This window comes from Bos mutus, chromosome 10 (genome assembly GCF_027580195.1).
Source record: "Bos mutus isolate GX-2022 chromosome 10, NWIPB_WYAK_1.1, whole genome shotgun sequence".
In the NCBI taxonomy this organism is placed as follows: Eukaryota; Metazoa; Chordata; class Mammalia; order Artiodactyla; family Bovidae; genus Bos; species Bos mutus.
This window is the reverse complement of record NC_091626.1, coordinates 40,809,774-41,074,555: the sequence shown is the minus strand read 5'-3', so window position 1 is coordinate 41,074,555 and position 264,782 is coordinate 40,809,774. Positions and strand designations below refer to the sequence as shown.

General features: G+C 40.6%; 3 protein-coding genes and 2 non-coding genes across 9 annotated transcripts; 3 read left to right on the top strand and 2 right to left on the bottom strand.

Annotated features, from left to right (window-relative positions):
• The first annotated feature begins 73,647 nt into the window (after positions 1–73,647).
• On the top strand, positions 73,648–154,904 carry FBXO34 (F-box protein 34). 5 transcript variants are annotated; one of them, XM_070377792.1, is made up of 4 exons: positions 73,665–73,805; positions 120,597–120,681; positions 127,463–127,567; positions 152,602–154,904. In XM_070377792.1, exon 4 carries the CDS (start codon positions 152,612–152,614, stop codon positions 154,751–154,753), a length of 2,142 nt encoding a protein of 713 aa, XP_070233893.1. In that variant the 5' UTR covers positions 73,665–73,805; positions 120,597–120,681; positions 127,463–127,567; positions 152,602–152,611; the 3' UTR covers positions 154,754–154,904. The 5 variants fall into 5 exon arrangements, with proteins under 5 accessions (XP_070233891.1, XP_070233893.1, XP_070233892.1 ...); XM_070377791.1 differs by lacking the exon at positions 127,463–127,567; XM_070377793.1 differs by lacking the exon at positions 120,597–120,681 and having other exon boundaries at positions 73,699–73,805.
• Positions 154,905–162,831: 7,927 nt separating this feature from the next.
• On the bottom strand, positions 162,832–199,776 carry ATG14 (autophagy related 14). Its single transcript, XM_005905044.3, has 10 exons — positions 199,535–199,776; positions 187,624–187,686; positions 186,247–186,289; positions 183,944–184,025; positions 178,702–178,939; positions 175,691–175,920; positions 174,104–174,221; positions 172,568–172,658; positions 172,398–172,483; positions 162,832–165,432 (listed from the first exon to the last, which is right to left on the bottom strand). Exons 1-10 carry the CDS (start codon positions 199,753–199,755, stop codon positions 165,126–165,128), a joined length of 1,479 nt encoding a protein of 492 aa, XP_005905106.1. The 5' UTR covers positions 199,756–199,776; the 3' UTR covers positions 162,832–165,125.
• A 1,911-nt stretch (positions 199,777–201,687) lies between these two features.
• TBPL2 (TATA-box binding protein like 2) lies at positions 201,688–228,324 on the bottom strand. Its single transcript, XM_005905055.3, has 7 exons — positions 228,277–228,324; positions 224,892–225,349; positions 223,950–224,037; positions 222,117–222,208; positions 219,806–219,973; positions 213,094–213,188; positions 201,688–201,764 (listed from the first exon to the last, which is right to left on the bottom strand). Exons 1-7 carry the CDS (start codon positions 228,322–228,324, stop codon positions 201,688–201,690), a joined length of 1,026 nt encoding a protein of 341 aa, XP_005905117.3.
• On the top strand, positions 213,862–213,934 carry TRNAE-UUC (transfer RNA glutamic acid (anticodon UUC)). The gene has a single exon. It is a non-coding gene; the product is annotated as a tRNA-Glu (tRNA).
• Positions 226,685–226,766, top strand: TRNAS-GCU (transfer RNA serine (anticodon GCU)). The gene has a single exon. It is a non-coding gene; the product is annotated as a tRNA-Ser (tRNA).
• Positions 228,325–264,782: the final 36,458 nt, after the last annotated feature.

The following is a 264,782-nucleotide window of genomic DNA, read 5'->3' as shown; positions in this document are numbered from 1 at the left end:
GAGCATTTCTTTACTAGCGTGTGAGATGAGTGCAATTGTGCGGTAGTTTGAGCATTCTTTGGCATTGCCTTTCTTTGGGATTGGAATGAAAACTGACCTTTTCCAGTCCTGTGGCCACTGCTGAGTTTTCCAAATTTGCTGGCATATTGAGGGCAGCACTTTCACAGTATCATCTTTCAGGATTTGGAATAGCTCAACTGGAATACCATCACCTCCACTAGCTTTGTTCGTAGTGATGCTTTCTAAGGCCCACTTAACTTCACATTCCCGGATGTCCGGCTCTAGGTCAGTGATCACACCATCGTGATTATCTGGGTCGTGAAGATCTTTTTTGTACAGTTCTTCTGTGTATTCTTGCCATTTCTTCTTAATATCTTCTGCTTCTGTTAGGTCCATACCATTTCTGTCCTTTATCGAGCCCATCTCTGCATGAAATATTCCTTTGGTATCTCTGATTTTCTTGAAGAGATCCCTAGTCTTTCCCATTCTGTTGTTTTCCTCTATTTCTTTGCATTGATCACTGAAGAAGGCTTTCTTATCTCTTCTTGCTGTTCTTTGGAACTCTGCATTCAGATGTGTATATCTTCCCTTTTTCCCTTTGCTTTTCGCTTCTCTTCTTTTCACAGCTATTTGTAAGGCCTCCCCAGACAGCCATTTTGCTTTTTTGCATTTCTTTTCCATGGGGATGGTCTTGATCCCTGTGTCCTGTACAATGTCACGAACCTCATTCCATAGTTCATCAGGCACTCTATCTATCAGATCTAGGCCCTTAAATCTATTTCTCACTTCCACTGTATAATCATAAGGGATTTGATTTAGGTCATATCTGAATGGTCTAGTGGTTTTCCCTACTTTCTTCAAATCACTTCATGGCAAATAGATGGGGAAACTGTGGAAACAGTGACAGATTTTATTTTGGGGGGCTCCAAAATCACTGCAGATGGTGACTAAAGCCATGAAATTAAAAGATGCTTGCTCCTTGGAAGAAAAGATATGACCAACCTAGACAGCATATTCAAAAGCAGAGACATTACTTTGCCAACAAAGGTCCATCTAGTCAAAGCTATTGTTTTTCCAGTAGTCATGTATGGATGAGAAAGTTGGACTCTAAAGAAAGCTGAGCACCGAAGAATTGATGCTTTTGAACTGTGGTGTCAGAGAAGACTTGAGAGTCCCTTAGACTGCAAGGAGATCCAACCAGGCCATCCTAAAGGAAATCAGCCCTGAATATCCATTGGAAGGACTGATGCTGAAGCTGAAGCTCCAATACTTTGGCCACCTGATGCGAAGAGCTGACTCATTAGAAAAGACCCTGATGCTGGGAAAGAGTAAAGGCGGGAAGAGAAGGGGACGACAGAGGATGAGGTGGTTGGATGGCATCACCAACGTAATGGACATAAATTTGAGTAAACTCCAGGAGTTGGTGATGGATGGGGAGGCCCGGAGTGCAGCAGTCAGTGGGGTCACAAAGAGTCGGACACGACTGAGTGACTGAACTAAACTGAAGTGTTCCATTGAATAATTTGCCATCCATTCTCCTGTTGATGGATATTTGGATTGTTCCAGTTTTCAGCTATTATGAATAAAGTGGCTGTAAACAATCTTGTACAAGTCTTTTTGTGGGCATGCTTTATTTATCTTAGAGAAATATAAACGTGGAATTTTAAAAAATACTGAGTTATAATTAACATAGTTTCAAGTGTACAGCATAGTGACTCAATATTTTATACATTATGGAATGATCACTACAATAAATCCAGCTACCATCAATCACCATACAACATTGTTATTATTTACTATAGTCTGTGATGTTTGTTTTATAGTTGAAAATTTGTACCTCTTAATCCCTTTCACCAATGTGGTCCATTCCCCCCACTCCCTCTCCTAACAACCAACAGTTTGTTCTCTGTATTTATGAGTCTGTTTCTGTTTCGTTTATTCACTTGTTTTGTTTTTTTAGATTACACATATAAATGAAATTGTATGTTATTTGTTTTTCTGTCTGATTAATTTAACTTGGCATATTGTCCATCCATGTTGCCACAAATGGCAAGATTTCATTCCTTTTTAATGGTTGAGTAATATTCCATTGTACATATGTATACCACACCTTACTATACCCACTCAACCGTCAATGGACATTTAGGTTGCTTCCATATCTTGGCTATTATAAATTAGCTACATATTGCAGTGGACATAGTGGTAGGGCTTCCCTGGTGGCTCAGTGGTGAAGTATCCACCCGCCAAGCAGGAGATACGAGTTCCGTCCCTGGGTCAGGAAGATCCCTGGAGAAGGAAATGGCAACCCGCTCCAGTATTCTTGCCTGGAAAAATCCCATGGAAAGAGGAGCCTGACAGACTACAGTCCATGGGATTGCAAGGAGTCAGACATGATTTAGTGACTAACAACAGCAAACATAGGCATACCTGTCATTTCAAATTATGTTTTCATTTTCTTCAAATGAATACCCAGAAGTGAAATTGTGAGATCATATGGTAGTCTATTTTTAGTTTTTTGAGGAAACTCGGTACAGTTTTCCATAGTGACTGCAATAATTTACATTTCAACTAACGATGCAAAAGGGGTCCCTATTCTCTACATACTTGCCAACACTTGTTATTTCTTATACTTTTGATAATAGCCATTCCAACAGGTGTAAGGAAGTAGTTCTCTGTGGTTTTGATTTGTATGTCCCAGATGATGGGGGTGCTAAACACCTTTTCATGTGCCTATTGGTCATCTGTATGTCTTCTTTGGGAAAATATCTATTCATATCTTCTTGTTTAATCAGGTTATTTGTTTTTTTGATGTTGAGTTGTGATTCCTTTATATATTTTGGCTATCAATCCCATTTTGGTTTATCTTTTGCAAGTATCTTCTCCCATTCATTAGGTTGCCATTTTGTTTTGTTGGTTTCTTTCACTCTGCAGATTTTTAGTTTGATGAGGTCCCCTTTATTTATTTTTGTTTTTATTACCTTGCCTGAGAAGACATATTCAAAAAACATTGCTAAGAAGAAAGTCAAAAAGGTTACTATCTGTGTTTTCTTCTAGGAGTTTTGTGGTTTCAGGTTTTACATTGAAATCTTTAATCCATTCTGAGTTTATTTATTTATTTCTATGTTTTGGCCACACCGTGTGGCATGTGGAATCTTAGCTCCCTGACCAGGAATAGAACCTGTACCCCCTGGGTTGGAAGCACAGAATCTTAACCACTGTACCACCAGGTGAGTCCCATTCTGAGTTTATTTTCTTATATGGTGTAAGAAAGTGGCCCAATTGCATTTTTTTGCAAGAGGTTGTCCACTTTTCCCAACACTGTTTATTGAGACTATCATTTCCCCATTATTGTTCTACACTCCCCATTCTTGCCTCCCTTATAAATTAACTGGCCATATAAACATGGATTTGTTTCTGGGCTCTCTATTCTGTTCCATTGATCTATGTATCTATTTTTGTGCTAGTACCATACTATTTTGATTACTGTAACTTTGTCGTATAATTTCAGGTTTAGGAATGTGATGCCTCCAGCTTTATTTTTCTTTTTTAAGTTTGCTTTGACTACCTTTTAATTATGAATAAAGTTTCTATAAACAGTCTTGTACAAGTCTGTCTGTGAATATGTTTTATTTCTCTTGGGGAAATATAGATGTGCTGTTTCTGGGTCATTCTGGGTATGCTTAACTTTATAAAAAATTGCCAAGCAGTCTTCAAAAGTGGTTGTAATCCACTCCTGCTCCCAATCCCTCCCAGCATCAGAGTCTTTTCCAGTGAGTCAACTCTTCGCATGAGGTAGCCAAAGTACTGGAGTTTCAGCTTTAGCATCAGTCCTTCCAATGAACACCCAGGACTGATCTCCTTTAGAATGGACTGGTTGGATCTCCTTGCAGTCCAAGGGACTCTCAAGAGTCTTCTCCAACACCACAGTTCAAAAGCATCAATTCTTGGGCACTCACCTTTCTTTACAGTCGAACTCTCACATCCATACATGACCACTGGAAAAACCATAGCCTTGACTAGACAGACCTTTTTTGGCAAAGTAATGTATCTGCTTTTGAATATGTTGTCTAGGCTGGTCATAGCTTTCCTTCCAAGGAGTTAGCGTCTTTTAATTTCATGGCTGCAGTCACCATCTGTAGTGATTTTGGAGCCCAGAAAAATAAAGTCTGACACTGTTTCCACTGTTTCCCCATCTATTTCCCATGAAGTGATGGGACCGGATGCCATGATCTTTGTTTTCTGAATGTTGAGCTTTAAGCCGACTTTTTCACTCTCCACTTTCACTTTCATCAAGATGCTTTTGAGTTCCTCTTCACTTTCTGCCATAAGGGTGGTGTCATCTGCATATCTGAGGTGATTGATATTTCTCCCGGCAATCTTGATTCCAGTTTGTGCTTCTTCCAGCCCAGTGTTTCTCATGATGTACTCTGCATAGAAGTTAAATAAGCAGGGTGACAATATAGAGCCTTGACGTACTCCTTTTCCTATTTGGAACCAGTCTGTTGTTCCATGTCCAGTTCTAACTGTTGCTTCCTGACCTGCATACAAATTTCTCAAGAGGCAGGTCAAGTGGTCTGGTATTCCCATATCTTTCAGAATTTTCCACAGTTTATTGTGATCCACACAGTCAAAGGCTTTGGCATACTCAATAAAGCAGAAATAGTTGTTTTTCTGGAACTCTCTTGCTTTTTCCATGATCCAGCAGATGTTGGCAATTTGATCTCTGGTTCCTCTGTACCATTTTACACTCTCACTAATGATGTTTAAGAGCTCCCATTGTTCCACATGCTTGCCAACATTTTGAATTATCGCTTTTTAATTTTAACCCTTCTAGTGGGTATAAAATGGTATCTCATTCTCATTTTGTAGTTCCCCAATAACTAATGATGATGAGCATTTTTTCATGTGCTTATTGAGTACTTTTGTATCTTGTTTTTTGAAATTCCTATTCAAGTCTTTTGCCTATGTTTTTGAAATTGAGGAATATCTTTTAAAATTTAATTGTCTTTTTAGTATTCAATTATAGAAGTTTTATCTATTCTGAGTCCAAGTCTTTTTTCAGATATATGTATTTTAAATAATTTCCCCTTTTTTTTAAAAGGTTAACCTTTTAAAATAACAAACCTTTAATTTTAGAATAGCTTTATATTAACAGAAAAATTACAAAGATAGTAAGATGAGTTCTCATATGCCCCATATCCATTTCTCCCTATTATACTAGTATGATATATTTGTTACAATTAATGAAATGATACTGATATATTATTATTAACTAAAGTCTGTTAACTAAAGTCCATATTTTATTCAGATATCCTTAGTTTTTATCCACTGGTCTTTTTCTGTTCCAAGATACCATATTACATTTGGTCATCACGTTGCATTAGACTTCTTAGACTATAATAGCTTCTCACACTTTTCCTTATTTTTGGTAACCTTGACAATCTTGAGGAGTACTGGTCAGATATTTTGTAGAATGACCCTTAATAGGAATTTGTCTGATGTTTTTCCTATACTTAGACTGGGATTATGGCTTTGGGAAAAGTACCATAGAGGTGAAGTACCTTTCACATCATATCACAGCGAGTATATAGTATCTACATGACTTATTACTGTTAATGTTAACCTTGATTATTTGGTTGAGGTAGTGCTTGTCAGATTTCTCCAATGTAAAATTACTCTCTTTCCCCCTTTCCATACTATACTCCTTGGAAGGAAGTATGAACAGACCACACTTAAGGACTGGGAAGTTATGCTTCTTGAGTACAAACTATGAACATAAATTGTTTGAAACTGTTCTACATTGGAAATTTGTCTCTTCTCTCCGATTATTTGTTTAGGCAATCATTTACCTTAGAGCTTGTGGTCATTTATTTTATGCTTTGGGTTATATACTTTATTTTGTTGCTCACATTGTTATAATTTCAGCCATTGGTAGCCTTTTCAGTTTGGTCCTCCATCACTTGGAACATGTCCCCATCGTTGAGGGTTTTTGTCTGTTGTTTGTCTGTTTTTGTTTGTTTTAGTATTACTTTACTTTCTGACTCCAGAAGATGCCCTGTGCACGTGTACTCAGTCACTCAGTCATGTCTGACTCTGTGCAACTCTTGTGGACGGTAGCTCATCAGGCTCCTCTGTCCATGGGATTTTCCAGGCAAAAATACTAGAGTGGGTTGCTATTTCCTTCTCCAGGGGATGTTCCCGACCCAGGGATTGAACCTGTATCTCTTGCATTGGCAGGTGGATTCTTTACCACTGAGCCAACTGGGAAGCCCATAAGATGCTCCACGTTCATCTTATATATTCCTTGCCCACTGCTGGAATCAACCATTTCTCTAAGGAACACTGTTTCCTCTGACTGGAGCATTGTACTAGAAACCAAGATCTGGGCAGTAGGTATACTCTTTGCTACTAGGGAGTTTCTCAGGTGATAGAATGAAGGAATATACCTGTCTAGACTAACATATGTATATATGTATCTGTAAGTATTTCTACATGTAAACATCTGTATATATTAAGCTAATCATGAGTTCATGCTGATGTCTCCAACTCTAATCCATCACCACATGGATCATTCTAGCCTCCTCCCCTTGCTTATCTGTAATCTCCCACCCTTACAGTAGGAAACCTGGCTCTATTGGTTGCCTTTGCATTTTCTTAGTGTCATTGGTGAGTAGAGGGTTTAAATTTTATGAAGTACTAATTTATAAATTTTTTCTTATATCTTTAATGCTTTGTTTCCTCTCTGAGAACTGTTTGCCTAACACAAGGTCATAAAGTTTTATCCTATGTTTTCTTCTCAAAACTTGATAGTTTTAGCTCTGATGCTTAGATCTGTGATTCATCTTGAACTAATTTGTGTGTGGTATCTCCAATCTTTTCTAACTTTTTAAATACATTGTCCAATATCACATATAAATAAAATTCGTATGTATGGCTGTTTGTGGAAAAGATCCCCCTGCAAAAGCCTTGGGTCATATTTCGGAGTTTAAAACTAAAACATTTTAGTACATTATGACATATAAAGCAAAACACTGCCGCCGCCACCACCACATATACTATGTCATGCAAAAACTAACCAGTAGAAAGCTGGTACATTGTTAAGAATGGAGAAGATCATGGTGGACTAATAAAAGATTCTGTTCACCAAGCTAGAGCAGCATTGAGACACGCATAAAAAAAGCAAAAGTGTTAGTCACTCAGTCTTGTCCAACTCTTTGTGACCCCATGGACTGTAGCCTCTGTCCATGAGATTCTCCAGGCAAGAATACTGGAGTGGGTCGCCATTGCTTTCTCTAGGGGAGCTTCCTGACCCAGGGGTTGAACTCAGGTCTCCTGCATTGGAGGCAGATTCTTTACTGTCTAAAATCAACCAAGTTAAAACTTAATTCTTTTTAAAAATTAAAATAGATAAAACTCTAGCAAAACTAATTCAAAAAGAAAAATATTATCATGAATGAGGATACACATTATCTATTACTGTGTAACAAATTGTCCTTAAATATGTAGCATACAATGACAACCATATTACTTGTTCTTGATCCCATGGATCAGGAATTCCAGCAGATATTCATGGGAAAGTTCATCTTTGCTTCATGTCTGTGGTTACAGCTGGGATGGCTTGGTTAGGTGCTGGCAAGGATGGATAGAGTCTCTCTTTTCATTCTCTCATCTTGCTTTCCTAATAGAGCAAGAGGCTTCAAGATGGTCTTGCCCACCTGTGTGGGGGTCTTGTTGCTGACCATTAGCTGGAGCCACTCTTTCTACATGGTTATTCTCTTATTCTCCAGCACATTCTTCATTTGGTCTCTTTCTCCAGCAGACAATTTTGGACTTCTGTACATGGCAGCTGAATTCCTTCTCAGCAAATGTAGAAGACCTCTTAAGATCTAGGTTTTGAAGTCCAAGAATGCCACTTCTACCTTATTCTACTGGTCAAAGCAAAGTCACAAGGCCAGCCCAGATTCAAGGAGGTTCAATCTTATGGGAAGGGTAGAAAAGTCATGTTCAAAGGAGAGTGGACACAGGGAGGAACAATTCATTGGAAGCCAGTTTTAACATTCTCCAGAAAAGCATAATTACAGATAAAGTTCTAAGAAGACAAGAAGAGAATACCATTAAGACCAATATGCCAATTTTGAGAACTTAGATTAATGAATATATTCAATAGAAAGCTTAAATATTCCTGTAACCAATTAAAGAAGTGAAAACTGTGGTTACATATGTTCCCATAAAGAAAACAGTAGGCCCAAATGGTTTTACAGATAAGCTCCATCTAACAGATTCTTCCTCCAACTCAGTTTATGGTAAATTCAATAAAAGAAAGAAAGCTTGCATAAAAAAATGCCATTTTCCTTACTAAAAATAAAATAAAAACCCTACAATTTTCCCACTGTAAGTGATAGCAGTAACTAAATTTCTCTGAAATATACCAACTTTTTAGGATCTTTAGCCCACATGGTCAGTCCATTGATTACTTGTAACTGAAACAAGTCTGGTTTATGTTCAAACAGGACTTTATTTTAAATGCCAGGGTATTATGAAGGAAAATGCCTGTCATACTGTATTTCTTAAAACATTTTCTGTTGCATAGAAACAAGGGTAGCAGAGAGTTCATAGTCTCCAGTGGTCTGAAGAAGCAGCCCAAAGTGGTCCATTTCATTCTAAAATTGTCAAACTTTCATATTTTTCCTTAAAAAATCATCTTGATGCATTTCCCCCCTAAATTGTGAAGTCTATATCGAATTTATTTAGTGTTTTATCCTCAAAATTCTTCAGCAAAGATAGATGCTCCAGGAGGAAGCCCCATAATTTTCTTGTGATTAGGTGTTTTCTAGTGTGCAAAGCACAGGAGGTAATCTGATTTGCTGCAGACATGGCAAACATTTGCAGCAGACCCAAGGGAATCCAGAAATAAAGGGATCTTGCGTAATTTTTCCATCTTTGCCTTCTTGTCTCCCTTTGTATTGGGGACATATCATTTAAGCCCGCCACCCAGCATGGCTGCTCCTACAGTTCTAGACAAGACTTGAGTACTTTTCTAGAGAACTCCTGCACAGTTCTAGTTTCCTGGTAAAAGAGCCATTTCTTCCTGGGGTATGTGAGATGATTCATTCAGAGAAGGCAATCTAAATGGAGATGTGGCTTTACTCTTTCAACATCAACAGGATAATCATATTTTCAGACAACATAACAATCTCAGTACTTAAGAAAAATGTACATATGTAGTCAGGGGAGAGGGGTTCAGGTGTGTAATACCATCTCATTTCATTACAGTAAAATGGAAAATTCCTGGCCAAGAGTTAAAGCTGGATTTCAGTCTTAAACCATACCCGGATTCCATGCCTTCACTGCCAAGGGCCTGGGTTCAATCCCTGGTTGGGGAACTAAGATTTCCACACGCAATGGGTCATGGCCAAAAAAAAAGCATAGGACAATGATTCCAAATCTTAGACATGTTCATGTTTATTTTGGGGAAATGGTGGCTAAAAACATTAGTCCTCCCACATGCAAACCACAGGAATGATATCTATCTACATACATACTTGCCAGACTTGTGTTAAGGATGAAATGAAAATAATACATGTGAAAATGTTCCAAAAATTCCAAAGTCTGTATACATAAAACCTGATGTTATTGTTAAAGTATTTTTAATCGGGAAAAAGAAGGAAATGATGTTTACAAGTAGCAGTCAATTTATGCTATTTTTTGAAAATTACTTATTAGGCTCTTCTGATAGAGGCCTTTGGAAATATAAGTTTCCTAACAGTTAGGAATTAGCCAAGGCAGCAAGTTCTTTTAGCTGAGATTTTTGCCATCAGAAGGACACGTTCTTCCCAGTTTCAGAAACATTTTTAAGTAAGTACAAGTCTGCAAAATTCTTGTCCTTTCTATAAACTTAAACTTTGCAACACTTATGATACATTCAACGTAAAATAATGTTGACCTAAATTCAGAATGGTATCTTAGTGCTGAAAATTAATCAATAAGCAGTTATTGTAATTGTAGAAACCCTAAAATAAAAAACTGTCAAGAGGTTGTGGAAAAGAGTCACAGTGCCACTTAAAAATATATCAAAATTCTATTAGTATGTATTCTAGGGTAAATGAATATGCATAGAAGAAGGAATGCTGTAAATAAATTGGTAGTTTTCTATGTGGCAGGGAAATTAGGCCAAGATCATATTTAAAACAATGAATTCAGGTATGTGCATGGAGAATTATTTTTAACTGGTGACACTGTAAATTAATATAATTTGGGGGAAAAGCATTTTGGCAGTATGTACCAAGAGCCGCAAAATCTTCAGAGCCTTTTTGACCCTAAAATGCCACATCTGATGGTTTACCACAAAATCATGCCTAAATACATTCACCAGTTCCCTGAAAATGAAAAACCGGAAGCTATTTAAATGTCAACAATAGAGGAATGTGGTAGTTAAGAGTCTAATCTACGTGACGGTTATTATGCAATCACTAAAAAACATAACTGTGAAAGCCAAACAACCACATAGAAAAATTTAGAGGGTAATTCCCTGGTGGTCCAATGGTTAAGACTTTGTGCTTTCACTGCCAAGGGCTTGGGTTCAATCCTTGGTTGGGGAACTAAGATCCCACACACAGTGGGGCATGGCCAGGAAAAAAAAAGCATAGGACAATGATTGCAAATCTTAGACATGTTCAATAATTATTTGGAGACTTAGGGATTATAAGATCTCAATATGTTTATATATTTTGAAAAGTGGGGCATTGACTTTTCTATTCCAATTTCATATACCAGTTTTTAGTATACTTGCAGATGATAAAGCGTTGAGGGACAGTGGGATAGAACCCACAATTAACCAAATTGTAGCATTAATTTGTATTTATTCACTTACCTATTTTTTAAATTAGTTATAGAACCTAACTTAGATAACTAGTTATCTAATATTTAATTCTTTCTGCGGAGTTTGATTCCACATTCATCGAGCCCTTAGTACTATTTAAGCATAACAACAACTAGATGAATAAGATACAGTTCTTGTCTTCAATAGTTTCTTTAATGGTGAATTTAAGCCCTCTTTCAAATGGTAAATTTGTAAATGAATATCTTGTATTAAACCCAGAGAAGCTCTGTGACCCCATAGAGTTTTAATTAACTTTTTAATCTAAACAATCACTTAATCAGCTAACCAGCAACTGCTTATTGAATGCCTTCTATTAATGACTAAACTAAAATTACTGAAATTTTAATGAACACTACTAACCTCTGAATGTTGTGCTATTTTCAGTTTTTTAAATGATATTGTTTTGTTTTGTTTTTTTTACTTTTAAATGAGTACAGTCTCAGTTGGATACTGATGAATTGTGCCCTCCATAAGAACCTCCATTCTTCTAAGAAGAGGATTCTGCTTCTATCTGGAGCAATAACCTTATCAATGAGGCTTTAAAAAATACTCACATAAGGAAAAAAACTGAATGAAATGGGAAAGTACCATCAAAGTAATATGTTTTAAAAGAAAGCAGAATACAAGTTATAACATTGTTTTAATCCAGTTTTGGAAAGTACAAATATTTATATCTAATTATAATAATTGCTAATAGTTAATACAATCTTGCTTCCCTGTAGCTCAGCTGGTAACAAATCCACCCACAATGCAGGAATCCCCTGTTTGATTCCTGGGTTGGGAGGATCTGCTGGAGAAGGGATCGGCCACCCACTCCAGTATTCTTGGGCTTCCCTGGTGGCTCTGGTAAAGAATCCACCTGCAAGCGGGAACACTGGGTTCGATCCCTGGGTTGGGAATATCCCTTGGAGAAGGGAACAGTTATCCACTCCAATATTCTGGTCTGGAGAATTCCATGGACTATATGGTCCACTCACAAAGAGTCAGACACGCCTGGGTAACTTTCACTTTCTTTCTTTTGTGCCAGACACTGTCCTGAAAGCAGTTTACCCATTTAATCCTCACAAGAATGTAATAAAGTGGTTAAGGTTAGGAAACTGAGATACAGAGAGTAAGTACTTTGCCTTCAGTAACCTCCTCCAGATCACACATAGAAAGTAAACAAAAAACATTTGAAGGAAATATAAAAATTTTACTAATTCTTAGGTCTAGAGAATAGATCATTTTCATTTTCTTCTTTGGTTATGTATTTTCCTATTTTTTTTTTTGCAATGAACCTAAATTGTTTTGTAATCATAAGTGTTTAAAATAAGATCTTCAAGTTTTAGAATCCATGAAATTGCTCAAAATATAGTAAGCGGAGTGCTAAAAGTGAATATATTTCAATGAGCATGCAAAAAGCATTAGCATTGACTATTTGATGACATTTTCTCATAGCTTGAATGGGGAAATGAATTTACTTAGGAAGTGCATAGACAAAATCAGAATGTTCCTTTCAGTGAGTGTAAAAAAACCTTAGGATTACAGTTGGACCCTATTTCATGCATATACTCTCCCATGGGAATATATGCTATTTAAATTTTTCACAAAACTTCTCCAGAATGAAGAATGTGTACATATTAATCCAATTCTGATCTAAAGAAAGAACACTGCAGAATCAGCAGGACTGCTATATGGTAGCTGGTTTTTTAAGTCCCCACTATAAAGAACCACTACTGGCCCATATCTAAAGGAATAGCACTTCTTTGTGTGTTTTATTTTTAATTGGAGGATAACTGCTTTACAATATCATGTTAGTTTCTGCCATACATCAACGTGAATCAGTCATATGCATACATATGTCCCCCCCTCTTGAACTTCCCTCCCACCTCCAACCCCTCTAGGTTGTCACAGAGCACTGGGTTTGAGCTCCCAGCATCATACAGCAAATTCCCATTGGCTATTGTGTTTTATGTATGGTAAGGTATATGGTTTGGAGAAGGAAAATGGCAACCCACTCCAGTATTCTTGCCTAGAGAATCCCGTGGACAGAGGTGCCTGGTGGGCTGCTGTCCATCGGGTTGCACAGAGTCGGATACGACTATGACTTAGCATGCATGCATGCATGCATTGGAGAAGGAAATGGCAACCCACTCCAGTATTCTTGCCTGGAGAATCCCAGGGACAGAGGAGCCTGGTGGGCTGCTGTCTATGGGGTTGCACAGAGTCGGACATGACTGAAGTGACTTAACAGCAGCAGCATTAGCAAGGTATATGTTTCCGTGCTACTCTCTCAATTCATCCCACCCTCTCCGTCCCCCACTGTGCCCTGTGTCTGTTCTCTATGTCTGTGTCTCCACTGGGGATACTACTTCTTAATGCCTTGACTATTTGGCTATAGATTTGAATCCACATCTCCCTGACTTCAGTGTTTATGCTCTTTCTGGAATACCAGGCTGCCTCTCAAAATACCATACCATACAGTTTCTCTTTGGCTTCTTTTTTTTAAAAAATATTTAGTTTTATTTATTTATTTGGCTGAACTGGGTCTTAGGGTTTCCCTGGTGGCTCAGTGGTAAAGAATCTGCCTGAAATGCAGAGCCCCAAGAGAGTAAGCTTGATCCCTGGGTCGAGAAAATCCCCTGGAGGAGGGCATGGCAACCCACTCCAGTATTCTTGCCTGGAGAATCCCATGGACAGAGGAGCCTGGCAGGCTACAGTCCATAGGGTCAAAAAGAGTCAGACATGACTTAATGACTAAACAACAACAAAATTTCAATGAAAATCTAAAATCAAAATAGAGATCTGCTATACTGGATTTGAAGCCTTGGTATAAAAACAGAAAGTAAGGTGTCTAACATTTTTTTATATTGATTCTGTGTTGAAATAATATTTTAGATAAATTGTGGATCCATTGAGTTAAAATACATTACTAAACTTAATTTCACCTGTTTCTTTTTATTTATTTTATTTATTTATTTTCTTTCAAGAAAGAGCTTTATTGCTTCCAGGATGGCTGCTTCAGCCTGGGGGAGGTCCTTGAGCCTCACTTTCTTGTGGTCCAGGCTAAAGGCAGAAACCAAGGACCTGGCAGTCTCATTGCTAAAACAAGAACAGCTGCCAAGTTGGTCACTCCACGCCTGGGGCACAGTCCTAGGGGTCAGCTGCAGAGGGGAAGTGGTGGGGGGGATTCCCATCAGGCTGGTCCAGGCCTCTGTTCTCCAGCTCCGAAGTTTTTTCCGCTTAAGCCCAGGTGCATCTTGTTGGCTTAAAGGCTGACTCCAGGGCTTCCCTATGGAACACCTGGGGGCTGCTGAATAGGAGAATCCCATCTGCTCCTCAAGAAAGGCCAAAAAGTGCCACAAGCTGGAGGAGGCTGGCCTGAGATCCTGCCCATCTCCCCATAGCCCCGAAGCAGGACACTGGCTAGTCCTGGCACTCCCACTCTACAGGCAGCCCACTGGTACCATTGCCTGAGGGGCCTTTTAGTGGGTCTCTTTCTGCAGGGCCAGTGGACCAAACTTGAGACTCCGGCCTTACTGAAAAATATTTAAAGTATCCCTTCCCTGCCCCCATGGACAGAGGAGCCTGACAGGCTACAGTCCATAGGGTTGCAAAAGTCTGACAAGACTATGCTCCTGAGCACGAGCCAGACCCTCCCCCCATCTGAAATTCGCAAAATAATAATACTCTGAATGCTGGAGAAATGATTCTGGCAGCAGCCATGCTGTCTAATGGCCACCTCCTGCATGCTAGGCCCTCTGGGCACGGCCCATGGCTTCATGGCCCTCTGGCTTCAAGGCCCCAGGCTGAGAGTAAGGCCAACTGCTGGTCTGCTGGTCTGTGAGCAGGCACAGCTCTGCTTGTCCCACCAAGGCCTTGCCACTCACCAGTTTCTTTTCAATGTGGCTATTAGAAATATTTAAATGGTGGATGTGGCTCATATCACATTTCTATTGGAAAATGCTGTCATAGTTTCTGAGAAACTTCTCCATTTTAAATATCAAGGAGAATGGAATGTCTCACTCCTGTGAGTTACTTCAATACAGGGAAGCAACCTCAATTTCCAACCCAGAGCTTCAGAAAAGAGGTTTGTAACTGGCAGTTTCCAAAGAAACAGGTGATCAGACTAGAATATTCCTAACAGAACTTTGAAAAATGTGTTCAGCTGGAGGCCAAGGCCATGTAAACAGCGTTTCTCCCCAGGCGATACAGCTCCTTTCCTTTGGAATGATCAACTGCTTTTTTACCAGCATCGAAAACATAGACCACTTTTAATTATAATACTGAAAAATAAAATGCAAGACACGTTGCTATCAAAAATAAGTAGGAACGACAAAATTGGCATTCAGTTCAGTTCAGTTGCTCAGTTTTGCGACCCCATGAATCGCAGCATGCCAGGCCTCCCTGTCCATCACCAACTCCTGGAGTTCACTGAGACTCACGTCCATCGAGTCAGTGATGCCACCCAGCCATCTCATCCTCTGTTGTCCCCTTCTCCTCCTACCCCCAATCCCTCCCAGCATCAGAGTCTTTTCCAATGAGTCAACTCTTCGCATGAGGTGGTCAAAGTACTGGAGTTTCAGCTTTAGCATCATTCCTTCCAAAGAAATCCCAGGGCTGATCTCCTTTAGAATGGACTGGTTGGATCTCCTTGCAGTCCAAGGGACTCTCAAGAGTCTTCTCCAACACCACAGTTCAAAAGCATCAATTCCTCGGGGCTCAGCTTTCTTCACAGTCCAACTCTCACATCCATACATGACCACTGGACAAACCCTTGGTTGCAACTATAAACCGGCAAAGTCTTTCTGGAAAACAAGCATAAGAGATGTTTCCCAATCAGTCTTACTTGCTTAAGTGTGGGTACTATGCTGTTGTGTGTGACTCTTTGCAGCCCGATGGACTGGGACCTGGCAGGTTCCTCTGCCCATGGAATTTTCCAAGCAAGAATATTGGAGTGGGATGCCATTTCCTACTCCAGGGGATCTTCCCAAACCAGGGATCCAACTCACATCTCTTGTATCTCCTGCATTGGCAGGTAGATTCTTTACCACTGGCACCACCTGGGTAGCCTGTAAGGGTGGGTAACATTTCACTTTATTCTTTACACTGTAAGCCATTGCTTTGGATCAGTGTTTTCCGCCAGATGCCATTTTGAAATTAAAAAAAAAAAAACCCATTCAAACTTTTCTTATTCTAGTTATTGCTGTTTTTTTTCCCCACAATCATTAAAATTTATTGATAATTCTTTACTCAGAAACTGTCTGAGAAAATATAACAGAAATGCACTTAATAGGTTGATTGAAAATTTTATCTGTAGATGCTTTATATAAACTGACAAATATTTCATTTTTATGGTGCTGTGAACTCATAAAATATGATTAAAAACACTTTTAAAATAAGCTCTGTAGAATTTAAGCACACATCTCCAAAATCATATCTGAAAATATGTAAATACAGAACTGACAGATTGCAAAGATTTCAAATTTCATTGACAAAGTCTGAAAGGAAATGCAAAATTGTGTGCACTTTTCTTGTATTTTAATTTCTAACTAGTGTTATAATAATAGCTTTTGTACAATAAATAATAGCTTTAAAATCCATGCAAATAGCTGAATCTATGTCCCTGAGGATCTGATTAAATGTTCAATTTTTTAGTTATTTAAAATAACACATCTTTCTTAAAAAGAAAATGGTTTAATTAATTGCTGCATAACTTATTATGTTTTATACATTACAAATCATTCTATTCTTATTAGCTATTTAAGCTATTTTGTTTCCTGTTATAAATAATCCTTTAAAATTAGCACCTTTTAAAATGTCAATTTTTGGTCAAATTTTTTCATATCACAAAATTGTTTCTTTATTTCCTAGTTTTTATAATGCTAGAGGAGAGTGGTATAATTTTTTTAAAAGCCATTTTTTTAAAACTGAAAGAAGTAAAAATACCTGTCAAATAGTGCAAAATATATACATTTACCCCACCCCCACCCCACCTGTCACTCCCATCACTGCTATCTCCATCTACATGTGACCCTTTCAGTGTATTCAAATTCCTGATCACTTCTTAGGAGAGCATCTCAGATAGGGCATTACTGAGTAATAAAGGATCAAATAACATAGAAATGATAGGAACAGTGATAATATCACATGTTGAATCTTAAAAAATCAAACTAGTGAATATGGCAAAAAAGAAGCAGACTCGAGATACTGCTCTGTTAAAACTAGTGGTTACCTTTGTGGGGAAAGGGGAAACATAAGAGTCGGGGTGTGCAAGATACAAACTATTGGGTGTAAGATAGATTCAAGCATAGAGCATGGGGAGTGTAGCCAGTATTTTGTAATAACTGTAAATGGAAAGTAATCCTTAAAATTGTCTAAAATTATTTTTAATTTTTAAAGAAATTCAAGAAACAGTAAAGGAAACAATTGGTGGCAAAACAGAAAATTCAAATACTACACATATACAATATATATTCATATATTTATATACATACATAATAAATAGTTGCACAAAAGGAAACAAATGAAATAGGGTGGTTGTTGTTTAGTCACTAAGTTGTGTCCTACTCTTTTGTGACCCCATGGACTATAGCCCACCAGACTCCTCTGTCCATGGAATTTTCCAGACAAGAATACTGGAATGGGTTGCCATTTCCTTCTCCAGGGGATCTGCCTGACCCAGGGATCGAACTCAAGACTCCTGCTTGGCAGGCAGATGCTTTACCACTGAGCCACCAGGGAAGCCCTGCAATGGGGAAACGCTTGCAATTAATATGTCAGATGAAAGTTTAGTATCTAAGAGAACTGATAATACATTCTTTGGACAGTAGCATTCAGTAGATAAGAAAGAATTTTATAAAGAAGAAAAATGAGAGCTAGACATGAAGGAATTTGCCCTGTTCCTGAAGGAATTTGCCCTGTGACATCTATGCTGACTCTATGTGCTTAACAACTATTGTATCTTATACTTTCTTTTATTCAGGAATTATGTGTATTTGTTATATGAAGTTTAGATTTCGTGACTAAATATATCATGTGATTTATATTGATAGAGAATATATATACGAACTGTGATTTAACAGAGTGCTGGAAAATATTCTCTAAAATCGTTTTACTGGATCAAAGGATGTAATCATTTTTGTGACTTTGATCACGTAAATGAATGATTTGAATGGTTTCCTCCGTTGAAAGACTGCATGCTCCTTCACATTGCTCTGTTAATAGTAACTCTTGTTATTTTGTGTTAGTGTTCCCTCTAATTGTTTTCCAAGTGTTTCTTTTGGGGTAAATTATTTGTTCATCTGTATAAGGCTAAGATTTATTTCTCAGTGTGGCTATTTTGGCCTGTGTTCATGATATGGGAAGGAATTTAATAGTAAATTTTTAGAGTAAAGTCCTAGTACCCAAGGTATATTTTAGTGTGTGAGTTCTTTATTAAATTTATCTCATAAATATTAGTCAGGTGGTATGTTTAACATAGTCTTATTTATTTATTGTTAGTGAATCTAATTTTTTAGAAAAGAATTACATTACATAAAATTAAAATTTAAAAGTTAAAATGAAAATAAAGAAGTCTCCTTCCTCTTCCCGGCTATCACTTCTCCTCAGCCCCTAATTTGACTTTCAGAAATCACCTCTGTTAACAGTTTCTGCTTCATATTTCTTCAAATTTTACAGAATCTATTGATATTCTACTATGTAAGGTTAAGAATTTATCATGATCTAGCTACTTTTTCATCTCTGGATTTTATTGCTTATTTTTTATATTTTTATTTTCCAGTGGCTGCCTTATTTACTTTAAATCACATATTTAAATATTTAGGTCTTGATTTACCAAATTTAGTATGGCTTGGGTACCCGAAATGAAAAATGAGACTAATACCCTTGTTTCTACCTTTATCTACCTCTTAGTTTTTCTTAGTTGTATTCATATGTGTCTGAATAATTCTATTTTCCCTTTCCCATTTCTCCATTCAAACAAGTAACAGGCTCTGAATTTTATCACTTCAGGGGAGGTATAAGACAGGGAGAGAAGCAGAATTAGCCTGTAAAATTTGTCCTGGCTTTTGTTAATTCCACAGGCTTACGCTCACTGAAGAGCTTAGGATTTGAGGCAGGCAGCATGTTGACCTGGAAAAGCGGGAGATGGGAGAGGCTTCTCCCCCTCCAAGAGGGTTGGGTGGTGGTGATAAGCTGTATGAGACTCAAACCTGTTCCATGGTGGAGTGTTGAGGAGCAGGCAAGGCTCAGACGAGGTAGCAGTGTCAGGTATCTGGGGAAGGGAGGACCCTAGCACAGGATCCCAACCTCCGCCAAGAATCCCATGCCACACATGGGACCTCAAAGGAGCAGAGACCAGCTGCATAGGAAACAATCACTTACTGAGGCTCTCAATCACCTGGACGTACAGATGACTAATGACTGGAAGGTCCCCCTTCTCTCTGCTGCTTTGGTAGCTGTGTGCTTTGATGGGACCCAGGAGGTCAGAGAAACCCTAAGAATGTCTGTGTTTACCTTTCCCATCAATCAGAGCTTATGGGGGAGGTGGGAAGAGAAAGGGAGTATTTTCAAGAGGTAACAAAAAGTGTAGACAATAAAGTGATATTTCATACATACTTGAATGTGTTGCCTGAGATTTATCCCCTGCCACATAATTTTTAAATTGTCATGATTTATGACATGTATTTGTACCACTGTAATATAATCATTAACTCTTCTGTACTTTGGGCATTGTTTAATACCCCAAAGTAAAAACTAATAGATAGCACAAATGCTGATGAGCATTATTCATAGTGAACCAAATATTGGGCTTGGGCTGATTTAGAAATAAACTGAGTCTTGTGACATTAAAAGTGTGCTGCTTAAATCTTTGCTTAATTTTTTCTGTTTCTGCTTAGTTGCCACCATGTTGTACAGCCTGATCCCTTGGATTTCTATTTTTGTGCTGAAGCGCTTCTTCAAGTAATTTTTTTTCATGTATAGAATGTGAATGGTAAATTTTGAATTCCCAGATATATTTATTTTGTCCTCATGCTTATTTAATAAAGTTAAACTTAATAAAATCTTCCCTTAGATCTTGGAAGGCATTATTTACATTTTGTCCAGCCAGAGAGTAAGAGAAGTGAATTAGATCCTCTATTTCTTGTGTGTTTTTATTTCTCCTTGTATCATCTATGATTTTTGCTTTATGAATATTGATACTATGATCTTTGGTGCATAGATTTTATATCTCCATTGTAAATTTCCCCTTTGATACAGTAAAGTATCTTGTTTAATGCTTTTTTGGCCCAAATTCTGAAGTTACTACAAATCCGACTTTGACTTTTCTCTGAGGTCCCAAAAATCTCACTAGAAAGCATCCTTCATGAATTGCCCTGAAGGTTGCTTCACAAACAGCTCCTCTTAGAATTCGCTGCTGCTGAGCCTCTTAGAAAGAACCTGGCTTGCTTTTGGTGTCCTAAGATACAATTAATTCCCTTTTGATTTCTTTCACAAAATTCAATACCATTTGCTTTCTATTTTCCAGGTAGTCCTCAAATTTTCTGGTACACTGATGATCCTCTAATCGTTTTTTACTGATACAGTTTTGTGTTTTAAAAAAGTATCTGTCATGGAAAAAAAAATCTGTCTTGAGGTTCCCATGGCAGGTGGATGGGTATGGGGTTAATCATGTGTCACAGTCTACACCTTGACCTGGAATCTTTCCTAGAGATTCTTAATAACCACCACATTTATAAGAATAAAACATTGTTCACTGTCTATCCACTTTCCTCTTCCCTTCTTTATTCTCCAACATGCATTACATATGTACACGAAATCATTTATCGTCTGTATACTTTTCCTTAGTATTCATTAAAATTCTCATTGTTTGAATTCTTTTATTACCCCACAAATGTAAACTATTAGAAAATGTGAAATAGTGGAAAGAGCTATTTTAATGAGGTATCACTAGTGAGTTTTCAAAAATTTCAGCATGCATTTTAAGACATGTTGCTGTTATATAGCCATTATAGAATGCATAATTCCAAGGGGAATTATAGAATCTATAGTCAGAATATAGTATAGTAATTTTAAAAAGTGAATAAGTTCAAAGGTTTGAGTAAATTACTTGTATATAATTTTATTCTTATACTTTCTGTACATTACCAGTTCTAAGGAACTTTACAACTAGCAGCTGATAGCATTTGCAATAAGTCATTTTTTATTTATAGGCCAAATACACAAGGGCTTCCCAGGTGGCGCAGTGGTAAAGAATCTGCCTGCCAATGCAGAAGACATGGGTTTGATCCCTGGGTCAGGGAGATCCCCTGGAGTAGGAAATGGCAACCCACTCCAGTATTCTTACCTGGAAAACTCAATGGACAGTAGAGCCTGGCAAGCTTACAGACCATGGGGTCACAAAGAGTCGGACACAAATACACAAGCAGAAAGTTATATATTCAATTTAATTATAAATATGTGTGATGTCATTATCTACCTCATCTTAAATCCTCGTTTTGCAAGATAAATTCTTTTTCTTATTTAATAGGAGCATTAGTTCACCTTCTTTGTTAGCTGCATCAGAATCTGTATTATCATTTTTCATTTTGGAAACTAGTAGTTGGGAGTCCTTCTTCAAAGGATCAGTTGCAGTACAGCAGACTTACCATGTGGTGGCACCCCAAAGCCCAGAAATCAGCATCACACAGACATATCAGGCCTGTATCTAAAAATTTAGGCAGACAACTATCTTGTATGTAGCAACAAGAAACAGCTGTGAAACAGTCATATTAAAAGATGTTAAAAATGTTCTGTAGCTTTATCAGAATTGTGGTTACACAGGTATATACATATGTAAAAATTCATCAAGCTATATATCTAAGATTTGTGCATTTTTACTATATGTATACTATACCCCGGAGAAGGCAATGGCACCCCACTCCAGTACTCCTGCCTGGAAAATCCCATGGATGGAGGAGCCTGGAAGGCTGCAGTCCATGGGGTCGCTGAGGGTCGGACACAACTGAGCGACTTCACTTTCACTTTTCACTTTCATGCATTGGAGAAGGAAATGGCAACCCACTCCAGTGTTCTTGCCTGAAGAATCGCAGGGACGGGGGAGCCTGGTGGGCTGCCATCTATGGGGTCACACAGAGTCGGACATGACTGAAGCGACTTAGCAGTAATAGCAGTATACTATACCCTGGACTTCCTAGGTGGCACTAGTGATAAAGATCCTGCCTGCCAATGCAAGAGATGTTAGAAACCCGGGTTCCGTCCCTGGGTTGAGAAGATACCCTGGAGGAGGGCATGGCAACCCACTTTAGTATTATTGCCTGGAGAATCCCATAGACAGAGGAGCCTGGCAGGCTACAGTCCATAGGGTTGCAAAGAGTTGGACATGACTGAAGCAATTTAGCTTGCATGAATACTACACCTTGATAAAAAGTTTTAAGTGATAATAAATGAAACACATTTTATATAAACCTTCTTAAAGTTTTCCCTATTACTGAACACAACAACTCATTGGAGAAGACTCTGATGCTGGGAGGGATTGGGGGCAAGAGGAGAAGGGGACGACAGAGGATGACATGGTTGGATGGCATCACTGACTCGATGGACGTGAGTCTCAGTGAACTCCAGGAGTTGGTAATGGACAGGGAGGCTTGGCGTGCTGCGATTCATGGGGTCGCAAAGAGTCGGACATGACTGAGCGACTGATCTGATCTAAACACAACAACAAAAAATTTCAGAGGAAATGGTATGTAATAACAATTTCCCTAAACAGTATGAAACTAATAATAGTTATATTTTAATTTATTGCAATAAATTTAAAACATTATGAAACTTAGAACATTCAGTTAAGTTCCGTTCAGTCGCTCAGTCTTGTCCAACTCTTTGCGACCCCATGAACCGCAGCACGCCAGGCCTCCCTGTCCATCACCAACTCCCGGAGCCTACCCAAACTCATGTCCATTGAGTCGGTGATGCCATCTAACTCATCCTCTGTCAGCCCCTTCTCCTCAGGCCTTCAATCTTTCCCAGCATCAGGGTCTTTTCAAATGAGTCAGCTCTTTGCATCAGGTGGCCAAAGTATTGGAATTTCGGCTTCAACATCAGACCTTCCAATAAACACCCAGGACTAATCTAATTTAGGATGGACTGGTTGGATCTCCTTGCAGTCCAAGGGACTCTCAAGAGTCTTCTCCAACACCACAGTTCAAAAGCATCAATTCTTCGGCGCTCAGCTTTCTTTATAGTCCAACTCTCACATCCATACATGACCACTGGAAAAACCATAGCCTTGACTAGACAGACCTTTGTTGGGAAAGTAATGTATCTGCTTTTTAATATGCTGTCTAGGTTGGTCATAACTTTCCTTCCAAGGAGTGTCTTTTAATTTCATGGCTGCAGTCACCATCTGCAGTGATTTTGGAGCCCCCCAAAATAAAGCCTACCACTGTTTCCACAGTTTCCCCATCTATTTGCCATGAAGTAATGGGACCAGATGCCATGATCTTTGTTTTCTGAATGTTGAGCTTTAAGCCAACTTTTTCACTCTCCTCTTTCACTTTCATCAAGAGGCTCGTTAGTTCTTCACTTTCTGCCATAGGGTGGTGTCATCTGCATATCTGAGGTTGTTGATATTTCTCCCCGCAATCTTGATTCCAGCTTGTGCTTCTTCCAGCCCAGTGTTTCTCATGATGTACTCTGCATATAAGTTAAATAAGCAGGGTGACAATATACACCTGATGTACTCCTTTTCCTATTTGGAACCAGTCTGTTGTTCCATGTCCAGTTCTAACTGTTGCTTCTTGACCTGCATATAGGTTTCTCAAGAGGCAGGTGAGGTGGTCTGGTATTCCCATCTCTTTCAGAATTTTCCACAGTTTATTGTGATCCACACAGTCAAAGGCTTTGGCATAGTCAATAAAGCAGAAATAGATGTTTTTCTGGAACTCTCTTGTTTTTTCCATGATCCAGCAGATGTTGGCAATTTGATCTCTGGTTCCTCTGCCTTTTCTAAAATCAGCTGAACATCTGGAAGTTCATGGTTCATGTACTGTTGAAGCCTGGCTTGGAGACTTTTGAGCATTACTTTACTAGCGTGTGAGATGAGTGCAATTGTGCAGTAGTTTGAGCATTCTTTGGTAATGCCTTTCTTTGGGATTGGAATGAAAACTGGCCTTTTCCAGTCTTCTGGCCACTGCTGAGTTTTCCAAATTTGTTGGCATATTGAGGCCAGCACTTTCACAGCATCATCTTATAGGATTTGAAATAGCTCAACTGGAATTCCATCACCTCCACTAGCTTTGTTTGTAGTGATGCTTCCCAAGGCCCACTTGACTTTGCATCCCAGGATGTCTGGCTCTAGGTGAGTGATCATACCATCGTGATTAACTGGGTCATGAAGCTCTTTTTTGTACAGTTCTTCTGTGTATTCTTGCCACCTCTTCTTAATATCTTCTGCTTCTGTCAGGTCCATACCATTTCTGTTCTTTATTGAGCCCATCTTTGCATTAAAAACTGTCAGTTGTGTTTAAAACTGGATCATCCACAGCCTAACAATACAGTGGATGGATAAATCATGGATATACTCAAATATTGGAACATTATTCAGAAAGGCGAGTTAGGGAAGCACAGCTAAATGCATCAACATGGATAACTCACAACACAAAGTTAGGTGAACCAAACAAGTCACAAAGATCACTTAATATATAAACTTTTATATAAAGTTCAAAAATAGTCAAAATAAGCTATATTGTTTATGTATACATAAGTAGCTACATTGTTTATGTATACATAAGTATGCATGAATACTTACACATGCATAAGTAGGTAAACCTAAAGAAGTACCAGCATGATTATAAAATTCAGCATAGTGGTTACTCCTTGAGGGGTAAGAGGAGGATGCCATCTGCAGAGAACAACACAGACAGCTTCAAAGGTCTTGGCATCATTCTGCTCTATTTCTTCACCTGGGTGGAGGTTCCACGGAGGTTTGCTTTACATTTTCTCTTAAAGTGTAAAAGAGGCAGATATAAAGTAAAAATCCCCAAACCAGGTATTTTATAGTTCAGAAAGCTCAGGGGTTTATCCTCTGGCAAACTGAAAGTATTCACAAACACGTGACATTACATGTAGGGTTGGCAGATTTAACAAATAAAAATAAAAAACTATAGCAAATAGCTATAGGGAAGCTGGCTGGTGGCTCAGTGGTAAAGAAGCTACCTGCTGATGCAGAAATGCAGGAGACACAGGTTCAATCCCTGGGTCAGGAAGATCCCCTGGAGGAGGAAATGGCAACCCACTCCAGTATTCTTGCCTGGAGAATCCCACGGACAGAGGAGCCTGGTGGGCTACAGTCCATGGGGTCGCAAAGAGTTGGACACAGCTGAGTGACTGAGCATGCAGTATTATACATAGTAAATAACAATCCAGAAGCTCAAGGTGGATTTCTAGCTGTTGTTTAATTGCTAAGTGGTGTCTGACTCTTTTGTGACCCAATGGCCTGTACCCTACCATGCTCCTCTGTCCATGGGACTTCCCAGGCAAGAATACTGGAGTGGGTTGCCATTTTCATCTCCAGGCATCAGACCCTCATCCCCTGCATTGGCAGGCAGATTCTTTACCGCTGAGCCACCTGGGAAGCCCTGAATTTCTAGTAAACATTGACTAATTTTTTAGGATCAGTATATCCCCATGTTGGAGAAGGAAATGGCAACCCACTCCAGTGTTCTTGCCTGGAGAATCCCAGGGATGGGGGAGCCTGGTGGGCTGCTGTCTATGGGGTTGCTCAGAGTCGGACACGACTGAAGCGACTTAGCAGCAGCAGCATATCCCCATGTAATATTTGATCCCATGCAGTATTTGAAACACACTCATGTTTAAAGGCAGAAAGCAATGGCAACCCACTGTAGTACTCTTGCCTGGAAAATCCCGTGGACGGAGGAGCCTGGTAGGTTGCAGTCCATGGGGTCGCGAAGTCAGACACGACTGAGTGACTTCATTTTCACTTTCATGCATTGGAGAAGGAAATGGCAACCCACTCCAGTGTTCTTGCCTGGAGAATCCCAGGGACGGGGAAGCCTGGTGGGCTGCCATCTATCGGGTCGCACAGAGTCAGACACAACTGAAGTGACTTAGCAGCAGCAGCAGCATGTTTAAAAATAATTCATTGTTTATCTGAAATTCACATATTATTGAGCATCCTATACTTAATCTGGCAACACTAATTATGTGGTGGCAACACTAATTACATGGCAAGTTACACAGGCAGAAGCAGTTCTCAGTGGCTCACTGAGTGTACCCAGAGGAGGATCAAAGAAAAGGAAAGAGGAGGAAACAAAGTCTTAAAATAAATTAGCCTGATTCTAAACCCCTATGTGGAAAACAGAGTGATTCATTTGCTGAGTTTAACCATTATTGCAACAGTTCGGAAATAATGAAATGATTGAATGATTTCTACCAAAGAAAAGCAATACCAGCAGCTATTTAAAAGAGCCATCAGTATTTCTGCTAAAACTTGCATATCTCTCACTGCATCATCATCTCTTCTGATGATTTTGGTTAAAGATATCATGGAAGATAACCTCGTTGATGCTCATTCTGTGCCTAAAGTTTTTCTAATTCATAGACTATGACTAGTAAGAGTGTGAAATTGCAAGGGAAGTTGTTTTGTTTTTATTCTACAAATATTCTCTGACAGCTCATCATGTGCCAGGAACTCATCTGAGACCCAAAGGACAGGATAATGAATGGCACAGAAAGTGTCTTCCTGCAAAGCTCAGAGTCTAGGCCCTAAAGGACTGTAAGCTGATGATAGATAGACAGACAGACGGATGGATAGATAGATAATTATGTGCACTAGGGAAAACATTATCTAGCAATAGTAGATAATCTGCTGTTTTCTGGCCAGCATTCCTCTTTCTTTTGGGAAATCACCAAACCCAATTCCATGTATTTGAATTGACCCCAAGCCCATGACCACATGTTTTCAAATTGTAGTGCTGGAGAAGACTCTTAAGAGTCCCTTGGACTGCAAGATCAAACCAGTCAATCCTAAAAGAAATCACCCTTGAATTGGCAGGACTGATACTGAAGCTGAAGCTCCAATACTTTGGTCACCTGATGCAAGGAGCCAACTCATTGGAGAAGACCCTGACACTGAGAAAGATTGTGGGCAGGAGAAATAGGGCACGATAGAAGAAGAGACGGTTAGATAGCATCACTGACTGAATTCTGGGAGACAGTGGAGGACAGAAGAGCTTGGCGTGCTGCAGTCCAGGGGGTTGCAAAGAGTTAGACATGACTTAGTGACTAAAAAACAACAACCATGACCACAATTGATGATGACTGATTCAAGGATGGGAAAATAATCTAATCAGAACGAATGGATCCCTAAAAGACATTAGTTGAGGTTTCTCAGAAAACTAAGATCATGGCATTCGGTCCCATCACTTCATGGCAAATAGATGGGGAAATAGTGGAAACAGTGGCTGACTTTATTTTTTGGGGCTCCAAAATCACTGCAGATGATGACTACAGCCATGAAATTGAAAGACGCTTACTCCTTGGAAGGAAAGTTATGACCAACCTAGATAGCATATTCAAAAGTAGAGACATTATTTTGTCAACAAAGGTCCGTCTAGTCAAGGCTATGGTTTTTCCAGTGGTCATGTATGGATGTGAGAGTTGGACTGTGAAGAAAGCTGAGCACCGAAGAATTAATACTTTTGAACTGTGGTGTTGGAGAAAACTCTTGAGAGTCCCTTGGACTGCAAGGAGATCCAACCAGTCCATTCTAAAGGAGATCAGTCCTGGATGTTTACTGGAAGGTCTGATGTTGAAGCTGAAACTCCAATACTTTGGCCACCTCATGCGAAGAGTTGACTCATTGGAAAAGACTCTGATGCTGGGAGGGATTGGGGGCAGGAGGAGAAGGGGACGACAGAGGATGAGATGGCTGGGTGGCATCACTGACTCCATGGATATGGGTTTGGGTAGACTCTGGGAGTTGGTGATGGACAGGGAGGCCTGGCGTGCTGCGGTTCATGGGGTTGAAAAGAGCTAGACACAACTGAGCGACTGAACTGAACTGAGAGGCTTCCGGGAAAAGTGAAGCATTCCCTTTTGCCTTTGGTCCCCTCCACTATGTTGCTGGTTTGAGAGAAGCCGTCCGGACCATCAAGAGTATCAGGTATACGCCGCCAGATGGCATCAATTACACATCCAAAAGATGAAGTCAACTCCCAGAAAATCATCCTAGTGATACTGGAGCCGTGATTCAAAATGAACTGAAACTCCTCACAGACATTTTAGTTAAATTGAGCCAGTATATTTCTTTCTTTTTTCTTTTTCTGCCTCTCCATGCAGCTGTGGGATCTTTGTTTCCTGAGTAGGAATAGAACCCAGGCCCATAGCATTGAAACCTTGAGGCTTAAGCACAAGACCACCGGGAATTCCCTCAATTCATTCATTTTTAAGGACAATTTGAGTTTTGGTTTTCTATCATTTGCAGCCATAGAGTCCTAACTGATACAATAAAAGTCTAAGAGGAAACAAAAGATTTCTCTCCTATTCCCCAACCTCATTTTATCCCCTGAAGATAATCACTGTTACATTTCTTTCAGACATTTGTTTACTTTTCATGTAAATAGGATTGTGTTCCACCATTTGCTTGTTTTAATCTTATGTTGTATTGGGGATATCTTCATTTGTTGATGCAGAATAACCTATAAATATATAATCATCAATTTAATGTCTTCCACTGATAGAAATTAATTTTTCCTCAATTTTTGCTTTGATAAATAATACCTTTATACTTATGTCTTTGTGCATTTATGCAACTATAAAAAATTCTAGAAATGGAAATCTTCTTTCAAAGGGAATGTACATTACAAAATTTGCCCTCCAGTATGATTACACTGATTCATAGTCTTCTCAAAAACAGAGTTTCTACTTACCATTGCTAACACTGTGTTTTGTGAAACTGCAGGAAATTTACCAAGATGACAATGAAAATCAGAATTGTTTTCTTGATATACATTTATTTAATACATGTATAACACATACAACACACATGGAGAGACCTACATATACTTAGGCTGTTTTATAAATTCACCATTTTCCTATAAATTTCCCATTCATGTCTTTGGCCAGTTTTTCTCTTGGGTCATGTGTCTTCCTCATTGGTTTGTCAACTAGACCCTTTTCTCACACATGGTTTGAATATATTTTTCCAAGTTTATTTGTCCTTCAGCATTCCTTCCTTCCTTTCTTTTTCTTTCTTCATTCTTAAGTATAACATTTCAAACATATAGAAAACATGAGAGAATTATATAATGAGCACTTATATGCTCACCATTGAGCTTTAAAATATTATCATTCTGCAGTTTTGCTTCACTTTTAAAAACAAAAAGAATAAAATGTCACAGATACATCAAAGCTTCTTTTTATATTCTCACTGATCCTGTAACTCTCCACCCCTCCCCAGAGGTAATTGTCAGCTTGAAGGTGATGTGCACGTATTTTTGAAGACCCTTTATATACTTGAAAACCGTCTCTTGTGCACCAAAATTTTAAATATTTTCCTATGTCATTTAAATAAAAAAGGGCGGGGGGAAGGACAGCAATAACAAACTGTCAACAGTTGTTCTTAAGTTAGTCACATCAGGGATCTGCAGTATATTTTCTAAGATTAATTTCACAGTATTGCAACAGCAGGGCTTGCAAAGGGCTTCCCAGGTGGCTCGGTGGTAAAGAATCTGCCTGCCAATGCAGGAGACAAGGGTTCGATCCCTGGATCAGGAAGATCCCCTGGAGGAGGAAATGGCAACCCACTTCAGTTTTCTTGCCTGGAGAAGTCGTTGGACAGAGGAGCCTTGTGGACTACAGGCCATGGGGTCACAAAGAGTCGGACATGACTGAGTGACTAAGCAGCATGCAAGACTTGCAAAGTTCCCATGAGAAACCTTTTACAAATATGCCAGGCTTCTGGTTAATGTTGCTGATAAAGAACAGCAAAGAATCTACCCATCAAACTTGCCTCAAATGAGGTTATGATTGCATATATTTATATAATTCTATTATTTATTTTAACCTCATGAGAGGTCACTTTTCAAATGGCCATTGTACTCTTCTTGACCACTTTGAAGCATATGTTAATTGGGGTCAAAGCCTACTATATAAATGGTAATGGTTATGGAGGCTGGGGTGTTTAGACTCACTCGGATATATGAAAAGAAGGCATTTCATAAATAGAGTAATGAAACCAATGTATTCATGTCTGAACATTTTTGCAGAAAGAATTAAAAGACAGTTTTAAAAAAACCTGAATAATCTCTAGTCTTTTGAAAATATTCTGAAACTTCTATCTAATTGCTTATTTTTAAAACAACCTGTGGGGAGTTCCCTGGTGGTCCAGGGGTTGGATGCTGCACTTTCACTGCCAGGACCAGTTTTGATTCCTGGTCTGGAAAATATGATCCCACAAGCACAGGCAAAAATAAACATATAAATAAGCCCAAATTATGCTTATCATAAACAAGGGAGACACCTGTTATTTTGACAAGCATCTTAAACATCATACTTCTATACTTTTATTTTTTCACAGATCTCTTTTAAATATATATATATAATTTTATGAAATGGTGAAAAGTTCATATAAATTGCACATACTGTGCATATCCTTCTGCAGCTCATTGTGGTTTTCAGGATGACTTCAAAATTTGTCCGTGTTGATACGTGTATTAATAGATTGAGTTGATTCATTTTACCTATTCAATAGTATTATATTTGTGAGTTTTATTTTCTATCTTAAAATTAATAAACATTTAGATTCTTTTTTCTTCTAGTAAAAACAGTGCTGGATTGAATATATCTTCTTGTGCACATGTCTGGGAATTTCTCTAGTTCATCCGACTCCAAGTGAAACTGCTGCTTTGACTTCCACACCCCTGCAGAACTAGATACTGTCAAACTCTTCTTCCAAATGGTTGTATCATACAACTTCTATTTTCCCTGGCAGTAAATGAAGGTTCCTATTTACCCATATCCTTTCTGTCTCTGGTATTTTTATTTGGAGTTGTATAATTTTAATAGAAGTATATTTTATCAAGCTACTGTCTTACAGCTGTCTTATAGCTTACTGACTTATAGCTTCTGTGTCTATGTATGAGTTGTCATGTTTAGAGGGTAGTTTTTGTCTTCTGGGCTTCCCTGGTGGCTTAAATGGTAAAGAATTCGCCTGCAATGCAGGACACCTGAGTTTGATCCCTGGGTCAGGAAGAACCCCTGGAGAAGGGAATGGGTAGGCTTTCTTTTTCAAATTAATTTATTTTTGGAGAAGGGAATGGGTAGGCTTTCTTTTTCAAATTAATTTATTTTTAATTGAAGGATAATTGCTTTACAATATTGTGTTGTTTTCCGCCATACATCAACATGAATCAGGCATAGGCATACATATGTCCTCTCCCTCTTGAACGTCCCTCGCACTTCCCACCACATCCCACCCCATCCCACCCCATTCTACTGGTCTAGGGTGTCACAGAGCACCTGATTTGAACTCCTTGCTTTATATAGCAAATTCACATTGGCTGTCTGTTTTACACATGGTAATACATATGTTTAAATGCTACTCTGTCTGTGCGTCTCACCCTCTCCTTCCCTCACTGTGTCCGCAAGTCTGTTCTCTATGTCTGCATCTCCTTCGCTGCCCTGCAAATAGATTTATCCATACCATCTTTCTAGATTCCATAAATATGTGTTAATGTACGATATTTTTCTCTTACTGACTTACTTCACTCCATATAATAGGCTCTAGGTTCATGCATCTCATTAGAATTGATTCAAATGCATTCCTTTTATGGTGAGTAATATTCCATTGTATACATGTACCACAGCTTCTTTTTCTATTCATCTGTCGATGGCCATCTAGGTTGCTTCCATGTCCTAGCTATTGTAAATAGTGCTGCAGTGAGCTTTGGGATACATGTGTCTTTTTAAATTGTGGTTTCCTCTGGGTATATGCCCAGTAATGGGATTATTGGGTCATTTGGTAGTTTTGTTTCTAGTTTTTTAGGGAATCTCCACACTGTTCTCCATAGTGGCTGTAGCAATTCACATCCCCACCAACAGTGCAAGAGGGTTCCCTTCTCTCCACACCCTCTCCAGAATGTATTATTTCCAGATTTTTTGATGATGGCCATTCTGTGAGTGTGAGTTGATACTTCATTGTAGGTTTGGTTTGCATTGCTCTAATAATGAGCAATGTTGAGCATCTTTTCATATGCTCATTAGCCATCTGTATGTCTTCTTTGGAGAAATATCTACTTAGTTCTTCTGCCCATTTTTTGATTAGGTTGTTCTTTTTTCTGGTATTGAGCTGTATGAGCTGTTGAGTATTTTGGAGATTAATCCTTGCCAGTTGTTTCACTTGCTATTATTTTTTCCCATTCTAAGGGTTGCTTCTTCACCTTGTTTATAGTTTCCTTTTCTGTCCAAAAGCTTTTAAGTTTAATTAGGTCCCATTTGTTTATTTTTGTTCTTATTTCCATTACTCTAGGAGGTGGGTCATAGAGGATCTTGCTGTGATTTATGTCAAGGAATGTACTGCCTATGTCTTTCTCTAAGAGCTTTATAGTTTCTGGCCTAACATTTAAGTCTTTAATATATTTTGGGTTTAATTTTGTGTATGATGTTAGGTAGTATTCTAGTTTCATTCTTTTAGATGTAGCTGTTCAGCTTTCCCAGCAACACTTATTGAAGAGGCAGACTTTTGTCTATGATATATTCTTGCCTTCTTTGTCAAAGATAAGATGCTCATAGGTGCATGGGTTTATCTCTGAGCTTTCTATCTTGTTCCATTGGTCTATACTTCTGTTTTTGTGCCAGTACCATATGTCTTCTGGCTTTTTGTGGGTTTTTTAGTCATGTTTAGTTTTTGTAGCTATTGCAGCTAACTTTCAAATATACTTTCGCTGTTTTTCATTTTGTTTTATATGATGAAATTAAAAAAGAATAGCGCTAATGGTCCAGAAATTTGGTAACCCTGCATCATGATTCTTTCCAGACTGTACAATTCCTTGCCTGACAAATATTAAGGGGCTAACAGTAAAATTAAATTAAATTCAGAGAACTGTGATTTGAAAACTCTGCTAAACATGATATATAATAACGACATTTTTCATGGAAAGGTTTTTGCTCACTGCATAGAACCGGCTTATCTAATGCAGTATTAATAACTGTACCAGGTCCATGGTGAATAGCTAATCTGTAGGGTTCCAGAACTGATGTTTCTTTCCCTTCTCTTCCTCATCTTAATTTTTTTGAGTAGTGTTCACTTTCTCTTCCTTTTCAGGTCAGTCATAATGTTTCAGGAAAGTTCTAGATGTCACAAAGTTCAGTTTAAAACTTTTTGCAGTGTAAGCTCATTCAAGGCACTAAACTTTCTTATACCATCCCAGCTAAAAATAAACTAAAACTACAAACCTGTGGGATAACCAGATGTGACATGTGCTGAGCTGTCCTGTATAAATAAGCGATAAATCACAGAGTGAACAAGGACTATATATCAGATGTAGTAAATCAGGAATGGCTTTTTGACACAAACTGATGACATTTTTACTTCTTCTGGAGTAATCAGAGGCATTTTCTTATTTTACACACTCAATCTTTTTTTGTGTGTGAAACATTGTTTCATAACAATATAAAATCTAACAACACTTTATCACATTATCACTAGGAACGGGGGACTGGGGAGGTTGCTTTCTTTCTCTATCTAAATATTCCTAAATGAAGTATTTTTGCCTCAAGATGTTCATTCCTCAAAATTATGCATGAAGTTTTCTTTGAAGACAGTCTAACTACTTTATAAAAGTTGAAGTCTTGCACAAGGAAAATCATTTTGCTTTTTACTATTTCATAGTTTTTAGGAGGTGGCAAGGTCTTTAAGCCCATCTGTCCAGACGTGGGTTTTTCGTCTTTGTTTCTTTAGTGAGAGTTGAAAGAAAACAAATTTTCACTCAGAACACATGGAAAGACATCCCTAGTTTACAAAGTCTTCCCAGACCCTTTCAGTAAGACATTCAGAATCCTATCCTTTCTACAGCAAACTGGAGGGCGCTCTTGGTTACAAGTAGTATTTGTCGTGTCCAACTTTTTGCGTCCCCATGGACTGCAGCATGTTGGTCTTCCCTGTCCTTTACTATCTCCCAGAGTTTGCTCAAACTCATGTCCATTGAGTCAGTGATGCCATCCAACCATCTTGTCCTTTGTCACCCCCTTCTCCACCCGTCCTCAATCTTTCCCAACATCAGGGTCTTTTCCAATGAGTCAGCTCTTCCCATCAGGTGGCCAAAGTATTGGAGCATCAGTCCTTGCTATGTCAGGTCCTACATCAGGACTTATGTATTATCTTTTGAATATTTAAATCTTGGAACTCACTGTTTCATAAATCTATGCTTTTCATTTCATTTTCCTTCTGTCTGATTCCTGACCTTCCGTCGACTTCAGCTCTCAGGTGAAAAGGGGAAACTCATATGTATTAATGTATTTAAGATGTATTTAATGCCTTAAATTGCTTTTACTGTCATCTTCAATGATATATATAGAAAAAATTAATAGATCCTATCTTTCACATTGGGAACTTATAAATCAATCCTGCTTGGTTGCATGCATCTCTCTGTGCTCACTAATAAACTCACAGCAGCTGATGGTTGGTATTAATCTCTTTCTAATTAGAGAAGCACATGCTCACATATCATTCTGAATGAGAGCAGTAGCATTTAATTTGTTTCTCTGATCCTGCTCACTTTATCGTCCATAAATCAATGCATGATGATTATATATCTTGTCATAGAGAGTATGGGGTGGTAGAATAACATGGGGTTTGGAGGAGTTTGCTTGGAGTTGAGTCCAGGCCTCTGATTTAGCTGTGTGACCTCAGGCAAATTGTCTGACTCTCTCTGAGCCTGAGATTCTTCATCAGTTAAACAAAGGCATTTCAGTTATTTTATAATACAGTTATGATGGTTAGATGAGATAAAACATGGGAATAACTCAAAAACCTTAAAAAATTTTTTTGATTATTGAAAATTTCAAACATATTCTAAGACTGAGAGAAGAGGTTCATACCCTGATGTACCCATCACCCTGCTTCAGTACTCAGTGATGTTCATCTATGCTCCATTCAGTGCCACCCTCTTTCCCCAATATTATAAAACAAATTCCAGATATTGTATTTCCATCCTTAAACATTTCTCTTTTTTAAAAAAGCATAACTATAAAACCATTATCATATTTTTAAATTTAACAAATATCCAGTCATTGTGCATTACCCGAATTATATCATTTTTCTACAATTATTTTGTTTGACTTAGGATCTAAATAAGGGCTACATAGCATTTGGATGGCCTGTCTTTAATCTACAATTGTTCTATTATCATTCTTTAATCTATAACTGTTCAATGTGGTAGCCCCTAGCCATATGTGACTGTTTAAATTTGAACATAAATTAATTAAAATTAAATAAAAGTAAAAATTCCATTCCTCAGTAGCAATCACCACATTTCAAGTGCCAAATAGCTATATGGATGTATGTGTGTGTGTTAGTCAGTCAAGTTTGACTCTTTGCGATCCCATGGACTGTAGCCCACCAGGCTCCTCTGTCCATGGAATTCTCCAGGCAAGGATACTGGAATAGATTGCCATTTCCTTCTCCAGGGGATCTTCCCAACCCAGGGATGGAACCAGGTCTCAGAAATTGCAGGATATTCTTTACCATCTGAGCCACCAGTGCAGATATAGAACTTCTCCATCATTGCATAAGTATTATGGGACAGAGTTGATCTATAAGTCTCTCTTTCCTCTCTGTTCTATGACTGCAAGGAGATCAAACCAGTCCATCCTAAAGGAAATCAGTCCTGAATATGCATTGGAAGGACTGATGTTGAAGCTGAAGCTCTAATACTTTGGCCACCTGATGCGAAGAACTGACTCATTAGAAAAGACCCTGATGGGGGTGAAGATTGAGGGCAGGAGGAGAAGGGGATGACAGAGGATGAGATGGTTGGATGGCATCACTGACTCAATGGATGTGAGTTTGAACAAGCTCTGGGAGATGTTGATGGACGGGGAAGCCTGGCATGCTGCAGTCCACTGGGTCACAAAGAGTCAAACATGACTGAGTGACTGAACTGAACTGAACTGAATAAAATTATTGGAAGAAAACAAATCATTAGTCTTGTAGAATTTCCTATATTCTAGATTTTTCTGATTGAATTCCCTTGGTGTCCTTTAACACAGTCCTTTGTCCTTGGTTTATAATTGGCGATTAGAGGTAGAAAGGAAAACCTGTTCCCCTGTTTTGTAAGCTCATGTACCACCATGTGACCTTAAGCACACAACCTGACCTATGTAAATGTTAGTTTCCTCATTTATAAAATGAGAATAATAACAGTACATGCATGTGTGTGTGCTGTCACTTCAGTTATGCCTGGCTCTTTGTGACCCTGTGGACTGTAGCCTGTCTGGCTCTTTGTGGACTGTAGCCTGCCAGGCTCCTTTGTCCATGGGATTCTCCAAGCAAGAATACTGAAGTGGGTTGCCATACCCTCCTCCAGGGGATCTCCCTGACCTGGGGATGGAACCTGCCACTCCTGCGTCTCCTGCATTGCAGGCAGATTCTTTCCCCACTGAGCCACCTGGGAAGCCCTATAAAGAGTATATGAGAGTATTAATAGAAAGTACTCAACCTGGTACATGGCGCACAGTATGCATTAAATATATGTTAGTTATTACTTGCAATATTATACTGATTATTAGGCAATGATTCACAAATCCCAGTCTATATGGATTGGTTGCATTGAAATCCTCTACACAGGACAAAAGTTTTCTAGAGATTCTCATTCAGTAGATTGGAACATGGTCCTCCCAAATCTGTATTTTGTAATAAGTCCTCGATGATACTGATGCAGTTATGGGTTTGGAAACTGATGACTCTATGATGTGTCAGCTTGACTACTCTGAACTATAATCTCCAGAATTTCTTTTCTAGTATGCTTCCCATTAAAGTGGATGACAGATTTCTTGCAAGTCAGAGGAGAAAAGGGAAGAAGCAGCTATTTTGCAGCATAAATACACCTTCTCCCAGTTATTCAATCAAATGTAACTTAGGTGCTATTGTGAAAAGATTTTGCAATTGTAATTAAAATCCCTAGTTAGTTGACTATAAATTAATGCAGAATGAGATTATCCTGAGTAGCCCTGACTTAATCAATTGGAATACTTTTAAAAGAGAACTTAATCCAGGCCCAGCTAGTTTCACTGGTGAATTTTATGAAACATTTAAAGAATTAATGCCAATGCTTTGCAAACACTTCTAAAATATAGAAGAGGAGGAAACACTTCCCAATTTACTCTATGAGATCAATATTACCATGTTAAAACCAAAAACATCACAAGAGAAGAAAATTAGAGAGCAATATCTCATAGGAATAGAGACATAAAAATCCCCAGCAAAATACTAGCAAACTGAATCCAGGAATATGTAAAAAGAAGTATATACCATAATCAAGAGATTTATTGTTCCAGAAATGCAAAGTTGGTTTAATACCTGAAGTGAATTAATGTAATATACTTTACCAGTAGAATAAAGGACAAAACCATATAATTATTTCACTAGATATAGAAAAAGCATTGGATAAAATCCAATGCCCCTTCATGTTAAAAGCATTCAATAGGGTGGGAGGTGGGAGAGAGGTTAAAGAGGGAGGGAACATTTGTATACCTATGGCTGGTTCATGTTGACCTATGGCAGAAACCAACACAATATTGTAAAGCAATTATCCTTCAATCAAAAACAAATAATTTTTTCTTTAAAAAGAGTAAACAAACCAGGAATAGAAAGGAACTTCCTCAACCTAGTAAAGAACATCTACAAAAAACTCTTGGGAGTCCACACCTTCTTTTGTTCTTCTATTCCAAAAATTTTACTCACACCTGATTTTGTGCAGCATCCAGGGATAATCCAATGTCTGGACCTGGGTGAGACTGTATTATAAGAGAGACTGTGAGATTCAGTTATAAGACATTTATTTACCTATGGATAGATGCCATATTATCCACCCTAGTCATTATTAATAATAAAAGTGATATTTAGACTCATCCCAGCCACTAATGCCTTGGACTCTATATTATTCCTCAATTGGCTCAGAATTAAGACAGGGAAGAGGGGGTGGTAGCCTTTGGTCATTTTAAAGACCCCAGCATGACACAGTAGAAGGGATAATTTACAGACAAGTTTTAGACATGCACAATAGTAATCCCCAAAGTAATGACTAGGATCTTAGACTGTTTTTCAGAAATTGGAAAGGATTCCAGAGATCATCTAGCAGCTAGATTCTCACCCACAGGGGTTAAGTAATGTGTACAAGACTACCCGGCCATCTAGTGACATATCACAACTAGAATTCAAAATTTTCGTCCAGCCCACTATAGTTTCCACCACACCCTGCTGCTTCCTTAGTATGCTGAGATAAAAAAATAGCACATTAGCTATTTGTTATCATCTTATCTGCTTCCCTGAAGATCAGAATTTTGTCATGAAGGAATAAATGCGCTTAAGTTAAATAACTTTCCGTTAGTAATAGGGCTTATCAGAGGTAGCACTGGAAATGAAAAATAGTACTCTAATTTTAGTTCAAGGCTGTACTCATGAGATCATTTTTTTTTTTCTGTCAAAATGCCAAACTGAAATAAATAGGAGAGTAGAACAGCATGGAAATGCAGCAACTGCAGCAGAGTCTGTGGCTGATATGTTAATTCAACTGACGATCTTTGGTTCCTTTTGTAGTATGATGTCAGCGTATGTTGTGGTACTAAAATTTCCTCCTGTAAGAATAGAAGGAAATAAGTAGAATGGGGTGTCACAGCTTAACTCCAAAGCCTGTGATCTTAATTAACTATGATATGTACTGCCTTCTCAGAGGCATAAGGTGCAATGGCAAATGTTAAGACAATAAAATTAAAGTTTAGGTGAATATCTAGAAACAGTTAATTTAAATGTTATTCATAAAAAGACTTAGCATTTGATTATGACAGAGTTCTTTAAATAATCATCTCTGTGAATTTATTGGTGGAAGCAACAGTTATGGGAAAGAAGCACACTAGATCCCTGAGATGACACCAGATCTGTTCATCAGGCCAGAATTCTTAGATTTTCTACAAAATCTACCAATAAATTTGATTTTCTACAAAATAGATCTTTAATCCTATCTGTTTGCCATGTTGAAAAATTATTCATTCTTTCATATGTAGTTTTGAGCACCTATTGAGTGTCAGGCACTGTTTTAGGCACTGGGAAAAGTTATAAATAGAACCAAGTACCTGATCTCATTGAGAACAGGGTACTATGAAGCAATAAATATAATAAAATTTTTATTTGCTGTTATTAGAGATAGGCATTAATCTATTTAATAAAGTTGCAATATTTGTGTCCTTAGAGAAGAAAAGAAAAGAAACTATGGTAAAATAAGTTTGGGAAATAATGCAACTATAGTTTCTTCTTAATGCTTCAAGTTACACACTGGTTTATTAAAACCCCTAAGACATTAGACAATAAAAGAAACCCTTTAATTCCATTTTTCCTGACTTATTTGACCATTTAAGCTTTTTTATTTGGGGAGAGGAAGGATAGCACTTATTAACCTTCTGTGAAATGTACCTTCCAAGGAAGCCAGTTTTAGAAAATACTGAACCGTAAGAGCTCTTTGTATAGTTTTTGTTTTTAAATGTATGTTCTATGATTCTTTTTTAAAAATTATAGTTTATGTACAATATTGTATTAGTTTCAGATGCAGAGCAAAATCATGCAGTTATATATATATATATATATTTCCAGATTATTTTCCATTATAGGTTATTGTAAGATGTTGAATGTAGTTCCCTGTACAGTTCAGTTCAGTCACTCAGTCGTGTCCGACTCTTTGCAACCTCATGAATTGCAGCATGCCAGGCCTCCCTGTCCATCACCAGATCCAGGAGTTCACTCAAACTCACATCCATCGAGTCAGTGATGCCATCCAGCCATCTCATCCTCTGTCGTCCCCTTCTCCTCCTGCCCCCAATCCCTCCCAGAATCAGGGTCTTTTCCAATGAGTCAACTCTTCGCATGAGGTGGCCAAAGTATTGGAGTTTCAGCTTTAGCATCATTCCTTCCAAAGAAATCCCAGGGCTGATCTCCTTCAGGATGGACTGGTTGGATCTCCTTGCAGTCCAAGGGACTCTCAAGAGTCTTCTCCAACACCACAGTTCAAAAGCATTAATTCTTCGGCGTTCAGCCTTCTTCACAGTCCAACTCTCACATCCATACATGATCACAGGAAAAACCATAGCCTTGACTAGATGGACCTTTGTTGGCAAAATAATGTCTCTGCTTTTGAATATGCTATCTAGGTTGGTCCTAACTTTCCTTCCAAGGAGTAAGCATCTTTTAATTCCATGGCTGCAATCACCATCTGCAGTGATTTTGGAACCCCCAAAAATAAAGTCTGACACTGTTTCCACTGTTTCCCCATCTATTTCCCATGAAGTGATGGGACCGGATGCCATGATCTTCGTTTTCTGAATGTTGAGCTTTAAGCCAACTTTTTCACTCTCCTCTTTCACTTTCATCAAGAGGCTTTTGAGTTCCTCTTCACTTTCTGCCATAAGGGTGTCATCTGCATATCTGAGGTTATTGATATTTCTCCCGCCAATCTTGATTCCAGCTTGTGCTTCTTCCATCCCAGTGTTTCTCATGATGTACTCTGCATAGAAGTTAAATAAGCAGGGTGACAATATACAGCCTTGATATACTTCTTTTCCTATTTGGAACCAGTCTGTTGTTCCATGTCCACTTCTAACTGTTGCTTTCTGACCTGCATATAGGTTTCTCAAGAGGCAGGTCAGGTGGTCTGGTATTCCCATCTCTTTCAGAATTTTCCACAGTTTATTGTGATCCACACAAAGGCTTTGGCATAGTCAATAAAGCAGAAATAGATGTTTTTCTGGAACTCTCTTATTTTTTCCATGATCCAGCGGATGTTGGCAATTTGATCTCTGGTTCCTCTGCCTTTTCTAAAACCAGCTTGAACATCAGGAAGTTCACGGTTCACATATTGCTGAAGCCTGGCTTGGAGACTTTTGAGCATTACTTTACTAGCGTGTGAGATGAGTGCAATTGTGCGGTAGTTTGAGCATTCTTTGGCGTTGCCTTTCTTTGGGATTGGAATGAAAACTGACCTTTTCCAGTCCTGTGGCCACTGCTGAATTTCCCAAATTTACTGGCATATTGAGGTCAGTACTTTCACAGCATCATCTTTCAGGATTTGAAATAGCTCAAGTGGAATTCCATCACCTCCACTAGCTTTGTTCGTAGTGATGCTTTCTAAGGCCACTTGACTTCACATTCCAGGATGTCTGGCTCTGGGTGAGTGATCACAGCATCGTGATTACCTGGGTCATGAAGATCTTTTTTGTACAGTTCTTGAGTATTCTTCTGTGTAGTTCCCTGTGCTATACAGTAAATCCTTGTTGCTTGTCTATTTTATGTATAGTATTAGTTTGTAAGTTTTCTGATTCTATATCAGTCTTAGTTTTATTTTATATGGTTAAGTTTTGGAAGACAAAAATGGACCTGCACTAGCTCATATGCACAGTGATAATCAATTACATGACAATGAAATCTATTGTACTTACATTTTTTCTTACCTTTTCCAGGTTGGTTCAGCTCTGTAAATCACTATAACTTTTAAAAAGTAGAGCTTAGTGACTATACGATAAACACATTGTACCCACCATCCAGGTCAAGAAATAGAACTTTTCTGGTCATCTCCTGTGCCACTTGCAATTCACAGTCCCTTCTCTTCCTCCAAAATAACCATTCTTCTGACTTTTATAGTGATCTCTTTCTTGCATTTCCAAAAAATATTTATTTATTTGGCTGTGCTGGGTCTTAGTTGCAGCACTTAGGATCTTCGAACTTCACTGGGGCATGCATGATCTTTCATTGCCCCCTGCATTGGGAGTGCGGACCACTGGACCGCCAGGGAAGTCCCTTTCTTGCATTCCTTTACACAATAGTCTAGTTTTTCTCATTTAAAAAAGAAAAAACCCCACCTTGTTATGTCTTTTTAATCTCTTTTAATCTGCGGGTTCTTCCTCTATCCTTTCTTTTCCTTAATATTTTGTCTGTTATAAACTCAGTCTGTTTGACATATAATGTATGCTCAATCACTAAGTCATGTCTGACTCTTTGTGACCCCATGGACTGTAGCCCACCAGGCTCCTCTGTCTGTGGGATTCTCCGGGCAAAAATACTGGAGCGGGTTGCCACTTCCTCCTCCAGGAGATCTTCCCAACCCAGGAACTGAACCAGCAACTCCGGTGTCTATTGCTTTGTCAGGCAAGTTCTTTACCACTAGCACCACCTGGGAAACCCCACTCAATGTTTAGATTTATTAATTTGTTGAGAGTTGCAAAAAAAAAAAAGATATATTTTTAAAATTTTTATTTATTTTTTAACTGGAATATAGTAGCTTTACAATGTTGTGTTAGTTTCTACTATATAACAAAGTGAATCAATTATAGATATATACATATCCCCTCCCTCCCCATCCCATCTGATCCCACCCCTCTAGGTCATCACAGAGCACTGGGCTGTGCTCCCTGTGCTATCTAGCAGATTATCTAAAGGCTTGTCTTTCTTTAGTGCTTGGAAATACTCTTCTATTATTTATTTCATTCCATCTATTCTTCCTCTTTTTGGAATTCCGTAAGATGAATGTTGAACTCCTTGTATTAATCCTCCATGTAATCAAAAGGATGATATTCTATTTCTACAATGTTTCTTTCATATATTACTTTAGATACATGATTGTATCATAAGATGCTTTCCTTCATCTTTTGATACTATTTGGTTATCCAATGGAATGGATTTTCCAGAAAAGGTAGGACAAATGTTTGAGTCTTCCCTTTTACTTCCCCAGTTTTGGGTACAATGAATTGATTCTCTATTATGGTTTTAAATTTTCAATGAGATTTTAAAAATAGTATAATGAACCTAAACCCATTTAAGAGATTTCAGTTTATTGCAACTCTTGCCCATTTATTTTTAAGGCCGCACAGTGTCGCACCTTAGTTCCCCACCAGGGATTCAACCCATGCCCCCTGCATTGGAAGTGTGGAGTCTTAACCACTAAACTACCAAACATTTCTCTCTCTCCTCTCTCTTTCTCTCTTTTTTTAATTTTGGCTGTGCTTCACAGTTTGTAGGATCCTAATTTCCCAGCCAGGGATCAAACCTGTGCCCCATTTAATGAAAGTACTGAGTCCTAACCACTGGATTGTCAGGGAAGTTCCCAACTCTTATCTTCTTTCCAGGGTTTCCCAGGTGGCGCTAGTGTTAAAGAACTCGCCTGCCAAAGCAACAGACACAGGAGTTGCCGGTTGGATCCCCGGGTCGGGAAGATCTCCTGGAGGAGGAAATGGCAACCCACTCCAGTATTCTTGCCTGGAGCATCCCGTAGACAGAGGAGCCTGGCAGGCTATAGTCCATAGGGTCACAAAAGTCGGAGGCGACTTAGCATGCCTCCTTTTTGAAGCTCCAATTGTCTAGTGTTGGACTGTGGAAATCTTCAAATTGGCTCCTTGAACAAGATCCTAATAGTTTTCAATAGTTTTTTTGCTGGCTAGTATGTCAAGATGTTCCATTTTCTGCCCTAGACCTCAAACCCTGGAATCAGCCTTTTTCCTATGGACTCTTAGTTTCTTGAATGGGAAATGTTTCAAGACCACAACGTAGTTGCTATTTCTAAGCCTCATTGGTAAAACATATATTACCTTACATATTTGCATTCATATTTCTATTTTAAATTCAGAACAACGTAGTTTTTGCTTGCTGCTGCTGCTGCTGCTGCTGCTAAGTCGCTTCAGTTGTGTCGGACTCTGTGCAACCCCATAGACGGTATCCCACCAGGCTCCCCCGTCCCTGGGATTCTCCAGGCAAGAACACTGGAGTAGGTTGCTATTTCCTTCTTCAAAGCGTGAAAGTGAAAAGTGAAAGTGAAGTCACTCAGTCGTGTCCGACTCTTAGCGACCCCATGAACTGAAAAACTCTTCTATATTACAACTGTGTCTTCTATCTTCCAAACAAAGAACCCTGATTCTCAAGGTAACAGGGGATGATAGAGTTAGAATATTCCATAGTTTTCATTTACTTTTTCCCACCTTGGACTGCAAGGAGATCCAACCAGTCCATCCTAAAGGAAATCAGTCCTGAATATTTATTGGAAGGACTGATGTTGAAGCTGAAACTCCAAGACTTTGGCCACCTGATGCTGAGAACTGACTCATTGGAAAAGACCCTGGTGTTGGGAAAGATTGAAGGCAGGAGGAGAAGAGGATGACAGAGGATGAGATGGTTGGATGGCATAACCAACTCAATGCACATGAGTTTGAGTAAACTCCAGGAGTTGGAGATGGACAGGGAGGCCTGGTATGCTGCAGTCCATGGTGTCACAAAGAGTTGGACATGACTGAGCAACTGAACTGAACTGACCATAATACCAACAACAGTCCCAGAATAACAATACTAGTTGTCTCAGAATACCAGTAGTAATACTGATTTTAATATTACTAATATTGTCATCAATTACTAAAAAAAAATAGAAAAGCTATTAATATCTAACCTGACAGTGGTGCTTCTTCCTGTGTTTATGTAATGTTTAAAAAATTTGACTGCTTTCTGGGATTTCCTGACCCTGTTCCCCTCAACCATTTTTATCTGGATCTTTTTACTTCATCATCATTGTCACTATCCTGATCAATTTTTATTCCAAAGCCAGAGGTTTCTCCTCAGAGCTATGTCCTGGAAGGGAGGTTTTGTTGGTCAGCACTTAGAATTCATATGGGTGAGACTGTTGCCACCCTTTCAGGTCTTACCAGGACTTCGTTGCACTCGTCTGTTATTGGAATGGATAAAACCAGTTTCAGTTGCTATTCTCAGATTTCATTTTCCAGCAAAATGCCTGTTTCTTTGGGATTGTCCAGTTCTCTGGTCCATCAAATATCTGACTGATTCCCTTTATTCTCTTGCATAGACTCTAATATTGTGGTCTTGAGTTTTAGGTGATTTGGCCCCACCTGCGTATACTTTGTATTTTGTAGGAATATCTTATTATCTTGTTTTGTTGTAAACATTATCCATGGGTTTTTAATTTTGCTTTCCAATTTCTCTGTTTATATTAGGGTTTTAAGAAGATTCAAAAACTATGCTGTTACTTCCTAGAAGCCCAATATAACTTTCCATGAACTGAAATTTAATTATTTTTATATTACACATTTTGTTTTTTCAAAATAACTACTCTAAAATCATTTCAACCTTACAGAAATTTGTTAAGACCAGAACAAAAAATTTTAGTTTGCCCTTTGCCCAGGTTCTCTAGTCAGCTGTTAATATTTTGCTGGTTTGTCTTATTCTCTTTTATCTCTTTCTCTCTCACTTATTTTGTATATATAGTAAATCCAGTAAAAATCAAGAAATTAAAACTGATACAAAACTACCATCCACTCCATGGCCTGCATTCAAAAGTAGTAATGTACCTACTGCTGCTAAGTCACTTCAGTCGTGTCCGACTCTGTGCGACCCCATGGATGGCAGCCCACCAGGCTCCTCTGTCCCTGGGATTCTCCAGGCAAGAACACTGGAGTGGGTTGCCATTTCCTTCTCCAATGCATGAAAGTGAAAAGTGAAACTGAAGTCGCTCAATCATGTCTGACTCTCAGAGACCCCATGGACTGCAGCCTACCAGGCTCCTCCATCCATGGGATTTTCCAGGCAAGAGTACTGGAGAGGGGTGCCATTGCCTTCTCCAAATGTACCTAAAGTTCCCTTCTAATCCCAGATCCCTTCTCATCCATCATCCTGTGTTGTACCCAGTTTTATATGCCTTTAGACTCCTTGGAGGATTTCCTCAGTTTTTCCATGTCTTTCATGATATCAAGTTTTTAAAAGAGAATAGGCCAGTTATTTTGTAGAACATCTCTCAGTTTGAATTTGCCTTTTACTTATTATGATTGGATTCAGATTATTCATCTTTTTGGAGAAGTACCACAGGCATGATGCTACATTCTTCTCAATGCATTATCAGGAGGCAAATGAACACATGTTAATTTGTCCCATTTCTAATAGTGTTGGCTATTATCATTCATTAAGACAATGTCTGCCAAACTTCTTCATTGTAAAATTAACATCTTGTACTTGTTAATTAATGTGTTATTAAGCAGTATTTTATGAAGAGCTACTTTGATATTATGTAAGTATCCTGGTTTTAATGGCCAATGTTGGTTCTTCCCTAAACAAGTGATTACTATAATGACTGACAAATGGTGATATTCTAATTCCATCATTCCTTCTATATTCATTATTTTGCACTATTCTACTATAAAATAAAGCTTCTATTCATTCCCATTTATTTATTTATATATGTTTATATCAGGATAGACCCAGGATTTCTATTTTATCCAATGTCATAATCTGTTGCTACCATCATTCATTTTAAGTTTAAATCATCCCAGATTTAGTAACGGGAACTCTGCAGTTTGACTCTTTTCTAATAACTCATCATCATTTTTGAGTACTTCCTTATTTTTATGTTCCACAAGATGTTCCAGGAACATATTGTACTTTGCCTGTCCTAGCCCCGAATTCAACCATTTCTTCAAGGAGTTTTGGATCAATTTAGTGGAGAAAGATATTCAGAAGCTACACTTTGGCTGCTAGAAGTGCTCATTACTTCTAGGGGATCACTTCTTCCAGGCCTAGTTTTCTTCCTTTCCACATTGAGAAGTCTAGCTCCCACTAGTTTGGTGTACTTACGTAACCATCCTGTTTGCCATCAATCTCCTGACCTAATAGCAGACTGACACATCACCCTCCATTGAGGCCACTGTGTAGTAGAAAGGAGCCTGTACCAACGGGCCAGCCCCACTGCTCTTCCCACATAAGTTGTGAATTACATTAAACAAAGCAAATGAGATACTTTTTCTCAACTCATTCCTATTCTGTATGCAAAAGAGAGAATATGTGAAACTTGGGACTCTACTTATATAATTTATTATAATTTGAAAAATTCATTTTATGGTAGAAATCAATGTCATAAATACTGTGGCTCAAATTTTCTTATCTGAAGTTTTTCATTTTGGGCTTTTTATTACATGGTGAGAATATTTGCTCAACGGCTTTCTGGGTATACATCAAACAAGCTGATAGATGAGACTTGACCAGCAGGAAAGAAATACAGTGAAAATTTTTAAAAAATTCAGTTAGTCACAAAACTCACTTCTCGAATTGAAAAACTGATCTTAAAAAAGCTAACACAGAGACTTACCCAGCAGTTCAGTGGTTAAGACTCTGCAGGGGGCATAGGTTCTATCTCTGGTCAGGGAAACTAGGATCCTGCATGCCCTGTTTCATGGCCAAAAGGAAAAAAAAAAAAAAAAAGCAAATGCAAATTTAATTCATTCAATTCATTAAATACATTTAATTAATGTATTCCTAAATATAAACAATGCTATTGTAGGCTTTGTCTAAGTAATAGTTATTGTTTGCAGACAAAAACTTTTATCTGTATGAGCATTATTTCTTCAGTTCAGTTCAGTTCAGTCTCTCAGTCATGTCCAACTCTTGGCGACCCCATGAACCATAGCACTCCAGGCCTCCCTGTCCATCACCAACTCCCAGAGTCCACCCAAACCCATGTCCATTGAGTCAGTGATGCCATCCAACCATCTCATCCTCTGTTGTCCCCTTCTCCTCCTGCCTTCAATCTTTTCCAGCATCAGGGTCTTTTCAAATGAGTCAGCTCTTAGCATCAGGTGGCCAAAGTATTGGAGTTTCAGCTTCAACATCAGTCCTTCCGATGAATATTCAGGACTGATCTCCTTTAGGATGGACTGGTTGGATCTCCTTGCAGTCCAAGGGACTCTCAAGAGTCTTCTCCAACACCACAGTTCAAAAACATCAATTCTTTGGCTCAGCTTTCTTCACAGTCCAACTCTCACATCCATACATGACCACTGGAAAAACCATAGCCTTGACTAGACGGACCCTTGTGTTACAAAGCCCTTAAAAACTATTATCTCAATCTTTTCCTAGCTCTGTAGAGTAGATGATATTATCTCCATTTTACAGATATGATCACAGGCTTTTAGAGGTTATGCAACCTATTAAGGGTTGCCCAACTATTAGGTGGTAAAATGGGATGTAAACTCCTTTTCACTATTTCATTCCTCTGACTTGGGAGGAATGACTGTTTCATCCCTCTGAACTGGGATTTTTCTCTCATCTCACTCCTGTCCTGTTTGCCAGATTACAAATAGATAACTAACTTTCCCAAGTAGTTTACTACTTAGCCTGAGATCATTGAGTCAACCCTAGCAGATCTCATTTTTTCAGAGTGGCAGAGGGTGTTTGTCCCCCACATTAATTTCCCCCTCATTCTATAGTACCAGAAAAATGGCTATCTAGAATAAAGTTCATTTCCTAGGCTAGTTGGCACATGGTAGTGGTAGTTCAGTCGCTAAGTTGTGTCTGACTCTTGCGACCCCTTGGACTGTAGCCTGACAGGCTCCTGGTCCTTGGGACAAGGCAAGAATACTGGAGTGGGTTGCCATTTTCTCCTTCAGGGGATCTTCCCCACCCACAGATGGAACCCATGTCTCCTGCACTGCAAGTAGATTCTTTACCACTGATCCACCAAGGGAGCCCAGCTGGCAGGTAGGTATAGTCATGTGATTAAGGTAGCCATGTGTGACAGCTTCTAGAAACCTTCCTTCAAATGTGCCCCTTTGCCCATTTTTGTTTGTCACTTCCTCTATGCTGCTGCCTGCGGCAGAGATCTTCCCTAGGATAATGAGGATTAAGCCTATACCCTAGGAATGTTATTAGGGTGGTGAGCTCTTTAGCTTGAGACTTCTGGGTCCCAAGGAGATTATGGAGCAGAGCTGCTGACTAAGCTTGTGGTACAAAGTTCCAGACTTTTAGCAGGGAGAGAGAGAAATTCTACCTTGTTTAAGCCAATGATACTTGCCCAATCACATACAAATTCAGTATTTATCTGTGGAATCCTAGTTGTCTTCCTAACATTCATTTAAGCCTTCTGACCTTAGGAACCTGCCCAGCAGTTGAGCAAGATTGACCACACCCCTCATATCCAGAGGGCTCATGACTGATTACCTGTCAATCTGTGTTATTTCAATGTGCAGTGGTAAGTGTGATTGGTTCAGTGATGATCACCTAAGTCAATCAATTTATGCCTTTCCCCTAGCCCCAGGCATGACACAAATACTGCGATTTTTGGGTGGTGGTGGTTTAGTTGCTAAATTGTGTCTGACTTTTGTGACCCCCTGGGCTGTAGCCTGCCAGGCTTCTCTGTCCATGGAATTTTTCAGAGGAGAATACTGTAGTGGGTTGCCATTTCCTTTTCCAGAGGATCTTCCCGATCCAAGGATGGCACCCGCATCTCCTGCATTGCAAGCCAAAGATTTTACTGCTGAGCCACCAGGAGAGAAGGATGTAATCTTAGATGTAAACACAGAAACAGGTAGATTTTGCTAAACCAGGGTGAGGATATAGCTGGCTTGTGGACTATAGAGTAAACCAAGAGAAATGAAGGAAAATGGTATTTTCCTTCAGTTTGCACCAACCTAAAGCCTGCCCAACTAGTGTCTTTTCTGGAAACTAACCAACAAGATTTCAGTTATATTAGTTAAGCTAATTTGAATTGGATTTCCTGTTATCTGCCTCCAAAGACATCTTTACTAATATACCTTCCAATGGCTTCAGGATTATATCCTATCCAATTGTGTAAATCAACACTTTCAGGGAAGTATTTTTGACTGGAAGTCCTAATTTAACAAAACTTGTTCATATTGTTGACCTTGTCGTTCTGTTTTCAAAACCTGGAAGGAAAAAAACAATCTGGAAGGATCCTTCTGCAAAGGCTGAGATGTCTGTGATACAGTTCAAATGCATCTTTTCTGGAATCATTCCTTGATTTTCTTCTTGTTGTTATTTTTGTTTTTGTGGGCTTTTGTTTGGCCACACCTTGCAGCAGGCAGGATCTTAGTTCCGACCAGGGATGGAGCCTGTGCCCCCTGCAGTGGAAGAGTGGCGTCTTAACCGCTGGAGCACCTGCGAAGGTCCATCCATGATTTTCTTACGCTATTTCATTTCTCCACCTTTTTCTCTGTCCACTTTTCATATTGTTTCTGTACTGACTCCTTTAGTTTGTTTTCTCTTCTAACTCCCTAAAGATCAGCATGTCCTACTGTTTAGCCCTGGGGCCCTGATTTAATACGAAGCCTTTCTCAGAGGTGCTGCTTACTTTTATGATTTCAAGTCATCTCTTCAGTTGTCTCTTTTTGTTTCATGCCTCCATTTCCATCTCTACTGGGAGTCACGGCGATACTTAAATGCAATGTATCTAAAACTTAATTAAATTTTCATCTAAAACTAGCTCTCTCTTAGAAGGTTTTCTGTTTTTGCCTCTGCACCATCATACTCTATCTCTCAATTCCACAATTTGTCATCTTTATGTTCTACTTTCCCTTTCCTACCTCCTGTACCCTCTGAATAGGCTTCCCTGGTAGTTCAGCGGTAAAGAATCAATCTGCAATGCAGGAGACATAATTTCGATCCCTGGGCTGGGAAGATCCCCTGGAGAAGGAAATGGCAACCAACTGCAGTGTTTTGGCCTTGGAAATCCCAAGGACAGAGGGGCTTGGTGGGCTATAGTCCATGGGATCCCAAGAGTAGGACACAACTTATTGACTAAACTACCACTACCTCATAGTCAAAGTGTAGTTTCTTCCTTTGTGATGTTTCAAGGACCACTACCTGGCACAGGCCTTTATAAGCTCACATCTGGATAACTACATTTATTTTCTAACTGGTCATCCTGTCTCTATACCTCCAATCTATTTTATATGTGACTTCTGAAATACTGTCTCTTGCTAAGAAGACTCCTTAAAGCCTTTATCCTGGCATTTGCTGCTGCTGCTAAGTCGCTTCAGTCGTGTCTGACTCTGTGTGACCCCATAGACGGCAGCCCACCAGGCTCCCCCATCCCTGGGATTCTCCAGGCAAGAACACTGGAGTGGGTTGCCATTTCCTTCTCCAATGCATGAAAGTGAAAAGTGAAAGTGAAGTCGCTCAGTCATGTCCTGGCATTTAAGGCCTCCCAAATTGGTACTTCTTTACATCAAACAACAATGTGTGGTGTACTAATTTCTTCCCAATTGCCACATTTATATCTTCTTTGCTCACATCCTTCTCCACTCTCTGAAATACCCTCTTTCTTATCAGTTGTTTAATGTTGTTTCTCCCTTAAAGGTAAGCTCAAGTTCTGCTTCCTCAAAGACATAGTTTTTAGGGTGGTAGGATAGAGGTCTCTCTCCAGTTCTTCCCTTTCTCTCCCAGAGTTAGATACATGTCAGGCTAACCTTATAGAAGACATCCAGCCCTTTAGTAAACCTTCTAGCAAGTGCAGGAAACACCTACAGGATTTTTAACCATATCCATGGATGATCTGATTATCTTATAGATACCACAACCTGAGTGCAGTCCACTAAGTTCTCTTTTTTCTTTTTCTGTCTTGAGTCTCCAGGGTTGGAAACCCCAAGGGACTTGACTAGGTCAAAAAACTGACATTTGGCACAGAAGCAATGGGTTCCTGAAGTCAGGGAAAGGGAGAATGAAAAACAAAAACTTTGTAGCTATAGGAGAGGAGGCTTCTCTGATAAGGAGGTTGGGGAGGGGAGAGGTTGAGGTCTGGGTCCCATGAAAGAATTTGGGGAGTGGAAACTGATATAAGAAAACAGAGGAGTCACTCCTGTATCTCCAGTACTTTTATTAAAGGCTATTTTGCACATTCTTTCTGTGTGAACTTGACCTGTCTCCAAACAGTAAGACTACTTGGGAACAAGTACAGTACTATCTCCTCCTTTCTAGAATATGAATATAATGTTGCAGTCAGCATGCTGGCTGGAAAGAAATGGCACGTTCAGCAGGTTTAGCCAAAGAGTTTAAGCAAGGACTATTGTCAGAGGCGTGAGCAGAGAGGGACACAACAAAATACTGGTGATGCTCCCAGGGATTAGCAACAGCTGAGAGCTGTTACCACCATAGGTCTGGAAAGGCAAGGGAAGTGAGCAGTATCACTAGAGACCCAGGGAGGGAACCATGGAGAGAGGCCACTTGGCAGTAGTTGCGGCCAGAACATAACATGACCTCTGCTAGAACCCTGCAGTGTTGTGGGCACTACGCTCCCATATCTTCTTCCCTCCCTCCCACTATCAGGAGCAGTGCTTCTCTTGGCAATTCCCAGGGGAAAGCCACAGGATAAGGGAGTACAGGGCATGAGGTCCTTGGAGGTCATCCTTCTAAGGCACAGAAAGTGGGGCAGAGAAGAGCAGATAATGAATCTCTGGTGAGAGGACCAACCCAGAGCACCTCGAACACTGGCCTTTGAAGGGCGATTGCTTTCTATTCTGAATCGTACAGCACTTACAGCTTACACCCTCAGTTCAATTTTCAACAAACATCTCCTGAGCACTTGCCATAAATAGTAGATGCTTTGGGATGAAATTAACCTGACATGGGTCCCTTAGGAGCTCAAATCTAATGGGCAACCATTGGGACACTTGGAATTTGCTCTACCTTGGGGAGGAGGGGTTCAGGAGACTGCACATTTCAGATTGCAGGAGCAGAGAGATGTGTTCAGAGATGTTTTCTCTTGGGATGTGATTATGTTGGGCTCCATTTAGAATTAGAACATTAGTTCAGATATTGTGGCAAATCAGGTAATACCACAATGGCTTCTGCAAAAATCACCTCTGATGCTGGTGGTATGGCTCTCTGTTCCCTGCTCTTCTCTCTCTCTGTTCTTGTAACCTCACTTTTCTCTGTTTGCTAACTGCTTATCTCTTTGTATGTCTTACACAGATTCCCTGAGACAGGGTTATGTTGTATCATGGTGTACCTATTAGAGTCCTATAAACCACTTCAAAGAGCAAATATTTCCCTTATGTTTAGTCTTTAGATGAACTGTTATGTCCTGAATAGCCAGGTCACATGACCCAATATGACAACTGTAATGGGCATCTGTAATTCATGGCTGCCCAAAACCTTCTGATCATTCTGTCTGCATAATCACAATTCTTCACAGTAGAAATCCTGCCTTCTCAGTGTGGAACCATTTTCCTTTCCCCGCTTTCCTCCTTGTTAGGGTGCAGACATGTGGTATAAATTCTGCTAGCCAGACTCAAAACTTTGTTTCTGAATGGAGTTCTATGTGCTAAGAGGAAGAGTTCAGGGTGTGCATTTTGCCGCTGCAGATCCTAGCAATGGTGGTTTTGGAGCTGGTGAAGGGAACTGTAGAAAAAAGAGGAGGTGGGCAACCACAGCTGCTCTTACTGTACATCCCAGTTCCAAACAGTTTCCCTGAGGATGAAGACTTTATGGAAAGAAAAGACCATCAAAACAGTTGTTGCTATCTCACAGCCAGAGGAAACTTCTTAAAATGCAAAGAGTTCTTCTGCCTCTGCTGTTGCCAAGGGAAGATGTGACTGGGCTTTTCTGCCATTCTAGGAGGAAGATGAGGAACAGTAAGAGTAGAGCCCAGTGCACGGCAGGGTCCAGTCTGCATCAGCTTATTCCCAGCTGACTCGGAGATACATTGAGTTAGTCTAGCCCAATGCACCCTCCCTCTGATGACCCCAAGGCACGTGAGCACATCTAGCCAAGGTCGGCAGCACTGCCCAGATCAGCACAGGTCAGCTCATCCCCAGGTAACCTTGAGACATATATCAAGGTCAGCTGGGGTTATCAGACCTATTCATCCCTGCCCAGTTAAAATTGGCCAGTTCCCAGCTGACCCAGAGATTCAACAAGACTGAACTACTCATTGAGCTGGACCATGCCTGTGTCCCCCAGGACTCAAGGAGTAGACTCTGCATTGAGGAGATGCTGATATGGCCCAATACTCCCGCCCCTGAGAGGAGCATCCAGCCAGCTCCCGAAAGCCCCTGAAATGCTCACTGTGAACCAGTAGCACCTGAGTGCCTTCTGTGTCGTCATTCATTTTACTACTCTGTGCAGGAATAGTTTGAAAATCATGCTGTTTTTAATCCCAGTTGGACTACACAGTTTCAAAATGTGAACACTTTGAAAACCCCTCTTGCTTCTTCCTTAGGTTTTTTTTTTTCTAAATATTTATGTATTTATTTGGCTGCATCAGGTCTTAGTTCCTACATGCAGGATCTTCGATCTTTGTTGATGAATCTTTAGTTGCGGCTGGAGAACTCTTAGTTACAGCTTGTGGGATCTAGTTCTCTGACCAGGGATCAAACCCAGGCCCCTGCACTGGGAGCACAGAATCTTAACCCCTGCATCACCAGGGAAGTCCTCCCCTAGTTTTTAAAGATAAAGTCAGTGAAGTAAGTTGAAATTCTGAAACTGCTTCAGCACTTCTTACTTTATTCAAAGGCCAGTCAGACACAAGCCAAAGAAGGGATCTGAGAATAGGGAGATTTCTGTGAGCTTTGTGGGCAGGATAAGGCCTCCAGGACCTCAGAATAAAATATTTACTTAAAAAAGGGAGAGCCATTGGCCAGTGTTTTACTGATTCTTCTTCCTCACCTCCATCAAGGTCTGTGCCTGTTTCTAATCACTAGTTTGGCTTTGGACCGAGTGATCTGGTGTGTTCTCTGCCATTTGAGTTAGCCAGCAGGGTCCTGGGAACGTGATGCTCTGTGTCACACGGGAGCCGTGTGACACTGTACCAGGTGATGGCAGCACAGGAAAGGGAATACAGACCTGGCCCAGATTATCCTGGATTTCTGTGGGAAATGATGTACTTATATCTATAGTCACAGTTTTACTTATTATATGCTACTCTACACGAGACAGAAAAAACTGGCCACTGGAGTCTGTGCCCTTCTAGAGAAAGACATCTAGTTTTTGACAAGTTTAACTTCATTCAAAAAGAATTTAGAAAAGGCTACATGCTGTATGATTCCAACCACATGACATTCTAGAAAAGGCAAAAGTACAGATACAATAAAAAGATCAGTGGTTGCCACGGGTTGTGAAGCTAAAACGGATGAATAGGTAGGAACACAGAGGAATTTTAGGTCTGTGAAACTATTCTCTATGAGACTATAATGAGGAATACCATCTGTCAAAGCCAAATGAAGAGTGAAATGTAAACTATGGACTCTCGGTGATAATAATGTGTCTGAGTAGGTTCATCAGTTGTAAAAAATGGACCACTTCTGTGGGGGATGGTGATAAAGGAGGGATATGTTGCCCATGTGTGAAAGAGAACAGGGGTATATGTGGTAACTTTCTGTACCTTCTGCTCAACATTGCTGTGAACCTACTCTAAAAAATAAAATTTATTAATTAAAAAAGTGATCTGAAATTTACAGGAAAACTAAAAGTACAGTGCAGACAACATTTTATCTTAAACCATTTGGGAGTATTGGAGTAGGAAACTCTAGTTTCTACTCCAGTACTCTTGCCTGAAAAATTCCACGGACAGAGGAGCCTGGTGGGCTACAGTCCATGGGGTTGCAAGAGTCGGACACGACTGAGTGACTTTCACTTTGGGAGTAAGTTGCTAACCTGATGCCCCATTGCCCCCAAATAGTTCAGAGGTTTGTATAGGACATTCTATTTCATAGTCACAATACAATAATCAAAATCAGGAAATTAACATTAATAATAGTAACTAATCCTGAGACCCCATTGAATTTTACCAAATGTCTCAGGAGTATCCTTTAATGCAAAATAAAGGATCCAATTTAGGGGGGGAAAAAGAATTTAGAAGCCTTGAATCAACTTTAATGGATGCCACATTTGAGGAAAAATGATCAGAAATATAAAAGCTGGAAGTCATTAATAAAGAGCTGGAAATTTTCAACACATTTTATGAGCTTAAAGAAATTGAGAAAAGGACTCAAGGAGAGAAATGTAAACCCTTAAAAGAAGTTGAGCTGGTGATTGACGTTATAAGAGAGATTCAGTTTTTAGAATATGCATCAAAACATAAAATTTAAAGCAACTTCAACCAAAACAGCCTTCAATATACACAGCAAGGGTAAGAAACAATTCCAGAAGCACTAAAAGATGCTTTGATGAGAATTTTTATTTTTAAGGAAACATAAAGCTGTACTCACATGAAAGGGAAGAATAGAAAGGAAGAATGACAGACTGATCCAACAGAAGGAAAAAAAGATGAGGAAATGCTAAAGTGCACATGGAGCAAGGCTCTGGGGAGCATGTGCTAACGATGAGCCACCAGGCTTCTGTTCTTAAAGACAACGTATGTTGTGGGCACTTGGAACTGGATATGAGAAATGCTTTAGAAAATGTTCCGCTCCTAGAAGATGAATAAAAGAGGTTTTGAAGAAATGGATTGATGTGAGTTAAATACTTATTGAAAGCTTTTTGAAGAAAAAAGAAACCAAATGTGCACAAAATTAATGAAAGAAGGTAAGTTAATTGATGCACTTAAAGATCACATTAAAAGAGGACTTCCCTGGTGTTCCAATGGTAAAGAATCCACCTGCCAATGCAGGGGACACAGGTTCAATCCCCGGTCCAGGAAGATTCCACATGCCTTAGGGCAACTAAGCCCATGTGCCACAACTACTGAAGCTCGTGCCTAGAGCCTGTGCTCCGAATCAAGAGAAACCACCGCTATGAGAAGCCCTCACATGGCAACCAGAGAATGCCCTCAGGCATCAATGAAGACCCAGCGCAGCCATAAATAAATAAATACATACATTTTTTAAAGAGCACATTAAAAGTTGGCAAATGTATAAGTGCCTTAAAGTTAGGGGGTAAAAAAGGCAGGGAAACGATGAGGCTGATGGTCTGACTGAAACTCCAAGTTCTTCCTGAGTTGCATCAAGAAAAGAAATGAATTTTCACCAAACAAGCAATTTAAAGAGAATTTACCCTTTGAAGATAAAGGAGAATCTTTCCAAAGCAGATGTGAAGATGAACCATGCATGTGAAGGGCTGAACACCTACGAAATAGAAGCCAAAGTTCTTTCAGAAAAATTCAAAAGAGCTGCTCGCTATTATCAACGCTAGTTTATTTTCCACTTAAGAAAGGCTTGTGTAATGGGTTGAGAGCTCTGCTGGCTGAGAGAAACTTTGATAATTTAAGAAGAGAAAATGCATGCTGTAAGATGTTTGGGAAAAGTTCTTTATGTTCTCAATCTTCCAAATAGGATATTTGGCAGACTCAGGTGGATCCAGGTCCTTTATGGACCAAATACCACCCTCAAGGGGTTGTTACTGAACGTAAGTTCCTGTGCCTGATGAACAGTGAAGCCAAACAGAAACATTGGAGTTGGCAGCAGAGAAATGTTTATTGCAGGGCCAGTCAAGGAAAACAAGTGGCTTGTGCTCAAAAACCCTGAACTCCTTCATGGTTTTTGAGGAATTTTTAATAGGTGAAATTTGGGGTGAGGGCTACAGGGCGTGTAGAGGGCTGCACTCTCTTCTGACTGGTTGGTGGTGAGGTAACAGGGTGGTGTTCCAGAAACCCAGCGCTCAGCCTTAAGTTACCACCCTCCTCCTGGGTGGGGGCCTTAGTTCCCCAGAAGAACTCAGATACTGCTCTGTATATTCCTGGTGGAGGAACCAGGACTCTGCCCCAAGGTTGCACTATTGTTTCCTGACTCCTCCTCCCTAGTTTCTGCGTTCCCTCCCTTTCCTGATTAGCAGTTGTTTGAATCTGCCCTTTGGAACTCAGGGAAAGTCCAGGAGGCTGAAAGAAGCCTATTTCCTACAAAAAAGAAACAAATGAGGAGAGGGAGGGGAGGGAAGTGAACACAGAAAGGATTTTTAGTTGGGAGGGTCCCACAGGGTTGTGCTTCATTTCAGGTTCAGGATGCCAGAAAAAGGATCCAACCATCAGGCCAACTTCATTCTGCAATAGATCCTCTTCCAGAAGCAACACAGAGCTTTCCCTCTTTTCCTGGTGCTCCTTATGGTGACAGATGCTTAGGATTTTTTTGGTTACCTTACCACTGAACTGGAAGACACTGACCCAGGCAGTTCCTTTCTCATCCTCTTGTCAGGAGTTAAGATGTTGCAGAGGGGACAGAATGTAATTCCTGAAAATTAGGTCCCCCTCCCTCCTCTTCCCTTGGGGCTTCCCTGGTAGCTCAGCTGGTAAAAAATCTGCCTGCACTGCAGGAGACCCTGGTTCAATTCCTGGGTCAGGAATATCACCTGGAGAAGGGATAGGCTACCCACTCCAGTATTCTAGGGCTTTCCTGGTGGCTCAGACGGGAAAGAACCTGACTGCAATGCAGGAGACCTGGGTTCAATTCCTAGGTTGGGAAGGTCCCCTGGAGGAGGGCATGGCAACCCACTCCAGTATTCTTGCCTGGAGAATTCCCATGGAGAGAGGAGCCTGGTGGGCTACAGTCCATGGGGTCGCAGAGTAGGACATGACTTGAGTGACTAAGTACACACATTCAGGTCCTTCTTCCCTTACTCTGGAAAGTAAGGATGAAGCTCCCCAGGAATCCTTCCCACCCTCCTCTGGGGAAGGTCCCGACTCAGCACATTCTTCACTGGCAACAAGAAAGGACTGCATACCAAGGCTCAGTCTCTAACTACACAGCTGGAAAACAAAGGGTATCATTTTCCAAAGTGATCCCTTGTCAATGAGTCTACTTTTGAAGATCCAAGACCACAGCAGGTAACTTTTGTTCTCTCTGCTAAACTAAATTATATTTTTTCTTTTAGTTTTATTGCTATGAAGCATTTATATCTGCTACCCTGGTGGCTCAGATGGTCTGGGTTTGGATCCCTGGCTTGGGAAGATCCCCTGGGAGAGCATGGCAAGCCACTCCAGTATTCTTGCCTGGAGAATCCCATGGACATCAGAGCCTGGCGGGCTGTGGTCCATAGGGTTGCACAGAGTCAGACACAACTGAGCGACTAAGCACACAAGTGAATATACAGTGGTTCTAATGGAAGCTTGGTAATATTATAAATTCTTAGAATAATGTTTTCCAGTGGTTTGTCGTTCTTTGTTGTTCAGTCACTCAGTCATGTCCGTCTCTTTGTGACCCCATGGACTGCAGCACTCCAGGCTTCCCTGTCCTTCACCATCTCCTGGACTTCGTTCAAATTCATGTCCATAATGTTTTACGATGATAGATTTTTAAATTGCGAATCTTAAAAATTAATTGCTTTCATTTTATAATATTTTTGGGTAGAATAATTACAATATTTTTGTTTTTGTTAATAAGTTCATTAAAATAATTTGGAAACAAGTTTTTGTCTTTAAAATAATTTTATATTTTTTTCTCTTCTTTTTTTTAGCTATGCTGGGTCTTTGAGATGTATATGGGCATCTCATTGTGACTTCTCTCATTGCAGAGCACAGGCTCTGGGTGCTTGGGCTTCAATAGTTGCTGCAAGTGGGCTCTGTAGTTATGGCTCTCGGGCACCAGAGCACAGGATCAATAGTTGTGCACAGGTTATTTGCCCCATGGCATGTGTAATCTTCTCGAACCAGGGCTCGAACCTGTGTCTCCTGCATTGGCAGGTGGATTTTTAACCATGGGACCACCAGGGAAGTCCTCTCCTGGTTTTACTATTTAACTGATTATACAATTACTGACATAGAAAATTAATAGGACTATGATTCTTAGATTTTCTAAATGTATACTAAATGAATATGCATCTGATTAGCAAATTGTTTTTATTTTATTTGATTTCTAGATAGTTCATCACAATTTTGTATTATTTAACAAAGCTTTTTTTTTGTTTGTTTGTTTTTTGGTCTCTCTTATAAAGTGGTTTTGAATTTTCTTGCATTTAGTTTCTCTGCTATAGTTGTTATATATTTGCTCAGAAAGGAGCTTGATAGGATATAATTCACAGGATAGTGTTTTTAAATGTAATTTACTTAAAAATGACTTTCACAAGTAAATGGTTTCCTTTTCTTCTATTTCTGGATGGTATAAGGACAACATTTCACTTCTCTTTAACAAGTCTTCCTTCCATAACATGAATTGTTGTAGCAGTCTCATATGAGATATGAGACTTTGGTCTCATAACCAAAGACATTTGAAACTCATAGTTTATGTCCGTATACCGAAGACTAAATTTACTCTCGTTGAGACTGTCTGAATAATTATTGCAAAAATGACCTAATTTCAAATAATTATTAATAAAGTGGAAAAAGAGAATTCTCTTTATAAGACTGATATTTTAAAATAACTTTTGGTTTAGAAAAGAGTGGAATGAGAAAAAGCTGATGAAATGGTAGATGAGTCTTGGTTTAATATGTTAGTTTGTCCTCATATTCTTTAAATTGATGAAATAAACTCTGACTTGTCTCTGTGCTATTGCTTTCTCACCCTTGACTGTAACTTCATCATCAAAAGCCCCTAAAGGTCATTGCTAGAGCTAGCACTCAGGAGCTTGTGAGGGCCAATTATGCCCATCTGTTTCTAATTCCACTTTGTCTCTCTGAAACTATGTAACCCAGTTTAGGACTTGAACCCATGGTCTTTTAACTAATATCACACACCTGGATTCAGGAATTAATTAAGCTCAAATTCTTGATATCTCATCAGAGAAAGAATTCAGTGAGAAACAAAGTGATAGGTAAACAGTGGATGTATTTAGAAACACGTTCCATAGATAGAATGTGGGCCATTTCAGGTGAGAGGCCTGGAAATGTGGCACGATTAGTTTTTATGTGTTAGGTAATTTCATAGGCTGATGAGTGGGAGGATTATTCCAACTATTTTGGGGGAAGGGGTAGAGATTTCCAGGAACTGGGCCACTGCCCACCTTTTGATCTTTGATGGTGGGCCTTGGAACTGTTATGGCACTGGTGTGTGTGTATCACTTAGCTTGCTGATGTGTTAGAATGAGCGTATACTGGGGCTCAAGGTCTAGTGGAAATCAACTTGTCCATCATCTTGGACCTATTTGGTTCTAACCAGTATTCTATATTCTACGGCTATGTCATTCTTCTAAAGGCTATGCCCTACCCACTTCCCTCCTGTTTCATTCTCACATTAGTAGCTTGAAACCTGTCAAGGTGGGAGTATTTACACCAAGAAATAGGCTCACATTGTATCAATCAGAGCTCACTGGAATAACCCTCCCCACCCCCAAGAACCAGTTTACCAGCGGATCCCTGGCACTATGGCAGCAATTCTTAACCTTACTGTGCATCAGAATCACAAACGCCGCAGCTCCCCCTCCCAGAGATTCTGATTCAGTTGGTCTGGATGGTGCCTTGGTATCCTACTCTTCAGAAACTCCCTGGGTGATTCTAATGAGTACCCAAGGTTCAAAACAACTGCCTATAAATACTTTCAACCAGCCTTTGATCTGTTTATTGTGCAAGAGACCTTTGGATGTTTCCTTAATACTTCTTTACGGAAAAATAAATCTACTTTATCAAGTTCTGAGTTCTCATCTCCTGGGACCTCTCTCTCCTGAGTCAAGTAGACGCAGTACATGAGAAGATTGTAGAATGCCTTGCACAGAGTTACTGGCTTTTCTCAGCTGGAAATTCTTCCTGAGGATGCTTGGGTGTTACTAGCTCTCCTTCCCATCAGCTCTCTAACACCAGAGTGTGGTTGCTTTATGTAGCATGTTAGTTTTGATGTAAGTCCTTGGAACTAAGTCATTTTCAGTAAACAGGACCTTTTTCTTTTTTCATAAGAATTTTAAATCTTTCAGATTTAAAGTAAAAGTCTTTAATGATGAATCAGGTTTTTTGTTGTTGTTGTTATTTAGAGCTTATTGAGGCCTCATTAGCCCTAACAATATGTTTGAAATTTATTTTGCATGAAGAATAGAGGTCAAGGGTTTGGGCACTTGGTGGGGTGACCATAGACAGTGCCTTTGCCACAGCTCCATAAAGGCTCGTAACAGAATTCTGTGGGTGTCTCCTTACTTGTGTCTCATCCCTCTGCCCTCCATGGTGTTTAGTCATTGAATGATGCTGCTTTGTCATAGGTTAGTCATATATTTGTGTGCTTTGTTTGTGTACAGTTCTGGGGGTTATGGAACCAACCAGAAAAGAAGCTGAGAGGACGATGATATAGGGATGAGAAGAGAACTTTGATACTCTGTCTCACTGTCAATTCTTTGTGTGCTTTTTTTTTCACTTAAAAATTTTTTTTAATTGCAAGATAATTGCTTTACAATGTTATGTTGGTTTCTGCCATACATCAACAAGAATCAGCTGCAGATATGCATATGTCCCCTCCCTCCTGAACCTCCCCCTACCACTGTGGGTTTTTTTTGTTTTTTGTTTTTTAAAAAAAACAGCATTACGGAGGCATTTGCTCCTAGAGTTCAAATTCCAGGTGGCTTATAAATGCCTGAGTTTTGTCATTGCCTTCTCACTGGAAAAATAGAGCAGTAATGCCAGGGTAAGTAAAGACAGAAATCTTAACTTAACTTTCTCCACTTAACAAAGAAGTATCATTTTTATACATTAAGACTTCTGCATGTTTCACAGTGTCATAAATACTTTGGTATAAAAGGAGAAAAGAAGAATGAACTGAAGCTTTTTTGCTTTCATCTCTATTACCTATGGGCAGTAAGTTAAATGGTTTTTTTCTCAAGGATATTCTATGCATCACAACCTCTTCTAAAATTGTCAAGTGAAAAGTTTCCATTTACTTGTTACATTTATGAAATACATCTAAGATGCCAAAAAAAATCTGAATAATTTTACAAATACTTCTGTAGTCACCATTTTTATTTATTTTATTTTATTGGCTGCACTGCAGGGCATGTGAGACTTTAGTTCCCCTACCAAGGATGGAACCCATGCCCCTCTCACTGGAAATGCAGAGTGTTAACCATTGGACCACCAGAGAAGTCCCTCACCATTTTGATTTTTAAAAAGATTAGCTGTGAACCCAGAGAAGGCAATGGCACCCCACTCCAGTGTTCTTGCCTGGAAAATCCCAAGAACGGAGGAGCCTCGTAGGCTGCAGTCCATGGGGTCGTTAAGAGTCAGACACGACTGAGCAACTTCACTTTCACTTTTCACTTTCATGCATTGGAGAAGGAAATAGCAACCCACTCCAGTGTTCTTGCCTGGAGAATCCCAGGGACAGGGGAGCCTGGTGGGCTGCCGTCTATGGGGTCGCACAGAGTCGAACACGACTGAAGTGACTTAGCAGCAGCAGCAGCAACAGCAGCTGTGAACCACCCATATTTGGTTCAGATATTTTTTCTTAAATGAACAGAATATTCTATTATGATTGAAGTCCTTCTTTGTGCCTCTTTTAACATTTTCTTCTCTCCTTCTCAGAAATAATTATGATTCTGAAGTTGTTTGGGGCCCTTCTCATCTATATCTTTATACTTTTATTGCAATTATAGCTGTCCACAAACAATAGTTAGCATTGTTGTGTGTTTCATTTGCATGTTTTTAACATTTGTGTAAATGGTAATATATAATGTGTATCCATTTGCAACTTGCTTTTATCACTGATATAGTCTATGGGGTCACAAACAGTCAGACATGACTGAACCAATTTCACACTTTCACTTTTTATCACTGAACCCAGTGTTTTCTGAGAATCACCACATTGATACACATAGATCTAAATGATTGAATTCTAATACTGTTTCTTATTCCATTATATGAAGATACTCCCATGTAGTAGTTATCTATCCCCTATTTGTGATCTTTTTTTTTTTTCATACCTATGAATAGGGACAAATTATATATGCATAAAAATAGTTTACTTTTTCTTAAGTATTTGAAAACAGCTTTTTTCTTCTTCGTCCTCCCATTTCTCCTCTTCCTTTTTCATTAGGTACTAGGTAGTCCTGCTCTGGTTTAAACAGTTTTGTAAGAATGGCAGGGGATAGAAGGGAAGGGAGAGCTTGACTGGAATAAGATTTAAAATTGGCAGGCTCAGTTACTGCCTAAATGAATATTAAATTTAAAACAAGAAAACACTTATCACAAACTCATTAAAATTTTTAATAATTTTATTATTTAATATGAATAAGTTAGAAGATTCAAATAATTCATCTTTGACAATACAGAATAAAGCTCAACGTTAATTTAATGCATCAGGCTCTCTGAAGGGAACATGTGAATCATTTTACCTTTGAGAAAACACTGGGGGAAAATGTGAGCCTTTTCAAAAGACAACAAGCAGCACTGATCATAAAGACAAGTTGACCACTTAGGAAAGGATCACATGACCACTTAGGAAAGGATCACATGACCACTTAGGAAAGGATCACATGACCATTGGAGAGGGTCATGCTGTTTAATTTTGGGGAGCTTCCCTGGTGGATCAGCAGTAAAAGAATAATCCTGCAATGCAGGAGACATGAGTTTGATCCCTGGGTCAGGAAGATCCCCTGGAGAAGGAAATGGCAACCCACTCCAGTATTCTTGCCTGGGAAATCCCATGGACAGAGGGGCCTGAGGGGCTCCAGTCCGTGGGGTCACAGAGTCCAACATGACTCAGCGACTAAAAACAACAAAAACAACAACAACATGCTCTTTAATTTAGTTCCATTTATGTAAAATCGACAAGTTTGGCAGTTTAAATATCATTGCATTTAATGGAAGGATATTTTTACCTCTGAATATTTATGAATATCTTGATATAGTCAATAAAATTGTTCTCTTAGCTCTTTAATTCATTCACTGATTCAACAGATCAGTTTATGTCTTTAAAGAGCTCACAGAGGAGAAGGGAAGCTCTATACATAGTAAAGCACATTGAAATGTTTTCAGTGGAGCAGCACAAGTGGAACAAAGTACCATGAGATCATAGATCGGGAGAATGACTAATGTTGTTTAGGGATTCAGGGGATGAGTCACAGGAGTCGTGATACTGCAGTAGGTGAATAACATGCTTGTATGAGCCACAGTACTTGCATCTTCTCTGGGCACCTCGATTGTAAGAGCAGTCGCAAAAAGGTAAAAATGAACACCAATTTTATTCATTTTATGCCTCTTAAAGGAAGAGTGGCTTAACCGATTATTTTGGAGCTTGAAAAACAATTTTTTTTTTCCTGTAATGTTCCAACAGGGCTTTTATCATCAGAGCACAACTTCCTCTGCAAAGCAGGAAATTAAGAATCAGATGTGCCAACGTATAGAATAACACATATGTGGAAATATATTTAGGACATTTTGGAGAAGTAGTTAATGAACTTAAGAACAAGATTCTTACCACAACTATTAAGCACACATTGGTTTATTCAGAGAGTAGAGCCCTAGAGTTTTGCCAATACTGGAAATACAAGAAAGATAATGCCTGCAGTCATGCACAAGTAGGCCCTGAGTAGCAGGAACGAAGGAAATCACTGAGAAAGAGAGAGGATTCAAACCTACACTCAATATGTAGAGACTCGCATGGTATCATGTAGGAGCTAACAGGAATTGTCTTCTCAACTAGTGGTGATTATAAAAGTCAGGTCATTAGGTAAGAAAATCAGGAAATATAGGAGCTATAGTGGGGGCAGAGGCTGGAGAAGTGCAGCAGTAGTCAGAGGAACAGATGGCAAAGCCACAGGAGCAAAGAATGGGGCCTTAAGGAGAATATTATCTGAGTGTGAGAATAGGGGCTCTGAGATAAGAAAACCAGAGTGGCTCTGAATAAAAGGGAGCAGTCAGGTGCCCCCACTCTTTCACAAGGCCATTATGCCACTCTGAAGGCACACTTTGGCTTTGTTGAGAGGAGGGGCATCTAAAGAACCCAGGGATTGAACCTGGGTCTCCTGCATTGCAGGCAAATTCTTTACCGTCTGAGCTACCAGGGTAGTTCAAAGAAAGGACAAAACAAGCTCTAATACATATATGTGTTGTTGGCCACATGTGCCTTACTGAATGGAGAAGGCAATGGCATCCCACTCCAGTACTCTTGCCTGGAAAAATCCCACAGACAGAGGAGCCTGGTAGGCTGCAGTCCATGGGGTCCCTGGGAGTCGGACACGACTGAGCGACTTCACTTTCACTTTTCACTTTCATGCATTGGAGAAGGAAATGGCAACCCACTCCAGTGTTCTTGCCTGGAGAATCCCAGGGACAGGGGAGCCTGTTGGGCTGCAGTCTATGGGGTCACACAGAGTTGGACACGACTGAAGCGACTTAGCAGCAGCAGCAGCAGCAGCAGCAGCAGCAGCCTTACTGAAGGTATATAAAACATTACACATAGCCCAGCAGTTTTAAGAAGCGGTGAGGATTGAGGTGTGAAAAAATGATGGGATTCTCTATTACAGTAACAGTAAATTCTAATACAGTAGAGGGATGGGTCCATCCCTTCTGAATGGGTGTGTTCAGGAGAAGCCAACCACCATATACTTTTCCAAGGAAAATATCTAGTTCATTAATGTAATATTAGTATATTACTCCTTGATAAAACAAATGATTTAGCAAGGAAATGCTGGTAACTGAGCTCTGTACCGGAGAAGGCAATGGCACCCCACTCCAGTACTCTTGCCTGGAAAATCCCATGAACGGAGGAGCCTCGTAGGCTGCAGTCCATGGGGTCGCTAAGAGTCAGACACGACTGAGCGACTTCACTTTCACTTTTCACTTTCATGCATTGGAGAAGGAAATGGCAACCCACTCCAGTGTTCTTGCCTGGAGAATCCCAGGGACAGGGGAGCCTGGTGGGCTGCCGTCTCTGGGGTTGCACAGTTAGACACGACTGAAGTGACTTAGCAGCAGCAGCAGCAGCAGAGCTCTGTACTTTTTGCAAAGTATCTTTGGTATTTCAAAGTAAGACTTGGCACTAAGAGCATAGTTATGCCTGGTGGAAAATGTCAGCAAATCCTAAAATTGCAGAATATGTTGGTGGCATTTTTTTTAAAGAGCTCACTTTTGAGCAAAATCAATGCCCTGGACCATTTTAGCAAGCTGATGTAACTAGGTTACCTTAGCCAGGCAGCCTTTCCTTTGCTACAGCAGGTGCCTGTGAATTTGGTGTGCTAAAGCTGAGGAAGAAGAAGGACAGGCTGGCTAGTTTTGTGCTAATGCCGCAGGCTCCCCCATAGTAAATGTCAATGATTTGAAAATATCGTTTTCTTAAAGATTTCAAAGTGTCACGAGTTCCTACTCATTTATTTAAAGAACACAAACACGCATTCACAGATTCTTTTCCCACAGGTTTTATCAACTTCTAGCATCATTAGTTTAGGATTGTTCCAGAAGCACAGCAGAACAAAATTATTTTATTTATTACACTATAGCAGCGCTTGCCCCCAAAGAAGTAGGTTAGTGTCCCCACCCCCCACCAGTTTATTTCCTATCCAACAATCTCCCATCCATGAATATAAGTGTGTGTGTGTGTGCGTGCATGCTAAGTTGCTTCAGTAATGTCTGACTCTTTGTGACACTATGGACTGTAACCCACCAGGCTCCCCTGTGCATGGAATTCTCTGGGCAAAAATACTGGAGTGGGCTGCTATGCCCTCCTCCAGGGGCTCTTCCCAACCCAGGGATCAAACCCAGGTCACTGGCATTGCAGGAGGATTCTTTACCATCTGAGCCACCAGGGAAGCTCCCATGTGTGTGTGTATGTGTGTGTGTGTATACATATGCACACACATATATGGGTGAAGGCAATGGCAACCCACCCCAGTATTCTTGCCTGGAGAATCCCAGGGACAAAGGAGCCTGGCGGACTACAGTCCACGGGGTTGCAAAGAGTTGGACATGACTGAGCGACTAACACACACACACACACACACACACACACACAACGCTAATGGTAAAGCACGTGACTGCTAGTGCAGGAGATGTAAGAGACGCGGGTTCTGTCCCTGGGTTGGGAATATCCCCTGGAGGAGGGCAGGGCAACCCACCCCAGTATTCTTGCCCGGAGAAGCCCATGGACAGAGGAGCTTGGTGGGCCATAGTCCATAGGATCGCAAAAGATTAGGACATGACTGAAGTGACAGTATGGCACAGCATACACATATATGTACTAGGATGTTTTTAGCTATTTTCAAAATTTTTAGGAAGTCCTATAATGTCTTAAATAGTAATACAATTTGTTTTATATAAAAAGAAGTCTCAAGGATTATTTTAATCAGAAGTTCAATTATGGCATCAAGGATGCAAGATACTTCCCTCTTTCTGCTTTGCCCTCCTCTCATGTTGTCTGCAGCTAACGTCGCTCATGATTCCAGGATGGCAGTTGCACTGCCAGGCACCATGCACAGGCACAGTTCTAGCAGCAGAGGACAAACTTTTTCTTCTTGTGTGTTTTTTCTCTCTTTTTCTTGTTCTTAAGTACACTTTTATTTATGAGAGTAATGCATTTCAGCAGAAAATAATGTCTTTTTACTAAAGGTAAGAAAAACCTTTTCTGGATATATCTCGGGTTTCCTAGGTGTGCCAGTGGTAAAGAACCCAACTGCCAATGCAGGAGACATAGAGGCTCGGGTTCAATTCCTGGGTTGGGAAGATCCCCTGAAGGAGGGCATGGCAACCCACTCCAGTATTCTTGCCTGGAGAATCTCATGGCCAGATGGAGCCTGGCAGGAAAAACCTTTTTCAGGTATATCTCAGTAAACTTCCCTTTGCATTTTATTAGGTAGATTTGCATCACATACCCAGGCCTCAACCAATCCCCGACAAAGAGTTTGGGACCACTCAAGTGATGACTTTGCTGCAGTGTTTCTCACCTTTGGCTTTTGGTGGGGTAATTATCCTTTTGGAGGGATAATTTCAGTGGCAGTGCTGAACTGCTGTAAGCCGCTGAGTAGCATCCCTGGCCTCTCCTGTTAGATGCCAACAGCAATTCTCTCCAAGCTGTGGCAATCAGAAGTATCTTCAGATGTTGTTGAATGTCCCCTGGGGGACAAAATCTATCCCCCCACTGACAACCACTGGCTTAGGTCAGTCATTGTTCATCCCATGGATCTGGGCCCATCTCCCCTGAAACACACAGAGAGTGCCTAAGCCCAGGATTCTGTTAGCAAGGAAATGGGAAATTGCTATTTTATAGACAGTCAATGGACAGTGACTCCTCCCTTCCTCTATCATTTTTTTTTCTTGCCATTTTTCAACAAACAGATCAGAGCCTTATCAAAAATATGAAAGATATAAGAATGAGTTACCTGGTATTACCCGATGAATGCTAGTTCCTGTCTAAATGCCAGGTGGATAGTATTAATATAAATATCCTTATGTTTATATTATTATAAGGCTAATATATTAATTATATATAATGATTAATATATTAATAATACATTATATATTATATGATATATTAATATATCTGATTAATTGGTGAATCAGAAAATTTGGTCAAAGGTAATTTGTATGGAAGCACCAAAATCATGACTGGTTGGTTGGGTTTTACAAGATGTTCCTACTTTTGGTCATTTTCTGGTACTAAGACCTTAGGTTTTGATTTTATTCAGGTTCTACTTCTACTGTACAAGACCTTTTACTCTTGTTATTTTTATTGATCATCCATTGATGATGAACTTATGCATCCTGGATTAACTTGTTTAGTGTGAGTAGGTATGAATATTTCGGAGAAGGCAATGGCACCCCACGCCAGTACTCTTGCCTGGAAAATCCCATGGATGGAGGAGCTTGGTGGGCTGCAGTCCATGGGGTCGACAGGAGTCGGACACGACTGAGCGACTTCACTTTCACTTTTCACTTTCATGCATTGGAGAAGGAAATGGCAACCCACTCCAGTGTTCTTGCCTGGAGAATCCCAGGGACAGGGCAGCCTGGTGGGCTGCCGTCTATGGGGTTGCACAGAGTCGGACACAACTGAAGTGACTTAGCAGCAGCAGCAGCAGGTATGAATATTTTAAATAATTCGACAGATATGTATTGGGTGCCCATTATTGTCAGGCATGGATTCTGTGAAGGAAAGTGACAAGGCTGAAATACTGCACAGAGAGAGAAAGCTCTGAGGAGGTAACATTTCAGCCAAGACAGGGTCAGAATGGAGAGAAATTGAGTAAAGGGAAATTGCTATGAATCTGTGTTGGTGTTGTGGAAGCTGTCATCTGAATGTTGCTGAAAGGTCAAAGGGCACTTAACAACAATGGGCTTGATTAAGGACGATACCTTGGAGGGAGGAAGACCTGAGACCTTGATTCGATTTTGCCTTGGCATTTCCCTAGAAGAGGTTGTTATCTTACTTCCCTTTTTAAGTGTGCAGGTTACCATAAAGTTAGTTGATCTAAGGGACTTTTTTTTTGAGAAGTTAAATTTATTTTCAAAATTATTTTCAAAATTTTCCCAGTGATGCTGGGAAAGATTGAAAGCAGGAGGAGAGGGGGAAGACAGAGGACAAGATGGTTGGACGGCATCATTGACTAAATGGACATGAGTTTGAGCAAGTTCCCGGAGATGGTGAAGGACAGGGAAGCCTGGCGTGCTACAGTTCATGGGGTTGCAAAGAACTGAACATGACTTAGCAGCTGAACAACAACAATAAATTATAAGATATACTCATCTTTCTTGGCAGTTTGCTGCCCTGGTCCTTCTGCTTCCCTTTAGTTGCTCTTCTGTTTATCATGAATGAGGTTCTTTCTCCTGGCTGAGTAGCCTCTGCTGTTTCCCATCACCATCACCAGGCTTCATCCGTGCATACCCTGGGCATAAGCTCAGTGCTTCACACATGCTCCAATGATTTCATTCAAGGAGAGGTTAACTGCATGCCTTAACCTGTGTAAACTTTAAATTTTGGAAAGCACTTTCATTTTTCTCACTTGTTTGAGCTTCATGGTAATACAGTGAACTAGGAAGGGAAAATCATAATCACACCTAGGAAGCTAGTTTTGCAGTAAAGAGGGGCCTAGAGACAAAGTCCAGTGATCCTGCCTTTTGGTATCCTTTGTCCTAAATGGAAGAAGTAGGTTGGGTTAAGAGTTCAGGGTTGTAGACGACTATCACAACATGTTTTTCTTTTGAGGTAGGAGTGAGCTATTGAGGAGCCGTGATAGGTTTAGTTTTTATCTGAGTGGAGAGTACAAATCCATTGAACTGGGTCTTAATGTAATGTGACGTTTGCTTGCTGGTTTGAGATGACTAAGTTCTAATCATTGATAAAATAACCAAAGTAATATATCAATGCTTTATAATATTTAGACCTTCTCTAAATACACAGACCTTCAGCTGCTGTGCCCCTGAAGTCCCTTAATCTGTTCTTCTGTCAGCACTGCTTCAATCCCACAGCCCCACTGTGTCACACTGCTACCCAAGCAGGCCAGAGAACTCCCTCCCAGGTGTGAGGCATTGCACTGGTTTTACTAGCTTTTTTCAAAGTTTATTCCCATTGTACAGATGGAGAAACAATCAAAGAACTACTTGTCTCAAGTGGTTTCACTGCCTGCTACTCTGATTGTTTTCTTAGACTAGTGCTATTCAAAGTGTGGCCCACGAGGCAGCTGTAGAGTCAGTCCATGGTAAGGGCAGAAATGAGAGGAAGAGTTTCAGAAACTTTACTAGCAATTTGACAGAGTAACTTTATGTGTGCTGAGTTTAGTAATCAAGAATTTTGGCTGTTTAAAACAACAATTTCACATTCTAGAAGTTTTAGTCAGTTATATTACATTTTACAAAATAGTTCACAATGCATTAAATATAAAAAAAATCCCTGCACGCCTGGTTCTCAATCAGACACAGTTTGAAAAACACTGCATTAGACCAGTCTTTAATCAGACTCTAACAGTGAAGATATACTGGCCACATGGAAACCAGTGTCATTTTGATATTTGTGTTTTTTGCAGTTTCAGTGTCTTTAATCCATCTGCAATTTCCAGGAACGGTACAATGAGTGATATGGTAAGAGTTCTGGGGTCCTTGCTCAGTTTGGCTCTAATAATGAGGCAGGAGATAGACAGGCCCCAGGCTGAACAGTCTCTCCCCTGAGGAGAGAAACTCCAAAACAGTAGGAACTCCATAAAAGCAGGATAATGGAGGAGGCCGGGGCCTTTCCAGATAGAAGACGAGTGCATGCTAAGTCGCTTCAGTCGTGTCCAACTCTGTGCATCCCTATGGACTGTAGCCCGCCAGGCTCCTCTGACCATGGGATTCTCCAGCAAAGAACACTGGAGTGGGTTGCCATGCGCTGCTCCAGGCGATCTTCCCAAGCCAGGGATGGAACCTGCTCTCTTTACATCACCTGCATTGGCTGGGGGGTTCTTTACCACCAGCGCCACCGGTAAGAGACCACATATTCCTCATATTCAAAGTTAAGGAAAACTCCTTGCCTATATCCATGCTCAGAAAAGGCTCCTTGGAGGTCAAAGAGAGGGGGCATCACCTCATAGTTAGTGATGTCAGCTGCCCATAAGTCTCTTGGCTAGAATTCATCATGGCTAAAAGATACACGCACACATGGGGGGACCCTGAGAAATAGCAAATACAGACTCAGAAACAGGGAACGCAAGACGATTGGTCAAAGGAAACCTGGAAGAAATGACCCATAAAAGTGACTGCAAACTACCATGAGGGCGAGACTTTTAAAAGTGCCAATACTCTTTCACCTAGAAATTCCATTTCTGGGTATTTATCTTAAAAAATTTACATTCATGAAAATGTCCTATGGTTTCCATATAATGTCATAAAGGAAATGTCTGAGAATGAAGAACTTGGTAAATTTTGTATGTTCACTTAATATAATTTTACACAGCTTCTAAAGTGTTTATGAAGCTTATGTAGAACTAGGAAAAAACAGTTATAAACGCAAAAACAAAAAAGCACTCCAAACCAACAAGGATCCAAAATTGTGTGTACACTGTGAGCACAACATTGTAAAATAAATATGCATGAGAAAATGTCTATAGGAAAATAGGCTGAATGCTGAGTGCCTGTGTCAGGGTGAAGGAGTTTTTTTCTTTTATTGTCCTCATGGTCTATGATGTGGTCAAAATTATTTTTACAGTGAATACAATTATCAGTTTAAAGGGTGAGTATAAAATAGCCTTCACTGGCACTCTCATTTGAAAGTATTAAAGTACCAAAAACCTCTTTTGTAGTCATCATTTACAATCCCTTACTCTTCTAAAGATCACATTTTGAGACTGTCAACCTCAAAGTTTATCAAATTGCTGGTAGGTATCACTGCCATTGAGGAGGGCATGACAACCCACGCCAGTATTCTTTCCTGGGACTCCCATGGATAGAGGAGCCTGGCGGGCTACAGTCCATCGGGTCCCAATAGTCAGACACGACTGAAGCGACTTAGCATGCACGCACGCATTCCTGCATTTGTATAGAAAAGAACGTTACGGACATTGCCAATCCCTTCATTTTACAAATAAGAACTCTGAAGCCCAGCTTCCCCAGGTAGTAGCAGAACCGAAATCTGAACCCAGATCTACCAGGTAACTACCAGTAATTTAACACCATTTAGCTAGTTCCACCGACATCCACCCACGAGTATTAATAGACTTGCCATTGCTGCTGACTGTTGAACCCTGGCTTACTACCATTCTGGCTAGCTTGAGGGGTTGAGTCCTTTCTCTACAGGTCGTGCTCGAGCTTTCACTCTTCACCACTTGGGGGCCCGAAGAAGCCTCACCAGGTTTTCTCCCTGTTTAAGTGCCCCCACTCTGAATCCCCAAGCGCCCGAAGTGCCGCAGAAGCCCGGCAGGGGGCGTTGTGACCCTGACTCCGCGGCCCCTCCCCTGGCCAACCGTCGATTGGGCCGGCGCGTGACGTCACGCCGTTTTAGCCAAACAAATGGGTTTCGGGGCGAGCGTTGGGCTCCGCCGCGCCGCGCTGGGCGCTCGGTCTGTCTCAGCGGTGGGGAGCGAGCCAGGCCTCCGGCCGCCACCGCTGTATAGGGGTGTGCAGCCCCTGGCCAGGCCCCGGCCGGGGCAGGAGCGCAGGTGGGTCCGGGCTGGGGTGGGGCGTGGCGCGAGAGCAGCGCGGTCGGGGTCCGGCGGCGGCCACGGTGGCCGCTCCCCGCCCCCTCCCGCCGCCCGCCTGCGCTCTTGGGGCGCCGGGCGGGTGGGGGCGGGGGTGCCGCCCGCCGGTCCGAGGCTCGGTCTGGGGCAGGGACTCGGTGGCCTGCACCTTGTCCTGGGACGGCCTCCGCCTGCACACGGGCCGGGCGCTGAGCGCCCCCGCGGGGCTCGGAGGGTCAGGCGGGCCGGCGGGCGGGAACGGGGTCCCGGGTCTGGGTTGAAGCCGAGGAGATCCGGGATAGGCCCTGAGGAGTTTCAGGATCGTCTCTCCCATCCCCGGTACTGGCGGCCGGTGAGGAAGTCGGGCCCTGGGTGGGGGTTGTTTTGCCCGGTGGCTCCCGCCAGGGCTCGGCCGCTCCGTCCTTCCCTGTCCCAACGCAGGTGAGCTGGCGCCTGTCCTTAACCTTCTTTGGGGACCGGGCAGGACGGAGGTTCGGAGGCTTCTCTGGCCTCTGGGCTGGTGCAGGTCGACTGCGGTTCCGCCCCAGTCCGCGATGAAGTCACAGTGCTATGGGTCCGCGTGTCTGTGACGTCAGGGGTTACGAGGATATGAGCTGTGATGTCACTGCAGGCCCTGGTGGGAACCCTGGCTCACAGAAGGGCCGGGAGGACCGGGACGGGGAAAGAAAGGAAGTTCAAGCTGCTGTCAACGCCTGGGGTCCAAGGGAATTTGAATCGAAAGTTGTTCGATATCAGCATTTTACAGTTTTAATGTAGTAGTTGTCAAGTTCTTTAACTTCATTTCGAACAAGCATTGTTACACAGTTCAATATAATATCCATTTGCTTTAGGAAAATCTCAATCAGGAGGATTTTTTTTTTTTTGGTGGGGGTGGATGGTGGGTGTTTGATCTAAATGCTTTTCAGAGAGCTTAACTCGTAGTTTGATGGCTTGTGATCGGAATTGCTGAAAAAGAACCAATTTGAGTGCTGATGATTTCCTTACTCTTTCTTGCTATACAATTTTGAAATAATTTATCTGCCCATTTGCTTTTTTGTTGTTAAGAGAGTGGCTTGGAAGAGAGCGGCTTTTAAGTCAACTTTTTCTTTTGTAAAAAGGAAAGGAGGAGGTCTGAATTAATCCAATATTATTGTTAAATAATAATTACCTGGGGATTTAATTTATCCCAGGTTGTTCCTAGTCATGGATAATTGAGGGTTTCCTGCGGTTATAGCTCACCAAAAAGGCTTTTTCTTGTTTTCCTACTAAGACTGGGTGTAACAGTAAAATAACATATACCAGGAACTGCTTGCCTGGACAAGTAACTAAAATTTTGTCTGTAGTGCTTGCAAATATGAAACTACAGAATTTTTAAAAATGCCTTGTTTGTGAATACCGCTTTTCTTCCGAAGCTTTCCAAAGAGATCAGGCTAGAAGAGGAGCTAGACCTGCCGTTACTAGCTTCAAGTATTGCAGCATATCAGTACTTGGACTCATCATTTCTTCCTCTCTATAAAACCATTTAAATAGAATCTAGTTTGAGAGGTAGATGGCTAAAACTTAAGCATAATTGCAATTTAGTGTCTTCAGCAGGAAACTAGGATGGGAGTCCTCAGTCCCTCCCTATTGACCTTGACTTATTAGGGGTTTTCTGTTGTTAATACTTCTTCTCTGATTTGCTCTTTAAAGGTGATTGAAAAGGTATTGCGTCTCTAGATTTTGCATCAACATGCTGGTGGAAGTTATGCTGTGTTTCTTTGTTTACTCAGAAAATGAAAGCAGAAATTTACCCTTGTTAATTACTGTTAGATTTGACTGGAAGTTTACAAAACAAGATGTTCTTGTAAATCTCATTTTAATACTCACCATACTTTGGACATTCTACAGCATTGTATGTACTATTTGAAAATTACAATATACATATTTTAAAACATTAGGAATTGTGTGGTGACAATGTTAAGGCTCTGAAGACATAATTTGGTTTTTTGGATCCTCAAGGCTGATAAGTACCAAATTAACAATGAAATTGCTAATTTGAGGGTGTTAACCAAGCTACTCTTTAAAATTAAATGATCATGACAAGATATTATGTAATGGAGTTGAAGGAGGTACAAAAAGAACACTTTAATGTATCTATTCCAATGAGCCTTTTTGGGGGAGGCTAGATGGTGCTGCTCCGTCACTTCAGTCGTGTCCGACTCTGTGCGACCCCACAGACGGCAGCCCACCAGGCTCCCCATCCCTGGGATTCTCACATGGATGCGTGTAAATTAAATGTAGTAGTGTACATCGGAAGGGGTGAAAGTCAAACTGTGTGTAAGTGGAAAGACACATAAATGATGATGATAAAATAGCTTCTCCTTGGCAGTGCATTTCCCCCACCCCCACCCATTGTGTTTAGCAGTTTAATGATTTTTTTTTTTTAATGGAAAATGAGTTGATAGGTGGTGAATAAAGGTCTTCATGTATTCTAATATGACTGAGAGACAATGAAAACTATAAAAAAAACAGCTTTGAATAGTTGTAAAACTAAACCAGCCATAACACGTAAACATTTTGACAGTTTGTTTCTACTTTGAGCAGGTTATTTTTCACCCAGGCCTTGCAGTTTTGGGACTAGGAAGCAGCTTTTACTTTTTATAAATGGAAATTTATTTGAGATCAGTATTATTTTGTTATTTTATCCAGTTGCTGTATTTAGGGGACTAAGTTAGCCAGTCATTAGTGATACAGCATCTTTCTAACAGATAAAAGCAAATATAAACAATAAAAGTACTAGAAATTCTTTAGGATATGTTTATTGGCTCAATTATTCTATTAATACATAGAATTAAAATTCTTATACACATTTTTTACTTCCTTTTCTAATAAATTTATGCTCAGCCAGTTTAATTTGTGCAATTTTGATACTCTAGTAGCCCTGAATCTTATTTTCATATTTATTGGGGAGAGAACATACTAATGGTTAGAGACATCATTTAGTGTTATCTTCCAAAATTTGCAGCTGTTTAGAACCAGACACTTGAGAGAAGCTACTATGGTAGAATGAATGCCTTCCTTGTTAGGTCATGTGTGACAAAGGCAAAATTCAGCAAGTGCATAATCTGTAGTCCTTTGGAAGCAACAATAACAAAAAAAGAGCAAATGAACTCCAAATGCATCTAGGTCATTGGGAATTGAATTCCTGTCAATTCTTACCCATGCATAATTTATCTTCCCCCCTTTAGTTCATGTTTATGGTGCTTTGAAGCTGATGAACATACTGTATTATCTGGGGAAAGCATTAATGATTTAAATGTAGGTGTTTCTTAAAGTCAGTTGAGAGTTTGTCAGCCTTTTGTTTCTAGGTCCATCTTCTAGTTTGCTTTCCACAGAAGAGGCTCCAGGTCTTCCCTTTTTAAATGTTCAGCTCTGGAAACTTAGCACAAACATTTTTCAACCCTCAACACAGTGTAGATTTAAATGTGAAACTAAGCTCTGTTTGTGTATCATGTTATTATCAAGCATGGGTTTTACTCATACAGCAGGCATTTTTGGGTACTCTCTGCCAGGTCCTCAGCCAGGGACTGTGTGACCTTTGTTTTAACATTCTGTTGGTGTGGAAGGCCATGAGTCTGAAGGGCAAGAATTGGACCAAGAGGATGAACCATTTACGTTAACGCAGATTGGTCACAGGTTTAGTCTAACTGTGAGTCAAGGAGGTATTAGAAACTCAGGTAAAAAGAATGAGAAACAGATTATTTTATCCCAAGACAGACAAAGGGGTTAGTCTCCACAGATTTGGATTGTTCTAGAATGAAGGGAGCTTAGTATGCATTTTCTTTCAGGCAACAAGTACTCAAGACCAGAACTAGCCTGTGTAGTCAGTCTAAGACTAGAGATAGAGCTAGAGAGAAGAGGAATAATCCAGATACCCTCTAGAGGAATGTATATACCTTCTTTTTCTTCTTAAGATCAGTCCTTTAATTGACTAACTTCTGAAACAATGTGAGCCTCTCACAGCTTCATTTCCACTCTGCTTTTTTCCCCCCTATCATTTTATCACGAAAATTTCAATCATAGAAAAGTTGCAAGAATTGTTTATACATTGAATACCTAAATATCGACAACTTAGATTTTGTAATTCTTATTTTGCTACATTTACTTTATCTGTCCACGCATTCTGACTTCTCTGTCAATGTGTTTTATCAACCCATCTTATGTTTTGGTTGTATTTCAGAGTAAATATACTTTACTCTTTACTTGAGCATTCCTATCATGAACTATTATTTTGTAAATAAATAGTTTAACTTGTCCCTTAGTTTGAACAAGTTCATACATCTCTTTAACCCATAACCCTGTCAAGATATAGAACATCACCATCCCTACAGAAAGTTTCTTTGTGCACCTTCCAAGTCAATTTAGTTAAAATTTTAATCTCCTGCAATCTTAACTCCACCCTTCTGAAACTACCTGTTGAAAGGGCCTATTTGTTAGCACTGAATGTGGCATTATACTGGGGGTTCAGAATATAAAGAAGAACATAGCCCCTGCTCTATTTAAGCTTATAATTTAGTTTGGATTTTAGTTTGGTGTCTGATGAATAAATGTTCCATGAATTCAGAGGAGGCAACTTCGACTACTGTGAAAGCTTTTTAGATGTGGGTCTTGGATTGGACTTTTATTTTAGGACCTAAAAAAGAGATTTTTTTTTTTTTTTAAAGAAGACTGAATAAAAGTTGTGATATTAAAAAAGAAGAAAGAAGGACTTCCTTGGTGGTCTGGTGGTTAAGAATCTGCCTACTAATGCACGGGTTCAGTTGCTGGTCCAAGAAGATTCCACGCGCGGCAACTAAGCCCCATCTCCCGAAGCCTGTGCACCTAGAACCTGTGCTCTGTAACGAGAGAAGTCACTGCAATGAGAAGCCTGCTCGCCACAACTAGGGAAAGCCCACATGCAGCAGCGAAGACCCAGGACAGCCATAAAGAAAGAAAAAGAAAAACATATGGTATAAAGGAACTGTAGCACACAAGGGGCCCAATTTTGGAGAGAGTTTGAGCATTATTTTTTTATATAGGATAATCTTTGAGAAAGGAAGCAATATGAAGAATGGATCTTAACCCAGTTTGTCATCTTTGGTATTTAGTTGAATGGAAGACATCTTCACATTTTTTGAATTCTCTCCTTTCTTGGTTCTCGTCTCTTATTTCTCCTGATTTATCAGCTTTGCTGGCAATTCTTTCTCTTCCAGATCCAAACTATCTAAACCTCTTTTTTTTAAAATTGAAGTATAGTTGCTGTACAATATTATGTAAGTTATAATGTGTACAGTTGTATGCAATAGTGTACCATATAACGATTGAATAACAGTTTTTTTGGGTGGGGGGCCATGCTGCACAATATGTGAGGTCTTAGTTCCCTGGCCAGGGAGTGAACTCGCTCCTCTTGCATTGGGAGTGTGGTGTCTTAACCACTGGACTGGGGAAGTCCTACAATTTTTAAAGGTTATACACCACTTATAGTTATTATAAAATATTGGCTATACTCGCTGTGTTATATAATATATCCTTGTAGCTTGTTTTTTACCTAATAGTTTGTACCTCATACTTCTCTACCCCTGTGTATCCTCCTCACCCTCCACAACTGTGGACCACTAGTTTGTTCTCTAGATCTGTGAGGCTGTCTAAAGCGCTGTTGTTAACTCTATATTGTGCTCCTTGTAATCTGGCCAGTAGCCTTTTAGGCTTCTCAATTATAATGCTTTCCAGGTCTGCTGCTGCTAAGTCACTTCAGTCGTGTCCAACTCTGTGCGACCCCATGGACTGCAGCCTACCAGGCTCCCCCGTCCCTGGGATTCTCCAGGCAAGAACACTGGAGTGGGGTGCCATTACCTTCTCCAATGCATGAAAGTGGAAAGTGAAAGTGAAGTCGCTCAGTTGTGTCTGACTCTTAGCAACCCCATGGACTGCAGCCTACCAGGCTCCTCCATCCATGGGATTTTCCAGGCAACAGTACTGGAGTGGGGTGCCATTGCCTTCTCCCTTCCAGGTCAAGCCTATATCTTTATCCATAAGCTGTTAACTCTTGATAGGTTTCTAACTGCTAATAGGATGAGGCTTTTTTTTTTTTAATATTTATTTGTCTGTGTTGGATCTTAGTTGTACATGCAGGGTCTTTGTTGTGGCACATGGGCTTAGTTGTTCCATGCCGTGCAGGATCTTAGTTCCCTGACGGGGACTCAGACCCATATCCCTTGCATTGCAAGGTGGATTCTTAACCACCGGAACGCCAGGGAAGTCCCAGGATGGTGCCTTTTTTTTTTTTTTTTAACATCCCTGTTTACTTTGTACTTATTTTACAAGAATCTGTAGCAAGAGCATCTGCTGTAAGTAGTTGTAGCAAATGGGATTTATTAAGAAAGAGGTAAACATTGAGTAGAGTGAGTGAACAAACTAGACTGAGTTTCTTGGAACAGACCCCACAAGGACATTATAGAACTTGCCTGAGAAGGGGCTACTGCCATTATGGGCTGTGTTGTTGAATCAGAAAGCTGATTTATACATGGCGGAAGTTTTCACTTCTTTGGGTAAAAATATCACTACATGTTACTTTTCGCTCTCTATATCTTAGGTGATCTTCTTGGCCACGCTTTGGTCTTACGTGAAACCTTTGCTTCAAGGGCATCTGAAAAATGTAGTTTTTAGCTGTCCAGCCTCTGTAAATCAGGACGTCCATGTGAGAATAGATCGAAGTGAGTATTGAATGAGTCTACATCAGGAAGCTTCCACAAGCCTCTTATCCTTATCCATCAGAGGGCAGACAGAATGAAAACCACAATCACAGAAAACTAACCAAACTGATCACATGAATCACAGCCTTGTCTAGCTCAATGAAACTATGATCCATGCCATGTAGGGCCACCCAAGACAGACAGGTCATGGAGAAATAACTCCAGAAAGAATGAAGAGACGGAGCCAAAGTGAAAACAGCGCCCAGTTGTGGATGTGACTGGTGATGGAAGTAAAGTCCAATGTTGTAAAGAACAATATTGCATAGGAAACTGGAATGTTAGGTCCGTGAATCAAGGTAAATTGGAGGTGGTCAAACAGGAGATGACAAGAGTGAACATTGACATTTTAGGAATCAGTGAACTAAAATGGACCGGAATGGGTGAATTTAATTCAGATGACCATTATATCTACTACTGTGGGCAAGAATCCCTTAGAAGAAATGAAGTAGCCCTCATAGTCAACAGAGTCCAAAATGCAGTATTTGGGTGCAAGCTCAAAAACGACAGAATGATCTCTGTTTCCAAAGCAAACCATTCAATATCATGGTAATCCAAGTGTATGTCCCAACCACTAATGCTGAAGAAGCTGAAGGTAAATGGTCTGTGATGACCTATAAGACCTTCTAGAACTAACACGAAAAAATGTCCTTTTCATCATAGGGGGCTGAAATGTAAAAGTAGGAAGTCAAGAGATACCTGGAGTAACCTAGGCAAATTTGGCCTTGGAGTACACAATGAAGCAAGGCAAAGGCTAATAGAGTTTTGCCAAGAGAATGCACTGGTCATAGCAAACACCCTCTTCCAACATCATTAGAGAAGACTCTACACATGGATATCACCAGATGGCCAACACCGAAATCAGATTGATTATATTCATTGCAGCCAATGACAAGCTCTATACAGTCAGCAAAAACAAGACCGGGAGCTGACTGTGGCTCAGATCATGAACTCCTTATTGCCAAATTCAGACTTAAATTGAAGAAAGTAGGGAAAAACCACTAGACCATTCAGGTATGACCTAAATCAAATCCCTTATGATTATACAGTGGAAGTGAGAAATAGATTTAAGGGACTAGATCTGATAGAGTGCTTGGTGAACTATGGATGGAGGTTCGTGACATTGTACAGGAGGCAGTGATCAAGACCATCCCCAAGAAAAGGAAATGCAAAAAAGCAAAATGGCTGTTGGAGGAGGCCTTACAAATAGCTGTGAAAAGAAGAGAAGCGAAAAGCAAAGGAGAAAAGGATAGATATACCTTTTTGAATGCAGAGTTCCAAAGAATAGCCTTCCTCAGCGATCAATGCAAAGAAATAGAGGAAAACAACAGAATGGGAAAGACTAGAGATCTCTTCAAGAAAATTAGAGATACCAAGGGAACATTTCATGCAAAGATGGGCTCAATAAAGGATGGAAATGGTATGGACCTAACAGAAGCAGAAGATATTAAGAAGAGGTGGCAAGAATACACTGAAGAACTGTACAAAAAAGATTATCACGACCCAGATAATCACGATGTACCAGTCTTAAATTTAAGAATTTATCCTTTTGTCTTTTTTTTTTTAATCTAGATCACTCACCTAGCGCCAGACATCCTGGAATGTGAAGTCAAATGGGCTTTAGGAAGTATCACTGTGAACAAAGCTAGTGGAGGTGATGGAATTCCAGTTGAGCTATTTCACATCCTGAAAGATGATGCTGTGAAAGTGCTGCATTGAATTTGTCAGCAAATTTGGAAAACTGAGCAGTGGCCACAGGACTGGAAAAAGTCAGTTTTCATTCCAATCCCAAAGAAAGGCAATGCCAAAGAATGCTCAGACTACCACACAATTGCATTCATCTCATATGCTAGTAAAGTAATACTCAAAATTCTCCAAGCCAGGCTTCAGCAACATGTGAACCGTGAACCTCCAGATGTTCAAGCTGGTTTTAGAAAAGGCAGAGGAACCAGAGATCAAATTGCCAACATCCACTGGATCATAAAAAAAAAAATGTATATTAAATAATTAATAACATAAAATTGCCTATCTGAAGCTCTGAAATCACTGTTGGAACTGCCATAGAAAATTGATTAGCTGGAGTTTCTGAAGATGATTTTGAGTTTGGTAAGGAAGTCTCAAAGGACACATTTGCTCTATTGTTCAGGAACCAGGAGAGACAAACTTGTTTCCTAAGTAGAGCAAGAGATTTTATTTCAAGTTCAGTTATCAGAATTATTCTCTGGAGGTTCTTGGTACTTTCTACGTACCACTTCAGCCCTTGGGGATAAGTTTCCGTGGTTCAGGCTGTCTTCTAGTTGAAGATCTGTACTATCATCACAGTAGTCCAGCTTATTTGGGATGCTATGAAGACTGTGAAAATGGATCCTGAAAATAAATGCATAGAAAGTCTATAGATTTATACTTTAGGAATCATATCTTTCATTTGACATTTTTCTTTGCCCATGTTTTATGAAACGTTCCATGGTTATCTTGATAAAATAGTTAAATATCACCATTTTTAACTTGTGGAATTTCAAGTCCTATGTATTTATTCATTTACTTAAAAAAAGGGAGCATGTTTTATATGCCAGGCATTATGTACAGTGCATTAGTTAACTTCTGTCACTTTTTCTCTCAGCACAGTTTACAGACCTATATATTCTTTGGCATGTACCAGTCTTAAATTTAAGAATTTATCCTTTTGTCTTTTTTTTTTTTAATATTTCTTTTTATTTATTTATTTGGCTGTACCAGGTCTTAGTTTCAGCATGCGGGATCTTTGATCTTCATTTCGGAATGTGGGATCTTTAGTTGCAGCATGTGAACTCTTAGCTGAGGCATGTAGGATCTAGTTCTCTGACTAGGGATCAAACTGGGGTCCCCTGCATTGGGAGCATGGAGTCTTAACCACTGGACCACCAGGGAAGTCCAATCCTTATGTCTTTTTATTGTTTATCTTAACATCTTGTGGATTTTCCCCTTTATGGCAAATATCATTAATAAAATTGATTATTAAAAGTCCAAGTAAATACTAACTTTTCTGGGAAATTCACATTTTTGTTGTATAAGTAGCAGGTTGTGTGTGCATGTGCCCTCAGTTGTGTCCGACTTTTTGCGACCCTGTGGACTGTAGCCCGCCTGGCTCCTTTGTCCGTGGAATTTTCCAGGCAAGAATACTGTAGTAGATTGCTGTTTCTTACTCCAGGGGATCTTCCTGACCCAGGGATTGAACCCACATCTCTTGCATTGGCAGGCAGATTCTTTACCCCTGAGCCACCAGGGAATCCCATTTAATAATTAGTAATTTAGTAATTTAAATAAATTACTTTTGGCTGCACTGGGTCTTCATTGCTATGTTCTGGCTTTTTCTGTGGTGAGTGGGAGCTACTCTTCCCTGTGTTTTGCAGGCTTTTCATTACGGTGGCTTCTCTTGTTGCAAAACACAGGCTCTAGGCTCTTGGGCTTCAGTAGTTAGAGCACTTGGGCTCGGTAGTTGTGGCGCACCGGCTTAGTTCCTCTTTTGCGTGGGAAATCTTCCTGAACCAGGACCAGAGATCAAACTCTTGTTTCCTGCATTGGCAAGCAGATTCTAATCCACTGCACCACCAGGAAAGTCCAGGATTTGCCCTCTTAATTAAAAAAAGTAGATTAGGGCATAAGGTTCAAGTGTGCTACTTTTTTTTTTTTCTTGGTCTTCTGTTTTTTCTTGTGTACATTTCTTAATATGTAGAAGTGTATTTCAACTAATTTTAAAATGTCCTTTAATGTAATTGGGGAAAATAATCAATAAATACATTTCTTTTGCTTCCTTTTATATATTTCTTGTGGGTCTTTTAACTTTCTAACCTTTTACTCTCCAGTTGTTAAGTGGGCTTAGATGAGTTATATAAAGTATGTTCTGAAAAAAAAATTCTGCAAAAGTAATTTTTTGTAGTGTTTGTAAAATGTGTTTTCAACTCTTATAAATACAAGCTTTTGGTTGTGACTTGAAGGAAATAAAATTCATAGTATTTTTCTTTTCAACCAAATGGTAGTATGTGCTGTACTTTCTTTCGAAGTAGTAAATCCAATAGCATAAAACCTATCTAATGCATGTTTGGAGAAGGAAATGGCAACCCACTCCAGTGTTCTTGCCTGGAGAATCCCAGGGACGGGGGTTCTGTCTATGGGGTCGCACAGAGTCGGACACGACTGAAGCGACACAGCAGCAGCAGCAAATCATGTTTTCCCATGCCACTTGATGAGGTCTTGGAGGTCAGAGACCTCTTACGTAGCTAGTGCATGGCATATTGCACCTTGTACTTGGTAGATCATGGTGTTTCTGTAATAGCAGTGGATCTTGAGAAAGTGTTAAAAAAATTATTAGACTCCCAGTAGCAATATTTTGGCCTGCTGCAGTCAGGGAGAGATTATAATATCATTGTTCTTACTTTTGAAAATTTTCACTCTTCGGGTGAAGAAACTGAAGGGGCCAATATTTGTGCTTTAAAGAATAGAGACCGAGGTACTTTTCATTGTAGGTAGTATCATCCCACTTTATCTGGAGGACAAATTTCTGTAGATCTCTGCTTTCTTTCTTTCTTCCCCTTCCTTTCCTTTCTGAAAGCAGTGAAGACCCAATAAGCTAAAATAACAGAGGAAAAAAGTATATCTTAACACTTAAAAGGTAGTCAACCTTAGGCCCTTTGCTGAGGTCTTCATAGTTTAGGATAGAAAGTGGTGCATATCGTGTTCTTTCCTGTGTCCTTAGCTAAACATTTGTTGAATGAATTTATGTATGCTTAGTTGCTCAATCGTGTCTGACCCTTTGTGACCCTTTGAACTGTAGCCCGCCAGACTTGTCTGTTCAGGGGTTTTCCTGGCAAGAATACTGAAATAGGTTGGCTTTTGGACCTCCAGGGGGTCTTCCTGACCCAGAGATCGAACCCACATCTCGTGAGTTTCCTGCGTTGCAGGCGGATTCTTTACCACTGAGTCATATATATATTTTGCTAGCATAGATGTCTTTTTTTGGAGAAGGTGATAAGAGACAACATTTTTATTTATTTGTTAGGTAATGGTGGGGCAGGCAAGTGCTTGTCTTAGCCTGTCCCATGTGCCTAGATAAATTTTCATTTCTTATTCCCTCACCTCTTTCAAATCTCTTCTTAAACAGCACCTTCTCAAGGAAGCCTACTCTGATCACTGTCTAAAATGGCAATTGCCACTCTCTTCCTGCACTTCCAAGTTCCCTTACGCTAGTCAATTTTCTCCCATAATCGTTACCTCCTTGAAACATATACTGTGAACACTACTTACTGTGATTGTTGTTTTTCTTACCACCAAAATGTAAATTCCTTGAGGGCTTTGATAATTTGTTCACTTTATTCCGAGAGCTTCATAGATGCTTATTTAACAAATGCTAGTTGAATGAATGAAGGTTGGAAAGAATGTAACATGATAAAGTTAGCTATAAAATAATTTACATTAAAATTTATATTTAAAAGTACCTCCATTGTTTAAGAAGTTTTGCTTTTGTTGACTTTTGTGTTCCATAATGATGTGTGCGTGTGTCCTCAGTTGTATCAGACTCTTTACAACCCCGTGGACTGTAGCCCGCCAGGTTCCTGTGTCTATGGAATTTTCCAGGCAAGAATACTGGAATGGGCAGCCATTTCCATCTCCAAGGGATCTTCCTGACCCAGGGATTGAACCTGCGTCTCCTGTGTTGGCAGGCAGATGCTTTAGACTAGCACCACCTGGGAAGCCCAAGGCAAACAAGCATGCGAAAATTGAAGGATTCTTCTCTTGCTGGAAAAGGGACTGAGTTTGGCTTGCTGAAATGCGTTGTCTGCTTCATGCCTGTAGCATCTTTTTGGTGAAGTTGCTTTTCATTACCTCACTGGTCGTTTAATTAACAAGAAAGAATCTCAGAGTGTGTTCCACTGTGTGCAGATGGAGCATCTCTTTCCTACTGGATGTGGCTTTCCATGAAATAAGGCATGACAATATTAATAACTATCTTCTTTCTTCCTTTTCTTCTTTCGACTTGGTCTTATGCTAAAGCTTTTATGTGTATTTAAAAAAAAAGCTTTCTAACAATTCCATGAAGAAAGTATTCCTGTCCCTTTTTGCTTGCAGAAAACTGAGTCTTAGAGGTTTAGCAACTTGCCTCAGTAGAGTGTAGGAGCTGTGTTTCAAACCCATCCAGTCTGACTGTAGAGGAACATCACTACATAGTAAGCCTTCTTAGTGAAGAGCAGCTAGATATGAAAAAGAAGTTAGTAACGCTGTAGTGAAACTGACTTCACAGAGCTCTTTTATTTGCCCCAGCTTCTCAAAAGTTAAGTAGTTTGAATGGAACAGTGTGATTGAAGCACCTGTATGTTGTTGCAGAGTCAGACTCAATGTAGCGACTAAGCAACAATTTAAAGTGCATTTTAAATGAAACCAGAGCTGGCTCCTAATCAGATCCTCTATTACTTATAGTTTAGCCCAATAACAACTTAGCTTGTCTCGGGAGCAGAATTTGTATATGCCCTTTCTTCATCGTCACTAAAAATTAGGTTCAGTGGGAGCTGTATAAGAAGTATAATTTGGTGGAGAAGTAGAGGGGTAGACAGTGAGTAGGCTTTGCTATTCTGGATTCTTAAGAAAAAAAGTTATACTAAATGGAACTAGTCATTCCCTACCAACTATACAAAATAATTCCAAATTATTTTTAATTGTTTTAATTTCAAATTTTGATTAGAAAATTCTGATTCTTTAATATGAATTACTTTTTGACCATTAATTAGCTGTTTGTCTATGTTTTTCCTTGTAAGATGACATATTTTATTCCCTTCACTATAGAAGTATTTCTTCTCATAATTTTAATTTCACTTTTAAAACACTGGTGATTTAAGGGGTAACCTAGAATCTTATTCGGAGATGGCGATGGCACCCCACTCCAGTACTCTCGCCTGGAGTCTGGTGGGCCGAAGTCCATGGGGTCGCTGAGAGTCGGACACAACTAAGCGACTTCACTTTCACTTTTCACTTTCCTGCATTGGAGAAGGAAATGGCAACCCACTCCAGTGTTCTTGCCTGGAGAATCCCAGGGATGGGGGAAGCCTGGTGGGCTGCCGTCTATGGGGTCACACAGAGTTGGACACAACTGAAGTGACTCAGCAGCAGCAGCAGCAGCAGAATCTTATTATTGCAGGAAATCATGTTTAAGGATACATTTATATGCTGAAGCCAGTAATATGCTTTCCATAGAAGTTGTAGGACACTATTGTGTACATCGCTAGTAGACTCATAAAAAAAAAATTCTCCAAAGCAAGACATGACATACTTATTTTTGGAGATACATTGAGACTGTTTTCTGGCTTGAGATGATCAGTGGTGAGAGACTTTCCCTTTTAGATTTCTAGAACTGTGAGGAGAACGTCATGCTTAATTAGTACTTTTCTTGATGCTCCCATCCAGTTTTAGTGGAATGAATACTAAAAAGAGGGTTTTCTTTTAATTAATTTTTACCGAAATATAGTTGCTTTACAGTGTTGTGTTAGTTTCTGCTGTGCAGCAAAGTGAATCAGTCGTACGTATCCATATGTCCTCTTTTTAGATTTCCTTCCCATTTAGGTGACCATGGATCACTGAGTAGAGTTCCCTGTGCTGTACAGTAGGTTCTTATTACCTGTTTTATACATACTTGTGTATATATGTCAACTCCAGTCTCCCAGTTCATCCCTTCCTCTTGAAAAGAGTTTTTTCCTGTACACTTCGTTATTCCCCCCTTTAAAGGAGCCCAGAAAGGCTGCTTGTTTGAATGCATGTTCATGGTGGGTGGAAAAAGTAATAGTTCAGAGTTTATGTTGAAAGCAGTAAAATCCCTTAGTCCTCTGCCTTCCCAATCCCCTCCCACCCCCCAGGGACTCACTTCAGTTCCTTCTTTATTTGATTCTTCTAGTGATAATCCCCATATTAATGTTCTTATACTTCCATTTCTAGATTTGTCAATTTTAAGCATTGTCTGTAGTGATAGTCAAGATTTAGCTCTCATTTACGACCTGTCCAGAATTACAAAGGATCTGAGGGTTTACTCTACTTGAAGCTAACAAATTAGCCTGTCACAGTTTCATGGATGCTGGTGGAAATACAGACTGCTATGGTTGGAGGCAGAGTCAGAGATGAAGTACAGTGTATTACTTAGAGCCTTAGCAGTAGCTAGGGCATCAGCATTCATTTGTGCCTGTATCCCGAGCTGCACTTCGCACAGGACACTGCAGAGAGGGCCAACACTTCACATAATGGATTTTGTTACTGGAGAAAACTCTGCTTTTAAGGATTTCAGATATTTTGTAATGGGCAGTAAGCACGCTTGCTCTTTGCTTCAGAGGGAGACAGTAGTATACTGAAGACAGAGCTTCTGTCTTCCAAGGTTGCTCACTGTATGAACGTCCTTGAGAATATAGTCCAAAACAAAGAGCAGACAGTGCCTTGCTTGTAAGACACAGAAAACCATGAAGGATTATTTTCCAACACCACTACCCTGTTCCCCACCTTCTTTCTGATATAATTACATATCATTATTTTTAGCTTTCTGCTCACCTTAGTAAATACTGTATATTTTTATTTTACTAACAGTAGGTGGTGTCTTTTGACTTCCTGCTTTGAAAGGAGTATTTTGGTTAGAGATCCTTATTAGTGTTAGAAAACTAGTTCAGTTAGAGCCTAAGAAAGGAAATAGAGAGTTCAGGGGGATAGAATAGGATTGGCTCCAGGTGCTTGAATATTACTTAGAAGAATTAGTCTCTCCCTATATCCCTTTGCTTTCCTCCTTTGGCTTTATTTTTGGTACCCTCCTTCGCCTCTCTCTCTCACCAGTACTGATTCTTGGCTCTGTGTTTATTTCTGAACAAGTTGCTATGGCAAGGTGGAGAGACTAGATTAGAGTAGCTGGAGCCTGGTCCCATGCCCAGATGGAGATGTATGCTCGGGGTGGGGAGAAGGTAGTTCTGCAGAGATAAAACGGATGCCATAACCTCTCCATATCAGAGTTCTCAGTTTACTTTTTTTTTTTTTTTGACGAGGGTTTTGTTAGTTTTTATAACTGACCTTAATATTTTTCATTTTCTTAAAGATAGAATGAATTTATGATATTTCCCTTTTTCATAGTTATCCATCTCTTGATGTCCTGTATCCTTCTGCTCCAGTTTTATGTAGTCCACTTTTTTGGTGTATTGTCTTGTTTTGCTGGGTTGCATACTAAGGTAAGATGTATGGGAGGTAAATTTTGAGTACTTCCTTGTCTGAAAGTGTTTTTATTTTATTCTTAAAATGGAATGTTAGTGTGGCTAAGAGTATAATTGTAGGTTGAACATAATTTTCTGTCAGCGCTTCAAAGGCATTGATTCATTCTTTGCTAGTATTCTTCATTATTGAAAAGAAGTCTTAGGCCCGTTTTATTATTATTTGTTTTTAATTGAAGTATAGTTGATTTACAGTGTTGGGTTAATTTCTGCTGTACAGCAAAGTGACTCACTTATCCTGTATGTACATTCTTTTTCATATTTGTCTCCAATGTGGTTTGAGTATAGTTCGCAGTGCATACAGTCGGGCCTTGTTGTTTGTCCATTCTATAAATAATAGTTTGCATCTGCCGATCCCAGATTCCCAGCCGGTCCCCCTCCCCTGCCCTTGGCAGCCACAAGTGTGTTCTCTGTATCTGTGAGTTGGTGTTTGTTTCATAGATAAGTTCATTTGTTTCATAGTTTAGATTCCATATATAATGATATCATATGGCATTTGTCTTTCTCTTTTAAATTTAATTTTACTTTTTTATTGGAATATAGTAGATTTACAGTGTGGTATTAGTTCAGGTGTACAGCAAAGTGACTATTTACCCATATACATATATGCATTGTTTTTCAGATTCTTCTCCTATAAAGGTTATTTTCCTATTATAGGTTATTATCCTATATAATAGGAAATATTATTATTTCCTATATAGGTTATTCTAAATATATAGAATATTTAGTAAAGTTCCCTGTCATATAGAGGGAAGTCCTTGTTGATTATCTGTCTTATATATAGTAGTGTGTATATGTTAATCCCAAGCTCCTAATTTATCTCTCTCCTAGCCTTTCCTCTTTGGTAACCCTAAGTTATTATTTTTTTATGTCTGTGAGTCTGTTCCTATTGTGTAAGTAAGTTGATTTGTATTATTTTTAGGTTCCACATATCGGTGATATTAGATGGTATTTATCTTTCTATTTCTGACTTCACTTACTATGATAATCTCAGGTCCATCCATGTTGCTGTAAATGACAGTATTTCGTTCTTTTTAGTGGCTGAGTCGTATTTCAGTGTAGGTACCGCGTCTTCTTTATCCATTCCTCTGTCAGTGGGCATTTAGGCTGTTTCAGTGTCTTGACTATTAGTGCTGCTGACATTGGGAAGTATAGTTTTGTCTGGGTATGCCCAGGAGTGGAATTGCTGGCTCATATGGCACTTCTGTTTTTAGTTTTTTTTGAGGAACCTCCATACTGTTTTTCACAGTGGCTGGACCAGTTTACATTATCACCAACAGTGTATGGGGGTTTCCTTTTCTCCACACCTTCTCCAGCATGTGACTTGTAGACTTTTTAATGATGGCCATTCTAACCCATGTGAGGTGGTGCCTCATTGTAGTTCTGATTTGCATTTCTCTAATAATTAGTTGTGATGAGCATCTGTTCATGTGCTTGTTGGCCATCTGTAAGTTTTCTTTGGAGAAATGTCTGTTTAGGTCTTCTATTTTTTTGATTGGGTTGTTTGTTTTTTTGTTATTGTTTGTATATTTTGGAAGTTAAGACTTTGTCAGTTGCATTATTTGCAGATATTTTCTCTGCAAATATGGTAGGTTGTCTTTTTGTTTTATTTATGGTTTCCTTTGCTGTACAAGTTTCACTAGGCCTCATTTGTTTATTTTTGGTTTTATTTATATTGCTGTGGGAGGCCAGTTTGATTCTTGTTCCTTTGCATATGAGCTACCTTTTCTCTGAAAGCGTTTATTGTCTTTTTTGGTCATTGTTGCCTGAAATTTTCCGAAGATTTTGATGGCGTGGGTCTTTATTCATTTGAGCACTGAGTGGGCCTTATTAATTGGAAGACTTTATAAATCTTTTAGTTAATTAAATCTTTTAGTTGTAGAACATTTATATTTCTCTGAAAATGTCCTCTCTTCAATTTTTTTTTCCTATTTTCTTTCTGTAACTTCTGTTACTTAAATGCTGACCTCCTGGACTGATGCTGGGTATCCTTTCGTTATTTCTTGTCTGTTTCCTGTTTCTGTCTACTTTCTAGGTTTTGCCTCCACAGTATAAAACCTTACACTACCTTTTAAAAATTTTGTTTTCAAGAGTCTTTTCTTGTACTTTTTTGCCTTTTCACAGCTTTCTTTCTTGATTTATGAATGCACCATCTTTCTGAGGATCTCAGAGAGCTTTTAACAAGTTCTGTTTTATGAATTGTTTATTCCTTTGTCACATTTCTTTAACTTTTTGTTTCCTTATCTCTTTCATGTTACAGATGTTTGATTCTGATTTAACCAGTCAAATGAAAGAATGAAGTGATATGAAACTGATTGGCATCTCTCTACCTAGACAGATCTGTTGACTAGTGAGCTTTGCAGTAGAGTGGACAGATAAGGGGCCTTATTAGCTTTGGTCAGTGGTGCTACTGCCTATAATGCTGCTGCTGCTGCTGCTGCTGCTAAGTCGCTTCAGTCGTGTCTGACTCTTGGACCAGACGGCAGCCCATCAGGCTCCTCTGTCCCTGGGATTCTCCAGGCAAGAACACTGGAGTGGGTTGCCATTTCCTTCTCCAGTGCCTTTAATAGCTGCTGTTAATTCTTTCCACACTATTTAAAGGATCTGCCCGGATGTTTTAGTTTTGTTATTTTCCTTTGTTTATTTTGTTTTTTAAAATGTAAAATCTCAAAGGTAACTGGAATCATGAAGAGGGTCAGTGATCTAGTGTCTGGAAATGTTCATGTAGTCATCTTTCTTGTGTTTCAGAGTGAGAAGTTTTAGGGTATGGATTCTGTAGCAGAGAGTAGCCCAGATACTGGAGCCAGACTGGATTCAAGTCTGGTTCTGCCATTTACTTAACAAGTTACTTAGCCTTTCAGTGCCCCACTTTTCTCATCTGAAAGTTTTGGACATTGATAGTCCATGGGGTCGCTGGGAGTCAGACACGACTGAGCAACTTCACTTTCACTTTTCACTTTCATGCATTGGAGAAGGAAATGGCAACCCACTCCGGTGTTCTTGCCTGGAAAATCCAGTGGACGGAGGAGCCTGGTAGGCTGCAGTTCATGGGGTGGCTGAGGGTCGGACACGACTGAGCAACTTCACTTTCACTTTTCACTTTCATGCATTGGAGAAGGAAATGGCAACCCACTCCAGTGTTCTTGCCTGGAGAATCCCAGGGACGGGGAGCATGGTGAGCTGCTGTCTATGGGGTCGCACAGAGTCAGACACGACTGAAGCGACTTAGCAGCAGCAGCAGCAGCAGCAGCACCTACCTAATACGGTTGTACTTAGAGGACTTAGTTTAAAATGGTATTAAATAGTGGCGTTTAGTAAAATATCAAAGTATTCATTTTCCTTTTCTCCCTACCCATAGTAACAATTATGTGATTTAAATATGGTGGTGATTGCCTGCAGCAGAAATTTTGGTGGAATTACGTAATTTTAGAATTTGCCCTTTAGAACCTTGAAGAACACTTGGTATCATTACTTCAAGGACTGGAATGTGTATGTGCAAATGTTTCCATAAAAGTCTTTCAAAGTTTCTCCTGTTCCCCCTAAAAAAGGATCTCACTCAAGATAACTTGATAAAAGTGGTCTTGGAGCAGAGCCAGAGAACTAGGAATGAAAGAATACCATACCATTTTCACGCCCAGAAACTCTTATGTCAGAATTGTATGTGCTCAGGGTATTAGGGAAGCTTTATGTCTATACAAAATACTCACTGACAATCCTAACTCTTGAACTTGAGAAATTTTTGAAAGTTCTTTATAAATGGATTTCTTGGGCAAAAACTGGCAGGAGGAAATAATTCTTGAAAAAAATTTTTTTTTTTTGCTTTGGCTGATGCCTCCAATATGGTGGAACACTGGGACTTTCTTTACCATACTCTGCTGTGTGTAGAATTCAGGTGAGTTGAGTGAGTAAAACCCTTGTGTAGTGGTTCTTACTCCCTCCCCCCAAATCTTGACCCTTATCTGAATTAGGGTTTTAGTTTGGATTATTTATCTTTTTTTTCCCCTTCTCTCACATAGTGGAGGAAGTTCTTAGAGTCTGTTATTTTTACTGTTGATATTATTATAATGTTGTTTACATCTTAAGATGGAAATACACACGACCATATAGTCCATGAGCCCCTATATATGTACCAGTCAGTTTTTACATTTTGCCATGCTTGTTTATTCTTGTCCTTGTCCCAACTAAAAAAAATTTTAAAGCAAATTCTAGACATACCATTTTTTAGCTGTAAATACATCAATATTTTGTCTTTTAAATAGGCAATTTCCCCATAACCACAATACCATTATATAATCTAACAAAATTAATTATTGATCTGACCCCTAGCTTCTGAGTTTTAATCTCCGTCTTCAGTTCAGTTCAGTCACTCAATCGTGTCCGACTCTTTGAGACCCCATGAATCATAGCACGCCAGGCCTCCCTGTCCATCACCAACTCCCGGAGTTCACCCAAACTCATGTGCATTGAGTTGGTGATGCCATCCAGCCATCTCATCCTATGTCGTCCCCTTCTCCTCCTGCCTCCAATCCCTCCCAGCATCACAGTCTTTCCCAGTGAGTCAACTCTTCGCATGAGGTGGCCAAAGTATTGGAATTTCGGCTTCAACATCATTCCTTCCAAAGAAATCCCAGGGCTGATCTCCTTCAGGATGGACTGGTTGGATCTCCTTGCAGTCCAAGGGACTCTCAAGAGTCTTCTCCAACACCACAGTTCAAAAGCATCAATTCTTCGGCGCTCAGCCTTCTTCACAGTCCAACTCTCACATCCATACATGACCACAGGAAAAACCACACCCTTGACTAGACGGACCTTTGTTGGCAAAGTAACGTCTCTGCTTTTGAATATGCTATCTAGGTTGGTCATAACTTTCCTTCCAAGGAGTAAGCGTCTTTCAATTTCATGGCTGCAGTCACCATCTGCAGTGATTTTGGAGCCCCAAAAAATAAAGTCTGACACTGTTTCCACTGTTTCCCCATCTATTTCCCATGAAGTGATGGGACCAGATGCCATGATCTTCGTTTTCTGAATGTTTAGCTTTAAGCCAACTTTTTCACTCTCCTCTCTCACTTTCATCAAGAGGCTTTTGAGTTCCTCTTCACTTTCTGCCATAAGGGTGGTGTCATCTGCATATCTGAGGTTATTGATATTTCTCCCGGCAATCTTGATTCCAGTTTGTGTTTCTTCCAGCCCAGCATTTCTCATGATGTACTCTGCGTATAAGTTAAATAAGCAGGGTGACAAGATACAGCCTTGACGAACTCCTTTTCCTATTTGGAACCAGTCTGTTGTTCCATGTCCAGTTCTAACTGTTGCTTCCTGACCTGCATACAGATTTCTCAAGAGGCAGGTCAGGTGGTCTGGTATTCACATCTCTTTCAGAATTTTCCACAGTTTATTGTGATCCACATAGTCAAAGGCTTTGGCATAGTCAATAAAGCAGAAATAGATGTTTTTCTGGAACTCTCTTGCTTTTTCCATGATCCAGCGGATGTTGGCAATTTGATCTCTGGTTCCTCTGCCTTTTCTAAAACCAGCTTGAACATCAGGAAGTTCACAGTTCACGTATTGCTGAAGCCTGGCTTGGAGAATTTTGAGCATTATCATCAAATTCCTTTATGTCATCTAAAACCCACATATATTCAAGTTGTATGTGGTATCATTTTTAAATGATTTGGTTTTCTTCATTTATATAAAAATATTTATATCTTGCAAATATTTGCCTTTCTAACTTGTTGTGGAAGATTTTAATCACATAAAAGTAGATGCAGTGCATGAATAAACTCCCATGTACCTGTCACAGCTTTGTATTCGTGCTCAGTCACTAAGTTGTGACTGACCCTTTGGGATCCCATGGACTGTATAGCCCACCAGGCTCCTCTCTGTCTATGGCATTTCTCAGGCAGGAATACTGGAGTGGGTTGCGATTTTCTACTCTGGGGATCTTCTTGACCCAGAGATGGAATTCGAGACTCTGTGTGTCCTGGACTGGCAGATGGATTCTTTACCACTGTGTCAAATCATGCCTGGTTTTGTTTCATTTATTACCTCTTGCTTCATCCTCCTGGATTATTTTTAAGCAAATCCCAAGTATTAATTGGAGTCCAGGGTATCTTTAAAAGATAGGGACTCAAAAAACGTATATATATATCACCCCCTTAAATTCCTTGTCCATGTTCAAAGGTTCACCTGTCTCAGATGTCATAGTTTGAATCAGTATCCATATAAAGTTCCTAATTTGCAGTTGGTTGGTAATGACCTTTAAGTCCCTTTTAATCTACTGCTCTCATTTTCTCTCTCCCTTGTGAATCTGTTTATTAAAGAAATCAGATTTTATTTTATGGCTTTTAGGGTTTCTCAGTCTGGGTTTTAATGACTGTATCCCTGTGGCTTAGCTTAATTAACATGTTCTTATGTCCTCTGTATCTCCTGTAAATTGGCGATTGACTCTGGAGGCATACTTATACGATATATAATTCATGCACAGAGTAAATGTTTTAAATGATACAAAAGGGTGTATATTGGAAGGTCAGTCATTTCTTCACACTCTACCTTTCAGTGTCTTCCCCAGAAGCAGTTATTGTGTCTAGAATGAAATGTTTTTATTAAGCTCTTGTATATCACCAGTAAACATTCTAAATATCCTAGTAATTCTGAAGATACAAAGATTACTAATTTGTACATTTTAGAATTTTATTAAAATTAAAATTTTTTATTGTAGTTGATTTACAATGTTGTATTTCTGGTATACAGCAAAGTGATTCAGTTACATATTTGTATTTCTTTTTCATATTCTTTCCATTATAGGTTATTACAAGGTATTGAATATAGTCCATTGTGTTATACAGTAGTACCTCATTGTTTCTCTCTTTTGTATATAGTGGTTTGTATCTGCAAATTCCTAACTCCTAATTTATCCATCTCGCCTCCTTTTTCTCTTTGGTAACCGTAAGTTTGTTGTCTATGTCTGAATCTGTTTCTGTTTTGTGAATAGTTCATTTGTAAATATTTTAAAGTTCACATTGAAGTGTTAGCACATGAATCTGTCTCTCTCTGTCTGACTGACTTCATCTAGTACGGTGATCTTGGCTCTATCCCTGCTGCTACAAATGGCATTATTCCATTTGTAATGGCTGAGTAGTATTCCATTTGTGATTGTGTGGGTACCACATCTTTATCCACCTATTGATGGACATTTCGGTTGCTTCCATGTCTTTGCTGTTGTATATAGTGCTGCTTTGAACATTGGGGTGTGTTTATCCTTTTGAATTATAATTTTCTCCAGAAACATGTCAAGCAGTAGGATTGGTAACTTTTTTTAAGGAACCTCCATAGTGTTCTCCATATTGGCTATACCAATTTACATTCCCACTAACAGCGTCGAAGGGTTCCCTTTTCGCCACACCCTCACCAACATTTATTGTTTGTGGACTTTTTACTGTTGGCTCTTCTGATTGATGTGAGGTGATACTCTGTTGTAGTTTTGATTTGCATTTCTCTAGTAAATAGTGATGTTGAGCATCTTTCATGTGCTTGTTGGCCATCTGGAAATCTTCTTTGGATAAATGTCTGGGTCTTCTGCCCCTTTTTTTTTAAAGCTACCTTTTTTTTTTGTTTGTTTTTTTAAAAAATGCGCTTGTTTCTGGCTGCGCTGGGTCTTTGTTACTGTGCAAAGTCTTTGTCTAGTTGCGGCAAACAGAGGCTGCTCTCTACTTGCAGCGTCTGGACTTCTCATTTTGGTGGCTTCTTTTGTTGTGGAGCTCGGGCTCTAATGTGCAAGGGCTCAGTAGTTGTGGAGCATGGGCCTGTTTGCTCCGTGGCATGTGGAATCCTCCTGGACCACGGATGGAACCCGTGTCCCCTGAATTGGCAGGTGGATTAATACCCACTGGACCACAAGGGAAGTCCTCTGTCCATATTTTGATTGTTTTTTTTTTTTTTTTTTACTGAGTTGTATGAGCTGTTTATATATTTTGGAAATTAAGCACTTTTTGGTCACATCATTTTCAGATATTTTCTTGAAATCTTTAAGTTGCCTTTTTGTTTTGTTTATGGTTTTCTTTGATGTGCAAAAGCTTGTAAGTTTTTTGTTTTTGTTTTTTTAAGGATTTTTGTGTGTGTGTGTATTTATATACTCTGGTGGCATTTGCATGCACGTTTTATTTTTTAAATACGTAGCTTTCTTCTGATCCATTTGTAACACAAATGTACTATGCATTTGTTCAGCTAAAGCAAACAACAATTAAAAATAACCTGCACTCTTTATTCCAGTCAAAAGTTTTGGTAACTTTTATTCTTTGGTTTCCTGTCACATTCCAGGCTATTTGTGAACTATCCTGTTAATTCTAAAGTTATAAGAAACTGACCGTCTTAGGTGAAAGCAGAATTTGCAGCCTTAAATGAACTTACTGACTTAACCATTTGCCCATTCCTGCACATCTTTTCAAGAAAAAGTAGATTTGCTAAACTAACATCGTTGGGCAAGGGACACAAACAAAGCATTATACTTTGAAAGATAGCGGCTGTGTTAAATCTTCATTATTCTTTTTTGAAAATACTCAAAATACAAAGTAACACCAAAGAGGAGCTTTGCTATCACTATGGAGTTGAATGTCTTATTTGTAAACTCTTTTAAGTAACGTATATAATGGGCTTCTCCTGTTAGCTTGTTTGACTATATTGGTGCAGCCCTCCCCCATTCCCCACCCCGGTTTATGGCTCATCAGTGAATTTGAACGTTTTTAAAGTTTACCTTAGAGGGTCTTATAAACAAATTTTTCTTCTGTTTGTCTTTTTGTTAGTGAAATAGTTTAAACAAATGTTGATTCTAATCAGAAACTTAAGACTTCAGAAGAGCTGAATTTAAAATGTTTATGAAGATAGCTCCATTTTCCTGGGTGCTCACAAGCATTTTTGCTAAGTACTTTACGAGCATGTGTGTAAGAGACATAGAACAGGATAATTAACAGGATTATTGTTACCATATTATTACTAGACTGATGAGTGAGTTTCTTTTTTTTTAAGCTCCTGGGAGTTCTAATACCCAGATAAGGTTGAGAACAGTTGCTCTAGGAAGAGTCACAGATTTCTGGCTTGGTCCTCTGGGTGGATAGTTGTGTTTTTTGAAGAGAGAATATAGAAAGAAAGAGGTGTAGTTTGTATTAATAAATATATGGTTGGTTGGCAGTGGGAAATAGGATCTGAAGCCCAGAAGCAAAGTCAATTCTAAAGGTGAGGTGTGGGAGAATTATTGGCAGTTAGATGGTACTTAGAGGATTAGGTGAAATTGCCCTGGGAGAGCTTGCATGAAGAGAAGACTCAGAATTCTGGGGAAATCTTGAAATGTTTTGAGTGGATGGAAAGAGAGAAACAAGATAACACGTGTTCAAAAGAAGTAACAACAGGGGAGTGAGTGATATTTCAGAAGCCAAGGGAGAAGATAGGGTCAAGTTACAGGCAACAGATTTGCCTGGCATATGGTAGGTGCTCCATACATTTTGTTTCAAGTAGAATTTAGTTTGAAGTTTTAAAGAGTCATATGTTTCCACTGGATTATTAGTTATGTTGCTGGTGACCTTGGTGAAAAATATTTAATTGGAGTAGTATATCTCCTACTTTGCTCTGGGCTCCTTTTGGTCTCCTTTTAAGTTCCTTATCTGAGAATTATCAGAGTTCTGTAGGGCTTTGCTTTGGGCAGCTGCTGCTGCTGCTAAGTCACTTCATTTGTGTCTGACTCTGTGCGACCCCATAGACGGCAGCTCACCAGGCTCCCCCGTCCCTGGGATTCTCCAGGCAAGAACACTGGAGTGGGTTGCCATTTCCTTCTCCAATGCATGAAAGTGAAAAGTGAAAGTGAAGTTGCTCAGTTGTGTCCGACCCTTAGCGACCCCATGGACTGCAGTCCCCCAGGCTCCTCCGTCCATGGGATTCTCCAGGCAAGCCTTCTCCAGTGCTTTCTCCTTAGGCATTTATAATCTGTTATTAAGTTGGTGCAAAAGTAATTTCAGTTTTCCCTTGTTGAACTTTGCCATTTGATATTGGAATACATTTTAAATAAATGTGGTTATGTCATACATATTTTAATGTACATTTCTTGCTTTATGTTTTTTGCTAATGAATTATTACTTGCTATTTATTTTACATGTATTTTAGACTATGGAAATTATGTTAGGCAAAAAGCAAATTTGAGTGGTTTCTTATTTGAGTTCAAAATGGGTCATAAAGCTGTGGAGACAGTTTGGAACATTAACAACACATTTGGCCCAGGAACTGCTAATGAATGTACAGTGCAGTGGTCATTCAAGAAGTTTTGCAAAGGAGACAAGAGCCTTAAAGATGAGGAAACCAGTGGCCAGCCATTGGAAGTTGACAGTGACCAACTGAGAGCATCATGGAAGCTGATCCACTTATAACTACACAAGAAGTTGCCCAAGAATTCAGTGTTGATCATTCTGTGGTCATTTGGCATTTGAGGCAAATTGGAAAGGTGAAAAAGTTCGAAAAGTTGGTGCCTCCTGAGCTGACTGCAAATCAAAAAAATCATCATTTTGGAGTGTTGTCTTCTCTTACTCTGCACAACATCAGTGAACCATTTCTTGACTGGATTGTGATCTGCAGCAAAAAGTGGATTTTATATTACAACCAGCAACGATCAGCTCGTGGTCATGTACCAAAAAAAAGGTCATGGTCACTGTTTGGTGGTCTGCTGTCAGTCTGATCCACTACAACTTTCTGAATCCCAGCGAAACCATTACATCTGAGAAGTATGCTCAGCAAATCAGTGAGATGCACCGAAAACTGCAGTGCCTGCAGCTGGCGTTGGTCAACAGAAAGGGCCCAGTTCTCTGTGACAATGTCTGACTGTAGGTTGCACAACCAGTGCTTCAAAAGTTGAATGGATTGGTTTACGAGGTTTTGCCTCATCTGCCATATTCACTGAACCTCCCACCAACTGACTACCACTTCTGTAAGCATCTTGACAACTTTTTGCAGGGAAAATGCTTCCACAACCAGCCGGATGCAGAAAATGCATTCCAAGAGTTCACTGAATTTCGAAGGATGGATTTTTTTTTTTTTTTTGCTATGGGAATAAACAAATATTTCTCATTGGCAAAAATGTGTTGGTTGTAATGGTTCCTATTTTGATTACTAAGGATGTGTTTGAGCCTAGTTATAATGAATTAAAATTCAGGATCTGAAACTGCTATTACTTTTGCATTAACCTAATATCATGGCTTTGAGCTCCAATGCTGTATGCCTAAACTTCCAAGTTTACCTCCTTGGTCCAGTTCTTCTGAGGACCAGGTCCACATATCCAGCTATTATTTATTTTGACTTTGATGTCTCATAGACAAAGGGACTATCATCCATGCAGATACTCATGCTAGAAACCCAAGCCTGATCTGCTTTCTTACACAAATACTAAAACATTTCTTTACCACAAGTTCTAACCACATTCCACTTACTGGTTTATACACATAAATGATATGGTGATAATATAATGAGTAAATACCTCAGTTGTGTGAAACAGATGTCTTTCAGGAAGTCTTAATTCTCAGAGCCACTAATAATCAATAAACCTGTCTTGCTGAGTGTGATTCCAGAGTTTAAAGATTAACAGTATTACAAAACATGGTCTCTAAACCCAAGTTAAATACTTCACCTAGTGCTCAACCAAAGAAACTTGTGTATAAATGTATAATGTATCTGCTTACTGTACAGGATTGAATATACAAAACTATGTTGTAATTAACTGATAGGCAATTTCCAGGAGAGGGTGGGTAGTGAAGTATTAGAGTATGGGGACTTTGGGGCCAGAATGCTTTTGTTCAAGTCATAATAGCACCACTTGCTGTGACCTTGGGCAGATTATTTTTCTTCACCATGTCTCAGTTTCCTTATCTGTAAAATGATGATAATAACTGCCCATACTTCAAAGGGTTATTAGGATTAAATATAATAATTAAGGGTTTGGGGACTTCCCTGGTGATCCAGTGGCTAAGACTCCACACTCCCAAAGCAGGGAGCTCAGGTTTGATCCTTGGTCAGAGAACTGGATCCCATGTGCTGAAACTAAAATCCAGCATCCAGGTCTTCACTAAACTCTCCTGATTCTCCATATTAGATGAAGGTTCCTTTTATATGTTTCTTAATACCCATTTTTAAAAAATAACAACTTTATTGAAACATAATTCACATACCATGCAATTACCCTAACCCTAACCCAAAACCTAACCCTAACCCTAACCCTAATAAAGTGTACAGTTCCGTGCTATTCACGGAATTGTGTGATCACAACCAAAATCAATTACAGAACACTTGATTCAAGTCATGAGAATTCTACCTGCTGTCATAAAGATACCAAAAAGAATCCCTATACTCATTAACAGTCACACACATTTCCCCCATCCCTCCAGTGACTATTAATAACAACCACTAAATCTACCTTCTGTCTTCCTAGATTTGCTTATTCTGGATATTTCATATAAATGAAACCATACTTTATGTGATCTTTGTCTGACTTCTTTCACTTAGCATAATGTTTTCAAGGTTTATCCATGTAACACATACCAGCACTTCATTCCTTTTTATGGCTGAATAGTATTTCAGCGTATGGATATACACTGTTCATCAATTGATGGACATTTAGGTTGTTTTAATTTTTGGCTATTATGAATAATGCTGTTACAAACATCCATGTACAGGTTTTGTGTAGAGTATGTTTTCATTTCTCTAGAGACCATAAGTAGGAGTGGAATTGCTGAATCATATGGCAACTCTATGTTTAGTCTTTTGAAGAATTGCCAAACTGTTCTCCATAGCTGCCACATATTTTACATTTCCAACACCAGTGTATTACAGTTCCAGCTTAGCCATATTCTTTCCAACAAGAATTGCCTCTTTTTGATTTTAATCATCCTGAGTGTGTGTGAAGTCGATCTCATTGTGGGTTTGATTTGAGTTTTTCTGGAGCTAATGGTGTTGAGCATGTTTTCATGTCTTTATTGCCATTAGTGTATCTTCTTTGGGGAATTTTCTATGAATATCCTTTCCTCTTTTTTTAGAAAAAATATTTATTTATTTATTTGGCTGCTGCTGCTGCTGCTAAGTCACTTCAGTCATGTCCGACTCTGTGCGACCCCATAGACGGCAGCCCACCAGGCTCCCCCGTCCCTGGGATTCTCCAGGCAAGAACACTGGAGTGGGTTGCCATTTCCTTCTCCAATGCATGAAAGTGAAAAGTGAAAGTGAAGTCGTTCAGTTGTATTCCGACTCTTAGTGACCCCATGGACTGCAGCCTACCAGGCTCCTCTGTCCATGGGATTTTCCAGGCAAGAGTACTAGAGTGGGGTGCCATTATTTGGCTGCACTGGGTCTTAATTGTGGCATGCAGAATCTTTAGGGGCAGTAGGTGGCATCTAGTTCTCTGACCAGGGATCAAACCTGGGTTCCCTGCATTGGAAGTGCAGTCTTAGCCACTGGAGCTCCAGGCAAGTCTCCCTTCCTTATTTTTAATTGAGCTATCTCTTTGTATTGTTTGTATTACTTCGTATTATTGAGTTACAAGAGTTCATTATATTCTATATACAAATCCTTTATCAGAAATATTAATTGCACATATTTTATCCCGTTCTGGGAGGCTGTGTTTTTCACTTTCTTGGTAGTTAAAAAAGTTTAAAATTTTGCTGGAGTCTGTCTTTTCTTCTGTTGTTTGTTGTTTGTAACTTTGGTATCATACGTAAGAAACTATTGCTTAATCCCAGGTCATGAAGATTTAAGAGTTTTATAGTTTAGCTCTTGTATGTTTGTTTTATAACTGTTTTTCTGCCTTCCCTGTTAGAATGTCAGCACCATAGGAGGGCTTAGATGATACTTATCCAATTTATTTGTTGTTTGGGCTTCATTTAAGTCTTAGAAAATACTAAGTGTTCAATAATGGTTGTTAGTTATTTTGGAAAGACTAAGGAGCTGTTATCAAAATGTATTAAAACACCTAACTTGAAATACTTTTAAAAAAAAATAGGAACTGAAACATTATATATATATTTTTTTGGTGCACCAGGAGTTGTATTTATACTTCAGAGGTTTAGGAGACCTTAAATGATTGCCTTCCTTAGTTCTCAGAAATTGTCTCTCTTTAGCTTACAAAATTGGGCAAGTTACATTTAATTTTGGACTTGGAGAGTTTTATTACTCTGGTCTCCATCAGTGATTCTAGAATAAACCAATGAGCAAGTCCCATGTTCCTAAACTTCTGGGTTTCCTTGTGGTAAACAAAATATCTCATGTCACTTTGCAGAGGTCTGACACCACCACTGGTATATGGTGAAAGACAGATAATCTCTTTACTGATTATTTCTACCAGTAAAGAGGATTTTGTGGGGCTTTACTACCATAATTTGTTATTCACTCTGTAATACTAGATGTGGAGTTAAGGTAGCATCTGAAATGAGGGCTTTGGCATATATTAAATTCAACTGCTATGATTTCCTCTCAAGATTAGTTGTGTACTTTGTCATTATAAAACTGTGTACTTAGTTAATCTTTTGAGAAGGGTGAATTGATACTTTGATAATGAGTGGTTTTACATCTTAGACTATAAAATCTGTTTTTAGGGGTTTTTTTTTGTTTTAGTGGATTGATGTTATAAAATTTTAATATGAAAAGTATCATGAACTAGTGCATTAACCTAATGTAGGTATATTGCTATACTTCGGACAGAATCCTGGAGGAATATTAGAATTAAGCTAAATCATGGAGGGAAATACCATCTCATCTAACTTTTTTTTTTGGGGGTTTAAGGCCTCAGTAATGGATGTTTGTAAAAAGCGTGTATATGTTTGCATACATTAAACAAATTTAGGATCTTATATCAGAAAATAAATCAATCTGTTACCTTTTAAGAATGCACAAGGGAAAGAATAGTATTTGAATTTATTGCTTAGTTACAATGATATGTCTGCTGGTAAAAGGATGAAATTGTTTAATATGAGTTAGTATATGTCTCAATTCTAATGAGATTGGCTCTAGGTTTATGTTTATGCTTGTGACTTTAGCTTTTACTATGATAACCTCCATTCTATCATATAAAAATTTAAAAAGACTCTCCAGAATTGAGTACTATACTTTTCATGTTGGGAATTGCCGCTGCTGCTGCTGCTAAGTCGCTTCAGTCGTGTCCGACTCTGTGCAACCCCATAGACGGCAGCCCACCAGGCTCCCCCGTTTCTGGGATTCTCCAGGCAAGAACACTGGAGTGGGTTGCCATTTCCTTCTCCAATGCATGAAAGTGAAAAGTGAAAGTGAAGTCTCTCAGTCGTGTCTGACTCTTAGCGACCCCATGGACTGCAGCCCACCAGGCTCCTCCGTCCGTGGGATTTGCCAGGCAAGAGTACTGGAGTGCCATTGCCTTCTCTTCAGATCATCTCAAATTCTTGAAACACCAACCCTGAATTTCCTTAATACTATCACTGTCGTTCTCATTCATGAAAAAAATCTTTTAAAATATTTAAGTTTGGATACTAATTGGATACAATTTTAAGTCATTTTTGAGCAGAGTGGAATCTTTCAGTGATTTCTATATAGCAGTCTCCTTTTCCTCTTCCACCACTTGATTGTATTGTAAACTTGAATAATTCTATGTTTTCATATCATCTTTCTTTGATCCAAAGCAGTCATTTAATTGCAGAGCAAAAGCACAAAACAAAATACCCCAAACTGAAGCTTCCACAGATGTTAAGGGATTAGCAGAGTTCCTATACTTCAAAGTAGTGAGGATGAGATGGGGGTTCGATTAAAATGAAATATTTATTAGTTTTCTATGTTCTGTTCAATTAGGCTGTTTTTTCTTTTGACCTTTAATAGGTTTCAAATACTGGGTCAGCCAAAAAGATCATTTGGCTTTTTCTATAAGATGTTACAGAAGAACCCAAACGAACTTATTGGCCAGCCAACCCAGTACATAAAACAGATTGAAATTTTTATTTCCTTATTTTGCTTTAAAAATAATTTATTATTTATAATAAGTAATTTAGAAAAGATTTGCAGCATTATACTTGCTTTAGGCAGTTTTTTGGAATGCCCACAGATGTGAAATGTATCTTTGTTTTGCCTTTTGCGGTACTTTGGGTAAGTGCTAAACTTTTGCATCATTCTCATCAAGTTTACCAGATAAATTTCAAAGTATGGCCTCAGTCTTAATATACCAGCAAATCTGGAAAACTCAGCAGTGCCCACAGGACTGAAAAAGGTCAGTTTTTATTCCAATCCCAAAGAAAGGTAATGCCAAAGAATGTTCAAACTACTGAACAGTTGCACTCATTTCACATGCAAGCAAGGTAATGCTCAAAATCCTTCAAGCTAAGCTTAATAGTACGTGAACTGAGAACTTCCAGATGTACCAGCTGGATTTAGGAAAGGCAGAGGAACCAGAGATCAAATTGCCAATTCTTGTTGACTCATAGAAAAAGCAAGGAAATTCCAGAAAAACATCTACTTGTGCTTCATTGACTATGCTGAAGCCTTTGTGTGGATCAACACAAACTGTGGAAAATTCTTAAAGAGATGGGAATACCAGACCACCTTATCTGTCTTACCTGTATGCAGGACAAGAAGCAACAGTTAGAACCGGACATGGAACAACTGGACCAGTCCAAGGACTAGAAAAGGAGTACGTCAAGGCTGTATATTGTCATCCTCCTTTTTTAACTTATATGCAGAGTGCATCATGTGAAATGCTGGGCTGGATGACTCACAAGCTGGAATCAAGATTGCAGGGAGAAATAGCAACAACCTCAGATACGCAGATGACACCACCCTTATGGCAGAAAGCTAAGAAGAATTAAAGAGCCTGTTGATGAAAGGCAAAGAGGAGAGTGAAAAAGTTGACTTAAAGCTCAACATTCAAAAAACAAGATCATGGCATCTGGTCCCATCACTTCATGGCAAATAAATGGGGAAACAGTGGAAAGAGTTAGAAACTTTATTTTCTTGGCCTTCAAAATCACTGCAGACGGTGACCGCAACCATGAAATTAAAAGATGCTTGCTCCTTGGAAGAAAAGCTATGACAAACCTAGACAGCGTATTAAAAAGTAGAAACATCACTTTGCTGACAAAGGTCCGTCTAGTCAAAGCTTTGGTTTTTGCAGTAGTCATGTGTGGATGTGAGAGTTGGACCAGAAAGAAGGCTGAGCACCGAAGAATTGATGCTTTTGAACTGTGGTGTTGGAGAAGACTCTTGAGAGTCCCTTGGACTGCAGGGAGATTCATCCAGTCCATCCTAAAGGAAATCAGTCCTGAATATTCATTAGAAGGACTGATGCTGAAGCTGAAGCTCCAGTACTTTGGCCACCTGATGCAAAGAGCTAACTCAACAGAAAAATCCCTGGTGCTGGGAAGGATCGAGGGCAGGAAGAGAAGGGGGCGACAGAGGATGAGATGGTTGGATTTCATCACCAATTTAATGGACATCAGTTTGAGCAAAGTCTGGGAGATAGTGAAGGACAGGGAAGGCTGGCGTGCTGCAGTCCATGGGGTCTCAAAGAATTGGACATGACTTAGTGACTCAGCAACAGCAAGCAGCCTTAATGATAAATGATTTTGCCCAAAGTCACTGTAAATAGCCTATAATTTATGTGGTCAACCTATTTTTTATTTTTATTTATTTTCTTTTTTGACCATGCAGTGTGGCATGTGGAATCTTAGTTTCCTGACCTGAACCACTGGAAGTTTCCAACATATTTTTAATTGATTTATTTTTGGCCGTGCTGGATCTTCTTTCCTGCGTGAAATTTCCTCTAGTTGCAGCGAGCGGGGCTCCTGGCTAGTTGCAGTGCATAGTCATTGAGGTGACTTCTCTTGTGGAGTACAGGCTCTAGGGCACAGGGCTTCAGTACTTGCGGTTCCTGGCCTCTAGCAGGCTCAGTAGTTGTGCTTGGGCTCAGTTGCTTTGCAGCGTGTGGGATCCTCCTCAATCAGAGGTTGAATTTGTGTCTCCAGCATTGATAGATGGACTCCCCACCACTGAGCCACCAGGGAAGCACCTCCAGCCTATTTTTTATTTTAATCATTTTTCTAGGTTTGGAGCTCTGTGTAAACCTGGTTTTCAAAATGAATATTTTAAAAAGATTTATTAAAATTTTGAATTTTATCTACCTTGGAATTTTTGGCAGAAATTTTCATAAACCGTTCCTTTTCTTAGAGCAAAATAGGGCAGTAGATACTATACCTTCTGAGAAGCTGCCCAGGAAGAGCTTAAATTCTTGTGGGGTTCTTTTAAAAACAGCATATCTGAGAAGACACTCTTCTTTCCGTTTGGTTTGAGCAATAGATTTCTGTTGTATTAGCTGTTGACCTAACGTATAAGTGCTAATTAATGCATTAAAATTATATCTAAAAACATCTTTCATAAATACGAATCTTAAATGCAAGCTATTAAATTGCTGTATAAAAGTTTTCACTGAATCAGTTTGGTAGTGAAATTTCTCCTAAGACTTGAATTTTGTCTCTCATGTTTCTGTTTTACTACTAATAGTACTATATCTGTGTATAAGGTTATGTTCATGTAATTATAGTCCTATCATTGTTTAAGCTCTTTCTTTGTTCCTTTTCTGATTTTTGCCTTGAAGCCAGTTAACAGAGCATTAACTAACGTAATTAATTTAGACTGAATTCAATTGATTAAAATATTGACATGCCACAGTGACAAATAAAGTGCATTTTAAATCTGTGTAGTCTAGTAGTAAAGAATAGTTGTTTTATCAAATAAACTTTACATTCTTGCTGAAAGGCCTGCTTAAATGTTTTCATGTATATAATGCACAGTCCTCCTCTTCCTAGTTGTTTAAGAAGCAATTCGTTTATTCTCTGAAAGTAAGCCATACAATTATGCGATTACTGAACTTCCAGAAACAATTGCTTAGGGATTTCCCTGGTGGTCCAGTGGTTAAGAACCTGCCTACCAATGTAGGGGATGAGGGTTTGGTCCCTGGTCAGGGAACCGAGTTTCCACGTGCCACGGGACAACTAAGTCCATGTGCAGAAACTTCTGAGCCTGTGTGCCACTAGAGAAGCCTGACGAAAACAACTGCTTCATGTTTTAAACTTCATTATAATTAGGAAAACAGAGCCAGGAAACCCAGTGGGAGAATAATTTGTTTCCTGAGGAATAGAGCAGTAGAATAACTGCAACAAACAAAGCATTAGGTTTTACTGTTACTTGTTGTCTTCGTTCAGTTTTCACTTTCATTGCTGCTAAGTCGCTTCAGTCGTGTCTGACTCTGTGCGACCCCATAGACGGCAGCCCACCAGGCTCCCCCGTCCCTGGGATTCTCCAGGCAAGAACACTGAAGTGCGTTTCCATTTCTTTCTCCAGTGCATGAAAGTGAAAAGTGAAAGTGAAGTCACTCAGTCGTGTCCAACTCTTAGCGACCTCATGGACTGCAGCCCACCAGGCTCTTCCGTCCATGGGATTTTCCAGGCAAGAGTACTGGAGTGGGGTGCCATTGCCTTCTCTTCACTTTCATTAAATGTTTATAAAACACCTGATTTTCTTTAGCGTTATTAGTGTCTATATTTAAAGGTTTCCACATATATATATATATGTATATAAAGTTTTTGGCTGTTCTGGGTCTTTGTTGGTACGCAGGCTTTTTCTCTAGTTGTGATGAGTGGGGCTACTCTGTAGTTGCGGTATATGGGCTGCTCAGTGCGGTGGCTTCTCTTGTTGCAGAGCACAGGCTCTGGTCACACTGGCTTCATTAGTTGGGGCAAGTGGACTCAGTAGTGCAATCCCGGGACTCTGGAGCACAGGCTCAGTAGTTGTGGTGCGTGGGCTTAGTTGCTTCACGGTATGTGGAATCTTCCCAGATCAGAGTTCAAACCCATATCTCCTGCATTGACAGGCAGAGTCTTTACCACTGAGCCACCAGGGAAACCCCTGTGCTTATATTTTAAGTTTATATCTTATACAAGGAAATAATAAGCATCTTTGTGCTTAAAAACAGGCTGTGTTTAGGTCTTAGTAAATGAAATCTTTCTTGACTAGTGCTTTTCAAATAGTAAAAATTTTTTTGTGTGTAAAGAAGGAAGGGAATTTAGCATCGGCATTAGGATCATTTTTTCCCATATCCTATTAGCTAATTCCAAGATTGTTTAATATGGTATCCACCCATTTCATTTGGCTGCAACCTTTGCTTTTATGAAAGTAAGACTGATTGTTCTGAATTGCTCTGTATATGTGCTTTGGCACAGCATGAAGGTACCCTTAATAACATTGCCATTGTCTTTAAAACAGCTTGCAGTTATGACTACAAATAAGAGGGTGTGACAGGAGGGCATGACAGATAATGATTCTTTTTTCCGTCCTTAGTTTAACAAATCTACTTTAGACTATGATCCTTTTGTGTTCCCAGGACTATCTACTGTATTTTCTGTATATTGTTCCTAGTCAACTAAAATGTCTGCATATAACTTTGACGTGTCTACAGTCGGCCACTGAATTCTTTTGTGGAGGCAGGCAGGACAGAATATGTGGGGAGAACTTGAGTAGCCTTGCCTTTATTGGCATTTTTACCCCCACTTGCATACTTAAATATGTGCTTAAATTATTTTGTGTGACTATTGTCTTCCAAATGTTAGTTTGCTTTTGTCTGGTTTAGAAGTTTGGGGATAGCGTTTAGTTTTAATTCCCTTCCTTTTTCAATGCACAGTAATACTGTCTTTAATATGTAATTAATTTTTTTTGACAAGGAGTTTCAATGGGAAAAAACTTGCTGGCTATTTGATTGGCTTTGTTTTAGATTACTGAGATGCTGTACTGAAGTAAGGATATTACTTGTACTATGCTGCTGCTGCTGCTGCTGCTAACTCGCTTCAGTCGTGTCTGACTCTGTGCGACCCCATGGATGGCCTCCTACCAGGCTCCTCTGTCTCTGAGATTCTCCAGGCAAGAACACTGGAGTGGGTTGCCATTTCCTTCTCCAATGCATGAAAGTGAAAAGTGAAAGTGGAGTCGCTCAGTCGTGTCCGACTCTTAGCGACCTCATGGACTGCAGCCCACCAGGCTCTTCCGTCCATGGGATTTTCCAGGCAAGAGTACTGGAGTGGGGTGCCATTGCCTTCTCTGTACTTGTGCTATACTTTATCCTATTTTAAATAATCTTATCAAGTAATGTGGAAGAGAAAGTGAATATCCATAATGCAGAAATCAGAAAAGTTTCCTTACTGTGTTATGAGGTTATCTTTGAATCTTATATTCTTCATGGACTGACATTTAATTATGGTAGTCTTATATGTATGGTTGTTAACATTTATTCTTACTACTAATTGAGAATTGGAGGATCAGATAAAAACAAGTATTTCACATAGAATTACAGGCACATAGCTTGTAATAGTCTTACTCCAAAGCCAGTACTTTTCGTTCTAAACATATTTTCTTCTTGAAGTGTCTTAGTTTTAGGGTCAGTTTGTCCTTTGGGCGATCCATTTGATAGCATATTTAATGTAGTAAATAAATTAGAATTTGAGGATATTTAAGGTATACTAAAGAATAAGAGATGGGAATACCAGACCACCTGACCAGCCTCTTGAGAAACCTATATGCAGGTCAGGAAGCAACAGTTAGAAGTGGACATGGAACAACAGAGTGGTTCCAGATAGGAAAAGGAGTACGTCAAGGCTGTATATTGTCACCCTGCTTATTTAACTTCTATGCAGAGTACATCATGAGAAATGCTGGGCTGGAAGAAGCACAAGATGGAATCAAGATTGCCGGGAAAAGTATCAATAACCTCAGTTAGGCAGATGATACCACCCTTACAGCAGAAAGTGAAGAGGACCTAAAAAGCCTCTTGATGAAAGTGAAAGTGGAGAGTGAAAAAGTTGGCTTAAAGCTGAACATTCAGAAAACGAAGATCATGGCATCTGGTCCCATCACTTCATGGCAAATAGATGGGGAAACAGTGGAAACAGTGTCAGACTTTATTTTTGGGGCTCCAAAATCACTGCAGATGGTGACCGCAGCCATGAAATTAAAAGACGCTTACTCCTTGGAAGGAAAGTTATGACCAACCTAGATAGCATATTCAAAAGCAGAGACATTACTTTGCCAGCAAAGGTCCGTCTAGTCAAGGCTATGGTTTTTCCAGTAGTCATGTATGGATGTGAGGAGTTGGACTGTGAAGAAGGCTGAGCGCCAAAAAATTGATGCTTTTGAACTGTGGTGTTGGAGAAGACTCTTGAGAGTCCCTACGTCCCTTGGACTGCAAGGAGATCCAACCAGTCCATCCATCCTAAAGGAGATCAGTCCTGGGTGTTCTTTGGAAGGACTGATGCTAAAGCTGAAACTCCAGTACTTTGGCCACCTCATGCGAAGAGTTGACTCATTGGAAAAGACTCATGCTGGGAGGGATTGGGGGCAGGAGGAGAAGGGGACGACAGAGGATGAGATGGCTGGATGGCATCACCGACTCGATGGCCATGAGTTTGGGTGAACTCCGGGAGTTCAGGACAGGGAGGCCTGGCGTGATTCATGGGGTTGCAAAGAGTCAGACACAACTGAGCGACTGAACTGAACTGAAGGAATAAGAATAATTTGCCTTTGATTTCTCATGGAATTAATTGATAATTAGCCTTACCCTTAAAGGTACTGCTGTAGTATTTTAACATGGATTATTAAATTTGGTTTTCACATTAAAGTTCCTCCAAAGTTGGATTATTATTTTTATTTTACAGACAATGTAACTGAGGTGCAAGTTTGAAGCAAGTTCTAAGTAGGCCTAGATGTGAGATTCAGGTTTTCAGAAGAAAACAGTGGTTTACTTTTAAATAGAACTCAGTGATTTGGAATGAATGTACTTCAGGCAATCAGTGTCATCAGTTCCTCCTTAATTCCCTTACCTTTAAAATGAAGAGGTTGAACCAAGTAATCTCTAAATACCTCTTTAAATGCTCCAGATGAGTATACTTTAAAAGCTTCAAGGGTCTGTGAGCTTGAATGAGAAAAACTGTTAGTTACTTGTTTTCACTAATCTCTGACTGAAATATACCTACAAACCACAGCAAGTTAGCAATCCCTGTGACTGTCATCAATTGACATCATATTTTTATATCATATTGTAGTTGTTATAGATACCTTGAAAATATCATTTATGTTGGTCATAATTTGGAAATTATGGTAGTTAATAGACTTGTTAGTGCTTGTTATATGTTAAAAAAAAATTTATTGAATATTATATGAATTTTAAATATTTTGATAACCATATAATAGATTTTCTCAGTATATGTATTTTTGCTTTAAAAAATATTCCAGTTTATAGTCTTAGCATACTGCCAAAGGAGTTTATACCACAAAATCGTTACATACCCCTGAGTTACATGTTCTCTGCCTTCACTGCAAAATGGCCCACGTTGATTTTGGTTTTGAAAGAGCTTTTGGACATTGCTTTTTTTAGGGGGTTGTGTATGGATGGGGGAATCATCTCTGCATTGCTCTTACACGTTTCCAGAATAATGAACTATGCTTATGTAACTTTCCACAAATACTAAGTAAGCTAGATAGAAGCAGAATGATGATGATGGAAGTAAATTCATGATCATCTCTAGTTTGTAAATCTTTTTTGGAAGAATTAGGTTTCTAAGTAGTCCTTCCATTTGAAGGATATAGGAAAAAACCTCTTACTTTAGGTTATCTGCTGTTGATTTTCCAAGCCAGGAGCACTAGCTTGCCAAGAACAGAAGTTACCCACACAACACATGTACTGCACAAAATATTTCTGAAACAGGAGATCAGTTGGAAGGCAGTATTACCTTAAAAACATAAGGGCATTTGCTGCTGAGTTTTTGTGTTGAGTGTGGGTTGTGATTTTTTTTTTTTCCCTTTTTTCTTTTGTGCTTGCTTGACTCTTAGTAATTTACATATTAATAGGTTATGAGAAAGGTAATGGTAAATTCTTCATATTAGTCAGAATTAGGATTACACAAAACTCAATAGCTTAAATGGAACACAAAGACTGCTTGAGTTCTGTCCTGTGAGGAGTCTGTTATTCCATTTGTAATACATTTATCTTTAGATTGGATAGGGTGGGATTTGCATTCCCAAAGTTACAACTAGTTTCCAGATTCTTATCAGTCAGTATTAGGAGTGACTGTTTTTAATAGTGATAATGAGGCAGCTATTCCCAGGAGGAGATTTAGTCACTGGCAGAATTGTCAGAACCCTGAAATATTTTGGGAAAACCTAGGGTGGAAAAAACAAGCTGTTTCAAAAACAAAACATGACGGAAAAAGCTGCTTTGGAGGGGAAGATTAGATGGGGATGGATAAAGGTGGCAAGAAACCAAATGAACTTTACTAAGGCTGTAAGCTACCTAGAAGCCGGAAGAGATTAGTATTATTTACCTAAAGCACTCTAGTGTGAACATGAAGTTTTGAGTGTTCTAAGATTAAGTTGGTTGACAGCCACTCATCTGAAAGTATGTTCTTTGTGTGTACTGGCAAAGTTTAATTTGACTTTGACAAAGAGATTCTTCTGGCAGCAACCTGTTTTTGTTGACAGTTTGAGAAAATTTTGGGTTTTTTTTTAATGTCAAAGACGTATTTTACTGGCTTTAGAGGTATGTGTGTGAGGAGTGTTCATAATCCTACAAATCCATGATTAGGCAAAACAGAGATGAGAAATGTAAATTAACTATGACTTCAGGTATGTCTATCCCACCTCAATTTTAAGTGCAAAAGGAATCTTTTTTGATTAGGATTTCTTCACAGCCACTTGCCTACCAATATTTTGTTGTTCAGTCGCTCAGTTATGTCCGACTCTCTGCGACCCCATGAACTACAGAATGCCAGGCTTCCCTATCCTTCACCACCTCTCGGAGCTTGCTCAAACTCATGTGCATTGAGTCGGTGATGCCAACTAATCATCTCATCCTCTGTCGTCCCCTTCTGCTAACATAACATCAGTCAGTTCAGTTCAGTTCAGTTCAGTCGCTCAGTTGTGTCCGACTCTTTGCGACCCTATGAATTGCAGCACTCCAGGCCTCCCTGTCTATCACCAACTCCTGGAGTTCACTCAGACTCATGTCCATCGAGTCAGTGATGCCATCCAGCCATCTCATCCTCTGTCGTCCCCTTCTCCTCTTGCCCCCAATCCCTCCCAGCATCAGAGTCTTTTCCAATGAGTCAACTCTTCGCATGAGGTGGCCAAAGTACTGGAGTTTCAGCTTTAGCATCAGTCCTTCCAAAGAACACCCAGGACTGATCTCCTTTAGGATGGATGGACTGGTTGGATCTCCTTGCAGTCCAAGGGACGTAGGGACTCTCAAGAGTCTTCTCCAACACCACAGTTCAAAAGCATCAATTTTTTGGCGCTCAGCCTTCTTCACAGTCCAACTCCTCACATCCATACATGACTACTGGAAAAACCATAGCCTTGACTAGATGGACCTTTGCTGGCAAAGTAATGTCTCTGCTTTTGAATATGCTATCTAGGTTGGTCATAACTTTCCTTCCAAGGAGTAAGCGTCTTTTAATTTCATGGCTGCGGTCACCATCTGCAGTGATTTTGGAGCCCAAGAAAATAAAGTCTGACACTGTTTCCACTGTTTCCCCATCTATTTGCCATGAAGTGATGGGACCAGATGCCATGATCTTCATTTTCTGAATGTTTAGCTTTAAGCCAACTTTTTCACTCTCCACTTTCACTTTCATCAAGAGGCTTTTTAGGTCCTCTTCACTTTCTGCCATAAGGGTGGTGTCATCTGCCTAACTGAGGTTATTGATATTTCTCCCGGCAATCTTGATTCCAGCTTGTGCTTCTTCCAGCCCAGCGTTTCTCATGATGTACTCTGCATAGAAGTTAAATAAGCAGGGTGACAATATACAGCCTTGACGTACTCCTTTTCCTATTTGGAACCACTCTGTTGTTCCATGTCCACTTCTAACTGTTGCTTCCTGACCTGCATATAGGTTTCTCAAGAGGCCGGTCAGGTGGTCTGGTATTCCCATCTCTTGAAGAATTTTCCAGTTTATTGTGATCCACACAAAGGCTTTGGCATAATCAATAAAGCAGAAATAGATGTTTTTTTGAACTCTCTTGCTTTTTTCATGATCCAGCAGATGTTGGCAATTTGATCTCTGGTTCCTCTGCCTTTTCTAAAACCAGCTTGAACATCAGGAAGTTCACGGTTCATGTATTGCTGAAGCCTGGCTTGGAGAATTTTGAGCATTACTTTACTAGCGTGTGAGATGAGTGCAATTGTGCAGTAGTTTGAGCATTCTTTGGCATTGCCTTTCTTTGGGATCAGAATGAAAACTGACCTTTTCCAGTCCTGTGGCCACTGCTGAGTTTTCCAAATTTGCTGACATATTGAGTGCAGCACTCATAACAAGCTCATAACATAACATAGCAAGCTGTAAAACCTTGTTTCATTTTCCTTAAATCCAGAAGTGATTCTATACCAAATCCAAACAAATCAAATCACTCTTAAAGGAATAAGTGAAAACATGTGTAGCTGCTTTGACTGGAGTATATCTGTCTACAGATTGTCTCAGTTCTCTGTGGTAAGCAGATTCCTCCTTAAATATCCTGTGCTGACCATGACTACCCTCATCTGGAGGTGCACAAGAGGATGTGACAGCATTTACTTATCTGAACTGTGTTTTGTAAACTGACTGTATAATAACTTTACTAGCTAGTTAAGGTCAACCTGACAGCCATATAAAGAAAGATTAAAAATAAATACTAAATGCTATCAGTTGTATTTAATATGTTGTGTATTATAATTTGGACTTCCCTGGTGGCTCAGACGGTAAAGTGCCTGTCTACAATGCGGGAGACCTGGGTTCTATCCCTGGGTCGGGAAGATCCCCTGGAGAAGGAAATCGCAATCCACTCCAGTACTATTGCCTGGAAAATCCCATGGACAGAGGAGCCTGGTAGGCTATAGTCCATGGGGTTACAAAGAGTTGGACACGACTGAGTGACTTCACTTTTTGTAATTTATATGTACTGAAATCTTTTAGTGTCTAGGGTAATAAAGATATGAAAAAAATTGAATTTGTTGCCCCTTAAATGCTCATTCTTGAGTTTGTTGTGTTTTTTATTTGAATTTCTTACAGGGTTAAGTTTAGTCTTTTTGTAGCGTTTTGACAGAATTGTAGGCTTGCAGAGGGAAACCCTTTGTGCGATAGGAAGTCATTTGGTATAAATTGCTGTGGTAACTCCGTGAAGGACAACTGCTACCTTTTCCTGAGTTGGGCCAGGTTGGGTATCATATGATGTAGGAATATCCCAGAATAATAATTGGAGTTGCAGATGACTTAGAATATCAGACAGTAGGAAGATGATTATTAACTTTTTATTGTATGAGTAATCAACTGTAGAAAAATGGGAAATACAACAAATGAAAGGAGAACAGCTTCTTATTGGGAAAACTTGTAATCTGAAAAAAAAGAATCATGAACTAAATCAAGCTGAACTTGGTGCTAGTTTTTCTCATGTTTTTGTTTTGTATTTTTTCTATCAGTGTGTTAAATGCATAGTTTAATGATTCAATAGCTCTATAAGACTTGTTTTGAAAAGCAGCAGTTCTCCCGCTTGATCCCCCACTTCTTCCCTAGAGGCAAACGCTTTAATTTCTTATAGCTGATTCTTACCTCTGTGTTCTTGGAGGGGAGTAAAAATTCTTTCTCCTACTGTCCTCCTGGGTTCTGTAGCTAGGATCCTGTAAATGGACTGACAAGAGACATACAAACAAAGGAAAAGCATACACATTTATTTATTGATAATATAGATTTTGTGTGATGAGTCTACATAAGGAAATGAAAACCTGAAGAAGTGGTTAGGCCTGAGCATTTTTTTTTTTTAATGTGTATATGTAGTTATTTGGAGAAGGCAATGGCACCCCACTCCAGTACTCTTGCCTGGAAAATCCCATGGACAGAGGAGCCTGGTAGGCTGCAGTCCATGGGGTCACTAAGTCAGACACGACTGAGCGACTTCCCTTTCACTTTTCACTTTCATGCATTGGAGAAGGAAATGGCAACCCACTCCAGTGTTCTTGCCTGGAGAATCCCAAGGACTGGGGTGCCTGGTGGGCTTCTGTCTATGGGGTCACTCAGAGTTGGACACGACTGAAGTGACTTAGCAGCAGTAGCAGCAACATGTAGTTATTTGTGGACTTCCCTGGTAGTTCAGACAATAAAGAACCTGCCTGCAATGCGGGAGACCCAGGTTTGAGCCCTAGGTCTGGCAGATTCCCTGGACAAGGAAATGATAACTCACTCTAGTATTCTTGTCTGGAGAATTCCATGGATATAGGAGCCTGGCGGGCTACAGTCTGTGGGGTTGCAAAGAGTAGGACTGAGCGACTCACACACACATGTATGTATGTATTTAGTTACGGCTGCACTGGGTCTCCGTTGCCGTGCATGGACTTTGTCTTGTTACAGTGAGTGGGGCTTCTCTCTAGTTGTGGTACATCGTCTTCTCATTGCAGTGGCTTCTCTTGTAAAGTCATGCGAGTTCTAGAGCGTGGGCTCAGTAGTTGTGGCCCAGGGGCCTTGTTGCCCCTTGGCATGTGGGATCTTCCCACAACAGGGATCAACCCTTGTCCCCCACATTGGCAGGTGTGTTCTTAGCCACTGGACTCCCAGGGAAATCCAGGCCTGAGCATTTTGATACTGAGTTTGAAAGAGTAGAAAGTCATGGAAGAATGTGATAGGACAAAATAATATGAGCTATGTTTAATAAATGGGAAGCTTAACAAGGCCAGTTACTTTGAATTTCTCTTTGTCTGTTCATCTTCAGAAATAAGGATCCTCCCTTCCTCCAGATATAGGGAAGGCCTTTCTCACACCAGGGTCTTAGGACCTGCTTCAGAGTCCAAAGAGGTCAGTTAGTCCTTCCTGCACCTGTCATTTCTCAAATTTCTTCAGCTTAAAATAATCACTATGCCAAGGCACTGTATTTTGGGATAGCAAGTTCTGAACCTTGTCATTCTTAATAGCATTCTTGTATTCTGATTTCTTGATTTCTCAGCTTCCGGTATTATCTTTATTTCCTATTATGGCAGATGAAGATATAGTTCTTTTTCCACATCTCCAGGTACCTTTTTTCTTTTCCCATCTTGGTATAGGTGTTCATAACTGCTTAGATCAGTGTTCAGTGTTTACACAGTTAAGAGTGAATGTGCTATTCACAGTTAAGCCATTTAACAAGCTGTGAACACTTTTACTTTTCTATACAATTTTGGTTTTCTGTGAAATTTCTGTTTTTCTTTGTTGTTGCTTACTTTTATATTAATGCCTTTTACAGTTCAGATTGCAACTTGCCCAAATTTCCTTTCAGGAAATCCCAACACTTAAGGTGTTCTATTAGCTTCTCAAATTCCTGAGTATATGGTCCCACATTGACTGGTTGCCCATTGTTTTTATGTGTACCTCTTATTTGGGTCTTCCCTTCACCAGCATCTTAGGGTTACTCTTCCTTTTTGTGTTGAGTTCTAGTTTTTTAGATCTCATATCTTCTTGTGTCTTACTTTGTCAGAACGTATTCTCCAATAGCTGCCTGAGAAAGGGAAGGTTTGATTTTTAATCAGCTTGGAGACTTTGAATGACTGAACCCATCTTACTCTGTCCTTACTTTTAATTGATAGTTTGGCTGGGTATAGAATTCTAGCTTGTAAATTTTCAAGGCATGACTTAATTGTTTTATAGTTTCCTCCAAGTTTACTGCATTGTTCTTGAAGCCGAAGTCATTAAGTTCCTAATTATTTATGTGATCAGTTCTTTTGTTTCTCAGTGTTTAAAATTGCACAATAATATACCTTAGTGTGAGTTTGGTTCCATCCATTGTGCTGAGCATTTGATGAATCCTTTCTGTCACGAAACTGTTTTGTTGATGTGTGTTAGTTGCTCAGTTGTGTCTAACTCTTTGTGACTCCCATGGACTGAAGCCTGCCAGGTGCCTCTGTCCATGAAATTCTCCAGGCAAGAATACTGGAGTGGGTTGCTATTCCCTTCTCCAGGAGATCTTCCTGACCCAGGGATTGAACCCAGGTCTCCTGCATCACAGACACATTCTTGATGACTTCTCCCTTTTTTCTTTTTATCTCCTTTTGAACTCTTATTATTCAGATATTGGACCTCCTGGACTCATGTTCCAGAATTCTTATGCTATTCTATTGAGTTTTTCATTTCAGCTCTTACAGTTTAAATTAGCAAGGAAGCATGCTTGTGATCACTTTCTGATTCTCTCTGTTGTCCTTTTTTTTTTTTTAACATACTGTTCTTGCTTCATATTTATATTATTTTGTGCTATATTTCTGAAAATATTAACGTGTCTTTCTCTCCAGAATTTTCTTTTGCCTGTATAGTCTCTGTCAGGACTAGCTACATAATTTGCAGGGCTGAGTACAGAGTGAAAATGTGGGGCCCCTTGTTTAACATTATTAAAGAATTATAAGACAGCAACAGCAGAGCATCAAACCTAATGTGGAGCTCTTCAAAGTGCAGAGTGCTGTATGACTGCCCAGGTCTCTCAGCTTTCTTTTCCTATTTCCATTTCTATTTTTTTATACTAGAATGTCTAATGCTTGGCTGTTTCCTGATATTTAAGAGTTGGATCCTAAGAAGCTGACTGGAAGCTCTGAACGTGCAAGTAGGACTTACCAATTGTGAGCTTTGAAGTAGGATGATCTGGCTGGTCAAATATAGTTTGAGAACTTGTCAATATTTTTATATTTTTCCTTGTAGACTAATCGCTGGGCAAATTCCCCAGAGACGTCTCTTCTAATCACTGCCTGGAAGTGAAGGCCTGGCTGTCAGTCTTTTGAGAAAGGTATTGACAAAGGGGTCTGGGCTTAGTGGGTAGTACTAGCACATCAGAGACAGTTGTTTTCAGGAACTTTGTGAGTGAGTTGCTACATACAACAATTATTAAAGATTGTATACAGACTTATTAAATGTTCTATTAAAATTAATAAATATAAAAGCTCACCACTCTCTGTTTATTGTATTACATTTTTAATTGTGGATGCTCTTGAGAGTATGTACATCTGTCTGTAGAGTGGGAATATCATGTTGTCACAGGCATCTCTTCTGAATTCTGCATTTAGTGACATTGGTTGCTTGAAGCAGCTATGGTAAGCAGCAAATATTACAAATAACTACCCTTGTTTCCCCCACTTCCTCTGCTCGCCAGACCCCAGCCAGTTGTTAGACGTTTGTTTATCAACACACTGGGGACTGGAATCTAGTACATATGTTAGCTTACACTGTCTTCACCTTACCTAGTGGTCTCCAGTCCATGTAAACCTCTGTTTATTTATAAACCTTCTTAGATTACCTTCAGTGTTGCATGGGTGAAGGAAAGGCATTTATCTGCCTGCCTGAGAGAGTGGAGGGGTACCTGAGAATTGCATTTCAGAAAGATTTTCTGTTAATTCTTCCCATTTATCCCCACTGAGCCTTTTGGAGGCCTATTCCTTGATGCTTACCTTAGGATTCAGTTTTCTTGGGTCTTTGGGTCCTTTACCCCTTAACCATTTATTTTCCAGCTTTCAAAAATTTGTGGCTGTAATCTTCAGTTCTCTTCATCTCTGTGGGTTTTTATTAAAATAAAAGAAAGAAAAGGAATCCCTTGGTGTTCTGGGAAGGATCAGTGAATAGCTATGTGTTTAGTCCATCATCTTTACCCAGAAGTCTGGCGTCTAATTCTTGGGGGAAAAAAAAGATTAGGTAAAAGTAGACTCAACAATTTAAGGGAGTTCTCAGTAGGCTTAGTCAGCCTCCTGATTTGCAGGTCATGCATAAATGCAGTCAGGAAAAGATTCTACTGATTCTAGAATATTTTTCATTTCCAAAAAGAAGTAACCATCTGTAAGTAGATGTTGTTAGCTTTTCATATGGATGTGTGGGACATACAGAAATACAGGGCAGTTTTAGGTCATATAGTTTGGTATTACAGAGAATTGGAACCATAGTACCTAATTGTCCTAGATTCTGTAGCCATTCCAGTTGCCCAACAAGTGGCTGGATCTGGCGACCTGGTCACCTCATCTGCTCTTGTGGCAAACGTCTATTGCTCCCTCATGCACTGAGTCTTCCAATTTTATGACTTTGTCTCCACTCCTAACTTCTGCTCAGATTCAGTGCGCCCATCTCCCCATTAGATTTGATGTGTTTGGGTGGTTAGACTCTCACTGCTGTTAATTTTACACCAGGCCGCCTCTTGGTCCACTAGCTTTCCTTTGTCTGTTTGCTGATGGTTGCCTTTTGGGTAAGGCAAGAGTTGAAAGGTGTTCGGATACCAGTGTAGCAACTAAAGTGAAAGAAACTGTTTGTAATGTCTCAGAAGGGAGTTGTGGGCCTCTCAGACACTTTCTCTTGGATTCAAGGAATGCAGCTATTTACATATATTAAAATTTTTTTTTGTGGCTCAGGGCAGTGACAGTTGTGGCTAAAAGGAACAGATATCTGACAGGATGTAAAAGGAATAAATATTTGATGCTCTGCATGTGAAATTAGATTAGATGTCTAGGCGAACCTTCTTTTTCAAAGCTGTGAAAATGGTTATAGCAATATCCAGTTGTTAAAAATTTCTGTTGAAAGGGCTCTGATAAGTGCTGCTTATTGCCCCCTTTTTCAGTCTTCAGTTTTTCCTCCTTCCCTCATCATCTTTTGTGTTTTTAACTAGAGGATTTCCCCCCTCTGTTTATGAGATAGAGGCCAATCACTTTGCATGTGCTGTGGACTGGGGTTTTTTGTTGTTGTTATTATTTGTTGTTGTTCAGGCACCAGGTCTGACTCTGTGACCCCATGAGCTGCAGCACACCAAGCTTCTGTGTCCTTCACTGTCTCCATGAATTGGTTCAGACTCATGTCCATCCAGTCAGTAATGCCATCCAACCATCTCATCCTCTGTTGTCCCCTTCTTCTCTTGGCAAAGGAGTTTTTGTGTTTTAAAATCCGTTGTAATTTCTGGTGATCTCTCTGGGAAGAAATGCTGCTCTTTCTCAGGATGGCTTGGGGATTAGGCCAGGTTTTTTCCATATGATTATATGTTCTTTACAGAGAGTCTGAGGCTACTCTGATGGTTCAGCATTAAAGACTCTGCCCATGCAGGAGACTCAGGTTGGATCCCTGGATTGGAAAGATCCCTGGGAGAAGGAAATGGCAACACAGTCCGGTATTCTTGCCTGAAAAATCCCATGGACAGAGGAGCCTGGCAGGCTACAGTCCAAAGGGTTGCAAAGAGTTGGACACAACTGAGTATGCACCACCAAGAGTCTGGAAAGAATTTTTTCTGGGGTTTGAACTTTATTTGTACTAAAAAGTCTTTCACAAGTATAACTTACATCATCTTGAGGGACTTCCCTGGTCCAGTGGGTAAGAATCCACCTTCTAATGCAGGGATGCAGGTTCAATTCCTGGTTGGGAAACTACTATTCCACATGTAGCGGAGTGACTAAGACCACGTGACGCAGTTAGAAAGCCCGAGCAGTGCAGTGAGGACCCGGCGTGGCCAAAGTGAGACAATAAATAAAATAAAGCTAGGGTAAAAACCATCTTGACTAACATATTTAAACAGGCATCTTATGTGAAAACAATAAAATGCTGTGAAATTGGAACTGCCTTGGGGTATCTAGGTCTTAACTGTCATGCTTGCCATAATCACTTCCTCAGAAACTGACGTGCATTTTGCTTGGCATTTCCCACAGCATGCATTTGAGATAGGAATTATAAAAATGGGGGACCTTGTTGGCATGGTTTGGGGAGAATTGTGGTAGCGTTATGGTACCTTTAAGAAAAGCTGATTCAGGAACTTGACTTTGTCAAGGTGATGGTGATTGCCTGCTTAACCAGCAGCCTCGGAGGAGTTTGTTTCCTCAGCCCCACATGATTAAGCAGTTAGCTCTCAGGTAGTGGTGTAACTTGGAGCTGCTGCCACACCTCTCGTGTTTTTGACATCAGATCAGATCAGATCAGTCGCTCAGTCGTGTCCGACTCTTTTCGACCCCATGAATCGCAGCATGCCAGGCCTCCCTGTCCATCACCAACTCCCGGAGTTCACTCAGACTCACATCCATCGAGTCAGTGATGCCATCCAGCCATCTCATCCTCTGTCATCCCCTTCTCCTCCTGCCCCCAATCCCTCCCAGAATCAGGGTCTTTTCCAATGAGTCAACTCTTCGCATGAGGTGACCAAAGTACTGGAGTTTCAGCTTTAGCATCATTCCTTTCAAAGAAATCCCAGGGCTGATCTCCTTCAGAATGGACTGATTGGATCTCCTTGCAGTCTAAGGGACTCTTCAAGAGTCTTCTCCAACACCACAGTTCAAAAGCATCAATTCTTCAGCGCTCAGCCTTCTTCACAGTCCAACTCTCACATCCATACATGACCACAGGAAAAACCATAGCCTTGACTAGACGGACCTTTGTTGGCAAAGTAATGTCTCTGCTTTTCAATATGCTATCTAGGTTGGTCATAACTTTTCTTCCAAGGAGTAAGTGTCTTTTAATTTCATGGCTGCAGTCACCATCTGTAGTGATTTTGGAGCCCAGAAAAATAAAGTCTGACACTGTTTCCACTGTTTCCCCATCTATTTCCCATGAAGTGGTGGGACCGGATGCCATGATCTTCGTTTTCTGAATGTTGAGCTTTAAGCCAACTTTTTCACTCTCCACTTTCACTTTCATCAAGAGGCTTTTTAGGTCCTCTTCACTTTCTGCCATAAGGGTGGTGTCATCTGCATATCTGAGGTTATTGATATTTCTCCCGGCAATCTTGATTCCAGTTTGTGTTTCTTCCAGTCCAGCGTTTCTCATGATGTACTCTGCATAGAAGTTAAATAAACAGGGTGACAATATACAGCCTTGATGAACTCCTTTTCCTATTTGGAACCAGTCTGTTGTTCCATGTCCAGTTCTAACTGTTGCTTCCTGACCTGCATACAAATTTCTCAAGAGGCAGATCAGGTGGTCTGGTATTCCCATCTCTTGAAGAATTTTCCACAGTTTATTGTGATCCACACAGTCAAAGGTTTTGACATACCCTAAGCTAAATGGTGGGACTTTTCCAATGGCTCAGCAATAAAGAAGCTGCCAGTGCAGGAGGTGCTGGTTCCATCCCTGAGTTGGGAAGATGCCCTGGAGGAGGAAAAGGCTATCCACTCCAATATTCTCACGTGAAAAATCCCGTGGACAGAAGAGCCTGGCGGGCTATAGTCCAAAGGGCCACAGAGCGACTGAGCATGCAAGATAAATGGTAGGATTGTTTGTCAGTTATCAGCAAGGGTTTTGTTTTTTTCGTGCCTCCCTTCATTCGGTGGACACTTTTTAAACATGTATTTTAAGATGAGAAAGTTTAAAACATTTTTTATGTATAGTCATGGTCTTTTGTTAAAACTGGCTTGCTGTTGCAATAGCAGATGGGTGTGATAAAATGGGAACATGTCAACTGTAAAAAGAAACCAATGCAGATTAAATCACAATTAAAAATATCTCTAATATGAGTCACTAAAATGTTTTTCCTTTGGGTTGACTCTTAATATTGTGTCCTTTTTTTTTTTAAGTCATCTTTTGACAAAACCAAGGAATGAAAAAAAAAAAAAAAAATACAGAGAAAATGACCAGGGGTGCCTTTGAAATTTCTTTATTCAAAGATTTTTAGAACATGGACTTTATCAAGTCAGAGAATCTTGAAAACAAGACAGTTACCTGTAAGAACAGGCTGATACGGGCTTTTTGCTTTTTCAAGTTGTCAAAAATGGATTATATTATCAGGAATATCTGATCCTCTTGTAATATAAGGAGTATCAGAAGAATATTATCCACAGATGCCTTTCAAATGGTGCCTTACATCCCTTATACCAGTGCCCAAAGTATAATATACCTAGCATACTTGATCTTTTGCTGAGACAACTTGCAACATTTCTAACTGGTCCCAATGCTTAGCTCAGTGCTGAGCCCCAATAGGTGTTCAGCATTTGTTGAATAGAGAAATGAATCATTACGTGTCATATTTCCAAACTGGTGCTTTTCATAGCCATTCTTTGTAAAGTTGCTCCAGGGATTTGTCAGAAAAACTAATCTAACCATGTTATATTTCCCTTTAAAAAAAAATCTTCAGTGGCCCTCATCTACTTAAAGTTTTGCCTTTCAGACTTTCCTCTAAAATTATTTTGCCATTATAAAATTAGCATTCTGTGGTCAGAAATTCAAACAACATTGAAAATAGATGTGAAAAAAATACATGTCCCTAACTCAGCTTCAAAACATCCAGTTTGCTGGGCATTATATACCTTTCTATCAATTTTGCAGACTATAGTCTTTTCATTTTTGTTTTACACCATTGTGCTAAAATATTATGCTAAAATAGTGACACTTCATCCCTCCCCCATTGGCCCGGGTGAACTATTTAATGTCATGGAAATTAACCTTTTGTATATATTGCACATAATTAACCTTTTGTGTGTATGTTCTCCCAGTCTTTTGCTTGTCTTTAACTTTATGGTGTCTTTGCCCCAAGTAGATACTTAAAATTTGTATTTAGTCAGGTATTTCAGTGTTTTGTGTTTTTTGCTTCAGTTCAGTTCAGTCGCTCAGTCATGTCCGACTCTTTGCGACCCCATGAATCACAGCACACCAGGCCTCCCTGTCCATCACCAACTCCCAGAGTTCACTCAGACTCACGTCCATTGAGTCAGTGATGCCATCCAGCCATCTCATCCTCTGTCGTCCCCTTCTCCTCCTGCCCTCAATCCCTCCCAGCATCAGAGTCTTTTCCAATGAGTCAACTCTTCGCATGAGGTGGCCAAACTACTGGAGTTTCAGCTTTAGCATCAGTCCTTCCAAAGAACACCCAGGACTGATCTCCTTTAGGATGGATGGACTGGTTGGATCTCCTTGCAGTCCAAGGGACGTAGGGACTCTCAAGAGTCTTCTCCAACACCACAGTTCAAAAGCATCAATTTTTTGGCGCTCAGCCTTCTTCACAGTCCAACTCCTCACATCCATACGTGACTACTGGAAAAACCATAGCCTTGACTAGACGGACCTTTGCTGGCAAAGTAATGTCTCTGCTTTTGAATATGCTATCTAGGTTGGTCATAACTTTCCTTCCAAGGAGTAAGCGTTTTTTAATTTCATGGCTGCAGTCACCATCTGTAGTGATTTTGGAGCCCCCAAAAATAAAGTCTGATACCGTTAAGGAGTTACTTCCCACTAAGACTTTAAAATCATTTCTCATAACTGACAGTATTAAATTTTGCAGTTTATTCAGTCTGGCACTTTTATGTTTTTATGGTGTAGTAGGCATATACGTTTTTACTCAGATATTTGGTTTTCTCAGTTTATTCAGACATTCTGCTTTTCCACTCACTGTGCGTCTAATCATTTAGATTGCTGTTTTCTTGAACTCCTTACATGTTTCTGCTCTGCTTCATACTGTTTTGGTTACTATAGTCTTAGCATAATTTTTTTTAAGAGTTTTATGTTTTTCCCACTTCAGATCTTATTCTTTTTCATCTACTTTTAAAATGTAGATAAGAATCACATACCATAAGATTCACCTTTTTAAACAAATAATTTTTATTTTGGCCTTACCATTTGGCATGCAGGATCTTAGTTCTCCAACCAGGAATGGAACCTGCACTCCCTTGAGTGGAAGCAGAGATTCTTAACCACTGGCCCACCAAGGAAGTCCCAGGCTTTTCTTTATTGTGGTGAGTGGGGAGTACTCTCTGGTTGTGGTGTGCTGGCTTCTCATTGCAGTGGCTCATCTTGTTACGGAGCACAGGCTCTGGGGTGTGTGGGCTCAGTGGCTGCGGAACACAGGCTCTGTAGTGGCTGCACGCAGGCTCAGTAGTTGCAGCTCCCAGGCTCTGGGGCACAGGCTCAACAGTTGTGGTGCACAGGCTTAGTTGGGGCTCCCCTGGTGGCTCAGATGGTAAAGAATCTGCCTGCAATGCAGGAGACCTGGGTTTGACCCCTGAATCAGGAAGATCCCTTGGAGGAGGGCATGGCAGCCCACTCTAATGTTCTTGCCTAGAGAATCCCATGGACAGAGGAACCTGGTGGGCTACAAGTTCATAGGGTCGCAAAGAGTCAAGACATGGCTGAAGCGATTTGGCATTCCCGCACACACAGGCTCTGCAGCTTGTGGGATCTTTCCAGATCAGGGGTTGAACCCGTGTCAATTATTAAATAATAATCCATTTTTTCTTTATATTATGATTTATCTGTTCATCCACTGGTGGAAATCTGGGTTGTTTTCCCCTTTGGCTATTCAAGTGTAGTGCTGCTATAAACTTGTGCACAGTATTTTTTTAAGTACCTCTTTTGGGTACATACTTAGGAGTTGGAATGCTGGGTCATGTGGTAATTCTTTTTAAAATGTTCTGTTTTTGTTTTTAATTTTGATCTTTTATATAATAAGTTTTTGTACTATTAAACCAAATAGTTTTTAATGTGATTGTTTAATTTGAAAGCACCGTAACATGTAGTGTGCAAATAATTACAGATTTTCTTTCAATGTTTCAATCTTTTTTTTTTTTGGTAATATGATGGCTGGCATCTTCATTCTTGATTCTGAGAGGGAGTATTTTTAATGTTTTGCTAGTGTGTATGCTATTTTCTGTAAATTTCTGGTAGAATCCTTTTGTTAAGATAAACTTTTACTCTATCTCTAGTTTGCTAAGAACTATTTTTTAGAATTAGGAATAGGTGCTGGAATATTATTTTCTTTTAAGAATTTATTAAGATGTGGCATCTCTCCTTTAAACTGTTAATGTTTTGGAAGATTGGGCTTGGTACTATAATACTGGTGCTTTGGTTGATTCTTGGTTACTTCAGTGGATTTTTCCTCCCATTCAGACCAGTCAGAAAACCAATCTGAGAACCTCTGTTCTGGACATTTCTATAGTGCCAAGTTCAGTGATGGTGTAGAGCTGTGCATGTTAACATACATTCTAGCATGCTGGGAAGGATTGAAGGCAGGAGGCGAAGGGGGCAACAGAGGAAAAGATGGTTGAATGGCATCATCAACTCAACAGACATGAGTTTAGGGAAGCCTGTCATGCTGCAGTCTGTGGGGTCGCAAAGAGTCGGACACTACTTAGAGACAACAACAACAGACGTTTACTTTCTTCAGTCCTCTTAGTCCCTTCATTTGTTCCTGTAAATTAAGCAATTTAAAATCTTGTTATTCAGAGTTAAGAAGCATACTCCTTTACATGTTTATAAATATACTCCATAACTGCCTCTGCTGGTCCTCCTACCTCATTCCTGATTAAAAAAAACAAAGCTACAGAATGCTTTGAATTTTCATTTGGAAATTATATCTGTTTCTAGGGCTCTCATCACCCTAGTAACAAGGAGCCAACTCCATTACTTTTCAAAAGGACCTAAAAACAATCCAAATACCTCTTCATAGGTGAGACTGCAGGCCGGCTCAAGGTGTGTCTAAACATTCTCAGCGCGCACAAAATAGAACTGAGGTAGTTTGCAAAGGAGAAGAAGTAAAATCTAAAATCTGGAGTTGAGAGGCTCCATCACTTCCAAACAAATCTTGGTGGGCTCTACTTGCTGCTTGAGGATGATCAAGTAGCTTCCTATTAATAAGGCTCATTAATATGATTACCACACTCCACCCTCTAGTCCACATTGAAGATGACTGGTGGAGAAGGTCTAGGGGACTAGAGAATCAAAGAAGGTGAAGGTTAGAAGTGATATTTACTTATTTACTTGATGCACCACATAGCATGGAGGATCTTAGTTCCTTGACTAGGGATCAGATTTGCTACCCCTTTAGTGGGAGCTGAGTCTTAACCACTCGGCCACCAGGGTTAATCACCAAAAAGTAACTTTTAGATTTGGGCCAAATTGTGTAGGTGGGGGCCACAGGTAATCTTTGGTATAAACATGTTGTGGTTAGATTTTGAAGTGCCTTGTCTTAGATCTTTCTATGGGACAATGTTGTTTGGGGCCTGTGTCTTTAGAGATTTTCCTTAACAGTTGGTTTAAAGCTAAGATCTGAGAAGAACGTTGGTGGGAAGAAAAAAAGATAGATTGTGATTTGAGATTTGTCACCTGAAACATCTACCCTGATTTTATCTAATCTTTTAGCTTATGAGTAGAATTAAAGAGCTTAGGAAAATCAAAGTATAATTGATTTTAGACTAGCCAAATCATTTTCTGTATGGATAATGATGAACCCCCTAAAAGCATAAGTTTAATTGTTATATCAGGAAAAAAGGAAAGTTTGAGATGCTTATTAGATATCCAAGCAGAGATTTCAGATAGTCAGTTTACAAATCTGAAAGGTTGGGGGCTAGCCACTTTGGGCAGTGTGTTGGTTAATTTATTAACCGTTACCCCTGGGGGTGTGGGGAGCCTAGACTGTTAGTTCCCAAACTGTTTGAGGAGCCCTGAGGCATCATAGCTAACTTGGGCAGAATATTTCAAATTTCCAGGAAAAGAGTACAGATGGTGCATCTGTTTTTTAAAAGTTTTAAAAAAGATGTTTGAGTTCTGTGCATGTGTGTGTGCCCTATGCTGCTGGCATCAACCGAGAGCAGTTTTTGTATGTGCACCTATTGTTTCTTGGAGAAGGAAATGGCAACCCACTCCAGTATTCTTGCTTAGAGAATCCTGTGGACAGAGGAGCCTGGTGGGCTGCCCGTCTATGGGGTCGCACAGAGTCGGACACGACTGAAGCGACTTACCATGCATGCATGCATTGGAGAAGGAAATGGCAACCCACTCCAGTATTCTCACCTGGAGAATCCCAGGGACAGAGGAGCCTTTAGGGCTGCTATCTATGGGGTTGCACAGAATCGGACATGACTCAAGCGACTTAGCAGCAGCAGCAGCTGTTGTTTCTTACAGAAGAAATCCTACATAAGCAAACATGAAATTTATATCTTACTCAAATCATTCCCCAGTGTATCAGTATACCACACAGCAGAACTTATTGTATTTAGAAGTTCCTGGAGAATGGGGTAGAGCATCTACCCTGAAAGACAGAAAACCACTGCCTGGAAGGCCAGGAAAGGACTGGTGGAGAATTGCACAAAATGTCTTTAAAAAGCAATTTATTTCTAAAATTCTTGCATATTTTGCATTCTTTCTCCAATTATATTATCCCATTCTTAAACCTTAAAAATGATTCAGGTTAATTCCATGGAATAATAACATTTGTGGCAAGAATGAATGGTTAAGTACACTCTTCTCTTTCAAGTGAGTATATTCTTCAACTTTGAGGTATGATGATTCAGAAAATTAGGGAGAGTTGAGAACTCTTGGATGCCATCAGACATCTTTAGAAGAACCATAATCTAGCAAATGAGCACTTAGATTTAGAACTGTGAATGGAATTAGTTGAAACTCAGAAGAGTAGGAACACCTAGTAAGTTAAAATCCATTTAGGTAATCGGGTGAAGAAAGTATGTAATAAGTGGAAGTTGATTAGGCCTTAAGGAGGAGCTTAAAAACAAAATTTTAAGCCATGTTTGTTCTGCCTTTAGGAGAATGGTGGGGGATGAGGCTGAATCTTCCTATATTGAATGAGTTCTTGGGAGGGAGAAATACTGACTGTTGCTTAATCAGCTTAAACTGAATTCTTCCTTAGATGATTCTTCTTTCTTCACTTTTTCATACATAACTCCAACCTCCTGGTTTAATACTAGAAAGGGGACAGTATAAATGGAGGACTCAGGTATTCCAGTTTCTGAAATCTTATGCCTGAATAGGGCTTCCCTGGTGGCTCAGAGGTTAAAGCGTTTGCCTGAAATGTGGGAGACCCCGGTTTGATCCCTGGGTCGGGTAGATCCCCTGGAGAAGGAAATGGCAACCCACTCCAGTATTCTTGCCTGGAGAATCCCATGGAGGAGAATCCCATGGAGGAGAATCCCATGGAGGGAGGAGCCTGATGGGTTACAGTCCACAGGGTCGCAAAGAGTTGGACACGACTGAGTGACTTCACTTTTTTTATGCCTGAATATATCATTAGTGCAAGATGCACATACCTCTCACTTCCATTGCCCTCCATATTTACCTTTATGTATCATATGTGTTTTATTCATGTCACCCACCTAGAACCCAGGTTTGATGAGAATGAGGATTTTTGTACTTGGCAAATGTTATACCTGCAACTTCTGAAAGATTTCCTGGTACATGCTCAATATATGCTCGATAATAGTGAATTATTGAAAGATCTGTTCTGTAAGATTTGAATAGAAGGAGAAATAATTACCCTTTAAAAAATGATTGTATTTCTTTTTGGCTGTGCTGGGTCTTTGTTGCTTTGCACGGGCTTTCTCTAATTGCGGCCAGCGGTGCTTCTCTTCCTTGAGGTGCATGGGCTGCTTATGGCGGTGGCTTCTTCTGGTGCAGAGCACAGGCTGTAGGGTGCTCCAGCTTCAGTCGTTTCAGCTCCTGGGCTCTAGAGCGAGGCTTTGTCGTTGTGACACATGGGCTTAGTTGCTCCTTGGCATGGGAATCTTCCCGGATCAGGGATCAGACCTGTGTCCCCTGCATTGGTAGGTGGATTCTTACCCACTGGGTTACCAGGGAAGCCCAGAAATAATTACTTGAACATTCAAATTAGAGACTGGAAATGGTTCTATACTTGTGAAATGGAAGAAAATTCACCAAAGGTGAATTTTTTAGGTTTAGGATTGGTGAAAATCCTCAAAGTTAAGGGGCCTTCTCTCTCTATGCCCGTCTAGAAAGTAGCAGTTTGAGTGCATCACCAGCGTTGCCTGTCTGGATGATAGGCCAGCCTTTTCTGTAGTTTTAATCAAATCACTGTGGTATGTACTTACAAATACATTGCAAATGTATACTTTTCCTATGCTGCTGTCATCCTCTTTTTCACTGTACAACTTCTGGTCTTGGGAGCAGTATCTTGTAAATTTGAAGAACGTATGAATACCATCCAAAGGAAGAAATTTATTGAGGCCCTTCAGTATGAGTAGAATTGAAAATTTTTTTACATTATAATGTAATTAAATATATATGAACAAAACTAGTAAACTTTGTATGCTCCTCAATTTACACAACTATCAAGAGAAAATAGGTACATGATGTATACAATACTTCAGTATTTTTTGATGTTACTTTGAATAAAGTTTGGAAGCTAAATTGACACATGCAGTACAAATGCTGACATTCAGTCTGCAGATTCTTTTGTGTTTGTCAGGTTTTAAAGATGCGGTGGTTACTCACAGTACTTTTTCTCCATTTGAACTGCTGCTGAAACCTTTGTTAACATTATTTGGCTTTCATTTTGAATTAGAGTTTCAAACATTGGAGCATATCTGTAGGTATTAAATAATTATTTTCCAAGCAAATTCAGGAACTGAAGAATATTCTATTTAATCATGCATTAGTGTTTTAATATTTTTCTCACATAAACATTCCGCTCAGTAAAAGTAAGAATTAGAGTGAATATTACCCTCCATGACGACATTCAGTGTTGTGTGCAACCCTGAATAGAGGGGTTTTTTTTTTTAAAGAGAACGAAGTGTTGACTTTTTATTTATTTATTTCCAGCTGCGCTAGGTGTTTGTTGCTGCACGCAGGCTTTCTCTAGCAGCCACTCTTGGTTGTGGTGTGAGGTCTTCTCACTGCGGTGGCTTCTCTTGCTGCAGAGCATGGGCTCTAGGTGTGTGGGCTTAGTTGCCTCTCAGTACGTGGAATCTTCCCACACCAGGAATCAAACCCGTGTCCCCTGCATTGGCAGGCCGATTCCTAAGCACTGGACCACCAGGGAAGTCCTGAATAGGCTGATGTTAAAGTGTCTACTCTCTTCCCTTGTAGCTCAGTCGGTAAAGAGTCTGCTTGCAATGCAGGAGACCCGGGTTCGATCCCTGGGTCGAGAAGATCCCCCTGGAGAAGGAAATGGCAACTCACTCTGGTTGTTGCCTAGAGAATCCCATGGACAGAGGAGCTTGGCAGGCTACAGTCCATGGGGCTGCAAGAGTTGCACACAACTTAGCGGCTAAGCCGCCACCACCAAAGTGTCTGCTTACATTTGAACCTGGTCTTAGCACTGTCACCTCTCAGGTGATGCATGTTAGCTTTTGGTTGCTCCCGGGACATTTTTAGTTCTTTGCTAATCACAGTAGAAGATGTTTTGGATACAGAGCTTTTTTAGATTGTCTTAAAACTGGGAGGGAAGTTTAATACAAGATGTTTAATACAAGATGGGACTGAGTGTCAGTTCCTGAAGTAAAACATATTGAAGAATGTTTTCAAAAAAGAGAACTTGGTGAGCCTCTTTATTTATTTAAATCTTTTATAACTTAAAATACGATGTTTTAAATTTTTAGCGTATCAGAAGATGTTGACCTTTGAAATAATGACTACATCACTACTGTGATCTTGAGCAGGTTTCAGTTTCTGGGCTTTTATCTCCTTTTTCGCACAGTGGTTGTGGGCTGTGAACTACAAAAACACAGAGGAATATGAAGTTTGTGGTGACATGAGGACCTCAAGGGGATAGGTAGGCATGCAGAGATTGGGGAGAAAGGAGCAGCTGGCACAAAGGCCCCAACCTGCAAATAAGCTGAAGAACAGAAAGAGGGCTAAGTGAGATCTTTATGAAAGTGCTTTGTAGATACAAAACATTCCTTGCAGCTCAGGTGCAGTTACATTTAGGAAAGATGTTTGTTTTCTTTTTCCAATGGACTGGTTTGTTAGCTACAGGGCCATCTTGCCTAGCGAGTAGGATCCTGCTTTGAGGATCCTGCTTTGAGGATGGAAAGCAAGAATTATACCCATGAGTCACAAATTCTAGCAGTTTGTGAATTAGGATTACTGTTATGTTATTGTACTAATAATCTTGTATATAAGATTGGGCAATAGGACAGAGGAATAAGCTTGTTAATAAAAATTTAGGGGAGAGAGTTTTGTTTGGCTTTGCTGTTTGGTATCTGTAGTTTTGCATCTATTTAACCCAGCACTGAAATCTGATCAGGTTTTCCTTTGTGGTTGCTTTGTTAATAATTGAAGTACCTCACGGTTCTGGGTGTGAATTCTGCATACTTTATATAACTAATTTAGAACCAGGGAAGTTAGGGCTTTCTATTGAAGTAATTAAATCATTATGGTGTTTTTTTAGTGTAAGTTACATATATTTCTGTGTAAGTTACGTATATAATATATATACGTAATATATATATATTATATACTTTGTGTAAGTTATGTATATAATATATATACTTATATTTTCTATATACGTTATGTGTATAATATATATACACAGAAATAACCAAAACATTATAATAGGACATAGTTTATGCTTTTATATACCTTAAAGATGGAAGTTTAAAAATTTTCTTTGTGTCCTCTTTCTAGTTTGGATGTGCAGGAGCCTGTTTATCATCAGTTTTGTTAACACTGATATTGTTTTTTTTTTTAATCTATAAGTAAACATGTCCTTAGACAGCTGTGTTTAATATCCTAAAGAATCATGTGGAGACTTCACAGTGTTTCTTACCAAAACTTAGAATCTATATATTTTAGTATTTAAAGGATGCGGCTGGGGCTTTGAAAATGAGACAGAGGTTGCCTAACTCATAGCTGAATGCCTGCATATCTAGATTGTTCTGTTCTGGAGGTTCTTAGTAACATGGAAGTTTTTATTGTAGCTAAAGTGACAGTACGTGGAAATGTGTGTGCATGGCTGGTGAGCAGGATTTTCTTTAAAAGCTGATACTGCATAGGAATGTCTTAGGTAACTAGAGCGCTGGAAAAATGCTGCTGCTCAAGCCCAAGTACTTTTTGTTTTACAGAAAACTGACCATGGGCTGGAGAGCCTCTGCGTCTCCACCTCACACACCTCCCATCTCTGAGAGAGCAGGGCACTAGATCAGGAAATGATGGGTGGAGCTGCTTAGTTGCATCAACTTCCTGGGCTGCCCAAGCATTGATTAGTCAGACACTCCTAATGTTCCAGGATCGGCTGGCTTCTTTTAAGTCCTCAGGCTTGACATTCATGCTCATGAAAACGCTTGGCATGTGCAGGGCACTTTGCTGCATGCTCTATAAGAGATACAGAAAGGAGTAAGATTATTCTTACCTTTCAGGAGCTTTACAGTGTAGTAGGGGAGATGAAGACAAGGTAGACACGGTAAGGGACCCAGGAGAGTATTCTGAGAATTCAGACAAGGCTTATGGTAACGTTGATGGGTAGGGCTGTCGCTGAGGATGAGACCTAGGCAGGGAGGGACCCAGTTCCGTTTCAGTAGTTCCTATGGTTAAAGAGTGATAAAGTGGGGAAGAAAGGTCAGATGGCTACTGTGAAGGTGAAGGCAAAGGAGGAGGAGGAACCAAAGCAGCAGCTATTTAATCATAAGCCCTGAGATTTCCCCAAAATTCTGTCCAAAATTGTTTTTGTGGATATTCTGGCACTTTTCTGGGGCAGAGAACTCAGACCTTTTCTCAGATTCTGAAAAGGATCCAGGTTCCAAGAAATTTGAGAATCAGTGTGCTGAGTTTTCAACCTTAGATGACTGAGAAGATGTTGAGGCTTTGTAGAGAAAAAGGAGATCATGTGGCACAACTTTTCTTGTGGGAGGTAAGGTGGAATTTGGGGCTTATTTCTGAGATTATGAAATAGTCCCCTGAGTGGGGAGGTTGCCTTGTCAAACTGGGTGTCCCACCTAGCAAGTTAGATGGATCCATTAATGATCTGGTACAACCCCTAAGGGCAGGTGTTTTCTTTCAAAGGAGTTCCTTAACATTATTTCCCCCTGTATTTGGAGTCCGGATTGATGAAGATGTGGGAGACGAGGATACTACTGTAGAATAATTCTGGCATTTTTCTTGGAATTCCTTTGTGTAAAGTGATCTGTACTTGACCCAATGAGGGATTTATAAAATTTCAGACAGGGATATACTCTTAAGGAGTTGATGGTATGTAGCTTTTTCTTTGGCTTTTTGTTCAGCTTGGATCTGTGTGTTCAGTTATCTTTGGGTCTTTGATTATTTCCTGGGCAAGAGAAACATTTCTATTAAAATGAACTTAAAGTGACTGTTGTCTGTGACAGTTGTAAATATACTGTACTTGTAATTAGGAACCTCTGTACAGACCATTTAGTGACTTGTAGAGAAATCATTTGATTGTTTTACTAATTGTTATATAAATATATGTGTATATACACATACATGGCCTCATATAAAATATTATGAAGCACATTTTAAAAATGACCCAGCAGGAATTCCCTGGTAGCCCAGAGGTTAGGGCTTTGTGTTTCCACTGCAGAGGGCACAGGTTTGATCCCTGGTCAGAGAACTAAGATCCTCACGTGCCACGTGGCAAAGCGCCCCCCCCAAAGAAATGACCTAGCATTTAGTATTTGTTATACTTAGTTGGTCAGCTTCCACACGGTTAGCTTCCACATTTGTGAAATGGGAATAATAAATAATAATAGTAATTTTATGTATCTCATACAATTGTCCTGAAGATGAAATTAATACATATACATACAAAATCAAACTCCATAGTTTACAGCTTAAGTATTCAGTAAATATCAATGGTTACATTATTAATAATATTAATATTTTAATATTAATAATATAATTTCCCCTTCCCCATGAGTGAATGTGGGGGGTGACTGTTGTTAGAAGAGAATTTGCAATAAGATATCTTTAAATAGCAAAATTTCACATGTATTTATTTAAATGTTTATGTTTTTCTTTGAAGTTGTGAAAGTTAAGAGCATTTTTTGCGAGGCAGATTCAGGCATTAAGCTGCACATTTAGGTTACAGAATGAGGGCCTGGAAGTCATATTCGTTTGAGAAATGAATTGCTTGGTCTTGACCACTGTTGTCTTTCAGTTCTTTTTTGACTGCCTGTGTGTTCGTCTCTCTTTTCTTATCTTTTTTGTGCCTTCTGGTTTATTTCCTGTTCAGTTTTCAGTAAAGGGCGTGAAGAACTTCTGTTGGTTGGTGCCCTGGGTCTGAACCAGGAAGGAGTACTGCATCAAACAGCCTGGGGCTTATCTGGGACGGATTTAACAATAATCCCTGCAGAGCTCCCTAACCAGGGAACCTGTGAATTCCAGTTTTCTCCCTCTAAATCAGAGGGTATGCAGTTCAACTGTGTGTGCATAATGGACATTTCTGGACTCATCCATCTATCGTTTTCAGATGCTTCCATTTATTTATTTCTCCTTTTAAAAACCAGTAATTCTGAGAATATTTAGTTAGGTAACAAATACAGAGATGGTTGGATGGCATCACCGACTCAACGGACATGAGTTTGAGTAAGCTCCGGGAGTTAGTGATGGACAGGGAAGCCTGGCGTACTGCAGTCCACGGGGTTGCAAAGAGTCAGATATGACTGAGTGACTGAACTGAACAAATACAGAAATAATAGAATGATAAACCCCACTTTGCTATTGCTCAATAGCAATAATTTCAATAATTTGTCATCTAATTGCCAATCTTGCTTGATCTGTACTCTGAACCACTTCTCCACCTTTTTTTTTTTATGTGGACCATTTTAAAAGTCTTTATTGAATTTGTTATAATATTGCTTCTGTGTTTGTGTTATTTTTTTTGGCTCCGTACCCCCTGCATTGGAAGTCAAAGTCTTAACCACCAGACCACCAGGGAATTCCTTCTCCCATGTTGTTTTGAAAACGTATCATTTAAGCTTAAAAGTTTTTAGGATGTATATCTAAGGGATGAGGACTTAAAATCACATACATACATGCACACATATATATTAACTTTTTCTGTCTCCTGTATTTCCTCTGAGACTAGTGCTAAAGAATAGAACTGAATTTTTTTAAGTGTCTTTTTTCCCCCCATCAGGAGTATGTAATGTCTGGTTGTGTTTCAGTTTCGTGATGTTAGCAGCTACTGATAATCATTGCCTAGATCCATTAATTCAGTAAAATTTGGAAAATGGTGATATCTATCATTCCTTCTGTTTATTTTGAATCAAAACCTGTCAGGAAATAAAATTTTACTTAATGCATTTAATGAATTAAATATTTTATTTTGAATTAATATTCTCTTTCTCTGACTTTGTAGTAGTGATTAAATATAGTACATGATTTGCTGTTGAGATGTTCTATATGCTGTGTAGGGTAGCTGATTACTTCAGGATGACTTCAGACCCACCTAGTTCATCAGCTTATGAAATTGTCTTAGATTGCTTACTGGTGGTTATTTCCTAGCAAGAAATAATTATTAGGGATAAATATGCCTTGTAATTAGTGTGTACTTGCCTACTTGTATATTATTAATTGCTGTTTTAAAGTCTTATTTGCTTATATAAGTCATTTCTTTTAATGAACTTATACAATTAATTCAAAAAGTCATTTCTGGGCAAAAAAATATGATTGATTAAAAATCATTTCTGGGTCAAAACTGTGTCTGCTTAGTGTAGTTAACTGTGGGATTACTTACTGAAGACCTTAGTTTCAAAATTGTGCTTTTTTTTTTTTTTTGTAAACTTGTAGAAGGGAGGCTTGGAAGGTGATCTGATATTGTTGAGTTTTGTAGTTTACAGTAAGTCCTATTTCTTAACCTGCATTTTTACATTTGAGTATTATTCACTGGGTTGTGGTGCCCACTTGATATCTTTGATGACCTTCCAGATATTCCTGTTAATATGTATTATATGAGTATTTTTGTTTGTTTATGGAAAGAATTAATTTGTTTAGAAAAACCCCATCATGTCTTTGGTATTTCATTTAAAGCAAGAAGCTGAAACTGGTGAACTGGAGAGTGATAGATCAATCTCAGGCCTAGTGGTCGGAGCAGCTCACAGAGAAGTTAATGACAGTATCTGTGGTGGGGTTAATAGGAGAGACTTTATTCAGTGAGTCTAAAAGTGACCAGATAACTAATACATTAGAGAACTAATACATTCTTACTATCTTCTTTACTCTCTTCACATCTTGTCAGGCTCAGTGCTCCTCAGGTGAGCTGAATTTGAATTCCCTTTCTAATCATAGCTGATAAGTGTAATTGAATTTATTCTTCATATATATCTGCAGTGGGGAAAAAAACCTGATTTTTTCAATAGTATTCCAGATGGATCTTTAGTAACTTAATTTTTAGGTAATGCTTTAGAAAATAATAGTATAATAAATCGTTTTAACAAATAGCAGTTTTGTTTTCTGAGACACTTGCCACACATTCTTCTTGCCGCTAGTGCCGTGTTGAATCCAGCAGGCTATGGCCAGCCAGTTGCGGTGCTTGTGCAGTAGGGACGGATGTTGATCCTCTCTCTGGTTTCCAGATTCAGGCTGTATAATGTAGAACACATCATTCAAATCCAACGAACGTTTTTTCAGTAAAATTCTAGGGCAGTAGTGGTATACCAGGTAGACAAGGGTCCCTGTCCTTGGGGGCTTACATCTTAGTGAAATTATATCCACAGAGTTCCCTAGGTCGAATTCTATATAAACTCGTCCTTTGCCCAGTTGTGTGAACAGGTCCAAAGCTGCTTTTTGAGGAAGGTCAAAGAAAGTACTTTTGCATAGAGAGTAGCCAGGTTTAAAAATTTCACAGCACAATGTTATTTTTGCTGGCTGCCTTTGGTATTTAGAAAATAATGGAGCTTCTTTCACTAAACAAGATCTGCTAGTGATTTCTGCCTATCGCTGCTGCTGCTGCTGCTGCTGCTGCTAGGTCGCTTCAGTCGTGTCCGACTCTGTGCGACCCCATAGGCGACAGCCCACCAGGCTCCCCGTCCCTGGGATTCTCCAGGCAAGAACACTGGAGTGGGTTGCCATTTCCTTCTCCAGTGCATGAAAGTGAAAAGTGAAAGGGAAGTTGCTCAGTTGTGTCTGACTCTTCGAGACCCCATGGACTGCAGCCTACCAGGCTCCTCTGCCCATGGGATTTTCCAGGCAAGAGCACTGGAGTGGGTTGCCATTGCCTTCTCCAATGCATGAAAGTGAAAAGTGAAAGTGAAGTCACTCAGTTGTGTCCGACTCTTCGCGACCCCATGGACTGCAGCCTACCAGGCTCCTCCATCCATAGGATTTTCCAGGCAAGAGTACTGGAGTTTCTTAGTTTAGATTTTCTGTAATAATATATTTTTTTCTCTTCTCCCCTCTGCCCACCTTTAGTGTTGGCTAGTAGGATTAAAAGTTACTCTGATACTGTTTGGTTGATCATTAGCTACTTCCAGGCCTTTGGAAGGTAGCTAAATGTAAACATGATTACTTTGTGTACTCAAAGAAAAGTTTTATATGAGATGTGTTATCAGATCAGATCAGTCACTCAGTTGTGTCCGACTCTTTGTGACCCCATGAATCGCAGCACACCAGGCCTCCCTGTCCATCACCAACTCCCGGAGTTCACTGAGACCCATGTCCATCGAGTCAGTGATGCCATCCAGCCATCTCATCCTCTGTCGTCCCCTTCTCCTTCTGCCCCCAATCCCTCCCAGCATCAGAGTCTTTTCCAATGAGTCAACTCTTCGCATGAGGTGGCCAGAGTACTGGAGTTTCAGCTTTAGCATCATTCCTTTTAAAGAAATCCCAGGGCTGATCTCCTTCACAGTGGATTGGTTGGATCTCCTTGCAGTCCAAGGGACTCTCAAGAGTCTTCTCCAACACCACAGTTCAAAAGCACAACTACATAAAACCCAGTATGTGATTTTTGTCGTAACATAACAATTTGGTCTCCTCAGTGCCTAACTATTGTCTTTCTGTAGTGTAGATTTCTCACATTTCCCATTGGAAAAATACTCATTTTTCACTTCAGTATTTAAACCGGCTGTGATAAGCTCCAATAACAGCCACAAAGCAACTTTCTCTGTTTTCTATTGATCATAAACTTCATTTCTTTACACGTGGTAATTCTTAAACCTTGACCACCCAGTGAAGACTGCTACTGCAGTCTTGATTCAACAAAGTATACAGGGATGTGGTAGAAGAATTACTAAACAGCTGGGCAGGACTGAGATTTAGGCGGCTTTCTTTGATAAACACTGGAGGTCAAGTCATCCCCTCCCTGCTTTCACCTCCACCCAGGATTGCTGACAAGAATCTTACATTTGTCTTCATCGATAATGGAAGCAAACTATTTTGCTTGATGCTTTAGTATTTGTTATCCTGAATTTTTACCTTTTCCCTCCTTCCTGAGGGATAAACCATTTTTAAATTTAGTGGTTTAGTATATAGAAATAGATATTTAATAAGGACCTACTATATAACACAGGAACCTCTTCTTAATACTCTGTAATGACCAATATGGAAAAAGAACCTAAAAAAGAGTAGATACATGTATATGTCTAACTGGTATACTTTGCTGTACAGTAGAACTAAAGCAACATTGTAGATCAGCTGTACTTTAATAAAATTAAAAATAAAATTTAGTTGTTTATAACAGTGTTATCGGGCCAACTTGTGCCCAGTGGGCTGTTAGGTTGCTTGGCTCAAGATTGAGGCTCAGGATGGAGTGGTATGAGTACACTGGCAGACAGGCACAGTGTGGGTGCTGCATTTACACTTGAGAATTAGTTGCTGTTCTGATTTATTTTCCTATGAAATGTTATTTGGCAACTAATGGGTTTTTAAACTGTGTTCATGACTGGCCTTAGACTCTCTAACATGTATTCCCTAAAGAAGATGACATCCTTATGTCCAAGTTACATTTTAATCAAAATAGGACACATGTTAAAGTTCTGATTATTTCTTTGAATATACTGCATATGCAAATGATGTAAAAAATTGCTATTGCCTTAAAAATATAAATTCACATAAAATATGTATGGAAGAATGATTGATTTCAAAGTTTTAAAAAAGCACTAGCACATTCAAAGAAGTAACAATTTTCTATGTAAAAAAATAGAAGTCTTCCTTTGTTTTCTGTAAGAAATATTGGAATTAGGAAAAATAAGTATAATATTAAAAGACAGTAAAAGATTTTTCCATTAAATTATACACTAGTAACCATCCAGTCCTTCCAAGAGAAGTTCAAAGTTCCCATGAAATGACTCTAGACAGTATTACTTTTAAAAAAAAGGAGTGAACACCCTCCTGAAAAAAAGCCAGTCCCAAATATTTTGGAGCTCAGTTTGAGAAATATGGTCTTTTCTGTGTTAGAGTTTGTTCTGTTTTGTTGTTAAAATACACTGAGAGTTGAATGCATTCAGTCAATGCTTAGAGGTTAGTGGGAGTCTTTTTATGTCTCTGCCTGTATTCACACCCTCCTGATCTTGGCATTTTTTTCTGCTTTAATAGCCATAGAAGCAGTTCTTCATACTTGTAGGTTAGTGTGGCTTCTTATCACACATCTGCTTAAATCATCACAGTTCTGAGTAGAAGTTTTATGTGGCACTTAAGAAAAACTGATCCCAATTTGAAAGATAGAAGCTTTTTGAATAGATGCTGTCAGATTATTTAATTTTGTGTCATAATTGAACCTAGGATTTTAATTTTTAATTTTTGTAGCAAAAAAATATATAGATCCAAGAGACTTATCTAATTCTGATCTTAATTCTACTACTATCTACCTGTGGGCTTCAAAAGCCATTTTAGTACTTTGCTGAAGCAGCTGTTCCTTTCTGTAATGGTTCAGTGAAGAAGGCCATCATAATAAGATGTTCTCTGGAAGCATTTACATTTTTAAAGAACAGTGATTTATTTACTGTCTACTTTTTTTCATCCTCTAAAGGAAAACATACTTTTTTATTTCTCTAGTCTTTTGTAAATAAAGAGTAGCTCCTATTATACTGATAAATGACTCCTCTTTGGAATTAGCATTCCTGAAACTTTAATAAAGTAGAAAGAAACAGGAAACACCTTATCTTCCAACCAGATTAGGTAGGCAAGGCCAAAGTTAGAAAACAGGCCTTTGATGTCAGGCTTCCTTTTAGCACTAAGCCTCTTAGCACTAAGAGAAATCTCGTTCTTTTCCTCACTCTACTCCAGTATTGCCATTTGATTTCCTCAGTGATCAAGTTCGTTTCTCTGTAGACAAGTTAGTGTGATTCTTTAGACTCTAACATTTGTCTAGGCATTCCTCCCCCCGCCCCCCTCCAAGCAAAGTTAAATTCTCTTCCATGGCTTCATTTTCAGATTGTACAGTATGTTTGGGTTAGAGTTTTTTCCAGCTTTTTTGAGCTGAAATCAGAAATTGAATTGATAAAGAATACTGGAATTACTTGAAAGAAAGATTTTGGCCTTTACTGGAGGAGGAAAGTTGTTCAAGTTTTAATTGATTCATTGTTATATCTCACTTTATTCCTGGAAAGGACTTAAGGTAACAGTTGTGTACAAAGATCATTTATAGCCAGACTTCATGAGAGAGTTGCAAACATTCACTTTCACCTGCCATTCACTCCATGAATTTCTGACTCTCTTCTGTTCATCTGCTGCAGTTCCTCACAGCAGAGCACCTGGGGATCTCCATCACTAACTGGACTCATTTTTTTTTTTTTTCTGCTGCACAGCGTGGCTTGTTGGATCTTAGTTCCCTGACCATGGATTGAACCCCAGACCCCAGAAGTGAAAACACAGAGTCCTAGCCATTGGACAGCCAGGGAAGTCCCCTGGAAAAAATTCTTTATATGGCCTTGGGTAAAGTGTGTGATTGCTCTTTACTTTTATGTGCATCTTTTCTGATTATAATAGTAAGATATGCAGTATATACTCGTGAAAATTCTGGAAAAAGACATCATAATCTCTGTCCAGAAAACTTTATCCTCGTTGAATTTCTATTGCAACTGTCTTGTTCCTTTCCTCTTTGTCCTGGCCAGACTTGGATGCGGCATTTCTTAAAACTGAACTTACCTTTTCCCCTGCTCCATACTAACAGCTCACCTGCTGTTGTTGCCGTCTCACTAAAAGGTGCCACTCTTTATCAGGTTGCTGTAGCCATGAGGAGCCATCCTTGACTCCCTCCCTCAACCTCCATTTATAATCAGTCGCTACATAAAATCGTGCCTGTTTTTTGTTTCTAATCCATTTACTTCTGTCTCTTAGCTGGGATGCTGATTATTTCTTACCTGCCTCAGTTTCCCAAAAAGCATCATCTAACTTTTGAACTCCTAGGACTTTTATCTTCCTTCATGGCTTTTCTGGCCCGTTTTCTGTGCCCTTGAGACTAAACTTGGTGCTGGTGGTCCCTCTCCTCCTTTCACACACTCCTTCCTTCTCTGTCCTCTCCCTCCACCTTCTTCCCTCATGGACTCTCACAGCACCTGTACTGTCCCTTTTAACACATATCACACTGTATATTGTAATTGCCTATTTGATTTTACTGTCTCCTTAAACCCGGGTTCGCTCCCTGGGTTAGGAAGATCCCCTGGAGAAGGAAATGGCAACCCACTCCAGTATTCTTGCCTGGAGAATCCCATGGGCAGAGGAGCCTGGCAGGCCCCAGTCCATGGGGTTGCAAGAGCTGGACATGACTTAGTGACTAAACCAACCAAGGGCAGTAACTGTGTCTTACTCATAATTGCACCACTAAAGTCCAGCCCAGAGTGTTTATTAGTAAATTTTTGATGATAAATGGATAGAAAGAAATGGGTGGCAGTTAGTATGAAAAAAGTTTGAAGCTGTTTCCTTAGTTTTATGGCTCTGCCTAACTTAAAATTTGTATCTTAGGTGATAATTTTGGCTTTAATCTACCTGGTCCTGTGTTAATGGTCTGTGAACAAGCTTCCAAAGTTTGAATTATGAAAGGGCAAGGCAGGAGTGGGCTCCATGACCTTGCCTCTCATTGATGCAAGGGGTTAGGCTTTGTAGAGAGAAAATATGGCAGCTAAAACTAGGCAGTTGTGTAAGGGACGAACAAGAAGAGGAAGCCGTTTTTAGTGACTTGGTGATTGGATGGGAGGAGGAATCAAAGTGATTTCAACTTTTCTGGTGTGGTTGACTAGGTACTTGGTGCTGTCATTAGGTAGTCATTTGATTTTTGAGATTCTTTTTGACATCCAGGTGAGTATGTCTGTTAGGCATGTCACAGCATATGAAGCTTGGGAGAGCATACCACTGGAGCGTGATGAGCCTGTGGTCATTAAAACTGTGAGGTCACTTAAATATATAGCTTAAGAGTAATAATGATCTAGGGAAAGAACTCTGAGGAATACATCAGTGTTTAAAGACTGGAGAAGAAAAGCAGGGAGCTGGAAGAGCAGTGCCAAGAAACTGAGGAGTTGGAGTTAGACAGAAATTTGGCAATAAAATGGCTATTGACTTGTGTGTGTGTGTTTTAAAGAGAATAAAAAGTAAGAAGATGGGTCTGTCCTGAAGAGTAGATGCTTCAGTATAGACTGAATGGTGTTGGGCAGTTCCACCTCACGCCTGTCAGTAGCCTAGCGCCCCCAGCCCAAACCAGAACCCCACTGACACTCTTAGATCTAACACATGACTGACCTTTAAATTCTCTTTCAAATTAAATCTAAGGTTAAAAACAGATTCTTGGCCCAGTCCCAGAAATTCTGATTCAACAGGCACAGAGATCTTAATTTTTTTCAAGGACATTTCTGAGCATCTAACACTCCTGTGTGGGTAGGTGCTACAACCCACATTTTACTTAATTGCAAGGAATCAGGAGTTTATTGTGGTGAACTTTTAAAATACAGTTGTGTGAAGGGATTGGCAACCATGGAGATCTGACTGGAGCTTTCTGCAGCGCCTGTCTGTATTTAAGAGCCTGAGACGGGGTGGGGGTGGGCAAAGTGCGGCTGTCTGATGTAATCTCTCAGAGATGTAAAATTTTTATTTTACGGATTTTTGCAGTAGATGCCCTTATCATCCTCATGCTTCAAAACTGATTTCAACCCAACCTCTCAATTTTTGCAAGTTTCTCTGAGTCTTGCCAGCATTTTACTGTCTCAGGGCCTTCAGGCCCAGCAAAGGAAGGGCAAGCGGTTAATACCTCAGCCATCCTTCAACCAGTGGAGGACTTCAGCCTGTGCCTAAAGGTTCTGCTTCCTTTGCGGTCCCACAGAATCACCATTTACTCTCCAGCAGTCACCCTGGTTGCATCAAATGACCTTACTGGCTTTTTTCCTTCACTGTTGGACCTTTCGTCACTCCTGTTCGGTGGGATCATCTACTTTAATCCTACTAAAACCTTGTCTATTAGTAATGTGTTAGTTGAGCTGACTTTGCAGGTTAGTGTACACAAACAAAAGCCTTCTATAATCACATTAGTTTCTTCCAAATGTCGCTGTCTATCAATAATAGCACCTAAAATACTGTGTGGGGGAGGAAGGCGAAGAGAACACAGCGTGCAGTGCAGAACGGCACACACATTGCGGAAGTTTAAATTTATTCACAGGCATTCTGTAATAAGATCATTATGTGCGAACTAATTGGATTTTTCAACACCTCAATTTCTTACATTTTACATGGAAGGTATTGAAGAGAGATGAAAAACCAGAAAATTGTTGACACAGAGGGCACTAGGAATATGAGAGAGGCCTCTTACATTCATTTATTTTACTAATATATATATCTTCTTCTTGAGGAATACTGGGTAACTCCTTGTAAAACTGACTTATAGAATATAATGATTCTGTATTCTATAAAATATACAGCTGTTAAAACGCTTCAGTGCACACAAGGAGGGGATCTCAACAGATGTAGGCTGTAATTGCCAAAGATCAGAAACAAATAAGTCTGATCTGTTTCAGTTCAGTTCAGTCGCTCAGTCCTGTCCGACTCTTTGCGACCCCATGAATTGCAGCACGCCAGGCCTCCCTGTCCATCACCAACTCCTGGAGTTCACTCAGACTCACGTCCATCGAGTCAGTGATGCCATCCAGCCATCTCATCCTCTGTCATCCCCTTCTCCTCCTGCCCCCAATCCCTCCCAGCATCAGAGTCTTTTCCAATGAGTCAACTCTTCGCGTGAGGTGGCCAAAGTACTGGAGTTTCAGCTTTAGCATCATTCCTTCCAAAGAAATCCCAGGGCTGATCTCCTTCAGAATGGACTGGTTGGATCTCCTTGCAGCCCAAGGGACTCTCAAGAGTCTTCTCCAACACCACAGTTCAAAGGCATCAGTTCTTCGGCGCTCAGCCTTCTTCACAGTCCAACTCTCACATCCATACATGACCACAGGAAAAACCATAGCCTTGACTAGATGGACCTTTGTTGGCAAAGTAATGTCTCTGCTTTTGAATATGCTGTCTAGGTTGGTCATAACTTTCCTTCCAAGGAGTAAGCGTCTTTTAATTTCATGGCTGCAGTCACCATCTGCAGTGATTTTGGAGCCCAAAAAAATAAAGTCTGACACTGTTTCCACTGTTTCCCCATCTGTTTCCCATGAAGTGATGGGACCAGATGCCATGATCTTCGTTTTCTGAATGTTGAGCTTTAAGGCAACTTTTTCACTCTCCACTTTCACGTTCATCAAGAGGCTTTTGAGTTCCTCTTCACTTTCTGCCATAAGGGTGGTGTCATCTGCATATCTGAGGTTATTGATATTTCTCCCGGCAATCTTGATTCCAGCTTGTGTTTCTTCCAGTCCAGCGTTTCTCATGATGTACTCTGCATAGAAGTTAAATAAACAGGGTGACAATATACAGCCTTGACGTACTCCTTTTCCTATTTGGAACCAGTCTGTTGTTCTATGTCCAGTTCTAACTTTTGCTTCCTGACCTGCAAACAGATTTCTCAAGAGGCAGGTCAGGTGGTCTGGTATTCCCATCTCTTTCAGAATTTTCCAGTTTATTGTGATCCTCACACTCAAAGGCTTTGGCATAGTCAATAAAGCAGAAATAGATGTTTTTCTGGAACTCTCTTGCTTTTTCCATGATCCAGCGGATGTTGGCAATTTGATCTCTGGTTCCTCTGCCTTTTCTAAAACCAGCTTGAACATCAGGAAGTTCAGTGATCACACCATCGTGATTATCTGGGTCGTGAAGATCTTTTTTGTACAGTTCTTGTGTGTATTCTTGCCACCTCTTCTTAACATCTTCTGCTTCTGTTAGGTCCATACCATTTCTGTCCTTTATCGAGCCCATCTTTGCATGAGATGTTCCCTTGGTATCTCGAATTTTCTTGAAGAGATCTTTAGTGTTTCCCATTCTGTTGTTTTCCTCTATTTCTTTGCATTGATCGCTGAGGAAGGCTTTCTTATCTCTTCTTGCTGTTCTTTGGAACTCTGCATTCAGATGCGTATATCTTTCCTTTTCTCTTGTAAGGCCTCCCCAGACAGCCATTTTGCTTTTTTGCATTTCTTTTCCGTGGGGATGGTCTTGATCCCTGTGTCCTGTACAATGTCACGAACCTCATTCCATAGTTCATCAGGCACTCTATCTATCAGATCTAGGCCCTTAAATCTATTTCTCACTTCCACTGTATAATCATAAGGTATTTGATTTAGGTCATACCTGAATGGTCTAGTGGTTTTCCCTACTTTCTTCAATTTAAGTCTGAATTTGGCAATAAGGAGTTCATGATCTGAGCCACAATCAACTCCTGGTCTTGTTTTTGTTGACTGTATAGAGCTTCTCCATCTTTGGCTGTAAAGAATATAATCAGTCTGATTTTGGTGTTGACCATCTGATGATGTCCATGTATAGAGTCTTCTCTTGTGTTGTTGGAAGAGGGTGTTTGCTATGACCAGTGCATTTTCTTGGCAAGACTCTATTAGTCTTTGCCCTGCTTCATTCTGTATTCCAAGGCCAAATTTGCCTGTTACTCCAGGTGTTTCTTGACTTCCTACTTTTGCATTCCAGTTCCCTATAATGAAAAGGACTCTTTTTTGGGTGTTAGTTCTAAAAGGTCTTGTAGGTCTTCATAGAACCGTTCACCTTCAGTTTCTTCAGCGTTACTGGTTGAGGCATAGACTTGGATTACTGTGATATTGAATGGTTTGCCTTGGAAATGAACAAAGATCATTCTGTCGTTTTTGAGATTGCATCCAAGTACTGCATTTTGGACTCTTTTGTTGACCATGATGGCTACTCCATTTCTTCTGAGGGATTCCTGCCCGCAGTAGTAGATATAATGGTCATCTGAGTTAAATTCACCCATTCCAGTCCATTTCAGTTTGCTGATTCCTAGAATGTCGACATTCACTCTTGCCATCTCCTGTTTGACCACTTCCAATTTGCCTTGATTCATGGACCTGACATTCCAGGTTCCTATGCAATATTGCTCTTTACAGCATTGGACCTTGCTTCTATCACCAGTCACATCCACAGTTGGATATTGTTTTTGCTTTGGCTCCATCCCTTCATTCTTTCTGGAGTTATTTCTCCACTGATCTGCAGTAGCATATTGGGCACCTACTGACCTGGGGAGTTTCTCTTTCAGTATCCTATCATTTTGCCTTTTCATACTGTTCATGGGGTTCTCAAGGCAAGAATACTGAAGTGGTTTGCCATTCCCTTCTCCAGTGGACCACATTCTGTAAGACCTCTCCACCATGACCCACCCGTCTTGGGTGGCCCCACAGGCATGGCTTAGTTTCATTGAGTTAGACAAGGCTGTGGTCCTAGTGTGATTAGATTGACCAGTTTTCTGTGAGTATGGTTTCATTGTGTTTGCCCTCTGATGCCCTCTTGCAACACCTACCATCTTACTTGGGTTTCTCTTACCTTGGGCGTGGGGTATCTCTTCACAGCTGTTTCAGCAAAGCGCAGCCGTTGCTCCTTACCTTGGACGAGGGGTATCTCCTCACCACCGTCCTTCCTGACCTTCAATGTGGGATAGCTCCTCTAGGCCCTCCTGCGCCCGCGCAGCCACGGCTCCTTGGATGTGGGGTTGGTCCTCCCGCAGCTGCCCCTGGTCTCTGGCGTGGGGTTGCTCCTCCCAGCCGCCGCCCCTGGCCTCGGGTTTTGGGTAGCTCCTCCTGGCTGCCGCCCCTGACCTTGGACTTGGGTAGCTCCTCTTGGCCGCTGCCCCTGACCTCGGACACGGGGTAGCTCCTCCCGGCCGCCGCCCCTGACCTCGGACTTGGGTAGCGCCTCTCGGCCATTCCTGCGCCGTCGCAGCCTGGCACTCTCGGCCGCTACCCCTGACCTCGGACGTGGGGCAGCTTCTCTCGGCCGTGCTCTGTTTCAGGGGTATCTTTACTTTGTGTGCCTTAAACGTAAGGTTTCTCTTTACTTAGCTGGAAGATATTCATATCCATATTTCTTCTTTTAGCTGAGACTGGACTCTAGGAATTAAATTTGAAATGAAAGGTAAATCTGTTCTGGATAATCACTTTGATTCTTGATGGATAAAACTGCTATCTGAAAGCAATCACTTTGAAGGCTGCCACAGTGCAGGCCTGGGTAACTGTTACGGAGTGAATGAGAAAGGGATGTGCCCGACTGCCCCATGTGTGTGTCTTAGACTGTATCCTGAGGAACAAGAGTGGGTTGAGAGCCTGCATGCTTAGACCCGTGAAAGCCCTTGCCTCACTCCCACCAATCTGTGACTGTGGGTGTTCATTTTGGGCTATAGGTCTATTTTGTGGGAGACCAGGCATCCCAACAAGACTTGTTTTTCTCAATCCAAGGTGTTCTGTGTAGCAGTGGGATATCTTGACATACAAACTAACAAAAATCATTAAATAATCTAGTATCCCAGTTCAGCTCAGTCATGTCCAACTCTTTGCGACCCCATGGACTGCAGCACACCAGGCTTTCCTGTCCATCACCAACTCCTGGAGCTTACTCAAACGCATGTCCATTGAGTTGGTGATGCCATCCAACCATCTCATCCTCTGTAGTCCCTTTGTCCTCCCACCTTCAACCTTTCCCAGCATCAGGGTCTTTTCAAATGAGTCAGTTCTTTGCATCAGGTGGCCAAAGTATTGGAGTTTCAGCTTCACCATCAGTCCTTCCAATGAATATTCAGGACTGATTTCCTTTAGGATGGAGTGGTTGGATCTCCTTGCAGTTGAAGGGACTCTCAAGAGTCTTCTCCAACACCACAGTTCAAAAGCATCAATTCTTCAGCACTCAGCTTTCTTTAGAGTCCAATTCTCACATCCATACGTGACTACTGGAGAAATCATAGCTTTGACTTGACTAGTATCCCAATCCCTCAGTTAACATTTCAACTCAGACCTGGAAAGGAAGTGACTTAACCCAAGGTAAAATCACCCTGTCTAGCTAATTAGTGATATGACAAGGACTAGAACATGTACCTCTGAATGTAATTATCTTTGTAATTTATAAAATGGTTCCCATCTCCACCCCTGCTCAGGGAACGAAACAGGAACTTTTTTCCTGAATCAGTGAATTAATGAAGATTGTGGACTTTGTATTTTATCTGCAGAAAATCTGACAGTTAAGAGGTTATACAGATAGATTGTTAGTTATAGATGTCTAAAATATTCAACAGTAAGAATAGCTTAGAAAGCAATATAACAATTCTAATAGACTGTTTTGCAATCAATAAAATGCTAGTTATGGTGACTTAGAAAAGCATTAATATACCAGGGATTGTGGATGGGCTTCTTTTATCCTATTGTTTCTTCTATACTGTGTCTTATACTTAAGTGTCTTTAGTAAGTTCAAATTTCTTTACATTTAAAGTACTAATTTTATGTATAGAATTAAATAATGCCGGTCTGAAATTCCTTTAGTCACTCAGTCTGAAATTTATTTTCCAGCATGTAAACCATGGAAAGTAGTTGTTTTTGCTTTTGTTATTCTTGATTTGTATATGAAAAACTAGTGGAAATGAGAATTGGTAGAGATTTAGTGAACTGAAAGATAATGTTTCTTTTACTTGCTAGAACCATGTGAGTATAAGTTTTTTTAAAAAAAGCTTTTCTAAAAATAAAATCAGACTGTTAATCAAATGTGTATTTCCTTCTTGTAGAACCTCTGTTATGCACCTTAAGCCATACTGGAAACTCCAGAAGAAAGGGCAACCTCTGGAAATCGGCACGGGAACTCTGAGAACTCCTATGAGCCACCAACAGGCTATCAGTGATGAAGAATGCAAAGCTAGGTGTATGAAATCAAGTGTCTTTCCTTCAGCCTCTCTTGGTAAAGCATCATCTCGAAAGCCTTTTGGAATCCTTTCTCCAAATGTTCTGTGCAGTATGAGTGGGAAGAGTCCTGAAGAGAGCAGCTTGAATGTTAAAACCAAGAAGAATGCCCCATCTGCAACAATCCACCAGGGTGAAGAAGGGGAAGGGCCGCTCGATATCTGGGCTGTTGTGAAACCGGGAAATACCAAGGAAAAGATAGCATTCTTTGCAGCCCACCAGTGCAGTAACAGAATAGGATCTATGAAAATAAAAAGCTCCTGGGATATTGATGGGAGAGCTACTAAAAGAAGGAAAAAATCAGGGGATCTTAAAAAAGCCAAGATACAGTTAGAAAGGATGAAGGAGGTCAACAGCAGATGCTACCAGCCTGAGCCTTTTGCATGTGGCATCGAGCACTGTTCTGTGCATTACGTGAGTGACGGCGGGGACGGCGTGTATGCCGGGAGGCCTCTATCGGTCATACAGATGGTGGCCTTCCTTGAGCAAAGAGCCAGCGCTCTGCTAGCCAGTTGTGCAAAAACCTGCACTAACTCACCTGCTGTGGTGCGGTTTTCCGGGCAATCCAGAGGTGCACCCCCAAACCCCGAGCCTTTGTCCGCCCCAGGAGCATGTGAAGAACCTGCAGAAAGGAGAAATCCTGAGGTTGGTGAAACACAGAGCGAGCCTGTCCGTGTCCTCGACATGGTAGCCAGGCTGGAGTCCGAGTGCCTGAAGCGGCAGAGCCAGCGGGAGCCCGGGAGCCTCTCGAGGAATAACAGCTTTCGCCGCAATGTGGGCCGCGTGCTGCTTGTGAATGGCACCCAGGCTGAGGAAAGCAAAGCAGACAAAGGCGCCTTGGAGGTTCCTGACACTCAGGTGAAAACTGTGGGGTCTGTATCTGTGGGCTGCAGCCCCTTAAGAGCTGACCGTTGTTCTCCTCAGGGAGACCAGGCCTGGGACGGCGCGCCTCGAGGCTGCCCCTCGGTGCCAGCAGGCATGAGTTTGCACACAGACAGTGCAGAGTTCGAGCCAGATCAGCAGACTGCCATGAAAAGCAGCAACAGGCACGATGTGGAAATGACAGAGGAACTTGTTGGGCCACCTCTTCCTCCTCTCACCTGTGCCCAAGCCATTGAACTGCCCACAGATGCTGTTGATGGCATTAGTGAAGAGCTTGTGCCGCTTGCTAACCGAAATCCCGATCAGCGCAAAAGAGAATCTCTGTGCATTAGTATCACTGTGTCCAAGGTAGAGAGAGACCAGTCTTCCAGTTCGGAGTCCTGTGAAGACCCACTTCCAGGGATGTTGTTTTTTTTACCATCTGGTCAGCACTCGTCAGGCCACTCCCAGTCAGATGAAAGCACAACAGAAGAGTCTTCCGAGGCCAGTCAGCTTGAAGAGGCTGCTGAAGGTGACAGTGCACCTGAGGAAAAAAGCGTCTCGGTTGATTCGTTTGTCCCACTGGCCTCTCCTGTGGAAAGTACATTACCAATGCTTGAGGCATCCAGCTGGAAGAAGCAGGTGTCACATGACTTTCTGGAGACCAGGTTTAAAATCCAACAGCTTTTAGAGCCTCAGCAGTATATGGCTTTTCTGCCCCACCACATCATGGTGAAAATCTTCAGGTTACTTCCTACTAAGAGTTTAGTGGCTCTTAAATGTACCTGCTGCTATTTCAAGTTTATCATTGAATATTACAATATCAGGCCAGCAGATTCTCGCTGGGTTCGGGATCCACGCTACAGAGAGGATCCGTGCAAGCAGTGCAAGAAAAAATATGTGAAAGGGGATGTGTCCCTGTGCCGGTGGCACCCCAAGCCCTACTGCCAGGCGCTGCCCTACGGGCCGGGGTACTGGATGTGCTGCCACCGGTCCCAGAAGGGCTTCCCTGGCTGTAAGCTGGGGCTCCATGACAATCACTGGGTCCCTGCTTGCCATAGCTTTAATCGGGCAATCCATAAGAAAGCAAAAGGGACTGAAACTGAAGAGGAGTATTAAAATGTATGTGCGAGGCAGCAGACCGATTTCAAAAACTGCAAACCACCACCTAGATACACCGTTTCAGTGAGTGTTGCCTCTCAGAGTCATCACTCCAGGAGAATCTCTGCTACTCTGTCAGGACCGCCATTGCTCAGGCATCTTAAATCTCTGAATTTATGATCCATGTAAGAAAACTGGTCTCATCATTTTATAGTGGTGCCTCACGTTTGATTCAGGGTTGTATCCCACGGTTTGATTCACCTGGCTGTGAATAACTATGCCTGTTTTCCCAAATCAAATCCTTGAGGACGAAGACTTGCCACCATCAAAAGAATGTTCAGCAGAGTTCATCACAGACTATGCAGGCAGTCCCCAAAAAGGGGTTCCGAGAATGTTTGGAGCACTGGCCCCGTATTTGAAATAAGTGAATAGTGTCCTATGAAAAGAATAGCAGTACTCTTGGATGAAAAGTATGCTTACAAAGGAGAAGTCAGGCACCTTACTTAGACCTTGTATGCTTGATCTGTGAGGTTGATGTTGTGATTGGAGGTGGATTTCATGCCCTGTGGCGTTTACAGTGTATATAACGGTTGTGTTTTCCTAGGGCTATGAAAGTGCACATTAAACCCGAGCGCCTTTACTTTAGATGAGTGCTTTTGGCCCCTCTGTAAATAACAACATTAAAATCCAGTTGTAAATAGTGGATGCAGACTGAACATAATCACCACAATGCAGCTAGGATAGTGTTGCAGCTACAATCGTGTGGGTTGGTTTTTTTTTTTTTTTGGGCTGGGGGGGGTCTCATCTCAAATTTGTACATCCTGTATAAAATATGAATGTTTCCCAAATAAACTATGAATGTTTTCTGTATAATATATGAATGTTTCTGAGAAGAAACTCTAAATAGTTAAGAGGTTAACCTGTTGAAAGGATACCAAATAATGGTTTAACTGGACAACCTTAAAAATTAGCATAGAGAACAATCTTTTGTTATATTTTAGTGATTCACCAAGAATGAGAGAATATTATATAGTCAGATTATAACATTTTTGTCTATTCTCTTTCTGTCTGGTTACAAATTTTTTTTAACTTCAATAAAAACATGCATCTTAAGTGGAACCTGAGTTTTGCAGATTTGTTTTCTTTTTTGAGGTAATATTAGAGATATTGTAAACTCAGTCCCGAGACTTTTTTTTAAACAGTTGTTGGGAGGGGGAGAGAGAATTCTCTTCTACCACTGGAAAGAGGCCTTCACTTAACAGTATGGGCTGACATTTTTACAAACCTTTAACACTTCTTTGCATTCGTCTGCCCAGGACTGTCTATTTCCTATTGGATGAGGCATTCTTATCTATGCATGGTGAGTTAATTGTTTAGAAGTCAGTGAGGATATATTCAGACCTGTGTTCATGTAATGCTTGGTGGGGCTGGAAAGTATCTGGCCCCAGAAAGCTTCTGTGGAGGACCCGCAAGCTAGGTTGGCTTGAATTGAGTAGTCACCAACAAAGCCTTGCAGCTGCATCAGCTCCTGGCTGTCAGGAAGCACTGGTGAGCGTTCCGGGGGCAGGGCTGATGGCAGTGATGAATGAAGACTGCGCTGGTCCCACAGGAGAAGGATGTGAAGGTGGAGTAAAGCTTTGGCCAGGACTGCCAAGCAGAGGGGGGCAAGGCTGGAGTCGAGGAAGCCAGGTTCACCTGTGGTGGAGGTGGTGTGGCCACAGAGCGGCTTTCTGCCCTTACCCTTGGGCAGTAGCTGCACCTCCCTGAAAAGGGGAAACTAAAACTAGGAAGTCTCTGGACCCTGAGCAAGCAGGCATGTTGTGATACCTCCGACACGCTCGGCTGGAGCCCTTCTGTGACAGGACCGACGAGGCCGTGGAGGCGGACTTCCCCCTCAGGGTGGTGGTGTCCTTCCTGTGACACCCGGGCCGACGTAAGGGCGAGTGCTTTCCACCCCCAGGGCTGAAGTTCCAGTACTTGTCCTCCCTGTGGTGTGCTCTGAAGCGGCCATCTCAGTGTACCATCCCGATGTGATAGGTTTGTTTTACTCCTGATTCAGGAGTAAAGCAGATGTGCTCTCGCAGGACTTCATACAGTTTGGTGTGCGGAAAGGGCTTAGTGTGTGTCAGCTTTCACTGTTACTGGCGCTGGTTCTGCATGTGCCCAGGGTGCTTCTCCCAGGTCAGTCATCCTGGATCTCGTTTTCATGTGGGATACAAAGCTGTGAGTGTGAGGGCCTGGAGTGACAAAGAGCAGCAGAAGAAGGCCCAACCCCATCTTGGCATGCAATTCTTCAGGTCCTCAGAAATCATTGATGACCCTTTTTGAACCCGATGCAAGACCCAGTTCCCAGGGTTGTCTATGTGAATGATAAGAGAACTTTGGCAGGTGGCGTCAGAGGGCGCCTCCTCCCTGGTCTTCGCTTCTGGACAAGTGTAGCTTTTCCCCTTAGGAGAGATGCTGTGCTTCAGAGCCCCCTAGTGCCAAGCTGGGGAAACCGGTTCACTTCTCACTTCTCCAGCACTGCAGTGCTCCCTGCCTGACTGTAGAATCTTAGACTCATAAGAAAGGAAATAATGTGGGCATGAGGACCCTAGGCTCACCCCAACTGCGCTCCCGTGGGGACCCAAATGAAGAAAACTTACCCCTTCAGCTTTTGCTCAGAGGGAGGGCCTGAAATACTTGGCCTAGCAGCTCTCTCCCACCCATCACTTCACCATTTGAGAGAAAATCCAGAAAGCAAAGGGCAAGATGGCCAAGGTTAAACATTTTTTTCAGGCCTTGTCAAGGTGACTCTGGCATTAATATGGCCACGTAGAAGGCTCATTCACAGCTGAGCACGTCCCCTGCCCTAGCACTGACAACTCTGTGCAGCACCAGGGGGCATCTCTTTGGCAGCCCCACCCTGTCCTGCCCAGCTGGTTCGCCTGGTAGTACCTCTCTACTGCCTCTTCTGTGTCTGGACCTTGCTCTGCAACTCCACTCGGGGCTCGTGGAGGGCAGGTTGGCCGTGCCCTCCCTCAAGGCCTCACACCCAGTACACACAAATGTCATAAAAATGTTTATACCTCTTTAGTCATCATGTTGATGTAAGGGGTGCTGGCCAGCTCTGACTGTGCTCTACTGTAACTCCTAGTATGAGAAACATCAAGAGGGATGAAGGGACCTGGGAGGACCTTTTCCTTTGGCCACAGCTGGTCCCAGGGGACTTTCTTGGTGAGGGTCACTTCTGTAGCAGCCCTTGCAGTCTTGCTGGGTGACTGTCAGCTGTGTTTGGCATGATCTGGGCTTTGTCATGTTTTCCCTGGCAGCAAGTTCCTTTGGGCTTCCCGACTGCAGAAGGCTGTGAGTTGAGAGTTAAGCTTGATCTCGGAGTTCCCCTTCCTGGACTCTCTCCAACCACCCTTCTAACTCGGACTTGTCAGGGCCTCCCTGCTAACCTTTATGAACTGGCCTCAATTTTTTTATTATGTGGGTCTTCCTGGGCATTTTTCTTTTTTCCTACTGCTTTAATAGTCTCTATTCCTTCTTTACTCAGCAGACTGGCTATTCTTCCTCTCCTACCTCCCACAGCCTACCTCAAAATGACTGAAGCCTGTCTGTGCCAAAATCCTGCTGTACCATAGACTGCACCAGTAGCCAGAGCTGGTGTTACTGAGCCCTTACTGTCAGGTACCATGTTGTGTTTACATAAAGGCATTCTCTGCCATGTACAGCAACTGGCACTCAGGGAATCTGATAGTTTCTATCCCAGGTGTTGCTCTGGGTTCAGACAAGCTAGTGCTGCAATCTCCGTGACTGGCAAAAGGACCTTCACGGGAAACGTGCAGTCCCTTCTATGACATGCACCAAAGTGTGTGGCCATAGTTGGTGTCTGCGTAACCTCATGGGAAGAGCAAACATCACTGTGGTTATGAACCCTTGGGGGACTTCCGGTGTATATACCTCTAACTGGTTTAAGCAAAACCCAGTTAGGCAGTAACACCTATTCTAGGTGGTTTGCTTGACCTGGTATTATTCAGTATCTCAGATGGTAAAGAATCTGCCTGCAATGTAGGAGACCTGGGTTTGATCCCTGGGGTGAGAAGATCCCCTGGAGAAAGGAATGGCAACCCACTCCAGTCTTGCCTGGAGAATTCCATGGTCAGAAAAGCCCGGCAGGCTGTAGTCCCTGGGGTCACAAAAAGTCGCACACGACTGAGTGACTGACACATACATACATAATTTTAAAGGAGCAGAGCCACTAAAATTGGCAGTTGGGAAGGGAGTGGGAGCAGAGAGATGCCATCTTCTCTGCTGCAACCACCCTGGTTGAGACATGGCGCTCCTCTGACTGAGGTGCAAAGTGAAACCTTACCCTCTCAAAGGCCCCTCATCTCTTCACTTAGTAGAGAACAGACCTCAGAACAAACTAGTTTTGGGACCCGTTGTCTCAAATTCTTTTTGGATTAAGATTCTTTGGAAGCTATAAAAGTTTAAAATTAGAAACCTCTACTTAAATGTTTTGCTTTTCTTTTTGGAATGACAAAACCCAGCAGGGATTAGGTTCAGAAGTCAGCATTTACGGAGAAAATGGCATACAGCTGAAATGAAGTCCTGCACGTCCATCTCCCACCAGTAGAGGAGGATACGTACCAGGCACAGTGGTGGGAAACGTGCAAGTCCTCTAAGAGGGCTTGTGCTTGCTGAGTGATGAGCAGATCACGTCCCCTAATTAACTTGGGCAGAATCACTTGTGCTATTTTAATTATTTCCCTCCTTTACATCCACCTTCCCTACCACCCCCATCAGAGAATAAAACTGCTTTACTAACTGGTATTTTTAGATGTCTGTTAAGTAGCATGAAGAGGTTGATAGAAGATTCAAAACCAGCTTCAAAATTGATTATTTGCCAATCAGTAAAATGCAGAGCAAAGCTGTATCTCTTAGTGCCCTATCCATTAGGAGGGGAAACGGCCCATCTGTAACTGCATACTTGCAGCCCAATGGGAAGGCAGGGATGGACAGGACCCTTCTGGGACAGAGCCACTGATGACCTCTGCTCTTCCTCACCAAGCCTCCTGTATGAGTAGCCAGGCACGGTTCTGCTGCAGGGTGTGGGGCCTGCCACGAACAATTCTTCCACCCCAGCCTGAACTGATTCTTCTAAGCAGAGACAGTGCTCTGGCTGCCCTGGCATCTAAGCTGGGACCTCTCACACCATCTTTTCCCAGGTCAGTAGTCGCTCTTCAGGCTTCCAATGTGTGCTCTGCTGAGGCTCTTTATTGCATACCTTCTCAACAGGACTGTGGACACACCCCAGAAAAGAGTGAATTCAAGGAGGGTTTAAGTGTAAATAAAGGGGTAAGCCCTCCCCAGTTTTTGTGGCCCAGGGTGAGAATATAAATGAACCCTCCTACAGCCTCCCACCCACCGCTGTTTAATATTTTTCATGCTAATTAGATGAAATAGTATTTGGGGGTATCCTGAATTAAGCTGTATTATACATTTTACCTATGTCTTCTTACCTTTTTAATGAGACTACCAGAAAATTTAGAATCACATATGTGGGCTACAATAAATATTACACTGGACAGCACTGCTATAGGTGAGTGCTTCTAAAAGATTAATGCACATATGTTTTGGGCATTAAAGGTCTTGGTCAAGAGCTTTCCAGGCCTCAGCAGACTTTTTCTCCAAGGCCATCAATGCAGCAGAACTTCCAACGTAAGCCAGTACCGGTATCCCTAAGCCAGAAAATAGGTGCACCATTAGGGTGCGAGTCCAGGGTGCTAGGCATGGTCCTTCCTACTCTGACGGCAACTATTATTGAATACATTACCGATGCAGAAGATACGCCGTTTCTATCATTATTAATCATCCTTTGGTTGGGAGATGTTTCTCTCCCATCTACTACCTTCCAAACCACTTGCCCCTCTGTTATTAAAATCAAGAGCCATCTACTATGCTCTACATGTCTTCCTGATAATGTTTTAAATTTAGGGAAATAAGTTGCTGGGTAGGGCAGGAGAGCCCCTTCCTCAAAATCTAGGTGTCTCCTGAAGTCATAAAGTAAATGCTAAAAAGCCATGCCCCAGGGGGCAGATGGTGAACAAGCTGATATGGACCTGGAGGTATTAATGTGCCCTCACAACTGAGCGGCTTCCACTCTACTGACTCCCACCCACTTTTCAGCTTACCTAGTGCTGTGAGATCGGAGAAGGCGATGGCACCCCACTCCAGTGCTCTTGCCTGGAGAACCCCAGGGGCGGGGGAGCCTGGTGGGCTGCCGTCTATGGGGTCGCACAGAGTCGGACACGACTGAAGTGACTTAGCAGCAGCAGCGGTGCTGTCAGATACCTCCTGCCTATTTCTCACTTTTTAAAGGGACCACTTGAATTCTCCATCAGGTTTTCTCCCCACAAGACTATTACCTCATTCCTTCCTGTAAAAACACAATAAAAAAGTCACTGACGCAGCTTTTGCTGTTTTACCATCCCTTTTCTTCTAGAAAAGATGGTCCCACTGGTCCTTTTTGGTTAAAAAAAAAAAACTTCATCTTTGGAACTAAGCAGATGGTGAACCCTTTTTCTGGGGTACTTTCTCACCAGATCCTTGGAACGGGGTGCTACTGGTGGCCTTCTCTTGAGTATTTCATAGCTGGGGTTCAGATAACTTGCCCAAAAGTTGGTTTCAAATTTCCTAGTGCATGCTGTTGAAGCAATTTTCAAATGACCTCCCAACCACTAAGGACAAATTTATCCTTAGTTCTTTCTATCTGCTTCTACCCAATTCCTGCATCATTCATGATCTGAGGACTGGGAATCTGTGTGTACCCATTAGATGGGAGCATGTTTTTAACTGTTATCCGGGGAGGTGGAAGGACTGACATGGAAGCACATGCCCTATTCAGGACTCCTTCCATTTCCCTGCCTGTTCTGCTGCTGCTGGCTGGCCTCTTCCTGCAGGTAAAAAAAAGTAGGATGCCCACGGCAACATGCCTCAGCATTTGTCTGAGCTGCTCTTGCTGTTTCCATCATCACTCTCGGTATCCCCATCCACCTTGCACATGGCCCCTCTCCACAGTAATCTAACCCGAAAGGCACAGATTACCCACCTGGGAGAGACTACATAGTTTCTAAAGCAGAAGAAAACACAGAGGGGAAGGAGTCTTCTGTTCTCACTGCTTGACAGATTGCCTCTAACATCACCTTTCTGTTGTTCTGAAGAAATCTTTGGCAGATTCCATATGGGCAACCCAGAGGCCCCATCCTTCCCTCCCTCCCTCCCTCCTTAAAGGGCTGTTGCAAGACACCAAAAGTCACTGTTGGTGATCCGCATCAAATGATAGCTACCCAAACAAATCACTGACTCAATGAATGTGAGTCTGAGTGAACTCCGGGAGTTGGTGATGGACAGGGAGGCCTGGCGTGCTGCGATTCATGGGGTCGCAAAGACTTGGACACGACTGAGCGACTGAACTGAACTGACCCAAACAAAAATGCATCTTCAGAGCAAGTATGCAACCAATTTTCAAGATGGGCCATTACTGTAATACCAATAATACTTTTTCAAAAAGTATTAACAGGCATTTTTCATCACATGGCAAAAAATTCTTAAAAAAAAAAAAAAATCCTAGTTTGTATAAAATACTCCAGAGTTAGATCTCATTTTTGCTACCCTCAATTTATTATCAGTAGAAATGAGTAATCAGAGCTTGAAGAAGACATACATATTTGCAAAGTACTGTTAAAAGATTTATTGCAATAATACAACAAAAGTTTAGAAAACATTTATTTGTATGACTCAAACTGGTTTGGAAGTCGCAGAGCAGTGGGGAATCCCTGCAATGTGACGCCTTGAGGAGATTCTTTTAACAGCATGCCACCAGACGTTCTTCCCCATATTATCAATGCACGACTCCTTACATGAATTCTGTCCACTTCCCGATGTTGACATTGTTCCCCCCCGAACTTACAGATGTGCAAAACTTTTCTTCGTTACACCCCATTCCAAAAACAGTCTTTAACAGACCATTTAAAGCAGCCTATGTGGTGCCTGTGAGTTTTTCTAGTATTACCTTGTTTCAACAAATCATTTTACTATGGAAAACATGACCAGGTTCTATGGCTTTTTTTTATTTGGGAAAAAAAAAAAATACCAGCTTCAATTCTTTAAAAAGCTGTTTACATATGGTTCTGGCACCTCCATGAGAGATTTTAATGAGCAGCAAAGAGAGTAGAAAAAACAAACAGTGGTTGAAATGTATATTTAAGAATATTTACAGGGTGGATCCAGTGCAAAATAATGAAAACCAAAATATCTCAGCAGTGTTAAGTCAGTATGTTGGTGTTCAAAACCATTAAAGGTTTGATCATTTAACCCTAAGTAAAGTGCCTCTATTTGATATTAACAACAACAAAACATACCCTATCAATCCCTACATTTCCCATATCCATGTAAGCTTTGTTGAATTACTCTAGTTTGTGATATCTTCTTCGTAAGATTACTTGAGAAGAACCGTGACTGCTGTGCATTTTTTCAGCTAAAGTTGTTTTCTACCCCCAAGCCCCAAATCCCAGTGTTCCAAGACTAAGCTCTTTGAGGGTTTGAATGCCTAAACAACTCTCATCTCGTGGGATTTTAAGTTCATTTGGTATTTGTTCAAGTCTACCACAGCCACCCTCTATGAACTACTCCACAGACATGGATGGGGCGATGCAACCCAGCAATCATGAAGGCCAGTACTTAAAACCCGTACTGGCTGTAATAAGAACCCACAAGGGGAAAAGCCTGTTTCCTCCCTCAGTGGAAAATTCATAAAGTCAGGGAACTCAGAATTCCTGGGTAGGAATAAACATTCTTCTCTGCAATTCTACCCCAAACTCTACCAAACACTAAGTATACCAAATAGCAAGAGCTATATATAGCACCTCAGATTTGGAGGCAAAGTGTCAACTGTAACAATTACAACGAGAAAAGAAGCTAGGGCGGGACAAACCTCCAAGTGATTTATGAGGTACTATCATGCCAGTCACACTAACAAGATATGGTGATAATGCCTGCTAGGAATTTTTCATAGGATTTCATTTGTAGTTGTTACATAGGATTTTTCTTTGTAGTTATTAAAAATAAAAAACTACTTACATATTTGTACATAATGCCTCTCCACGGTTTTCTTATGAGATTGTCACTAAGAGAAGGACAAGACACATTAGCTGAAAATGATCTCTTGGTGAGAGAAAATTCTTTCCTTCAGAGCTTTCCCAGGATAGAGAAGAGCAGTATTAGCTATAATGATGTGCTCTGCATTTCAGAGCAAAGGTAGTGTCCTTAGAGCAACAAAGACCTAGGAAACAAAAGAGCAGGGTGGTTTTCCCTGGAGAAACCTGCTACTTACTGAAGCCCTTAGAAAGAAACTAGACAGCAGAAGAACGGCCCGAGGCCACGCCAGTGGCTTTTAACCTGTGTCCAGGCAGGGATTTGGCTTCCATAAGGGAACACCCTTAATGACTGACTTTTTACCCACAGAAAATAGTTCAATTTCAAAATGCACACGGAGTGGGTGGTAGGAATTCAGTCTAGGTAAGAATGAACTTAATTTCCCTCAAAACACAAGAAAACAGTTCTTAAATCTCTATGACAGTATTGCAGCCAGCATCTCTTCTCTTCGTGGATATGGGTCCTAAAGAAAAAAAGACCTTGGTTTCTTTGGCGTGTGGGGAGAAAGAAAACAGGAATGTCCGACGGGCCACAGTGGAGCAGCGCGAGCGAATCGTTTTTCAACTACCTCTCTCCTCCAAAAACAAAAACAAGACTAAAAACCCACCCTTTTAAAACGAAACAAACAGCCTTGACCTAAAAACCAAACGCGACCAAATTATAAAGAAACCACGTGTTTCAAATTGCCTGCCTATTCTCTGCACAAAAAAACTACTGTCATAAAACCGAACTCATATTAAACAGTTTTCATCTTTCAAGTCCTCATCATGAAGAATCACTTCCTTGTGATTCAGTCTCCGAAACAAAGTGTTCAGCAACAGTCTTAGCATCACGAGGGACCAACGCGCCAGCCGTGTCTGAGGGGTCCGCGGCCTGTCCCAGAGGGCGCTCCCTGCGCTTCTGCCTCCACAGAACTCACCAAACGGGGCCTTCCTCCACCAGCACTGGTCTGGGAGAAGGACCTGTGACCCCTCTGTTCTGTTAATTATCATAAGCATGTCGGTCACCACTGCCCAGTTGACCAAGAGAAATGCTAGACTCCCTGCTTTAAAAAAAAAAAAAACAACAAACCCCAACAGCTTAACCTCTTTTTGTTCCAGGCACTATCTTAGCTAAACACGTAACGTTTACTGGAGAGTGGAAGAAGCGCTTTCTCCAGGCTGTAGTGGCACCTCTTGGTCACTGCCTGTTAACGGTGTCCAGTGTAAGCTTTAAACCAGGAGGTGACTGAGGCTGCAGCTGACGAGATCATCCCACCAGCACTGCTGCTCGCGATGGGCGGGGACGCCTGGCTGCTCTGGCTCTGGGAGACTTCCACCGGCTGGGAAGGGATGTCACAGAACCGGGGACTTGGCAGGTTCTCCCAGTCCGTGCCCAGGTCAGTTTCCTCGTCACTTACGTGCTCATCTCCACTCTCATCTGATTCTCCAGCAACTCCGGGATCCACAAATTCCATGGACTCCTCCAGGTCAGCTCGCACTTCAAAGGGTCCTGATCTGTGGGCAGACAATGAGACAAGCGCCACTCTCGAGACAGAAGGCCTAATGGGACATGGGGGACCAGAGCCATTGCTGCACATTCTGCTGGCCTAGAATTGAGTGTTTCTTTACCTAAATAAGGGGCTTCCCAGGTGGCTCAGCGGTAAGGACTGTGCCTGCAGACTTGGGTTCAATCCCTGGATCAGGAAGATCCCCTGGAGTAGGAAATGGCAACCCACTCCAGTATTCTTGCTTGGAGAATTCCATGGACAGAGAAGTCTGGCAGGCTACAGTCCACGGCAGTCGCAAAGAGTTGGACATGACTGAGCACGCATCCAGTTACCTAAATAACGACGGCCATCCAAGTAGTGAATAAAACCACCACATGACACCTTCCCTCAACTCGACCTACTTGTGCAGACCCTGAATGGAAAAAGCCCATCCACTGAGACAAGGCGTGCATGTCCAACGTGTGAGTTCCTGTTTCAAACAACTGCTGTATCTACGCGTTCCAGTGAGAGAATTCTAACAGTCAGCTGAGGTATACGCTGGTGGGTTAGTGGAACAACAGAACTGTACAGGTGTTCTCTGCCTTATGTAAGCCCCCAGTTACTAAACTCCCAACACTCACAGGGGCTAAATGATAGAGCTGTACGCATGTTAACAACACTTCCTTGGATTTATGTCAACAGCAAGCTCTTGCACACATTTTAAGATATCATTACATAATTTTCTAGCGATACATTTATAGCGCTGAACGAGATATAACTCTTCAGAATATATTCATCTGGAATAGTGTGTATTTCTGTACTATATTTCAAGAGAAAGCTATTTTTATTTCCCAAAGGTCCCCAATGACATCATCACCTCCAAATCAGGCCTCATCACCTGTGATGGCTCCTCAGCACCACTGTGGAACCCGTGTCAACAGGCTCCACACAGTCCCTGCCCCTTCTCCTTGGCCTCTTCCCAGCTGCCTCAGGGGAGCTGGGCTGCATTTCCTTCAGGTGGGCAGTCACCCTGCCCACTGCCCTTCTGGGGGAGTTCCCTGCAGCCACGTACAGGATGGGACCAGTCATGCCAGCAGCCCTTTTCTGTCCCCTGTGGTCCCCAAGATAAGGATCAAGGCCTTGTTCACTGAGGAATTTCATTGATGGCGATTTAGGGGAAAATGACAGACAGACATTAGCAAAAGTAATGGAGACATGAGAAAAAAGAATTGTAGAGCCCGTCATTTTACTTTATGGTCCAAAATTCTTTGCGCCCTTCTGAATGCTAAAAGCCTAGCACTAGCCTCAGCGCACCTCATCAGACCTGGACCTTCTGACTCACTTTCTTCAGGGTCAGGCAATTTTCATTCTTTCAAGACAACCATGGTTCCCGGCTAGAACACAGCAACAGTAATAGCTAACGTTTCTGTTCAGGTCTGGGGGCTTTACAAGTATTAATTAAATTGGAAGAGGCACTGCAAGGCTCCCCTTCGGTCTGCGGTGAGCAATTTACTTTTGAAAGAGCCACTCAGACCAGGGGCTCCCAAGTTGACCAGGCCTCCATCCCCAGAAGCCCTCACTGTACAAGAGGTAAAGGGAAGAAGAACGGGGGAATGTCTCTCCCCAGCAGTCTTTCAACCTCCTAACCACTGCACCAGCCTCTTAACTCTCAGGATCTCTTTTCTGGTTCCTGAAAAGGTTCTTCTTACAGTCCAGTCTTGCCCCCCTTCTTTCTTTCTTTTCTTGGACACGTCTACCCCAAAGATGTTTTTTCAGATTCTTCTCCTCCCGGCTCCACTCACAAATACCCTCCACACTGCCAGAGCTCTCTGACTGAGGGCTGCTAAACTCTCACACTCATCTTCTCTGATGTCTGAGCCCACCAGTCTCAAAATACAAGCCAGCAGGAACTCTCCCCCTCCTCCCTCATTCTCCTGCCTGCTATAACCAAATAAGACCCCCTTTCCACCCTCACTGCCCCCCCCCCAGCTCTGGTCCTCTCTACACCCCACCCCACTTCCTGGTCAGGGTCCCATCTCCGCTCAACCTCCCTTCACCCACCTCACTTACTGAGAACCACTAGCCCCGCTCCTCTCCTCATGGCAGCTGCCCACCAAGAACACAATTTAAGTGCCTCTGCCACTAAGAGGGACATAGCCTTAGTCCCTGTTTTCCTGAACACAAAAGTCTTGGATTCTGTTCTGTCCAGGGCCCTCAGCATCTACTGCCAGGTTTCATCTCCCAGCGCCCCCCAGGACCCCTCACAGACCCTGGCCAGTTCTCCACAGCAGTCGCTTCCTCCCAGCCAGCCCAAGAGGCACAACCTGTTTTCTATTCCTTTCTGATGCTGCCAGATCTACTCTTGGGGTCCTTCTTGGCATGAGACTGCCATCATCCACGGGCCTTCTCTTTAAGGGTTTTCCCACGGAAACAGGCAGGAGCGATGCAAGGTGGGGAAAATGACACTTCCTCCAGGCAGAGCTCCCTGCTGGACGCCACCTGGACTCCAGTTTTCTGCTCAGAATTGCACAGAGCAGAGTCCAGCTGGCCTGAAGAAGGTGCCGAATTAAGTACTTCTAATGAAAAATAAGCCAGTAAGATGATTCCCAAAGTGACAAGTCAGAACAATTTTAGTTCCGACAAGTAACCTACATCTCTAAGAACCTGTAAGAGCAGACGACATTTCTCCACTCAACTGCTCTCCCACCACTTCCAGCTGAGAGATGATCTGCCCAGCACACCCCAAGCCACACACACACCAACACAGAATTAACTAGCAGAATTAAGTCTTTTCACTTAATGTCTTTGGGAATAAAGATTATAAAATCATTCCTTTAATTTTCAGTTTAGCTGAATAACTGACATCCTTTTACTTAAGACTCTGAAGTTAAGAGTACTCATTTTTTATGATGCTGTAGGGAGTTAACTCTTTATAGATTAAGAAAACAATCTTTTAGCTTTTAGGAAGCCATCTTTTTTGGGTTTTAGGAAGTCTCTTTTGCAAAATATTTCAAAATTATTACCTGATAAAATATACAACCTCAAGAGTGAACTCTAAAGTAAGCTATAAACTTTGGATAAAAATGATGTGTTAAATATGGTACAGGCTGGATCAGATAGGAAAAAAACACAACAACAGATAACAAAATCCAGGGGGAAATTCTGATGAGGATAACTGCATGGTCTCAAAATGTCTCCTAAATGTCTGCTTATTAGTTCCAAGGAAGGAAAAATACGGGAAGTGTACAGAGGAGAAGCTGGAGAGCATCTTGACTAGGTGATCAAATTAACATCACCAGTGAGGGACAGATGGCCACAGTGGGCCTTGGATGTGACAGCCAGCAGAGATTCACCTAGAAGGCATTCCAGCTTGCAATGTACACCTGATCCATGTTTCAAGGAAACAGCAAACTCAGAATAAAAGCTCTATTTAAAAACAAACAAATGGTAATGTCATGAAAAACAAAGTAGACTGTGGTAACTGTTCCAGATTTAAAGGGTAAAGAGATAACAGCAACTGAACAAAACATCCAACTCAAGACTCAGGGGCGGTGCTTTCAAGGACATTATCTAGTCCAGACAAAACGTGCATCTGGGCACTAGAGTACTGTATCAATTAGATTTGTTGATATTGATAACTCTACTGTGGTTAAAAGCAAGAAAATGGCCCTATTTTAAAGAAATACATATTGAAGTACTTAAGGGGTAACAGCCATGATGCATGTAACTTATCCTCATAGAGTTCAGGGAAAAAAAGTTTTTGTGTATGTATGTATTTATGAAGATAAGAGACACAGAGAAACGGCACAGATGATAAAGCAAACATGGTAAAATACAAACAAAGGTGAATCTGGGTAAAGGGCCTAAGTACTTTTGTCCTATTTTTATTTTATTGCTATTTTTTTGTAAATTTATTTCAAAGTTGTTTATTTTGGGCTCAGGATGGGATCCTCAGTTCAGCGAGTCAACAACCTCTCTAAAGCCTTAATTCCAACCGCGGCAGGTGGGAAGGAGGCCCTGACTCGTGAAGCTTACTTCCCGCCCTCTGGCTCACAGACGCGCATGTGTACTCTTGGCAGACCGAGCCCTCAAGACGGAGGGCAGCCCAAAGAAAACGTCATACCCACCAAGGACATCTGCCCTAAAAGAAAGGTGTTCGTTTTCCAGCAACACTGGGTATCATCAAGCCTTTCCATTTTTGCCACACTTGTGACTGAAAACTACTGACAGAAAGCTATTTAGAATAGTAATTCTTTACTCTTGATTGAGGTGGAAGATTTTTTCATTTGAGTATTACTTGCACTTCTGTGTAAAATTCCCACCTAAATCCGTTGTCTGTTTTTCCTCTAGGTCTGTCTGTCTTTTACTGATTTGAAAGATTTCTTTAGTCTAGATTTTAATCTGCTGCCTATTATAAAGGTTACAAAACACACCTGTTGCTTGTCTTTTCACTTTGTTTATGGTGTCTTTTACCAGAGACATTTAGTTTTGACACAGTAAAATGTGTACTCCTTTCCTTTATGGTTTTTGGGTCTTGTGGGTTGCTTAGGAATTCCCTCCCCACACTGTCTTTCCTCCTAGTTCCTTTATAGGTTGTTTTGTTTTTTAAAATAAAGTAATAAGGTCTTCTATATCATCTGGAATTTATTTTTACATATGGAATGCAGTATGATTCCAACTTTTCCCCCACAGAAATACCCACCTGGCCCACCACCATTGAGCTGCTATTGTTATCTGATTCAACATGCCACCCTATCATCTATGATGTTCCTACACACTCACACACACACACACACACACGCGCGCGCGCGCCTGTTTCTGGACTCTCTGTTCTCTTCCTCTAACTGCTCCACCTATCTGCATGCTGAGAGCAGGGAATAAAGGTTTTAATTACCTTCATACTATGTTTTAAAGGAGCCAAGCCCATCCCTTGTTCTTTTTTCAAAATTTCTTTTCAGATTGAGCTTCTAGCTGAGCTTTGGAAATCAACAAGTTACATGAAATATCTGTTGAAATTTCCAATCAGGTTTCCTTTGGGGCAGAAATGGCATTCTTACCATACTGAGCCTTCCCACCCTAGAAAATGCTAAGGGCCTTCACAGCCTCGGGCTTACTTTCATTCAGTCCAATACCTCATACAGTGCCTGGCAGACATTCGGGAAATATATGTTGAATCATTTTTTAAGTTTCATATTTTCTTTATATAGGTTTCCAAGTATTTGGTAAGGATTATTCTTAGATAATTTATATTTGTTGTTGCCACAACAGAAAGGACCTTTTATCCATTACACCTTCTGATTAGTTGCTGTTGGCATATAAGAAAGCAATTGCTCTTTGTACGGTGAACTTGTATCTAGCCACCGCTGAACAATGAATTCCAACAGTTTCTTAGTTCTCCTGGATAACCAGTTTGATAATCATACTATCTACATTGTCACCTTCTTCCCAATATAAACACATCTTCTTTGTAAAAATGTTTTGCCTTGGCCAGGCCTCCAGAGCAGTAACACAGCAGTGATAGTAGGCATTCTTGGCCTTTTCTGACTATAAAGGGAAGACTCTATTAAATATTTACCAAAGTAACATGTCAGTAAGTATACTAGTTTTTGATGTAGTAAATATCCTTTATTAATAACCTATTTTAAAATTTTTAATAGTTTTCCTTTAATTATTAATGAGAACTGAATTTTATTCATTGCCTTTTTCTCACCTATCACGTCAGTCTTACACAGGTCAAGCAGTGGCCCATTGTCCATATATGTTGGCTCAATAAATATCAGCTGTTATTATCGAAGCTAAGTTCCTCATGTGGAATCCTTTACAAACGATGTACAGAGAAGACAGCAGCGAACTCACAAAAATAGGCATCAACCACTAAAAACGGGATGGCTACCTTAACAGGTTCCTGTGGCCTGTGAACTAATGCATGGGATTTGGGGTGAGGCAAATGACTTCCCTATAAAATGACGTAGAATTCTAGGTGTAGGTGCAGTTCTCTGGAGAGATTTCACAGCTTTCTCCAGAAGGCTCTATGTCCCAGAAAAGTTAAGCACTGTTTTAGGTGGGGGGAGAGTTGAGAAGACACACAAGACAAGGCTAAGAGCAGATGACCAAGATTTGGCTCGCTGCAGTTGGAGGGAGCCAGGCACCCTGGTCAGTGGAGGGGTCTCCCCTAGAGCCGTGGTTCCAGTATCGAAGAAAATGAATTATGGGGGAGGGAGTCCCAAAGAACTTTCCCACCTTTTATTTTCTTTTGCTCTCTTTCAAAAATTCAAATACATTAACCAAGTCATATCTGCAGAAATATACAGACCAACTCCTCAGAGCAAGGGAAAAAGATAAGCACCCAGAGAATGGGTGCATGGATGGTCCCAAAGATAAGTCTCATCTATCTTGTGCTTCTGTGGGCTTAGAGACTAGAAATATCCCACAGACCAGTCCTGATTGGTCATTTTGGTGAACTTACTCCTCTTTTTAGGATAGTGGGGTTTCAAACTAGTTCATTTCATAAACTTTCTAATACCCTTTATCTCCAGCAAATGGCAGCCAGATGGACTCATCGACAAAAAGGAAACAGGGAAGGATTATCATGATGGGAAAGAATGAACAGGCACAACAGAAAATGCGTAAGAATCGGGGGAGACACGAGGCCGAGCTAAGGAAGAAACAGATGCGGATTCAAAGAATCAGCCTCTGGTCTTCAGAGACAGAACAAGAAGTCCCCACTCCAGGAACACATGGCTTCTATTCTGCTGTAGGTGTTAAAAATGGTTGCCATTTATTTCCTCTAAGAAAAGATTATGTAAGGACCACAAGGGATCAAACCCGACTAACCCTTGTTTCCTTCTGTACAGGACTGTGTTATCTTTGTCCCATCTACAGAGTTTGGGGCTAGGGATCAGGCCCCTGCACCCTGCTCACAGGTATAGCAACTCTACTTACAAGTCATCACAGTAACACCACTTAGAGAAAAGCAACAAACACCCTTCTTACCTGCCTAAGTGTTCAGAGTTCGGACTGACCAGGTACATTAGATTCCTGAGTGTATGCAGTGGCTGTAATTGATCTAAATTTACATGCTAGAAAAAGCGGAAAAAAAAAAAGATTAATATTTTCAATCATGTAACAAATTAAAATTGAGCTCACAGCGTATTTTTCCATACCTGGGAAAAGCACAGGTAAAGAATATTTGCATTCAGTTTCTTCACTGCTCGAGTAAATTTCTGTCTGCTGAGGTTTTCTCCACAAAATTCACTGCAAAACAAATGGACAATCTGTAAAGTCGTGATTCCTGAAGAAATTCTGTTAAAATGTTCATTTTAAAGAGTATGCTTTACACTACAGTTAGCACAAGACACACCCCAAGTCCTTTGCCTCATAATAAACTGCACTTATCAGAAACTTTCTAGGAATGAGCTGCTGCTCTCCCAGAGAGCAACTTCACTGCATCCAGAAATTACACATGCATGTACCCTGTGACCAAGCAGCCCCTACTTCTGAAAACTTGCTCTGCACAAGTATCTGCACACTAATGAAACAACGAATGGACAGGATTATTCTCTGAGGTATGAGCAGGGGAGACAGCGGATTGGTAAGATTTTGGCACATTTGTACAAAGGAAAACTTTGCAACTATCCACATCAGGCGGAGTGACTGCTAAAGCCAACAGTGGCTCTACAAGGTCCCCATGGGATCCGCAGACTTGGGTCCCCACTGCCTCATTCTCTCACTCTCCCCAGGCTCTGCACCTGCCCTTCTCGCCCTTCTTGCCCAGGGATTCCCATGGCCTGCTCCCAGCCTCCTCCAGGCTCCCACAGGATCCATACCCACCCTCTTGGATGTGGTAAATAAACCCTTCCTTGCCCCACGTTCTGCTCTTTCGCCTGCTCTAATGTTCTCCCCAACCCTCATGACCAACTGACATGACATTCATTTACTACGTGTCTCCCTGTTCAAATTAAGTACCGAATGGGCAGAGATTATATTCTCATCACCAGTGTACCCCTGCAGTGCCTGGAACAGTGCCGAGCACACAGCAGGTGCTCAAAAAAATCTTCATAAATAAAAACAAATTTAAAAAGCAAGGCGTAAACACCTTAGTTTAGCACAATACCTTTTGTGTTTAAAGGGAGGTGGTGGTGGTGGTGGTGGTAATAACATACATTAACATTTACTTGAAATGCAAGGATAACTGCTGGGAGGTAGGAAGATCTTAGTAGGAACTGGGTGGACTATAAGCCTTTACAATTAAATAAAAAAGTGTTACAATTTACTCAGTTCTTACACAGAAGCATGTCCTCTGCATATCCTGGTCTTCCCTTAAATTACCTTTTCCTATGAGAGAATTCTGTGGTCTTTTCAAACATGTCACGTGCAATTTTAAGATAATGACACAAATTTGCACGTTGGGCTTATCAAGTATTTCATGGTCAGATCTTTTCTCTCAAGAAAATCCTTCGATTCTTTTTTTTCCTTTCCTGGCCATACATGAGGCATGTGGGATCTGATCAGGGATCTAACCCATGCCCCCTGCAGTGGAAGTGCAGAATCTTAACCACTGGACCACCTGGAAAGTCCCAATAATGCTTAAATTCTTGTCCTTCCCAAACTCCCCTCCCATTATTTAATTAGAATAAAGAATACAACAGGAACATGAGAGAGCCATGATAAAGATGACATCACTGCTTTCAGTTACTTGCCTGTTGCACAGCTTTTTGGGAAGATTTATGTCGAGTATATGAGACAAAATGTTGACCAGCTGAGTCGCGTAGCACAATGCAGCGCTGATCGTGTAAGCAGGGTTATTATGCTCCATGTCTAAAAAGTAGATAAACAACAGCCATTCACAAAAAACTTCAATTTCAACAAAAACATTAAAGAACCTAGATTTCTGGGATGTGTGGTTTTATCAATACATTACTGGCAGCTAAGCTTTACTCTTTACTAATAAAAAGTCCATGGCCAGATATTAATACTTCATTATTTATAATTTTTGATGAGTGGAATATAACTTAAGCAAATGGGTCTAACCAGACCCAGCATAAATGAAATTGAAATCTGAACTGCTTGGATAACACATTATTTATGCAATTAATGACCAACTTAAAAGTCACCTCCTCAGAGAAGCCTCCCCTGACTACCCTACAGAGAAATAGTTCCTTCCTCTGTAGCCCCACCCCATGAAGTCGCTGGTTCTGCTTACAGCCCACACTCAGTTGTAATGCCTTTGACCATTAGTTGCTTCCTTTCCTCTCCACAGAGAGGTAAAGGGCTGGTCAGGGATCTAACCCATGCCTTGGTGACATCGCCTTGTATCACCAGCAGCGTGCATAACAGAAAGCACTCATTAAATACTGGCTGGATAACTAAATGCATCATCTTTCTCCACCAAAGAGAAGCTACTGGCATTTTAAAGGGTTTTTCTACTGGGGTATTTCAATCTCCACTTAGGACTGGTAAAAAAAAAAAAAGTTATTTACAAAGTTAGAAGCTATAAAAATGGGACCCAACAGGCTAAATACACTTCTTTCAATAGTGAGATCTTTTTATATAAGTTACTACTACTACTACTACTAAGTCACTTCAGTTGTGTCCGACTCTGTGTGACCCCATAGACAGCAGTTCACCAGGCTCCCCCGTCCCTGGGATTCTCCAGGCAAGAACACTGGAGTGGGTTGCCATTTCCTTCTCCAATGCATGAAAGCGAAGTCGCTCAGTCGTGTCCAACCCTTAGCAACCCCATGGACTGCAGCCTACCAGGCTCCTCCACCCATGGATTTTCCAGGCAAGAGTACTGGAGTGGGGTGCCATTGCCTTCTCCGATGTAAGTAACATTTGACCCCAAAAGGTGAAATATATAAAAAAATACCGAAAAAAAAAATGTTTTCAGTCCATTCATCGATTAACAAAATGTGGCATAGCCACACAAAGGAGTATTATTCAGTCATAAAAGGAATGAAATGTATATGCCACAATGTAGATGAACTTTGAAAACCATACACTACGTGAAAAAAGCCTGACACAAAAGGCCACATGTTGTATGATCCCATTTCTATGAAACAAACAGAAAGCATCCATAGAGACAGAAAGCAGGAGTGACTGATTCGAGCCCCAGAGTTTTTGTCTGGGATGAAAAATGTGCTTTTGATCTTGACAAAGGTGATGGCTGCACAACACTGTGAATGTACTAGTCCCGCTCACTGACTCTGTAACTGTTCATTTTGTTACATCAGTTTCACCTCAATTAAAAATTTATAAAAGTTTTCGAACACTATCTTGCTTCTCACCAGGCCCCTGCGTGGTTTTCTTCTCTTCCACCCAGTTGTAGTAGGCCGAGTAGTCCCCGTTGTTGGGAAGGCTGATCCAAGGCCCCGTGATGCTAATGCTGGTATCCCCATTGTGATCATCACAGACCCATCGCCCTGAGAGGTAAGTCGTCCTCCGTGCTTCCGCGAGTTTGCTCACGGTGCTGGAGGTCATGGCGCTGTCACTCTCTGAAGACACGTCAGCAGGATCTCTAAAAGCCGAAGATCACACGGATGTAAAGGCACTGGGTTTTAAACTGTGCAGTTACTTGGCAGGTACACGGAACACTGGCATGATGCATGAAAGGACAGGGATTTAACTGGAAAATACAGAGATCAGCAAGTCCTTCCAGAGGTGAAGGACAAAGCAGCCATGGCAGAGCAGCTCACAGAATGTGGGCACGATGGCACCATGAACAAGGCCGTCAAGTGTTAGGTTCTCAAACTATGTGATTTCAAGACCCCCTCATGTGCTTAAAAAATTCTGAGGGCTCTAAAGAGCTTTTGTGTATGATGTTAGATCTATTAATACTTACTGTATTAAAAATCTGAGAAATTTTTAAATTATTAACTCACTCAAAAATAATAAACCCCTTTACATATAAGTAGCATGTTTTTAAGAATGAAAAACTATATTTTTCAAAACAGGAAAATTCATGAAGAGTGACATTATATGCTGACTAGCTGAGCTGCAAAGCACAGCATAGCACTGATGATGACTTTTGAAAATCTCTTTAAAACCCAAGTCTTTCTTCTGTTCTTTCAAGGGGAGAAAGTGTCCCACGGAAAAAAAAACTAGTTTCACCAGCAACTCACTCAAGGGCCTTTCCTTCAGCCCCTGGAAGCTTTCAGCATGCAGCAAACATGCTTTCTACAGACTTCCCACCACACTGCACAGCAGTCGAAGGATGGGCATGCAGCGGTCAAGACTTAATTAAAATAAAGTGAATAATTTCTACTGCTTCATCAATAGTGTTCTTGATGTGTAACTGGCTGGTCTTTTGCACTGCAAAGCAATCCAATGACTATTACCACAGTTTGGTGTCATTGCCTTGAAAGCTGTCAAGGCAACAGAGGTTTTCCCACCACGGCATTTGAGCCACCAGTACAAATGTCAACAGAGTGAAAAGGGAAAATACAGTGTTAGTATTATTATGAAAATAGTTTTGACTGCACAGATGCCCTGAAAAGGCCTCAGTGACCCAGAGAGGTTCACAGACTACACTTGAGCGCTGCTGGCCTAGAGTGTGGCAGTGGAATGAGAAGGCCCGGCAGGTACCGTGCAGGTGGCGAGAGGACACAGGGTGTCTGGGGAGCAGAGAGGTCAGCGTAGGTGCATGCAGGAGGCCCGAGGGAAGTGCCAGAAAATGGTGCTGAAAGAGGTGGGAGATGCCCAGACGAGGCAGGGCCTGCTGTGCTGCTCTGGGTCTAGAATGCATCCCCGGGGCCACCGGCTCTCAATTCCTCTTCCTCTGCACCAGATGCACGTAAACCCACTCCTCCTGGCGGCCCTGCGCAGGGCAGGACAGCACAGGACTCCGTGGCCACTTCTAAGCTGGCCCTCTCCTTCCTCCACTCAAGGAAGATTGAGAAGAAATGTGAAGGAACAAGGTAGCTTATCATAGGGATAACTTCAACACTACTAGCTTAAAAAAAAAAAACGAATGATATACAGCAATTCACACTAACATAAAAGATTTAAACAGCATAAGTACGGAAGAGAAAGTTTTTCTCTTTGAGTCTTAGTATCCTAAAATCTGGAACAGTATCCTAGTCTTATTGACCATGTGTTCTAACACGGGTATTTTGGCTCATACGTAATTAAAAAAATCTAGACTGTAATTTGGCATAATGCTGCTGTTTGTCAGCTTTTTCCCCCTCAAAGGCCTGGCCAGCTATCTTTACGCCAATTTTTGGAAAAATCCGACTTCTCCCCACTGATTCAAAATACCACCTCAGGGTCTATTTCTGAGCCCTAAATTCTTCTCTATTTTGAATCTGCCTTTTTATCTCTGTATTTGCTAACCATCCCTAGTGAAAAATGAGTGGTTAAGTGTCAGAGTAGGCTGTCAAGTCAGAAGCACAATCAGACCTTCGGGCTTTGCGGAAGCTCCCTCTGGCAACAGGTGAAAGGCCAGACTGAAGTGGAGGCAGTGAATTTTAAGTCCTGGGGAGCAAGACTCCAGCGCCAGGAAAAGGTGCCAGAAAGTGGAGACAACTGGAAGAGAAGGAAACCCCTCAAGGGCAAGAGCCCGATGGTTCGTCAGAAAACAAACGGAACTCCTCAGTGGAAGTTTCCACATCTGTGTGATCAGCAGCATCATCTGGGGAAGTTTAAGAAACAAAGCATTCCAAGATGGACAGGAAGGCTGGAGCCCAGTCCTCTGGGACCTGTTTTCTCCTGAAGTTCCTGAGTGACTCTGATGTTCAGCCGCTGGGAATCCCCATCCTGTTTGTCCCACTGGCTCCTGAGGGTGTCTGAGCACTATGGCCTGAGACTCAACCTAGCTGATCCCGAGCTAGACGGGAGGGTTACCAGGAAAAGGTGGAGTCAGCATGTCTCGCCCACCAAGTAAGAGACCCAGGGGCTTTTTCTTCCATCTTAGCTCATGATTTCTCTGTGAAGTAGGCGTTTATTATCCCCATCTCACAGACAAGGAAATAAGACTTGAAGACGCAAAAACTTGCCTAACAGCGTGTGACTAATGAGCAGCCTGACTGGCCCTGCAGCCACATCAGACGGTTCCAGATGAAGCGTGTGAGCCCGGCCCTCCTCCGGAAGCTCTGAGTCCATAAGCCTGGGCTTCACCTCTCCCAGGGCACCGCCCTCCCCTGGCTGCCTCCCCAACTTCGTGCAGTGTTTGCTGTTTGCTGAAGCAGATAAGACTTAAGCTTCATCACCAGGGAAACCCAGAATGAGGCTGACGTGCTTGAAAGACACTTGATCTTTGGAAATTGGGTTTCCCTAGAGTTGAAGGACTCGCTTACTGTACCTCGCACCAGTCTTTACTTCCTCGATGGGAAAAATGACAGACGTGAGCTCTAATATATGAGACCGCCGAAGATCTGCCAGACGCTCGTAATGACTTCTTAAGTCCGTGTTTTTTTTCTCTACCAGGTCCCCAAGTTTGCGATTATGCCTCTGGATCTTCTCCTTCTTTTCCTGGTGCCGTTGTGCTCGAGTATAAAGTTTCTGATTCTTTTCCTTGGTTTTCAGGAGGCCTTCGGCATCTAAAATAAACAAGTCACACTCAACAATAAGCTCTGGAAACAGTTCCTGGCTACTGCATACTACCACTCCCCCACCACGGCTCCAAAGCATTATAAGTGTCTTCCTGAATTATGTCTAAATTGAGAGCAAAACCTCAACATTAATGAGATGATGTTCACCAAGTATGGAGACCAAGAGTTTAGTTCAAGGAGGTATTACACACAGAGCAAAGGGGACCACCACTAAAATGATTCTGAGTCTCCATTTGTAATCAACATTAGTAAGCATCACTCAAGACTATCAAGTTCGGCAAGCTGGGTTGTGTTTGAAGTTTAGCACACAAAGCACCTGACTTTTTTTTTTTTTCCTCATGTGGGCCTGCAGTGCCAGACTGCGCACCTTACTTTCTTAAAGTAAACACTGAAGAATAGGCATATTGGGCAGACAAAATATCTAAGTTTGAAAAACTCACTGGAGACCTGATTTTCCTTAGGGAACTACTGAGTGTGCCTTGGGCTCCATTCAGAGAACCCGAGGACAACCTCACGGCCGGTGGTCACGCAACAAAGAAACAGACCACCACTCTGAAAAGTCACAGCGGGGAGCAGCACCCCCAGCACGGTGGGAGTACCCACCATACACTAGCATTTTAACCACTGCAAGGGCCACCAGAGCCTGGCCACACAACCGAGAAATCAGACACTCATCCTGCCCAATATGTGTCCTTTTCATGAAGGTCCTAGGGCTTCCCAGGTGACACAGTGGTAAAAGTATCCCTGCCAATGCAGGAGATGCAGGAGACGCGGGTTCGATCCCAAGGTTGGGAAGATCCCCTGGAGGAGGAAATGTCAACCCACTACAGTATTCTTGTCTGGAGAATCCCATGGACAGAGGGGCCTGGCAGGCTACAGTCCATGGGGTCACAAAGAGTCAGACAAGACTGAGGACACATGAAACTGAACCTAGGTTATTTCACTGCAGGCATAAAGTTTCTTTTACACACACACACACACACACACACACATATTTTTTTTCTTCTCTGATTCACCTCTTCACCATTCCTGATCAATATGAATGTCCCGAAGTTTAAGTCTATGGTCTTTTCACACACTTTCCAGTAAGTTCAATCATTTTCATGATCTCTACTGAGTTCTTTACAAGTACTCAAATATATCTATCAATATCTAGCCATGGCCTGAGCCGTATGGTGATTAGATTTTTTAAATGACATTTTCCAATGTAATACAGGACCCCTTGAAGGTGACAGGAAATCATCACAGACACCCAACCTGCACTAGTGCACTCAGGTTAAGTCACTCTTCTCTCCACGTCATCTTCCCTGTCTGTAATCTACTCTTGCTATTTTGCCAAATAACAGATCAACTCAACTCTGAAATTCCAAATGCAATCATAACATGTTAAATCAAAAGATTCTGGAGAAATATTCATCAGGAGCTACAGTTTAATTGGTATTTTAACAATAAGATTCTGTTTTTTTAAAAAACACACACAACAGGCTATTTCTTGAGTAGCAAACTCTTAATCTAATCTATAAACTTGAGCTTCTGGAATCCATTAACTGCCTTGAAATTGTTTGCAAAATTTTCTGAGTCTAGTGTAGATGGTGGCAAACAGCTTATGAACCTGGCAGGTCATCAGAGTAGAGCTACTACTCAAAGTGTGAACCATGGATCTGGCCCAAACCTTTACCAAACAAAACAAGTACAGAATTAGAGAGCAAATTTAGAAAAAAACATATTTTGACATGGCCATGTGATATCACCCTGGCATCCAAATGTGCAATCACTTTTCTAGTAACTAATTTTATTGTATTTTACAGAAGTATTGATGTTGGTTTATGACACATTAGAAATGAAAGACAAAAAAAAATGGTCTTTTACTACAGACAGGTTATGAACCATTGACCCCAGTCCCCATGAATGAGATTTTCATTTTGTAAGTTCAAGGCAGGGCCCAGATTCTCTCTAGATTGTAAAAATGGTTATCAGGTAACACCAATCATCTGCCAGGGATGGAGATCACAGCTAGAGAGTCCACTAGTGGAGAACCATATCCCTTGTTAATATTTTCCATGGTTGTTGCTTTCAGTATTTTGGGGCTTTGTTGTTGTTCAGTCACTAAGTTGTGTCCAATTCTTTTCCACCCTATGACCTGCAGCATGCCAGGCTCCTCGGTCCTCCACTATCTCCCGGAGTTTGTTTAAATTCATGTCCATCAAATCAGTGATGCTACCTAACCATCTCATCCTCTGCTGCTTCCTTATCCTTTTTCCTTCAATCTTTCCCAGCATTAGGGTCTTTTCCAATGAGCCAGCTCTTTGCATCGAGTGGTCAAAGTATTGGAGTTTCAGCTTCAGCATCAGTCCTTCTAATGAATATTCAGGGTTGATTTCCTTTAGGATTAACTGGTTTGATCTCCTTGCAGTCCAAGAGACTCTCAAGAGTCTTTCTTCTCCAGCACCACAATTTAAAAGCATCAATTCTTTGGTGCTCAGCTTTCTTTATGACCCAACTCTCACATCTGTATATTACTACTGGGAAACCCATAGCTTTGACCAGATGGACCTTTAGCAACAAAGTGATATCTCTGCTCTTTAATATGCTGTCTAGGTTTGTCACAGCCTTTCTTCCAAGAAGCAAGCATCTTCTAATTTCATGGCTGCAAACACCATCTGCAGTGATTTTGGAGCCAAAAAAAATTAAGTCTGACACCGTTCTACTTTTTCCTTATCTATTTGCCATGAAGTGATGGGACCAGATGCCACGATGTTAGTTTTTTGAATGTTGAGTCTTAAGCCAGCTTTTTCACTTTCCTCTTTCACCCTCATCAAGAGGCTCTTTAGTTTCTCTTCACTTTCTGCCATAAGGGTGGTATCATCTGCAAAGGCAATGGCACCCCACTCCAGTACTCTTGCTTGGAAAATCCCATGGATGGAGGAGCCTGGTAGGCTGCAATCCATGGGGTCACTAAGAATCGGACACAACTGAGTGACTTCACTTTCACTTTTCACCTTCATGCATTGGAGAAGGAAATGGCAGCCCACTCCAGTGTTCTTGCCTGGAGAATCCCAGGGACGGGGGAGCCTGGTGGGCTGCCGTCTATGGGGTCGCACAGAGTCGGACACGACTGAAGTGACTTAGCATAGCATAGCATCTGCATATCTGAGATTGTTGGTATTTTTCCTGGCAATCTTGATTCCAGCTTGTGATTCATCCAGCCTGGCATTTAGCATGATATACTCTGCATAGAACTTAAATAAGCAGAGTGACAATATATAGCCTTGTCATATTCATTCCACAATTCTGAATCAGTCAGTTGTTCCACGTCCAGTTCTAACTGTTGCTTCTTGTCCCGCATACAAGTTTCTCAGGAGACAGACAAGGTGGTCTGGTATTCCCATCTCTTTAAGAATTTCCCACAGTTTGTTGTGATCCACACAGTCAAAGGTTTAACATAGTCAACGAAGGAGAAGTAGATGTTTTTCCATAGACAGAGGAGCCTGGCGAGCTACAGTCCACGGGGTCACAAAGAGACAACTTAGTGACTAAACTAAAAGGATACTTGGGATAGGAGCCTATTAAAAGGAGCTGATCAAAGTTTTAATCTTATTCATCAGAGAAACGCACAAACTCAGTCAATTCAGCAATTTCAGGAGGTTCACAGAGGCCTGGTGGCAAACTCCTACTGTGAACATCCAGGGAGGAGGGGAAAGTGGGTGAACCCATGGTAAGTAATGAGTTCCCTACACTGCTGCTGACCCAGAGCCTTTGGAGGGTGCAAGCCAAACTCGGCACAGGAGGGGCGGGCTGTAGTTCTGAGACCTCTTCACCAGGCTGCCCTGTTTCTGTAGCTTATTAATCCTGTGAAACTCCACACAAGCACTTTAATAGGACAAGTTTTCAAAGGCAGCTTTTATACTACTGCCTACCACTATAAAATACTTGCTTCTGAAAACAATGAGTAGACAAGAAAGGACTTACAAAGGTATGACAGCAATCCATTTTAAACTTTAAACAATCATCTTCAGAAATACATGAACTACTTACTTCTTTTTCTTTTTTCTAAAATTTATCTTTGGCTTTGCCACATGACATGTGGGATCTTAGTGCCCTGACCAGGGACTGAACCCCCACCCCCTACACTGGAAGCTCAGTGTCTAAACCACTGGACCACTAGGGATGTCCCAGCATGCACTATGCCTAAGGACACAGGATTTCTAAGAGGATGCTCTTAAAATCTGGCAACTACCTGTGATAAAATATGAAGTACACAAACGTAATGCAAAATTAATACAAATTAAAATATGTGTAAGACTCACTGATGGAGAAAAAGTCAGTATTTGCTTCTGGTGTGAACTAATAATTATACTTGATTACCAAGACTGACTCTGAACTTCCTATCGGCTAAGGGAAATGGGACACATACAGTGCTCAACTTTTTAAGCTAAGTAGTTTATAAATGGCACCCACTCCAGTACTCTTGCCTGGAGAATCCCATGGGCAGAGGAGCCTGGTGGGCTGCAGTCCATGGGGTTGTTAAGAGTCGAACACGGCTGAGCGACTTCACTTTCACTCTTCACTTTCATGCATTGGAGAAGGAAATGGCACCCCACTCCAGTACTCTTGCCTAGAGAATCCCAGGGATGGGGGAGCCTGGTGGGCTGCCATCTATGGGATCGCACAGAGTCGGACACGACTAAAGCGACTTAGCAGCAGCAGCAGTTTATAAGGGTTATTACATTTGCACATGTGCTTATGTATATATGCACACATTTGTAAATATACATAACACAGATACATGTTTTATATACATATATTTGAAATATATATATATGTAAATTCCTTATACAAATGTTTTACAAAGAGTAAAAGGCAACCAGTTAACTTTTCCAGGTTGCTACTGCCTCTACCAACCCTCCCCTTTACTTTCCCTGGTTGATCAATCCCATGAAGTTACACATGAGTTCTTTATCAGGGCTGGAGAGAGGTGGGAAAATTACTTACTCTTCTTCATCTCTTCATTTCCTTTACATATAGTTTGTTTCAGCTGTTCAATCCTCATCTTGCAGGACATTATTTTCCATCTCTTAAAAAAGGTATGAAACAAATATCACAAATATTGGTCTCTTACAATTAATATGATTATCTACTAGGGACACTACTTATCCTGAGGTGTATCTTAGAAAATGCAATGAACAAAAGTCCAGTATAATTATATTTATTACAGCTTTTGTAACTAGTGGTTTAGGACAGAAGCTGCTAGGCAATTAAGAGAGAATGAAAAATAGTTCTTTTCTGTGTTAGTAAGTACAGAGAAAAAGGTTGACACATATTATCTTAACCTGTCCTATCCAATACAGAGCTACTGCATGTGGGTCCTATGTGGCTATCTGAAAGTCAATGAGATTACACAAAATTTAAAAAGAAAATCTGGTTTTTACTCCCACTACCCAAATGTCAGGTGGTACATGTCAACACCACCTATGGCTAATGCCTACCATACTGGGCAGTGTAGACAGAACATTTGTATCATCAGAGAGTTCTGTGGATGCACTGCTCTAAATTCTCAGTGCTGGTTACTGAGGAGACTATCAGCTGTACTATCTCACTGATACAATAAGCAAATATTACTTACAGAGTAATAAAATACTGCAACAGAGCAGAATTCCTTTTTTTTTTTTAAGTGTACAACTCATGTAAGATTTCTGGAAAAGCCCTGAAAAAATTTTATGAAACATGAAACTGCCTTTTTCCATTACCAAGATTTAGGTACGGCTTCCCCAAAGAGAATAAAGGATAAGTAAAAATCTGACATACTAGTTGGTTTTTAGAAAGTATGATTTATCTATTCTATGATGTCTCCATAAACGGGGACATCCGGAAGCTTACAACAACATTCAAATGTTTATAATGTTTAACACTTGTCTAAGCAGTGTGATGGTACAAGATACAGAATACATTACAGGACTGTTCAGTGGGGAAAATGCTCCCCTCTCCAAAGCAGTGTGAGAGACATCTGAGAACAGATTCACAGGAACCGCGATCAATTTAGGAATAAACTGGCAATGAGATGCTTTCACTTTTAAAAGATATTAGTCTTTAAAAACCAAGATTTTAAGTTTTTGACAGAAAAACTAGAAAACTTAGATAGAAACTTAGAAAAACTGGGATGAGATTCTTTATAGTCTTTTATAACTTTTTTCCATACAACATAATTTAATAATAGAACATTTAGAACATAAGCAAAATTCACTTATATCACATCTCTAAGTATTTAAAAATTATGAATGATGCTTATGATAAAAAAGCAGGCATCACAAAAGAGAAGAACGAGACTGTTAGCCTGACTCCTTCCCACTACTCAGGGGTAACTGTGTATCTTTTCAGACTTTGAAGAGCACATATATTTAAAACACATACACAAATGGAATCACACTTTACCAGAGCCTACTATTTGAGTTTTTTTTTTCATTAAAAAAATATACCTTGGATATCATTCCATACCAGTGCATACAGACTGACCACATACTTTTTAACAGCTACGCAGTATCATAATTAGCTCATTCTGTTTGATGAATATTTAATTATATATTAATTTTACTAGGAACAATGCAGACAATCAGAATCTTTACCTGTAAATCTCTACATTCATGTGCACTTTCTTAGGAGGAAAACTGCTGGATGTATTTATACCACATATGCATTACGAAAGCAACAAACTACCACCAAGCTGTCCCTCAAATATGCCAATATGCACTTCCACCAACAGTGAATAAAAGTGTAATCAATCAAACTCCTTATTTTCATATGTTATAATCATTTTGTCCCAGTTTATATTCATTTTGCCAGGGTCTTCAACAGACATAATTTTTAAACATTTATGTAGTGTATCAAATGTTTTACTTTATGGATTATAAAGGTCTGCTCACCTTCAGATTATATAAACACTCTCCCATATTTTCTTTTAATATTTTAGCTTATTTTTCAATTAACCCATCTAGAAAATGTATGTTCATGAGTAATTTTTTTTTAAAAAGAGCATCTAACTGTTCTTGTATATTTCTGTCAGCATGAGACCTCATAATTATTCATTATTATGAGGTGGTTCCATAATTAACTGCCAATACCCTGTTTTTGGTATCTAAATGAAATATGTGAGAAGCCTGCACTAGAAATACATTCACAGAGAACTACCAAAAAATGATCACAAATAAATTTAAGTTCAAAATCATTTTTTAAGTTCTGCCAATTTAAAAACATCTAACCTCAAGTTTAAAGAATATTATTTAAATACTTCTTATTCTTACCAATTGATCTGTCATCCATTTTCCTTCCATAGCTTTTAATACTCTGTTTGGAGAAGAGATAAAGGAATAAGCTCTTAAAATAATAAAATTGGTAAAGCTCAAAAATGCAAAATCAACAACTTTTTAAAATAAGGTCTTAGAAAACTCTGGATATACCAAAGTGGGGTATAAGTATTTAAAAATGTTTTCCAAATCCCCTGCTTTCTGCAATTCTTTCCTCACCTGCTTCCTTCTGCACTTTTAGTATGGCACTTTTGTATTTGTGTAAATGCAAGAAACTTCCATAACAGCCATCGCCTTTGCTCTCCATCATAATCAATAATTTCCATCAGTCGTAAGTAATAATAACGAGACCCTGATGTTGGAAAAGATTGAAGGCAAAAGGAGAAGGGGGTGACAGAGGATGAAATGGTCGGGTGGCATCACCGACTCAATGCACATGAGTCTGAGCAAACTCTGGGAGATAATTAGGGCAGAGAAGCCTGGTGAGCTGCAGTCTATGGGGTCACAAACAGTTGAACACAACGTAGCAATCCAACAACAACGTAAGATAATTCATGATCCAAAATGCTATCATCAGTTCCCCCACTTTAAAATGGCACAAGTCAGTGTAGGCTAAAATTTGTGCTATAGAATGAAGTGTTCTATAGGAAAAAAGTTAAGTTTCTATGTTAGAGGAAGTCAGAGAAATGACCAAGTAAAATAAATCCAAGCAGGTTTCTCTAATGCAGGGCATCTCTGGAGTTCATCTGCTCATAAATGTATTAATCACGTCTGGGGTCTGGATGGAGAACAGTGACTGGACCAATTTGGGACAAAAGGTTCTACAGGATAATTTCCAAATCCAGAGGATGAGAGATTTGTCAGGGGTGCTTGTTAATACTCAGATTTCTGGGCCTCCCCTCAGACCTACTGAATCAGAATATCTGAGGATAGACTCCGAGAATCTACATTTTTAACCAGAACACCAAGTTAATTTAATCTTATGTAGATGATCTAGAGACCACACTTTGCAAAACCCTCATACAGAAGAACAAAGACAAAGAGAAGCAATAACGTCCCACACGAGCCACCACCACCAGTGCAATACGCTTTCTCTACTGGACCCATTTACAGGGTCACTCTCCGATTCACCCATTCAGTCACTGTGCCTGCTGTTAACCAGGCACCATGTTTGAGCCCACTGTTTTCCAGAAACCCGATTTTTCCAAAATCTCGTATTTTGGTTTCTCCCAGATACAGTGCTCTTCACATGTTGAGATCTGTATCCTAAATTCAATAAATTAGCAACCCACATATCTGCGTACCACAGCACTGAAATAAACCATGTGGTGACCAGATAACCCCCACAAATTAGAAAGCAAAATGAAAACTCACTCTTTTTGAAATTCTTCTTGCTTGCTCTTAAGCTGGCTTAACCTTTCCTTCTTGTCTATAAACCTGTAAGAAAAAAATGCAGTATTTTATTTAAATGTTCATTTTTTTTCCAGTCAAATGAGATTATGTAAATTCCTGAGAGCCAATCATTTCTGCAGACTCATTCAGAAATGTCACTGTCCAAACATATCTTCTCGATGGGATGCATGTGGCTGCCTACCATTTTACTTAAAACTAGGTTACTTAAAACTAGGTTCATATTCTCAGCTTTAAAACTCTTTCATGGATTTATAAATATATGTCTATAGGTTTCTTCATGCCTAGGTTAAATTATATTCCAAAACAGGCAAATCAGAGCACTAAAGTGAGTTTGAATCCAAGGAAACTGAGGCCCCCATTATAAATAATCATCATTATTAAACTTAACTGAACCCTGCTCTCATCTATAAATTGGTGCCTCAGTTCAGTTCAGTCGCTCAGTCGTCTCCAACTCTGCGACCCCATGGACTGCAGCACGTCAGGCCTCCCTGTCCATCACTAACTCCTGGAGTTTGCTCAAACTCATGTTCACTGAGTCCATGATGCCATCCAACCATCTTATCCTCTGTCATTCCCTTGTCCTCCCACCTTCAATCTTTCCCAGCATCAGGGTCTTTTCACATGAGTCAGTTCTTCACATCAGGTGGCCAGACTACTGGAGTTTCAGCTTCAGCATCAGTCCTTTCAATGAATATTTAGGGATGATTTCCTTTAGGATTGACTGGTTGGATCTCCCTGCTGTTCAAGGGATTCTCAAGAGTCTTCTCCAACACCATAGTTCAAAAGCCATCAATTCTTTGGTGCTCAGCTTTTTTTTATAGTCCAACTCTCACATTCATACATGACTACTGGAAAAACCAGAGCTTCGACTAGATGGACCTTTGTTGGCAAAGTAATGTCCAATTTTTTCTCACTAAATTTATTGCTAGGCATTACGGCTAGCAAGTCACTATTATTAATAAAGTTAAAAGGAAAGAATATCACATCACAGATCATTTTTTATATTTGTCAGTGTTCTACCCTTATTTTTATTTTCTTCCTGCTACGTTATTAGGGATTTAGTTTGCTTTTTTTTATTTTTTGGAGTGTAAGGTAAAAATTTCAATCATCAAAATTTAAGCCTCTCCTTAAGTTACAAATTTCCACCCGAGTATTGCTTAAGCTAAACCCTTAACATTTTTGAACTGCTGTATTTTATCATTTAGTTTGAAATTTCTAATTTTCTGTAAAATTCCCTCTGATCAAGAATCTATTCATAAGTGTATCACTCAACTTCCAGATATACCAGCTTTTTAGGTAACTTACTGTTATTTTTCTACTTTAACTCTGACGTGGTCCCAGAATACATGAGATTTCAATCTTGTAATCTGAGACTGTCTTATGGCCTTGCATATGATGTGCTCGCCTCGGTGAAAGTTCCATGTGCACTTGAAAGAATGTATATTTTATAGTTCCTGGGTACAGAGTTCTATAAGCATTAACCAGCTGAAGGTGGCAAGCAGTGATAGTCAAATCTTCTAGATCTGTGCTGTTCAACACAGCAGCCATCAGGCATATATGGCTACTGAGTACCTAACATGTGACCATAATGGCCCTAAAAGTCTCTTCCTTAAAATAATAGTAAAATAATCTCTTCCTCAAAATAAGAAAAATTTTTAAAAAATGCATGAGTAATAACATGCAACAGACTGGTTCAAATTGGGAAAGGAGTACATCAAAGCTGTATATAGTCACTCTGCTTATTTAACCTATGTGCAGAGTACATCATGCGAAATGCCAGACTGGATGAAGCACAAGCTGAAATCAAGGTTGGTGGGAGAAATATCAATAACCTCAGATATGCAGATGACACCACCCTTATGTTAGAAAATGAAGAAGAATTAAAGATCAAAGTGAAAGAGGAGTGAAAAAGTTGGCTTAAAACTCAACATTCAAAAAACTAAGATCATGGCATCTGGTCCCATCACTTCATGGCAAATAGATGGGGAAACAATGAAAACAGTGACAGACTACCTTTTTGGGGGGCTCCAAAATCACTGCAGACGGTGACTGCAGTCATGAAATTAAAAGACGCTTGCTCCTTGGATGGAAAGCTATTACCAACCTGGACAGCATATTAAAAAGCAGAGAGATTATTACTATGCCGACAAAGGTCCATCTAGTCAAAGCTATGGTTTCTCTAGTAGTCATGTACGGATGTGAGAACTGGATCATAAAGAAAGCTGAGTGCCAAAGAATTGATGCTTTTGACCTGTGGTGTTAGAGAAGACTCTTGAGAGTCCCTTGGACTGCAAGGAGATCAAACCAGTTCTAAAAGAAAGCAGTCCTGAATATTTACTGGAAGAACTGATTTTGAAGCTGAAGCTCCAATACTTTGGCCACAGGATACGAAGAACTGACTCATTAGAAAAGACCCTGATGCTGGGAAAGACTGAAGGCAGGAGGAGAAGGGGATGATAGAGGATGAGATGGCTGGATGGCATTACCGACTTGATGGACATCAGTTTGAGCAAGCTCCAGGAGTTGGTGATGGACAGGGAAGCCAGGCGTGCTACAGTCCATGGGTCACAAAGAGTAAGACATGACTGAGCGACTGAACTGAACTGAATATCATGCAATGATTTTGAATTGAGCTAACAGTGGCTTATTAACTGCTTTCAAAGAAATAAAGGTAATGTTACCCACCATGGTAACATGGTATGGAGTCCAGAATTAGGCTTTTGGCTATCTCCTGATTTCCCAGTCTAAATGAAAACAATTCAACAGAATCGTAACATAAAACCAGAACCATAACAGCCCTAAAAATCTCTTCCTTGAAATAATCCAGACACAGAAGTCTAACACACTATTTTTATAATCCCACATCTGAAATATCCCCAGATATCTACTTCTAAATGGAAGGGATAAAATGCCCTAATTATGACTCTGCCATTTCATAGTCACTGAAAATGTACCACATATATTAAACAAGAAAGGAAATCAGACAATATTATATGTGACAGAATTATATACATAAGTGGCTAAATTAAAATTAAATTAAAAATTCACTTTCTCAGTGACACTCTCACATTTCAACAGCTACATATGGCTGGAGGCCACTTTACTGGATGCACAGATATGCAGCATCATTGCACAGAGTACTGGGTAGTACTGCAAAGGCCAGTGAGGTGGTGACTACAGGAACCATTAGAAAACTCAGAAACCAATGTAGAATGTGGACAAATTCATAGGTTCACCAAATAATTTATCAGGCTTTTACTATGTGCCTGCAGCTTACTACAGAGCACTTTACAGAACGTTAAGAAATCTAATCATTCATTTTCTGCAACTGGCTGTGTGCCAGACATGGCACTTGTGATATGCTTCCATTCCTTATACTGAAAATGAGAAACAAATGTGGTATTTACTTCTCCCTTACTGAGGTAACGCGTGATTCATGCTCTTGATCACCTGAAAGGAGATGACAAACTCACAAGATTCATCAACCTGTGTCAACAAAGGGCTGACATGAAGGAGAAAATCCTGCTTTCAAAGGCTATCAAAGTGCTCCTTTCAGGTCTGTTGTAAAGATTCCACTTTGCACTAACACAAATTGGGATGATGACACTGTCCAGCTTTGTATCAGGCTGGTTAGTTCTCCTGGGTTGTTAGAAAGAAACCCAAACTTAAAACACAAAAATACAGATGGCAGCAGGAATAACAAACAGGAGATGGCAATTCCTCCTGTACAGAACGCATCAGGAGTCATGTCACTCTTCATGAAGGAAATGAGAAAACAGGTAGTGTGAGCAGAGCAAAAGAGCAGATGGTATCAAGGAATGTGCCTGGTCAGCAAGCCAACTGCTCACCAGCACCTCGTCCATTCTCTGCATTTTCCAGTCCAGGACTCGTGGAGATAGGTTAGGGAAGGAAAAGAAAAAAGGAGAAGGGGGAAACGCATATTTTATTTTATACACTGTCTTTCAAGCTGGGTTATTACATAAAATGTTTTCTATCTTTTTCCACGTCAGAACATAAAGACGTGTCTCATTATAGAATTTCACTGAATGGACATCATGTAACTTATTCACAGAAACTCCTGCTGAGGAACACTGCCATTGCTTCCAAATTTACACTACTATCAATAATGTTAGAAATGAATATCCTGGTGCACAAATCTTTTAAGCTTTTAGGTTTCTCTACAGGAAATTCTTACAAATAAACTGCTAGGTCAGATATTCGTATGCAAACATCTGGCAGTTATCTTTAAATTTCTTCTGAAATCATTTCATACAATATTTCCAATCCCACCAGCCTGTTCTCATGCTCTCAGCTCTGCACTTTTTATTCTTTACTAACATGCCTGGCTTCCCACTCCCTTCCTTCAAAGATAGTTTACAACTCATTTACTTGCCTTTCTTCATTATTTCTTATTGGCTACTTTTCATTTGTTATTCTATGTCCTTTGTTCACTTTTCTATAGTTTTTTTAAAGGGTTATTAGGAAAATTAGTGATTTTCCTTTCATACATCTTGAAATTCTTTCTCAATTTTCTTAGTGACTATTATGGTTCTGCTCTGCAAAAATTCCAAAATTTTGTGCAGATACATTTATTCATTTTCTTGTTGCTGGATGGCTCTATAGTTTTGCATTGTTTTCTGAAAGGAATCTGCCAGTGAACCTGTACCATGCATGCATCAGGGCTTTTAAACACTTTTTTAATATTTTCTTTCCCAATTTAAAAATGTCTTTTGTGTTATTTACCAAATTCCTCCAGACTTGTATTAGCTTTTCTCCCCCCTAAAAAAGGATTCCCTTAAGTCAACTTTAAACCATGCCCCTGTGATAGAGACTGGTGAGAACCAGGAGCAGGCGGTCACACACAGTCTGGTGCTATCAATCCAAGAGACGGTACACAACCCAACTCAGGTTCTGGAGTCACGTCTGCCTGAGCTGCCACTTGAGGATGGGTTAGAGGTGGCCCTACTAAGGGAAGGAAGGCATTACAGGCAGAGGAGATTCTGCTGTTTCACAAGCTAAGAACTTAATCTGTCCTGCCCCAGAGAACTTCACCAGACCAGGGGGACAGCAGGGTGACGAGGATCAGTTACAAGTGTGAGCCGCCATCGCTCCACGCTGCGCCATGGCCACAGATCGTCCTGGGTGACTGAGTGGATCTGGCCACAAGCAGGACTGGTCACCTAAGTCTGTCCCATGAGAGCGGGAAAGCAGCACCCAGGCACGCACCCTATCAGGAGTCCTATTAATTCTGTGCGAGATGATCAGTAACACCGTTAGACCATCGACTACATCTTGCTGAGCACTGACTAGGTGCCTTTCATAAAATAAGTCTCACCTTCCATCGCCGCCCAGTCCTTCCCCTCATCCTAGCGCTTCACATTCACTTGTGCCTAGGGTTACAGCAACAGAGAAGTCCAAGAAACACTATTCCTGTATTTTAAGAAAGGCAAACAGAACAACCCCACAAAACTTTCAAATATGCAATTGAGGGCCTTAAGAATTAGTCAACCCTTATATTCCTTGGGTTTCTTAAATCTGAAAGGAGAAAATAAGCACTGACAGCTTTCAAATCAGTTGGGGGGAATTTCCCCCAGCTCCGATTTGGACACAGGTTTGGTGAAGAGTTGATGATTCTGGCTCTAGAAATAAGGCAGTGAGACTTATCAGGTAAGAAAGAGCACAAATTTTCTTGGAAAAGAGCATAGCAATCTCTATTATACAAGCAGAAAGGGTTAAAGAACGGAGTATTTCTTGAACTAGGATACTATCAATAACACAGCAAAAATTACTAGCATTCACATTTTTCTCCCTTAAATTCTTTTAGGCATTCAAGGGTATGACGTTTATGGACAAATGCAATATGAAAAAACACAGTCCTTATCCTATGTTAGAGTATTTAAAGTATGAGAAAATACACAACTTCAACAATGTGGGTTTCATCAATTGTAAATACTACAGTACCACACGGTCTGAAGTTGATTCAATCTGTGGGTGCAGAGCAACCACAGATAAAAAGAGGGCTGACTATAAATTATAGATGAATTAACCCCTGTTGTTCAAGGCTTAACTGTAGCAAAAACATACTCCACTGGCAGGAATGAAGGTTAAGTCATTAGTAGAAAATACAGACAGAGCACTGTTTAGTTCCTCACTTGTAAAATGAAAATAATGATTATCCTACTTGATTATAGGGATTAAATAAGATAAATGTGAAAGCATCAGGTACAGGCACTTAACAGGCAATACAGGCTAGTTTCCCTTTTCTTCGTTGCAATCAGTGATTTTGCACTTAATCCTCCTAATGTATTAAATGTATGTATGTATTTCAGATCTGGAGGTCAATGTAAGAATTAACATAGCCCAGCAGTAAGTAAGGCACAACTACTCTGAGCTTCCTCATCTTAAAAACAGGTTAATAACTCATGGTTTTGTTACCAGGGAACAAATGAGACAATACTTGTGAAATCCTTTTACAAATTCTGAAGGGTACACATAATGGTTAAGAGTAGCCAGTGATACTGATTGAAACAAGAATTATACTTTCTGAGGAGATCCACATGTATTGTTGTAAATACAATTAATAAGCTACATGGGATGGGAGCTGTGACCTTTCCTGAAAGAGATAACCGAAGTGAGCAGGTTGATTAAACTCTTGTCTCAAGATGGGAGTCCAGGTACCTATGGAGCTTTTATTCTGCTGAGTGGGGTACACAGATGTGGGTCCAGAACCGAATCCTCGTGAAAACAAACTTTTATAAGCTAAGGACTGACAACCAAAAAGATACTGGAGGGGAATAGAAATGTCTCAAGAGTAGTTTTTAGGATGCATCTTCCTCTCAAAATCTTCAGTAACGTCTAAAATTTCTTGCTTGTCCTCTATCCCACTTCTCAATTTGTCCGGGGCCCATATTTCTGTTTTGTGGTAAAAATGTAGTCCTCAATGCCTAAAACTCATCAGTGAAAGGAGTGCTGTATCACTCCTAATGCTGTGTACTTATGAAAGCAATATCCATCTACTCACAAAATGCCTTTTTTTTTTTGATCCACACTTTAAAATAACTGGTTTCTAAACCAGCATGTAGAGGTTCCTGGGTATCCTCAGATTATCCCCCCTGTCTCATTCTTACCCCCTATCATAAACTGGTAAGCAATTTTTTCAAGTTTTGAGTGGAAAGATTATTTCAACTTGTCAGTTATCTGTTGGGTAACAGTGTTATTTCTAGTACCAGATAAAGGTTTAATCCAGAAAACTACTTTCCTGTTAAAAGACCTGCAATTTTAAAATGTTCTCTGGTACAAGATTCAAAGAAGATGGTGTTGAGAGTATAGCTTAAAATCATTCCTCTTCATCTCTGAAGGAAGCAAACAAGTCAAAAGACAGACGCGAAAGCAGAGATGTGGGCAGTGTCTCAGGACTGGGCCGAGGTGGGAGGTGAGGAAAGGATAGTGCTGATGAGGGTACCAAGGCTATAAGGAAGTGTCCCACTGAATAATAACCAAAAATAAAAACCAAAACTAGCAAGTTCAAGTATTTTTCAATCAATCTAACTGCCAAACTCATACTGTCCACAAAACTACATAAAGATGCATGTTCCCTTCTTAGAAGTCAAAAGAATTATTAGGAGACACATTTATTCTTTAATATTGAATTTTCCTTGAACTGCTAAACCATTAGAACCTGTATATTCAGCTAGTCTATTAATGAAACCTGAAAAAAAATCTACATTTATAGGAACTTTGATATGTACATCACATTCAAGATCCTTGCAGGCACAGCTAATCTGGGTGACTTACTGAAAAGAACCAGGGGTTAAACAAGGGTATTTAAATCATGCTGAAGCTTCCATATTTTATTTCCAAGTGGTTTCCCAGTCAGTGAGTTTTCTCATAAAGTAAGAGGGGGAAAAAGGGTCTGAAAGTAAAGCACAGAATACAAAATTTTTCATAAATACTGAAGACCAGAGAATATCTCACAACCAACCTTTGGCCCAAGATATCTAAGGCTTATTAGTAGTCAGTGCAAATCCTCGAGAGCAGAAATCTGCCTTTCTCTTATCTGCTGGAATATTTCACGCCAATAACTGTACCCAATGAGCTCATTAAAACTGATCTGGCCATCAGGACAGGGTCCTGGGTCTCAAGAGATTCTTGCATCCTACTACATGCTGGACACTGGTTAGGGAATGAAGGAAAACAAACAAGCAAACTCCTCTTCTTTAGAAATACACACTTCAGAAAAGGGGATGATTGAAGGTGAAGTGAAGCTCTCTTATCCCCAAACCTTAACTTTCTTTTTCAATTCTAAATTCTGAACGATCCTGGTATTTATTTTTCATCTTTCTGCTTCGTCATAAAAAGAAATCCACTGTAACACATCCCTGTCCTGAAAATAATTCATATTTCCGTTTCTAAAATGGTCCCGCCTTTACCATTTCCTTCAACAATCTGCTTATTATGTTCCTGCCCAGCGCTGCACTAACCACCAGGATGGGATTGAACAAAAGCAGAATTCACTCCTGTGTGGAACTACTGATACATTCTGGATGCAGTTACCTTCCGCAGATAAGTGACACCACTTATCATGCTCAATACCATGAAAGAATTGAGTACTGTGACAGAAATGGGAGGAGAGATGGAAGTGGGGACCTACCTTAGTGAAGGTCAGGCAAAGTCTCGCTGAGGAAGTGCATTTAAGTTGAGACATGAAAGGCAAAATGCCAATCAGGAGGAACAGTGTTCCAGGCAGAGGGAATAGTATAGAAAAAGGCCCCTGGATGGAAGAGTTCCATGTGTTTGAGGATGTGAGAGAAAGCCCAATTACTGAGCTGTGAACATGAGGGAATGTGGGGAGAGTTTACTTTTTGAGTGCTTAATACATGCTAGACATTATGTTAAGTAATTCAGTGCATGCTCTTATGTAAGTACTACCAGAAACCTATGAAACTTCAAAATCACATAACAAGTGGTGGAGCTTGGATTCAATTCAATGCAGCTTGAATCCAAAGATCACATTTTAAACTCAACCTTATAGCCAAAATTAGAAGGTAGGCAGTAGCCAGATCACATAGGGCTTAATAAGCACAGTAAAAAGTTTGAATTTTGTTTTCTATAAAGTGAAAAAAACACTGAAAGGTTTAAGCAAAACAGTGAGATTATCTGATTTACATCTCTACTGTGGCTGTTGTGTGAGGGCCAGAGGATGGCTAGGGAGTAGCTGTACGTGTAAAAGAAAGAAAACAAAGTAGTGGCCAGGAAAGAAATGACAGCAGTCTGGACTAGAAGTAGACAGATGCAAGATCTACTCTGAAGCAGATCAAATTATACCTGTCAATGATTTGGATATGTGGAATAAGAAAAAAAGGAAAAAGCTAGGACAACGCCCAGGTTTCTGGTTTAAGTAACAAACGGGTCATGATGTATAATAATGAAGTAGTTCAGGATCAGACTAAATTTGGGAAGGAAGGGTAGATTGATTCAGTCATTCAATGAATCTTTATTAAGCTTCTACTATGAGGATATAGCAGAGTACAAAATTGTCTTGTTTTCACAGAGCTAACATCACTGGAGAGGCAGTTACAAATTAATATGCAAACCATAAGATGGTGATAGGTACTATGGAAAACAAGAAATCACATTGTGTGGGGAAGAAAGTTACTATTTTAATTGAATGAATGCTCAGAGTTTCTCTGTAAGGAACAGAGGCCTACGGATTCAAAGAAAGTAGCCTGGAAGCCTAGGAGAAAGGAGTTCCTGGCAGGCTGAATAAGACCGAGGCAGGAGTGTTCTCAGTATGCCTGAGTACTGGCAAGGAGGCCATGATGTTTTGCAGAGTAGCTAAGAGAAAAGCAATAGGAGAACAACTGGGGGACAAACGACATAGAACTTCGGATAAAGACTTTGGCTTTTTTTTTTTTTTTAAACTTTGGGTAAAAGAGGACACCCCTGGAAGATGTGAACAGAGGAATGGAAGGATGGTATTAATCTGTATGCAATATGAGAAATTACACTATGAAGGAGAAAAGGCAGAAGCAGAGACTCAAGAAGCAATAATCCTCCGGTGGACCAGACCAGGAAGTAGTGAAAGGGCTGCGATTAGGTTTTGAATGGCAGATGGGATTTGTTGATGGGATAAGATACGGTAGCATTAAGAGAGGAGTCAAGGAAGATTGGAAGACTTTTTTTGCCTGTTCCAAAGAATCAGGTCATCATTTACCGGGTTGGGATGAGCATGAGAAAAATAGATTTATTATGGATAATCATGAATTCAGTTTGCCATATGAAGATGGAGATTCTCACTACAAATTTAAATACAAATAGAGCAAACAGCTGTTTTCTCAATTTAATAAAGGCCTAGGTTGGAGAAACAAGTCTGGCAGTCTTCAACCTATAGATGATATTTATTTTTTTTTATATAGATGATATTTAAATTATAGGAATGGATCTAGGAAAAAGTATATAGAGAAAAGGATCCAGAACTGACCCTCGAAAGACATTGCCATCTCATACCTAGTATTTTTATAATAAAACTGTTTTAATTCTTAAAGCTATTACTTATTACATCAGCAGTTTCTAAATTCATCAACTACATCAATGACTAAAACAATGATGAACTAAAAGATTATATCATACAAATCTTCTCAAAAGAAAAAGTAATGAACTCCATTCATGATCAGAAGACTATCAGAAACTCAAAAACACTTTCAAATACAGATGTTATATAATCCAGTGGTTAAGTGCATGGCATACGGGTTCAGGCTGCCTGGAATTTAATTCTGGTCCCTACCCTTATTATTTGTGTGACCCAGGGCAAGAAACTGCAGCTTCCTTAGCAGTAAATTAGGGATAATAACTTACTGGGTTGTTGTTAAGGCATTATTATCTGAACTTTTGCACTAAAAAATATTAGCTGGCTTACTGTCACTAAGTTATTGAAACAAAAGTTGGGACTGAGAAAACTTTCAGCTAACCACACTAATTCTACAATTATTTAACCAAGGGCTTGTTTTAGTCGCTAGGTCGGTCCAACTCTTTTGTGACCCCATGGACTGTACCCCACCAGGCTCCTCTGTCCATGGATTTCCCAGGCAAGAATACTGGAGTGAGTTGCCATTTCCTTCTCCAGGGCATCTTCCCCACCCAGGGACTGAACCCGGGGCTCCTGCAATGGCAGGTGTATTCTTTACCACTGAGCCACCTGGAAAGCCCAGGACTTGTAGGCCTCTGTTTAAATGTCAAAACAAGGCCAAAACGTGTTCTTAAATTCAATTCTCTTAATAAGGGCTTGCAGCTCCCACTGTGCATTTTTAAAACAGAGGAAACACATCTTCAAACTCCTTAACACTCAAAACAATCTTTGCAAAGGGGAGAAACTAGCTAGATTAGTTTACACATTAGAGTAAGGATGTCTGATAACAAGATCAATCTGTGACACAAACTACCAGGGCCCGAATCCCTCTTAACCAGTTATTTGATTCTCTTCTGGCCTCTTCTCTAGAAAATGAATGTTCTTTTGAAAATAATGATTAAACCAAGCTTTTGCTTGAGCGAGTAACAAAGTACCGAGAATCCAACTCTATGGCAATAATAGGAGAAGACCTTTCCACAGGTACCACCTATTCCTTTTCCCTAGTACCAGAAGCACCGTGAGGTCAGGCTCCTCTCGAGTGGGTTAGGAGGAAACTGCGACCTCTCCTCTTCGGGCCTCCATCCCCGTCCCCGTCCCTTGGGAGCAAAGTACCGGCGCAAAGGAGCTACCCTCGCTACCTCCTCCTCTTTTCGCTGGGCTCCGCGGCCCAGACTCGGCTCCACGCTCCAGCCTCCGAGCCGGTGGAGACACCCAGAGAAGACAATAGCGCAGGGGCGGCTGCCGTACCTTTCGCGGTCGCGGCCGTCGAAGTAGACGAAATCGCCGCTCTGGACGCACTTGGCGCAGGTCAGCCGCCGGCGGGTGGTGTTGCAGAGAGGGCAGCGCTCGACCGCCACGTACAGCCCCTCCGCGTCGTCCACAGAGTCTACCAGGTCCCGGGCGAGCGGTTGGGGCCCGCAGCCAGGAGCCTCCTGCGCCTGGGCTCCCTTCCCACTGGGAGACGCCATGATAGCATGAGAGCAGAGCCAGTCACGTGGGATTTTGTTTTCAACCAAGTGCATCTTGGGTGAGGAGGAGGGGTCTGGGAGGGGCCTAGCTCGGCGGGAATCCCGCGAGCACCTCTCCAGACCTCGCCTACCCCCAGCTACCGCTGGGTAGGAATTAGGTTAGAGCGGGGAGAGGCAGCGCAACAGAGTGTCATCAGCGGCTCCTTCACGTCCAGGCTACAAATTAACGTCAGAAACTTGTGCAAGACATAGTAATACAGTGCCCTCAGGATTTGGGGAAGACAGATTGCGAACGCATAAGGGAATTTCTGTCATTAGCTGTGGATACTTACTAAATTTGGCTAAAACTACCGCAGAGTTGGATGAGGGAAGTGGGTCTTGGAGCGAGGTGGAATTATGGCTCATGTGATTTCGGGGCAAATTCCTCACCTCTCCTGTGTTCACGTGGAGAAAACTTCAGTGCCCACCCAACGTCGTGAGGATTAACAAGTCAATCCGTTTAATAGTAATCTGATAGTACTTTGCCAATAATAACTAACCAGTGGAAACTACTGAACGTGTAAATCACAGTTGGATCTTTATGAAAAATTTTAATGTCCAGCACTCCGCTTCTATTCTCGGCCATATTCCAAGAATTTCAACTAGGTAGTGTTTTAACATGGCTTGATTACTCCAAATTTCTTTCTGTAAGAATAAATAAGGTGGGCCAGAGGATTATATCAGAGTAATTGGTGTTTGAATATGCCTGTAAACTACAGAAGAAAAAAAAATTGGGCTCATAGGTCAAATGATCCAGACCAGTGACTCAAAAGGATTATTTTGGCAGGCTATAAATTAATGACTGCCTTAATTTCTCTCTTCAACTAGGGCTTCTCTCCCAAGTTCATACCCCCAAATTCATAACTGCCTACACTAGGCTTAAAGTAATGTACGGTGACCAATTCACTGTACAGAATTGGTCTGAAGCAATTCAGAAACAAAACTGAACTCTCCCTCCTACAAACGTTTCCTCATTTTGTTGTGTTCAGTCGCCCAGTCGTGTCCAACTCTTTGCGACCCCATGGACTGCAGGCCAGGCCTCCCTGTCCTCATTTTAGTGAAAGACAATCCCCGCCCACGTGGGAACAAGGTCCAAGACTCCTATTAGCCCATCCCCCTCCTTGTTAATCTCCACTTCTCCATCAAATGCGCATGATTCCCACAAGCTAATTGGGTTTTGAAGCTGAGCTCTTTGCTCCAGCCTCTTAAGTCTTATTTGATCTATTTTAATACAATTACACAGGGTTATGAAGGTACAAAAAAAGCACAAAATCCCTAAACTGTTTTCAAAATAGACTTTATACTAAACCTGAATGGTTCCTGAAAGTTTAAGTTTTAGGGAGAGAAATACTTTTCTCTGATTATTTCAAACAAAAGGATATGTAATTATTTAATTTTTCTTAAAGTTTTCAGACTTTAAAGTTTCATTTGTATTCTGACAGGATCCATCACAGGCCTGTACCTACTGGCCGGGATCATCTACTCAATATTTAAAAAGGCAAAAAAAAAAAAAAGACAATAGACAATTTCTATCCTGTTTTATACAGATATTTTAAATTTCTATATATTGTTATACATTTTTAGAGAACACATGTTCATGTACTACATCTTTAACAAGAACAAAGCATTAAATTTTAATGATGTTAGAATATCATTCTAGCAAGGCCTTAACTCTTCAAATTCTGAAATCAGGTTACTTTTTCCATTTTAAAAATAACATACAATAGTCATTTTGAAAAAAAGTGTTATTTCTTAGGCATGGTTACTTATACAGAATCACACTTTAATAATTAAAGTCAAAATGTGCATGGAACATCTACAGTGTAGCTGTTTCTGTTGCTGGGCTTATGCATATATTCAAACCAATATACTGTGAGATGTTGAATGATATATTCAGGCTTTTTTAAAACCCTTTAGAATAGGATAGATGTTTTCAAATGCTTCATAGATGTCAGAACGTTTTTTGGCACCTATAAAGAAATCCAAGTTTACATAATCTTTAATATAAAAACAATGCTAAAATTTTAAGACTAAAATTTCATTGTCACTTCCAATTACTTTTAATACTTTAGGTGTACCTGAGAAGTACTTTATTCCTGGTAAAGATAAAAGAATTTGGTGACTACAGTCGTATTCCCACAAAAACATACCCTAGAGCAGATTTTTCTAGTATTTCTGTAATGTGGGCACATCAGTATGTCTTTAGCCTCCTAGGGCACAGTATGAAATATGGAATGTTATCTCTTGGTGTGCCATGGACATGACCACAGAACATGACCTTCGTCAGCAGCTGTGGGCACTTAGCTACCAGCGAAAGGGACTTCCTTTGATCTACTCAGCCTTAGTTAACATCCTTATTCCCTAATATTGACTAACAGAGTGAGACAAATTGGAACTGTTCTAAAGTTTTAAATTTCAATTTGGGAAGGGATTATTAGAGGGAAAGACTCTACCATTGTTACCCTTAGAGTTAAATTTCAGGAGGTCTTTAATTACAACTGCTCTAGGGGTTAAAATGGATAAAAATATGATTTAGACACACCACTCACCCTTGAGCGAGATTATCAGTCAGCCCTACTAACTACCTTTCGCTTTCAATGCTACGCAGGCATGTTATGTTAAGGGTTAAGGACAGGTAGTACTTATGTGGAACTGTCAGTCCATCAGGGAACTATTATCTGATACTGGGCAGGAGACAAGGAGATTAATGAAAAGCATATTAAAAACTGTTAACATGAAGAAAAATGGAAAATAGTTTTTAAGTTGATAAAGACTTGTTCTTGGGAGCTATAAACTTAGCTGGGAGAAAGGCTAAGACAGCAGAAATAATGTGTGAGACGTAGTTATCTGGTTTAAGGATGGGACGAATGAGAGGGAATTCCCAAAAGGAGAATCAAGAGATTTGAGAAGTAGGTAGAAATCAGGATTCAGAACCTAGGATGAGCTAGAACAATTTAAAAAGTGGAAAATGGCAAGTGTTGGCAAAGAGACTGAGAAACTGGAAGCCTCATACGTTGCTGGTAGAAACATAAAATGGTTCAGCTACTATGGAAAATAGTTTAGCAGTTCCTCAAAGCTGCTAAAAGAAGAATTACCACATGACACAGCAATTTCACTCCTGGGTACCTGGGAATATACTCCCCAAATTGAAAATAAGTACTCAGACAAATAATATGCATGTAGCTGCATATTCATTGCTGACAAGGGAGTATTATTCCACCACAAAAAGGAATAAAGTGCTGATACATAGTACAATGAAGACGAACCTCAAAAACATTATGTTAAAAGAAGTCAGACACGAAAGGTCACATATTATATGATTCCATTTATATGGAATCTCCAGAATAAGTAAATTCAGAGACTGGAGACTGGCGGTTGCCAGGGTTAGGGTAGGGAAGAAAGGGGGGAAAACCGCCTATGACATAGGACTTTATTTTGGAATAGTGGAAATCTTCTGGCACTAGAGTTGGTGGTTGCACAACATTTTGAATGAACTAATTGTCCCTCAATTTTTCATTTAAATGGTTATATTTGCGCTATTTGCATTTTATCTCAATAAATTAAAAAAAGTTTAAGAATCAAAAATGAAGTACTTATTAGCTTAATATGGTGGTGGGGCGGGGAGCAGTATGCAAGGGCAAAAGTTACTCATTCACTGCCAAAGAGCCTCTACCCTCAAAGATGTCTGGTAGAGAGGCGGGAGGGTCAATCATTGAATGGTCAACAGAAACTCGGTACGTTTGAGGTAGCGAAAGTCCCTTAAGTCTCAGCAAATTTTAATTATAGTGCTAAAATTTTAGTTTCTAAAGAGACTGGTTTTGTAGAAGCCAAACTGTTAGTTTGGGAAAAAGTAAGACATCACTATAAAAAGACTCTGCGTCTCGTTTGATGGACTTTTTCAGGTTCTGGATACATTTGAATAGAACAGCCTTAATTGGGAGACAGTGAAGTAGGAAGATCCCCTCGAGGAGGGCATGGCAACCCACTCCAGTATTCTTGCCTGGAGAATCCCCATGGACGGAAGAGCCTGGCGGGCTATGGTCCACAGGGTCACAAAAAGTGGGACGTGACTGAGTGGCTAAACACAGCACACCACAGAAGCACAGTAGGTATAGCAGGCACAGATACACCTTCACCCAATGCCCCCTCCCCAAAACTAAAGTTCTTTTTTTTGGCAACTAAGTTTCTTTTTATATCTGAGTAACAGATATCCAGGTCCAGCATTTTGGGTAACCATGCACTTCAGTTTTTTCATAACACTTAAAAATAATACCTAGGGACTTCCCTGCTGGCCCAGTGGTTAAGACTCCAAGCTCCCAATGCAGGGGGCACAGGTTCAATCCCTGGTAAGGGAACTAGGATCCCACATACTTCATGGGGCAGCCAAAAATTTTTTTTAGAAATAGCAAGAGCTTTACATTCAAGCCCAAAATAGTATAGCGTTCTGTTATCCCCTAGAGAGTACAAAACACCCATTGCCCAAGAGGGAACAGACACTGAGAGTGATCATTTTTTTATATCATAGAAAAACAACTTTGGACACAAAAAGGCTTTAGGAAAATTGTCTAGCGCAATTTTTAAAATTTATTGTGTGGGAAAGCAAGGCCCACGAAGTTGAAGATGCCCTGAATCGTGAGTATCAACTTTGAGAGAAGACTTCATGTATCTGCGTTCCTTCCTTTCCATGGAAGGTGAGCAAACAAACATCGCCAGGAATTGTAAATCCCAATGAGGGAACCTGGTCAATTCAGTGAAATATTTCCTCACTGAAATATTACCATAAAAATTTTGAGGAAACCTAAATTGGCCCCACAGTCCTATTAATAATCAATCTATAATCAAACCTCTCAATTTGGAGCACCAGACTTCGATTATATGACCCTTCTCTTTTAAACGAAATCTACCAGATCTTTCCTTCAAATTTATGATGATCACCAATTTCCCTGGTAGCTCAACTAGTAAATAATCTGCCTGCAATGCAGGAATTCAGTTCAGTTCAGTTGCTCAGTTGTGTCTGACTCTTTGCAACTGCAGGATGCCAGGCTTCCCTGTCCATCACCGACTCCTGAAGCTTGCTCAAACTCATGTCCATTGAGTCAGTGATGCCTTCCGACCACTCATCCTCTGTTGTCCCCTTCTCCTCCTGCCTTCAATCTTTTCCAGCATCAGAGTCTTTTCCAATGAGTCAGTTCTTTGCATCAGGTGGCCAAAGTATTTGGAGCTTCAGCTTCAGCATCAGTCCTTCAATGAATATTCAGGACTGATTTCCTTTAGGATGGACTAGTTTGATCTCCTTGCAGTCCAAGGGACTCTCAAGAGTCTTCTCCAACGCCGCAGTTCAAAAGCATCAATTCTTCAGTGCTCAGCTTTCTTTATAGTCCAACTCTCACATCCATACATGACTACTGGAAAAACCATAGCTTTGACCAGACAGACCTTTGTCGGCAAAGTAATGTCTCTGCTTTTTAATATGTTGGTCATAGCTTTTCTTTCAAAGAACAAGTGTCATTTAATTTCATGACTGCAGTCTCCATCTGCAGTGATTTTGGAGCCCCCCTAAAATAGTCTTCACTGTTTCCATTGTTTCCCCATCTATTTGCCATGAAGTGATGGGACCAGATGCCAAGGTTTTAGTTTTCTGAATGTTGAGTTTTAAGTCAACTTTTTCACTCTTCTCTTTTACTTTCATCTTCAACTCTTCTTCTTTTTCTATCACAAGTGTTGTGTCACCTGATTATCTGAGGTTATTGATATTTCTCCTGGAAGTCTTGATTCCAGCTTGTGCTTCATCCAGCCCAGCATTTCACATGGTGTACTCTGCATATAAGTTAAATAAGCAGGGTGACAAGATACAACATTGATGTGCTCCTTTCCCAATTTGGAACCAGTCTGTTGTTCCATGTCCAGTTCTGTTTCTTCTTGACCGAATACAGATTTCTCAGGAGGCAGGCAAGGTGGTCTGGTATTCCCATCTCTTGAAGAATTTTCCATAGTTGTTGTGATCCACACAGTCAAAGGTTTTGGTGTAGTCAAAAAGCAGAGGTAGATGTTTTTCTGGAACTCTCTTGCTTTCTTGATGATCCAGTGGATGTTGGCAATTTGATCTCTCATTCCTCTTTCTAAATCCAGCTTGAACACCTGGAAGTTTATGGTTCACATACTGTTGAAGCCTGGGTTGGAGAATTTTGAGCATTACTTTGCTAGTGTGTGAGATGAGTGCAATTGTGTGGTAGTTTGAACATTTTTGGCATTGCCTTTCTTTGGGATTGGAATGAAAACTGACCTTTTCCAGTCCCATGGCCACTGCTGAGTTTTCCAAATTTGCTGACATATTCAGTGCAGCACTTTCACAGCATCTTTTAGGGTTTGAGATAGCTCAACTGGAATTCCATCACCTCCACTAGCTTTGTTTATAGTGATTCTTCCTAAGGCCCACTGGACTTCGCATTCCAGGATGTCTGGCTCTAGGTGGGTGATCCCACCATTGTGGTTATCTGGGTCATGAAGATCTTTTTTGTATAGTTCTTCTGTGTATTCTTGCCCCCTCTTCTTAATATCTTCTGCTTCTGTTAGATCCATACTATTTCTGTCCTTTATTGTGCTCATCTTTGCATGAAATGTTCCCTTGGTATCCCTAATTTTCTTGAAGAGATCTCTAGTCTTTCCCATTCTATTGTTTTCCTCTATTTCTTTGCACTGATCACTGAGGAAGGCTTTCTTATCTCTCCTTGCTATTCTTTGGAACTGCATTCAAATGGGTATATCTTTCCTTTTCTCCTTGTCTTTCACTTCTCTTTTTTTCAGCTATTTCTAAAGACTTGTCAGACAACAATTTTGCCTTTTTGCATTTCTTTTTCTTGAGGATGGTCTTGATCACTGCCTCCTGTACAATGTCATGAACCTCTGTCCATAGTTCTTTAGGCACTCTGTCTATCAGATATAATCCCTTGAATCTATTTGTCACTTCCATTGTATAATCATAAGGGATTTCATTTAGGTCATACTTGAATGGTCTAGTGGTTTTCCCTACTTTCTTCAATTTCAGTCTGAATTTGGCAATAAGGAGTTCATGATCTGAGTCAGCTCCTCCTCTTGTTTTTGCCAACTGTGTAGAGCTTCTCCATCTTTGGCTGCAAAGAATATAATCAGTCTGATTTCAGTGTTGACCATCTGGTGATGTCCACGTGTAGAATCTTCTCTTGTGTTGTTGGAAGAGGGTGTTTGCTATGACCAGTGTGTTCTCTTGGCAAAACTCTGTTAGCCTTCGCCCTGCTTCATTTTGTACTTCAAGGCCAAATTTGCCTGTATCTCTTGACTTCCTACTTTTGCATTCCAGTCCCCTATGATGAAAAGGACAACTCTTTTGGGTATTAGTTCTAGAAGGTCTTGTAGGTCTTCATAGAACCATTCAACTTCAGCTTCTTCAGTGTTACTGGTTGGGGCATAGACTTGGATTACTGTGATATTGAATGGTTTGCCTTGGAAATGAACAGAGATCATTCTATCGTTTTTGAGCTTGCACCCAAGAACTGCATTTCGGACTCTTTTGTTGACTATGAAGGCTACTTCATTTCTTCTAAGGGATTCTTGCCCACAGTAGTAGATATAATGGTCATCTGAGTTAAATTTTCTCGTTCCAGTCCATTTTAGTTCACTGATTCTTAAAATGTTGATGTTCACTCTTGCCATCTTCTGTTTGACCATTTCCAATTTACCTTGATTCATGGACCTAACATTCCAGGTTCCTATGCAATATTGTTTTTTACAGCATCGGACTTTACTTCCATCTCCTGCAATGAAGGAGACCCTGCTTTTATTCCTGGGTCGGGAAGATCCCCTGGAGAAGGAACAGCTACCCACTCCAGTATTCCTGGACTTCCCTGGTGGCTCACGACAGTAAAGAATTCACCTGCAATGTGGGATACCTGGGTTTGATCTCTGGGTTGGGAAGATCCCCTAGAGAAGGGAACAGCTACCTACTCCAGTGTTCTTGCCTAGAGAATTCTATGGACAGAGGAGCCTGGCAGGCTACAGTCCATGGGGTTGGAAAGAGTCAGACACAACTGAGCAACTTTCACTTTCACCAGATCATTCCTTCAAGTTATGATGACACCAATTTGGGGGATAAACACCTTTGCTAACTGTGGTAAATGAGGTAGAAATTCTGTGGCTAGTGCACTGAAGAAAGCACTAGCTACTGGCTTGAGATCAAACCACATGGGCTCAAATGCAAGCCCTCCCACTAAGTTTGAAATCACAGGCAGATTGTTTAACTAACTTCTGAGCCTTTATTTCCTCACCTATAAACAAGGACAACAGTCTTCTCATAAGGTGACTACAAGGATAGCATGAACAAGTTTTTGCAAAAAGTCCTTTTCAGATGGTAACATTTGACAAGAGCTCAGTCATTTTTACTGTCCTAAAAGAATGTACTTCAGGATTAGGGATGCTGGGATGGCTGGTTCATGCATTCATGGCTTATCATTTGGTTCTGTGAGAATTGGTATCATGTAATTTGTCTGTCTCCTTCACCAGGGCTGGATTTTTGCTGGGTAAAGAGTGTGTTGTATTTGCTTTCGCATCCTGAGCACCTAAAACAGTATATGTACCTCGTAGGCATCCAAAGTTTATTAAATATCTATCATCTAACAATAGAATTTGCAAACTCATCCATACCCCTTGCATACATGCATGCGTGCTAATTCGCTTCAGTCATGTCCGACTCTTTGTGACCCTATGAACTGTAGCCCACCAGGCTCCTCTGTCCAAGAAATTTCCAAGCAAGAACACTGGAGTGGGTTGTCATGTCCTCCACCAGGGGAATCTTCCCCACCCAGGGATGGAACCCATGTCTCTTATGTTTCCTGCATTGGCAGATGGATTCTTTACCACTAGCACCACCTGGGAAGCCCTCCCTACCTCTTAGCCAGCCCCAATATCTCTTCCCAGGACTAACTGGATTTTCTAACTCTATTCTTACACCAAGTCACAAGTACACATCTTATTTTCCCAAGGGATACCGTATGTGTATACACGTAAATGAAAGTCTTACAAATTGGGGAAAAAATAAACAGACTTTAACCTCTCAAGGTATACATTTTGCAGTATATACTGAGTCGCTCTTAGTGGTAAATTACCAGCAATGATCAACAGGGATATCCTGTTCTCTGTCTGGCTCACTCACTATTAAATCTTGCCATTTTTATGGTGTCCTCCGACCCACTCATTTCCAAGAACCACTGACACCCAGCTGATTGAGAGTGACCCTCCCTAACAAAGACCCAGCTTCTGCATCCTTTATGCCAGAAGGAAATAAGTATAAAAAGCATTTTACTAAAGCCTCTTTAAACTTCATATTCCTATCATCTGGGCAAGGCATGAGAGCAACAATTCATCTTTTTCAGTGCTGGGGAAAACTCAAGAAGAGCGGGCTTTCACAGAGGTAATAACAGCTAACGTCTATACTGTGTTTACAGCAGGTAGTTTCTATGGGCCCCTGCCTTTTACATATGTAGAAATCAAGGTGGAGCACAAACTCACCCAAGGTCAACATAGCCAAGAGATGGTAAAGCTTGGATTAAAACTAGATGACTGGCTTCCAGAGCTTAGCCTCTTAGCCACCACACCTGCTGCCTCTCACCACTAACAGTATTTGCCATTCCTTAGGTGACAAGGAGTATTAGGAGGAAAGTGTCCAAAAGGCCACACAGGTGTTTTTATAGACATCTAAAGAGCTCAGGGATAGTGTACGTACATGAAGATGGTGGTCTGAAGCCAGGCATGTGCAGCATGAACAGCTGTTCGACATTGTTAATGTTACTTAAGCTCTCCATTGTCCTCATTTTACAGGTGAGGAGACTGAGATATTAAGCACAACCTCACAGAATTAACTGTTGTTGTCTGGTCATTAAATCACGTCTGACTCTTGCAGCCACATGGACTGTAGCCCGCCAGGCACCTCTGTTCATGGGACTTCACGGGCAAGAATATGGAGTGGGTTGCCATTTCCTTCTCCTGGGTATCTTCCCATCCCTGGGATTGAACTTCCATCCCCTGCATTGTAGGCGAATTCTTTACCACTGAGCCTCCAGGGAAACCAAGAGAGTTAACTAGAACCCATATAAAAGCCCTTACTTATCATAACGCCTGGTATATGAGTACCTAACATGTCTTTATTATGTCTCATCTTGGAAGTGAAAATTGACATATATGCTGTCACTGTATATTGTTCCAGCAGATCCTAGCTAGACTATTCATTTTACTGTGGTCTGAGAAAAAGCATGGCTCCTAAATGTCATATTAGCTGTAGAAAAGCAGCACAGACCAGAAGAAGTTGTGTTAAGGTCCCTTTGCTGTTTGCTCTCTGGGACCATGATGAAGGACAAAGTAGGAAAGTAGGTCCTCTTTGTTCTCGGCTCATTTAACTATTCATTCATTCAGTTGTAGCTTTGGACGTGCTGACTGCAGCTTTGGCACCTCAAGGGAGTAAGACAATTTTACAATTAGCTATGCCTGTTCTTTGAGCTGAACGCATTGACAAATTTTCAGGGAAGGGTATTGTATGGTCTTCAGTACCCTGAGTTGACATTCCTTTACTTTTGTAACTTGAAACTCCTAGCAAATGTGCACATGAAAGTATATCTTTTTCCTTTTTATTTGGGATAACTAAGAAAGTTGGTCTGAATTATGGATATTTAAAGAAACTTGTTCTTGCATACCTATAATAGGAACTTAGCCTGTACTTGGCAATTTGTACTTGTAAATAAGACAGTTTCCTAATGATACATAACACATAGATGAAAGCATCCATCCAAAGATCTTAAAATTTTTTTTTCCCTGGAGGAGGGCATATATTTGCCTGCAGTATCTACACTATTCAATGTACTTGGCAGGCTTTTTCCCCTTTCTCCAGGACATATAGAGGGAAACTAGATCTTCCCAACCCAGGGATCAAACCCGGGTCTCCCGCATTGCGGGCAGATGCTTTAACCTCTGAGCCACCAGGGAAGCCTGTTAATTACTAGGAGGTCTTAATTATTCTAGACACTAAACTGGTTGCATCTGAACAATTGTTGCATTGTTGTATTCAAAAGGTTCTTGAATTCTAAACAAGCTCTCCCAATTTTGAAGATACATTATTTCTGAAAGAAAAACTGTAACACTTACTGGGCATTCTCAAGATTTAGTAACAGACACTCCATGTTTTTGGATGCTGAGTGATAACTTTATCGATGTTTCTCAAATTAATTCAGCTAATGCAGAAATCTCATTTGGCTTTAGATGGGGCAAGATATTATTAAATTTTAAAGTTTATTTGGAAGAATAAATATTTGAGGGGAGCTAATCAAAGAGAAGCAATGACAGGAAACTGGCCTATCAGATATAGAGCTCACTAGGATTAACACACATTCATAACCACAATGTAGTAAAAATACAGTAGGATTATCATAGTATAATTCAGGAGCAAAGGTGGAACTGGAGACCAGACCCATATTTTAAAATAAAGGCCAAAAAAGAAGTCATCAGATATTAATAATGAAGGATATGTAGTTTTAGGTTGTCTGGCCAGCTATTTGGGGGTGGGAAATAGTCAATTTGGCTCGTGCCATAAAAACTGGGTATTTATCCTGGTCCCAGAGAGTAAAATGTGTAAAAAGTCAGACAAAATAAGGCAAAACCAGCAAACTTCAGTAGAATGGTGTGGAAAAGAGCCTCAACCATTTACCTCAAGAATTAAAAAAACTTTTACGTAAAAATAAGTGAAACTGGGAAAACTCACAAATAAAACGAAGAGTAATTATTTTCAATACTACGGTAAACTCACACAAACCCTTAGAGGGGGGAAAGTAGACAAAAAGCAGTAAGTTACATACACGCTATTTTAAAAAGATGAAATGCTGTTTACTATGCGGAAAAGCGATCAATTTCTATTTCTGATTACCAGTGAGATCCCTTTCACTTACACAGTTAGAGTTTTTTTCTGTAAATTATTGTTTTGAATGTTGCTGAGAGTTTGTAAAAGATACTCAGATACATTCCTGGCAGCAATGTATGATATAGAAAAACTGCATTGTATAAACCTTTTCAAAACAATTTCATAAAATAATTTGTACTAGGAAGCTTTAAAGTGGTCTGTCTTTAGACAAATATTCCCCTTCTGAGCATAGGTCTTCCCTAGTGGCTCAGATGGAAAAGCGTCTGTCTGCAAAGCAGGAGACTCGGGTTCAATCCCTGAGTTGGGAAGATCCCGTGGACAAGGAAATGGCAGCCCACTCCAGTATTCTTGCCTGGAAAATCCCATGGACCCAGAGCCTGGTAGGCTACAGTCCATGGGGTCACAAAGAGTCGGACATGACTGAGTGACTTCACTTCTGAGCATTTACACTAATAAATGACTCTCTACACATAAAAATAGCCAAACTTTTGTCCCATTAATAAGCAGCAAACAAAGAAAAAGCATAACCTGACAATGGGAGAACCAGTCTGATGCAGGAACATGTTAGAACAGAGGTTGGGAAACTTAGGTCTGCTGGTCAAACCTAGTCTGCTACCTGATTCTGTATAGACTGTGAGCTAAGAATGATTTTTATACTGAAATGGTTGGGGGAAAAAAGAAGAAAATTACTTGATATGTGTAAATTAAGTGAATTACATTAAATTCACACTTTAGAGCCTTTTTATTTATGTGGTGTTCACAGTTACTTTCACAATAAAACAAGGCTCAGTTGTGACAGAGACTCTACTGCCCACAAAACCGAAAACATTTAGTATTTAGCTCTTTGCAGAAAAAAGATTTGTTGACCCCTTTGTAGGAATATTGTTCAGACATTGAAAGCCTTCATTAAGAATTTGTAACAGTGAGTTAAGCTACATATGTTATAATGGTTATTAAAATGATAGGATGTAAAGATGAGTATCCCTGGAGTAGGAAATAGCTTATAAACTTCAGTATTCTTGCCTGGAAAATTCCATGGACAGAGAAGCCTGGTGGGCTACAGTTCATGGAGTCAAAAAGAGTTGGACACAACTGAGCTACTGAACAGACACATAAACACATAAGATATTCGTTTTAAATATATCAAAATGACATAAAACATGGAAAAAGTTATATTGTTTAACTTTAGGGACCAATGTATGATGTTATCTTTCATTTTGCTTTTCATTTTTTTCCCGGGTATTCTATAATACCAAGAATTGCTGTATGACAGTGAATAAAGTTATTTAAAAGGTAAAACAAAGCATAAGCAAAGCATACGCAAAGCTGTTGAATTTTAAGAAAGTCAGAATCTTAGAACTTACCTGTCAGCACAACTTTTCCAGATACAAATATAAGCAACACAATTCGTGGTTTAACCATTCTATAAATAAGGCCAGGAAACAGTTCAGGTTCATAACTGTTAAGATATAAAAGAAAGAAGTTAAAAAATAGCACTATTCAACTACTTTCTCGTAATATTTGAGATCCAGCGCACAAAAGCAGTTTTCAAAAGCCATTTTACCAAAAACCTTTTGGCCATCTTGACAAAAGTAGTCTTGAGTGTCTTAGGTAATTTCTGTGGCAGTCAGTGACAGAATTCATTTTTAGTCATAATATTTTTCCAAGTGCAGACATCCTAAGCTTTTAGAAATTAAGGAAATTTAGAGCATCAGATTTAATATATTAAGATCTTCTTAGTTGAATGTTCTCTATTTTTCAAAAAAAGTCTATCAATAGCAATACATAAACACATTTTCAAAAATTTCCAAGTTCTGCAATAATAAGCACATTGTGGATATATTTATAAAGTGCTACAGTTAACATTTTTAGCAGATAGAACCTAAAAACATTACTAGAATACTTTGGACAGATACTGTATACTAAATCATACCAAGTTTTACAAATTCAGAATTTGCTCCTATAAATAGTATCTCACTCCTTCCTAGAAAGGCTTGAGGAGCCTACAAAAAAGATGTCAGTAGTTAAGAGGATGTTGATGAAATAAAACTATTCTCAAAACAATGGCTAATGGGGATAGAAAAGAAAGAAAAAAATCTAGGAAATTGAACACTATAATATACATGGGGAATTCCCTAGTGGTCCAGTGGTTAGGACTCTGCACTTTCACTACTGAGGGCACAGGTTCAATTCCTGGTTGGGGAAATAAGATCCCTCAAGCCGTGTGGTGCAGCAAAAAAAAAAAAAAAAAGTTTTTGCTCTTAAGGAGTGGATCCAGATCACACAGAAAAACTCCATTCCATTCTGAAATGGCTCTGACCTCTTACTGGCACCAGAAAGATGCATGACGGTGGTGAGTGTACCCATCTGAAGTATATGGAGGTCGTTATGTGTAGACATGTCTTCCTGGGACATGACTCTATTTTCCTGCAGAAAGCCTGTCAGGACTTCTGCCCACAAGCCACTTCCGGACACTGGGGAGACAATGATACTAGCTGGAGCCCTGAAAAACTTCTATAGGAACTATGAAGTTCGAGCCAAGAAAGTAAAGACTAAGGGCAGAGAAGAAATGTTTTCATTTGATTTTCCAACCAAATCTGAAGACACTAAAAGGGAAAAGAGCAAATAAAAGTCTTTGGTATGTAAATACCTGGAAATGTCCCTAACCTGGGAAAGGAAACACACATCCAGGTCCAGGAAGCACAGAGAGTTCCAAACAGCATCCACCCAAGGAGGACCACACCAGGACACATTGTAATTAAGACGGAAAAAATTAAAGATAAAGACAGACTATCAAAGGCAGCAAGGGAAAACCAACAAGTTACGTACAAGGGAACTATCGTAAGGCTATCACAGCTGACTTTTCAGCAGAAACCCTGAAGGCCAGAAGGGATTTGCACAATGTATTCAAAATGATGAAAGGGAAAAACCTACAACCAAGAATACACTACCGAGCAAGGCTGTCATTCAGATTTGATGGACAGAGCAAAAATTTTACAGACAAGCAAAAGCTGAGAAAGCAGCACCACCAAAGCAATGTTAAAGGGACCCCTCTACGTGAAAAAGAAAAAGCCACAACTAGAAATGTGAAAATTAGAGAAGGGAAAAGCTCAGGTAAAGGCCAACAACGCACAGGAAAGGTTGTAAATAACAAAGCTAGCAGGAAAACTAAAAGACAAAAGTAGTATTTTCCAGGCAAGAGTACTGGAGTGGGGTGCCATTGCCTTCTCCACAATAGGCAATTAGGGAATTCAAAAAAGAAAAAGAATGATATCAAAAACAGTAATCATGGAGGGGGGAGTAAATATTTAGGGTTCTTAAAATGCCTTTGAACTTAAGAGATCAACAACTTAATTATGTGTATACACACACACACACACAGACAGATTGCTATATATAAACTTCATTTATGGTAACCACAGACCAACAATCTAATAATACATACACACAAAGAGAAAGGACTTTCCTGGTGGTCCAGTGGCTGGGAATCTGCCTGCTAATGCAAGGAACACGGGTTTGATCCCTGGTCTGGGACGTTCCCACATGCCTCGAGCAACTAAGCCCGTGTACCATGACTACTGAACTCGTGCCCTAGAACCCCTGCTCTGCAACAACAGAAGCCACGGCAATGAGAAAGCATGCACACTGCAACTAGAGAATAGCTTCTAGATCACCACAACTACATAAAGCCTGCACATAGTAACGAAGACCCAGCACAGCTAGAAATAAAATTTAAAAAAAAGAGAGAAAGAAATCCAAACAGAACATTAAGGATAGTCATCAAATCAGAAGGGAAGAGAACAAAAGGAAGAAAGGAACAGAAAAGACCTACAAAAATAACCCCCAAGCAATTAACAAAATGGCAGTTAAGAACATGAAAGGGAAAGTGAAGTTGCTCAGTTGTGTCCGACCCTTTGCAACCCCATGGACTGTAACCTATCAGGCTCCTCCAACCATGGGATTTTCTAGGCAAGAATACTGGAGTGAGTTTCCAGTTCCTTCTCCAGGGGATTACCCTAATCCAGGGATCGAACCTGGATCTCCTGCATTGCAGGCAGATGCTTTACCATCTGAGCCACCAGGGAAGCTCCAGTAAGAACATACGTATCAATCGTTACCTTAAATCATAAATTGACTAGGGACTTTCCTGGTGGTTCAGTGGTTAAATATCTGTCTTGCAATGCAGGGGAAGAGGGTTCGATCTCCAGTCAGGGAACTAAGATCCTATATGCTGCAGAGCAATTAAACCAGTGAGCAGCAACTACTGAGGCCACATGGTACAACTAGACAGTCCATGGGCTGCAGGAAAGATCCCAAGTGATGCAGAGAAGAGCCTGTGTGCCGCAACCAAGACCCGATGCGGTCAAATACATAAATACATTCTAAAAAATTAAAAATAAAACTACCATATGATTCAGCAGTTCCACTCCTGGGTATATAGCCAAAGAAAATAAAAACATTCAGAAAGATACATACACCCTAAAGTTCACAGAAGCATTATTTACGATAGGCAAGATATGGCAACAATGTAAGTGTCCATCAACAGATGAATGGGTAAAGATGATGTGATATATATACACAGTGGAATACTGCTGCTGCTGCTGCTGCTGCTAAATCGCTTCAGTCGTGTCCGACTCTGTGCGACCCCAGAGACGGCAGCCCACTAGGCTCCTCTGTCCCTGGGATTCTCCAGGCAAGAATACTGGATTGGGTTGCCATTTCCTTCTCCAATGCATGAAAGTGCAAACTGAAAGTGAAGTCTCTCAGTCGTGCCCGACTATTAGCAACCCCATGGACTGCAGCCTACCAGGCTCCTCTGTCCATGGGATTTTCCAGGCAAGAGTACTGGAGTGGGGTGCCATTGCCTTCTCCACAGTGGAATACCACCCAGCCACAAAAATGAATAAAATTTTGTTATTTGCAACAACATGTATGGACTTGGAGGGTATTATGCCAAGTGAAATAAGTCAAAGACAAATACTGTATGATGTCATTTATATGTGGAATCTAAAAAATACATCAAACTAGTGAATGTAACAAAAAAGAAACAGAATCAGAGATACAGAGAATGAACTATTGGTTACCAGTGGGGAGAGAGAGAAGGGAGAAGAAGGGATTGAGAGGTGCAAATTGCTATAATGTAAAAAGAAATAAGCTACATAGATATATTATACAGTACAGGGAATATAACCAGTATTTTATAATAATAGTAGATTTATAATCTATAAAAAGTTGAATCACTATGTTATACATCTGAAACTAATATTGTAAATCAACTGTACCTCAATAAAAAACAGATACATACATATATATACAAAAAAAGTCTTTGGTATGTAAATCATGGTGAACTGTTTTTGGCTTCAGAACCATGATTTTAAGGTACTAGCATGATGAACTCCCAACTAGAGGTTTACTTCATTTTATTTACTCTCTACTTCATTTCAAAAGAAGGCTGAGACAGAAAGAAAAGAGGTTTTGGTTAGAGATGGAGAATATTTCATGAAGATTGAAAACAGCAAATAGCTGCCGATCTCTTGGACCAAACCAGCTCATTCAAATCTGTTTAAATGTCATTCCCTTAAGAAGTCTTCCTTATCTTCAGCCCTTCCCCAGTTACATTAAGTATCCTAATTGATGGTACCAAAACAAGTCTTCCTTATCTTCAGCCCTTCCCCAGTTACATTAAGTATCCTAACTGATGGTACCAAAACACGCCAAGAGGTATTCACCTTCACCATTATACCTTCATAGTTACATTTCATTATTGTCTTTGGTTTCTCTGTTTTCCCTTTTAAATAGTGGTTCCATAACGGCAGGGGCCCATGGCTGCATTGATTGCCACTAGCATCACAGCATCTACTACACAGTAGCCACCTAGATTCTACTCATCTAAGAAATATTTAAGATAACTTTGATTTATTGGATTGGCCAAAAATTTCATTTGGATTTTTCCATGAGATGGAACAAGCTTTTGGGCCAACCCAATAAAAACTGAATGGAAGGGGAAAAAATTGCTCAGGGAAAATGGAAAACAATTATGACATAGAAAGACTGATGGAGAAGCTGCCCAGTAACAAGTGAGATACGTATTATCAGATGCTGATATACATATTTGTAGAATCAGGGGAATTAAATGAACTCGAGGTTTTAACATAAAGCAAACTTGACTTGACAATTATAAGTGGTATGTTGCCATGGTTCCCCACAGGGCTACAGGCAATTAAAGGAAGTCTTCATTTTAAAGACATAAATCTGCTGAGAAAGAGGTTTTAATGCCCCAGTGTCACAAATACACACACTGAAGTTGTAATCCATAAGATAAGGATGGAGGGCATTTTGGGGGAGGCAAAAATGAGACTAAAAAGAGGTATCAGTGAGAGTATCTGGCCAAATTTTTTAAAAAAGATGAATGAGATCATAAAACTGGCTTACGAGGAGGGGAAAACAGTGATGGACCCACTCCAAGTGACTAAAAGCAGTGCATCAGGTGAATTCTCATCTTGCCCTTCTGCAATTTCATTTTTCAGAGGTAGAAGTACTGACAAGGGGGCACTCCCACTCCAGATTTAAATCTGACCTACAAAGAAGACAATCTTGGTGAAAAAGAAATGAAATTTAGGGGGAACTGCACACATCATTTCAGAGCCCTAAAGGGCCAGAAAGGGGAATGCCAAGACTAATACAGACATGTACCTCAAAATTGGGCAGACATCTTTCACATGTTCATTAAAAACTGCCTCAGAGAAAGATAGACAGGAGGTCCAAGGTTGAGGGTCTGGAAGATAGAGTATGTGTTCAGAGACTCTTAAAAATGAAGGTTTTACTATGAGTCTATGAGTCATTCCAAGATTGAAGGAAGAAAAGGACACATAAAGAGGCAATACATCTTGCATGGGGTGCTTCTCAGTGAACTCAAGGGGTACCTCATAGGCGCTTAATAAACATATGCTGAAAAAATTGAGGCAGAGGAAAAAATGAAAAGACAATCAAGAGCAAGATATTGCTTAAAGAATATCATAAAAGCTAAATCTCAGAATGAACAAAATTTTTTTTGAAAGTTAGGGGAAAACAAGGCACTTTTTAACTTCTGTTTAGGTCATTTCTCAATGGAGAGTTAACAAACATTAAAGAAAACACAGCTCTATGATCCCTGTCTATTATTAAGCAGAATGATTGCATAAAGGCAAAGGGAAGGAAAAGCAGAGTGAAAGGACTTCAGTTCAAGTTAGATCACAAGAATTTAAGAGCATCTGTGATTCTAAGCCAGTTTAAGTGCCCTGGCCTAAGGGGTGGTGGGATTTAGTGTTAGTCAGTCACCCTCCATCACCATTCTCTGAGGGCCTGAACAGGCTGTGAGAAGCACAGAAGCAGCTGGAAGAGGAGCATTTGCTGTTGAGATGGGAAGTTTCGTTTTAAGAAGCCAAGCAGGCTAGAGATACTCCCCAAGAAATATGAATCCATGAAAGAAGCTGTGGTGGGGGCTACAGCCACACACAGCAAAAGAAAACCCTTGAACAAACTCCATAGGACAAAAGCTAGGTAGGATTGCCTTCATAAAGTATGCTACGGCCATTCTTTATCATTATAATATTATTTTAAAATCTTCTCTCCAGCTCTTTCTCCTCTCACTGGCTGTCACCCCTTCCTACTTACCTAGTCTGTATCATACCCTTTCTCTTCCTGCCATTGCCACCACCCCCAGCCAGGTGTGACTTTTTTTTTAGAAATCTATACATTAGTGAGTCTCAATGTGTGGGCCTCTAGCCAGCTGTAATGGCATCACCTGTGAGCTTGTTAGAAAGGCAGAGTAAAGCAGAATCTCTGGGGACTGCAGCCCAGGCAGGAATGTGTGTTGATAAGCCGTCCAGGTGATCACTATGCAATTTAGTTTTGAGAACCACCGTTTCAGAAGATTAGACACATATGGTAACCAATGAGGACTTAGGTATAGCAATTTAACCCTTTCACTTATTGTGGCTTAAAAAAATGTACACTTTCTCTGAAAGATAATATATAAGCAATCCAAATAGAATTTTAATATTTTGGTAAACTCAAAGTGAAGTTATACAATCATACCTACTGAACTGCTGATGGGTTAGCACCAAACCTTCCAGACTGATAGGAAATCTCACATCACAGCTTGCAACCATGTTCTGAATTGTAAAATCGAGGAATCTGGCAGGAAAGCCCAGCTTCTGCACCACACGGGCGTACTTCCTCGCTGCAAGTCGAGACTGCTCTTCGCTGGGGAGGGGCAAGATATTAAAGATGTCTTAATCACTGTGACTGCTGACAAGTTGGGCTATATTCAGACACTTCTCTGATTTATTTTTTTAGCATTTGTACCATGTTTACCCTTCACTGTATACAAGGAAGCTGCAGACTTTGAAGAGAAGGACCCACCTCCCCTACTACTGTCCCTAGCACCTAGAAAAGGCTTTGGTACAATGGACAGTTTTGGAATCATAAACAGATTTGTGTCTTCCTAGCCATCTTTTCGGAGAAGGCAATGGCACCCCACTCCAGTACTCTTGCCTGGAAAATCCCATGGACGGAGGAGCCTGGTAGGCTGCAGTCCATGGGGTCGAGAAGAGTTGTACACGACTGTGCAACTTCACTTCCACTTTTCATTTACATGCATTGGAGAAGGAAATGGCAACCCACTCCAGTGTTCTTGCCTGGAGAATCCCAGGGATGGGGGAGCCTGGTAGGCTGCCGTCTATGGGGTCGCACAGAGTCGGACACGACTGAAGCGACTTAGCAGTAGCAGCAGCTGCTCCCATTTTAAACAATGCTGAAATGTACATCTTTGCAGAGTTGTCCAAAAATGACTTCAAAATGGAGATTTCTAGATCAGAGGATACACAGATCAACAGAAGAGAAAGTCTGGAAACTTACCTGGACACAGGTAAAGAGCATGCAAAACAGGTGGGGGAGGAACAGATAAAATGGATTCTCTGATAAATGTATCAGGACACTGACTGGCCATTTGAAAATACTGAAATGAAATTCTAGACTCGCTGTGCCCAATATGGTGGCCACCAGTTACACTGGCTATTTAAATTTATATTAATTTTAAAACAAAATAAAAAGTTCAATTTCTCTGTGGTATTAGCCATATTTCAAGTTCTCAGAAGCCACATGTGACAAGAGGCTACCACACTGGACAGCACAGGTACAGAACATTTCCTTCATCCAGAGAAGGCTCTGCTGCTGCTGCTGCTAAGTCGATTTAGTCATGTCCAACTCTGTGCGACCCCATAGATGGCAGCCCACCAGGCTCCCCCGTCCCTGGGATTCTCCAGGCAAGAACACTGGAGTGGGTTGCCATTGCCTTCTCCAATGCATGAAAGTGAAAAGTGAAAGTGAAGTCACTCAGTCATGTCCGATGAATCAAAACATTAATTTCTTCTCTTCAATACAAAGCAAGACTTAAAAGAAACAAGAAAAACATATGGAGGTCAATACTTACACATGGGGAATGCCTTCCTAAGCGTGAAGCCAAACACTGAAGCCATAAAGAGAAAGATTGGATAGACTAACCATACACACACAAAATTAAACTGTGTATAAAAAAAAAAAAAAAATATTACTAACATTAATATGGGAGAAATACTTATAGTCCAAAATGGCAAAAATACTTAAATACAAAAAGATTAATATCTCCATAGAATATTGGGCAAAAGATACAGTAGACAGTTTATATCCTTATGAAAAGTTAGTCTCACTAGTAAATAAAAAGAAATGTAATTAAAACAATGTAACTTTTGCCAATAAATTTGGCAAATAGATAGAAGAATATTAACACTCAGTGTATATTGAAGAAAATTGGTACACCCTTTCAGGAGGACAATTTACTACTCATCTACTAACACCTAGAGGGAAGAGCAGCTCTCCTACTAGTTTTATGGCGAACAGACCTCCATCAGCACAGGGCTACCTCGGCATGAGATCCAGGAAAGAGAAGCCTTTTAAGAGATCCCTCCTGAGTGAATGCTCAAGCTAATGCTCAAGAAATGTCTAATTCCCCTCCTTTGAAAAGTTCTATCCATGTATCTGCCTGCAATGAGGAAAATACACAAGAACTACTTCCCCAGATTTATAACAGGCTTTACTACTATAGCTTTTCTTTTTTTCATTTTAAATATACCTTAGAAACAAGTTGTAATAGCCTAGTGAAACCCCCTTCACTATGGGAGACTGTAAAGTGGGATATGTCAGTATTACGAGGCTGAATGTTTTTAACCCCTAACTTCTCATTTCATGAATTTAACTCTTCAGCAAAGTATTTTGCATCTACTATGTGTTTTAGAATATTAATGCCATCCTTCCTTGTTTCACATACTGAATTGTTTGTCTGGTTTTGGAGGAGGGTGGCTCCTCTTACCTTTTGGCTCCTGTGCAGACCATTTTCCCAGAGCTAAATATGAGGGCTGTAGTCCTGGGCTCTCGGATCCTCATTATGACAGCGGCAAATCTCTAAAGACAGAAGCCAAAAGAACAATTAACCTTCACTAGGGGTTAACACCTGCTGAAGCTGAAACTCCAATACTTTGGCCACCTGATGTGAAGAACTGACTCATTGGAAAAAACTCTGATACTGGGAAAGATTGAAGAGAGGAGGAGAAGGGGTGACAGAGGATGAGATGGTTGGAAGGCATCACTGACTCGATGGACATGAGTTTGAATAAGCTCTGGGAGCTGGTGATGGACAGGGAAGCCTGGCATGCTGCAATCCATGGGGTTGCAAAGAGTCAGACATGACTGAGCAACTGAACTGAACTGAAGGGTTAGCACTATTCCAGTTGCAAGGGTGAGCTAGACATGAAAAGGGTTAAATAAATCGAAATTTAGTGGGAAACTAAAAAATGTCTGGGTCTATTCTCCTACCTTAAGGTTAACAAAATGATTGTGATTCTAAAATGTACATGATTCTAAAAGGTAAGAAGAATAATAGTAAAGCTAAAATTTGAGTATCTGTTAATGTTTCAGACCCTATGCTAAAAGCTTAACAGGTCTTATTGCATTTGAAGTGCCGACAGTAAAAAGAACCCCAAGTCAGAGCTACACACAACTGATCAAGGCCTATTAATGTTTTCCAGATGTTTACTAAAAAGGTGGCACTCTCACCTGATATTCCTTTTGTTAAATTCTTAAGACATCTGAAATGCCAAACCAGAATTTTTCCAGCTGTCAAGTCTAAGTATGGACAAATCCTATGCACCAAATTGAGAGGAGAGCTGAGGACGGTAGAGAATAAAATAGGCTCAAGATGTTGATTGCTCACTTGTGTAGTCAATCATAGCTACATCCTTAAAAATCCTGGCCCGTCAGTGGGGTTCTGTCCTCATCATAGCTAGCAACACAAAAGATAAACAGGCAAGCTTTGTTTCACTAGGTAATATTCAGGTAATATTTAAATTCGGATGTCAACAGCACCACTACCACAACAGGAAAAACAAAGACTTTATCCATAAATAGTTGATGTTGGCAAGGTCCTCTGGGTTCTGACTAATATGGCCTTTCTCATCTAACTCCTTAAATCTCCACTACCCAAGACAGTGAACTTTTCCCCAGTAGGCACCAGGCCTTACTCGTCTTTGTACTAAGTAATTTAACTAATCATTAAATGTTGATTGAATGAACAAATCCTAGGTAAACAGACCACTGAAAATGGGATACCTGGCCTTGGAAAGACACAAAAAAGAATAGATTTTATTAAACTTTGATTTTAATAGATAAGATAGAATTTAATAAAATAGATTTTATTGAAGCTGGAATCATACACTTCAGTTTTGCACTTTATACAATTGAGATTTCCCAGGTAAGAGAAACTATAAGTGAAAAAATACATGTGTCAGCTAAATGGGAAAACAATTAGAAAAAATTATTTCCATGAGTATGATGACATTGTAAGAAAGTTAGCATTTCCATAATCAGGCTGAAAATAGCCACACTGAAAGGTTTTTCTGATTAACAAGAGAAACATCTTAATGTTTAGAACTGCTTAATAAGTATTCAACACAGAAAATGAAATTATTTTTATAAGTTCAAAACAGAGAATGAGGCAATTAAACTTTCAAATTGCCAGAAGTCTTCCACCAAACATTTTTTCTTTTTAAAAAATATTAACAAAGGAATGAGTCAATATCACGATCCTATGAAGGAAAGAACATCTAAATAGAACCTAATTATTGAAAAAATTACTGAGAAATCTTACCTTTGGGTTATATTCTGCGTTTTTTGCATGCAAAGCTATTTTCTTCAGATCCAATTTACAGGCCAGGTTTACAGTGGAAACTATGTTCCTAAAGAAATAAGTCAACCTAAGTTATACCAGATTTAAAAAGTAAAAAATAATTAAAACATATTTACTTCTTCATTTTATAGGTTTAGGTGCCTTCCTAGGGGGAGAATTATTCTAAATGTGAAATATATAGTTACACAGTCCTTAGTATATTGTAAAACTCCTAAAGGACTAAAATAGCTTTTTCTAAAATTTCATGACTGACTAAAATTAAGTTTTAGATCTTTTTCAAAATGCCTCAAAATAGAAAGCACAACATCAAATCAACTTGCAAATCAAATTCAGTTTTACATTTTTTTTATCCTTTGTGTTATTCCAACTCCAACCACAATTTATAACAACTAAAGTGCTTTAGTGTAAACAATCAGAGAAGGCAATGGCACACCAGCACTCCTGCCTGGAAAATCCCATGGATGGAGGAGCCTGGTGGGCTGCAGTCCATGGGGTCTCAAAGAGTCGGACACGACTGAGTGACTTCACTTTCATGCATAGGAGAAGGAAATGGCAACCCACTACAGTGTTCTTGCCTGGAGAATCCCAGGGACGGGGGAGCCTGGTGGGCTGCCATGTATGGGGTTGCACAGAGTCAGACATGACTGAAGGATTTAGCAGTAGCAGCAGTGTAAACAATATAATCCTTCAGGAATATGTAGACTAACCCTCAACTCCTGCTTAGGAGATCAAGAGTTGGTGCTTCATTTTTCAGGTAAATAGTCTAAAACCAAGTCCACTAAGAGCTGATAAAACAAAGGATACTGAGATCTGAAATTTTCTTCCCTACACTATTATGATCCCATTCAAGAATACAAAATCTATACTCAGAAGCATTACTCCTCTAAAACAACAGCAACTTACTGTAGTTGAGGCACAATTCCAGAACATTCTGAAATAGGGGCCATTGGTGTCATAGGAGTTATGGACGCCAGAGGCATGGAGTGTGGTTTCTCAGGAGAGGGCTGGGCTGAGTTACCATCAGCAGGGTGCAGATGTGAATGGGAACCTGACCCACTGCTGCTGTTTAAGGCCAGGCCAGCGTCCAGTTGGCTGGGTAAGGGCAACCTAATTTGCCGACTTGGAGTTTTACAGTTTTCTTCAACTTCATGCTTGCTCCTAATGACAGTCTGGTCTTTATTTTCTTGGGAGAGCTCATCTGGTAAGAAGCTAAGATCCACAGCTGAGAAACTGCCAGATGCTTCTGTGACTTCTTCAAGCTGGGGATTAAATGCAGTCTCTGGATTGGATGACGTAAGCATGTCCACATCATAAGGCACAGCTGGGCTCAGCAGGGGTGATCTGGATGGCGTAAGGGCATCCTAGGCCATTCCCAAAACAGACAAAACACAACAGACAGAACATCATGTCACACCCAAAGGATGCCAACCTTGGCTGACAGGCAGTGTGTTCAGGAGGAGGCCATTCAGATAGCTTATATTCACACCCTGCTCTTTCCAGAAAGGCTCCTTAAAGTTCTACTCTAGGGTTACAACACACTTCATGAAAACAGGAAAATGTATCTTAAAATACAGAAAAAGCATGTTTCATAAAATGTTTTTCTTTGGTTAGATTTGTAGTAAGTTGCTACTCTAAACCCAGTTCTGTAATTCAGGTAAGTTGGCAATCACGCTGTAAATCTGTACTTTGAAAAGTACAGATTTTTCTGTACTCCCTAAGTTGATTATAAACTTTAGTTGACTTAAAGGTTTTTGGTGTTTTTTTTTGAGTTTTAAAATCATATTTTTAAAAAAAGAGTAGTAAGTGAAGGAAGCTGAGGATACAGCCTTGAGTGCTAATCAAGCCTCCACAAAGGACTCATCTTTATTCCTTCTAGTCAAAGGAGAGATAAGAAATCATTCCATTTATGTGCATAGGGGGAAAGTTATTGAAATTTAAATGGAAAGACTAGTTTAAATCAATGTATTGTATTTCCAGCACAGGGAAGGCTAATCAACTTCCATTATCATCAACCGAGGGAATGAGGTGTGCAACTGAGGGAAACAGCTAATATAAAACTCATGGCCTTTGTTATGGAAAAAAATTGTTGGTACATATTACCACCCACATCACCCAAGTTGCATGCCTGGATTCTATATTTGACCACTAGTTGGCAGGATAACCTCACCCATCAGAAGATCTTGCTTCTAATAATTGAACAGTCACGAATGCCTTGTGCTATGTCTTCTCCATGACAAACTTATCTCAGCTAATACGTCTGGCTAAAAGTGTGTGCTCAGTCGTGTCTGACTCTTTGCAACCCTATGGACTGTAGCCCGCCAGGCTCTTCTGTCCATAGAATTTTCCAGGCAAGAGTACTGGAGTGGGTTGCCATTTCCTACTCCAGGGGATCTTCCTGACCCGGAGATGGAACTCATATTCTTTACCACTGTGCCACATGGGAAATATATATATATATATATATCTGTGTGTGCTGTGTACTAAGTCACTTTAGTCGTGTCCGGCTCTGTGAGAACCACCAGACTCCTCTGTCCATGGGATTCTCCAGGCAAGGATACTGGAGTGGATTGACATGCCCTCCTCCAGGGGATCTTCTCAACCCAGTGATGGAACCTGGGGCTCCTGCATTACAGTCAGATTCTTTACCATCTGAGCCACCAGGGAAGCCCGTAATAAGTCTGGCTAGATCCTATTGGGACGAGGTGGCCGAGTGGTTAAGGCGATGGACTGCTAATCCATTGTGCTCTGCACACGTGGGTTCGAATCCCATCCTCGTCGGCCTGTGGTTTCTGTGGCCCGCTTTGCATTTTATGGGGCTTCCCTGATAGCTCAGTTGTAAAGAATCCTCCTGCAAAGCAGGAAACCCTGGTTCAATTCCTGGGTGAAGATCCGCCGGAGAAGGGATAGGCTACCCACTCCAGTATTCTTGGGCTTCCCTTGTGGTTCAGCTGGTAAAGAATCTGCCTGCAATGTGGGAGACCTGGGTTCGATCCCTGGGCTGGGAAGATCCTCTGGAGAAGGGAAAGGCTACCCACTCCAGTATCCTGGCCTGGAGAATTCCATGGCCTGTATAGGCCATGGGGTCGCAAAGAGTCAGCAGGACTGAGCGACTTTCACTTTTACTCTTTCACTTTCGGATCCAACTGATGGTGCTGTTACCACAAGTCCAGCAGATGGCAGCGGTGACTAAATGTTAGACAAAAACACTTAGAAGAACGCAGTTATTCTCTTAAAATAAGATTTGACCTTATTTCATTTTGCATTATATTTTGCCCCTATCTCCCTCCACCCCTACCCCACAGGTGGGCCCTAGGGAAAGTGAGGTGGGGACAGCGGCCCAGACCCCTCTCCACTGTTTCCATGGCCTCTTCTGTTCTAGCCGGAAAAGATTCCATCAGCCAATTTACACTAAAGAACTAAAGTCTGCAACATCGGTGACTCCCCTCCTTTTTCCAATTATGGCATTTTAGCAGAAGGCAAAACTCCCACCCAAAGAACTGAACTTCAACAAGGAATTTGAGGCAATGGCAACAAGATAAAAAGAGGGATGTTTTATGTCAGTGGAACCCTGAAAGCCTCCTGTCTGAGTTTATTTATAGGAACACACCTTAGAGAACAAGCTTACAGAGTATTCCCTAAGTATACAGAATATAGCCTTATACTTGAAGAAACTTTTTTGTTAAACTGTCTTTACAGAGCCATTAACTCATCTTTCACAGAATCTTCCCAGCTTGGGCTCTCCTTTGCAATGTTAAATACTGTGGGACTTCACTATTTCTACTTTACTGCTAATCACTGGTCTATTTAAGCACCCCCCAACCACCACCACCCCCTCTGTAAGTTGCTCTCTTGCTTTTTCACTTGTTCTTGACTCCGCCACATGCATGATCTTAATTTCCTTAGCACTGATGGAAACCCAGGCCCCTAAAATGGAAACTCAGAGTCTTAACCACTGGACCAACAGGGAAGCCCCTTTTTTTTCTTTTTGAGGACTCTTTCCTCTGTTTTCTACAGTTCTTAGATTAAAAAGCAAAACCTCAAAATGTAAGAATCAACAAACTGAAAGAAGCCTCAGGTGTCTCCAATTTGTATTCACACTGGACCAGCAACCTTTAGTAAGTTAATTCATCTTTCGAACCTTCTAGTTTTTCAACTGAAAGATGGGGATAATGAAGCCCACCTCCTACAGTCGCTAGAAGTTTTACTAGAGATAAAAGGAAGGCAGACTCCTGGGTACGCAGGACGTGGGCCCTGACTCTGGGACAGTGGCGGCGGCTTCCAGGCTCACCTGGGCGGAGCACTGGTCCAAGTAGAGCTCCAGGTATGTCTCCTCCATGGGTGGAGGGCTCACTGTTGGGAGTTGAGAGGTTGGGAATGGGGGGAAGAGCCAGAGCGAATGGAGCTGTGGCTGAGTTGGCCAGGCGTGTGGGGCGCAGAAGCCATTTATTGGCCCGCGGCTGCTCGTGGCAAGGCGGGGCCTGGGCCAGGGCTGGGAGCAGGGGACCAGGGGCCGGGCAGGGGGCCTCGCCTGGTCCCCCACGTCTACGCTCCCACAGATGGCTGGAGGGAACAGATGATGAACCAGGGAGGGGGTTGCAGAACTCCGCACCCAGCCCATGAGTCCCTTACCTTGCTGGGGAAAGAGGGCTGGGGCAGGAAGACTGTTCTCGCCTGAGTGCAATCACTGCACTCGGCCCACAGCTGAGAGGCAACGCGGCCTGCCAATCTGGAGAGTTCCTTCCACCTGCAAATGCTGCCTTTGCCTTTTGCAGGAGAAAAGGTCTCAGTGTTGTTGTTCAGTCACTAAGCCATGTCCGACCCTTTGGGAGCCCATGGACTGCAGCACGCCAGGCTTCTCTGTCCTTCGCAATCTCCCAGAGTTTACTCAAACGCATGTCCATTGAGTCGGTGATGCCATCCAACCATCTCATCCTCTGTCTCCCCCACTTCTTTTCCAACCCTCAATCTTTCCTAGCATCAGGGTCTTTTCCAATGAGTCAGTTCTTTGCATCAGGTGGCCAAAGTATTGGAGCTTCAGCATCAGTCTTTCCATGGAATATTCAGAGTTGATTTCCTTTAGGATTAACTGATTTGATCTTCTTGCAGTCCAAGGGACTCTTAGAAAATCTCCTCCAGCACCACAATTCGAAAGCATCAATTCTTTGGTGCTCAGCCTTCTTTATGGTCCAACTCTCACATCTGTACGTGACTACTGGAAAAACCATAGCTTTGACTATACGAACCTTTGTCAGCAAAGTGATGTCTCTGCTTTTTACTACACTGTCTAGATTTGTCATAGCTTTTCTTCCAAGAAGCAAGCGTCTTTTAATTTCATGGTGGTCACCATCTGCAGTGATTTTTGGACTTCAGTGTTAGCATCATGAAATGGGTTGGGCAGTGAGAAAAAAATTTTTTTAATAGAATTTTTTTTCCTTGAGTAAAGTGAGTGGAATTTTAGGCACTTTACCCAGTCAGGTGTTGGACTTTTATGTTATAATCACTTCTCACTTTCAAATCCTAGCTGGCTTTTTTCCAGTTTCAGAGAATTCAGTCTAAAGCCACATATAAAAGAATGTGTTGCTGCACTTAGGGTTGTGCTGTGCTAAATCTCTGCAGTCATGTCTGACTCTTTACAACCCCATGGACTGTAGCCCACCAGGCTCCTCTGTCCATGGAATTCTCCAGGCAAGAATACTGGAGTGGGTTGCCATTTCCTTCTCCAGGGTATCTTCCCCACCCAGGGATTGAACTCATGTCTCTTATATCTCCTGCATTGGCAGGCTGTTTCTTTACCATTAGTGCCACCTGAGAAGTCCACAGTTGGGTTGATGCAGTTCAGGAAGGTAATGTAAAACCAAATAACCAGAAGATTTTCCTCTTTCTTGAAATGTAACTTTTAGTGCCTCAGCTTTCATAAGAACTTACATGTGCAGAATGGTTCTATAAATACAATTGATACTCTTAATATGAGATATTTCAAAATGGAGACATGCATGTCCCCATTCTAGCCTATGCTCTCTGAGAGGAGAATTGTTACTCATCTTTGTGCCTTTGAACCGAGCTCATGGATAATCAGTAAAATTTGATCAGTGAATGAAAAATTGTCCTCAGAATGGAGCTTAGTAGAGACAGAGAACTCAAAGAATCAGGTTAGGCCAAAAAAGAATTAGAATTTGTCATTGTACCAATCAGTGCAAAAATCAGATACAATTTCTAATCAAGAATATAGGATATATTTTGACAAAGTTGGGATTTTATATAATAGTTATACTGATGCATTATTTAATCTAATGATTTATATGTAATAAGATAGCTCATCAAAAATGTTTAGCATAATACCTGTTTAGTAGCTCAAATAACTCAAATATTAGCTCTTAGTTTTGTTATTAGACACATAAGGACCAAATTGTGTCTCGCCCCGCCCCCCCGGCCCCCCCCCCGCCGCAATTCATATGCTAGAAACCTAATCTGTGTAACTTGTGTCCTTATAAGAAGAAAGAGACATCAGACTGTGAGGACACAGTAAGAAGGTGGCCATCTTTAAGCCAAGGAGAAGGGCCTCAGGAGAAACCAGACCTTCTGACTCCTTGATCTGGGACTTTCAGCCTCCAGAACCGTAAAAAAATAAATTTTTGTTGTTTAAGCCATTCTGTCTGTGATATTTTGCTGTGACAGCCCTAGCAGGCTAAAATACATGCTTATAAAGTATCTCATCATATGTGGTAGGTGGAATCCTGAGATGGTCCCCCAAATTTCCACCTTCTCCCAGTTATTCAAACAATAAACTAGGTGCTGCTGTAAAGGTATTTTGCAGGTTTAATTAAGGTCCCAAACCAGTTAACTTTAAGAAAGAGAGACACATTACTCACATTACTCACAAGAGACACACATCACTCACATTCCTGAGTGAGCCTGACCTAATCAACTCATCAGGCGAGGCCTTACAAGGAACCGGGCCCTTTCTTGGGAGAAAGATTCAAAACTTGAGAAAAGAATTGCCGTAAGGGAGATTCTCCATTGCTGCTTTGGAGATGGATGGGGTCATGTTGCAGAGAGGGTGGGTGACTTGGAGGAGCTGAAAGTGACCCACACTTGACACCAGCAAAGAAATGGAGACCTCAGTCCTACAGCTGCAAGGATCTAAATTTGGCTGGCAACAGAGAAAGGAGTCCCTGAAAGAAACTCAGCCTAGCCACGACCTTCGTTTCAGTCACGTAAGCTCTGAGCAGAGAGTCCAGTCATGCTGTGCTCAGATTTCTGACCTGTACAACTGTGATCTTATAAAAAGGTGTGTTTTTGAACCACCAAACTTGTGGTGTGATTTGTTATGCAGAAATAGAAAACACATACATCATAAGTTATGAATAAGAAGTAGGGACACAGATTTGCAGTGATCTGGTGGGCAAATGATAAGTTGAATGAATAAAATGTTAATAATTCTGAGTTTGAAGTTATTTTCAAATAAAGAGTTTCAAAATAAAAGATGAATGACTGTTTTTGTAGATGTTTTCAACTTTGGTAAGAGTTAATTTATTCAAAATCTTAAATTGTTTTATTTCTGAGAATCAAAGATCGGTATGGTTTTGCTAAATAATAACTGATTGCTGGCATTTGTTCACCTCTTACGATGGCCCAAGCTATATTCTAAGTATTTCCTATTATGAACTCACTTAAACATCACAATAACTCTGTGAGGTAAAGTGAACGTGTTCGCTCATGTCAGACTCTGTGACTCCATGGACTGTAGCCCGCCAGGCTCCTCTGTCCATGGAGTTCTCCAGGGAAGAATACTGGAGTGGGTAGCCATTCCCTTCTCCAGGGGATCTTCCTGACCTAGGGAATAAACCCAGGTCTCATGCATTGCAGATGATTCTTTACCTAATACTCTTTGATCATTTTACAGTTGCAGATATTAAGGCACAGAGAGGTTAAGTAACTTGTCCCACGTCACTCAGCTCCTGTTCAGAATATCTAACTCCGAAGCCACACGCTATGTATTGTTCCCCCATCAAAGTCTACATATGCCACTTCAGATTAGTAGTTTGCTTTCCTTTGCACTGCGCTTGTTAATCTGTTTTGATTCTGAAGATTTTTTTCTGTTTTGTAGTTCAGAATTTGTAATATTTTGTACTTTGACAAAAAAATGGGGGGTACAAAAAACCCACTGTGTCCAAGCATTTTAATTCATTATTTCATAATTTACTATTGCAAAGATGAAATGAGTTGAATGGGCGTATGTGTAAACTTTTACCAAGCACTTTGCACGAAGTATTGTTTCTAATGTCTTTAAGAGAGTAATGCCAAACCTTAAACATTGTAAGTCAACTATACTTCGATAAAATATATATAGTAAGGAAAAAAAAGGAGACTTAGATGGACCATGTCAATGATCAGGAAGACTCTTTAAGAGAGGTCAACTCTGAAAAATAACTTTTACTTTAAGAGGTTGTCCCTCATCATAGAAAATATTAAAAAGAACCCACATCTCACATTAAAAGTAATTTATATGTAACTGTTTAATAGCTGAGTTGCTGTGATTAGTTGATATGTCACATTTTGTAAACACTTAATCTAATGTTTCAATTTTGAAACTAGATTCAGTTTTGAATTTAAAAGACTTTGGAGCCAATGGATTTTTCTCAGCTCTCAAACAATTTTATTGGCCCTTGAAAAGCTTGTAGGACATAGGTGCTGGGCCTTAGCTGCTAAAAGGCAATCACACTGCTTGCTGCAGAATGGAGGTGGAATTTCACTGTTGATGAAACTTTAGGAAACAGTTTCTAGGTGTTTCCTAGAGGGCACTCTTTCCTCTCCAGAAAGGAATGAGGTCCTCCTTAGGGAGCAAACAGCTTTTGGAGACAGAATACAAAGGAGTCCTTGCACCCCTAGATATTAAAATAAAAAGTGAATATTACTCTGTGCTCAGAAGACCAGAGGGTACTTCCAAAAATACTTATAACTAGAATTAGGGAATTCCGTGGCCATCCAGTGGTTAGGACTTCAAGCTTTCACTGCCAGCGGCAAGGGTGCAGGTTCAGTTACCGGTCAGGGAACTATGATCCTGCAAACTGCAGGGTATGGCCAGAAAAGAATTAGGACTTGTCATTGTACCAATCAGTGCAAATATATTTTTACATAATTATACAAGGGGATTCAATTTTTTTAGTGGCTAAAGCAACTGTAAGTGCTTTAGAGTAATCTACGTTCATACCACTTTGATAGGTGCATAGTTCAGTTCAGTTCAGTTCAGTCACTCAGTCGTGTCCGACTCTTTGCAACCCCATGAATCGCAGCACACCAGGCCTCCCTGTCCATCACCAACTCCCAGAGTTCACTCAGACTCACGTCCATCGAGTCAGTAATGCCATCCAGCAATCTCATCCTCTGGTGTCCCCTTCTCCTCCTGCCCCCAATCCCTCCCAGCATCAGAGTCTTTTCCAATGAGTCAACTCTTCGCATGAGGTGGCCAAAGTACTGGAGGTTCAGCTTTAGCATCATTCCTTCCAAAGAAATCCCAGGGCTGATCTCCTTCAGAATGGACTGGTTGGATCTCCTTGCAGTCCAAAGGACTCTCAAGAGTCTTCTCCAACACCACAGTTCAAAAGCATCAATTCTTCGGTGCTCAGCCTTCTTCACAGTCCAACTCTCACATCCATACATGACCACTGGAAAAACCATAGCCTTGACTATACGAACCTTTGTTGGCAAAGTAATGTCTCTGCTTTTGAATATGCTATCTAGGTTGGTCATAACTTTCCTTCCAAGGAGTGTCTTTTAATTTCATGGCTGCAGTCACCATCTGCAGTGAGGGGCAATTTTGCTGCCTAGGAATAATCTGAGAAATGAGAGTTTGAGAGGTCATTAGACCTAACACGGTCTTGAGGCCATGTTAGGAGAGAACGTTTTTCAATCTGGTGCCGGTTTTGCTAGGTGCAGCCTTCTCTTCCTTTTGGGAGCCCTGGACGTTCATTGTGATGAATCTCCGCGTTGAACTGTCATTTTTCCTGACAGGGATTTTATACACAAGAATAGGTAGGTGGATTTGAGCACTGCTTGAAGGTCTTGTATAGATCAAAATTTGATGAATTCTCTTCCTTTCAGTAATTATTTGAAATAAAAATATCCTGCAATAACTCATCCTTTCCCTTTTCAGTGGATTTGGAGCATAAAATCAGCGTCTGGGAAGGAGCCTGGGTTAGGACCTAATCGAGGAGGCTCTGAAGCACAGTCACAGATAACCTTCTTAGTAACCACAGCCTTGGCTCCCCACTCTCAGTCCATGGCAAATTTTGCCTGGTAACTGCTCCACAGTGCCTCCCTGATAATGCCACTGCCTTCCTTCTCAGGTGGGCACTGTGCTGCCCATGAAAAGAAGACTTGCTGTGTTTTAATTTTCACAGGAAAATGACTCAATTTCTTGTAAAATGAAAAAGCTAAAAAGTCACAAGTTCTCTTCTCTTTTTGATTCATCCTCATTATTTTCTTCTATATGTACCATTAGAGAGTTTCTATGATAAAGAATACATTACTTTATAAAGCCTATAGATAGTGTTATATATGAGCATAGTTTTGGCAGTTGTTACATGGAAACAGAATGGCATCAATCAGCACTGATTCTGGGCAGGATGGAGTTGCTGTATCATTTCCCAAACTGAATACATCCAGGGAAACCTGATCCCAGAAGTCTTCTGCTCTACCTGCCCTACCAGGCACGGCAGATCATGTTTTCCGGCATCTGCTTGGGAAAATATGTATAAGGGTTTCCACTTCTGTCTTCTCTTTCAACTACGCTTTGTACACACCTTGCTAAAATATGAATCTTTGCACATGCCTGTGCTTGTATACTGTATAATTAGAGGCAAGTTGGGAATGACTCTCCAACTCTATCTTTCCTGCCTCCAGAATTAACATTTAAAATTTTAATTCTGATACGCATTCTCAGGAAACTTAAAATGTGTTTATATTTCTTATGTGAAATCAGGTAAACTTCTGAGATTGCAGCTGTTTACCCATCTGTGAAGGGTCTGCCTCAGTATTTCTAACCTGGGAAATGCAAGAAGAAGATTGTTTTTGTTCTCTGCTTGGAAGAGAGGATGCATATTAGGAGGTAGTAGTGTTCGGTGGTTAAGAGTCTGAACTTGGCAGTTAGATCCAGTTGGAATCTTAGTTTCATCGTGCACAAGGATTGTGATTGCAGGTGTTATTTACTATCTATAAGCCTGAAGTTTCTCCCCTGTGAAATGGAGCTAATCACAGGTTTCTCTTAGATTTGTGGTGAGGACTACATGCAATAATCAGTAGAACACAGTGCCTGGCTCTTTCTAAGCGCCCAGTCAGTGATGGTAGGGTTACCAGGAATATTATCTGCAGCCAAGTGGTAGTGACTGCCAGCCTTCACATCAAATGGTGAACATCTTTTAGAAAACTTCAGAGTATTCTAAAACAAAAGAAAAGAACCATTTCTTAAGAGCCTTGACCCTTGAGAAACAGCCCATGGGATCACGTGGGGGAGAGTATAGTATGTAGACAGAACTAACAGGGCAGTGAAGGTTTCCACATTCCTGAGAGGCCCTTGAGGGGAGCAGCCTTTGGGAGGTGAGTCAGCACACCTACCCAGCTCTGAAGAGGCTGCTTAGGGCTACTGAGTCACTTTTCCCTTAAACCAGGAGCCAGCCCCTCCCCACCCCCTTTTTTCCCTCCTATTTCAGAGTCACATCAATGCTCAGAGGTACAATGAGAATGATAAAATATAATTACCATGATGACAAATCCACAGATGATGTTCTTTATGAAAATGAATTCTCCTTGGATATGCTGGCTTACTCAGAAGGGCCACTGAGTGACAAATCTCCCAGTTGTGCTTCTTGTAAGTCAAAGGGAGTAGCTGTTGGCAGAAAGGTCCTGGGAGTGGCCAAGAGACTCCCCACCTTTGGGGAAGACTTGACCACTTTACTGCTGATGGGGGGCTGGATAGAGCACTCACCCCTCATAACATTTCCAAATATGTCTATTTCAAGGCAACTTTTCTGTCATTTTCCCCCAATATTCTTTATTTTGTGCAAGACACTTCTTAGATGCCATGGAGGATACAGAGATGTCTGTCTTTAAGGAACTTACAATATTAGGGAAAATGATAAAATCCACCACAACAAAGATAATAATAATAACACTTACTGATATTTTACTGTTTCCAGGCTCTGCTTTAAGGCCCCTTCGGTGTCTTTTTATTTGGACTTCCCTGGTGGTCCAGTGATTAAGATTCCATGCTTTCACTGCAAGGGGCATGGGTTCCATCCCCAGTGGGGAACTAAGATCCTGCATGCCATGTGACTAAAAAAAGTTGTTTTTTTTTTTTTTTTTAATCAAAACAGTGCTATAAGAAAATGTAATTATCATCTCAGTTTCAAAGATGAGGAAACTGAGGTCTGTGAAAGTAAGGGGCTTCCTTGGTGTCTAAGATGATAAAGAATCTGCCTGTAATGCAGGACACCTGGATTCGATCCGTGAGTTGGGAACATCCCCTGGAGAAGAGAATGGCAACACACTACAGTATTCTTGGGCTTCCCTGGTGGCTCAGACGGTAAAGAATCTGCCTGCAACTTAACTAAATCCTCCTTGGTGTTATTGCATGCTTGTATTCAGGACTCAGTGTGAGTTACTTGGAAGTTATGTTTTGTGAAGTAACTCACACAAAGATGAAACCTGCATACAAGCATGCAATAACACCAAGGAGGATTTAGTTAAGTGTCCTGATAGTTTGTAACAGGGAAGGATTACTTCCTGTGTATTGCCATCAGGGCATTCTTCACAGAGGAAGCAGCGTTAAAGCGAAGTATTGAAGAAGAGAGAGGGGTTGAATGGGCTTCCCAGGTGGTGCTAGTGGTAAAGAACCCACTGCTGGTTCGATCCCTGTGTTGGAAAGCTCCCCTGGAGGAGGGCGTGGCAACCCACTCTAGTTCTCTTGCCTGGAAAATCCCCATGGACAGAGGACCTTGGTGGGCTGCAGTCCATAGGGTCATGGAGTCGGACACGACTGAAGCAACTTAGCCCACAGTGGGTTGAATTGTGGCCCCCAAAAGACACATCCTCTTCCAAACTGGGAATGTGACTATTTGGAAAAAGAGTTACTGTAGGTGTAATCCAGATAAGGAGCTCGAGATGAGATTATCCTGGATTTTGGGGGGCCCTAAATCCTGTGACAAGTGCCCTTTTAAGAGAAAGGTAGGGAGAGATTGGAGACACTGACACAGAGAGAAGGCCATGAGGCGATGAAGACAGAGATTGGCAGCCCTAATTCAGGGGTGCTGGCAGCCACCAATCACAGGAGAGAGGATGAAACAGATTGTCCCTGAGAGAACCAATCCTGCCAGCACCTTGATTTTGGACTCATGGCTTCCAGGATTGTGAGAGAATAAATTTCTCTTGTTTAAAGCCACCCAGTTTGTGATAATTTATTGTGGCAGCCCTGGGAAATGAATACAAAGGATATGTGAGAATCGCTGGGAAACAACAGCTCAAGCTAAGACACTAAAGTGGAAAAATACAGAGATGTGAGTATGTGTCTCTTTCAGTTTGGTTGAAGCATAAAGATCCTGAAAGGGAACAGGGTGTTGAAGATGGAGGTCATATCATATGATGGAGGGCGGTGAATTTCAGGTTAGGAAATCTAGATTTTATTTGCTGAGCAATGAGGAAAATTAATTAGAAAATGAAGGCATCCCTGAGCTGGCAAGTTGTGTGTGTGTACTCAATCGTGTCTGACTTTTTGCGACCCATGCAGGATAGCCCTCCAGGCTCCTCTGTTCATGGAATTTTCCAGGCAAGAATACTGGAATGGGTCGCCATTTCCTTTTCCAGGGGATCTTTCCAACTCAGGGATCGAACCCACATCTCTTTGCATCTTCTCATTGGTAGACGAATTCTTTATCACCACCACCGAAAAGCAAGAGATAATAGGTATGTGTTCAGTTACTTCAGTCATGTCCAACTTTTGCAACCCCATGGACCGTAGCCCTCCAGGCTCCTCTGTCCATGGAAATTTCCAGGTAAGAATACTGGAGTGAATTGCCATAGCCTGCAAGGGATCTTCCTGACCCAGGGATGGAACCCACATATCTGCATTGGCAGGTAAGTTCTTTACTGCTGAACCACTGGGGAACCCCAAGAGGTAATAGGGGCCTGAAACAAGACAAAGGGATTGGAAGGAAGAAAAGGGACAAAGGTATCTTGTAGGAATCCAAGAGACTTGGCAACGGGTACATCTCACTCTGACTTGCTAAGTAGCTTGATTCATATTTTACCTGCTATTGTTTATGCGCTTTTGTCTTCTGACCTGCATCACACCCACATGTTAAATGAGCTACCTCAAGTCTTTTGGCTGCCTGTCAAGTCGGATTATTAACTTTTTCTGATCTTTTGGCAGTCAAGCTGCACTCTAGATTGGGGACTTTTTCTGAATCTTGGGACTGTTTCTTTGACTAGATCTACCCCTGCCCCTCCTATGTGAGCTGGACCTCTGGAAGCTTCGGAAGCTGTTTCAACACCCTTGGTCACCTCTTCTTGGCTCCCATCCTGCCTGAACTGGGAGCAGGGCCTTATTCCTGCTATGCTGACCTTATTCCAGCATTCTATAATAGATCTTGTCTTAACATTTGATGCAGAGTGTGATGGAGAGACTGCATTGATCAAACCATGACATCTGGAATAGATGCAAATCCCAGAGCCTTTTCAGAAGTTGGACATTGGCCATGCCTCGGAGACCTTTGATGTGGTCTGAGTCTTCAAGCCTTATTAACATCATATTCCTTTGGTTAGTTTTCCCCAGTCATGCTGACCCTCTTGATCTGGTTTTATAAATAGTGTGAGACCAATGGGAGAAAAAGAAGGGGAACCAGAGTTTACCCAGGGCTGACTCAATGCCAGTTATCTTGTGAGGTGCTTTGCAAATGTTATCTCACTTCATCTTTGTGTCAGAAGTACAAGGCAAGTGCTATTATCATTTTACAGATGAGGAAATAGACGCTCAAAGCACTTAGGTCATACGGTGAGTGGTGCTGCCAGGATTCAACTTTGGGACTTGCCCAGAGACCACACCGCCTCCTACATAAGAGATCATTTGTGGTCAATGCTACTAAAGTGGTAGAATTCAGTTTTGGGCATATGTGCAGGATTTGCCTGGTATGAGCTGGTTTTTTTAATTTTGTGCCATGATTTTGTAAGATCATTTCTCCCATGGTACCTCCTAGAGCTTAGGCACTGACCTAGCATTTCCTGGACAGCAGCTTCCAGAAGGTTTGAGGACTTTCTAGGCTGATGAATTTGTGCTGTTTAACAAAAGAACAGAAGTGTTTCAGCATCGGGTTGCAGTTTTCAGTTTTCTGGTTGCATTGCTAGGTTTGGTTGTATTGATACTGGAAAGAGTGAATACAAAGTGTTCTTTGATGTAGCCTGCGTCTCTGCATTGGTGTGGGGAAAGGAATGGTTTTGGTAGTGTCACAGCAGTACTGCTTGCAAAACCTGTGATGCCAGGGCCTCTGTTCATGGTTTCCAAACCCAAGCAAATATCCCCAAGTCCACTATACTAACAGCCTTTGTATAAACTGTTTTGTCCCACCTTCCTCTTGCTCAATCCCAGAAAGTGCTTCTCCCTTCTTTTTGCAATTCCAATCCTACACTTTGTTCTTGGCTCAGTCCCAGCTCACTCCCTCCATTAAGCACTATCTGATCAGCTTTACCTTTCTGGATTCCTGCCACCAGTTTGCTTCCATGGTGCTCCTCCCCAGCTCTCTTTCTAACTCTGGATCTGTGCATTATGTCTTAAATTGATTGTAGCCTCTGAGAGTGGAGAAGGCAATGGCACCCCACTCCAGTACTCTTGCCCGGCAAATCCCATGGACGGAGGAGCCTGGTAGGCTGCAGTCCATGGGGTCACTAGGAGTTGGACATGACTGAGCGACTTCACTTTCACTTTTCACTTTCAGGCATTGGAGAAGGAAATGGCAACCCACTCCAGTGTTCTTGCCCGGAGAATCCCAGGGACAGGGGAGCCTGGTGGGCTGCTGTCTATGGGGTCGCACAGAGTCGGACATGACTGAAGAGACTTAGCAGCAGCAGCAGCCTCTGAGAGTAAGGAGTGTGGTCTTCCTTATGGCACCATGGTGCCTGGAAGAATGAAGGGCATATAACCAGGGCATTCATTATTGATTAAGCCCATAAGTTGCACATACATTTCTAGAACATAGACTACCTTGTGCAATCTGCATTGCTTTCTCCACCACGTAGAGAATACAGTGCAAATTCCTGAGCATGGAATTTTTGTTTTAGGGAAAAACAAAAAACTATACTTCTAGCCTCTAAAAACGCATTATCATCGCTCCTATGATTCTCTCAGCCAAGAATACCGTTTCTGGATTGTCTGTCCCTGGAAATTTTTCCTAGACTTCAGCTGTCACCTTCTGTGTGGAGCTCTTCTTGATCTCCCAGGACACACAGCTAAGACAGTTTTTCTTCAGAGCATCTGTACCATGTTGCTTTAGCTCCACCCGGCCTGTGTTTCATTTGACCCTGTCCTCTATTTCACTGTGTACACTGATTCTGGATTGGACACTGCTTAAGGAGCAGAAGGGTGTTGATTCGCTTCTACACCCAGTTAATGTCCAACATAGGATAAGCAGCCTTTCATTAAGCCTGCTTCTGGTTGGCGTAGCTCCTACTTGGTAGGAAACAGCAGTAGCTCTAACTCTTTGGCGGCAGCTTGCTTGTAGAGGAGCTGAAAGGGGAGGGCTAGGAGGAAATGTACCTGACCTTTCCTTCTTTTCACTGTCTTCCCTGGTGGCAGAGACAGGGTTCTTGGGTCTCGTTTCTGAATGCATAACTGGCTGTCCTTAGCAACCTCTGTTTCCTGGAGAGGAAATAGAAATCAGTGAGGATTCAGGTACACACATCACATCAGAGGCAGGCCAGGGCCTCTGTGTCTTACGAGTCAGCAGGCATTAGACCAAGCTCATCTCTTCCCTTACCTCTAAAAGCCACAAAGCAGCAAACTCATTAGCTCTGCACAGGGAATCAGGAGCATTAGGCCAAGGTCAGAGCAACCTGGATTGTTGCAAGGATTGCTTTTTTTTCAGGGTTGGCGCGGTGAGCCAGTTTCCTTCAATTGCTCACTGCCAGTGAACCAGAGATTTCCTCTTGACATCATTAGTTGGGTGAGCCAGATGTCAGCCACTAGCTGTTTCTAACTTCCCCAGCTTGCTGAGCTCATTTGGTCATTTATGATTTAGTAAAAAATGTCTCAAATCTTCATCCGTATGCAGTAAGTAGCTCAGATACTTTCCCAGTAGCTCTGAAAATTCTTTCCGGCAGCACAAACAGAAGGAGCCTGTGTTCCCTCTGCCCCTTCTCTCTGTTTCCTCTGCTTTCTTGGTCTCCACTCTGCTTTCTGCCTTCTGTATGCCCTGTTCATTTTGCATATACTGCCTACTTACTGGACTCCTTATAAACCCTCAGTGCCCAGAGTGCCACTCTTCCTGGCTGTGGGTGCTGCAGACTTTACCAAAGATTTGGGCAATGGAGTGCATGCCTGCGTGTGTGTGTGTGTTTCCTAGGCCTGTTGTTACAAAGTAATATAAACTGAGTGGCATAAACAACAAAAATTTATTGTCCCACGGTTCTAAAAGCTAAAACTCTGAAATCCAGATGGCAGTGGGGCTATGTGTCGGCTCAGAAGATACTAGGGAAGGATAACTGCGGGCCTCTCTCCCAGTTTCCGATGCTTCCTTAGGCTGTAGCAGTGTAACTCCGGTCTTCACGTGGTGTTTTCCCTGTATCTGGATTTTCTCTTTCTATAAAGACACTAGTCCCACTGGATCAGGGGCCCACCCTTCTCCAGTATGACCTCATCTTAATTACATCTGCAAGTCCTCTTTCCAAACAAGGTCACATTCTGAGGTACGGGGTGTGGGGGTGTTAGGACTCCAACATTTACATTTTGGGAGGATATAATTTAACCCATAACAGAGAGGAGTGTGTGTGTACATGCGTATTATGTATATTAGGGTTAGGAGTATTACCTTACAGAATATAAGGGCAAAACACTTGCAAATGAATACTTGACCTCCTTAGTTTTTTAAAGTCCCTAAGCCATCGTGTACTTTGGGGAAATTCCTGTGGTCCTCTCTTTCCCTTGGTCTCCTGCCATGTTGCTGGACCCCATCTTACCCTCTTCTTGAACTTCTCTTTGCTTCAACAACAACTCCAAAAATGTGTGTTTCTGATGTAAAACAGTTTAACTATTTTCCTCTCTCTGCAAACCATATAGATGTGATCAAGAGGGCCATCCTAATAACCAAAAAATCCATTTTAAGATGTTTTTAACAAAGATAGTTCTCTACCTAAAGAGAAATTCTGTAATAAACTCTGACAGAAACCTCTTTTTCCCCTTCCATCAGTAGATAAAATAAAATTATTTGTTGTTCTAAGTATTTTAGCAAATTAGCTTTTTAAAATTTATTTTATTTCTGGGTGCATTGAAAAAATAATGCCTCTTGCACAAAAAGAGAAGGAAAAAAAACCCAGAAATGATAGTGAGAATAGGTTGTGTATCTTAGGCCGGGGAGGGCAGCTCATTACCCCTTCTACTGAGAGACATCCTGATAAACATGGCACTCTTTTCTGCCGAGCGAGGACATGGCTTTGGAGTCCTCTACAGAGTTGACTCAGACTGCCGTTATTAAGTCCATTAGAGTAGTTGGGAGTGATGAAACCAGTTTGCCACCACTGGGAGGCAATATGAAGAGAGTTGTATTTTCTGGTGATTACTTCTATTTCTGTTCACTAACAGTTGCTGGTTTGGGGAAATGAGTAGAGTGTGGAGAATGTGATTTCTGTAAGAGTCAGTATAGACTGTGGTAATAAATGACCCCCCAAACTTGGTATTTCTTGCTCATGTGACTCATTTTTTCAGAATTAGTTGAGGATCTGCTCTGTGTTTCCTTTATCTAGGAAGTCAGGCTGACAGAGCAGCCTCTATCTGGAACATTGCTAGTCTTGTGGAAGTAGAAAACAGACCATGGTGAATCATTCACTGACTCTTAAAATTTCTGCTTATAAGGAACTCACGTCACTTCTATTCACACTTCATTGGCCAAGCCTAATATCAGCGAAGTGGGCAAGTGTACCCTCCCTTAGGGCTGGGCAGCAAACACACTAATTCAGTTTACATCAGATACTTACAATTTATTCTTAAATAAAGGTAGTGAAAGAAAAGAGACTTTTCTATTTATCAATTTCAATGGCTGCTCCTTATTTTTTTACTGTATATAGTAGAAACCTTATTTTGAGGTTTAAAGGCTAGAAATACACATTTGATGTGATTAACCTCAGGACTTTTTATTATTCAATGTCCTTTCTTCAGCTGGGATATAATTAGTTTTAACAGATGGCGGTTTAATGGTCAAAATGAGGTGTAGTATTTATGCAGACTAAGATAATCTTAGTGGTTAAATTTGACTCTAATTATCTGACACAATAGTGCTGTCTTTTAATCACCTTCATAGCAGAATAAAGTTAAACTGAACAGTATTAACCTCATGAACCATACCCTGCTCAACTTTCTGAAAATATACTGTACTCTTATACATACTTTTACTAGGAAAATAATCTTTTCATATTGAAATACATTAAAACAGATAAAACTATGGTCATATGTTGTGATAATATTCACTTCATCCCATTGAATGTAAAAGTTTCAGCATGTGACATACAAAGCAGAATTGCTAACACGTTTGGAAGAACACTGGTTTAGAAAGTGTTAGTAGATGTTACATTCAAAGAAGTTTAGTAATTCAAGGGTTCAGGAGTGCTTGGTTAAACAGTAAATCTGTTATGCAAGATGTCTGAGAATCTTAATGATGCATTATTAGTGCATCAGCCACTTACATGGTAATATTCTTCAGAACACACTTTAGAAAATGCTGACTCACAGCTTTCAACCAGTCCATTACAACCATTTTTCAGCCTCTTTGGAAAGTCAGTCCTTCAAGCCTTCTGTTTGTTTCTAATTAATCAGCCCTCTGCTTTCTTTGCTTCCCTGTTTATCCATCTTAGACTGAATGATTCATCATTTTAGTAACACGCTTGGCCAATTATCTAAGCCCCCTTATTTCTTGTTTGTACCAATCTGGCAAAACCCCACTGTGGATGGAGCCAACTTTCTGCTTCCATTGAGCCCTGCGGGAGAAAGCCAGATGATCATTTAGTGTCAATTAGGCCCTTAGTATCTGACAATCCTATTAGGCTTCCCGTTCAGCTTACATCCTACTCTCCCACTCCCTGTAACACTATTGAAATCCTTTCCACTTTCTGGATTCTACAACTACCTCTCTCTTCTCCCCAGCTGCATATCCTACCCACCTAGCCCCTTTACACAGCACAGTTGTGCCTGGTGTCCCTCATCCTACAAAATTCCTGTCACTGCCCCCATTCCAGCCTCCTTTTCCCCTATTGAAATAATAGAAATGTTCCTCCTCCATCTAAGGACAATCCCTGTACTTGTACTTGGATTTGCATACCCTCCCAACTTTCCATAGATCTTACACTGTGGATTATACTTTCTTTTTCTTATACAGAGTCAATTTCAATTTTTAACTAGTGTTTCTCATCAGCCATCAGCTTTTACACATGTGTAAATCTTTCCCATTACACAAAGGAAGGGAAGAAGAAAGGAATGAAAAAAGGAGGAAGAGAAAAATTCTCCCTTGACAGGACATATCTGTTTTAGCTAAGTGCTTCTCTGTGGCCCCAAGTCTCTTGATGTTGGGGGCCAGAGTGAGGTACTCCGCCCATGGCAAAGGTCATGAGGAAGGAGGCTCGACATATGCAAAGGAGGGATCGAGCCTCAGGAGTCCCCCTGGAAATCCTCGAGCGTCTACCCCCATAACCAGAGCCTGCCTACTTTACTACTTTGTGCTCTTACCTACACCTCTGACTTTATGGGGGGCTGTCCCCCACTACCTCTCTGAAAAAAGAGTTAGCTTTCAGCTCCAGTTAATAATTCTTGGGTGTGACAGTGTTTCAACCTACAAACTCCTTTGGAAATCCTCTAGCCTGCCTGAATAGGTTTTTCCGGCCACGTGTGACTGTTCAGAGCCTCCCAACTGTGAGAGGCAGGAGATGTTCTAAACTGTCTAAATACAGATTCCTTTGAGCAGTCAAAAGATTGATTAGAAATTGTGTTGGTGAAGGGTTTTTCATTTGTTGAGCCAATGTTTGTTGCTACATCTCCACATCCCCTGCCCTTACACACATTAATGAATATATAGAAGGAATAAGTATTAACCTTTGATATTAATCACGTTAGACCTTAGGCTAAGTAAATTCTTTCCTTAACTAAAACCCACTACACCCTCACCCTGTAGGAATGTAACTTTACTTGGGTGGCGTCTGCTTTGAGAATAATCAGCCCTGGAGAAATAAGTGTCCTGGTTGACTGACCGCTGTCACAAGGAGAGGGTCGTAAATTGTCAGCAGGCCCCCCTGGCCAGAAGATGATGTAACACCCCTAAGACCTCTGTATACATTTGTATGAAGCACCTGACTTTGATAAAAGTCAGGACTGCTGACCCCGCGTGACTTTTGCATAACATCTCAGTGTATAAAAGTAGACCATGGAAAATAAAGAATGGGGATCAGTTTCTCGAAATACTGGTCTCCCCATGTCTCTCTCTCTTTCACTCTGGCTGAGTCTCCATCTGGACCGCGGAACCCACCATGCTTACTAATTATGCCTGGGCTTCTAAGATCCGACCGGGGAGGCCTCAGTGTCTCCTCTCCTTCGGGAGAACGGAAGGACGCCTGTGGCCTACGTAAGTGGTGCAAACTTCTTGTCTTGAAGTTTTATTGGTCTCCCGCGTAAACCAAGCCACTCAGCCTCTTTTCTCCACTGAATTTCCTCACTGAGCTATCCTCATCCTATTACTCTTTATATCCTTAATTAACATTTAATTAAGCAGTTGTTTCCTGATCTTCGCCTACGCCGTCTCTCCTTCGAATACCCTGGATCAGCCGGGGCTGGTCCTCGGCATCTTTCCATTTCCTCTTCTCTACTCTTTACTCAGTTTGCTACCATTAAATGTTTTAAATTGAGATTTAGGATACATATGGTCATGTGCCCCAATCTTAAATGCACAGCTCAGTGAAGTTTTACATTTTTATGCACCCCGTGTAGCTACCACCCAGAACATTACCAGGTAAGAGAACATTACCAGGAACAAAAAGTAGCAGTATCCTCAATGTTTACTAACTTGTTATCTTCACTTAACAATACATCCTAATGATTACTCCATAGCAGTGTACTGAGAACTTCTTAATTTTTTCACTCAACTGAGTAGCGCTTCACTACTCAGCTGTACCAACACTTATCAGTATTCTACAGATGGACCTTTAGATTGATTCCAGCCTTTTGCTATTACCAACAGTGCTTCAACGAAGAGTTACATACGGACATCCTTCAGTATTTCTGCCAACGTTTGTTTGATTCTAAGAAATGACTTACTGGGCCAAAGGTTAAGTACATTTGTAATTTGCCTAGATATTGTCAAGTCTTCCATGTAGAGGTTGTACCATTTTCATTCCCAACTGCAATGTGTTAGGGTATGCAAAAATACCCTGTTTCCCCACAGACTTGCTAATAATATAAGTTAATAAATGTTTGAAGTTTATATGCATATCTTTTTTCCCTCTTCTTATTTTCTTGTAGCTTCAGTTCAGTTCAGTTGCTCAGTTGTGTCCGACTCTTTGTGACCCCATGAATCGCAGCACACCAGGCCTCCCTGTCCATCACCATCTCCCGGAGTTCACTCAAACTCATTTCCATCAAGTCGGTAATGCCATCCAGCCATCTCATCCTCAGTCGTCCCCTTTTCCTCCTGCCCCCAATCCCTCCCAGCATCAGGGTCTTTTCCATTGAGTCAACTCTTCGCATGAGGTGGCCAAAGTACTGGAGTTTCAACTTCAGCATCATTCCTTCCAAAGAACACCCAGGGCTGATCTCCTTTAGAATGGACTGGTTGGATCTCCTTGCAGTCCAAGGGACTCTCAAGAGTCTTCTCCAACACCACAGCTCAAAAGCATCAATTCTTTGCCACTCAGCTCTCTTCACAGTCCAACTTTCGCATCTGTACATGACCACTGGAAAAACTATAGCTTGAACTAAATGGATCTTTGTTGGCAGAGTAATGTCTCTGCTTTCAATATGCTATCTAGGTTGGTCATGACTTTTCTTCCAAGGAGTAAGCGTCTTTTAATTTCATGGCTGCAGTCACCATCTGCAGTGATTTTGGAGCCCAAAAAAATTAAGTCTGACACTGTTTCCACTGTTTCCCCATCTATTTCCCATGAAGTGATGGGACTGGATGCCATGATCTTTGTTTTCTGAATGTTGAGCTTTAAGCCAACTTTTTCACTCTCCACTTTCACTTTCATCAAGAGGCTTTTGAGTTCCTCTTCACTTTCTGCCATAAGGGTGGTGTCATCTGCATATCTGAGGTTATTGATATTTCTCCCGGCAATCTTGATTCCAGCTTGTGCTTCATCCAGCCCAGTGTTTCTCATGATGTACTCTGTATAGAAGTTAAATAAGCAGGGTGACAATATACAGCCTTGACATACTCCTTTTCCTATTTGGAACCAGTCTATTGTTCCATGTCCAGTTCTAACTGTTGCTTCCTGACCTGCATACAGATTTCTCAAGAGGCAGGTCAGGTGGTCTGGTATTCCCATCACTTTCAGAATCTTTCACAGTTTATTGTGATCCACACAGTCAAAGGCTTTGGCATAGTCAATAAAGCAGAAATAGATGTTTTTCTGGAACTCTCTTCTTTTTCGATGATCCAGCGGATGCTGGCAATTTGACCTCTGATTCCTCAGCCTTTTCTAAAACCAGTTTGAACATCTGGAAGTTCAAGGTTCACGTATTGCTGACTTGAAATATAACTGACATGCAGTATACTACACACAATTTGATGAGTTTTCTCATATGGATGCTATGAATCATACTACAGTCAAAATAATGGATACAGCCAGCTCATCCCAAAGTGTCTTCAGGTTCCTTGCTAATCTGTCTTTTCCTCCCCAGTCCCCTCTCCTAATATTTTACTTCTCATACACTCTTTCTCAAGGTGTCAAGAAGTGTGTCCTCCAACATGAGGGAGTAAATTAAGAGAGGGAGAAAGGGCCGTCCCTTCTCAGCATGAGGGTGAAGAAGTCCACGTCTGTGGGTTGCTGCAGGGCAGGCCGACGGCGCCAGCATGGAGGGCAACCACTGTGGATGTGGTGCAGGCCTTAGGACTCTAGAATAGAGGAAGATGAAACCAATGCAAGTTGTTTTGGAGTAGAGATGTAGAGATCTAAACAGAATGTTTTGTGACTGGAAAACCAAGCAAGTGAAAAAAATAATTGATAAGGAAAAAAAAAGGAAAAGTTATTGGGATATGCCAAACGGCTCAACTATGGATGGATTTGCATTGTACCTCTAATGTAAATATTGAGGTTAATCTAACCAGAATTCTGATATGAGTCTTGCAGGGGAGTGGCAGAATGGGAGTGCATGTGGTAGGGGTGAAAGAAGGCTGGCTCCTTATCTTCCCATGGGCAAACTGAAGGAGCATTCTTACAACTGAAAGATCAAGAAGGAGCAAAAGAAGCACGGTCTCAGCTCCTTCCTACATCGCCTTACATCTTGGCTTGAGTGATATGACCAGGTGCCACTTTTCCTGACTGCCCTTGCTGGCTCTCTTTCAGGCAGTCTTGTGCATACCTTTATTAAGGCACCACCATAACTTTTTATTTACTTTTCTGCATACCCATGAGATTGTGAGCTCCTTGGGAGGAAGGACAGTATTTTATATCCTCTTGGGCTGACAGACAGAAAGTGTGAGTTAATAAACAATACTACAGAACACTGCAAAAGCAAAACTATAAAGTCTTGGTAAAATTAAGAGAAATTTAAAGCATCTATTAAGAACCACAGCATACTGAAATTAAAATAAAATCATAAAGATTTAAAAATATTTACTTATCTGACTTCTGAAACTTAGAAACATTCTACCTTCCATGGTGATGAGCAGTAGTCATGCCCAAAATCTCCCCTTAACTCTTCAGGCTATTGAGCAGTTTTCTTAATGAAACTAAGTGCTTAGTACCCTTCCATAGGGGCATTTATTTAACTTTCTTATTCACTAACAAAAAGGTTTTATATTTATTTTTCCATTACCTCCTGCTTGGGTAATTTCATAAGCCCTAGGTGTCTTGTCAGGAACAAGAAACCAGTATTGCCAGGAAACTATGGGATATTAAGTTGTAGTTAACAGTACAAGTGTGTATTACTTTTGAAACTCAATGTCAAACATGTTAATTGATAAAATATTTTAATTTGATGGAGATGGATAACAAGTGGGAAAAGTGAGTTAGGGGATGAAAGAGTGACTATTTGATTAATAAAAATAATTTTGCTGAACTATTTCCTTTACGCTGTGAGCTCCTCACGGGAAGGCAATGGCACCCCACTCCAGTACTCTTTCCTGGAAAATCCCATGGACGGAGGAGCCTGGTGGGCTGCAGTCCATGGGGTCGCTAGGAGTCGGACACAACTGATCGATTTCACTTTCACTTTAATGCATTGGAGAAGGAAATGGCAACCCACTCCAGTGTTCTTGCCTGGAGAATCCCAGGGATGGAGGAGCCTAGTGGGCTGCCATCTCTGGGGTTGCACAGAGTTGGACACGACTGAAGTGACTTAGCAGCAGCAGTGAGTTCCTCAAATGCATTTAAATTCAATTCAGTTGGCCACAATTTGACTTACATTTAGATTTTTTTTTAGAAGCCCATTTCTAACATAAACAGGTCAATCTGTTTTCCTAAAATTACAATATTTTCAGTTCTATGCTGCAAATGACAAAGGAGGTGGAGGAGGCACCTCTGAGCATTCCACTCAGTGACCTAGTTGCAAAATTTTCGTTGTCCATCTTCAAAGTTCTGTGCTTTGTCATGCCCAGGGGGAGGAATGCTTCCACAAGCAGATGCAATTATGGTTCTAATGGATCAGAAGTAAGGTTTCCACATGCAATTGGCTGAACAGACATAATAAGAGGGGTTCATGATGTTGATGGGGTGATTGTGCCTGGCTCCTAAGAAGAAATGAAGTTGCTTCCTGTGAAAAAGAGATAAGCCCTGTAGATCCCTTTGAAGGAAGGACTTTTGGCCCAGCTACAGACAATATGGTGTGCAGTCAGCTTCCAGATATCAGACCTTTAGCTGCCAAGAGCCACCTTGCACATGCCACACCCTTCCTGGGATAGCTGGTGACTGAGTGACTGGCAACACTTCCTTCAGAGCTCCCTCCGCACCAGGCTGGCTGAGGCTTTGCCAGGTTTATACTGCAGTTTTGCTCCTCTGCTCAATTCTGCTTCTGCCTCCTTAACATCACTGGTGTTGATCCCTAACAAGCACCTTGCACCCCAAACTCCCATCTCAGTATCTACTTTCAGAGAACCCAACTGGCAACATGGCACACAGGGAGGAGAAGAAGGAATATGGATGGGACTCAAGGGAATCACTGGACTGCCTCCGCCACTGCCAGTAGCAGGAGTAAGTGGAAAACTACAGCAACTCGATAGCAACTGGACCACAAAAGGCTCAGCTCCCACAGGAATTAACGTTTGGTTCACTTCTTCAGGCAAAAAATCCAAACCAGCTGAGATGCTGATGGAAAACCAAGGGAACACGGGATAGATGGTGGGAAAACAAGCCATAAATATTAACTGTAGTATTTATACAACATTGTGGAAGTTCGAACAATCTCGCAATTCATGTTTTCTTCTCTGCTATTGTGTATGTATTTACACACTTTAATTTCCCCTCTCCTTTCTTCTCCCTTCACTGGGCTTCCCTGGTGGCTCAGATGGTAAATAATCTGCCTGCAATGCAGGAGACCCAGGTTCCATCCCTGGGTCAAGAAGATCACCTGGAGAAGGAAATGGCAACCCACTCCAGTATTCTTGCTTGGAGAATCCTATGGACAGAGGGACTTGGTGGGCTACAGTTCATGGGGTCACACAGAGTCTGACACAACTGAATTGACTTAGCACTCATGAAGGAGTGGAGAGAAAGAAGGAAAAGGAGGAGGAGGAAGGAGCAGAGGAAGAAGAGGGGAAGGAGAAGAAGAAGATGAAGAAGAATCACTTTAATATATCTAACATTTACTGAGCACTTGAATTAACTTATTTAATGTTGCTGTTCAGTCGCTAAGTCATTTAATCTTTAGGACAGCACTTCGAGAATGGTACTATTATTATCTCCATTTACAGATGAAATGAAGGCTCCTACACTTTAATTAACTTGGCCACAGTTACAGAGCGTTTGCCCCTAGGCATTCTGTGTATAGAACTCGTGCCCTATCCTGACTTAGTTTACTGCGGAGGAGATAGGTCATTCTTTAAGGCTGCCCAGCCTCTGAGTCCTGTGTTATGCTTGGGAAGTCCTTTTTCACATGAGTCTGGGTAGTAGACAGAGCCCACCTGGGCCTACAAAGCTCAAAGTGCCGCTACTCACTTCCCAGTTTCCCTTGCACCTTGGATATGGCATGTGATCAAGACTCACCCATCACGTGCACTCTCCGGTGGCCACTGCAGCAAGATCAAATTTCAGGAGTTCCAGGGTCAGTACTGCTAGTGGTAGACTCGTGTCCAGTGGTGCCAGGGCTGTTGGGGGTCACAAACTGCCCCTTCCAGTTCTTGGCAGCTTGGCAGTGGCAATAGGCCTGTCCTCGCTAGACCAGTCCCTTTTTTTTTTTGGCCACATTCTTTGGCTTGTAGGATTTTATATCCCTGACCAGGGATTGAATGCAGGCCCTTGGCAGTGAGAGCACTGAGTCCTAACCACTGGCCAGACGGGGAGTTCCCTAGATCCATCTTAAAACATTATTTTGGAAGTTCTTAGCTATGAAGTTTACTAGGCAGTCTTCTTGGCAATTCTGTGAGGTTCCTCATATTCTAATTTGTAGTAACAGCCCTCATAGCTGTTTAGCCTTATTTTCTAAAATGAAATACTAGCTTCACATATACAGCTAACAGCATTTTCTTTACCAGGCCCTATTCTAATTTTATTTCGTATATAAGCCAAATGAAGTCTTAGAAAATCTTAAGACTTCAGTTCATCTCTTGTCTACATTTTACAATGAGGAGACTTAGGTACAGAGAGCTTAAATGACTTGTCCAAGGTCACAGAGAGATGTGATTCCAGCCCAGGTGGTCTGTCACCATAGTAGATACTCACCAGGGCTCTTTCTTTTCTAAAATGTTTTGTTTTGATTCTACCCATTCTTGCATGGCTGCATTTTGTTATCAGAGAATTTTGTATTGTCTTCTTTTTCAAGAAGAACTCATAGTTATTTCATTTGAGCTTTTTCATGCTGGAGAATATTTGTCCTCTGCTTTATTTTATGAAGAGAAAATTTATGAATATAAATTCTTTTTTTAATATAAAATTTTAGGTCACCCTTTCTTATAGAACTCTCCAAACATGGTTCCGCTGTCCTCCAGAACAGAAAATATCAGTAAAGATAGATAAATTTTGAATAATACAATTAACAAACTTGATCTAATGAACATATATAGGATCCCATAAAACAACTAGAGAATGTACATTTTTTTAATGCTGTACAGAATGTTATGAAAATTGACTACTTAATAGTCCAAAGTTTGTGTCAATACATTTTGAAAAATTGGAACCACAATTTCTGACTACAGTGCAGTTAAAACTCAAATCAGTTTGTAAAAAATGACCGTGAAAATCTTATATGCCAGCAAATCTTAAAATAAACTGCTAAATTATTCACAGGTTAAAAAGGAACTCAGAAAATTCAAAATACATAGAACTGAAAAATAAAAACAAATGTAACAAATAAAAAATTTGAAGATTTAGCTATAGCAATGCATATAGGGAAACATTATCTTAAATGGATCATTTAGAAAAGCCAAAGACTGAAAATTAATGAACTAGGTGGCTAACTTAAAAGTTATTAAAGTAACAACAGAATAAACCCAAGGAGTAGTAGAAGTATGGAACTAATAAAGTAGAAATTAATGAAACGGAAAAAAAGGTAAAAAAGAATCAAAAAGCAAAAAATTGGTTCTTTGAAATGAGTAATAAAATTAATATATCTCTGGAGACTTAGTTTAAAAAAGAGAAAGGGCACAAAAGCACTATACTGGGAATAACTGGGACATAACACAAGGGACAGCAGATTAGAAAGAAATTATGAGAAAAACTCATTTTTAAATAAATATAAGTGAACAAATACCTAGTTTAAAAAAAATAATTAATAAGATTAACTTAAAAAGTTCAAACCCAACCCTGAGTACTCCTTTAAACACATGGAATTGGTGATTTCAAGGGGGATTCTCCTGAAGAAAACAACTGCTCCAGATAGTTTTGAGGACAAGTTCTAATAAACAGTTGATGCAAACCTTCTAGAGAATTGAATAAACAAGAACATTTATTCATCCTATGGGATTTATTAAATTGTTAATTTCAGAAGGTTGCAGTAACTACTAGAAAAATCAGCAAAGTATTTTGTTAACTCTTCTGTTAAATATTTCAGCAGTTCAAAGTAACTCGGGTTAATTGTAAGCTCTATCTGATTCAGTTTACATAACTGAACTTACCTCAGTAAATTAGAGTCCAACAGAATCCTGTTTTAAGTCTTCTTATTCATCTATATTAATAAAGGGGCTTTCTAGGTGGTTCAGTGGTAAAGAATCCACCTGTCAATGCAGGAGACACAGGTTCAGTCCCTCGGTTGGGAAGATCTCCTGGAGAAGGAAATGGCAACCCACTTCAGTATTCTCACCTGGGAAATCCCATGGAGAGAGGACCCTGGCGGGCTACAGTGCATGGTGTTGCAAAGAGTCGGACATGACTGAGCGACTAATAGAAGTGATCATCCTTTGTGAGAGGTGGGAACTTGCCAGCAATCTCTGACAGCATGATGTTGCAATATCTATAAGCAGAGAGTTTGCAAAGTCCACAAACTCTTCCATGGGAATCACAGATGGGAGAACTTCTTGTATTACCTATATCAGTTCAAATTTGCCCCATTTTTTCCACTCAAATAATCTTATATAAGGAATTCCCTGACAGTCCAGTGGTTAGACTCTGTGCCCTCACTGCTGAGGCTCAGGTTCGATCCCTGGTAAGGAAACTAAAATCCCTACAAGCCATGTGAGTGGCCAAAAAAACAACTTATATAATATGCCTGAGTTGGTGTAATCCCTTTTCTCCTCAAATTCCAAAAAATCTGAAATATGGAGCTCCACCTTTACCACTGAATTTAAGAGGAATATATTTAATTGACATAAAGTATAATTCAGTCCTTTTTTCTCTCCTTATACTGCATGCTGCTGAAGTTTACAGGTTATGAAAATCTGCCTATTTATGATGCCTGAAAAATCCTCTTATTAATCCTAGCTGTGCCCTCTGGTGCTCTTGTTGGGGTCCCAAGGGCTGTCTTTTTCTTTCATGACCAAATAAATGATCTCTGTCCTACATGTGTATCAGTCACAATTGCAGAATTCTTGTTGACTTGCCTATTTTCTCCATTCCCTGGGGTTATCTTTTGATTTCTAGTGGACGCATGACTCCCAGCCTCTTCTAGAGGCTCTTGATTTCCAGCAGTCCACAGAATCTTTCCTGTTCAGCATTATGCTAAAGGTATGGGTTCGGCATAAGGCACACTCTATTTGGACCTATAAAACTAACAAGTCCAGGGGTGATTTGTTCAACATTTCTTCTGCTCAGTTTTCTCATCTGTTAACTGGGAACAGTGATTCCTACCTTGCAGGACTGAATGTTTGTGTCCCTCTAATAGTCATATGTTGAAACGCTCCCCTACCCTTATACCCCAGCATGAGAGGTATAAGCATTGAGAGGTAGTAAGGATTACATGAGGTCATGAGGATGGAGTCCCCATGAATAGGATTAGTGTGCTTCCACAAGTCATGAGAGAGGTTGCGTCTTCTCTCTGCAGTTAGGGATGTAACTAGAGGTCCAGAACCAGACAGAGGGCTTTCACCAAAACTCAGCCATGCTGGCCCCCTTATCCCAGACTTCCAGCCTTCAGAACTGTGAGAACTGAATTTTCATTGTTTATAAGCTACCCATTCTATGGTTTTTCTGTTTAAGCAGTACAAACAGACTAAGTCTGAAATAGTAATAATAAGGTTAGAATGAAAGTGAGTGCTTAGCATAAAGCTTAGAACTCAGTAAACACTCACTGCATGCTGCTTATCATTATTATCATCATCTCCATTCCCAAAGCCAATTTTCTGTGTGTTATAGGGGTAAAGAGATCTTCAAACTGTTTATTCTAGGGCTTCCCTGGTGGCTCAGATGATAAAGAATCTGCCTGCCAATGCAGGAGACCCAGGTTCAATCCCTGGGTTGGGAAAATCCCCTGGAGAAGGAAATGGCAACCCACCCCAGTATTCTTGCCTGGAGAATTCCATTGACGGGCTACAGAACACTTAATCTAACCACAAAAACAAGTACAAGATACAAACTGTTTATTCTAATCTCCATTGATTGTCTATTGACGTTATTCCTTTGGGGGAAGGGCAAGTTTTTATTTTTATCTTTATTTTTATTTTTGGCCACATCATATGGCATATAGGATTTTTGCCATGCAGACCAGGAATCAAACCTCTGTCCCCTTCAATGGAAGTGTGATTCTTCTTCTTTTTCATTTTTTTGATGTGGACCATTTTTAAAGACTTTTTTGGACTTATTACAATATTGCCTCTGTTTTATGCTTTGGTATTTTGGCCATGAGGCATGTGGGATCTTAGCTCTCCAACCAGGGATTGAACCTGTACTCCCTGCATTGGAAGATGAAGTCTTAACCACTGGACCTCCAGAAAAGTCATGGAAGTATGGATTTTTACCACTGGACTGCCAGAGAAGTCCCAAGAGCATGTTTTTAGATTTTAATATTTAAATACCCTGTTGAGATCTGATTTCTGGGAGCAGCAACTGGGAACATAATGGTGATGATAGCTTGTATCTCTAATTGCCTTTAATGTACTCGTAGCCTTTCTGGGAGCCACTGTCAAGGCCTTATGAAATATCTGAGCTATTAGTATAGCAATGTCTCTTGCTTTTAGGATCCTCAACAGTGAGTTAATATTTAAATGTTATAACTCAGAAGGGCAGTTGATACAAGTTTCTGTGTGATTTTTTCACAGATATGAAGAAGGTAGTTTTTGTCATACTTTCAGCTTCCTTGGGCTTCCTTGGTGGCTCAGATGGTAAAGAATTCACCTGCAAGGTGGGAGATCTGGATTTAACCCTGGGTTGGGAAGGACCTCTGGAGGAGGGAATGGCTCCAGTATTCTTGCTTGGAGAATTCCATGGACAGAGGAGCCTGGTGGGCTACAATCCATGGAGTTGCAAGGAGTTGGACACGACTGAGTGACTTTCACATTCAGCCTCACTGGACCCCTTATCAGTGTTTGGCATACTTGTGAACTGAAATTTTAGTGAAAATTTTAAAAGATTGCTCACTAGTAAAAAGTGATATTCAAAATTTAGGATGATCATTTCATATTTTTAAAGATTGTATGCAATTTTTGTCAAGCCAGTGTCATAATGGGTAACTTGATTCATCCTTGAGACTTGCCCAGGGGCTGTACTGTTGCAGTTTTTGAATGTGATTTAAAATAAGCTGAATAATACATCATTGATTTATCTCCTAGATATCTGAAGAATCATCTGGAGTTAGGGAAAATTTAAGGTGCTAGTGACTGAGTCAGTTGTACACAATGCAGTTTTCTGAAGATATCCTGACGTTTTACCTTCAACATTAAAAGTCTAGATAATAGGTTCTTGAAGTCAACTTCAGGTCAACTTCAGATACAGTTTATGCTCCTTAGATGTCTTTGGATTCCACATCCTGAACCTGTAGCTGCTTATTCTATCCTAGCCACAATCAAAGCCACCCAGCTCCACTGGGGCCCACGTGGCTCTGCTCCCTGGGTCTGACCAGCCTTTCACTCAGAGGGCTGGGTCACTCCCCTTGCTGTGATCCTGCATCCAGGCCAGCCACCCTATACCTGAGTGTTCCGGGACCTGGGGTCACTTCTGGACCTCGACAAACACCATACACTGGGCATGGGAGTCTACTTTCCCAGAAATCAGAAAGGTGCTTGTGTTAATCAAGGTTCAGAGAAACAGAACCAACTGGGTGTTTGTGTAACAGCCTACTATTCTTTTTTATTTTGTCAATTGTTTATTTTTTATTTAAAAAAATATTTATTTGGCTGTGTCAGCTCTTAGCTGTGGCACGCAGGATCTTCATTGCAGCATGCAGAATCCTTCACTGTGGCACGGGCTTCTCTGTAGTTGTTTGTGGCAAGCAGGCAGGCTTAATTGCCCCAAGGCATGTGCAATCTTAGCTCCCCTGGGGATTGAACCCAGGTCACCCGTATTGGAAGGTGGATTTTTTTTCATCCAAATGTTGTTTATTAATTTAAAAATTAACATGTTTATTAATTATAATAAATTAGTAATAATAAAATATATTAATTTAAATTTTATATTAATTATGTAGTATATAATTTGATTTATTAGATTTTATAATAAAATTTATTTATTTTAATATTTTAATTTATTATATTAGTTATATAATAAATGATTCAATTTATTATATTAGTTACATAATAAATGATTCAATTTATTGATTTTATTTATAATACAATAAATTGATTTAATTTATTAATTAAAAATTAATGACAATTAATTTCCATTTAAATAATGAAAATTATGATCTTCAAGATCTTGGAAGGTCATGTACACACTGCTACATGTAATGTGGATAACCAACAAAGTCCTATTGTATAGCACATGAAACTCTTTTCAATTTTATGTGCCAGCCTGGAAGGGAGAGGGGTTTGGGGGAGAATGGATACATTTATATGTGTGGCTGAGTCCCTTGTTGTTCATCTGAAACTACCACAACATTGTTAATTGGCTGTACCCCAATATAAAATGTTTGTCGTGTTATAAAAAAAAAAGTAAGAATATGAAAATTACAGGTTTGAGTCTGCACATTAAGTTGCTATGATTTGTAACAATAAAAAGTTCCACTAGCATAAGACCTGGGTTCGAGCTGTGGGTCAGGGAGACCCCCTGGAGTATGAAATGGCAACCCGCTCCAGTATTCTCGCCTGGAAAATTCATAGACAGAGGAGCTCAGCGGGCTACAGTAGTTCATGGGGTCGCATAGAGTTGAACGCGACTGAGCGACTAACACTTCAGGGATAAGGAGAACAAAAAACTCATCTAGAACTTCTCACCCACATGTTACATCATGATGTGCCAACGTCTGATTTCTACCCTGACTCTCATCGGTGACTTCCTGCTAGCATGAGGTACTAGTATGCACAAAGCATAGGAACCACTCTGCCACCATGTGTGCCTTGGTTATTAGCTTCTACAATAGAGTCATTCATTAAGGGATTTGCCAATAGCTTTTTCTGTCTTCTCTCTGAATATGATTCTTATCATTTGCTTTGCAGCTATTGTTCAGCAATGCCATGACATGCACTTTACTTGCAAAGTATTATTACTTTTAATAAGGTTCATAAGAATGAATGATGGGCATTGTTTTGATCCAGCAGCAAATTTCACTGTTTTCATATTGGAGAATATTATTTGTTTTCTGTTTGTTTTGAAATAGAACAGATGATTGGTTCATCAGAGCGGTCATGATGCTTTGTTAGAACATTACACAAAGGGTTCGTGCTACTAGTTGGCAACATTTTGAAGCAGAAAACATTGCTGAGAACTAGAGAATAAATTAAGTAATGACTGTCATTCACCTTCAAAGATTAATCATATTTCTTGTCTGTATTTTTCATCTTTTGTTACTTATAAGAAATCAGTATACATTGTATATTTGTTCTAGATTTCTAGTCACTTTTTATGTGGTTGTTCTCAAGTAGAGTGTTTACATTATTATTTTCATTACTATATTTATACTTTGATGAACTATTTTATTTATTTATTTGGCTGCACTGAGTGGTTAGCAGGATCTTAGTTCCCCGACCAGGGATTGAACCAGGTCCATGGCAGTGAAAGCATAGAGCCCTAGCCGCTAGGCCACCAAGGTACTCCCTCAATGACCCATGTTTAAATTATTGCTGCATTGGACATAAAATATAACAAAGGGTAATTTCAAAAGTGCAAATTCAACAAATACAAACTTTATTAAATGATATTCAAATATGTTCTCTAAGATAAATTAGGACATATTAATTGAATGTAAGCTGAAGCAAAGCAATTGAAATAGTCCTTGTAAGATTTTTACAACTTTAAGAATGTAATGATTACTATACATGAGATGAGATTCATGGGAAAATCCTATTTAGTTATATTAATGCATCTCACATTTTTAAATGTATGTGGAACAGTTTATTAGGCTTTGCTTGAGGCTTTAAGGTATGGTGTTTCAGATACCAAAAGTTCAGAACACTATGCAAAGACTTTAAAGTAGATGTTCAAAAATCAAAGAATCAATAGTACCTTCTACAATGATGGAAATGTTCTATATCTGTGTTTCCTGTGTGAGCCTCTAGCCACATATGACTATTGAGCCCTTGACTTATAAGTACCATGACTGAATTTTTAATTTTTTGTAATTTTGATTAATTTGTAAATTTGATTAACTTATCTCTTTATTTTTACTTTTTTGACTGTGCCATTTAGTTTGTGAGATATTAGTTCTCTGACCAGAGATCAAACCCACACCCTTTGCAGTGTAACCATGGAGTCCTAACCACTGGACCATCAGGGAATTCTCAATTTTGATTCATTTAAATTTAAATGATAGAAAAGCTGGCTTAAAACTCAACATTCAAAAAATGAAGATCATGGCATCTGGTGCCATCACTTCATGGCAAATAGATGAGGAAATAATGGAAATAGTGACAGACTTTATTTTCTTGGACTCCAAAATCACTGCAGATGGTGACTGCACCCATGAAATTAAAAGACGCTTGCTCCTTGGAGGAAAAACTATGACCAACTTAGACAGCATATTAAAAAGCAGAGACATTATTTTGTGGACAAAGGTCCATGTAGTCAAAGCTATGGTTTTTCCAGTAGTCGTGTATGGATGTGAGTGTTGAACCATAAAGAAAGCTGAGTGTCCAAGAATTGATGCTTTTGAACTGTGGTGTTAGAGAAGACTCTTGAGAGTCCCTTGGACTGCAAGGCGATCAAACCAGTCAATTCTTAAAGGAAATCAGTCGTGAATATTCAATGGAAGGACTGATGCTGAAACTAAAGCTCCAATAGTTTGGCCACCTGATGCAAAGAGCTGAATCCTTGGAAAAGACCCTGTTGCTGGGAAAGATAGAAGGCAGGAGAAGAAGGGGATGACAGAGGATAATGGCATCACCGACTGGATGAACATGAATTTGAGCAAGCTCTGGGAGTTGGTGATGGACAGGGAGGCCTGGTGTGCTGCAGTCCATGGGGTTGCAAAGAGCCGGACACAACTGTGCAACTGAACTGAACTGAACTGCACAGAGTTAAGTGCAAGTGAAAGTCACTCAGTGTTAATTGGCTCTTAAATCCTTCACCCACACCGAGAGCATAGATGGGATGAGGGAGAAAGGATTGGCGAGAGCTGTTACATGGATCCCCCAACTGCCATCAAAGAGTAGAGCTGGTGGGTGGATGCTCCTCACTCAAGCCTCGTGAAACAGTCTCGGTTCCAGGAATTTAAAGGATGAAAGTGGGCTGGCTAGCTGCTGACAGGCAAATAAAATTGAATGGGGCCAAGACTTCCTAAATGTTTCCTAAGACCCAGGTTTGAGAGAGAGAGTGGTGAGAATACCTACCCATACATACAGTCTGATAGGGTTTCCTGAAGGGTGATGATGGCCTAACAGAAACTCTGAAGAAATTATTATGGGCCATAGAAGGAGTAAGACAGACAGACCAGACAGATTTAAGATATGATTGCTTAGATCAAGGAAGCTATAAGTAAAAGATTTCTGATTGGGATGTTTCTGAAGCAACCACAGAGCCAAGCTCTAAACATTTGCTAGGACCAAGTCTTCAAGGCCATTTTAAGTTAGCCATTTCCTGCCTTCCTCACCTCTTCCTTTTGCTCACTCCTCTCTCTGCCTAAGGGGTCAGGAACCATGGTTAGCAAGCAGGATAAGAGTGGGGTATAGCAGCCTAGACAGTCTACTTCAACTAAAGTTGGTTTGCTTATGTCAAGTCAGGGTAAGGATTTTTGTTTCCTAAAAGGGATCAGAAGAGTCATGAGACTGCTTGAGTTCATTCAGAGGTAAAGGATGAACCAGTTCCATCTAATAAATTTGAAGGGATAGTGAAAGACAAAATTCAGTTGCTTTATGATTATAGCTCATGAGTCCAGCCTATTTTGTATACCATGTATTTACGTGAACAAAACTGTTTTTTCACTTTTTCCTCTGAAATATATAACCAGAAAACTACTCGATGGAAGGGTATATTTTAGACATTGATGGAATCCCACTCAAATCCCATTACTTGGCTGTCCAATCCATCCCTCAGGGCCTGTGCATGTTGGTGGCAAACCATTCATAGCTGCACCTTTCCCCAGAGAATTGCTCTAGTCCAGAGAGAACTAGCTCATCAAGAGTTGGCTGGGAGGTTGTTAGCCACTTCCCCTCAGCCAACCAGTAACTGACAGATGTGTGGAACACAGCTCCTTGTTTTTTTGAGGAGGCAGTAACTCTGTGATGCAAGACACATTCCAAAGCTCCCCATGGGATCAATGTGAAACTAGACTCCAGCTGAAACTATGGCTTTGCTTAGCTTTTACTCCTGTTCTATCTTACTACCCTTCTCTCCTGCAGGTTTCTCCAGAGAGCACTGTTCAATAAATAACGCAGTCTAAGTAAGTCAAACCCAAGTCATTAAAAGTTATTAATTATGTTCATTCTCTTCATTGATCTGCCTGCAAGTTCCCAGCTTTTTAAATTTCATGATCCAGTAAAGTTTTCGTTTTTAAACAGGGGACCCAATAGGGGGTCACCAACTTTTACTTTTGCAAGTACAATTAAGGGAGAAAAATCCTTTCTGAGAAGACACCATTGGTAGCATATTAAAATCTCACACTCTTCTTCCTTGTTTTCAGAATCCCAATTTTGTTCATGTAGGTAGTAGCCAGGGAATTCCGGGTAATTGAACTCCTCTTCTGCAGCAAGGAGTGAATCTTGATTAGGATAAGCTAATTATGCAGTCCCATCACTTTGCCAATGATTTCTTTAGGAGTGAGCCTTGACTTAGTTTTAGTCAATGAGATATATATAATGCAGGAGTTCTGGAAAAAGTTTTTCTTATTCTTAAAAAGAGAGATACATGAAGAAAAAGTGCTCTTCAGGGTAAGATCCAGGTTATAGAGCTTGAACCTTATACAGTTTGGGGGCCCTTTTTAAGGAAAAAGGTATAAAATTATCTTGCTTTTTCAGTTTACAAAAATACATGACCAGGTGAATGATTGCTAGGGTCCTCTTCAGGACCTTGGAAGAAACCTGTAAAAGTGAAGGGTTCTAAAGCTTAAGCTTCCTTAGTGTCATGGTAAATCACCACTGGCAGCCTTGCTTTTTTGGACATTGCTGTCTTTATGGGACAACCGGAACTACTGCAGCCATCTTGGGACCATGAAGAAAGCCAGCTTAAGGGGACAAGCCAACATTCACCAGATGGCACAGTGCAAGGATGAAAGAAGTCTTGCTGGAATCACAGCACTTGACTTTCCTTGGAATTCCTTTAAGTACAGGATTTTCGTATGAAAAATGATAAGTATCTTTATTGTTTCCGCCACTGTTCAATAATTTGTAGGCAAAAGCATCCAAACAAAGACAGCTACTATCTACTCTCTCCATTGTTTCACACACCCACACGAACACACATACCCCTAAATATGTAGAAAGGAGATAATTTCAGAATATAGAATGGTCCTTTATATCAAATTAAATTGATGGTGCTTTATATCAGATTAAATTAGCTTTATGGAAAATTCAATTCATTATCCTTTTTTTCTTATTGGTTGTGTACCCAATGAAAACTTCACCATGGTATTTGGGAAGCACTGGCCTAGACCAGTGCTACTGAAATTGTGGTTCATGGGCTAGTGCCAGTCCATGAACTATTTATTATCAGCCTATAATGAGATATGTTCTGAAACCAAGAGTAAGAATTTAGAAACCTTCTATAGCATTTAGAGATTTGAGAGTAATTTTTGTTATAATAATGAACCAACATTGAGGCATTATTATTATTATTAAAGTCTATACTTTATTCAGATTTCCTTAGTTTTTTCTTAGTGTCCTTTTCTATTCTAGAATCTTACCCAGAACACTACATTACATTTAGTTGTCACCATACCTTAGGTCCCTCTTGGCTTCTTTCTGGTGGCCTTGACAATTTTGAGGAGAAATGGTCAGTTATATTGTAGAATGCCCCTTAATTAAGATTTGTCTAATGTTTCTCTCATGATTAGTATGTCTTTTTAAAAAAATTCATTTTCCTAGTACAGTCATTCATTTTTACTGTGTTTTACAAAAGCATTGGTTCAGGAAAATTCCCTGGTGCTCTATTGGTTAGGATTACTGTGATCCAGCAGATGTTGGCAATTTGATCTCTGGTTCCTCTGCCTTTTCTAAAACCAGCTTGAACATCAGGAAGTTCACGGTTCATGTATTGCTGAAGCCTGGCTTGGAGAATTTTGAGAATTACTTTACTAGCGTGTGAGATGAGTGCAATTGTGTGGTAGTTTGAGCATTCTTTGGCATTGCCTTTCTTTGGGATTGGAATGAAAACTGACCTTTTCCAGTCCTGTGGCCACTGCTGAGTTTTCCAGATTTGCTGGCATATTGAGTGCAGCACTTTCACAGCATCATCTTTCAGGATTTGAAATAGCTCAACTGGAATTCCATAACCTCCACTAGCTTTGTTTGTAGTGATGCTTTCTAAGGCCCACTTGACTTCACATTCCAGGATGTCTGGCTCTAGGTCAGTGATCACACCATCATGATTATCTTGGGTCATGAAGATCTTTTTTGTACAGTTCTTCTGTGTATTCTTGCCACCTCTTCTTAATATCTTCTGCTTCTGTTAGGTCCATACCATTTCTGTCCTTTATTGAGCCCATCTTTGCATGAAATGTCCCCTTGGTATCTCTAATTTTCTTGAAGAGATCTCTGTTGTTTTCCTCTATTTCTTTGCATTGATGGCTGAGGAAGTCTTTCTTATCTCTTCTTGCTATTCTTTGGAACTCTGCATTCAGATGCTTATATCTTTCCTTTTCTCCTTTGCTTTTCGCTTTTCTTCCTTTTGCCAACATCCGCTGGATCATGGAAAAAGCAAGAGAGTTCCAGAAAAACATCTATTTCTGCTTTATTGACTATGCCAAAGCCTTTGACTATGTGGATCACAATAAACTGTGGAAAATTATGAAAGAGATGGGAATACCAGACCACCTGACCTGCCTCTTGAGAAATTTGTATGCGGGTCAGGAAGCAATAGTTAGAACTGGACATGGAACAATAGACTGGTTCCAAATAGGAAAAGGAGTACGTCAAGGCTGTATATTGTCGCCCTGCTTATTTAACTTCTATGCAGAGTACATCATGAGAAACGCAGGACTGGAAGAAGCACAAGCTGGAATCAAGATTGCCGGGAGAAATA

What these genes read in the sequence shown, in the direction of transcription:
- FBXO34 (XM_070377790.1), top strand. Translation starts at nt 73,657, where the DNA reads ATGGGTTTCGGGGCGAGCGTTGGGCTCCGCCGCGCCGCGCTGGGCGCT. An exon ending in CGGCCGGGGCAGGAGCGCAG is followed by an intron (nt 73,806 to 152,601) that starts GTGGGTCCGGGC and finishes TCCTTCTTGTAG; the next exon opens with AACCTCTGTTATGCACCTTA.
- ATG14 (XM_005905044.3), bottom strand. Translation starts at nt 199,755, where the DNA reads ATGGCGTCTCCCAGTGGGAAGGGAGCCCAGGCGCAGGAGGCTCCTGGC. An exon ending in CAAGAAGAATTTCAAAAAGA is followed by an intron (nt 186,290 to 187,623) that starts GTGAGTTTTCAT and finishes TTCTCCAAACAG; the next exon opens with AGTATTAAAAGCTATGGAAG. An exon ending in AAATGAAGAGATGAAGAAGA is followed by an intron (nt 178,940 to 183,943) that starts GTAAGTAATTTT and finishes TGTTTATTTTAG; the next exon opens with ATGCCGAAGGCCTCCTGAAA.
- TBPL2 (XM_005905055.3), bottom strand. Translation starts at nt 228,324, where the DNA reads ATGGAGGAGACATACCTGGAGCTCTACTTGGACCAGTGCTCCGCCCAG. An exon ending in TGGACCAGTGCTCCGCCCAG is followed by an intron (nt 225,350 to 228,276) that starts GTGAGCCTGGAA and finishes GGAATGGCCTAG; the next exon opens with GATGCCCTTACGCCATCCAG. An exon ending in ACGCAGAATATAACCCAAAG is followed by an intron (nt 222,209 to 223,949) that starts GTAAGATTTCTC and finishes TTCTGTCTTTAG; the next exon opens with AGATTTGCCGCTGTCATAAT.